Here is a 288,358-nt window from a genome sequence, read left to right on the forward strand (position 1 = left end):
ATGTATTACCATCCCCTCTTTTTACCTCCCAGAATAAATGTTTATTAAAATGAATATATGTCAAGGTAAAATGTTCTCTTTGTAATTTCTCATTGGGAGGGAACTGTCGTTGATTAGGAAACTATCTTGTTAACTCACAGGGGTGACACATGAGATCCTGAGAGTATGGGTTGCCAGGAACTAAAGAAATAAGAGACAGCAGAATGGGACAGGAATTTGAGGATGGGAGTAAAGAGACTGGAGACAGGAGAGGGGGTGGGGAAAGATAGAGAGAGGACAGCTGTGCAACAAGACAAGAGGCTAGAGCCCAAGTTGTAGAAATTGCCTGGACTCTCATGGAAACATAATTGTTTAAAATTAAATTTCTACTTCACTAGCTATTAGGGAAATGCAAATCAAAACTACCATGAGATAGCACTTCATACCTGTTAGAATGACTATTATCAACAAGACAAGTAATGTCTTGGAGAGGTTGTGGAGAAAAAAGAAACCTCATTCCTGCTGGTGGGAATGTAAATGGGGAGAGCCATTATGGAAAACAGTATGGAGATTCCTCAAAAAATTAAGAATAGAGCCCAGCCTGTGTGGCTCAGTGGTTGAGCTTTGACCTATGAACCAGGAGGTCACGGTTCGATTCCTGGTCATGGCACATGCCTGGGTTGCAGGTTTAATCCCCAGTGTGGGGATGCAGGAAGCAGCTGATCAGTGATTCTCATTGATGTTTCTATCTCTCTCTCCCTCTCCCTTCCTCTCTGAAATCAATAAAAATATATTAAATAAAAAAGAATTCACATGAGCTAGTTTCTTTAAAAAAATTAAGAATAGAGTTACCATATGACCCAGCAACCCCTTTTCTGGACATCTACCCCCAAAGTTTGAAAACATTTATTCTCAAAGATATATACAGCCCTATGTTCATTGCAGTATTATTCACAGTGACCAAGACATGGAAATAACTAAAGTGTTCTTCAGTATATAATTGGATAAAGTAGATGATATATATATATATATATATATATATATATATATAATCAGAATACTGCTCAGCCATTAGAAAATATGAAACACTGCCATTTGTGACAGCATGGATGGATCTTGAGAATATCATACTAAGCAAAATAAGTCAGACAGAAAAATTCAGAAATCATGATTTCATTCATATATGGAATAAAAAATTGAAAACAACAAATGAACAAACAAGAAAAACAAACAAAAACTCAAGACAACTGTATGGTTTTTACCAGAGGGAAGGGGGTTGGGGGGGTAGTAAAAGTTAAAGAAGGTCAAATATATGGTGATGGAAGAAGATTTGACTGGGTAGTAGGCACACAATGCAATATACAGATGATATGATATAGAATTGTACACTTGAAACCTATATACTTTTATTAACCAATGTCACCCCAATAAATTTAATTAAGAAAAAAATTAAATTTTAAGTTGTTTCCACTACTGGGCTGTAAACTGTATCTCCAGAAATCTTCAAAAAAATCTTTGCATGGAAAATTACAAACAGCCTGGGTTCACATCTGGGCTGATGTAGTCCCAAACAGGGAAATCATTAGCAGGAGATGAGAGCCAAAGGGAACCTTGATAGAGAAGTGCTCTTTGCTCCAATGCCCTGTCCCCTCCCAAGATTTTACAGGAATCCTGGGAGGGTTTTGGACTTTCCACACTTTTCTGGAAAGATTAATTATCTAGATCTTGAAAGAAGGAAGAGTAAAGAAGTGGCTAAGAGTGTGAGTTCAAGTCTCTGTTACCTCTGTACCTCTATATTACCTCCGGCATGTTACCTAGCTTTTATATGTCTCATCTGTAAAATAATCATAATGGCACCTGCATCACAGGGAGGATTAAATTAGATAAAGCTAGTAAAGTGCTTAGAACAGTGCCTGGCACCTAGCAAGCATTTCGTAAGTGTTAGATACTAGTGTAATTATTGTATATATCAAAATCATCTATTTTGTTGTGTTTCTGGTCAAAATTGCTTTTGCTTAGTGTACAGGGCAGTGTACTAGGACTTATACCTGACGAGGGTAAGTTTCAGTTCTTGGTAGGGAATTCTTACTATCTTTTCAGGGTGAAAACACACATGCCTTCTATGCAGAAAACATCTTCCTTCCTATGTCAGGAGCTTTGACTATGGCTCACAAACCCATCGTTCCTGATTTTTTTAATGTGACGATGTATTTGGAAATGTGCCTGGATCTTTCTATTAATGTTCCATTGTATTTATGCAGCTTTTTAGAATTTACAAAGGGCTATGCACAGTAGCCTGTGAACAAGGTGCCCTTATCCTTATTTTGCAAATGAGAAACTATGGCTCAGAAAGACTGGTTATCCACAGCACCAGATCCAAGGTGGTTGTAAATTAGAACTCTGGCATTTGGACTCCTTTTTCATTGATTTTTGGGAATATAAAGGGATATTCTTCATCATCTAAAGTAGCTCTACTATCTGCAAACTTCTACCCAGAGAGAGAAAAGCAGAAAAAAGATAGTTTTGATCTATTTTGTATATCAAAGGAGTCAGTTCTCCAAGATCAGAAATTTTTCTGTCTAAACTTAATGCAGACTTCCAGTGCTAATCTTATATAGTTATCTGGATCCCTTAGAAATTTGTGATTTGCTTCAATCAGTCAGTCAACTAATTTAATGAAAAGAAAATCATAGGCCCCCCTCTTTGGAGAAATTATAACATGGTCTGCTTTATGTACCTACAGACACTATTCCGTTGAACTTTCCATCTCCCCTCTTTTCATAGCTTAAAATAGGGACCCCAACTATGGTGCCAAAGTGTGCGCTCTTTCTGAATGAATTAAACAGGGAAATGCCAGTGGCTGCTTCAGTTACTCTACTCGTAAATCATCTGTTCCCTATTTTTATCTTATGTGATCATAATATAGCAAAGCTACAATCCATAGCATCTTAGAAGACAAACTCTTTGGGGAGAAGGGTCTGTTACATGGTAGACAAGGGGGAGGTAAGGGAGAAAGGAAGTTACAGTTAACAGAGGCCTGATTGGAGGAGAAACTAGAAACTTGCTTTGTAAAATTTTATTATAAGTATCTGTTAAGAGAACTGAGCCTGAAGCTTTAAAAACTCAAATGGAGCTAGAAACCCAGGGCTAGGGTCAGTATTGATGGAGTTATTTTCTGACATTTGGACAGCACAGAGTGAGCACACTATATGAGAGAGAATGGCTGTTCAGTAATTGTAGCATCTTTACCCTGGTTATCTGGTAGGTTAAAACAACTTTAAAAGGTGTTATTTCCACACATTGGAGAGCCTGGCTACTTAAAGACCTGAAGACCATGGTGTGTGTGTGTTGAGGGGGAATTGGGGGGGCGGGGGGCGGTGAAGGAGGGTGTGGACAGGCTCACAGTGAGAGGGAATGGAGATAGAAAAGAGCCAGAGAGGCTTATGCTTAGTCAAGGGGAAAGTTCGGGAAAGTTAACAAATCCCAGGGAGCATTTAACTTCTATAAAGGACAGGCTACTTAAAAAATATATATGTATAAATTCACTTTGTGTTCTCATTTGATACCTTCCCAGGGTTTCTCTCTTTAGGGGTGTTGTGTTAACTTATGGAGAATGGAAAACCAGACAGAGATGGATAGGGTTTCGTGTTGTTCTCACTTTGACATTGTAAACTGATTTTGCATAACCCTGCTTTACTGAAGGAGGGAGAGGAAGGAGAGTGACCCCAGAACAGAATGCTGTTCTGGCATCTCCTGATTTCAGCAATACAAAAAGGGTGTAATGCATTAGGATTCTCAGAGTACATTGAATCTGTTCCCATCACTCTGAATATGGAATTAATGACTGTAATGCCTTTTGGACAAAGAAAGATGGCAATACGTGGCAGTATTAATCAACAACGTATAGATTTGAAATGGGCTCTTCCAAAACTTTCCAATCAAATGCTAAATGATGCTAAAGGTCTTCAAAAGCAATTAGGGGAAAGAAACATCAAGTTAACCTTCATCATCTTCACTAATTAATATTTATTGAGTGTCTAGACATCTTGGTTTGCTTGAAAGAGGAAAATAATCTGGAATCTTATGATAATTGATGAAATACTTATAAGTTCAGTGACAAGGTAGAAAAGGTAATAAATGAAGTAGTTGAGCATGATACGAACTACTTCAAACATTTTTAGAATTTATTGAGGAGATCTCATTAGCAGGGTCCTGAATACATCTACTGAGAACTAATGAGTTATGCCTCTGAAGTATCAATTTATTTCTTTTGGAAGAAATATAGTTAAACTATAGCAGGATTTTTGGCTAGTAGTTGAATTTCAGCAACTATCCTCTCTACTCTCTGCAGTTCAATTCAATTCTCTTTAATTATGTGTAATATGTAACAAAGTCCAGTGCCTTTTTTTCAGGGCAGATAGAAATTAATAAATTAAGGTCTCTCTCTCTTTCTTTTTTTTCCCCGAAGACAAGCTCTAGTGGTTAAGAGACTTGGGTCCTAAGGAGTCTGGCTCCTGGTCAGTAATCCCATGTGTGATTTTTTGGTCCAACCATAACAATGACACAAGCTCTACCTGACAGATACCATGGGGGAGAGCTGCCCTCCCCACACCTGACGCAGTGCACAGCCAGTACAGCTCAGTCTCTGAAGGGAGTTGCAGGCCCCTTTGGCTGGTCATGCTTTTTGAAGATTTGTGTTCCTGGCCCAGGCATCTTCATACCTAGTTCTCTTTAACTGAGGACTTAGGTGAAGGTCTTCTTCAGATGCCCCTGCCAAGGCCTTCTTCTGGGGCTCAAGGGGAGGGGGGATTATGAAGGTACTTTCCCCTACTGTGACTCAGTGCTCAGTATTTTCATACTCCTAACTCTTCCCACCTCCTCCCAGGCCCTGGGGTCCATGAAACTGCAGGATTCTTTTGTTTAGGGTCCCCAACATTGAGACGATGCCCACATCTGTACTAATTCACCTGACTTTTGACCAGTGTGCCATTCCATGGGGATAATGAACAGGGGGCAGTTGGTGCTTTCTTTCTTCCTTCCTTTTGTTCTCCTTTTCTTTCTTTCTTTTTTTCTCTCTCTCTTTCTTTCTTTCTTTCTTTCTTTCTTTCTTTCTTTCTTTCTTTCTTTCTTTCTTTCTTTCACTCTTGCTTTTACTATTATATAAGTGATTAAAGGCTTCATTGTTATTTTCATTTTGGCTTATTTGTTTAATTGGCTACTTTGACACCTGACAGTTCAGCTGAGCTCCTAACAGTTTCCACCACTTCCCAGCTGAATAAAATTGGGTAAGTTACTAAACTTTCTAAACCAGTGGTTCTCAACCTTGGCTGCACGTTAGAATCACCTGGGAATCTTTTTAAAATCCTGATTTCTGGGCCTCATCTTCCAGAAATTCTGGTTCTTTGTTATGGGGTGAGGCCACAACATTAGTAACAAAGAAACAGAATTTCCGGAGGATGAGGCCCAGAAATCAGGATTTTAAAAAGATTCCCAGGTGATTCAAATGTGCAGCCAAGTTTGAGAACCACTGTATAATCTAAACAGTCAGTTTTCCTACTGTAAAATAAATATAATACTGTTATAGTACCTATTCCCCAGGTTTCTTGGAAAGATTACAGGAGACATACATGTGGCTGGCATATGGTTAAGTTTTTAATACATATTAGCTATTATAAACAGTATTGATAGAAATCACACAACCTTCTGGGGAGGTTGGGAACAGCCATTCATTCCAAGTACCTTCTGCATTTACTCTGTATAAGGTTATGATGCACTGTGTCCTGTTAACTCTCAAAGAAGCTTAGAGTCTAGGGAAGGCAAATGTGCAGCCAACCACAGCTGAAAAGGAGGCATCTACAAAATGATATGGGCACTTATGAGCAAAGGCAGTTCATTGGTGAGAATATTTTTGGTGAAAGGAATAGAAACCCAACTCATCTTTAATAATTTGAAAATTTATTATTGCATATAACTGAGTGTTGAGAAATTCTCCCCAGAGATATTATCAAGGACCCCAATTGTTTACATCTTTCTGCTCTAACAGTGTTGGCTTCACTCTCATACTGTTAATAAGGAAGCACAATATTCAAACAAAAAAATGTATAGAAGGAGAACAAAAACATTTCTTTCTGTATCTCATTTAGGAGTGAAGAAACTTTTTCCGGAAGTCCACTAGCCAACTTCTATCATCTCATTAGCCAGACCTGGGTTACATTCCTATTCTGTCCAATCACTGCCAAGAAGAATGAGATTACCCTTAGAATCTGGAGCAGGCATGAGGTTTGGCTCTCTCAAAGCACATAGCCGCATGGGGAAGGGTGAAAACCTTAATTAGATCAAGGTTAGGTTAGAAGTGAGGACAGATGCCTGTTGGCAGGAATAAACCATGTCCACTATAGATACCCAAATGTGCATGAGAGAGTCAAGAAAATCTTACACATGAGTTAAGACTCTTAATTGAGACTTGAAAGAAAGATGTGGATTTTGGGGAAGTGGATAAGGAGTGGACTTTTGTGTGTGCATGTGTGTGTGTGATGGTAAAGCGAATACCAAACAGGGAAGAATAAGGGCAAAGGCAAGGAAACATGAAGCAGCATGAGACTTTTGCTTCCTCCCAAGATGGAGTAACAGGAATTAGATTTACTTTCTCATCTGGAACAAAACATCAGTTTTCAAAACACTAGACATTAGGCAACAAAGAAAAGTGATTCCTGAGCGGTGGGAAAATAACAATTGTTTGAGTTAACTATTTTGAGAGAGTTTCCAGGTGATGTGCTCGGGATGGATGTGGGATTATAGAGAAAATGTTTTTATGTTTCTGCACAGTAGGGCTTTCTGAAAAAATTTTACTGAAACTTGGAATCTGACCAAAGGACATGTCTTAGAAATTAATTTACAGCTGAATAGATAGTGAGAATTCCGGAGAGATTTACCTAATCCCTCAGATATGTGTCTACATTTCAAGGGAGGGTAAAACTTGGACTTTGGAAACATCTCTGTGTTGAAAATCTGGAGACACTGGGAATTGCCTCCCCCGCCCCCCCCCACCCCCCCCACCCGCCCCGAGATTTATTTACATTATAAAAGGTTAGAGCAAGATAAGTCTAAGGAACCTCTCTCAGAAATGGAAGAGGGGGTTCTTTTTCCTGTTCACAAGCACAGAAAATTTATTTTTCTGTGTCCCTCAGCTGTAAGGTGAGCTTGCCATTCATAAGGACAATTTTTCATACGTGGTTATCATCAGGAAGGATGCTGCTATGTTACTCTGACTATTGATCATGCATGCTGTGAGCATAATAAGAAATCTATCTCTGATGCAAAAACCTCAGAGTCCATTAAGAATAAAAATAATAAAGATGAATGTTAAAACATAACAGAGGGAGAACCCAGGCAGAGTTTGGTAGACTCCCTAAGTTAAGGAGATGGAACTAAGAATCTAGGGAGACCAAAGTGGCTAGAGTTTGCATGACAAGGTTACACAAAGGAGATCACTACACAGAAGGAGAAACCTGCAGACCTGCAAAAGCTTCTCTTTGGATAGTCAGCATGTGTGTGAGAAAGCTACAAGGTGGTAAATAACCCCAAAGAATTAGAAAACAGTGCTTGGTACTAACACAGTTCCAGGAATGTTGTTTATTGCCACACACCAAACTGGAAAAATTCATAGTTTATGGGGGATTGTGTTGAATACTCAGAAAGGTTTTTCCTCAGTAGTGGGGAACAGTTAGCCCTAGATGGGAGTACCATTTGGGACCTGCCTAGCAAATCATAAAAGCAAGGCCCAATAAGATCAAACTGTTTCTAGGTAACTGAACTCCATTCCAGCATCCAGCAAGTTAAAATTTATAATGTCTATCATTAAAACAAAGATTGCCAGGCATACAAAATATTAAGCAAATATGATCCATAGTGAAAAGAATAATTAATCACTCAAAAACAACCTGGAACTGACACAGATGTTAAAATAAACAGACAAGAACATTTAAACAATGATAACTATATTAGGGGTCCAGTGCACAAATTCGTGCACCTTGAAAGAAACTGTGGGCCGCAAGGCTGCAGTGGGTACAGGGGTGGGTCTAGTAGGCCCATCCTCTGTGCCCCTCTCGCCGCGGCCCCCGGTCCCCTGTCTGCCAGTAGCCCTGTTCCCGGCACTGCTGCTCCCACGTGCTGATGGTGCCAGTCCCACTCATACCCACTGATGGCACAGAGTGATTGGTGCTGGTGCCAGCAGCGGGTGCAAGCAGGAAAAGTGCCATCAACAGGTGCAAGTGGCAGCTGCTGACCCAATCGCCCTTCAGAAGCAGGGGTAGGTGGAGAAGCCCTCAGGGGCAATCGGGGCGGGGCCTGCAGCTGCCGCTCACACCTGCTGACGGTGCCGAGTGATCTGAGCTAGCGCTAGGTGCCAGCAGTAGGTATGAGCAGCAGCTCCAATGCCGGCTGTGGGTGCAAGTGGGCCGGTACCAGCAGTGGGTACGAGTAGCAGCTGCGGCCCCGATCATGCCTCAGGAGCAGGGGGAGGTGGAGAAGCCTTGAGGGGCGATTGGGACCAGTAGCTGCTGCTTGCATCCACTGATGGCACTGAGCAATTGGGGCTGGCGCCAGCAGCAGGTGTGAGCAGCAGCTCTGGCACCAGCAGTGGGTGAAAGCAGGGCTGGTGCTGGCAGCAGGTGTGAGCACCAGGTGGGACCATGGCACACGCAGGAGCAAAGAATTTTCAGTAACCACCAGAGGCTCACCCCAATGACAGCGACTGGTGCCCCAGCTTGGTCTGGCGCCCCCACTTACCTGCTCCACCATCCCACCGTAGCCAACGCCTGCCATGTTCCTCACTCTGCTACCTGCTGCTGATGCCTGCTATGTTCCATGCACGCCCCCTGGTGGTCAGCGCACATCATAGCAACCGGTTGTTCGGATGTTCTGCCGTTTGGTCTATTTGCATATTAGGGTTTTATATATATAGATCCCATATGTACAAAAGTTAAGTAGAGAAATGGAAAATATAAAAAATACCCAAAATGAACCCTAGAGATGAAAGCTATAATGCTTGAGATAAAAAATACGATGTACGGTTTTAATGACAGGTTATACATGAGGAAAAAAGGTAAGTAAACTTGAAGACACAACAATATTAATTATTCAAAATGAAACCAGAGAAAAAAAGTTTTTTGTTTTAAATGAAAAGAGCATCGTGATCTGTGGGAGAATGTCAAGTGGCTAATATACATATAACTAGAGGTCTGGTGCACAAAATTCATACATGAGAGGTGTCCCTCAACCTGGCGTTTACACTTTCCAATCTGGGAATCATAGGGGGGATCAGGCCTAAACAGACATCCCTCTCACAACCGGAACTGCTGACTCCTAACTGCTCACCTGCCTGGTTGCCTAATCACCCCCTAACTGCTCCCCTGCTGGCCTGATTGACGCCTAACCACTCCTCTGCTGGCCTGATTGCCCCCAACTTCCCTCCCCTGCTGGCCCAATCGCCCCCAACTGCCCTCCTCTGCTGGTCCAATCACCCCCAACTGCCCTCCCTTGCCAGCCTGGTCACCCCTAATTGTCCTCCCCTGCTGGCCTGGTCACCCCTAATTGTCCTCCCTTGCTGGCTTGTTCACCCTCAACTGCCCTCCCCTGCTGGCCATCTTGTGGTGACCATCTTGTGACGATGATCTTGTGATGATGATCTTGTGATGATGTGAGGGCAGCCATCTTGTGGTGATGTAGCGCGAGGGTGTCGCATGAGGAAGTGACGCCACCTAGGCTTTTATTATATAGGATTGGAGTAGTCCCAGAGAAGAGAAGGGGTTGGGAGGTGGGAACCAGAAAAAAAATTTTGAAGAAGTAAGTAATGAAAAATTTCCAAATTTAATAAAAACTAGAAACAAAATCTAAGCACAAGAAACATGAAGAGAGAAAAACCAAGGCACATGATAATTAAGTTGCTCAAAACCAATGATAAAGACAAAATCTTAAAAGTAGACAAAGCCCAGCTGTTGTGGCCCAGTGTTGAGTGTCTACCTATGAATCAAGATGTCACGGTTCAATTCCCAGTCGGGCATATGCCTGGGTTTCGGGCTTGATCCCCAGTAAGGGGTGTGCAGGAGGCAGCTGATCAATGATTCTCTCTCATTGCTGTTTCTATCTCCCTCTTCCTTCCTCTCTGAAACCCATAAGAAATAAAACAGAAAGAAAGAAAGCAGACATAGAAAAGGACACGTTGCATATAGAGAAACAAAGGTAAGGGTGACAGCAGATTTCTTGTCAGGAACAATAAAATAACATGGTATTGGTATGTTTAGGGAATTACAAACAATTGGTGTTGATAACACTTAAGGCATGGGGAGGGCATGAGAAGCTATGGCAGGAGATATGCATAGGTTTGCTGAATACAGATAATAAAAAGTGTTGGATGCCCTATTACAGATGCTAAAATTTATCCTGGAAGTATGAGGAGCCATTAAAGAATTTGGGGCAGGAAAATGTCATCAGATTTGCATGTTAGAAAGATCATTGATTACATGAAAGTATTAATAAATGGACGAATGAATGAATGGAAGACAATGGTTTGAAATGCTGAGAGACTGGAGAAAATTATTGCAACCATTGAAGCTATTGTATTCATTTTATTTCATTCATTCATTTGTTCACATATACTTGTGAAGTCCTCCCATACACCACACTTTAAGCCAGCTCCTTAAGATACTATGGTGAGCAAAGTGACTATATACAAGGCATGCTACTCTGTAACTATGTTGTAGACATCTTTCCATGTCAATATGAGTAGATTGCTTTTCTTTATAGAAGCTGCAATGTATTCATTCATTCACTCATTTATTCATGCATCCATTCATCCATTAATTCATTCAGCAAATATTTACTGTCTTTTATGTGCTTGACTTTGGGTATGGTACCAAACATATAGCAGTGAATAAAGAAGATTTCCTGCATCCATTAAGCTTATATCTTAGTTGGGGTGAGAATAGGCACCCCAGCATTTACAGGAATGAAAAACTCTGTAATCATACTCAATAATGTCCATAAAAATAATATTCGATTAAAACATAATAAAAATTTGCAAAAAAAGTAATAAAAATTTGAAGAAAATAAAATGTTAGAGAAACATAAGGTTCCTAAAATACATTTTGTTTACATAACAAGTCTGGAAATATGGACTCCATTTGAATCTTTTCAGAAGATGATTCCTTATAGTTATGAGTCTATGAAGCCTAAGCATTTAAATAAAAGAATTGTTAAAATGGTTGTTAAAGCCTGTGTACAATTTTCAATACTTAAAGATGAAGAATTTTTAATGTATGTACATAAATGTTAGATAAAAGTTTCTTCTAGAAAACAAACTACCAAAAATATCTTTTTTCTGAGTTATAAATGCTTTGAACACAAAGGCAGTGCATTAAATATATTACATCTGTAAATCATACATTAGACATTTGGGCATGCAGAGACAACCATATGTCTTTTTAAAAGTTTGACAGCCTGGTAGATTAATGATAAATTCAACTTTGTTTCTGTTTACTAGCTTGCAGAGAGATGTGGGTCTCTCATAGCCAACAACATAGTGAATCTGATTGAAGAAATTATTGAATAGAAAATGAGGAAAGATATTGTCATGTGGTTGACATTGATGGTGAAACAGATATGGTGAAAGTTATTTGTAATTCAAGGATAGCAATCAATATTTTGTCCACACCCTTTAGTTGTGTGTTCAGGAAATAATTATAGCACCAAAAAATATAACAGGATTACTGAACCAGAGGCAGGAGATGGTGGGCCATTATCGACATTCTTCAACAAAAGAGAAGTTACATGACCTACAAGAAATTTTTGAACTACCTTATCAAGGACTTATGCAAGGTGTCCAAAAAGAATGGAACATGAATTACATGTTAAAAAGGCTACTCAAGCTCTAGCTGGTCATGCTCAATGGTTAGAGTGTTGGCCTGAGTACCAAAGGGTTGGGGATTACTGGTCAAGGAATCCTACCTGGGTTGCAGGTTGGAACCCTGGCCCCGGTTGGGGCACATGCAGGAGACAACCAATCGATGTGTCTCTCTCACATCGATGTTTCTCTCTCTCTCTCTCTCTCTCTCTCTCTCTCTCTCTCTCTCTCTCTCCCTTTCCCTCTCTTCCGCTCTCCTCCCTCCCTTCTGCTCTCTCTAAAAATCAATGGAAAAAATACCCTCGGGTGAGGATTAACAAGAACATCAAAAGACTACTCAAAAGAAAGGCATATTCTTATTTGGAAGGCAAAATATCAACAGGATAGGATTCACTATCAAAGAGTTGCTTCAAGACAAAGTATTTTGCTTTGAGAACCTACTAAAGAAGTTATCAATGTGAAGTACATTGAACGTGCAAGTATTTCTTACATGACACCTTACATGGTTCTCCCAGCACGTGACTACAGAGAAGGTGCTGCTGTTGGTGCTCATGCAATAAACACTAAGGTACATATGGAAAGCCCAGAACTAATTTTTCTATCTTGAAAGAGAGTTGCATTGTTCTGCTGCCATATTTCTAGATCCAAGGTTTAAGGACAGATTTAAAAAAGTGATCGTGTTAAAAGTAAACACATGCAAACTTATAAGAAATATCTGATAGTAGCAAAGGCAACAACCTTCTTAAAATGATCAGAAGAGCATGTTTCTCAGGCAATGCCCAGAGTTTGTGAGATTGGTTCAAAGACATATATCACCACCCTCAATCAAACCTTTAAACCCAGGAGGTGAAGAGATAAGAAGTCTTTAACTCTGGGACTACTATTAGAAAAGAAGGAAGCCTTGGTGGAGACATCAGTATCAGCAGTGCCTTAAAGTGGAAGAGCTTGCCCTCAAATACCACCCTAAGTGAAAAGTGAAATCCCTTTGATATTGCAAATGTGCACTATAGTGACTGTAAGAGTCAGGAAATTATAATTTTGGTAGTATAATATCTAACTTTATAAATTTGGCTACTAAATTTTTAAATAACAAGAATAAAATAATTTTTGAGATTAAGTTTCGCCTTTGGCCCAGGAGTTAATTTTATCTTGGTTTTGGACAAATATTAATTTTAATAGATAAAAATGATGGTGGTTTGTATTGAGTTACTGACTTTGCAAAGAATGAGAAATGATTAGATTCTGAATACATTTCAAGGTAGAACTGCTCATCTTTGTTGATAATTAGGTATGGAATGGGACAGAGAGAGGAAGTCCAGTGAGGTTTCTGTCTTGAATAGAAATTCTATTTCCTGAGAAACAGAAGAGATGCTTTGGATTGGGGATGACAGATGATGTATCCAAACGTTTGGTACTGAGCATGTTAAGTTTGAGACTTTTAACGGCCTTCTCAGCATCTCCCCTTGACTGTCTTGACAGTTCTAATCAACAGGTGCCAAATGGAACTATTCATCTTCTCTTTAAACTTGTTTACCTGAAGTCTTCCTCATAGCAGTCGATGGCAACTCCATTTTTCCAGTGGTACAGACCACAAACCTTAAATGCAGTCTTGAATTTTCTTTTTCTCCCTCCCTCCCTATCTCCCTCCCTCCCTTTCTTTTTTCATATAGATGTCCAATCTGTTGAGGAATTTTTATCGTCTCTACATTTGGAATTAAATTGATAATCTCAACAATTTTCACCACCTCAATTGCTAAAAATTGCTTTCCAGCCACTAACATCTCTCTCCAGAATGTTGCAAAGGACTCTTAACTGATCTTCTTGCTTCTCCCTTCCTTTAGCCTATATTTGACATGGCTGGTAGGATTTTATTTTTAAAACATAAATCAACCAGATCATATCATTCATCCTCTAAGTCCTCCTTATTTTATTCAAAGTAAAATCAAAATCCTATGTTGCTCTACATGGCTCTACGTATCTGGTTACCCAATATCCCCTGCCCTACCTCTCTGACTCCATCTCCTACTTTTTTCCTCATTTACTCTTTGCTATTCTTATAAAGCACTGGCACATTTCACCATGGGGCCACAGCCCTGACCCTATCTATTTCCTCTGCCTCTGGAAAACTTCTTCCCTCATGTAGGCCAGCCTCTTTCCGGAAGTCACCTTTGTTGAGAAGTCACCTTTTCAAGGAGTTCTATCCTGATTGTCCCGTGTAAAATGCAAACTTGCACATTACCCCCACCTACCACACACCGCCCCATTTTCCTTACTCTGTTCTATTTTAACCTTCTTCTTTTTAACATACTTTATAATTTAACATATTTAAAATTTATCCTATACCTCCTTCCACCAAACTAGCATGATTCCCAAGCACAAAGATTTTTGTGTGTTCACTGATGTATTCCCGCAACAGTGCCTGACACACAGTAGATGCTCTCTAAGTACTAATTGAATACTGAACATTAGGCCTAACTCTCTCCCAAAGATCTTCCTGTCTTTGACCAAGATGACAAGACATGGGGCAGCCAAGGCTGACTGTTAATTGGTTCCCCTTCAACTGGGTATTTAACAAAATATTTAGCCCCGGCTGTTGTTGCTCAGTAGTTAGAGCGTCAGCCTGTGCACTGAAGGGTCTTGGGTTTGATTCCCAGTCAAGGGCATATACCTGGGTGGCAGGTTTGATTCCTGGCCCCCATCAGGGCATGTGTGAGAGGCAACCAATCGATGTGTCTATCTCACATGAATGTTTCTTTCTCTCTCTTTCCCTCTCTCCCTCCCTCCCTCCCTCCCTCCCTCCCTCCCTCCCTTCTTTCCTTCCTTTCTTCTTCCCTCCCTCCCACTGTCTCTAAAAAACAGTGGGAAAATATCCTCACATGAGGATTAACCAAAAAAAAGGTAAAAAAATAAGTATTTATTCTATGTTTGTTTGAATGGAGGCCGAGTTATGCAGCACTCTACATGGGAAGGACTGAAAACAGGAATGGGGCTCCAACTTTCTTTTATAATCCCAGGCTCTGACTGTATCTAAAGCAATTAAAAAACAAAGCTTTGCCGTTCACCCACTCTCCTTAGCACCCGTCTGTCACTTAAGCACCTCGCCCATTCCAAACTGGAGTGTGTGTGTTCGCCCATGTCTACCTGAAAGGCGATCTGGCAGATGGAGGTTTTTCCATTTTGTGGTATTTTCAGGGATGCTTGAATGCCCCTTAGAAATTGGTGGCTCAAGCAGCTGGTTGTGTCTCTGAACTTAGCCACACACAGATCTCATCTCCCAGTGTAGCCGGTTCAGTGTGATCATTTGAGAAGCCCTAATTTGCCTTTTCAACATCCTGCTCTGAGACCTTTGTATCTCTACAGGTCTCAGTGGAAAATAATAATAGCTGTGAAGGGTGTCACTGTGCTTGAGGAAGAAAGACACTCTCTATACCCTCAGTTTTCCGCAGTGGCAGAATGTTCCTGTCAGTTTAACTCACCTTTTTGGAAATATATTCCCATCTCTCCTCTCCCACAAGTAACCAAGCCAGGAAATCCTTTTTAGCTATTTTACATCAAATCTACTTTACTTCTTCAATAACTTGTTGTTCCTAGCTAGGTTTGAGATAGAATCTAATGCTAAGTAGAATGACTTATTATTCGTGTTTTTCCTCACAAAAATGGAGCATTGTGAATAAAATTAATGTTTGAGCGGTAACACTGGTTTCATTATAGGCAATATAGAGATTTTCTTCATTTGTAGAAAGAAGGTAAAACCTCATTTCCTACAGCTCAGAATTATTTTGAAGCTCAGATAAGATGAAATAGTGAATGGATCTAATTACAATTTTTTTGCGTTTTACAGAGGAGATTCTCTTTGACCTGGAAAGAAATCAGTATAAGGAACAGTTATTTATTCTAAACTTGGGGAGGGTAAGGGAGCATACTTTTACCTCCTTTGTTCCCAGGGAAATTGCCCACTATGTTTCTTTCCACTGAGTGTGAAGCAGAGAGATTGTTTGGATAGGGGATATGTATAACAGGGGTGGGATGGGGTCACTTGGACACCCTGGGAAAGAGCAGCCAGAGCCTTGGGGCTCTGTGGAGACCCCACCCTACTGCTCCCTGCCACCTGCCCAACCCCCACTCCCACTTCAGGCTGGAAAAAGGGGAAGCTGGAGGGAGGGGGGGTCAAGAAGAGAAACTCACAGGTTCTTCAGGAGTTTGGAAATCACTGCTATCAGCAAGAGAAAATGTTATTGGTGGAGCGCTTTCCCTGTCTCATGTGTTGCCAGGGGAAGTGGCCTTCTTGTGATGTCACAAGAAAAATAATTTTCTGAAACTCACATGGGAGGATGAGTGGCATTTATTTACGTGGGGTTAGACCCCTGAGTTTCCAAGGTCAATCTCCCTCCGTCCCTCCAAGGAAAAAGTCCAGCTGTGCCATTAGCAGGGCTAGGATTAAACCCATTGCCCAGAGCTTCCATTCCATATTTGCACACTCTAGGCCAGCATCAGGCTAGCTTAGCTTGTGTAGCCAGCGATAGTCCATCAGTCCATTGTATGTGGGGTCTGCATGGCCATGGGCCATGTGGCCTCTAGGAACACCAGGCTATGGAAGGAACACGGGTGAATGCCATGTCCCACAAGAACCAAGAGAGCCAAGAGCCAAGAGAGTGAGAATTCCTTTGTGTGGGGATTATGTATCTCCAAATTTTCCAAAGTTTACAGTGGCCCCACCCCCTCAGGTTTGACTGGCAGCAAGTGCCTTCCCTATGGCATCCCAACTCACTGTTCATATGTACATTTCCCCTTTGTCCAGTCCCTTCCCCTAATGGGCTGTGGAGAATGGACCAGTGGTTCCCTGGGGAGTGTAAAGTTGCAGCTTCCTGGTGAAGCTGCCCAGATAGCCATTCATATAATGTCTGGTCTTCATTTTGCTCCTTTCCTATTTTTTTCTTTTCTCTTTCTCTCTCTCTCTTTTTTTTTTAATCTAAAGCAGCAGTTCTCAACCTGTGGGTCGTGACCCCTTTGGCGGTCGAATGACCCTTTCACAGGGGTCGCCTAAGACCATCCTGCATATCAGATATTTACATTACAATTCGTAACAGTAGCAACATTACAGTTATGAAGTAGCAATGGAAATAATTTTATGGTTGGGTCACAACATGAGGAACTGTATTTAAAGGGCCAGAAGGTTGAGAACCACTGATCTAAAGTTTTACATGTGTCTCCTTTTTCCCCTATTGACCCCCCCAGGCCATCTGCCCCCCCCGTCCCCGCCCCCCCCCCCCCCGCAAGCTCCCACTGCCCCAGTGTCCATTGGTTATGCTAATATGCATGCATACAAATCCTTTGGTTTATCTCTAACCCCACCACCTCCCCCACCATTTGTCTCTGGATCTACTTTGTTCATCAGTTTATATTGATCATTATATCCCACATATTGTTGTGAAGACCGGAGAAAAACCAAGCAATGCTTTAGAGAAAAGGAGTTATACTGTTTATTATGTCAGTGGACTCAGCAGAATAACTTCCCAAGTCTGAGCAAAGTAACATGCAGGGAGCTTCTCTTTTATATCTTTCTAGTGTCTTTGTCCCTCAAATATGGATTATGCTTCCGGTCCTTTCAAGGACTTTGCAAAAAAGAGGCCCCAGGTGTTGGGGGTCTTGAGATCATATCTAATGGTCTGTCCTGGTGCCAGCGTTAATACCCGCCTCCCCCTCCCCCCAAAACTGTGCACTGTTCATAGTTTATGGTCTCTGTATTTAAGTAATAGGTTTTGCAAAACCAGTTTTTGGGAAAGAGGCAGTGACTTAATTATAGGTTATTAAGAATGTACACTGGGCTTGCTGGCACAGATTCAGATTGCTAGCCCCTCAAAATATCAGAGTTACATTGGAATTAGTCTTTTAGCCTTCTCAATATGAGTGAGATCATGTGATATTTATCTTTCTCCGACTGGCTTAGTTTGCTTAGCATAATGCTCTCCAGTTCCCTCCATGCTATTGCAAATGGTAAAAGTTCCTTCTTTTTTATAGCAGTGTAGTGTTCCATTGTGTAGATGTACCACAGTTTTTTAATCCACTCATCTGCTGATGGGCACTTAGGTTGTTTCCAAATCTTAGCTATTGTAAATTGTGCTGCTATGTATTAGGTTTTACGCCGCCGCAAGGAAAAACTGTGAGTCCAATCAGAGACCAGATTAAACAGGCTTTATTGGGAGCACACGGGCGGATTCACCAGCTCGGAGAGGGGAGCTGGAGAAGCCGCGCCAGACTGGAGCAGGGGCAAGTTTTTATGCTGGCAGAGACTGGTGGCAGTGGGGGTTGTCCAGGGTCAGGTGAAACCTGCGGTCTGTCCTGCGGTTTTGGCCATTTCCAGGAGCCGTTTGTCCGGCAGGGACTTTCCACCAGGGTAGGGCAGTTTCTGGACGTCAGTGTGGTGAGGTCAGTTTTTCACCAGCCCAAGAGAGGGAGGGGGTCTTTTCGCCCCTGGGGCAGGGTGCCAGCGAATACCGGACACTATGAACATAGGGGTGCATATATCCTTTCTGATTGGTGTTTCTGGTTTCTTGGGATATAGTTCTAGAAGTGGGATTACTAGGTCAAATGGGAGTTCTATTTTTAATTTTTTGAGAAAACTCCTTACTGTCTTCCACAATGGCTGCACCAGTCTGCATTCCCACCAGCAGTGCACAAGTGTTCCTTTTTCTCTACATCCTCTCCAGTACTTGTCATTTGTTGATTTGTTGATGATAGCCATTCTGACAGGTGTGAGATGGTATATCATTGTCGTTTTGATTTGCATCTCTTGGATGATTAGTGACTTTGAGCATGTTTTTATATGTCTCTGGACCTTCTGTATGCCCTCTTTTGAAAAGTGTCTATTTAGGTCCTTTGCCCATTTTTTGATTGGATTGCTTGTCTTTCTTTTGTTAAGTTGTATGAGTTCCCTGTAAATGTTGGAGATTAAACCCTTATTGGAGATAACATTGGCAAATATGTTCTCCCATGCAGTGGGCTTTCTTATTGTTTTGTGGATGATTTATTTTGCTGTGCAGAAGCTTTTTATTTTGATGTAGTCCCATTTGTTTATTTTCTCCTTAGTCTCTCTTGCCCTAGGAGCTGTGTCAGTAAAGATATTGCTATGACATATGTCTGCTATTTTGCTGTCTGTGGAGTCTTGTAGGATTTTTATGGTTTCCCATATTACATTCAAGTCCTTCATCCATTTTGAGTTTGTTTTTGTGTATGGTGTAAGTTGGTGATCTAGTGTCATTTTTTTTTTTTTTGCATGTATCTGTCCAAATTTCCCAGCACCATTTATTGAAGAGACTGTCTTGATTCCATTGTATGCTCTTGCCTCCTTTGTCAAATATTACTTGAGTATAATGGCTTTGGTCAATTTCTGGGTTTTCTATTCTGTTCCATTGTTCTATATGTCTGTTCCTGTGCCAGTACCAGGCAATTTTGAGAACCGTGGCTTGGTAATATAGCTGGTATTGTGATCCCTCCAACTTCATTCTTCTTTCTCAGGATTGCTGTGGCTATTCAGGGTCTATTTTTATGCCAGATGAATTTTTGGAAAGTTTGTTCTAGATCTTTGAAATATGCCATTGATATTTTAATGGGGATTGCATTGAATCTGTAGATTGCTTTGGGTAGTATGGACATTTTAATGATGTTGATTCTAGCAATCCATGAACATGGTATGTTCTTCCATTTGTTTATGTATTCCTCTCTTTTTTCAATATCCTATAGTTTTCTGAGTACATGTCTATAACCTCCTTGGTTAAGTTTATTCCTAGGTCTCTTAATTTTTTTGGTGCAATGGTAATTAGGATTGTTTTTTTCATTTCTCTTTCTGTGAGTTCATTATTGGTGTATAAAAAGGTCATAGATTTCTGGGTGTTAATTTTGTATCCTGCTACATTGCCAAATTCATTTATTAGGTCTAGTAGTTTTTTGATGGAGTCTTTAGGGTTTTCTATGCACAGTATCATGTCATCTGTGAATAAAGACAGTTTTACTTCTTCTTTTCCAATTTGGATGCCTTTTATTTCTTCTTATCTGATCTCTATGACTAGCACTTCTAGTTCTATATCGAACAGGAGTAGTAAAAGTGGGCATCCCTGTCTTTTTCCGGTTCTTAGGGGAAATGAATTTAGTTTTTTGCCCATTGAGCATGATGTTGGCTGTAAGTTTGTCATATAAGGCTTTTATTATGTTGAGATATGATCCCTCTATTTCCACTTTGCTGAGAGTTTTTATCAAGAAATGGTGTTTGATTTTGTCAAATGCTTTTTGTGCATCGATTAATATGATTATGGGATTTTTTGTCTCTCAGTTTGTTTATGTGATGTATCACATTTATTGATTTGTGGATATTGAACCATCCTTGCATCCCTGGAATAAATCCCAATTGGTCATGACTCCTTTCCTATTTTTAATAACTGGCTAAATTACAATGGTAAGAGATTCTCAACCCCCAATCCTTTTCTCTCTCCTTTACTCATCATATATCTCCAATCTCCTTTTTTTTTCTCACCAACCTTAAATTCTGCATGGCCCTCACTAACCCCTTTCTCTTCATCAATTTTTAGTCACACACGGTAAATTGAAAGTAACAAAGGCTTGGGGCTGTTAAAATATTTTGTTAGCTGCCTCTTGGAAGATACCCTCCAGGAAAGTTCTAGTAAACTGTTATTCTCACCATTTTCTATGAAAAATCACCCCATCTCCAATCACTGGTTCTTTTAAAACACACATTTTGCTGGCTCTGGCTTCTGTTGATGCAGGTTATCAACCCCTGTGAATTATAAGAGGATCATCTCATGCCCTTTTGAAAAAACTCTAATCAGCCACAGCTCATTGTCTTCCATTCCTGTCCTCATCTCTTTTGGCACCTTACAGTTGAAAAGTCCTATACTTAAGGATTCACTTAGAGGAGTGTGTCTAGAATACCTTGTTTGTATTGGAACCATAGTTACTTCAGGAAAAGAATCTGAGAGGAAGCCAGGGCATGAGTCATGAAAAAGAAAAGTAAGAGAAATTTTATCTTGGTAGTCATTAGAAGTAAGATTTATGATATGGAGAGGTATGTGTCTCAAATGAATATTATTCCGCTGGACTTAAAAGGTATAAGAGCCATCTTGAAGATGTAACAGAGCCGTCTTGAAAACCAGATGCCTGAGAACAAGACCAAATAAAACATCTGCTTGGTGAAATTATAAAAAGGATTATATGATGCACTTGGGATGGTGGAATTAGGCTGTTATGCTCTTCCACATCCCCCATTAGAGTGCAACTTCTTGTTTGTTTCTTTTACTTATTTATTATTTTATTTTATTTTTCCCATTGCCATTTATCCCCTCTATGCTCTCTTCCACCTCTACTTCCCCTCTCCCTTCCCTCTCCTCGCTCAGGGTAAAGATTGATTTGGTCATATAGTTTTATTGTTGTTGTTATGATATTTACTCTAGTGTTTTTAAAAATTAAAGTATTATGTACATTCAGTGGAGAGGGCAGCAATTCAGTGACCTCTATTTTTGTTCTTTTTCTGTTGGCAAATTAAGATTGGGCTCCTAAAATATTTTGGCAGCAAAATAATATAATGATAATGCCCCTATATTTTAATAAAATTTATTTTATAAGAAACTAATAAGTTATTGGGGTAATCCTATATAATAAAAAAATAATAAATTGACCCTAATGGCGGAATGACCAGACGACTGCTCAGCCAGTCACTATGAGGTGCACTGACCACCTCTCGGTCCCTTTCCCTGGCCAGCAGGCTCTGATTGCCTGATGGTGAACAGGGAATGGGGGATGGATGGCAGAGGATTCAGGTGGAACCAGGCCAAGGCCTCCACCCCACCAGTCTGCCCACACACAGAGGGCAACCCACAGTGGGGGTGGGGCCGGCAAGCGGGCGGGAACAGCTGACCTCTTGGGCCCATCACCCAACGGTCAGGCTCTGATCGCTGATGGCAAACAGGGAACCAGGGGTGGGTGGGACCAGCTGTGGGCAGCCAGGGAAGATGACCCTGATTGCAGGCCAGGCCTAGGGACTATACCCACGTACAAATTTCATGCACTGGGCCTCTAGTTAATATATATATTGTTAATCTCTCTTAAATATGAGAGGAAGCCTTCTACTTGCATGTTCCATTCTCCTTCTACTGCCACAAATCCCCATATTCTAATATTTAGGTTTTGCAAAAGAAAAGCAAAAACATCTTCCAGGTCTTTTCTGCTTCCAACCCCACTATTCAGCTCTTCAGAGACAAAGAGCAACCTCTCTGATGTTTGAGTATAGGGCAAGAATGGAAAGTAAAGGAGAAGAAGTCTTATGTGAATTAATATCTTAAAGTATTAATCAGTCATATTTATTCTGTTGGATATGTGTCTCCAGGTCTCACTGAAAACTCTTTCTCACATTGCCAGGAATCCAAGGAACCCCTCTGCCTCCTGCCAACTTTTCCATGGGGTTTAGTAATTCTGTAGGAACTTACCAAAACCTCTAGTAGAGAAAGAGACAGGAACAGTACTGAACACTTTGCCACCCTCCATCTCAGATTTCCACAGCCACCCACTTGCTGCTTTTTTATTATCAATGTTTGTACTGAGGGATAATGCTACTCTTTAAAGATCCACACAGGGCCCAATATATTCTGGAACAACAATTAGAGCCATCAGACCCCTTCCAGGGAGAGCAGAATCCTCTGAAGATAAGACAAAGCTGGGGCAGGAAGAGGGTAAAGGACACTGTTTTCTGGAAAAAAACCAAAGGATGGAATGAGGAATGAGTGATGTCCAAATATTTTCACAGCCCCAAGATGTTAACATTTGGATTCATTTGGCAGGCTGAAGATGGGAAAGATGGTAACAGCTTCCACTGGGCTTGAGCAGTGTGGGACCGGGAAGGTTAAGGGAGAAGATTATCAACCTTCCATCTGCTCCTTCAAGAAGTAACCTCTGACCCCAATCCAGGGAGAAAATGTCAGTAGGATGGTCATGCTTGTAACTCTGCTAGAACTGTAAATATAAGTATGTAAATGAAGTTGGGAATAGTATGTTATAGGGATTGTAATTATGTCCCACAAATGGCACTTGAACGAATTATTCTGAATTATGCTGTTTGACATTAGGCTTCAAAAAGTAAATTAATCTTTTCCGTAGTACACCTGAAATTGAGACATTTAGTAACTTCACTAAATTTAAACATTTACTGAAGATTATTTTTGGTCTATGTATTGAGAAAATTGCCATTTCAGTATTTCGGCAGTTAACATAAACAATTCATCCTGAGCTATTTAACCTGAGTCTCAATGGCTGTTGGAAGATCATCTTCCCTTAGGAACTCACCCATATGGGGTGATCAGATTTCACTATCTTGACCTACATCTACCTCTGACCTCTAACCCATGAACAGAAAATTGGACTCCTTAATTGAGCTTGACTACAGAGAAATTAAAGGGCTAATACTGGTATGTGATTAAGAAGGTAAGATGAAAACTTCACGAGTCTAGTTATGTGATTACTTCTTATCTTTTCGATAGATTGTGAGAATATCTTCTAGGTTCAGCTGATGTCTAGGTAGTCTTTTCTTAGTATGGATCACAGAAAGGGAAGAAGATATAATTAAAATAGTATTTTAATTTTGGTTCTTATCATTAATATAACTCTCCCTAGTAGTCCCAAGCTTCTGAGATTTCTTGCTCCCCAGACTTATTCTCTGGGAGCTGACTCTCTTGTTTTGTACCCTAATCCATGGTTCTTACCTTTGTTATGACATAATTCTCATGCATTTTTATGTCAACAAAATATTTATCTTCATTCTGTCTTAATAAGTCCTGCTTCTCACTAGTAATGCAGAAGGAAAGAAAGGAGGTGAATGACTGGGGAAGAAAAATTCTGTCTTGACTCTCTAGACTGTATGGATTTTGTTTATTTATTTCCTGTGTCATAACTAGACAACCTACTGAAAAACCACATGCTGGCAGGTAGGAGATGATGTAGCAGGGGCAGAAAGAGGCTAAAAGGGATTTTGTTCTTAGGGGCTGTATTAGTTTGCTAGACCTTCCATAACAAAATACTCTGTGGTTTCTCCCCTTACAGTAGCACATAGATCTTTAGTTTTAACAGTTAGAAGTGTTTGAGAGCTTTCCTTGGAGGAGTGAGCCATGATCACAGCTTAAAATGTAAGATAAAGGCCATGTTGCAATCAAATATTGATTCTGAAGGAGTATAACACTTCTTTTTAAAAAATCTTTATTGTTGAGATTATTACAGATGTCCCTATTTTTCCCCCCATAGCTTCCCTCCAACCAGTTCCCACCCCACCCCAGGCCCTTGCCACCCTATTATCTGTGTCCATAGGTGATGCATACATGCATACAAGGTCTTTGTCTAATCTCTTCCAACACCCCTGTGAGTGCCAGAGCTGTTGGCATGTTCTCCTGTGCTGTTTGAGCTACTGGCATCAGTTTCGCTCAGAAAGCAAAAATATAGTGAGATGAGTGGTAATGACATTGCTTTATATTTTTACAAGTCTAGTTAATATCTAGCTTACTAAAAGATACCTGGGTTCTCATATTTGCTTCTAATTTCAGTAGTTGTGATATGTTGTGTTGTTTGAAATATATGAAGAAACCCTGACCTCATACAAATATGTTGTTGGGAAATGGAAGAATATTTTACTAGCTTTTTAAGATAATTGTGTGCATTCTTCTTTGATCCCATACCAAAAACTTTGATGCTATACTAACACTGACCGTGGTAATTCTTAAATGTTGGTTGTGGAATCTGAAACCACATCAATGAGCTTTTTTTTTACCCGGTTACATTAAAATCTCACACTTTGAATAGGTCCTTTACCCATGTATATTTTTATAATAATATACATTAGTCATTTGGAGAATATTGTTTTGCTGTTATGCAGATCTTTAAAATGTTGACCTATTTCATTATGCCACATTCAGAAAGCCACATTATATCTCATCAAAAAAGTCTTTACATATTGGGAATTTGCTCAACTCACAGTAGTGGATACAAATTTAACAGAATTCTGATTTTGCATAAAATTTTGAATTTTATTGACACAAATATTACCAGTTGTTTTCCTTGAAGTGACAAGCTTCTTTGTTCACTTTTTTTAAAAAATAAATCTTTATTGTTCAGATTATTACAGTTGTTCCTCTTTTATTTCCCCATAGCTCCCCTCCACCCGGCTCCCACCCCACCTCATGCCCTTACCACCCCCCCACTGTCCTCGTCCATAGGTGTACGATTTTTGTCCAGTCTCTTCCTGCACCCCCCCACACCCCCTTACCCCCGAGAATTGTCAGTCCACTCCCTTTCTATGCCCCTGATTCTATTATATTCATCAGTTTATTCTGTTCATCAGATTTTTTATTCACTTGATTTTTAGATTCATTTGTTGATAGATATGTATTTGTTGTCACTTTGTTGTTCATATTTTTGATCTTTACCTTTTTCTTCTTCTTTCTCTTCTTAAAGAATACACTTCAGCATTTCATATAATACTGGTTTGGTGATGATGAACTTCTTTATCTTTTTCTTTTCAGTGAAGCTTTTTATCTGACCTTCAATTCTAAATGATGGCTTTGCTGGGTAAAGTAATCTTGGTTGTAGGTTCTTGCTATTCACCACTTTGAATATTTGTTGCCACTCCCTTCTGGCCTGCATAGTTTCTGTTAAATTAGCTGACAATTGTATGGGCATTCCCTTGTAGGTAACTAACTGCTTTTCTCTTGCTGCTTTTAAGATTCTCTCTTTGTCTTTTGCCCTTGATGTTTTAATTATGATGTGTCTTAGTGTAGTCCTCTTTGGGTTCCTCTTGTTTGGGGTTCTCTGTGCTTCCTGGACTTGTAAGTCTATTTCTTTCACCAGGTAGGGTAATTTTTCCATCATTATTTCTTCAAATAGGTTTTCAATATCTTGCTCTCTCTCTTCTTCTGGCACCCCCATAATTGGGATGTTGGTACACTGGAAGTTGTCCCAGAGGCTCCTTATGCTATCTTCATATTATTTTTTTTCTTTTTGCTCTTCTGGTTGGGTGTTTTTTTGCTTCCTCATATGTCAAATCATTGATTTGATTCTCGTGATCAAATACGCTACTGTTGAATCCCTGTATGTTATTCTTTATTTCAGTCAGTGTATGCTTAACTTCTGACTGGTCCTTTTTCATTTTTTTTTTTTTTTTTTTTGCATTCTCACTAAGATCCTTGAAAGCTTAAGTTCCTCAGAGGTTTCTAGAAGATTCTTGAGTAACCTTATAACTGTGGTTTTAAACCCTATATCCACTAGTTTGCTTTCTTCCATTTCTTTCATTTGTGACATGTTTCTTTGTTTGTGCATTTTGGCTGCTCCCCTGTGTTTGTTTCTATGTATTGGGTAGAGCTGCTAAGTCTCTTTGAATTGATGGAGTGGCCTCTAGGACACAGTGGCTCAACCTTCCCAATCACTTGAGGTGGACACTCTAGGTCAAGCAAGCATATCAAACTTGTGGCCAGCAGGCTGCATGCTTGCAGTGCACTCCTTTGTGGGCTGTGTGCATAGCCTTGTAGTTGAGTCTTGATTGTGCAGGAGACACCTTTATGGAGCAGGACTTGCTTCAGTGGGGTTTTGGTGCTCACTGAGTCTGCCCCTTGAGTGTGTTGCTTATGGATGTGAAGAGTTGTAATTTGGTATGGTCTCACACTGACTACTGTGTACACTGGCTCTTGGGTCTCCAGGGAGGTGCGAAGTCAGCCAATTCCTGGGGCCACCCAGTAGGAGCTACAGAGAGATCTGCAGATTCTTCCTCTTTGTATGGGGTTTGGAAGTGCCCAGATGAGGCCCAACTGTGAAGTAAGGCAGGGTGGTGCTGGTGCCCGGTCTTGGGCCCTTTATTGATAGGTTTGAGGTGCCCTGACTGAGCTGTAGCTTGTTTGACAGGTTTTTAGCCTGAGAAAGGACAGGCCATTCATATGCTAAAGCTGCTGCGCACAGCTTGGGTGGGGTTGTAAATTGGGTGGGGTGGGGTCTCAGGGAATCACCAGGGCTGAGCAAACAGAAATGGCTGCCAATCAGCCCTGCACAGGGGAGGTCCCAGCACAGGAACAATGACCACTGTGAGCACCTCCCTCTGGAAGAAAGCTGCCCCTGAGTTCCTGCCTTATGACAGACAGTCCACTTTCTCCTCATATGTGTCTGGGTCCCCCAGAGCCTCAACTGGCATTGGAGCACAGAGGAAGTGGGAGCTTAAAAGTTCAGTTCATGATGCTGGCCTTTTAAGAGGAGCAGCTGAATCTCCAGCAGCCTCTGTGTCACTCAGCCCCAGTTTGAACTGGTTTTTACAGCCTGTAGTTTCTACTGCCCGTAGGGAATTTTTTTCCCAGCTCTGGGACCCTGGGCTGGGTGTCTGGTGTGGGGCTGGGAGCCCTTGCTCCTCTGGACAGCCTCTGCAGAGGTGATCTCCCTCCTGATCAAAAAAACGGCACACGTGGATGCCAGACCAGCCAGTTCGGAGTCTCTACACCTCCTACCAGTCTCTGTGTGCTTTCTTCTTTACTTCTCTACTTGTAAGGTTTCCATTCAGCCAGATTTTTTTCCCAGTGGTTCTGGGTAATGGTTGTTCTGTATTTTAGTTGTGATTTTAATGTGGTTGTGGGAGGCAGCGAGCATAGACATTTGCCTACGCTGCCATCTTGGTTCTTCATCGAGTATAACACTTCTTACAAAATTGTAACACATCCTTGAATGTTCTTTAAAGTGGCTATGTGTTTTTAAGCACAAAAAAGTCATTCACTGTAGGATTATTCATAAGAATAATCTCTCAGCTGTATTGTCACAGTTCACTATGGTGCAATTTTAATGCCTTAGGACATGCATCTTAATTTTCTCTTTAGTCTAAAAGGAATTTATGGCTATACTATTTGCTGTATACATGCCAAATAAAAAGTGGAAAGAATACTTTCCCCCCAAATGAAGTATGGCATTATTTATTCTTATTATAAATAGGCAAGATAAGATACTCAATGATATTCATGGGTAGGAGTGGACAAAGACTTGTGTATTCCTTCATCTTTTTTTCTAGAATAGGAACTTTCTTAAATTCAGAGAGTCAAATAACTCCTTATATCTTTTTCTTTTTCCATTTTTACTTTTAAAAATACTCTTGTGTTCATACCCAGTTTCCATTCTCTCTAGTGTTTTTCAAGACTGGTGTGCCCTTTAAAATTTGTTCAGTTTGAAAAAGCAGTTGTTTATAATTCTGGGAATAAATTTGCACTTTGTAATTAAGAGGCCTTGTGTGTTGATTGTGACATGTCCCTGATTATCTCCACCCGGGACTCTGCAGAGCCCAGCACAGCCCAGCCCTGAGCAACAGAAACCTCTGAATTTGGCAAAGGAGGGAGTTTTGCATCAGAGGGCTTCTGTCCCTGAGGTATCCCAGACTGGAGGGCCAGAGAACCAGAGTATTGGTGTCTTTGAGAGAGTTTTACTATGAAATGGTGATTGCACTTATGTAACTTGAAGTTGTAAGAAACCAATTGCAGCTTGTTTGACCTGGAAGTTGTAAGAATCCAACTCATATTAAAAATGTTTGAGGCCCTGGCTGGGTAGCTCAGTTGGTTAGAGTTGTCCAGCTACACTAAGGTTATGGTTTCAATCCCTAGTCAAGGTACATACAAAAGTTAACCAATGAATGCATAAATAAATGGAACAACAAATCAAAGTCTCTCTCTCTCTTTCTCTTTCTCTCTCTCTCTCTCTCTCTCTCTCTCTCTCTCTTACACACACACACACACACACACACACACACACACATACACTAAATAAAAATGTTGAAAATGGCCCCTTTATCTCTGAATATGGATGTTGGGATATTTCCCAGGTAAATTTATTGCTTATGTTGGATTTGATATTCTCTCCAGTTCCTGCTATCCCTACCTGAAATGTTCTTGGGGCTCAGGTTACGTAGTTCCATTCCAGTGGGGGCTAGATAGTATTTCTCCCTCACATGGATTGGCCCAGAAATTTTTTCCCCTCCAGGTTTATGGAAGAAAGAATGCAGTGAAATTGTACTGATGCTGCCTGCTCCCTAAATTTACAAAAGTAATTCATCTATTTTTTATGTGGTCATTTTGACAAAGCTATCATCACCCATGGGACATTTTAATTTGGCCTAAAACAGAAACATTAATTTTTTAGACATTTTTTTAACTCCATTCCTCAATCCTATCCAAACCGTAGGCCTTTTATCTCTTCCTTCATTTTATCCTATCATCTCCATGGGTTATCATGAAGAAAAGTTTGTATTTAGTAATGGTTAATGAAAAAAGAGAAGTATTTTAACATTTTGACTTAGCTAGTTGGGTAGTACCAAGTTATCTGCACTAAATGTCTTGTTTCTATCTTTGCTACAAACTTCAGTCCTTACCAGGGTTTGTGCAGGGAGACCTACATGCCTTCTTCAAGGATTGTTAACAGAGTTAGTAGTCTGAGATGCTGGATTAACTTCTGCCTGCATGAGCACAGAACTCTTAGAGCAGAGAAATGTCAGGAGCAAGAAATGTCAATAGATGAGAGAAATCTTGATTTTAGAGAGATAACAAAAAATGGAATACATGAGTCCTGGTGGTGGGAGGGTGGAGTGATAGGAAGAGTTTGGACTATTTATTTTCTTCATCCTCATCATTCCTGTAGATGTTGGTGAAAATGGTGCATAATGTGGGAAAGAAATTCTCTGTTTCTTTATTGATGAGTTACTTCTGATCTTGGCCAGAAAAGGGACCACAAGAAGTTCACTGTTCATGGACCACATTTATATTCTGGATCTGTTTTTGAAAGATATGCAGTTTGTAACATTATTTTTGCCATTTTTGGGAAGAATCAGGGAAGAAAAGGTTGAAAAGAATCTCCATTTTCTCTAACTGGTGGGAGCTCCAAAGAGGGTGGAAGCTGGGCTATATTTTTACCTCAAAAAGTTAGGGCTCAGGTTCCCCCCGCCCCTTGTTTACTATCAAACTAGGCTAGTAAATGAGTAAAAACAGATAATCAAAAATGCCTTTGATTTTCATCGGGAGGATATTTTTTATTTCAAGTGTTTTATTATAATGAAAAGTCCAAGTTAATTCCTTGTACTGTTTCTGCTGATGGTCCTCTTTCCAGAGTAAAGGGTACAGCCTTGAACCTTTCATCACTACCCAAGGAAGAGAATCCTCCCTCAGGGACAGCATTCCTGGGGGAAGGAGAATGAGTGACAGACAAGAGCTTCTGTGTTCAGAGTAAATCCCATCTGTGACATATCTAAGCCTGATCCCTGACCCTTGGACTGAGAAATGGGCTTTTAATAGAGCTCACACATAGAATAATGAAAGGGCTTATGTAAGTTCAAGATCATGAAAGAAAATAAAAATATAGCAGAAGGCCATGCTAAGATTTTTCCTTTGCCTAAAACTCACTAAATGAGCGTTGCCCTAACTTGAGTAGAAGAGTAGAAGGAAGTTAACATCTTGCCTTTATGGATCACAGACAGCTCTCAGGTTATACAGTAGTAATTTACAATCAGTACTTAGCTCAATATAGTTGCTTGCAATGCTTCTATCTTATAGCCCTTCCCCTTATAATCCTTCACAAAATGGGAGCAGAAAGATTTTCTGTTTTTGTATAGATTCCAATTTGGGTGAAGTTTAATCTTATACCAGTGCTGTATGCACAGAGGCCCATCAAGGTCAGGAATCAGTGTTGTCTAGTGTCTTATTCTGGATTTTTAGAGTGAGACATTTCTTTTCTCTAAAATATTTTGATTTATAAAATTAAAGACCTAAAACATGCACCACAACAACAACATTTGAAAAAAAACAGAAGGGTACAAAGAAAAAAATCTCCATGGAAATCTTCCTCTCTGGAAGCTCCTCCTGAATGCAGGACCGTGTTAGAACCCAGGTACCTACAGTGGATTGAGTGAAGTGTGGATGCAGAAGCAGCATAGAAGGGAGGCATTCTTGACTCTGGGGATGCCGAGGGGTGACCCTAAGGTTTTTCTTATCTTGGGACATGAAATTTCATTTTCATGGCCTAGGAAGAGTTGTGGCTTAGGGAAGAAAAGGGAATATATTATAATTATCACGTCTCTTCTCTCTTGGTAGGATACCAAGAAGTACTTTATATCCCTTGGGAGATATAGGCTTGTTTCTGAATATATATATATATATCAAAAGATATCTTTTAACCTAAAAGTGCAACATACATTATTTCTTTTCATTATCTTCCAAGTGAAATGCTTTTAAATGAAAAATACAAGTATTTATATACATTTAGAAACTTGTCCATATACATAAATAGAGAAAAGAAAATGTTTTATCAATGAGATATTTAGTAATGTCCACATTAACCCTCCATGCACTTTTTCTGGTATCTTTTTCTTGGTGTCTCTACTCCCAGATATATGGGATTTCTCATGGTTACATAGAAATCCTTTCATTACAGTTCCTGCCTCCCCATTCTCAGAATTGTTCCCTGAAGGCTCCCTCCATGATGGACCAAAGCCTGACCTCTGACCCATGAACAGAAAATTAAACTCCTTGATGTAATTTCTGCATGCATTATTCATTGGGCAACCCTAAACCTTATATCTTCTCTGTGTAGGAGCCACACTTACATGTCTTCTCATGGTAGTACATTTAAAATAGTCTCTTGTTTTCTTTTATATACATCATTTCCCTTGCTTTCTTTTGAAATGACTGTCTTAAATGATCTGACTCTAATGGTCTCAAGGCTTGTCTTAGAGTGTCTGATAAGTTGGAGAAGCTGAGGAGAGTTATGTCTGTGTTAGTGCTTTTTCTCTCTAGTTTCAAAGACCAGAATCAATAAAAAGAACCTGAGAAGCAAATGCTGTGCAAAGAATCACTTCTAAAAATAGAAGGATAAAAAGCAGGTGAAAGAAATTTGTATGAAGAAAGGGATAAATGAGAAGATGAGGCTGTATTGAGGAAAATTTCAAGGCAGAGAAGAAACTACATATTTCATGTTGGGGAGAGGGGTGAGGAGATAGCAATCCTCTCCAAACTACCTTGCCCTTGGGTGGTGATAAATGAGACAACCCAGGAGGGAGTGGTCCTTAGGAAGCCTAGTTCCATAAAGCAAGAAAGTGCTCAAAGAATTAGGGGTGCATTGCAAAAAATACAGAAGCCAGCTTGAAGGCACTTTCACTGGTCAAATATGGGGCAAATTGAGCATTATAATAACTATTGATAGGAATGGAGTATAACCTAAAGAATAAAATAAAAATCCTATGTCCATAGTGTTATAAATAATGGAATCCTATATAATAAAGAGGTAATATACAAATTAACCCTCATGCCCTCACGAGATGGCTGCCTATGACCAGCGGCAAGGGGGTTAGTGAAGGATGACTAAATGACTCAACAAGCAGGCTGCGTGGGGTGACCAGGCCAGCAGGGGGGTTAATGAGGGACAACCAAATGACTGAACAGCAGGCTGCGTGGGGTGACCAGGCCAGCAGGGGGGTTAATGAGGGACAACCAAATGACTGAACAGCAGGCTGTGTGGGGTGACCAGGCCAGTGGGGGGGCCGTGAGGGGTGACCAGGCAGGCAGGGGGGTAGTTGGGGACAACAAGGCCAGCAGGGGGGGGGGGGGGAAGTTGGGTGTGACCAGGCCAGCAGTGGGGGGCAGTTGTGGGCCACCAGGCTGGCAGGCAGGCAGGTGAGTGATTAGGAGCCAGTGGTCCAGGATTGTGAGCGAGACATTCCCCACAGGGTCCTGGATTGGAAAGGGTGCAGGCTGGGCTGAGGGAACCCCACCCCGTGCATGAATTTTGTGCACTGGGCCTGTAGTAAGTAAATAAATGGGAGAGAAGAGATTGTTCTTTCTCACAGTAAAATTCCAATTAATAAAGACAGAATAACTGATGGAGTTAGAAAATCACCCTTTGGCAGCCACTGTATTAATGACTGTTTTAGGCAAAAATCACCAATGACTCCTAAATCCAGATGGTGAAAGTATGATGAAAAACAAGATACTTACATAATCTCAAAGTATCTCCTCATAATATACTTATTAATTTTAAAGAAAAACTGGTATTTTTACACTGGAGAAACCTGCCAGAAATAGTCTTAACTGTGTGATCAAAGTTAATAACACCTGCCTAAAACATACTTTCAAGTGTTTCAGAAGACAAACTATATATCAATGGATATAAAAAGAATGATAAAGAAAATATGATAAAATGATAATATTTGAGGAATCTTGGTGTTATACTTGTGAATTCTTTTGTATTTTTTAAACATTTCCCAAAAGTCTAAAATTATTTCAAAGTTAAAGTACCTTGTAAAGGCTATAGAGGGCAGCTTTAAGAGAGTATGTCAGCTCTGAGGTCATAGGTAGCTTTGCATGAGGTTGGGCAAAAGATTTCAGGGACAGAAGGTGACAAGTTTAGGCTTTTAAGCTAGGTTTTCCTCTTTCCTGGGGGAGATTACATTGCTTTTATAATAAGAAAACCAAATAATTAAAAAAATAGGATAAAATTTACTTCTCAGGTTTAACAATAACAAAATTAAGAGGTTTAACAACATGAATTGTGGATAAAAATGATTTCAAATTGTAAAAACAGTGTGAAGGCATATATTTGTTGTAAATGAGCTGCAGTTGGTAATAATATCCAGATGAATCTATCTCCTTACTCTTATTAGTATGTCTGGGGTCTGTTGAATCAGATAGAGATGAGCAATATGCAGAATTCAATCAGATATCATTTAAATATCTATAAGATTTGTGGTGGGAGCCCACAAGAAAATACGAAAAATATTCAGAATAGAACTAGCCAGTAAGTGGATTAGATGAATCTAATCAACTGCTAAAACAATGTTGGTGAGAATTTACAGACTCAAATCAAATTGAAGAAAGAGAAAATGTACAATTTGAATTCAAGGGAGCCATGAATCCAACCTATTTGGAGGGCATGGACTGGACTTGAATTCCATCTTGGTAGAGTGGCTTTGGCCTGTAGAGAGATGTCCTGGCCAAAGCCTTTGGCCAATAAGCAACCTCATTATCCAAGACAGTTACTGTAAGTCACTGAGATGACAAACTCTACCTTGCTTTCTTTAGTATAAAAATTTAATTTCATCTAAGGGAAGTGTAGATTAATCTTAGAGATAATGACTTTAACTCATAATATTAATATTTTTATATTAATTTAACTACAATAGGTACACATTTGGATTTAAAGATATAGAATTGGCTTGTGATTCAGCGAAGAAGTGACATTTATTGTGAGGGTTTTTTCTAGAAATTTGGAACCATCTCTGTCTATATGAAAGCCTGACCTTTTTTTTTTTTTTTAAATATATTTTATTGATTTTTTTTTACAGAGGAAGGGAGAGGGATAGAGAGTTAGAAACATTAATGAGAGAGAAACATCGATCAGCTGCCCCCTGCACACCCCGTACTGGGAATGTGCCCGCAACTAAGGTACATGCCCTTGACTGGAATCGAAGCCGGGACCCTTGAGTCCACTGAGCCAAATCGGTTAGGGCTGACTTTTTAAGAGAAAAACTACTACATCCACAGCCTGCCTATGGGACTGATACAGGTTCCGACACAACTACATGTCAACTTTGGGTGCGGTTCAGTGGAAAGGAGGAGAGGGAGACGTAGTAGATGCTAAATTTTATTTGATTAGAACCTTCTGAATGAGATTGACAGGGAATAAGAATGTCTTAGCACAAAAGAGTTATTCCTCTGAGATTGAGGAAGGAAGGTTGTTTAGAATAGTAAAAACAGCAAACATTTCATATATTTTACAAATTGTTTAGAGGCTTCACATGAACTCATTTAATTTTCAGAATGATTATGAATACCATCTTTATTTTTATTTTGTAGATGGGGAAAATGAGGCACCAAGTTATTAATTAATTTGCTCAAGGTCACATACGAGATTGAAGTTGGAATTTGAACCTAGGCATTTTGGCTCCAGTATCTGTACATGTATCATATACACTGAACTATCTCAGCAACCTTTCCTTAAGAAGGGAAATTATCTCATGTTAATCCCAGACTAGCCTGTGCACAGTCCCAGGTTAGGAAACATGTTTGTTGCAATTAAAGCATAGGCTAGAATAGAACTTGCTTATGAGTTAACTGGGTGAATGCAGGAGTGAAGGAGTTTAGGTAGAACAAACATTCAAGGTTATAAAGTATATGCCCTGAAGCCAGGAGCATCAAGCAGGAGTTCCAAGAGCCTGGGCGGCATAACAAATGTTTCAGTTATTATCTATTTCATTAACAAAGATGTGCTTAACTCCAACAGCACACTTAGCCAAGTGCTGGAAAATTTTAGTTTTGTAATTTCTCTGTGCCTGTAAATCTTTGTAGCTGTAAAATGGGAATATCTCTTCTCCCCATAGGCAAATATTCAATAGGAATAAATACTTGAAAGTCTTTGGATGATTTAATCACAGTGTTTAAAGCGGTTGTTCTAAGTCAGCAGTTCTCAACCTGTGGGTCGCAACCCCGTTGGGGGTCGAACGACCCTTTCACAGGGGTCGCCTAAGACCATCAGAAAACACATATATAATTACATATTGTTTTTGTGATTCATCACTATGCTTTAATTATGTTCAATTTGTAACAATGAAAATACATCCTGCCTATCAGATATTTACATTACGATTCATAACAGTAGCAAAATTACAGTTATGAAGTAGCAACGAAAATAATTTTATGGTTGGGGGTCACCAGAACATGAGGAACTGTATTAAAGGGTCGCGGCATTAGGAAGGTTGAGAACCACTGCTCTAAGTAGTCATACATATTAACTTAGTGGTGAAGAAAGGAGTGCCCAAATAAACACACCTGTGTTTGACACATTCTAGGGGACCAGGCACAAGCATGCCTCAATGGAGAGGAGATGAGTGGAGGCATGTAGAAAGGCATACTCATAATACAGCAACTGCTAGTTGTTTAATGATTGGTTAATGGGGCTCCAAACATGAGCACAGCCTGTCCTCAATCTTTCTGAGCACATAATCAATCTTTCATATTTATGATACAAGCATGAAGATACTACATCCCTGACTCAGTAGGACTCTGGGTGTGATAGGGCCAAGCTCTCTGGCTTTCTTGAAACAATTGGCACAGAAACATTTGTGAGGTTGGTTGGCTTGGGTTGAAGCAGTGGTCTGTGATGTAGGGCGGTTTTGCTCTGTGCATAGATATTTAACTATGTGTAGGAGGTAGCATCACCAAGTGGTGAGCATGGAGATCTGGGATCATTCAGCTTGTCCTTGGTTTCTGGTTCCTCCCATAGGCCAAGTGACCTTGAATAAATGACTCATTCTCTCTAAGTTTCAGTTTCTCCGACTGTAAAATGAAGATAAGAGCCTGGGACCAACTGCCTCTTAAAATTGTTGGGAGGGTTACAGGAGCATGCAAAGGCCTTAGCACTAAGATAGACACATAAGTGCTCAAATCATGGTAACTATTATTTTTGATATTATTACTCTTAAAGGTCAAGGCCTGATTTCAATGGCACTAGATTTCAATTCTATGATGACTTTGGAAGTAAGACTAGTCTATATGTGAAGTGGGGCCCAGGATTTTTGCCTGCCTCCCACTCACTCAGCAAGGGGCTATGATGGGTTTGTGGTAGTACTGGCTACCCAAGTGTTTTCCATGAGCATTTGCAAAAGTGTGATAAATTACCCAAACTGTACCTTCCTAAGACCTAGGGATAGGAATGTAAGTTAGTTAAAGCAATCCATAACAATTTTGAAGTACTGGCACATAGTTGAGAAGTAGACTATCTTGATCCTTCTGAGAAAACTTTGCAAATGTTCTGCTATAATTGTATGTAAATCTAAGACTTGGCACCAGCATATTTCCGTTTCGAAAAGGTATCTAAATAAATTGATCTGCCTTGTCGAAGGCATGTGAGTATCTCCAACCATTAGTATTCTTTTGCCTCTGGGTTGATGTTTTCTAGCCCAGTGTAATTCCAGGCAGAGTGCCATTGTCTCAAATGTATTTCTGATTGATTTTCTGCCTAACAACTGACAACTTAACTTTTCAGCAGGAGGTCTGAGCTCAGGCCCCCTTTTTTAATGCTTCAGAGTGTAATGTGATCCTGATGGATGGTTCTGAAGAACAACTGGCTTTTGTGATGGAAAAGAAAGTGGAGCAGTTGGTTCCCAAACACATACTGACTTCTTCCATATGGATTACATTTCTGTAAATTAGAGAAGGGTAGGGGCCCAGGAGAGGATGGTTGCTTTTATGGGAAAGGTCAGGATTTAAGTCTATTATTATCTCCTTGTTTATACTTTGAAGAATGCTGCTACCACTTGAACTCACTGGTTTATAAATGCGCTTGGTGAAGCGGATGCATAATCTGCTTCATTCCTTATGGAACTTTACAAAAGTTGTTTAAAAATCCCATTTTAAAAGCTGATTTCAACCAGGTATAAAGTGTCATAACTTCACTAGTGGTCAGTTTTGGTAATTAATGATACAATTTGTATTTTGTTTTAAGTATACTGATTCTAGAGATTTTATTCTAATTAAGATCCTGCAGGTTTCTCCAACAAGCACTTGCATTTGGTATTTGTGTCTGAATCATTTCTTTTGTTGTTATTATTGTTTTGTTTTTTTGTATTTGTTTGTTTTATTTTGTTTGTTTGTTTTTGTTGCAGAGAATAATAAAACTATAATTTAGCTTTTTGTAGAAGAATAGGTTTTCATACATTGCTTTCATATGTAGATACATTTCACATGAATTCATCTGTATGTTTTCTTTATACAAGTGAAAAAAATTACAGATAAAGTCACTTGACTCACTTCCTCAACGTGCCCTCCACACTATCCAAGTATACTCTTTGGAAGGAAATGGGGTGTATCTAAGACCTATTTGCTTTCCTAAATGAGTCATTTCTGAAGGATGGAAACTTCTTGGACAAACCGCCAGGTCAAACAAAAGGATTACCAGGATATTAATACCAACTATCAACCCCCCAGCTGTTGGTAAAAATGAAAGAGCATGGTTCTGAATGACCACAGTTGAGTGACACTTGAGTCTGATTTTCACAGAGGCTCCTTTTAAGTGGCAAATGGAATTCCAGTTGATTTGACTATAGATTCATCAGAATCTGAGTTCTACTTAGGTGGCAAACCTAGGAGAATCTATATGGAAAAACTATATGGCAAATCTATATATTGGCAAGTTCACATTTATTGGTAAGTTTGGATATGCATATCAAAGTCTAGTGTTCCATTTCCCTACCCTAGCTCATGCTGTTTCCCAGTCTAGAAAGTTTTTTCCAATCCTCTTTCCCTATTTCCATCCAAATCCACCATAATCTACTGTAAAGTCCTCCCAGTTACTTTGACACCCAACGACCTCTTCTACTTCTCATCTTCTAATGCATTTGTGGTCTGCAGCATCCAACTCGGTTTATAATTATAGTATGTGTTATGTATTCCTTTTATTAATGTGTGTGCATTGACTTTTCCTCCCTCAAGCACATTTCCTTGAGGACAGGGACATTATTGCATGGCACCCTTCTAACCTATTTGTCTCCTTGATAGTGTCCAACTCAGTGCCAAACATTTGAAATTGATTGAACATTTCTATTTAAACTTAATTTAAAACAAAACTATAAACAACTTTTGGAAAATGTCAGTAACATGAGAGTTAACATTTTAAGCCATTATTAGCTTACAACTTAATTAGAGATGAACAATTTTGCTGAGTAACTTGCTTATTCATGTAGGAGAAAGGATGGCACAGATAGAACTAGGGAGAAGGATGAGGAATGGATTTCATTTACTTTATATTGTTGCTTCCATTTTCCCAAATCGTTTAGAGCAGAATGTAGATGAATAGGGTACTGTAGTAAATCTAACTGAAAATAACTTCACAGAGTGATTTGATCATAGGTTCCTAGCTGGGCAGGTCATGGTGGGCAGTCAGCCTCAGGCATATAACTTCTTTAGTAAAAAAATGTACCTTTGCTTTAGGCAAACCCTGTCTATTGTTCTTGTGCTTCTAGGTTATCGCACCTTTGAAATGCCTTTTTGAAGCATGACCACCCTCAAGAGTGTACAGAATCTTAACTCTCCTGTAATCCAATCCCCCACCTTGTTTTCTCACACCTTCATATAGGCTTCCTCGTGTTCCCTTCTTAATTCCAGATTTATACAGGAAACTGTAGAACTGTCATTCTCTGGAGCACCTGAGATCTTGCTTTTGGGCAAATGTCAGTTTGGTTCAAATAAAGTCATAACAATTACAGGTTTGGATGTTTCTTACATCTACAAGACATAGTAGGTCTATCAAAGAAAGTAGACATCTTACTCTATGTTTCAGCATAAGAAACTGGTTAAACAATTGTTGGGAAACTGAAAAGGGGGACACTAGGACAGTAATGGCGAACCTTTTGAGCTCGGCGTGTCAGCATTTTGAAAAACCCTAAGTTAACTCTGGTGCCGTGTCACATATAGAAATTTTTTGATATTTGCAACCATAGTAAAACAAAGGCTTATATTTTTGATATTTATTTTATATATTTAAATGTCATTGAGCAAAGAAAAATCAACCAAAAAAATGAGTTCACGTGTCACCTCTGACATGCATGTCATAGGTTCGCCATCACTGCACTAGGACATCACAGAGATGGTACTTGCAGGAAACAGTCAATCCCCACACTGGGTAAGCCAAGCATTTGGGGTGATGAGACCCTGGAAGTTGGGAGGAGATTTCTCGAAGACCTACACTCAGACCTCTGAGGAAGGCAAGGTGAGATTGTTTTGAGGACTCCAACGAAAGATGCTGCAGCCTGGGACCAATTGCCTCTACCTGGGCAAAAAGCCATTGCTGAGGGATGCTGACCTAAACAGCAAGCAACAGGAAGAACAAAACCTTTCCTCTACTCCAGCCTTCCAGACTCCCCCTAGTGCCCCTGTTGGTAAGAACCTATCAGGAATAGCTGGCCAAGGAAGAAAGTCATTTTCACAATCCCAGCACCAGTACCAGAGTAGAGCAGGGCACATAGATTTGGAGTTGGGAGTTAATAGCTTCATACTTGGTACAAACAGTAATAATACATATTGCCTTCCTATGTCATGAGAGGCTGAGGAGGAAAATGAAGAGAACAGGCACAGGCAGGAGACAGACAGGCTCTTCAGTGTTTGTCAGAACAGAAAGGCAAGGAGGTGGTAGTAGCAATTACCTGGCTTTTTGCTGAGGGCCCAACCTGGCCATACCAGTCATCAGAGGAAACTCTGAGCTCCTTTCTTTTGCCTTCTCTCTATTCCTCTAGTGAAAATGGCTTTCCATGGCTAATGTTTGGGGCTGCCATGAGGTCTAATGAAGACATGCTCTGTTATCTCACTAGCATTCAAGAGTTTGTGAAGCCCCCTCCCGCTTCCCTGAAGAAGCATGTTGCAGAAACTCAAAAGTGACACTTGTGGTGTGCGACCCTAATGTGGAGGAGCTCTGAATGATTCAGTCAAATATCAGCATCCCCTGAAAGTTACCTATTAAAGGATCCTGTTAATAGCTATTGAGCTTTGACTCCAACACTCAGAGGAGTATGATTATTCCTTCATCATATAGAACCCTTCACGTTTATTAGAGGAACAAGCTCATTTTACATTAAACTAAGAGCACAGTAATGAAAACTTCTGTTGTGGATTACATACGTAAGATAACACATGTCTGTAAGCTTCTGCATGGGAATTCTCCAAACAATGAGGAGTTAGGAGCTGAGATACTGTCAAGGGCCTTGCACATAGTGGGCACAAAAATTAATCCACATTCATGATGACTTGCATCTATGCTAAGCACTCTGCTGCTACCCTAGGCAGCCTTCTAGTCAACAAACTGAAAATGGATTCACTTTCTGATGGAATCCTAATGAAAACTTCTTTGATAATGGAAGTGTACTCCTCCACTGTGAAAAATCACCATGAACTTCTCTGTTTTCTAGGGTTGAAATTTTAGTATAATGGTTTTACATTCAATGTAACTGTTGTTGTGTATAAAGCACTATTTTAAATTTTTTTATGGATTAGGTCATTTAATTTTCAGAACTCTAAGAGAAAACGTTTTTCTTAATTTCCATTTTGCAGCTAAGACCACATAAAGAGAGACTGATTAAGCAACATTTCCAAGGTCATACAGCTGGCAGGTGGCAGAGATGGGTTTCAAACCCAGGTAGTATGGTCTGGGAGCCCAGTCTTATATACAAAGCCACACTACCTTATAGGACCACCAAGGTCACTTATATAGCATGTTTTATCTTACATATATAATTATTAACAAGGAGAATGCTACACTAAAACACAGCAATTAAACTGTTGATAAAATAAAGCAGTTACTCCTGGAGAAATGTCCTATGTGTCCATATTTCAGAATACACTGGTACTCTCTAAGGTTATCCTTATATATCTAAGAAGGAAGGGGAGGAAGAAGAAATGGAGCAATTGAGCATCTGCCATGTACCAGTAAGCAAGTCTATGTTAGGCATTTTTGCATATTCTATAAGTTAGATATTAATAGACACATTTTCAGATAAGAAACTTGGAGCTCAGAGACATTAAGTAACAAGGCCAAATCATTGAACTAATGAATAATGGAGCTGATATTTGAGTCTATAGATCTTGAATAGTCATGTTCTAGCCACCATTAATACTTTGAGCTTCTTTCAAGAATTATTTAAACCTTTGAAAATTCTTATACTTCAGATAATAATGATCTTAGAGAATAAGCAAAAAAGGAATACTTTGTTTATATTCAGCTTTTAATTTTTTTCCCCATTCATGACATGAGCCATGCCTCCCATCCATAACTGTGGTATGGGCCCCCATCCTTGATATGCTGTTCTAATTGGAATCCACAGAGGTCATTCTTTTGTTGTACCTATTAACTTAGGTCTCATTTACAACGTTGCCCTATTAGAATTGTGGAGGTTATTAACTTGGACTTTCAAATCAGGTTTTTTTCACCTCTCCTCAAGGCAACCTTATTTTCCCAGTAGAACAATCATGTATTTTCAGTGAGTGGTCATAAATATTAAAGAGTTAGTTCCTGGCTAATTTAAAAGAATATCCTTCAGATTTCATTCTGATCTAATTTTGGTTGAGTAAGCTGTTTGCAAAGGTCACATCTGAAAACAATATTATAAAGAGCTCTAAGGGGAGTATTTACAGGTTTAGCTGTGTGTGTGTGTGTGTGTGTGTGTGTACATGTGCTTTCATACAAAAGAAATGATAAACTAAAGGATGAGGACATTAAAATAATCAGAGAGGATAAAATGCCCAATTCTTTTTTCATAGTACATATGGTAATTGTAGATATTCCCACTAATCACCTGAAGCTCTGCAAGCTTCTGAGGGTTTCTGAATTATCAGAGAAGGAATAAAGCTCTCTTCACTTGGTCTTCTGGTCACTTATGTTTCGTCTGGTCACAAGCTCTGCCAGTTAGAGATTACACAAATTTTATAGATTTAGTAATATTATTAACAATAATATTTTAAAAATCTAGATGACCCCATCCTACCACTCTTTTTGAATTAAATGAGGTTCATTAAACCATACATGAGATAGAATCATTTAACATATTTTAATATTCTTACTTTTATATCTTTTCTATATTGCTGGGGGCAGATGTTATTAATGCCAATTTAAACCATTCTCTCATTTAACTTCCACCCATTCCACTGCTAACTACTTGGTGCAAATACTTCTATGTGTGTGTATGTTATTTCTGTGTTTTAATTGTAAACAGGCTTCTTGCTAGCACATGAATTTCCTTTGCTGGAATTAGGAAAAAGCATCCCCTGTGGGTGGACGAATTAGAAAAAGTTGCTCTTCTTTCACTTCTCAACTAAGTCCCTTTCTGTAAAACCTGTGTGATTGTATGCATCTATACTAATAAAAGGGTAACATGCTAATTAGGCCGGGAGACCGGACATCTTCCTGACATCCCACTTCCTTCTGGACAAAGCCACGGTGGTGCAGGCTGAGGCAGAGCCAGTTAGGGGTGATCAGGCCCACAGGGGAGGGCAGTTGGGGGTGATGAGGCTGGCAGGGGAGGGCAGTTGGGGGCCATCAGGCCAGTAGGGGAGTGGTTAGGCGGTGATCAAGTCGGTAGGCAGGCAAGTGGTTAGGAGCCAGCGGTCCCGGATTGTGAGAGGGATGTCCGACTACTGTTTTAGGTCCCATCCTGCAGACATGGGGCCTAAACTGGCAGTCAGATATCCCTCGAGGGGTCCCAGATTGGAGAGGGTGCAGGCCGGGCTGAGGGACCCCCTTCTCGTGCATAAATTTCATGCACCAGGCCCCTAGTTTGATTATAAATTGTGAAATATTCTTGAAAAAATTTTTAAATTCTCACCCAAGGACATGCTTTCCATTGATTTTAGTAAAGAAGAGAGAGGGAGGAAGAGAGAGAGAGAGAGAGAGAGAGAGAGAGAGAAATATGAGAGAGAAACATTGATTGCCTTATGCATGCTTCCCAAATGGGGATCAAACCAGCAACCTGGGTATGTGCCCTGACTGGGACTTGAACCCACGACCCTTGCAGGCACCGGATGGTGCTCCAAACACTGAGCCACACTGGCCAGGGTAAATTGTGAAATATTCCTAAGTCCTTAACACTTATGCCTGATTTAGTAAATGACCTCATAATTGGTCTCCTTGTCTTCAGCCCTTTGCCATTTCAATATATTTCATAGATGCTTTGTTATCTGTCATCTTCAAATAGCTTTGCCAGCGCATGTCCTCTGCCATGCCTCAGTGTCTCCCAGTGGCTGGCAGGAGGAAGTGCCCGCACTCAGCTGAGGATGTGTTTGTTGATCACATCAATGCTGTGGAATGAAGAAAGTCCTGGTGGACTTTTCTGGGAATTGATTCCAATGGGATTTTGAATATAAGAGGATTTTATTTCTAAAGTATGAGATTTCCTCTTTTGCTACTTTCTAAGATGTTTTTAAACATCGAATGATTTGATAAATTCTTTTGTTTATACCATTGTTTATACCTGACAGCCACTGCAGCTTGTTATCCATAATATTTTGATTCAAGTGCTGTTAATAATCCTGCTTCCTGCCTCAGGCAGAAGTGGACAGACTTAATGAGCCCAGGGCATGGTGGGGGACTCCAGTGACCTCAGCTCTGTGGGCTACTGACCTGCCTACTAAAGGCCTGGAGAACCCTCGGATGGGGAGCTGACGCTTCCCTCCTTCTAGAGCACCATAAGGCACATGATGCCACTACAGCTTCCTGGTAGCATCTAGAAAATCTGATTAGAAACCCATCCAGGCAGGTATTTTTCCACTGCATTTCACGTCATCTCCTTTGTCTCAACCGAGATGTGATCAGAAGAGGGGCAGGGAGAACAGGCTGCTCACGCAGGATGTGGACATGCACAGTCCTGGGGAAGATGCAAGTCTGCCTGGCAGCTATTTCAGCTTGTCCTCTTGTGACTTAGCTCTTCAGGGTGATTTTAAAATTTTCTTTTTAAAAAAAGTATTTTATTTTATTTTATTTCAATTTAAAATCTTTATGGTTGAAAGTATTACACATGTCTCCTTTCCCCCCCATTGACCTCTGCTAGCCGGCCTCCACCCCTTGCCCCAGGCCTTCACCACCCTATTGTCTGTGTCCATGGCTTATGCATATATGCATACAAATTCTTTGGTTGATCTCTTCCCACCCACCCACCCCCACCTTTTATTTACCTTGTGTTTCTTTCATGAACCATGGTAAGGGAGTGAAATGAGTAAGATCTTGTTATTACTCCTTGGCTGAGGCAATGCCAAGCAGGCTCAATGAGTCTTCCTGAGACAATCTAATGATGCATGTTTAGTTTCAAATCTTGCCTTTCAGTTAGTCTTGGGTACATTAGTGCCATGTGGTCATCCTACCATATTTAGTGAGCTGACGGATCAGAGTTCTCAAATGTGATGTTGCACACAGATCAGTGCTCACCCAAATATGTATTTTCATTTACCTCTTCCTCTTGCCTCCTTTTTTCCCTTCCCTTCCCAGACCTTTTATTTTAAAAAAAGGATTAACTTCTTTTTTTGTAAATCCTCACATTATATTTTTCCCATTGCTTTTCAGAGAGAGAGAGAGAGATTGGAAGGGAGGTTGGGGAGGGGGGGGGATGAGAGAGAGAGAGAGAGAGAGAAAGAGAGAGGGAGAGAAACATCGATGTGAGAGAGACACATGGGGGGGGGGGGCGGCAACCCAGGTACATGCCTTTGATGGGGAATCAAACCTGAGACCCTTTGGTGCATGGGCCAGTACTCTCTCCACTGAGCCACAGTGGCCAGGGTGAGACTTGGCATCTTACTCATAGGAGTAAAACTTGTACTGTTTGCTATTAATTTTCTCAAGTATCCAGCACAATAGTATCTAGCACATATTTGGCTCTCAATAAACACCTGTTGAATAAATTAATCACTTCAGGAATGAATCCTGGCAACCAAGTGTAAGAGAAACACTTGCATTTACATAACTTGGTCCCCCGAGTTATGGAGGCTGTAATGCTGCAATTGCATTTATCAGCAAAGATTGAGAAGGTTACATATGACATGAGAAATCTGAGACTTCGTATCTGAGTTTATGATCAGATGTGAGAGAACTAGAACAAGTGCTTGTTTTCAGATTTGCCCTAAGAAAAAGAATGTACGTTAGACAGAGGTCAGGAAAGCGGAGGTCTAGTCCTGGTTCTGTGACTGAAAGTCTACGATTGCTTATGCTCCGGGACCTTATTTGCAAAATGAGAAAACTAACATTAACAACCTGTCCTGTCTTCTATCGATGAATCATTGACTTTGTAATTTTCAGTAAAGAAGAAGAAGAGACAGGCTTTTGAAATTCCTCTTCATGAAAAATGGCCCGCTTTCTGTAAACAGAAAGGAAGTTACTAACACACTGTGACCAGGATAATTCTGAGTTGTTCTTCCCCTTGACATATGTGTCTTCCCAGTCACCCGCAAGAGAAGAATGTGCTTTCTATCCTTGTACTGTTTGCTAATTGTATTGAACAAACTGGGAAGGGGAGAAGAGCAGAAATCCTGTTTCCTGAAACAGGTCTTAAGGGGGAAGAGGAAATTAATTTGCTCTGCTGTTTTGTTGTCAGGAAAACATTAACTTAATCCCTTCATCACACAGTCCTATTATTCTTCCTTTTCAGCTTCTTAATTCAGCTTCAGATACACAAATGGAATTTCCAGATGGCTGCCTTCTCTAAGGTATGAAGATTCTTCCCATAAGCAATCTTTATCTCCTGGCCTCCTATATGCAATATGTTTCCTACATATTTGGTTGGAAACATATTTTAATTTTTTAAAAATTTAAAAAATAATAGCTGATGGTTTTGATTTATTCTTTAATTAATACCTGACACTTGTGAGGGGTGTTTTATGTCTGTATACCAAGTGCTACCATCTTCTTGGTAGAAATTTACTTGTAGAGGTTGAAAGGGGATATTCCGCCAGTCAATGCCAGGTCAGTGACAGTGACAATGCCACCATACTTGTCCTTGATTTTGACTTGGTTAAGACTCCACAGCAGCCCTTGTCCCTCAGCTTTTGTATAACCTGGGTTAGAGGGAGGAGAGACAACTGTGGCTTCTGCTCCAAACCAGAAAATGGACACATTTCATTCCATTTACTGATGCTGTGCACAGCTCAGAAGTCAGCACATTCCATCTTTTCTTAAAGGATTAGGGGAAGGAATTTACTAAATATGTGGGTGATGTTTATCACAGTCCTTCAAAGGGCATCTGCCACTGAAGTCAAGGTAGAAAAATGGAGCTAAATGAAATTGGCCTCGCACTCTGAGTCAATTTCCTAGGAAGGTTTATGCTCTCAGACCCTGATTAAAAATCTACTGGCTCGTCTATAGACACAGTCTACCCCCATCACAATCACAGTCACCCCACCCACCAGAACTTCTGCCATGTGCAATCTGACAACCACCACCTTTGGCCATGGCATCACTACCATCTCCTCTGAACCTACAATTGTGATATCACATTCAGTCCATTTTTTTTAAGAGCCTCATGACTAAAATTTTATTATGAAAATCTAAAATAATATCTATTAAGGGCTTTTGATCTGTTCATAATACTTTCTGTATATTAACTCATTTAATCCTCACAGCAACTTTATGAACTAAGTAATATTATTAACTGCATTTTTCAGAGGTAGACATTGAGGCTTGTGGAGTTAAGTAACCCACCCAAAGTCCTACAACTAGTGGCAGAACCTGGATTCTAACCCAGGCTTTGTTCACTGGGAATACTCAAGGTTGAAGTTGAAATGAGTTAGTCACATGCAAACACACAAAAGCACCATGTGGGGCAGTAACTAATAAGCTTGTAAAATTTACTTCCCTTTGAATTTGTCAAGTTAGGATAAACTAAGCACCAGGAATAAATGAATGCTGAACTGTCAGTGTTGTGTGTCTCACTCACATAGAGTCGAGTTCAGATTGCCTGGTGCTATAGGGTACCATCCCACCGCCTTGTGGCTCGGGAATCCCAGCTCTCTGTAGGGTTGCTGATGCAAAGGGAGGGAGAGTATGGAAAACTCCCCTACTTTTAAGTACCTTAAATGGAGAGGGACATACTTCACACCTGTTTACAGCCGTTAGGAGAACCAGGCACAGGGTCCCATCCTAACCACAATGAGGCCAAAGTGTAGGGAGGGAGAGCAAATGGCATATTTGAGAGCACTGCCATCTCTGTCATATTGCTGGGAAAACACAATCCACTCAAGTAAATAATTCAGTCATAATTAATATATCCATTATTGGAATGCCAGGAGACCCTAGACCAGTGGTCGGCAAACTCATTAGTCAACAGAGCCAAATATCAACAGCACAACGATTGAAATTTCTTTTGAGAGCCAAATTTTTTAAACTTAAACTATATAGGTAGGTACATTGTTATTAACTTAATTAGGGTATTCCTAAGGCTTAGGAAGAGCCACACTCAAGGGGCCAAAGAGCTGCATGTGGCTTGCGAGCCGTAGTTTGCCGACCACGGCCCTAGACAGTTCTGCTTCAGGAATTTAAATCTTTAATTGACTTGTGACAATTCTTCTTTCATCTGAAAAACATATGGACTGGTAAACTCTCATGGGATTGCATAGTACCCCAAGGCGTGGGCTGGTGCATTCCTAAGCTATCATTTATATAACTAACAATAGAGAAAGGAAAAAGGCATGGCATTTTCAAAATCGTTGTATCTTTCTCCATGTCATGTCATTTGCTACTCTCTGATATTTCTAGATACAGTATTAGATATAGAGGAAGTCCCACCTCTTAGCCCTCAAATGAGAAGAGTTACAATGGGATCTCATCATTGTCACTCATAGAAGAGGGAGCCATGTCATCTAGCCTATAGGGAAAAAGAAACCTGGTGATGTCTACAGAGATTGCTGAAGGGCAAACCTCTTTAAATAATTCAAGGAAAGACATGTCACCGGCAGAGGGCTGAAAAATGAGAACTGGAGACATTTGATAATTAATATTATTTTGAGTAGAGAACAAAAAGCACTGTGCTGTAAACCCCTCTAATATCTCTGTGTTAGAATTCTAAGTCTTCACTGCCTTAAACTAGAGCCTGGCAAAGAGAAAGGAGCTGACTCGAATCTTTGGGTAAACAGAAGGCACTGCAAGTTCCCAGGGCGTATTCCAGTCTTTGTGGAAGTAGAGCTACTGTGCTTACACTCTAGCTATCTCAGGGCCAGGCTGCCTGGGTCACGGAGAGGGCCCTCTAAGGAATCTGCCATGTCCTACATCTCAGTCATAGGTGTTCTGCTAAGGGAAGAAGGTAGGTGCTTTCAAGCTTTGCCCTAGGCTAGAGCCATATCCCTTGCTTTAAACTCAACAACTTGGAATACATACTGTCATCCCTCAAAAAAAAAAAAAAAAATGATCTCAGACTAAATGTGCCCTATCTTCTAAACAGAAAAACTCCTGGTTCTTCTCCTTGTAGATTTTTGCTATAGTTGCCCACAGCAAAAAACTCCCCAAGTTTCTTTCCTGGAGACAGAGATTTTTGAGAATGCACAATTTCTCGTTATCTCAGTTCCTTGTGATTGTTCCCATTTGTTTACCTGGCTAGATCACAAAACTACTTTAGGCACTGTGAAAACATCCCACAGTACACACTGTTTTTAGGGAGATAAGTTACAGGTGTGTGGTCATATGCTTAAACCAGCTTGCAATCTTTATCTTAAGGAAGTTCTCTGTTAGTCATCGCACTGCACATGCCTTTTCCAGTTACTTCATAATAGCTTTGTTTTCCCTTGCACCACCAGTCCGTTCTTCCAGAATTGCACAAGAGTCTCCAGCCCTCTGTCTTGTTTACTTCTAGTCCATCAAGTCAGGTTTATTCTCGACCTGGCTACGTCAAGCTCCTCTGAATAGTTCCTGTTGCATGAGCATGTGCACACACACATTTATTTACAATATATAACATTATAAACATCGTATTGCTGAATAATAGACATTTCACCAATCTTTGTTGTGAGTCAGTCTTAGGTTGTTCCTGTACATATGGCAGAACCGCTTGCAAGATTTAAACACTGTGAAAAGAGCCAGGGAGAATAGAGACATGCCCTGTAGCTGGGAAGCAGTAAGTCCCTGAAAAAGGGAAACCACGTAAATGTTCCTACCTAGAGATGCATGGCCTAAGTTTGAAAGGAAGGCCCAGGAGCTGGAATAGAGGGAACATTCTTTCTTAATGTCCAATGAAGCTGAAAAATAAATAGTTTTTTCCCCCTCCAGATTTACTGGTATGTAATGGACAAATAAAATTGTAAGATAGTTAGTGTTCAATGTGATAATTTGATATCGAACTATTAGAAACAGATTGTAGAAAACTGGTTTTCAGGGGATAGGGAGAGATTGGTAGAAGGGCACAAACTTTCAGCTATAAGTTTAATAAGGTCTGAGAATCTAATGAATAACATTATACTATAGTTGATAATAATTGTGCAATAGAAATAATTTTAATTCAGTTTTAGAATCAGAGCTTGGGAAGAACTGGTGATGGAAATTTGAGATATCTAAGGAGCTGAGGTTAAAAAACACACAAGCTTAATTAAGATTGATAAAATAATAAACTAGCAGAGCTTTATTTAAAATTTTAGCTGTGTCAAGCTTATTTAAGCAACAAGACTGGATACTTAATAGTTGTATTTTTTGCAAGTAAACTAAGATTTTTATGGTCACTTTGGTTGCTGTTTTTGTCATTCAGAACTTGCCTAATCTGAGCCCAAGGATCTAATCAAAACAGAGCCTCTCATTATGAACTTGAAAGTGGGCATAAGGAGAAGCATCGCCCTTGTCTCTCACACATAACTAGGGCTGGCCAGGGGCAGACAGAGCATGGCCATGTGCACAGTCAGCCCACGAACCAGCGACTCTATGGTGCAATTGAGGCCACAGATAGTCTTGGGTCTCAGCCAGTTATAGTGCCAAGTAGTTAAATGGTAGCTGATTGGTCGGTGAGAAAGTCATAGTCAGAGAAATTCTTCAGTGACCACTTTACCAGTGTGTATGCAGATATATCATAAGTACTGGCACATAGGGTTATTTCATTGTCATCATGGTTGTTTTTGTGGTAGGCCGTATCTGGATCTGGTTTTTCATTCCTATTGGTTCAGGAGTAGCTCTAAGCTTCAAAAATTACTCTGGAAGAGAAGAGAGTGCTCCCTTTGCCTTTGTCATTTCAGTTTCCTAAAACTGAGTTCTCTTACTATACCAACTAGGGATTCTTTTTCTGCAATGGAAACATCAGTTAACTGATTCAGTAATATTTTCCCATAAATGGCAACATGAGCTGTCTGGAGATATATTTTTAGATACTGGATTAGTCTTAGAATGTGAGTTTTACACTGTGGGAAAGAATGACATGACCCTGATAATATTTGAACTCTGTTTTCTGTCACCATGGTTACCATTTGATCATCTCATCTTGCATACTTGGAATGCAAAGGAACAAATCTAAATAAATAACACCCTTTACAGAAGATAAGAGTCAAAATAGAAAATATTTTGCCCTTTATATGAACAAAAATGAACCATGTATGGACTGTAGGACAAAACTGCTTTCAGACAAAAAAGAACAGAAGTATGTTTGCCAGAAAATGAAAACTTTGAGTTTGTCTTTATAATTCATTATTTAGAAAATGTAAGTTGTAGAGCTGCTTAGAAAAAGTAAAAATATGATAAATGCAGTGGTCCAGATGTTTCATTGAGAGAGACATATGGAGCATGTTTTGCCTTTATCTTGTTGCATTTTTAAGTCATCTGTAGCACCTTGTCCAATAACTTGTTATCTGAATTACTGTCTGCACAGACATTCTATTTCCTTAACATTCTTTATTAAAAATATCAACCTGAAAATGGATTTATGAAAAGCTATAAACCTGATCTTAAAATATGCTAATTCAAAAACATCTGAAGCATGATCACCATTTAATAAGCAATCATCCAGTCCCTACTCTTTGTGAGTATGAGTCTATAGCATTACTGGCAAGATTCTTATTCTCTCAAAACTACTTTTTCAGTCAGTAAATTTTAGGAAAAGAAAAAAATAATTTTAATACCTCTCGAACAAATAACCACTTACAAAGAAGCAGTCAAATTTATGCTCTCGCAATTGTTAATGTTGAAGAATTCCTGGCAATCATCACCTATTATTCTTATTTTATAGAGCAGACCTTACCTTCTTAGTCATAATCATAACAAAGTTGCATAGTTGAACTTTTTTTTACATTTTAGATTCTTCTTTGAACATAGTAAGTAGGCAAAAGAAGTACTTTGAGAATATGATTTCTGCTTTTTTGAAAAGATAAGCTTTTAAAATCCCTTATGTTTCAGGGATTATGAAGTTCTAGTTGGCAAACAAATTGAATAGACTGGCCGCATTCTGTATCATTTGTTGACGGTGGCATTAGCATGCATTCATGCTTGTGGGGCTGTGGCTCACTATGGTGTTTAGATGAGTAAGGCTTCTCTTTAAGGGAGGAGTTCAATCCTAGAACACATGTGGGAGGCTGAGCCAGGATTTCCTCCACTGGGTTTAATGGCTCTCATTCAGGAAACAGTGGTGCTGGACAGTTCCTTCCTAAACAATCAATGAGTGGCCAAGAGCAAGCCCAGAATTTGGGAGCCAGAATAATACAAAAAAAATGATGTTATTGTGGTCGCAGACAGCAACTTTCTCCTTTCATTCATACTCATTTCAAGTTGAAATAATATTATTTTACTTTTATCTGATTCTAATGTAATTTCAGGAATACAGCATTTGAATTTTGGAACTAGAACTTTTGAAACAATGCCAGTTGTTTCTGGAGTGGTCAGGTATTGATTTCTCACCCATGCTCAGGTTGCCTTAATATACAGGGCACTCAACACATGTTTATTTCTGGCCTTCTCCAGGCCTGTGATTCCACCATTCCTTTGGGTTTGGATCGTTGCTCTTGGACCATTGTGTGTGTGTGTGTGTGTGTGTGTGTGTGTGTGTGTGTAGAAATAACAGTTTTAACAAGCATTCCAAGCGTTTCCAATGCAGACAGTAACTGAGAAACATATCTAAAGAGAGAATTTCTATTTTGCATTTGTCTATTCTGTCAAAGAGATTGTCCCATTGACTATTGCTGTGAAACAAACTACTCCAAAATGTAGTAGCATAAAGCAGCCATTTTATTATTCTTATGGGTCTTGTAGTTCAGAAATTCAAACAGGGCATAGCAGGGACAATTTTCTCTGTTTTGTGACGTCTGGGGCCTTAGCTAGTAAGATTTGAAGGCTGAAGGTGAGTCTACTGCTTTGGGTTGGAATCATTTGGAGTCTTCTTTGTTTACACGTCTGATAGCTGATAAAGGCTGATGGCTAACACCACAATTGGACTGTTGGCTACAATACATTTATATGGACTCTTTATGTATCTCTTCCCGTGGAATAATTTGGGCTTCCTCATAGCATGGCAGTTGAGTTCCAAGAGTGAATGTCTCAAGAGAGTAAGTTGCAAGTGTGTGTTATTTTAATAACCTAGTTTGGAAGTCATACAATGTCATTTCTATCCTATTCTATCAGTTTGAGGGAGTTACAAAGATCTGTTGGGGTTTGCTGAATGTCAAGGTCACATTATACATAAAGGATGTGGCATGGAAGTATGGCTATCCTTGGAAAATAAAATCTGCCATAAAGGCCAATCATTTAACTGAAAACTGTCAAAAATAATAACAATAGAATCCCAATATAGTTGAAAATACTATAATAGAATACTTTTCTTGTGGAAGAGGACATAGAGAGAATAAATAGTGATAGGAATAATAAAATAAAGTAAACAAACAAACATTATAATAGAACACTTTTCTTGCTATAAATGAGTTAAAATCTCCTCATCCAGATTGATTACATCCCAAAGTACTAAGAAAACTCACAAATCATATCACTGAGACATTTCACCAATCTTGAAGAATTATGAAAAACCGGAGACATTGGCATGCTGGGAAATTAGTATATGTCATTCTGCCTACAGGAGGAAGAAGATGGACTCTATAAATGGCAGGCCAGATAAGGTTTTAGAATCTAGTAAATTAAGGGCTAGATTTTCAAAATTCAGTTCAAGGATAACATGTTCCAAGAGTGCTACCACTTTCTTATCTTTTATATCTATTAAAGACATTACTAAATAATCAGTCATGGCATTCTTGACTATTATGTATGGACAAGACCTAGAATTATTGTCAAAATTGTGCTCTAGGCAGCCACTACCAATTAATTATTTTTTCGTACATGAGTTAAAACATACTCCTTATTTAGAAATAAAAACTGGGCTTTCCTAATCCAAATACAATTTTAATAAAAAAGAAATCATGTCATATTGGCCAATAGACATATGAAAAGATGCTCATCAGAGATGTGCAAATTAAAACCACAATGAGATACCACCTCGCACTTTCAGAATGGCTATCATCAATAAATCAACGAACAATAAGTGTTGGTGAGGATGTAGAGAAAAGGGAATCTTGGGCATTTTTGGTGGGAATTCAAATGGGTGCATACATTATAGAAAACAGTATGAAAATTCTTTTAAAAAATTAAAAATGGAACTGCCTTACGACTCAGCAATTTCACTTCTGGTATATATTCTAGGAAATCCAAAAACGAATTTAAAAAGATATTTGCACCACTATGTTCATTGCAGTGTTATTTACAATAGCCAAGACATGGAATTGACCAAGGTACCCAACAGAAGAGTGGATAAAAATGTGGTACATATATACAATGAAATATACTTGGCCATAAAAAAGAATGAAATATTACCATTTGCAACACATGGATAGGCCTAGAGGGTATTATGCTAAGTGAAATAAGTCAGACAGAGAAATACAAATACCATATGATTTTACTTATGTGCAGAAGCTAAATAAAAAAATAAACAAACAAAACAGAAACAGACTCATCTATAAGTAGAACAAACTGATGGTGGTCAGAGGGGAGAGGGGTTGAGGGACTGGATAAAAAGAAAAGTAAAGGAATAAAGAAGCACAAATGGTAGTTACCAAATAGTCACATGGTTGTAAAGTACAGCATAGGGAATACAGTCAAATATATATATATATATATATAATATAATAGCATATTTCTCTATTTTATATATATATATGTATAATAGAGAAATATGCTAATTAACTGGGATGCCATAATGGGTTGACCAGACTGGAGGAGGTTGTGTCGCAGTGTTGGGGGCGGGGCAGCAGGGGCTTCCGCACGCCTGCGCTGGGGGAGGGCCTGATCAGCAGCGGCCATGGCTGCTTCAAGGGCCTGAGAGGGAGGCAGGGCCAGACCCATGACTCGAGAGTGGGCGGTGCCACGCGATTTTGAATCATGCACTGGTCTCCTAGTATTATAACTATGTATGGTGCTAGGTTGGTACTTGAAATATTGGAGGGATCACTTTGTAAATTATATGATTGTCTAACCACTATGCTGCACACCTGAAACTAATATATATAAAAAGAGGAAATATGCAAATTAGGCCGGTACGCTGTAACAGGTCACCACCAGACAGGAGGAGGTTGTGAGTGCAGGTGAGGCCCGGAGCAGACACAGACAGGAACAGGGGGGCCGGCCTGCAGCCTCCATGGCTGGAGCGCAGGCCTGGAGAGGTGACGGGGACCTGCCTCCTGCAGAAGTGTTGCGGCTCCCTCCCCGCGGCTCCTGGGCGCCGGTGGCTCACTTCTGCCTCCCGTGGAAGCCACCTGGCTCCCGTGGAAGCAGCGCGGCTCCCGGCAGGTCCCGTGGAAGTGGCGGGCGGCCTACTGCACGTGATATCGCGCGATGGGCTACTAGTAAAATAATAATATTGAATGTCAACTGTAATTGAAAAATAAAATTAAAAAATAAAGGTAAAATAATTCATGTCATACTAATTTTACTTTTTTATTTTTATTTTTTGTAAAAATTGATGATAGACTGACAGAACAGATAGTATAATAGGCATGACATTCTATGGCCTGTATCAGAGTTTGACACATTCTTGTTCATGGGAAAATGGGAAACCACTGATTGAATGCAGTAACAGTGGAAGTGACCAGTCACTGGTATAACCCCTCACAAAGGGCAATGACTCCAACTTGGTTGAAACATTCTGATGTGTCCAACATTTTGTAAAATCAAAGTCTTGAAAATATTAAAGGTATACTAATCACATTTACAGATGGTATGAAGTTGGAGGAGAGCAGATAGGTTACATGATAGATTAAGAATTCAAATATATCTTGATTTGTTGTATTCAACACTATGATGATGATATTCAACAGGATATATAATCTTACAACAGATCCTCCCCCAAAAGTTCAGAATGTATAAATTTGACTTTGCAACAACATGTGTAAAGAATACTTCTATAGCTCTGGGTGGGTGGCTCAATTGATTGGAGCATCGTCCATAAACCATAAAAAAGTTGCGGGTTCAATTCCCAGTTGGGACACATGCCTAGGTTGTGGTTTTGGTCCCTGGTCAGGGGACATATAGGGGATGGCCGATAGATGTTTCTCATATTGATGTCTCTCTCTCTCCCTTCCTGTCCCTTTAAAATCAGTAGGCATATCCTGGGGTGAGAATTAAAAAAAATACTTCTGTGTTATTATTAAAAGTAACAGCAAATCAATCATGTGATCTCTAAAAATATATGCTGTGAGTTTAGCATTTGTAGAAGTTATTTTTAGAACAAAGGCTATTATGGTTTTGTTCTAAAATTCCCAGCTTGGATCATAAGAAGGACAGCTTTTCCAGGGTGAGCACTCCAATTTAAGGGGTATAGAAGAAGCAGATCATTTCCAGGTTATGTGTTTTCTGGAGAAGAGAAAAGTAAGGATATTTCATATAAATTTATTTATATCACAATATGTACAAAGTATTGTGCCAAAAACTTTATTTGTATAGCCTAAATGAACTCTTGCACTAATCCTGTAAGCTACGCATTGTTATGACCATTTTATAGATGAGAAAACTGAATCATAGATTTAAATAATTTTTCCAAAGGTACATAGCTATAAAGTGGATGATCCAGGAATCTAAAAGTAGGCTGTTTTCCCAAGAGCCTCTATAATTTCTGCAACAGCGGTTCACAAAATCCTAGTGTGCATAGGCATTATATAGGAATTGTACAGAAGTACGGATATCCTGAGTCAGCAGGTCTTGGGTATTTTCTTTAACATACTTCAGCAGAGACTTTGTGATATGAACATGTGTGTCTCTGCTACTTTGAATCTCTACCCTTGTAGTGAGTTGCCTTAGTCAGAAATATACACTCCATGGGAGAGGGCTTAGCTAGCATTTAATCAAAAGGTCACAGCCTAGAGTCATTCAAATATATTCATCTTCAAATAACACCAGAAATTTTGATAATTTGACTAATGTACATTAGTACTGGGCATTTCATGATGAAATTAGTAGTTTTCATAACATGTGGGTTTTCTGGATATATTGTAGAGACCCTCGCTGCTCTTGCCCACACAGGGTATTAAAATGTATGGCAGGCCCAGTAGTCTGCGTCCGTAAACATGGCACCCAGAGCTTGATTCCTCAGTGGCCTGTTTCAGCTGCTAATTTGGAGGCTTCCTGATCTCCTGACTCTGATTAGACACTCAGCTGAACCCTGCTGCCTTTGCCTCCAGTGAACTGTCCACAGAAAGTTCTGTCGGAGCATGTGGAAGGTCTGAGAGCTGGAACTCCATTGCACTTTGCCAAACTGGTGGTATGATTGTTGCATGTTTGCTGAGAAATGCTGGTGTGTGTGCTAGGATTCAGACTGATATTGGCTTTCAGGGGGGTTGTGGAAAGGAAACTCATAACCTTCACTTATGACTGACTGTTAGAGATGCCCAAGGATGACAAAAATCCCATGAAAATTGTGTCTAACCAAGTTGGATTAGGTCAGGATCCGAATTAATAGAAGCACCTTAGGTGATTCTGATCTGAGACACACTTCATCTCCTTTCCTGTTTAAATGAAGGGCAGCGGGTTCTAGAAGTGTTTCCGGTCTAGGATGAGTGGTCAGATCTTCCTTTAAAAAAATCCTTTATATGCCCTGGTTGGTTTGGCTCAGTGGTTAGAGCGTCAGCCTGTGGACTCAAGGGTCCCAGGTTTGATTCCAGTTAAGGGCATGTACCTTGGTTGCGGGCACATCCCCAGTAGGGGGCGTGCAGGAGGCAGCTGATCGATGTTTCTCTCTCATGGATGTTTCTAACTCTCTATCCCTCTCCCTTCCTCTCTGTAAAAAAAAAATCAATAAAATATATTTTTAAAAAATTAAAAAATCCTTTATAATTTTGAGATTTAATCATTTTAAAGAAGAGATTTATTAAAGTCTTTATTCTGGCTAATATAAAGTAATAAAGCTTTGTGGCCCTTGGTGTCTGCTAAAAACCCCACAGCCACGTAAAGTTCTTTGCTAGTGCTTCAAACTGAACCACTGCAGAGATCCCTCGTTGTTGATCCAGTGACCTTTGCAAAGGCACAGTAATTGCACAAGTAAACACAATTAAGTGAGTCATATGCTTTTTTTAAAATTGCTTTCCTGCCTTAAAGTGGTATCAGGAAGCTAGATATATCTGGTGGAAAATAATGGGTTTCATTAAAATGCTGTGCTTATAATTCTATTAGTGTTGTTTATGCCTGAAATGATGTTAAATGTGACATATCAAGGCTAGTCTACGGGAAAAAAAATCATGGCCTAATCTTATTTTTGCAAAATTTCTCATGATGAAAAAGCATAGAAAAGTTTTTTTTGGGAATAAATCTTATAGGAATAGATAAACATCAATTCTTGAAATAATTAAGTCTATTCCTTCATACTCAGACAATGAATGCAGTGAAAAAAAATGTGCTTTACACATAATGGGAGCTATATAAATGTTTGTTTTCAAATTTTTTGATTGACATAGAGGATATATAAAATGTGGCAAAAAGTTGGATAGGCACATAGCAACGGCCTTGCAAAACTGGTGTGTAAAGCTTCTGAAAATAACATAGAAGCTTCTGAATCTTAAAAAATTAATGACAGTGAAAAGATTTTAGTGTAGGAGATAAAATCATTAGGAGAAAACACTCCTTCAACTTCAGATGGAAAAATGAGTTGCTGAAAGCCAGGGAGACCATTTTCTGACTAGGAATCACTAAGAGAGAAATGGATTCACTAAGTTGATAGTGGGGAGTTTTAAAAAAATTTTAAAGTGGCACCCTTTGTATCTCTCAAGATCACAATAGGGTCCATCAAATCTATCAAGGTCATTTAGCTGAATATCACAACCAGTTGCATCTCAGCACTGTTCCATAGCAGATGAGGTCATGCCTATCCTAATCCGAGACCGAGCAAAATCTTATGGTGGCTACTAAGTCCTCAAATATGAGTAAATTAGATTGTGTATAAGTTTAGTAGGTATAATGATAATACACTTGAATTATTTGGATATTGTAACCTAAAATTAAATTGAATTCTGTCATGATTGATGAGCCTAAACATCCTCTGATTTCTCAAATACAGATGATGGTAACTGCGTTTTGTTTTGTGATCATTCCTTCTATGTGGCTTTCTTAAACAATATTTACTACTGCTCCTTGAGAAAGACCTTTTTTTTCCAGAAAATAGTAAAGGTTGATAATTTGATATAATAGACTACTTGGTTGATATTTTAACACTGATTATAAGTCTGATGTTAAATAAACTACTCATTTTAGTTTACCTGGTGAATAAAAGCATGCTTGTTATTTGGTGAAGAAAACCAAACAACAATTTGACTGAAATTTTCATTTCGCAATCAGTTGCTTGGGTTTTTCCCTTCTAAAATTATAAGTTATATTAAAGAACTTCCTGTTTTGTGTGTTGTGGTTCCCCAGAGAGTATCATATTAAGAACAAGAATAGTTTACCAATGAAAAGAAACCAGGAACTGAGGGGATGATGTGGGTATACAATGTCAAGAAAATGGCAGAAATGCTGGTTAGCTTTCTTGGTTTATAGAAGACAAAATATACTGCTTATAAAATACTAGTTTATAAAAATTTTTAAAATATATTTTTATTGATTTCAGAGAGGCAGGAAGAGGGAGAGAGCTAGTAACACCAATGATGAGAGAGAATCATTGAGCAGCTGCCTTCTGCATGCCCCCTACTGGGGATCAAGTCCACAACCAGGGCATTGGCCTAACTGGGATCAAACCATAACTTCCTGATTCATAGGTTGACACTAAGCCACTGAGCCATGCTGGCGGGCTATAAAACTTTTTTTTTTTTTAACAAGTCATAACTATAATAATGAGAAGAGCATCACTTTAAGTTTTTTCTTTCAAATTATTTATTATTTTTAATAGAAGCTGTGTTTCTTAAATAGTATTTATAGAGACTATTTCTGTAAACTCCCTACTCTGCCATGGTAGCCTGGTAATTCAGATGGCCCTGCTGTTTCAAAGGGTATTGTGGACTGAGAGCAGGTTTGAAGTGACTCAGCTGTTGCACTCACAGGGACTTGAGAGGTGATCTTGTCCAGCTCCATTTCACAGATGATGAAACTGAAGATGAAAGAGGCTGAGTAACTTGGCTTGTGCTTTTTATTGCAGACCCTGAGCTAGAGCCTGAACTTCTCTGTTCCAGACCAATTCTTTTTAAAAAATTAAACTTTCATTTTGAGATTGCTGTATATTCACATGAAGTTGTAAGAAATAACACAGAGGTCCCTTGTACTCTTTACCCAGTTTCCTTCAGTGGTAACATCTTGCCAAACTGTAGCATGACCAGGATATTGGCATTGATACCATCAAGATACTGAATAGTTTATCACCACAGGGATCCCTCCTGCTTCTCTGTTACACTACACCCACCATCTTCCCGCCCAACCCACTCTTTAACCATCGGCAGCCACCCTAATCTGTTTTCCATTTCTGTAGTTTTATTTCAAGAATTTTGCATAAATGAATCATACAGTATACAACTTCTTGAGATTGGCTTTGTTCACTTGGCATAATGCTCTGGGAATTAATCTAGATTATTGCGTGCATCTGTTTGTTTCTTTTCATGGCTGAACAATAGGAATGTACCATATCAACGCTTTTTTTTTCCACAGATGATCTCTGTTCCAATCTTGGGAAATCTAAGCCATTTCCACTTTTAAGGTTAAGGAACATAATTATGAAGAAACAGTCAAATTTCAACAGCCTTCCTTTTATGTTTGGAGAGACTTAGGAAAGGTAATTGTCAAGATAGTAGAGATCCATACAGGAAAAGGGTATTTTTTGTGTGTGCCTCAGCTTCCTTTGTTTTGTGCTGAGAAGGAGGGCTTCCATACTTCAGGAAACATTTCCTGAGGGCTATGATCAGAAGGGGTTCTACTAAACACCATGTCCATGTGAGGCAGCCAACGTCTCAGCTATTAAATGGGGCAAAAACAATTGCAGGTCTCATCTCTGTGTCACACACAAAAGGGATTTTGCAGGTGCCAATTGTCATTACTGAAAGTGGAATGTGGCCAGAAGACACGGCTTAGCACCTGTCCAACTCTCTAAATGTGCTGCGGGTTTTAATGACCCGAGAGTTGAGATTTGGCTCCTGCGTTAAACCCTAAAGATAGATTCATTAGAAAAACAAAATGCTTGTAGGTGAAGAATGTGATTGAATTCTTGAATTAAATTTTAGTTCAAATCACAGTGGGCTGTGTGGCATTTGTCCTGTGCACATTGGTAGGTACACTCAGTGGTAAGAAAAACTTCCAGAATTTCACAACTGTCAATCAGGAGGTGGGAGATCACAAAGCCACACCCTGCCTGCCTCCGTGTAGTTATGTGTTCTAACCATTTGAAGATGACTTGAAGAGCCTGTAGTGAGAGGGGAAATAAATGGCCTAGAGATTATTGGAATTAAAATATGAGGTGAGGGGGGCACAATTATTTGAAGAATTATTAGATAAAAAGATAAGGGCTTTTTATTGAAAATGAACAAAGTGAGCCTGTCACTCCAAGGAAAAGAGCTGACAGTGTCTGTTGCCAATGATAAAATATGAGTTTTTATGTGAAAATTAGAATTTTGAAATACTTACATCTACTACCAAGAGCTGACACCTTCCCGGTACTTAAAGGCGTATTTGATGAGATCACTGATGATCAAATGTGATTTTTTAAATATTATATAATCAAGTGAACACAATTTGATATTGTATAATGACATCTAGAATATCTGCATAACTAAATGAACCAATATTTTCCAAGTGACAGTTTACAATGTTACAAAATCATATATGAGTAAAAGACCCATTCAAAGTACAAGATTGACTTCTAGCCAAGATAGAGTGACAGGGACACCTTATGACTAATGCCATCGAGTATCTTTTCATTTGTTTATTGGCCATTTGGATGTGTATCTTCTTTGGAGAACTGTTCATTTAGATCTTTTGCCCATGAAAAAAAATTGGATGATGATGGTGATCTTTTATTGTTGAACTGTGACTTTCTTTTTGGAGATGTTATATTAGGCCCTCTCTCTCCTCCAGACTTTGATATAACAGTGTACTTCTATATAATCATCCAGGTTCAACAGTCATCACAAAACAGACACACACCACTCTGCATGAAGTAGCATGGCCACAGTTGCTTTGGGTTTATATGTTTTTTGCTTTGTCTCTTTAAACTCAGATATTAAAATTGGGTCCAATTCTTCACTCTTTGATCAGATATTTTCTAAACCTACTGCTGTGCTTGTTTTGCAGAAACAAAAAAGATAAGGATTTTGGAAACTCAAAAACATAAGCAAGGAAAGTGGGGAGGGAATATGATATATCTTACAAAGTCTGGTACACAATTTTTAAGAAATGTTCCTTAATGCAAAGTGGGGTATGCATGTAGTGTGAACCCTGGAATGCTTGGGAGGGCGAGGATGGGGATGGGTGGTGTGGGAGAGGGTTTAGCAGGAGCATGAGGGCCTCATTAGGTTCAGTTCGCTAGATCCCAGCACTAAAGGGACTAGAAGGAACTAGAAGGAAAGTACTGATTCATTTGGATTTTTATTTTCACATCAGTAGTTTTAATTTGAAGTTGCCTGTCTGAGACTCAGTAATATAATGTCTTTTTAACGTGGATAGATTTTCCTGCCAATGCTGTGAAATCCATGTGAAGCTGAAGGGGCCATCAGACTGGTATTAAAAATGAACAGTTTGGACTCATTTCTGTCACTTCGGAGGAAAGAAATAATTTCTTGTTCTGAAAGCCAGGCTGCTGTGTCTCTGCCGGCTCTGGTTTCAACTAGCCGTCCCTATAGGGCGGGTGGCTGTGAATTTTGTCCACAGACACTTAGACATGATTTTTATGTAGCTCATTCCTTTTTCTAGCATTCCTCACTCCAAGAGGCCTGCTCTCATAAAGGCAACTCCAGTCTTTCTGGAGTACGATGTCACACAACATTTGGGGTGCTAGTCGGTAGGGGCAGCCAAGTGTGCAGTTGCAGGTGATATTATTACAAATTCCCTGGCACTTCCCACATTGGATGGTAAATATGAAGGTTTGAGCCGACTCTTCTCTGGGGGGTCATACCCAAATCACTATCCTGCACCCCTTCAAGTCCAGTGGGCCCCTTCAGGGTCCCCCAGCTGGCCACTGTGGAATTGCTGCTGACTATTGACACTGTTCCTGTCTTCAAGCTTCAGATTTAGCAACCAAGCCTGTTGGTTTATTAAAGCTCCCTAGAGAATCTGGTGTTCCCCAGAGGCGCATTCTATGGTCACATAGGTGAGGTAAATCTTCCTGTGAAGGAGATGAGGCAGATGAGAGTGAAGTGAAGTGAAGGGCTTCCCAGAGCCGACTCCAGCACTAGCTCCTGGCATTGCAGGCGTACAAAGGAATGGGTGCCAGTTTCCCAAAGAGGTTTGCACTTGTCGGATCTACCAGGTAGGGACGTAGCCAATGGCTAAGGGTAATTTTCATTGATGGATACTACCTGCTTGAAAAAAGAGCGCCTCTCCCATCCCTTTTAGCACTGATTTGTCACTTTTTCTTGCTCCTAGTGTGTTTTTATAGGGAAGAGGAGCATACAAGAAGCAGCATAGAATATAGCTTAAGAACATAAGCTATAATAAATCAGACTGAGTTTGAAACCAAGCTTTGCCACTTAATTGGGCAAATTACTTAACCATTCAATGCCCTAGTTTTCCCTCATCTGGAAAGTAGGAATAATAACACCTATTCCATTGGGTTCATATAAAAAAATAAGTTTATAAATGTATTCCAATGATCTATTACCTGCATAATAACTCCAAATTCTGCTAAAACAACAACTATCATTTTTATTATTCCTCACGATTCTAGTACTTGGTTTGGCTCAGGTGGGCCATTCCTATACAGGGTCTATGATGTACTTGTTGGGGTGGGTGGGGCTGGTATCATCTTGACCTCAGCAGGGGCTGTTGTTTGAAATACCTCCATCTGGACTTGTGGCTTGGGCTTCCTTACAACATGAAGACTGGGTTCCAAGAGCAAGTGTTCCAAAAGAACCATATGGAATGTGTGCCACCTTTTATGAACTAGCCTAAGAAATCACACGGGATTACTTTTTTCATATGCTATTGGATGAAGGAGTCATAAAGGTCCATTCTGGTTCAAGGGGAAAGGTCACAGGACCTGTCACTTACTAGGAGACATGTCAACATCATTCTGTAAGAAGAGCATATGGGATGGATGGATAGGTTGTGGTAGCCATCTTTGGAAAAGCTGTTGTGCTACAGAATGTAGAGCACTTAGAGCAGTGTCTGGTTCGTGTGAATGCTCAGGAAGCGTTAGTTATCATTTATTGGATTTTAAGCCTACTGATTCCCAAAATGGGACAGCTAACCACTTCTTATCCCAGCCTTGTTTCTTCAGTAAGTTTGGGGGAAGTGGCCTGTGGTTTTAACGATGCTGCAATCTGTGTCTAAGGCTCTGTGAGGAGGACCTCCTGGGTCTGAGGATGTTGTATCCTTTGGAAGTAAACTTTAAGATGAAGGACAAGAAAGAAAAATTCAAGTCAGCCTAGAAATGTGCCTGGGTCATTTGGTCATGACATGTGGAAACCAAGACATTTCACCCCAGCACAGTTCACTCATGCACTCTCCAAGTGACCAGCGTAATTCATCTCTGGGAGGAGCTGACTGTAGTCCTACCCTCGTGTTCATTGAAACTTTGTATAAAATTGAGCTAAATTTTCCTTGGCACGGGCAGGTCCCTCTGAGGGTGAACGCCCCTGAGGCCAATCATCTCGTAGCCATCCTGGGAAGTGTTTGTTTGACTTTGAGGTGACCTTCATTTGAACCTGAATCTCAAAGGCAAGTGGATCAGATAGCTTAGTCATGGAAACAGCAGTCCAAAGCCAGAGCTTGAGGGCTTTTGTTGTAAGCAAGTGAAACGCAGGAAAAGGCTTCTTGTGTGCCATCTGCTTCTTGATAAGTGAAATAGCACCAGCAGCAGGCAGTGAGCCCCAGGCAGGGTTGGCTGCAGCAGTTTTCTCCAGATGTGCGTGCATCCTCTATGACCCCTTTATGTTTTCCGAATATAATATTTTCCAGCTTAAAAAATTAAGCAGTAGTCTTATTCCTCTTCTGTAAAGAGTAAAGAATCAACATGACTCTGAAACAATTAAAAAAGCGATTGAAAACTTTAGAGTGGCCCTAAAAAATATTCCAATGTGAAAATCACTCAAGTGAGTGTTGGCCTCTGTAGACACCATTCGGCTATGTGTAAGTTTATCTAGGGTTTTTGTCACCTATGTATGATTCTTCTAAAGATTCTAATGGAGATTTTAGATTTAGAGTAAGCCTCCAGTTCAATTTTACGGTAACTCAGTAGTTCATTGTTAAGTCCTTGTGGATGGATCATATTGTGTTGATATTAATATGTAGGGAAAGAGTAAAAGCAAACAGCCCAGGACTCTAGATTGCCAAATCAGTCAGAGTCTCTCATTGGCTTGTTCCATCTGCTCATGGTATGGAAAGGCATCCTGGGAAGAACTGTCTTTCTGCAGACTGGCTGAGGGAAAAAATGAGAGAATCAGAGGAAGTCACGAGCATGTGAATCATTCTAATTAACTCATGCCCGTTGAGGATAGGCCATCAAAGGATGAGGGGGAAATAAGGAATAGGAATTAAAAACGAATAAGAGGGTGTTACAGAATTTACCAGGTGACTGGAAAATATACACGAGTACTAGGAGATTCAGGAAAAACCCTTTATTTTCAGATGTACTAGTACAGTGACTCAGGGGAGTCAGTTCTCCAAAGCCTGAGTGATGAATATGGAGGAAGCTTTCCCTTTATACCCTTCGGTTTCTTTATCTCTCAAATATGGCAGGCTTTCGGACCTTGCATGGGCCTTGCGAAAAGCCCCGTGTGTTGGGATGGGGGACGTGAGACCACATGCAAAGGCCTGGCCTGGCGCCAACACTGATAACCCCCTCCGGGGTTTGTGTATGGTTCATGGTTATGGCCTCTGCAAAAAGGGAGTATTCCAGGAAACAGGTTCTGCAAGGCAGCACAGGCATCAATGGAGTTAATTATTGGCGAGCAAGAGTGTGTGTTAGAAGGCAGGTTACTGGCACAGATTCAGATTGCTAGGCTCCCCCCCAGATGTCTTATATTCAAGAGTACACTTGTGAGATGACATTGCCATCTGAAGACTAATAACGTATTATTGTTCTAGCTGAAATTGGCTGAAATCTCAGGCTGAAATGCTTAACCCAAACCAAAACAAATATTAATTATGTAAAATTTTCATAGAATCTGTATCTTGGTTGGGATTCACCCAAAAGCAACACTGAGATAAGGACTTGAGTGCAAGTAGTTTATTTGAGAGGCTGTAAACCCAAGTGAGGGAGTAAGGAAAAATCAATAAAAAGTGTGTTAATGAGCTGTAGGCATCTAGATGTCAATCCTGTTTGGGACTCTTTGAGGAGCCATATGAATCTGGGGTATTTAGTCTTTGAGTCTAGTCCCTGTTGGCTGAGGTTTTACCCTGAGGATATTAATTTCCATTTTTTTTCTTTCCTCCATCCTTCCTTCCTTTCCTCCTTTCTCCCTTCCTTTCTTTCTTCCCTTATTCCCTTTCTTCCATACTTTCTTGCTGTCTTTTCATCCATTTATCCATCCACCCACTTTTGGCATCAGTGTTAATTGACTGTTAGTGACAATGTGGAAACCATGCCTACTTGAACTTTGATCAAATATATCTAAGTGATAAATAGATACTATCTGCACATATATACATACATAGGTACATAAATGTCAAAGGAATTGTATTTAGGAAAGCATAGATGGCCTGTCTACACTTTATCTTAGAAACAGTATTATCTCATCTATCTGAAAGAACAGAAGATATTTTACCCCTCCACCCTAGACAACAGCTCGAATTTGTTAAAAAAGAAACTGGCTATTCATTTCTGTACTCCATGAATTTTGCTTTTGAAAGAGCCAATGCACTGTGCCTTTCCAAACTCACCCTGCTCTTTCTGAATCCTTTCAGAATCTGAGCCTCCTAGAAAAGAACAAAGCAACATGCATTAGGGGACTGAGATAGTGTATTGAATCTTGAGAGTTTTGGTCCTCTCAAATAAGACTAGAGAACTAAGGGAAAAGATCAGGCAGCATTATATCCTGGGAATTGTGATTTTTAACATACTCTAGTAATTCAGAGTACCAGAGAATCAAGCAATGGGGTTGGAGGGTAATTTTAATAAAGCTGCATATGAGGAAGACCTGCTCAACACAAGAAATGAAGGAGGGAGGTTTGCTTACTGAGTTGTAGGTGCAGATCTAAGAACCAGCATTCAGGAGGACAGGTATTCTAGCAAACATGGATGACTCTTTCATCATTTGATAATGAATACAGAAAGAGAAAAATAAGAACAACAATATAGACTCTATGAGAGATGAGGGAAGAGAAACATTCTGAAGTCCCAGAGAAAGTATATAGCTCTGAGATTGGGGACAGTATATATTTAAAGATAGTTAAGAATAAGGAACTAGAAGTTTAAAAAAAATAATGGGAATTCTCATTCCCACTACAGATATCATTTCAGAAGACTCAAAGTCTATGAAATAGACACTCATAAGGAGAGATCAGGCTGAGATAGAAAGAAAATGCATTTGTGGAAAAAAAAATAATGTAAGCCCCTCTTTACAAAGGGAAAATATGAAATCAGAGATATGTAGGTTATTTTAAAAAGAAAGTCAACTTTAAGAAAAACTAAAAGAAAAATCTTTCGAACCTAAAAATACTGTTTATTTAGAAACTGTGCTGAAATTGCTTGCCCTGTTTTGTAAGGACACTGAGTTTATGAATTAGCAAACTATAAAGGAGTCTTTGTTAGCTAACTAGTTAGCTAGAGGTAATGTTCTCTACTAAGACACAATTTGATTATTCTCTCCTTTTTATCATAAGTGACAAAGTCCTCTATTATGTTTTCCTGTCATTCAAGCTCTGGCTGGTGTTGCTCAGTTGGTTGGAGTGTCATCCCAAGCACAAGGGTTACAGGTTTGATTCCCGGTCAGGGTACATGCCCAGGTTGTGGATTCAATCTCCTGGGTTTGGGCACATATGGGAGGCAGCCAACCAATGTTTCTTTCTCTCTCTCCTTTTCCTTTCTTCACTCTCTAAAATCAATAAAAATAAATAAATAAATAAAGCAAAGAGGATACCCTTGTCAAATTTTTTTTATTAGTAAGCTTGAGTTTATCAGTCTGAAATTTAAACATTACCTTTTTTATAAATATAAGGGGGGGGGGGGAAGTAGGCACACAATTGTGAGTATGCAAAACAGAGTTTATTCTTGTATTATTATTATTTACTGACTAGAGGCCGGATGCACGAAATTCATGCAAGGGGCTCGGCCCTCGCAGCCCCGGCTTCATCCAGAAGGTTGTCTGGAAGGACATCTGGTCTAATTAGCATATTAAGCTTTTATTATTATAGATTATTGTGTTATTTTCCATATGAACAACTATACACCTGCTTTTGCTCACCCCTGTATTAAAGTTGGTGAAACAACTTTTAGATACTTGTAAAAAGATGTGGAACTTGGCTAGTGTAGGAGATAGTAACAGTTCATTAAAGATAACTGTAATCTATTTCATATGTGAGGAACTTATATTGAACTTACTGGATTTTCTGCCTTTCTCCTTTTGTGTTTATTTTGGGATTTATGTTCTTCAATAGTGTTACACAGTGTAATTTCTGGAGACAACATACCACTATTTTCTCTACAATGGTTTAAAAACAAAAGTGCTTATAGAAATGTCTAAACTAAAATGATAAGACCCTGGAAGTTGACAAAAAACTCAGAATGCAATAGCAGTGGAAAGTAGAATTTATACCGTAGAAACCTGATTCAAACATAAGAGATTTTTCTCAGGCTCACTGGGAAAAAAGGTAAATTAAACAAAGAAACATGAAAGTGAAGATTATTGGCATGGAAATAGAGAATCAGTGATTTATTTTCAGAATTGTATGTGTTCCTTGGGGGCAGAAACAAAAATAACTAGAACAAAAAACTTGATCAAACAAAACTATTGGGAAGTTGGTAGAGAATATGAGAGAGAGAGAGAGAGAGAGAGGGGCACTGATTGTGTTTCCCACATTCTAGGCTAAATCAACGCTACAAGCCCAGCATAGGCCCAGGTCCTGAGACCTGATTTTTTAAATTTTTATTCTCACCCGAGGACATGTGAGAGAGAAATATCAATCAGTTGCCTCCCATTTGTGCCTGACAGGGGATTGAAACTGCAACCGAGGTCTGTGCCCTGACCAGGAATCAGACTTGCAACCTTTTTGGTGTACAGGACGACGCTCCAACCAACTGAACCATCTGGCCAGGGTGAGAGCTGATTTTTAAAATGTTTTGAAATTCTGTGAGCTTGTCATTAAACACAGCTGGGATAAAAAATGTAAACGGATAAACTCACAATTAAGTAAATTATATTTTAAAAGGTAACAAATACTCAAAACATCACTCCCCAATTATTTTACTGCATTTTACTATCATCTGTGCCCTTGAGGTTACTTTCAGCTTTGCATCTGTATGGAGGAAATCCAGTATCAAGGTGTGCTGCTGAATCTTTCCAACTCTGCTCAGTCACGTCAGTGGTCATTTGAAATCAGCCACAGCAGGAGTATTTACACCATTGAAATCAACAGATGCTATAAATCAGGGCTTGGTTTGTTTTGTTGATTGTCGAGATTGCAGAAAGTAGATGGAGAAAACCTTAATCATGGAGATTACATTTAAAGGTGGGCTATGTCTGTAGTCATTACATTGAGACTAGCACAAAAAATTGAAGAAATAAACTTCTATTATTCAAAAACTAGAGGCCCGGTGCATGGGGTCCTTCAGCATGGCCTGCGGCAATCAGGCTGAAACTGGCAGTCCAATGCCGCCTGCTGCTCCTGCCTGCCACTCCCGCTCATCCTGGCCCCACTGCACCTGCCATGGGCTCGCGCCCAGTCAGTCCCGATCAGCTGTGAGCCCTGCATCTAGCGCCCGTGGGTCAGCTGAGCGGTGCTCCCGCTGTGGGAGCACACTGAACACCGGGGGCAGTTCCTGCATTGAGCATCTGCCCCCTGGTGGTCAGTGTGTGTCATAGCAACCAGTCGTTCTGTCATTTGGTCGCTTAGGCCAGTGGTGGGCAAACTGCAGCTCGTGAGACACATGCGGCTCTTTGGCCCCTTGAGAGTGGCCACGAAGTTTCAGCACTGTACGTGTGCGCCCGCACGAGGTATTTTGTGGAAGAGCCACACTCAAGGGGCTGCAGTTTGCCGACCACTGGCTTAGGCTTATGTACACTAATAAAAGAGAAACATGCAAATTGGTGTCACTCTGCTATGCCCACCAGCCAATCAGGATGAGTATGCAAATTAACCCAACAAAGATGGTGGTTAATTTGCATATGCAGGCACGGAGCGAAGACTGAAGGCTCCGGGCTGAGCAAAGACTGAAGACTGAAGACTGAAGAAGCTTGGCTTCTCTTCTGCGGCTGGAGCAAAGGCCTGGGTCCTGGGTGCCAGAGGAAAACCGGTGTCGGCAGCCAGGGGAAGGAAGGCCTATTGCACGAATCTCTTCGTGAAACGGGCTTCTAGTCTATTTATAGACTAGAGGTCTGATGCACAAAATTTGTGCAAGGGTAGGCCCTCGCAGCCCCAGCTTTGTCTGGAAGGCTGTCCAGACGGTCGTTCCACTGTTCGATCGATTTGCATATTATGTTATTATTATTATAGATCATATACTGAGAAAATAAATTAGTCAGGACATGGACAGATGAATGAAGTTCTAACATAAGCCTTTGTGATTTTGCTTTTTTCTTGTAAATGTAAAAGACATATCACCCAACAGTCATGTTGGAACCACACTCAGTTCTGGATTGTCACCAAGGATGTCTATATAACAAGAGATCACAAAAAATCAAGAAAATCATTCAGTGAAGATCAATGAGCTATCTGGGATTTAGGATCAAGAGAATTAGATATTTTATTATATTTACAATTTGTGTACTGCACATCCATTTATCAGTAAATTTATAACAAACATATGTAGATATAAATACATTCTTTCTTTGGGAAAGCTTGTTTTTAAACTACATTCTCTCAATTTTCATGGGTTACATGGACAAGGGGAAAATGCTCAAGCTAAAAGAAATGCAAACATAACACCAATAAAGGAAACAAAAATGATACTTTTTCTCAGATAATTTTCTTTGGAGACACCAAAATCTAAGAGACAATAAAGGCAGCTACAGAGTTTTGAGAGAAAATATTGGTTTCTAAGAAGAACATCCAGTCAGGGTGTCTGCCTGTGAGGCCACAGAATGGCATTCTATGATATCTAGAGACCTTTAAACTATCTCACCAGCACCTTCTTTCTGAATAACTTATTTGACTACATCGTCTATCTGGCCAATAAAAATATCAAAATGAGGTCAACAATGAAAAAGCTTTAAAGAGGCAACACCAAAACAAGCTAACTACAGTAATTGCTGTAAATTTGGCTACAAGCCAAATGCAACTAAAATATTTGAAAAATTCTTGAGTTAGAGTATATAATAAAATCATTTAATAACAATTAAAGAGAAATGAATAGAACAATGATCATAACTTGTTAGCGGCTATACTGATTTCCTGACTCAAGATGTTTAAGATATATAGAGAGAGCCTGACTTTTGAAACTCTGTAATGCTATTTCTTGAGGGTTTTAAAAAAGAATTTGCTTTATTTCATGTTTCCTGAGAAATATCAATTTGTTTATCTTGTTCTGTTTGCCATATTTTGTCTTAGATTGTTTGTAAATTAAGATAGTACTTCTACCTTCTATGGCACTTCTGTTAAATGACTTCTTTTCCTTTAATTTAGCACCATGTTATGTTCCTATCCTCCTTCATTTCCAGATATGTCTATTTTATAGATCACGTTTATTAGCTTTTAGTAACTTTGTTCAGTTAGTCTTTTAAAAATTTTTATTATTATAATTTTAGGGTAGTTTTAGGTTCACAAAAACATTGAGCAGAAGGTACAGAGATTTCCCATTACCTCCTGCCCCCACACATGCATAGCCTCCCCCAATATTAACACCCTCAACCAGGTGGGTAAATTTATGACAATTACACATCATCATCCCCAAAAGTCCAAAATTTACATTATGATTCACTCTTGGTGTTGTATGTTTTATGGGTTTGGACGAGTGTATAATGATATGTATCCAACATTGTGGTATCATACAGAGTAGTTTCACTGCCTTAAACATCCTCGGTGCTCCACCTATTTGTCTCTACCTTCTCAACCCCGGGCAACCACTGATGTTCATATTGTCTCCATAGAATGTTACATAGTTGGAATCATACAGTATGTAGCCTTTTCAGATTGCTTATTTCACTAATATGCATTTAAGATTCCTCCATGTCTTTTCATGGCGTGATAGCTCATTTCCTTTTAGCACTGAATAATGTTCCATTGTGTGGCTAAACCAGAGGTTAGTTATACATTCACCTACTGAATAAAATATTGGTTGCTTCCAAATTTTGGTAACTGTGTATAAAGCTGCTATAAAAATCCATGTGCAGGTTTTTGTGTAGACATAGTTTTCAAGTCCTTTGGGTAAATATCAAGGAGTAATATGGCTGGATTGTGTGGTAAAAGTATGTTAATTTTTGTAAGAAACCACCAAACTCTCTTCCAAAGTGGCTGTGTCACTTTGCATTCCCACCAGCAATGAATGAGTGTTCCCATTGCTCCATATCCTTGCCAGCATTTGGTGTCATCAGGGTTCCAGATTTTGATCATTATAATAGGTATAGAGCAGCGGTTCTCAACCTGTGGGTTGTGACCCCTTTTGGGGTCGAACGACCCTTTCACAGGGGTCACCTAAGACCATCGGAAAAACACATATATAATTACATATTGTTTTTGTGATTCATCACTATGCTTTAATTACGTTCAATTTGTAACAATGAAAATACATCCTGCATATCAGATATTTACATTAATAGCAGCAAAATTATAGTTATGAAGTAGCAACGAAAATAATTTTATGGTTGGGGGTCACCACAACATGAGGAACTGTATTAAAGGGTCGAAGCATTAGGAAGGTTGAGAACCACTGGTATAGACTGGTATCTCATTGTTATTTTAATTTCCATTTCCCTAATGACATATGCTGTGGAACATCTTTTCATATGCTTATTTGCCATCTGTACATCTCTGGTGAAATTTCTATTAAAGTCTGTAGCCTATTTTTTTTTTTTAAATATGTTTTATTGATTTTTTACAGAGAGGAAGGGAGAGGGATAGAGAGTTAGAAACATCAATAAGAGAGAAACACCAATCAGCTGCCTCCTGCACACTCCCCACTGTTTTTGTGCCCGCAACCAAGGTACATGCCCTTGACCGGAATTGAACCTGGGACTCTTGAGTCCACAGGCCAATGCTCTATCCACTGAGCCAAACCGGTTAAGGCTTGTAGCCAATTTTTTTTAATCAGGTTGTTTGTTTTCTTATTGTTGAGTTTTCAGAGTTTTTTGTTTCCACTTCATCATGTTATCTATAAGGTATAATATTATTTCTCAGATTTTTTTTTTTTCAATGCCTAAAACCTTGGCAATACCTAAGAGGCTCACCATTCCCCAGGAGTAATTTTAGGATCTCCTTTCCACGAAGTGTCAGGTAGCTTGTTATTGAGGTTGAAGAGATGAGGCAGAGAACCAATTATCACAACCAACTTTGCTAATATCCTCCATTCTGCCAATCACTGACTATCAGTGCAGGAGGAGATCCTAGACCCCTGTTGTCTTGCTCTTGCTTTAGAGATGAGGAGATGGAGAGAAAGAGTTTCAAGGGGAACTGTTGTTTAGTCACAGGCCAATGGATCTAAGGCTCTGGACTCTCAATTTACTGGTTAAAAATTATGTCTTTTTTTTTTCTTTCTTATAAATGAAAACTATAAATAATGAAGCATTGGGTGGAGAAGAGGAAGCAGGCAGTAAGGTTTGGGATGGGCCTCCTGATGAGGCCTCGATGTGTTCTGATCTAACCAGTAGTCAAATTACCTCATGCGCACCTCTTCACCTTGTTCATTATCCCCCACCAAACCTACAGGCTCTGGTCTGTGTTTGACTGTCAGAGCTATCCTTTTATATCAGTGACTTTCTTGGTCTGTGATGTTTTTAAATGCTTTGTAAGAGATCTCTGTGTTTCTTCGGACTATTTCTATCACCCATTGCTCAGTCAAAGCTGCCTTACGTTCCTCCTAATGGGCTTGTCCCCAGAGGGCATTAGCTGGATGCATCTTTAAATGTATGCCACATGCTCTTTATTTCCCTTTCTTATTTTGCTTCTTTCAGGGTCGGTTTCAATTCAAGGTTATTGGGATATTAGATTAATATTCAGTTTTTCCTAGTATAGGTGTGAATTTTTTTAAGTATACAGTTCAGTAATGTTACATATATTCACATTGTGCAACAGATCTCTAGAACTTTCTCATTTTGTAAAACTGAAACTTTATACACATTAACCAGCAACTCCTTCTTCCCCCCTTGGATTTTATTTTGCCTTATGGGATAACAACACATAACAAGGAATTCTCTGGTCTGCTATCGAAGAAGGAAAGAACTGCCAACTCCTAGGGCTTAGTTTTGTGTGAATAGGAAGTTATTAGGATGGTTGTCTTAAAATTAGGGGGGAAAACTTATCCAGAAGAAGCTTCCATCTCTTGGGTACAATAGTCATTTATGTATCTATGTATATTCATCTATCAAGTTGAATGATACTTGGGTTCTGAAACATTAATATTTTAAATACAAACAGCCATAGCCCTGAGAGCTGTGTGGCACACAGGACCCTTTCTCTTTGGCAATTCTTAAATGCATTTGTATTTATGACACACACTTCTCCCGGATTTCTAACTTCATGCAATTTCTACCTATGAGGCAGCCCTAAATCTGTCCATCCCCCCAGGAAATCTGCCATCTGTTCATCAAACTCGGAGTAGTGGGAGGGAGCAGCTGCAGTTTCTATCTGAATCTGAATGTGTATGTATTAGTCATTAAGAAAAAAATTTGTGCTCATTTATGTTTTGAGTAACAACTGTGCCATCAGTTGGTCCCAACAAAACTGTCCATGCCAATCCCAAGGGAGCAAGACCTGAATTCTGTTCCTAGAAGTACTTTCCCGGTGCATTTTGGTCAACTCATATAAAATCCTTTTTCTTTGTCCTCATCAAAAATAAATTTTTTTTTAAAGATTTTTTTTCCCTTGATAGAATAAAGAAACAGCTCTTGGATCTCCCGCCTTATTGTTTCTGAGAGAGCTGTTTACATTAGTCCCTGAGAGCAAAGTTCTTGAAGAAAGTGTAAGGAACTCTCATGGCTGAGGGCTGGGAAAGAAAGGCCTTGGAGATCAATGGTCCTGTGCTCCTCAATCTTTAGATTTGCATATGATCTTGCTAATTTTTGCAGTATCTTTATATCACCCGTTATTTATTTAATATATATTTAAAGTTCTGAGTAACTCACTTTTAACACTTATCTTTGTGCTACGTAAAAATATCTAAATTATAGATATGCCTTATCTATTAGTCTTGTTATAAATTTAAAAATATAAAATTTATAAATATGGTTTTTTTTCTCCATATCACATTAAAATAAAATAAATTCAATTCTTAAAATAAAAAAATAATAGAGCGTGTGCCATCTAAAATTGGTGGTTCACATATTATACTTTGGGAAACATTGATCTAAACCAGTACATGTGGAAACAGCTTCAGAAGGAATGTGACTTCCCAAAGTCCCTTAGTGGAACCCAGGGCTTTTAAATTCCAGTTTGGTTTTCTACAGCATAGAAACATAAATGGGAAAAGCATTCTGGGTGATAAATCTATCTGGGATTTAGTTAGGAGAATTTGGGGAGATGAGATAGATTGAAAATATTTTGGCGGACCTTGGGTATTAGGAATGGGAGTAGAAACTTCTCCCTGGGTTTCAAGGTTTTAACCCTGGGATTGGAACATCTAAAAAATTGTACGTAATATTTATCAGATTTATGCCCATAGATATTTGGGTGGGGAAAGGAGAGTCCTCTATAAAAGTTAGCAACCACTGCTCTTGGCATGAGAGCTATTTTGGTTCTCAAATAGGGGAGTAAGTGTGTTTTAGAAAGAACACTCTGGAGCAATATAGGAAGTAGAACAGAATGAGGGTAGCCTGAAAGAGAGAACAGGAGGTGACTGAAGCTGTCCCAGCAAAGGGTGCCTGAATAGGGCTAGGGTGGACTTAGGAAGGCTGACGTAGGTAACAGTGAACCAGAGAGAAATCACCTTGGCTTTCTTCATTTATTTTCTGAGTGCCACCCATGTAGCCAAATTATTGAGTGAAAAATTTACATCTGTAATCATTACCCAAACAATGCCTGCTTTTTGTGTGTGATTGGGGTAGGAGGTAGGGCAAAGGAAGGGGAGGAAAAGGTGATAAAAGGAGGGACTTCTGCACACTGAAGAGCAGTTTATTTTGCAACAAAAAGGGACACACGGGGAAGGATATTTTGTTACTTTTGCTTGAGGATTAATAATTTTAAGGAACTGTTTTGGCACTTACCTAGCTGAGAGTGTTGGTAGTGCAACAAGGGGGAGAAACACATTTAACAAAGCAGCCCCATGAGTCAGGCACTGTGCTAGGGGCTTTTGCCGGTTATTTCACTTGGTAAGCACAACTGAAGAGAACTGCTTCTATTGAACACTGAGCAGAATGAGGATTTATTCACTCATTTTCCAAATGTCTACTGAGCATGTATTATGTCCGTGGCACTGAGAAGGGCCACAGAGAAGAAGAAGTCATAGTCTTTATCTTTAAGAAGCTCACAATCTATTTGGAATAGCAACAAACAAACAAGCAAGCAAAACTTAACAACTAGTGCATTTATCTACACACACATAAGGAAACATTGCATAGCAAGTTAAATGAAGAAATGAGAGTAATCACACCTCTGATGATTAATTATATACCATCTTTTGGTAGTTTTTCTATGGAGGTGTGCTGCTGATTTTCTCCCCCACAGAAATCATTATCTTAATTTTTCACTACAGTTTTACTGAGAACTTGAAAAATAGGGATGATAGAGAAGGGTGAATATGGAAGGAGACATCTCTTGAGGACTTACTGATTAATGACATAGCCTTCACTTTGAATAAATAGCTTTGCATGTAGTTCAGATTGCTACCAATGAAAAGCCACCACAATCATCATTTAATACTTTGAAGGTGACATCTATGTTCACGAGACTGCTTCAAAAACAATAGGCCCCCATAAATAATGAAGTCCTGGTCTGCTTCAGAAAATTGCCATTGAAAGTCATAAGTGGCTCAGGAAGAGAAAATAAAGGATGGGACATTGAGGAAAGCTATTCGTGGGTGGGCTGGCTGGACTTGGGAAGCACTGATGGAGCTGGCCGTGGGCCACAGTGGACACAGAATGCTAAGATCAAGACTGGAGAAACAAATGCAAAAAGTCAGGTTGGAAAAATCAGGAATAGATTTTCTCTTCCTCATATATAAGGTCAAGTATCCCAATGAACCTTCTGGACTTCTCAGCAATACCATTAATAACTTACTCAAAAATGGCATTGGTAGCTGATCTTCTTTGTTACCACCATCATGACTGTAGAAAGCAAGACTTTTTAATGAGAGTAACATGAATAATTAATGTCAAGCTCAATCTATTGATAGCACATGCATCAATTAGCTATTGCTGTAAAACAGACTACCCTCAAACTCAGAGGCTAACAATGCCAGTCATTTAATAGTATAGCTCTTCCATATACAGATCTGTTCGGGATTGGGTGGAAGGCTAGGCTTGGCTGTGGTGGCTCTACTCCAGGCGTCTCTTCTCCTCCTCTGGGGCCAGTGAGCAGGCCTGGACTTGTACTTCTCATGGTGACGACAGAGGCCCCAAAAGGCAAGTGGAGAACATGCAAGGTCCCTGAGGACCTCAACATTATTTGCCCCTCGAACTGTTGGCCACAAGAAGTCATATGGTTAAAAAGCGAAGGGATGGGGAAGTACACTTCATCCATATAATGGGAGGAACTCCAAAGTTACATGCAAAAGGTGTGGATATAGGGATGGTGAAGAATAGGGGGCTATTAATTCAGTCTCCCTTATTGTGCCAGTATGAGAAAGATTTGGGCACAAATATTAGCTCTGTTGTTTACTAATTACATGTCTTAGAGAGGTTGTTTACCAGTAATCTTCCTGAGTTTTTATTTACTCATCTCTAAAACTAAAATAATAAAATGTTTCGATTTTGTTGGTAAAACTAAGGGTGCTTAAACTAATTTATCCTTCTTTTTCTTCTTTTTGTTGTTGTTGGTAATCCTCACCTGAGGATATTTTTGTCCCCATTGATGTTTAGAGAGAGTGGAAGGGAGGGAGACAGAGATAAACATTGATGTGCCCTAACCTGGGTGGGAATGGAGCCTGCAACAGAGGTACGTGCCCTTGACCAAAATTGAACCTAAGACCCTTCAGTCCATGGACCGATGCTCTAACCACTGAGCAACCGGCCAGGGTTATCTTTTTTTCTTTTTCCTATTCTGTGTATATGGCCATATGCGTGCTACTGTTAATGTAAAAACATTCAAACCTATAAAGAATTTTTGTGAGTTTATTTGAGCCAAACTGTCAACAATTGCCAGGACAGTATCTCAACGGATTGGAATAGTGCTCCGGAGAATGGCGGGTTTTCATCTATTTTTATACATTCCAATCAAAGGAGGAGATGTAGGTGGGCTACATGAAATCCATTGGTGATAGATTAGAGAGGCAGGAGAAAGCAAGGTGTGTGTGGGGAGACCTCTGGGATTGGATAAATGTAAAATGATAGACACACACTTAGGTGGGTGCAGGATAGCCAACAGTCAGCAACATGATAACAGTGAAGGAATTTGTGGTATCTGTCCGGGTGCCCAGGCACATTAGGTTGTACCCCAAAGGCTCCAGAAAAAGGGAAGTTACAAGTTACCTAGACATTTCAAGGATATGTTATTGTAGATGCAAAAAGACAATAGGCTCAGTTAAGGTCAAAATTGACCTCATCGGAGAAAATACCAGCCTACGACTTGACTACCCACCATAACTGCTTTTAGTTAAAGTTTTAATTTCAGACCATCCTTTGTGGTTACATTAAGTCTTTAAGTTTGCAAGACTGTCATGCAGGCCTTCCTTGAGCTTGTCAGGTTAGCATGTGGCTTTTTTTTTTTCTCCTGTCCACACTACCATCACATTCTTATAATGATGCCTATATACACTCTTTTATGCTGCTCAGGGCTGCCTCTATCACCTTTGAAAGATATATTTCAGACAAAAAGAAAAGAAAAAACCCCAAATAAGGTGTAATTTTTCTCCAGTAATACAGCATCTAAAAATCAAACTTGGATGGGTTAGGGCATTCTTTCTTGGCCTTTGGCATGACTATTAATACCACATTAATTTTCATTCTGGTTCATGCTCCTACACAGAAATCTGAAGGATTTACTTTACCTGAAGAGCTAGTGTTTTTTCAATATATTCTCCAATTATCAACATCAGACCACTATTCAATATCAATAATGACAATAATGTAAACCCCACTTCCTTGACCAGTCCAGTGTGAGGTCTCCAAGAAGATGCATAACTTCTGCATGGAAGATCTTATAGGAGGGTAATCTAGGAAGGCAGTAAGATGCAGTGGTTAGGAATATAAATTAAGTAGCTGAGTGTGTCATATCCTTTATTTCATTGAATCCTCATAATTAAATCCTCCATGAGGTGAAGTACATACCCATTTTATTGATGCAGACTTTAGAGAGACTGGCTAACTGGATCAAGGTGGAATAATTAGCAAGTTGTAGAAGCTAATCTCAAGGACAGATATAATTCTAAAGTCTGTATTATTAACCACTCTTGTTTTTTACTTAAATTTATCTTTATTGTTGAAAGTATTACAGATATCCCCTTTGTGTTTTTTTCCCCCCATATTGACCCCCTTCACTCCAGGCCTTCACCACACTATTGTCTGTGTCCATGCATATGTTCCCAGGTTAATCATCCCTCCCCTACCCCTGCCTTCCCTCCGAAATTCGTCAGACTGTTCCACGCTTCTGTGTCTCTGGATCTATTTTGTTCATCAGTTTATTTTGTTCATTAGATTCCACATATAAGTGAGATCATGTGATACTTGTCTTTCTCTGACTGGCTTAGTTCACTTAGTTTATTAGCCACTTTTAAAAAAGAGCAACAGTATTATACCCTGGAATTGCAATCCTGATTTAAGATCCAGAATTAAATATACCATAGATATAATCTCTGATGTCAAAAAGAAAAAATACAGCAACAAAGGCATCTAAAATAATTGAAGGTAGCATTTTATGGAGTTTTATGAAATATATGTAAATATTGTACATGTACGTCTCCAACATATTATTAATGACACACACTTTACATTAATTTAATTCTACAATATATTTGACCTGTCACCAGCACACTAACTACAATGAGTGTCACTTAAAATATTCAAGTCTGTGATTTTGCTTGCCTTTGACAAAATTCTAAGGCCTTTTTGGAAATTATTTGAATGGTCCAGTTCTCTTTTTAAAACAGAAGGAATGCTGAACTGATACTTTCCCTTTTTTGTGTGTAAATTTCCCATAGCAAGTGGAGGCCTTATAAATTATTTGGTTGACCTTAATTTGTATGCCAAATTGAGATCATTCTTTTTAAAAATAGGCTATGCCTGCATCTAAAGATTTGAAAGCCTAGCTAAATGATTTAGTGATGAGAGCCCAATAGAAGAGACATCCCTCTAAAGTAATTCTCTCCCTCCCTCACTCCTCCCCTGCCATCTTTTTTTACCCTTTGCTTTCCAACATCTCTCTCATTTAATCTCTCTTCTGCACCAACTCCACAATCAAGGAAGTTACAAAGTTAATTCTGGGGTCTAGGTATAGAAGTTTTTTTAAAAAATATATTTTATTGATTTTTTACAGAGAGGAAGGGAGAGGGATAGAGAGTTAGAAACATCAATGAGAGAGAAAGAGAAACATTGATCAGCTGCCTCCTGCCCATCCCCTACTGGGGATGTGCCCGCAACAAGGTACATGCCCTTGACTGGAATCGAACCTGGGACCCTTCAGTCCGCAGGCCGATGCTCTATCCACTGAGCCAAACCAGTCAGGGTGGTGTGGAAGTTATTTGAAGGCTGATTTGTATAGCTATGAGCTTTCTCTTAGACTTGCTTTGCTTTCCCAAGTAAATGCCCAGTGTAACTCTTGTTGCATGAAACACAATCAGGAAATGAACAGGCAAAGTTAGTGAAATGTGTCTATTTATAGGATAGCAGAGTGGAGAAATATTAGTACCCCAAATATGCCAAACCTGGGGTGAGTTAACTACCAGAATTTAGTTAATTTCCTAAATGCAAATGGGGAGAAAATGTTTTTGTGTTTTGTTTTATTTTTGGATTTCATGATACCCTGGTCCTGTTTTTTATCTCTCTCTGACCACCCTTCCTCAGTGTCTTTTGCATACTCTCTCTGGACTCTGCTTCTAAGTATATGCGTGCTTAGGATGCAGTCCTGGGCTTTCTTTTCAGTTCACTTTACACTTAATTTTTTAAAAAATGAAATCTTATCCTCTAACAAGGTTTTACATGCCAACAATTTTAACTTGTTTTCTATCTCTAGCGTGGATGTTTCTTCTAAACTTCAGACCCATATATACAACTGTAAGTCTGATTGCTCCACCCAGGTATCTCAGGCATCTCAAACTCAACATGTTTGAAACTTGCTTATCCCCTTTTATCGGCTCCCTTTGGTCCATGCTGTCTTAATAAATGCCAACTCCTTCCACTTGGTTGTTCATGCCAGAAACCCAGGAGTCATTATTTTTTTTTATTTTCTCTTTGAAAACAGTAAAGTTTATTTCAGCTATAACATGGTTTCTCTGGCATGCTACAGAGCCCATTACCAAGACATTCTGTTATACTTGTCTGTCTGATTTATGGATCTGTGCAATTTCTGGCACCAGGGTATCATCTGAGTTTGGACCAGATAACAGTGAAAAATGGGTGGAATAACTTTAGAAATAGTTAGAGCAAGAGACCATGTGATTCTAACATAAATGCTCTCACTGTTACTTAATGTTTTGGGTGATAAGTTAGAATCATTTGCATTTAATTTTAAATATTATATAAAATTTAATATTTTGTTAATATTTTGATGATAAATTCTTGTTAAAAATGCAGTTGTCAAAGAGAATACATATTGATAAGGGCTGTTATTGTGACATTGATAAGAACCTGTAATTATAGCTTACCAATTTGGCATAGGCCAAATGGTTAAGTTCCTTATTTGTAGTTTTAATGCCATGGTCTGTGCTGTTTTCTTTAGTTTTCCATTCTCTCAGCATATATGTCTGGCCATTCCTTACACTGCAGCCAAAGTGATCATTTTACAAACATAAATCAAACTTAAAACCCTTTAATGGGTTCCCATGAAACTTATGACAAAATCCACTGTTGGTGGGAATGCAGACTGGTGCAGACTGGAAAACAATATGGAGTTTCCTCACAAAAATAAAAATGGAACTGCCTTATGGTCGACCCAGTCATCTGATTTCTGGGAATATATCCTGAGAATCCTGAAACACCAATTTGAAAGAATATATGTATTCCTATGTTCATAGCAGTGTTATTTATAATACCCAATATGTGGAAACAGCCAAAGTGTCCATCAGTAGATGAATGGATAAAAAACAAACTGTGGTACATTTACACAGTGAAATACTGTGCTGCATAAAAAGAAGGAACGAGTACCTTTTGGGACAGCATAGATGCATCTGGAGATTATTATGTTAAGTGAAATAAGCCTGTTGGTGAAAGACAAATACCATATAATCTCACTTATATGTGGAATCTAATGAACAAAAATAAACTGATGAACAAAACAGAAACAGAGGCTTGGATGCATGGACCAGACTGACAGCTGTCAGAAGGGAAGGGGAAGGAGGACTGGATGAGAGAAGGCAAAGGGATTAGCCAGAGAACATACGCATAACCCATAGGCACTGACAACAGTGTGGAGATGGCCAGAGGGAAGCGGAGCAGGAGTGGGAGGTAGGCAAAGGGCGGGGAAGAGGACCTCTGTAATAGTGTAAGCCATACAAATAAAGTAAAAACACTCCAAAATTCTTACTGTGTTCGACACATATGGACATGCCACATATACAGGCTGAACCCGGCATGCTCTGCTTCTCCAGACTCCTCCCTTTACCACACCCTGCCTGTCACTGTCTGCACTCCAGCCACATTGCGGGACATGCGATCTCTCTGCCAGGATGCTCTCCTCCTCTTTTCCGCTGCGCTAATGAGCTCCCGCTACTCCTTCCGGTCCAGGCGTAAATGTCACTTTCTCAGAGGAACAGTTCCTGAACTTCTTGATCTAAATGGCCATTCTCTGCTATATTCTCAATAACACTTTTCCTTGTCATGCTTATCAAAATTTATAATTTTATGTTTATTTATGGAATCATAAATAAACCCCAGGCAGGGTTTCTATGTTGCAGTATAGGGGAGAATATTTTTCTTCTTTGGGAAACCTCATCTTTGCTCTTAAGATCTTCATCCAATGGATGAGACCCATCCACATTATGAACAGTAATTTTCTCCCACTGACTTAAATGTTTATCACATCCAAAAAATATTACTACAGTAATATCCAGACTAGTGCTTGAGGAAATAAGTGGTCACACAGCCTGGTCAAGTTGACACATAAAATTAACCATAACACAAACTATTTCTGGTAAGTCCCATATCACCTACAGGATACTGTCTTGGGCAAGGCTTGAAAGGGCTTCAGCTTGGCTTTCTCTCAACTGCCATATTATCTTTAAAAGAAACAGTCATATATACTTTCTCCAACAGTTTCCAATTTTTTTTTTTTTTTTAGTAATTTGTTTTCTCCCACCTTTATCTATATATATAAAAGCCTAAGCAACCAGCTGGTAGCTATAATGTGCACTGACCACCAGGGGGCAGACACTCAATGCAGGAGCAGAAACCACAGGCATGGAAACATGGAACAGACTGATGAATCTCAGAGGGAAGGGGGCAGGGGGGAGGGTGAGAAGAGATTAACCAAAGGTCTTATATGCATATTAGAGGCCGGGTGCATGGATTTGTGCACCAGTGGGGTCCCTCAGCTGGCCTGTGGGGATTGGGCTGAAACCAGATCTCCAACATCCCCCAAGGGGTCCTGGATTTGAGAGGGCGCAGGCTAGGCTGAGGGACCCCACTGGGGCACAAATCCATGCCCCGGGCCTCTAGTTGAGATATAATTGACAAATAAAATTATAAGATATGTAAAGTATATATCCTGATGATTTGATATCCACATACATTGTGAAAGGATTTCCCCCATCTAGTGAATTAGTACATCCATTACTTCACCTCTCTCTCTCTCTCTCTCTCTCTCTCTCTCTCTCTCCTCTCTTTCTCTCTCTCTCTGTCTCTCGTAAGGACACTTTAGCTCCATTCTCCTGGCAACCTTCAATTATATAAATAGTGTTATCAACTACAGTTACTATTAACCTCAGATCTTATCTTATAGCTAAAAGTTTATACCCATTTATAAATCTCTCCCTATTTCACTCACCCCTCAGCCTATAGCAACTAATTTTCTACTCTCTGTTTTAATGAGTTTAATTTAAAAAATACATATATAAATGATACTATTCAGTATTTGTCTTTCTCTGACTTATTTCATTTAGCATAATGTTGTCAAGGTCCATCCATGTTATTACAAATGGCAGGATTTCCTTCTTTTTAAGAGCTTAATAATATTCCTTTATATACATATATGCTACGTATGTAACACACAGTGAATAAATATTCCATTATATACAAACACACACATATCCCACATCTTTTTCAAAAATATTTTTTATTGATTTCAGAGAGGAAGGGAGAAGGAGAGAGAGATAGAAACATCAATGATGAAAGGAATACTTGATCAACTGCTTCCTGCCTGCCCCCTAGTGGGAATCAAGCCCAAAACCTGGGCATGTGCCCTGATCAGGAATTGAACTGTGACCTCCCGGTTTGTAGGTCAATGCTCAACCACTGAACCACACCGGCTGGGCACATCTTTATTTGTAGATCCATTGATGGACATTCAGGTTGTTTCCATATCTTGGCTACTGCAAATTGTGCCGCAATAAACATGGGAGGGCAAATATTTCTTTAATGCTCTGTCTTCTTTCCTTTGGATATATAATCAGAAGTGGGATTGCTGAGTCATATGATGGATTTATTTTTAATTTTTTTAGGAAACGGCATACTGTTTTTCATAGTGGCCACACCAATTTATATTTGCACTAACAGTACAAAAGAATTCCTTTCTGTCCACATCCTTACTAACACTTGTTATCTCTTGTATTTTCATGATAATCATTCTAATGGGTGTGAGATGATAACTCATTGTGGTTTTGATTTGCATTTTTCTGATGATTAGCACCTTTTTAGGTACATGTTGACCATTTTTATGTCTTTTGAAAAAAATGTCTATTCAGTTTTTCTGACCACTTTTTAATTGGATTAGTTGTTTTTCACTATTGAATTGCATGAATTCTTTATATATTTTGGATTTTAACTCCTTATCAGATTTCTGATTTGTAAATATTTTCTCTCATTTTATAGGCTGCCTTTTTATTTTATCGATGTGCAGAAACTTTTAGTTTAATGTAGTCCCACTTATTTATTTTTGCTTTTGTTTCTTTTGCTAAATCATTAAAAAGAACAGTTAAGGAGGCTATTACTCTCCCCCATTCCCCCAGCACACATGTCTTCTTCTAGGAGACTTATAATTTCAGGCCTTATGTTCAGGTCTTTAATTCATTTTGAGTTGATTTTTGTGTGTAGTATAAGACAGCAGTCCAGTTTTATTCCTTTGCATATGAATAAACAATTTTTCCAACATGATTATTGAAGAGTCTATTCTTTCCTCATTGTATATTCTAGGCTCCTTTGTTGTAAATTAATTGGCCATATATGCATGGATTTACTTCTGGGCTCTCTATTTGGTTTGACTAATCTATGTGTTTGTCTTTATTCCAATACCATATTGTTTTGATTACTTTAGCTTTGTAATATAGTTTGGCATCAGGAAGTGTAATGCCTTCTTCAAGATTGCTTTGGCTATTCAGGGCCTTATGTGGTTACACACAAATTTTAGGATTGTTTATCCTAAATTGCATTGAATCTGTACAAAGTATGGACATTTTAACAATATTAATTCTTTCATTTATTTGTGTCTTCTTCAATTTCTTTCATTAATGTCTAATAGTTTTAAAAGCACAGGTATTTTACCTCCTTGGTTGAAACTCTTCCTAAGTATTTTATTCTTTTTGATACCATTATAAGTGGGATTATTTTCTTAATTAACTTTTTGGATAGTTTGTTATTATTTATGTATCTTGAAATCCAATTAAAGGTTGAAGTGATCTGGATGGGGGTTTTTGACGCTAAGGTAACTTGGATATTAATAATAATATGAGCAAGTCTAGGGGATGTAGGTTATATGGCTGTCTTCTTTAAATTTTGATGCCATTGATACGGTACCCTTTCTATCAGGGTAAAAGATAAGCACTAATTCTGTCCAAGACTGATGTCCTCTGGTCATTAGGAGACTTTAGGAAACTGAGACAATGCTTCCCCTCCACTCCCTTCAGTTATTTAGAACAAAACATTTGCTTCCTTACAGGGAATGCTGGATATTTTCTTATTCTCTCTTTACTCCTTAAGGTTTACTCTTCTCATCTCTCCACCTTCCTGTGTGCCACAGGAGGTTGACATGTATCCACTGGGTCAGTCAGGCTCCCTTGAATCCAGAAGTGAGCGGGTGCCAGAGGAGATAGAGGCAAAGTATTTGTTTCCATGTCTCCCTCCCTGCCAGGCTTCAGGTTGGTAGTTCCCCTACCAAGGCCACAGCTTCTGTCAGGTGACTGTCCAATAACCACAGGTCTTACTGCATTCTGATAACCACTCCATCTCTTCAGACCTAGGTATGGTATTCAATCCCTTGTTGCTAGACTGTAGTTCTTTACCATTCTTCGTGGTTTTGACCACATTTTGTCATAGTTCCTTAACTAAACTCTTCTCCACTACTCTGAATGTGCCATCTGTATCATGCCAGTGCTCTAATGGATTACATAAATGGTACCAGGAGGGTCTGCAGAAATAAAACTTTAAAATGAGCTTCTGACTTATATGATGAATATATGAATGACCTCTTTTTTTTTTGCTGTGGGAAATAAGATATTAGTAATTCATAGTATGTGATGCCATCATGATTACTTGAAGTATCACCATATGATAGAGTTTAGATGGAGGGTAAGGTAAAGGGAGACCAAGGTATCCAATTCTCCCAACACCATTTATTGAATAACCCAATCTTTTTTTATTGATTAAAATAGTCTCCTTTACTGTAAACTAAATTCTTATATATAGCAAGGTCTGTACCTGGGCTGTCTATTTTGTTCCATTTCTTTGGATAAGTCTCGCATGATCACTTACTATATTGACCACCTGTGTAAGTCAAGGACATAACACTGATTCATAATAATAATAGCCTGCACTTCCATAATGCTTATTCTGTACAGGCACTGTTCTAACTCATTTCATGTTCATAACAACTCTGTGAACAGAAGATATTATTATCTATGTTTTGCAGATAAAAAATAAGGCACAAAGAAGTTAAGTGACTGGAACCAACTCCCATAGCCAGAAAGCAGAGGATCTGAGATTTGAACCTGGGAAGTCTGTATTCAGAGTCAGTACTACTAATTACTTTGCTACACCACCTCTAACCTTGAGGTGGTAAGGGCATTTATTTTGGGAACTAGAAAGATGTAGTCCAGGTGCACTGATGATCTAAATTAGTCAGATATAACTTAGATAACTTAGAAAAAGTGATAGTTACTGTACCTCCTAGACTATCTCTTTCAATTATTTGTTTTTCAAGTAAACTTCTAGTAACTGTCAGACTTTATTTGCATCAGACAAGCAAATGAAGTCCAAAACATTTCTACCTGTCCATCTTCCCTGCTGTTCATATGACTGAGTTAGGCAAATAAATTCAATTTTTTTTCTACAGCTGGTTTCTCACAAATTGTGACTGGCATCTATGTTTATAAAGGTTCTATTGTGTTGCTAGATTCTCACTGTATTATTATAACAGATCACATATTGTATTGATGAATGCCATAATGAGATATCATAAACACAGTCTATCTTGACTGGGTAAAATTCTCTTCAATTTCCTAGTCTATAAAAAAGGGATAAGAACAACAGAATCATAGTGTTGGGCTGAATATCATAAGGTCATGTATGTGAGAACAATTAATAGTGCCTGGCATATGTTAGCCATTCAAGTAATGTTGGTAGGATCTGATCATTATAGACTATGGTTATTATATGGCTAAGTCTCTGTCTTGCTCTAGCCATTCTGTGATCACAGAATATTGCTATTTTGAAGAGGAAAAATATTAGTCTCCATAAATCTTATCACGGGACTACTTAGGGTTAAAGATCTTTGCTTATTTCTATTAGTTTTTTAGTAAGGTTCATTGGGAAAATATCTGACTCAAGGAAGGGGGGAAAGAGGATTGTTGCAGAATGCTCTAATAACAAGCAAGCCAGATACTTTTCATTGAAAAAGCTAAGTGGAAAAGGAGAAAAGCAGAAGGAGAAGGGCTGGATGAAATCAAATCATGGAACTTGGTGCAAATCCCAAAGCAGAAGCCCCAAAAGAGTCCTCTGTTCCCAGAAGGCAGTAAATATTAGATTGGTCTTATGGTTAGCAGACAGGCCTTGATGCTAATTTCTCTTGACCTCCTCATGTGATTCTTGTCAGCCTGGCCTTCATTTGTTAAGCTTGCTTTCATTATGTGCATAATGGCTCATTATTTTTTATAAAGGAAGCAGCAAAGGAAACAATTATGCAAATGAATAAGGTTTGTTGTTCGCTGAGGAGTTGTGGGCTGATTGGGCACTGGTACAAAAACACCATTGCCAACTAAGATAAAACAATGCCCAAGAACAAAGATAAAGATACCAGAAGAACTCACCTAAAGGCTTTTGCTCAGAATGACAAATCTTCCTTGCTAAGGGTGAAGGCTTGTCTAAGTTGTCCAAGATCAAGCTTCTCCAAGTAGCATCTCCTTTATAGTTTGGTGTTTAGTTGTCAAATGGAAAGGATTTGTGTGTTCTGACCTCGTATTCTTTCCACTGGTTTTTCCTTGGCAACATCGCATTCATCCATTCAGCCTGTTTTAACTACATCCAGTTAAAATCTTTACCAACAAGGCCCTGTGTAATTTGGCTCCTTTTTGATTTAACCAATACCACCTTTCCTGAATCAGCTTATCACAGGTGGCCTTCTTTCAGCCTTGATAATGCAACCTTCCTTGATTTTTTACCTACAATGGATTCATCCCCCACCCCCAGTGTATCCAAACTCTGATTAATTAGATTAGATCAGGAAGAAATGTCATATGCTTCCATGTTATCTTATATTTCTCCCTTAGGGCATTTGAAATATTTAAGATTAATTGCCGTTGTAAAATGATCTTAAGCTAACTTGGTAATTTATAATTATTACATCTCCAGAACTCACAACCAGCAGGGATATCACACTGAAGGCAAGTCTCAAAATGGACTCTGCCCTACAAGTATCATCAAGCAGACACAAAACCCATCACACAGCCTATTCTGTAGGCTCAGTGAAATCCTAGCTCTCTTTTTATGCACCCAGATGAGCTTTTAATTAAAGGGTTCATTTGAGGCAAATGTGAAAATATTCTAGCAGCAAGATTCAGCTAAATTTTTAAACAGTATCAAATACTGTCTAAATGGTAGGATATGGTACCAGAAGTGTTGCAGTAGGTCAAAGAAATGCCAAGCATGCTTCCTAGAGAAAGGGAGAGATCCCATTTATTAACACGAGTGGACTCTGGGAATAATTTCCAAATCAGAGTGAAGTAACACGCAGAGGCTTTGCTTTTTATAACCTTCTGGGGTCTTTGTCTTGCAGATATGGTTCTGCCCCCTTTCGTGGGCTTACAGGAAGGCCCCCAGGTGTTGATGATCTGTCCTGGGGCCAGCAATAATGACCACCCGCCCCCAGGGCAGTGCATTGCTCACAGTTTTTATGGCCTAACATGCCTTGCAAGACCAGTTTCCTCCTCAGAAGAAATTCCAAGGCCTTGGGCATCATCTTATTTTTTTTTAAATTAAATCTTTATTGTTGAGATTATTACAGTTGTTCCTCTTTTTTCCCCCATAGCTCCCCTCCACCCGGTTCCCATCCCACCCTCTGCCCTCCCCCCCGCCCCCCCCCCCCCCGTCCCCATCCATAGGTGTATGATTTTTGTCCAATCTCTTCCTGCACCCCCCACACCCCTTTCCCCCCTGAGAATAAAAATACAGGACTGAGAGGGGTGGCTGGAGGAAAAAGAGAGTATGGGGGGATAAGTGATGATGGAAAAAATAAAGTAAAACAAAAAGAGATAAAAAAGATACAATTTTGTTAGCATTACTAGATTCCTATATTTGTTTATGCAAGGGTGGCAGTGCCTATATAATCTTTTTAGTTATTCCATATAACTGGAAGACCATTTATTTTACCAAAGAAAAATAGTTTTCAACATTTATTATACTACGCTTGATCTTAGCCAAAAGGCTGAGAAGCAATAACATTTATTATACTAAGTGACAAACCTCCTGTTGATCAGATAGTAAGGTAAGTAAACCCTTAACATAGCTGCCCCTGGAGTGGATTTTGATTAGAGTCTTTCAAATACTAACTAACCATCCTGGAGAGCATATTTCTGATTAGGGTTATTCAGGTATTAACCAACCATTCCTGTTATGGGTGGGGAAATATTGTCCCCACCGGTTGCTGTGGGAGTGGGGTTCTTGGAGTGCCACTGGAATAAGACTTTATGGAGACCCCCAGGGGAGGATAAGGTATTGTAGAAAGCTCTATTTCTGTGGAATTATACCCCTCAGTTTCCAAAGTCCCATTTCCCTCAGTCCCACCATAGAAGAAGTGTAGCCATGGTTTCAGCAGAGTTAGGATCAAAACCAGCACCCAGAGATTTGCTCCATGTTGGAGCAGTGTCCAGTTCAGCATCAGGCTAGCTTCGTTTGGGTTCCCTGCTGCAGTCCATTAGTCTATTGCATGTAGGGTCTGCAGGAGCAAAGTCAAAGGAACCAGAGAGCCAAGAGCCAAGCGCCAAAAGCCAAGAGCCAAGAAAGAGAGTACTCCTTTTTGGGGGGGATTATGTATTCCTAAATTTTTGTAGGCTTGTAGTGGCCCTGTCCCCTCTGGCCAATGATCTTTGTTCCCACGTTTGACTGACAGGCATCTTCCCTATCTCATCCCAACTTTACAGGGTATGCATCTATCTCCTCTTCGTTAGATGCCTTCCCCAGTGATTCCCTGGGGAGTGTGAAATTGCAGCTTCCTGGTGAAGCTGCCAAAATGGCATGTCTATATAATGGCTGGCCTTCCTTTTGCTCCTTTTCTATTATTAATAACTAGCTAATTACAGTGGTATCTGTAGTGCATAAAGTACCCACCTATATATCACAAATTATTGTGAAGTAATTTAAAGTAAATTGCCAACAATATAACAATGGTTAAATTTGCAGGTTAATGTCTGGTTTACTTACTGAAATGTAAGTTCCATGGAGTGGGAGGTGATTTATTTATTTTATATAAATACCAAATACAGTCTGTACAGTTCCAGCCCCAGAGCAGGTGACATAGAAATGTTTTTGTAATAAATGGAGATCATCTGCCTTTTTGCTCCTCATTTTCTCCTATCACTCTCATTTCTACTTCTTTGTCTTTCTGTCTCACTCTTGTCATCATTTCCCTCTCCCTTTCTCTTTTTCTTTATTTGAGAAAGACATGTGGCTTTTTCAGAGTTCTAGCTAAATATTCTGCTATTAAAGAACTGGAGTGTTTGAAGACTTGCTTTATATTGATTAGTTGCCTTGAAGCTTTATAGTTTCTTAGTCTGTAAAAACAGGATAGCAGTAGTCTACCTTAGAGTGTTGTTGTGAGAATTTGTGGCGTGTTCCCCACATACTTAATTCCCCCCCAACCCATCTGCTTCTTGTTTAGCCTTAGGCCCCATTTAACTAATTATTTGATTACTTTAATTTCCTTAGCCACGAAGTCATTCATTTCTTGCTCCAACTGGAATGGAAATGTGAAAATGTAGCATCTTTTTTGCTGGGTGTGTATATACGTGTGTGAGGTGGGTGGGGCAGGGAATGGCAAACCAAGGAGAAATGCTTTGCTTTCCTCATCCTTCTCTTCTAGCTGAGTTCTCTAAGACAAGCCAGTAAATCACTTGCAGCTTTTGTTTTTCTATCTGTAAGGTTGTGTTATGATGGCAACCTCGCATAGATGTCATGAAAATACAATGAGATTAGTGTATGTGAAGAAAGTTAGCCAGATAGATACTCAATAAATGTTAATGGTATTGAATGATCCTTTCTAACTAATGGTAACACCATGGTTCACTTAGGAAACTGACTTCTCTGAACTATGGATACAGGACTTATTGCAGGAATTAGACCCTATACAGGTATGGGAGGCTGGGGAATTGGAGATCTGAAGGATGAGGTGGTGGATCATAGATGACACCAACCAGTCAATCTGAAAGCCAAGCACATTCAGCTGCCAAAGTGAGACCAACAGAGAAACTGATGGAGAGGTCTATGGAAAGCACATCTGTTGAAGACCCTGGGATCTCTGTTAAACAGCAGGGTGAACAACAACATGGAACAGAGAGTGATGGCAACATGGAACTCACTGGCACCTGCATATATGTCTGTCACTCAATCCAAGTTTGATGACCTTCAGAGGATAATGACTGCTGCTTCATTTCCACTTTTCAAATTCCATGCAAATTCCAACTTTGACCGATTTTAACTCTGTATAATATACAGGCTTAAGAATTCTGGGAAATGTGGTTTCAGCTTTATCAAGTTGACCTGGAAAAACCACCATACGAATATTTCCATTTTATAGCTATCCCCTTTTAGCTTTTATTTAAGTTACTATTTCCTTCCAAGGAATGCCAAAGACTACCCTTTAACCATGACCTTAAATTTATGGAGTTAAATAAAGTCATATCTAAATGGATCAGGCTCCCTACTTCACACTTGAAATACTGTCACATAAGAGAAGGATTTTAATTTAATCATATGTTAGTTTCCTTACAAACAGGCAAAGGGAGATTTTTAAAAAATATGTTTTTATTGATTTCAGGGAGGAAGGGAGAGGGATAGAAACATCAAGGATGAGAGAAAATCATCTATGGGCTGCCTTCTGCTTGCCCCCTACTGGGGATCGAGCACACAACCTGGGGAATGTGCCCTGACTGGGAATCAAACCCTGACCTCCTGGTTCATAGGTCGATGCTCAACCACTGAGACACTGGCTTTGTGACAAGGGGAGATTTTAATGATTATAATTTGGGTTTAAATGTCAAATATACAGTAGCAATTATAATATCCAGGGATTTTACAACTTATTCATTTGTCTCCTCCCACTAGATTTTAAGTTTCATTGTCTGTCTTGTCATCTCTTCTCTGAGCCCCAGGGGTTCTGGCATGAGAAGGCTGGACTCTTTTAACCCTGTGCTTCTATATCTCCAGTGGGCCCAGGAAACTTATAATAAGTGCCATCTCCAATTTGTTGAGGAGAAATAAGTATTAAGGTTCTTGAGTACTTAAGGTTAGGTTCCCTAAATTTCTCTTAATAAAATGCACTACTCCCCCTTACTGAAGGCTGTTAGCATAACTGTGAGGCCACTCACTTGAGGAGCTCAGTGTAGTTTAAAGCATTAATCATATTCCTCGTTAAGCATTGGAAAATGGAAGTATGGATAAGATGCTAGCACTGTTTCAAGGGACTTAAAATCTAGTGTGTTTGGGTGAAGGGGGAGAAAAAAAGATGAGATAACTTTATGAGCAGGGTACTCTGGTGGAAAACATTGAGGAGGAGAGGGCAGAAATCTGGGCAAGCAAACTGGAGAAGGGGCCTTCTGTTGTAGGCCCTTCTCTAAGATTTCATTAAGGAAAGAATGTGGTCAGCGTGTTTATTCCCAGTAGAGGAAACTCAAGGAGATCTGAACATTTAATTAATCTTTTAGCAGCCCTGGTTGAGTGAACTGAGAAGTTTAGTTATTTTAACAAATTGAAACCTGACAAGAATCTATATAGGGGAAGATAGAGAGCAAGGAAAATAGAATGAGTTTGTGATTGCAAAAGGTAAATTGTTAAGGGGATCAAGTTTATTTTTAGCAACTCCATTTATCCTCCGGACCTCTCTAACCCCACTACTCTGAGCACCTCAGTGACCTTGTTGTTTCTATGGTCACTCCCCTTACATTAATGCCATACCTTGGCTAACCATGACTCCTTCTCCCATTAAACCTCACCTGTCTTCATCTGTTTTTGGATTCTGTTGTTCATTAGACTATAGTACTTCTTTACCCAGACACTCACTATCATTCAAATACCTTACTTTGTAGTGTTCCTTGAAATTTGTTAAGTTTTTAAAAATATATTATGTAAACTTATTAGATCAACTTATTAGAATGGACTAACATGTTAATAAGTCAGACCTTCTAGGTAACACAATGATATGTTAATAGGCAGCTTTCGAAATAATACCATACTCCCTAAAATACCTTAGATCTGCATAGTTCTTTATTCTTTGTAAAGTATTTTCACATCTGATTTTTAAAAACGTATTTTTATTGATTTCAGAGAGAGGAAGGGAGAGGGGGAAAGAATCATTGATCCGCTGCCTCCTGCACGCCCCTCTACTGAGGTTAGAGCCAGCAACCTGGGCATGTGCCCTGACTGGAATCGAATTGAGACCTCCTGGTTCAGGGGTCAATGCTCAACCACTGAGCAACGCTGGCCGGGCCCACGTCTCATTTTGAAGAAGTTTAGAGTGGTAGGAATTGGGCACTGGAGTAGACTGGAAGATAACTTAAGGCAGAGTAGTCTCTGGGGCCAGGGCCACCACACTGTGCAACCCGAGGGGTGTCCTTGACACTGAAGCCTGGAAATGGTACCCTTACCACTGTGCAGGCAGATGCAGTAACCCTCATCCTCAACTCATTCCTCTGGTTCCTCTGCCCGTGCCCAAGAAGATGGCTTACACCTGCTAGCCAGAAAGGATGACGAGGGCTGGGTGCAGAGAATCCTAACTCAGAAATTCCCAGGATAGAATAACTAAAGCCACAATACACCCTTCTTCCCTAAACCCAGAGGCAGTCATAAAACTATGCTCAGTATGGACTGGTAAAATCTTGATGGGGTTCAAAAAACAAACAAACAACTATGCTTAGCAGATAAATTTTTATCTCAATCCCCAGAGTAAATGTGCTTGGAGTTATGATTAAAGTAGAAGCTGGAGATTATAAAAGCATATAAAGCACAACAGGAATTTTTTTCCTTTTAGTATATAACCCCCTCTCCCAGGCAGCTGCCATGTACAGCTCAGCGAGTATACTCGCATTGCCAAGGGCCTGCAGACAGGCTGCTGTGATTTTCAGTTTTCCTGATGAATTCAGAAGGTACTCAGTTTTAGAAACAGCTTGTTTCAGTGCTGTGCATTGGCTGTCAAAGCTCCTTCCTATCCATCTTTTACACCAAAATGGTATTTTCAGGGATCTTCTGCTATAAACTCACTCTCCCACTGTGACATTTCTGCTTCAGAGGTCCAGGAGGTCTGAATGGGCTCTGCAGACCACTGGTTATCAACAGCAGTTTTATCAGGAGGTCCTCAGGAAGTGTCAGTCTTACTATATTTGCTATGAAGATTAATTACAGATTTCAGAAAAATACTGCCCCATCCTAACAAACCAAATATTCCAAAAATGTTGCTGTGGCCAAGGACAAGTGGGTCAGCTGTCCTTGCTAACATTCCATTCATCTCTATTTCTGTGTTTGTGTTGGGTGTTAATTTGAAAAAGTTCACAATCACTTCTCTAGACACAGACATATTTTTGTTCTAGACTCCGGGGCCAAGAATAAATGGCAAAAACAAGATTGCTTTACACATTTAGGCATTCCTTCCTTCCCCCTTTCGCTTGGCTCAGGTAAGGGATTCAGAGGAATGTGACCTTTTTGTATTCTTGGCTGGACATGTGGAGATCCACAGAGATAATGTGGTAGGTTTGAGCAGCCATGGGGAGCTTATAACAAATGAATATACAAGGACAAGATGCTCTTCACAAATACATGAACGCTGTTCAGAATACCACTTTATTTGAGGCTGGTTTTAAAGGCTGAAGTGAGTAGGATCTATGAGTTGTAGGAGCCTAATCTGCAATCCCAGCTGCCATCCCAGCTGAATCTCCTATGCCAGAATGGAGATTCTGTCCTCCCCTATTCTGTCCACAACTACATTCTTTGAACTGTACTCTCACATTTAGTTACTGCCAAAACTTAACAGGTAGTTTTGACTTACTAGTACAGATTTAAAAATATGTAGATATTATCTTAGCCTCCAATTTATGTCTATCTTAATGTCATTCTTTGTCATTATCTTAGGTAGTTTTATAGAGGTGAGCTTATACTAGTATGACATACATGTGTATTCATTTGTGCTCTCACACCAATAACTTTTTACCTTGCAGCTGTCACACTTACACGCTCTCTGTCCATCTCACTCCTAAACTGAAGGTGAGGCCATTACAAACTATTGTGCATAGAAATTCTGGAAAGTTGAGTATTTTTTCCCCAGCCCCATTCTATTTTATTTGGTATTATTGTTTATGTTTGTTATTTTAACATTTTGGTTGTTGTATGTTATTTTGATTTTATCCAAATGATTCAAAGGTTTAAAAGCACTTATCAAAGTAAAAATGTAATGATAATAATACTCACATAAATACTATAACTCAGAATGTATGAATAGAACTTCTCAATATAGAACAGTGAAGGTGAACCTTTTGAGCTCGGCGTGTCAGCATTTTGAAAAACCCTAACTTAACTCTGGTGCCGTGTCACATACAGAAATTTTTAAATATTTGCAACCATAGTAAAACAAAGACTTATATTTTTGATATTTATTTTATATATTTAAATGCCATTTAACAAAGAAAAATCAACCAAAAAAATGAGTTCGCGTGTCACCTCTGACACGCGTGTCATAGGTTCGCCATCACTGATATAGAATGTGAATATAATGAACATATACTAATTTCCTAGATAGTTAGCTGGAACTAGAGAATCATGGAAATAATTTTGTATAAGAACAAGAAGTATTATTAGAAAGCATAACAATAAATATCTGAAAGTTGAATATTACTGGACTGACAACTTAATTTTCCCTAGTACTTAGAATATTGTTGATTGAAAAATATTGTCTAATAGAAGCATGAAGACATTATAGCTTTTAAATTTTTTTTAAAACAAAGTTCAATAGAAAATAATTTCAGCTGCATTTAAGAAATTAACACTGAAATAACAGTGACTTGAAATGAGCATAATTGAAAAGGCCTCGGGGACAATATCAAGCATACCAATATTCCCATCAAATGAGAGCTGAAAGGAGAAGAGAGTGAGCAAGGTATTAAAAACCTATTTTGGAAAAAACAATGACAGAAAACTTCCCTAACCTGGCAAAGGAAATAGGTATTCAAGCCCAGGAAGTACAGAGAATCCCAAACAAGATGAACCCAAAGAGGCCCATACCAAGACACATCATAATTAGAATACAGAAGGATAAAGACAAAGAGAGAATCTTAAAAGCAGCAACAGAAAAACAGTTGCCTATAAGGGAGCACCCATATGACTCACTTGATTTCTCGACAGAACTTTTGCAGGCCAGAAGGAATTGGAATGAAATATTCAACGTGATGAAAAGCAAGGACTTACAACCAAGATAACTGTACCCAGAAAAGCTATCATTTAGAATTGAAGGACAGATAAAGAGCTTCCCAGATAAGAAAAAGCTAAAGAAGTTCATCAACCCCATGCCAGTATTATAAGAAATGTTAAGGGGTATTCTTTAAGAAAACGAAGGGAAAAAAAAGAATAATAAAAAGGCAATAAATACATATCTATCAATAGTTACTTTAAATGCAAATGGATTAAGTGCTCTTATCAAAAGACATAGGGTGGCTGAAAACAACACCCTTATATATGCTGTCTATCAGAGACTCACTTCAGATCTAGACATACACAGACTAAAAATAAAGAGATGGAAAAAGACATTTCATGAAAAAAAAAAAAAAAAGCTGGGGTAGCAATATTTATACCAGACAAAATAGACTTTAAAACAATGGCCATGCATAACAAGAGACAATGAAGGACCCAGAAATTCCACTTTTGAGTATTTATCCAAAGAAACCCAAAACACTAAATGGAAAAGACATATTCATCCATGTGTTCATTGCAGCATTATTTACAATAGCCAAGATATTGAAGCAACATAAAGGTCCATCAATAGATGAATGGATAAAGAAGTGGTACAGATATACAATGGATTTTTACTCAGTCATAAAAATGAATGAAATCTTGCCATCTGCAACAACATGAATGGACATAGAGGCTATTCTGCTGAGTGAAATAATTCAGAAAGAGAAAGACAAATACCATAGGATTTCATTTATATGTGGAATCTAAAACAACAGCAACAACAACAAACACAAGTAAAACAGAAACAGACTCATAGATATAGAGAACATTTTGATGGTTTCTGATGGGAGGAGAGTTGGGGGAATGGGTGAAAAAGATGAAGGGATTAAGAAATACAAATTGGTAGTAACAGAATAATCTTGGGGATATAAGTACAACATAGGGAATCCTATCTAATAAAAGAGTAATATGCAAATCGACCATCACTCCAACACATAAGTTGGCCACCCCCATGTGGTCAAAGATGGCCACCACAAGATGGCCCGCAGAGGAGGGCCATTGTGGGTGATCAGGCCAGCAGGGGAGGCAGTTAGGGGTGACCGGGCTGGCAGAGGAGGGCAGTTGGGGGGAAACAGGCCAGCAGGAGAGGGCAGTTGGGGGGAAACAGGCCTGCCGGGGAGGGCAGTTGGGGGGGGGAAACCAGGCCTGCAAGGGAGGACAATTGGGGGGGGGGGACAAACCAGGCCTGCAGGGGAGGGCAATTGGGGGCAACCAGGCCTGCAGGGGAGGGCAGTTGGAGGCAACCAGGCCAGCAGGGGAGAGCAGTTAGGGGTGACTGGGCTGGCAGGTGAGGGCAGTTAGGGGCAATCAGGCCGGCAGGGGAGCAGTTAGGCGTCGATCAGGCTGGCAGGGGAGTGGTTAGGGGGTGATCGGGCTGGCAGGCAGGAGCAGTTAGGGGTAATCAGGCAGGCAGGCAGGAGAGTGTTTGGGAGCCAGCAGTCCTGGATTGTGAGAGGGATGTCCGACTCCTGGGATTGGGCCTAAATGGGCAGTCGGACATCCCTCGAGGGGTCCCAGATTTGAGAGGGTGCAGGCTGGGCTGAGGGAACCCCTCCCCCCCATCCCGTATATGAATTCCGTGCACTGGGCCTCTAGTATAATTAATAATATTGTAATAACTATGTATGGTGTTTGATGGGTGCTGGATTTATCAGGGTGATCACTTTGTAGGTTATATAAATGTCTAATCATGGAGTTATACACCTGAAACATGACCCTTATATATGTCAAGTGTATTTGAAAAATAATATATGATTTAAAAATAAAATAATGGTGACTTGAATAGGGAGAGATTAATTCCTCTTTCTTTTTTTTTTCTAAATATATTTTATTGATTCTTTTTACAGAGAGGAAGGGAGAGGGACAGAGAGTCAGAAACATCAACGAGAGAGAAACATCGATCAGCTGCCTCCTGCACACCCCCTACTGGGGATATGCCCACAACCAAGGCACATGCCCTTGACCGGAATCGAACCTGGGACCCCTGAGTCCACAGGCCGACGCTCTATCCACTGAGCCTAACTGGCCAGGGCTAATTCCTCTTTCTTAAAGAAGTCTTGGGGCAGGCAGTCTAGGGTTGGTATAGTAGGTCCATAGTGTCATCCAAGCCACAGACTCTTTTCTCTTTATTCTGCCATATTAATGTGTGGCTTCTGCTCTTTCAGTTACTTCATGGTCAAAGATAACTGTAACCAGCAGTGGGATTGTGATATCTGGAAGTAAAGATAGGCACACATATTCCCTCTCAGGGAGATTTCCCAAGATCCCTACACAGACATATCTATTTATGTATCAACTAGCCACATGATCATACTAACTGCAAGGGAGGTGGGTAGGTAGTCCTCTATCTGAGCAACAATGTCCATCTAAAATTTGAGGTTCTGATACTAAGGAAGGAGAGACTAGACATTGATTGTAAAGCAGTTTCTTTCACAAATGACCTCCAAATCAAACTAATCAGTTTTCCCAGAATAAGCACAAAATAATGCTTTCTAGTACAATATTAAAATATTTTGTTGCTAAAAGCAAAGAAGAGACCAAAATGGAAGACAAATTATTTAAAGTTGTACAACTCATGACAAAAATGAGTACTTATCACACAAACAATAAGAATTGATGATAAATATAATGTTTGAAGATTATTAGTAAAATTCCTTTATGAAATGGCTCTTGTGTATTGCTCAATGTCAATGAAATAAAATGTGAAGGGTCAATTACTATTACAAGTACCTGGTAATAGTAAGTACTTTGCTTTGTAGTTCTATCAAACCACAATTTCAGAGTTTCAAATAGCTGGTGACATTTGTTACATTATATCTGAGAGGAAATTGCTTCACAATTTTTTGTTCTACTTATTCCTGAAAACCCATGATATAGGAGATTTTGTTCATTTCATTAATAATAACATTGTAGCCCTAGTCAGTTTGGCTCAGTGGATAGAGTGTCGGCCTGTGAACTGAAGGGTCCCAGGTTTGATTCTGGCCAAGGGCACATGCCTGAGTTGCGGGCTCGATCCTCAGTCGGGGGCGTGCAGGAGGCAGCGGATCAATGATTCTCATCATTGATGTTTCTATCTCTCTTTCTCCCTCTCCCTTCCTCTCTGAAATCAATAAAGAAATATATTTTTAAAAAATAATAATAACATTGTAAGTCATGATGTAGCTAGGAAAACAAACATTGAGAATTAGTTCCGAAGGAGGAGATTTTGTTGAAATGTGAAATCACTCACTGTTTTATCCACATGGAATGGTTGGGTGGTGAAGTAGGCCACAGGCTTTAATTTTAGAGGGAATAGTGAAAGTTATAAATACAAATAATGGCTACTCAGCGCATTAGATTGATTGTATTATGCAAAACATTGGGCAGCAACTAAAATCTGCTGATGGTAGTTAGAACACAGGTAGCTGTGGCAAGTGGTGGTCATGCAAATGGTAAGCATTTCAAGTGGTGAACTGAGATGATATGTAGCAACACCTTGACTATGGCCTTGTGAAACCCTAGCAGGGAATCCAGTTGAGTCTGCCCTGTCGTCTGGGTGTTGTTTTAAGCTGTTGCTTATGGTAATTTTTTGTTGCAACAACAGAAAATCAATACAATGCATTCTAAGATGATTTGGGGGCCCACAGCATTAATGCAATTTTTAGGCTAACAGTCTGAGACACGCTGGAGCGTTCTCTCTGAAGTTAGGGCCAGATTTTTGCATTTTTTTTGCATCTTTCCTATCGCCAGGAAGGAACACAGTTGCTGATAGATATCTTTGGTTTCTGGAGGCAGCCCACCTACTGCACATTTGGGAATATTGACTTAATTCATTTACTTAGTGACACATAAGATGGACAGCTTTGTGTGGTTTCTGACCTCTGACAGAAGGATTGTGTCACATTATATCTCATTAGGAATATATGAAATAATAGTTTCATCACAGAATTCCTGGCATTGGATATTTTGGCTTTTATTTTTTTCCCCTCTTTATTTTATTTTTCCTCATCATCATTTATCTCCCCTGTATCCTCTTCCACCTCCACACACACACACCCCTCCCTTGGCTTTTAAAGTTGGAGATTTATTTTTTGTTGTATAAATGTGTTAGACAAAATAGTGCATTTGTTTTATTTCGAATTTTAAAAATCACTAGCAAGGTTGAAAATATTCTTACATATACATTTGTAAAATGTCTGTGGGCATGAATATTGTTGGACCTGGTTTTTATATGTCCTCCAGGCCAATGGCCATTTCTTTTGAACTTTTCCGACATGTTTCCCATGGTGCACAGCAGAAGATTTTGAAGTTTGCTAGTCTTGCTAACCAAAAATAGGACACTATTCTGTCCTCCAGTCTCCCATATTCCTAGAAGGGTCAATTAATGAAATGGGGTGGAGAATTGGGTTGGAAGTATTCTAAATATAAATAGGTTTTTTATTAAGACACTATAAACATACTTCATAACTTTTCTTTGTTTGTTTAAGCTTTTCAAGCTTGTGACTTCAATTTTTCCAAGGCTGGGCTATTTTTTCTGGATGAAGGGCTACATATTTTAGGACTAAATGTGCAGACTTAGCTCTCAGCATCCATGGCCCTGTATTGGAATCCCCTTCAGACTGACAAAAACTTCAGCTTTTATCTGATTTCATTAGGTTAGTTAAACAAACTTAAGGATATTTGGAAGCTTTTTCAAAAGTTAGAAATACTTTCATGCCCTTCAAACTGCTACTGACATTTTAAAACTTGATCATGCAAAAATGTTTGTCTCTGGAACATGGAATTACCTACCGCCAAAAATAACTCAATTGAGACCTGGAATCTTTTTCTAGCTCTGAGAGAAGTGATGTTAGTAGGATTAGTTAATGGACCAGAATCCTCATTTTGAGCAAAGGCGTCATATGTGATTAATGGAATATTTGGAAATAGGCACCTCCTGATTTAGGATGGCTTAACTTGAGAAGTTGTCTTAAGTGCTATCATAAATAGTACTTTAACCGTAATGAACAAACTTGTATTCATGATTAGCTAAGAGCTGAAGTCCATGTGCTCTTAGAATAAAGTCAATGCAAATAATCAGTGGTCAGACTATGTGGTGTGCTGATTTGAGAGGTGAAAACAATTTGATGATGTGTATTCAGGATTGGCTGCGGTGCATGCCTCTTTCTGGCAAAGGCACATTGATTATCACATGTATGTACAGAGTGTGGGAAACAATTAAGAGCAGGTGATAAGTGTATTAAAGAATGGTTTAATCATTCAGAAAGAGAACTAGCTGGAAAATTCTCAGATTTCAGGGAAGGTAAAAGGGCTGATATAAAGACATGGACAGCTCTTCTGGACAAGTTGGCTGACATCTTCAAAGATGAAGGCTACTGTTCAAGATGGGTGTTTCAAATTTTTGAAAAGGGTAAGTGAGATCACTGTAAGAGATGTCACCTTCAAAATTCCTCCCATAGAATTGACCATTCACACTCATTACCTCATCAATGAAAAATTTTCCCCCCAGTGAACCAAATATCCAGCATTTCCAGGGGCCTCAGGCCAATGAAAACTGTTGACTCTGACAATAAAGAAGAGAAGGCATTTTCAGTCCACATTTCATTGGGCTCACGTCTTTTTAGGAACCAGTTAGCCCAACCTTACCCCCACCCTCATGCTTTCAAATATAGATTTATACTATGTGTTTGCTTTTACATATTAAATATATGTTTTTCAATGTGCATCCAAAGCATGTTTATTTTTTCTTTTCATGATTATTTGGCATTTTAATGATATGATGTGGATTTTCAGGAACAAATTCCAATTCAAGAGTCAACAGGGACTCTTTTTTAGCTGTCATCCAGAAACTTTACTGTAAACCATCTGTCAACAATATCTGAATTTCTTATTCCAGTTTGTCATTTCTTCTGAGGTACAGAGAAAGGCAAAGAAGAGATGGGGTTAACAGTTACTGAGTACTATGCACAAAGGATCTTATTTAGTTTTTATAACTGTCATTGTTGAGTATTATCATCCACATCTTCTGAGATGTAGAGAGATTAAGTAATGTGCCCAGAGTCATTTAAGTTAGTAATTAGCAGAACTGAGACTTAATGCAGGTTTATTCTCATATGCTGCTTTGCCAATAAGCTATCCTACAAGAAGAGAAAAAATATGGCATTAAATTATTAACTTTAAAGCAGTAACCATTGTGACTTTACTTCTTTTTACTTCAAAATATGCCTAGCTCAGTGCTGGACATACAGGAGATGACCCACAGGGGTAGGTGGGAGATGGATAAAGCATGAAATTGGGAACTATTACCCAGACTCACAGGGCCTCCCTCTCCATCACACACACAGTCTCAGCTCCTGGAGTCACTATTAACCAAATACGCACTCTCAGGCAATTCACTCTTCTAATTTGGTAAAATTGGAATAATGAGACGTATCTTTTAGGGTGGTTGTGAGGAGTAATTGAACTGATGATAGAAAATCACTTAGAATAAAGTCTCAGATACAGAAGTTCTGAGTGAATATTAGTTTTTATTATGGTTAGTCAGACATATTCTACCACATTATAGCTGTGTGAACTTGGGTAAGCCTCAGTTTGCTCATCTGTATAATATGGAAAAATAATTTCTTTTGCATGGCTATTTTATTTAGCAAGCGTGGCCTGTGCTAGATACTGTTCTATGCATTCTACAGGTATTAACTTTCATAGCAGCCTAAGGGGGCAGGTACCATTTTGATCCCCATTTTACAGATGAAGAAACTGAGGAATTGAGAGGTTAAATATTACGTTCAAGGTAATACAACTAGTAATTACCTGAAGTGGAATTCAGACCTGCTAGCTCCAGAGTCTGAATTTGTAATGACTATCCCATGCTACAGATATGGTGAAATGATATTTACAAAGCACCTGTCCATTCCTGACACATAGCAGTAGCTTAGTAGATGTCAGCTTCTCTGTCATCTTCTTAATAAATACATTTTGAAATTCTTGTGGAATGCAAGACCATGTGAACTTATCAGCTGGTCTACATGTTTTCCTAAATGTCCAAGTTTGTGTAATAGCAGCATCTCTGTGCATTTTGGGGGCACCCAGAAACATGTGATCTCGGATTAGGCCCATCTTGGATCATCTTGTCTGTTGACACATTGGAGTTCCAGGAAGCAAGATATTAGAATGCACTCCTGTGAGCAGTGATATCCTGGAGAGCAGCTGCTAGTGATGACAGTTTGGAGCAGAACAGCTGGAGTGCAGAGCTAGCTGATGTTTCTAATGACTGAGAACAAGGAGTGGAGATAAGCCAGTGAAGGGATCACTGATAGCAATTCGCACCACCCCATGCTGCTGTTCAGGCTTCCTTCATGAGAAGGCTAAAAGAATTTTAGGTGGGACAATTCTGTGCTGTGTAGTACTATTCTGAGAAAATCAACCTGTATTATCATACATAGAAGGTATGTAGCATCCTTAACCCCCAGATACTAAATGCCAGAATTCTACCAGTCACAGTGACAACTAAAATCAAACTCAAAATATGTGGCCTTGGGGTAAAAGATGGTATTTTCACCCCTATTGAAAACTGCTCCCTGTGAGGCCCTTGGTTTTACCTGGGATTATAAGAAGGCTGCATCTTATATCATCTCACTGCTCAAAATTGGGGCAGCCAGGAACCTCTAGCATCCACACCATGTGGGAAATTATTACAAATGCAGAATCTCAGGCTCCACTTCAGACCTATGAATCAGAGTCTGCATTTTTAAAAAAATATTTTTTATGGATATTTAGAGAATTAGGAAAGGAGAGGTAAAGAGAGAGAAACATAGATGTGAGAGTGAAATATCCATCAGCTGCCTCCTGCACATCTCCCACTGGAGATTGAGCCCTGAAACCCGGGCATGTACCCTGACCAGGAATTGTACTGTCAACCTTTCAGTGCATGGGATGATGCCCAACCAACTGAGCCACACTGGCCAGGGCAGAATCTTCATTTTAATAAGATCTCCAGTGGTTTGCATGCACATTAATGTTTGAGAAGCAGTGCCATATTAGATAGAATATGGCAGTGATGGAGAACCTATGACACACGTGTCAGAGGTGACACACAAACTCATTTTTTTGGTTGATTTTTCTTCGTTAAATGACATTTAAGTGTATAAAATAAATATCAAAAATATAAGTCTTTGTTTTACTATGGTTGCAAATATCAAAAAATTTCTATATGTGACATGGCACCGGAGTTAAGTTAGGGTTTTTCAAAATGCTGACACGCCGAGCTCAAAAGGTTCGCCATCACTGGAATATGGGCTTTGGAGTAAAAAGGTCCACAATTGAAATAGAAACTCTGCCTCTTACTAGCTATGTGACCATGTGAAGGTCACTTACCTTTCCAACCTCAGTTTCCTGATCTCTAAAAGATCTTAATACCATCATTACAGTGTAGGCACATAACAGGCATTCAATAAATGTCATTTCTCTTCTCCCTTCCATTAAAGGACACAGTCAGGAAAACCAGATGGACTCTTTGGTGACCATTAGGAAATCATAGCAAGATGAAGAAAAGATGACTCCTCTCCTCTCCTCTCCTCTTCTCTCCTCTCCTCTCCTCTCCTCTCCTCTCCTCTCCTCTCCTCTCCTCTCCTCTCCCCTCCTCTCTCACCTTTCTCCTGACTCTCCTGTTTTCTTACTGAAATCGGAGACACAATATTTATCAAGTTCTAGCTGGGACGTTGCTGGGGCATGACAAGCACCGGAAGAGAGGGAGGATCTGAATGTGACCAGGGTTGGGAGAGGCCAGTCCTCCTAGTTCCAAAGGGTCAGTTAGGAGAAACAAATTAAAATTTTAAGATAAAATCTCTGACCAATGGCAAAGGATGAAACTTCAAAGGAAGAGTCGGGGGTGGGGAGGGCTAGTTCACGTCCAGGAAGTTGATAAGGAAGACAGTGGAGGAATGAAATTCAGTGAAGCATCTGGAATAAGGAAGATGAAAATAAACTTGTCAGAGCACTTTCAGATCCTCTCAAAACATCCTTCTCTGTGCTCCCAGTGTCCCCTGCACATTACTCTACCTTGGTACCCATCACTGTGTATGGAAGCACAGATTGACTGTTTTAGTATAAGATTGAAAGTATTTTGAGGATGAATATTATCTTGGGGATTATGTTTTGTTTCACTTGTTTTACACCTATAGAATGCATAATGAATACTGTTTTTTGAATGCTGAGTGAATGTAAGTTTTGTTTTCAATGTTACAATTCCATCACAGTCCATTTCTTAGGAGAATTTGTGGGGCCTTTAATACAGCAAACATCAAGGCTCTTCCTGAGCACATGAGTCCGTGTTGGCCTCAAATCCCACTAGCCTCTATCGGGTAGCAGCTGGGTTTCCCACTGTCCCCTTCCTTCTTATAGCTAGTGTCCTAGGTACAGAGAAGGAGCCAATGGGGAACAATAGAAAGCTGGCAGAATCTCTGGCCTACCAGTTCTCCTTTGCTTATGATCTTGACTGTGGTTGGATTGAGAGCCTGTTAATTTGCAGAGAACCAGCTGCCTCGGTTTCCAGGATCTCAGGGACGGTAGGAAAGAATGATTGTGGCTTTCCTTATTGAAGACCCACATGTCAGTCCCCTGGCTGACTCATGAGATCAGTCCCCAAGAAGCTAGCTCAGAGATTTGCCTGAACTCGTGTGAGCATTAAAACTGGCCCATGGGAGACAGACATATACAGCCTCTCCACTCTATAGGTTATGCTGGGAACTCTTGGAAGGGGACAGGCAAAGGCCTCAAGGTCATGCCCCCTTGAACAGGGCTGCATAGTGAGTTTGGCTGCTTTCCAGAAATGGCTGTTCAGGAGCACAGGGCATAACCCCTCCAACAACCCTTGGGTCTCAGGTCCTGAGATTAATTCCCATTGAGGGTTACTTATCCTGTGACAGTTAAATGTATTTCACTTCATTGCCTATGATCTCAAGAGCTTGCTTTCATGGCTCAGAAAACCATCTGCAGACTGAACTTCCCTCACAAGGGGTGGGATGGGGGCTTTGGAGGATATGAATGGAGGAATGGTCTGTGGAACTGCTATGTTGAAAGAGAATAAACTAAAGAAACCCTGCTCTTATTCTCCACCACTTGTCCTAGTAGATCTTTTATAAAATTCTGGCTTTCTGAAGAATGTATCATTCTTCTGAGGAGACCCCAAGTAGAAATGGGGGAGTTGGGAGGACTTGATGGGTAGATAGAAGTGTGGAATGACCCAGGGTTCTGCATGCAGTAAGCTAAGTGCTGAGAAAGATTTTGAACTCCTTCTCTAGTATCTCCCTCCCACCTTTTTCTCCTATTTGTTGGGGGTGGATGAAGTGGGCTGGAAGGATGTGGGAGGAAAGAGGATAAAGCAATGAAAGTAGGGAGGGGGGAGTATTTGGTCCATTATATACAATGTGAGTTTCCTCCCTCCCTCCCTCCCTTTCATCCTCCCTCTCTCCTTCTTTTAAAATTTGGAAATGGGTGAGTATCCAGGTCAGTAGCTCCCTTTCTCTATTTTAGTCCCTAAGTTTTGCATTTCTACAGAAGGTTAAGTCATGGGCCACATACAGAGCCATGGCCAGGTGAGATGTTGGCCAAAGACAAAGGGAACATGCAATCGCTAGTGGAAGAAGAATGCTATAAACACCAATATGGTCAATGACTAGTTGTAGAAAGGAAGTCTTTTGTAACTACTTATTCTCATTTTTGCTTTGTTATATATATTAATATATATATTTCTCAGTTCTTTTTCTCTCCTTTCTCATTCCCCATCAATTCCAATATAAAGTGATTAACCTTATAATGTGGCATTTAAATCATAGACTATCAAAGGAAGATTGCATCTGAACTAGGAGTGAATATTTTCAGAGCTAAAGCAACATACGGGACACTTTCTTTTTAGGGGGCCCGGGAGTGAACCCTCGGTTGTATAAAAGACAATTGCACCACATTAGGGAGAACACGATGTCCTTATTGTCCATTTTGGGAAGTTCTCATCCTGAGTAAGAACTGTGGTGCGTGCTCGGTGCTTATTTTCAGCTCAGCATCGTTGCCACCCTTTTCTAACATCTCCCGTGCAATGCAGAGGAGGAGCCAGGAACCACATTTCCTGCAATCCCTTTTCCTGTATGATTCTGGCTAGAACTTGCCCACGAGAGCTTCTCAGATGAGATAGGAAAAAGGCAAAACCATTTTCCAGAAACAGGTGTGGAGGCAGCTGTGACTTCCCAGTGCACTCTCACAGACCACCCACCTCACTGCTGCGGCCTTTCAGCAGTCACCAGCCAGTGGCCTCCCTCACCCTTTCTCTTCTTACTCTTGCAAAGTTTGTGTGAGACTCTCATCTCTATACAAAATCCTTAACTTTGTATCAAGCCCTTAATACCTATCCCAGGAATCCGTGGAGGAATGGTGTGTGTGTGTGTGTGTGTGTGTGTGTGTGTGTGTGTGTGTTTCTTTTCCCTGATTCTGAAGTGCTGTTACAGAGCTGAATGTCCTGGCCCAGGAGCTGGGTGGCCATTTGTTTCTCACACCACCCGATAACACCTGGCTTCTGACCGACCTGAACTTTTCAGCACTGCCCAGCCATGTTTATGGCAGTGAGTGCTGTCCAGCTGCCAAGGGAGAAATGGCTAGTGGGAGAGCAAGACAGCCGTCTGGACTGTCTCACCACAGCTGCTGTGTGGATCTGATGCCAAGGGAGGGTCATCCTGGAGGGCCCTACTGTTGAGTTGGTGGATGTCGAGTGGATGACCTTGGGTGGAAGTGCCAGACTCTAGATGGAGGCAGCTCAGAGTCTGCCAGGCCGGGTGTACGCCCCCACCCACTTTGGTCACTCTAGAAACCTTCTTTCAGGTGGCCTCAGGTTGTCCCACACTGGCTTTAGACACAGATGGCCTGTCTGATGACTGGTGAGCGTGTGTGTCAGGAACCTCCAGCATAGAGTGAGGACTTTGTAGAAGTGGTCAAAAGCATGGACTCTGGAGGCCAACCGTTGCCATTTGAATTCTGCCCTATCACTTACTAGTTATGTGACCTTGGGCAAGATTCTATACCTTTTTGGCCTTTAGTTTTCTCATCTGTATACTGAGGATATTAATAACATCTATTAATAACATAGGGAGGATAATTCATATAAAGTGCTTAGGACAGGATCTGGCTCATAGTAAGTGCCATGTGAGAGAAAGCTATCATTATTATTATGACACCAAGGACAGACAAGTTGGCGAGGATGGAGACTTTGAGTAAGAGCATGAGTGATTCCAAGGGCAGCATCCTTAGACCAGGCTGCTGTGGACTCACACATAACTATGGGAGAACAGGGAGGACTCAAGTAGAAACTAAGAGAGAGGTATTCACTAAAACTCTGGGAGACAGAGGCACCCTGTGTTGGTGCCCTACCTGAACGGGGTCTGGGGAGGCCGCCTCCCCCAATGGCAGAGAACACAGCCCAGGAGGGCAGCAGGAGTCAGCAGACATGTGCTTGGTAGCTGACTGGGCTTGCTATGGGCTGCATGCCAGATGCCTTCAAAACTGCCCAAAATAGCTTAGGAGGACTTTGTAAAGGGTAGAAGGTCCCACTTTAGCAAAAGGTGTAAGAACTGGGTCATATTTACATCAGATACCAATCCCTTAGGTAGAAAAAGACAAAGGACTCTGGTGGCTGAAGAACCTGGTTTGGATCCCAACTCTGACTCTTACTACACTGTAAATATGTGGAGAGCAGGAGCCATCTGATTTACTATGGAGTACATAGAATTCAGTATAGGCATGCATGATTTAATATACTGGAACCTCAGTTTCCTCATCTGTAAGATGGGGGGAGTGTAATGGCCACTATAGCTGATGCAAAGGTTACATTAGACATTGCTCACAGGCACATAATGAATATTAATTAGAATCATTTTTTAAAATAGCAAATACTCAGTGTCTTGCTTAAAATAGAAGTGCAATCATTTGTTTGCTCAAATTGATTAATGCTGCTTTAGTGCAGTAAATGTAGTCCATTCTGCATTTGCCAAAGGCTAGGTACTTTAAGAGAAGAGATGAGACCTCTTACAGGTTTTCTCTCCCAATTTGATAAGTGCTTTTCAAGTGTCATTTATGATTCAATGCTTTCTGACAACAATCAAAATATGGCTAGCATTTGGTCAGTCCTACTGAATTCCAGGAGAGTAAAAGATTGTAGATAGGTTGCTAAACAATCAAAACAGATTATGATCTGACTTGAAAAAGCTATGATACTTGGGAAAATACTGGCTTTGAACCCAAAAGCTCATACTACATAAACACTACATGTTATTATTAAGCCATTTCTTTCTATGTGCATTTAAAGTGTTTTCTGACCAATTCTGTTCATTTGAATAATGGAGTATTTACTTGTTTTCATGCCCATAATAGGTCCTCCAGAAATACCAAATAACCAGTCAGAAAGGGCCTGTTCCATGCTTTCTTCCCACTTCCTGACTTGGCTTTTCCCATTCTGTGCCCTGGAATACAGGTATTTAAACTTATACATGTGATATGAAGTTTACATGCATTGTGAAACCAATGAGCTCTAGTTTGTAGATGGTTCCATTCTTCTCATATGTTGCAAAATCCATGGCCACTATAGCTGATGCAAAGGTTACATTAGACAATGCCCACAGGCACCTAAAGTCCATAATGAATATTAATTAGAATCATTTTTTAAAATAGCAAATACTCGGTGTCTTGCTTAAAATAGAACTGCAATTATTTGTTTGCTCAAATTGATTAATGCTGCTTTAGTGCAGTAAATGTAGTCCATTCTGTATTTGCCAAAGGTTAGGTACTTTAAGAGAAGAGATGAGACCTCTTACAGGTTTGGTGTTGCTCTTTTCTTTAGAACCAGAATAATCTTTGCTTAGCTTCTTAGGGTTGAAATTATGTTTTGGATGATTGCTATTACTTGCATTTAACTTTCCGATAAAGATGGGTACGCTAAATGTAATTTTTTGAAAGAGAATGAACCAAGTATTATCAAATGTACTACTGCTGCCAATATGCTTTTATGTGACTTGATTATGCATCACCATCTATTTATTGAATCAAAGTTGTTGTTTTTTTTTTTTAACATCTGTTTTAGTATAAGGCCTGGTATATAGTTAATAGTAAAATTACTGCTTGGAAAATTGCTTTATTATGGACATTCTTCAATTCTTTTTCAAAATCAAAGATACCTCTCTGCACTGTAGAAAATAATATTTATTGATGTGGAATAAATTTTCTATAAGAGCAAGCAAGAGCTACTTAATATAAGCAATATTGGGCATATCAACTGAATTGCTTGAGTAATAAAACATATCGAAATGTGAATCACCAGTGTCAGACACAAGCTTTTAACACCTTTAATTTATATAATTGGTATACAATAAGTCTTACAACAAATGTAGATACAATTATATCCAATATCAAAGAAGTTGCAGGTCTTTCCATCTTTAAATGATGTTGGCTAACTCACCCTAAGAAAGCAATCTGGCATTGGTCTCTTGGTTAACACTTATTACCAATATCAACTAGCACTTCAAAATCAAAGTTGAAATGGTACATTCATTTGCCAAAAAAAGGTTAAAGGCAAAGAAGGTGAATCAACGTGCAAATTAGCATCTAGCCCAGTTGCAAAATTCATTTCTCAGATGCAAGGGTTTGAACCATGCACCCTTGCAAGCAAGATGAAGGGAAAACAGATGATATCAAACCAAAATCAACTCCACAAAGAACCCGGACGACCCCAGCATGGCAAAGGCTAGAGGTCTATTGCTGTTAGTGCTCAGGTATCCATATTGTGCTACCCTAACCTCCAGGATCCTAACTCAACAGTCTGTGAGAATATGTCTCAACCATTCTTCATCTGCAGATGGAAACTAACCTTTGTGGTTCCAGGCGTGGTTAACCCTCAGTCAGTTGCTGCACTGGGCGGTAGCCTGAAGCTGTAAGAGCTGTCTGATGGCTACAATACAGCTGTCATGTTATAAGTAAAAGATTTAAGTAAAAACAACACACCAGTATAACAACAAACAAGGAACTGAGATCACTTATATGTCTATATAATACTTAAAATGTCTATAAATATTCCTCTGCAGAAACTGAAAACACTGTAGACATGATTTCATTAGTCCTCACAACACATTTGTGAGGTAGCATGGGGTGAGGTCAACATGAAAGCATCACCCCCATTTAAGAAATGACGACACAGACATCCAAAGAGAGCAGGAGACTTCACTGGGGCCACAAGTAAAGAAAACAACGTTGGCTCTCATCATTCCATCATTTACAATCTGCAATCTAGAAGAGGCTGCTTGCCTCCCTCCTGCTCTGACATTCCTCTAATGCTTGGACTATTCCTGTCCCTGGATGGTATGTGGTTGTTTAGATCCGATGGAGCCATTTCCCTTGGGTAGAGCTGGACAGACTCTTCCTGAGGTAAAGGTCGTCAATTATCCATATATTTCGTGTGTGTGTGTGTGTGTGTGTGTGTGTGTAGCAAGTTTGTTGAATTCAGTTGCTAAAATCCTTTGGCCAACTCAAAAATAGAAAAAAAAATGCATTTGGCAAAATAAGGTTTGTCTCATTGGTATTTTAAACTAACATCACAAGGAGTGAGTTTTTATGGGAAGCTGTCACCTTGGGCGAGGTGTGAAACTGCCTGCTGGTTGAGATCTGCTTTAAGTCCCAGGCCCTCTCTTCTCTGTAAGGGTTTGGAAGTTAATAAGAACAACAAACGCATCAGCTGCTCTTGCACAATCACAGCCTCGGTAAGGAAAATGCTGGCTGAGTCCATGGCTTATATTGGTCAGAATTCCTTGGCAAGAGGCTGGCTCCTCTGATCCAGTGTCTATGACGAAAGCAGTGCCCAGAAGTGCACCTCTACAAGGTGTTTCCTGAACACTCTGTCAGAATGCTTTTGACTGAGGGAGAAAAAAAAAATGGAATGTTCTGACTTCATTGAATCGTCTTTTGCCAAAATGAAAGCCTAGGCAAGGAACGAGGGTGGGGAAGAGGGACAGTTGTTCAGGCCAAGTGTTGCTGGAGGGGTCGTGGTTGGCCATTTCTGCCCATTTTTCTGAGAATGTCCACTTTAAACAATTTTTCTTTTGCTTTAAATAATCTGAGATATCAGAATTCCACTCCTAAATTACCCACTCCTTTTTAAAAATTCCCCTGGAGGTTGCTCATTCTCCTTTGGTGCCTAAGGAGTTTAGGAATAAATTCTTTTTAGGGTGTGGGATGGCAGGTTTGTGGACATGGCCCGGCTCCCGGTGTCTGCGACACCAGAGGGTTTTAGGACCGACTGGCAATGGTGGTTTATAGGCCAGTACTTTACTGGTCACAACAAGTGACAGGATGAGCTGAGGGTCAAGTTTCTGGAAACTAACAGAGTCATGGCAGCAGGTCCAAGTTTAGAAATAAAAACCAACCAGTGTCAAGCTCTTTATGACATTGCTAGACAATATAACACATTCTGAAATGGGACCCAATGTATATTTTCTCCTCCATGAAATCAGGACCTCAGATGCCGGTTGCTAATATGTGTTGTAGGAGGGCAGTTATAGGCATAAAATAAAGCTATCAAGAACACACAAACAAATAGAGGCAACTGGCATGCTCAAAACAACCCATCAGCTAGCAAATTAAACACTTTTGAGATAAAAATTTAACAAATCATTTTATTTAATTAAAAATCTGCGAGTGCCCTGTTCTGTTACGCTGGGCACTGCAATAAATTCGGGATTCTCGAACTCAGCACTATTGACACTTCGGGCCAAATAATTCTTTGTCGTGGTAGGCTCTTCTGTGCATCTTAGGATGTTTAGCGCACCCATGGCTCTCCTGACTAATTAGCACCCCTAACTTGTGATAATCAAAACTGTCACCAGACATCTTCATATGTCCCCCCACCAACCTCCTGGGGCGTGGTGGTGCAAAACTGTCTTGCTGGTTGAGAACGACTGCAATAAATGGATACCTGCAAAAACGATCCGTTCTTTCTCAACATTTATTATGCAGGATTTTACGACTATCTACCCAGGGTCTTGATTTATTAGAGGGCAGAATTAGTAAGGTAAGTGTATGGGAATAATAAATGGATTAATCACCGTTATCTGTTTCCTATGAAAATGCCTCACGGGGCAATTGCAGACAGTGTCTTAAAATTCGTTTTCTTGAACAGTTTACAGTCATTATCCAACAGACAGTTAGCAGTGAACCAGCTGCTTGATGGGCATAAAGCAAGGAATCTCTGGGCTCCTCCAAGCAGTGGATGCCTCTGACCGTTACTGAGAGCTGATTCCCACTTTACCTAATGAGGTACTCAGTGCATGTCGGCTCCCTCCCTCTGCCACTGCCTCCACTGTACACTCCCTCCACACGCCTCTCCCTTTCTCTTCGCTAACTAAGCTCAGCTCCTGGGGAAACACAGCTCCATAAAAGCTCCTGGGCTGTGACCCTGGCTGCTGATGACCAGGACAGGCATCCTTAGCAGAGAGGATGGTGGCCTGGAGGGGAGAACAGGCAGAAGGTGTGCTGAGATCTGACAGCAACCTGCCACTCTGCCTGCTGGCCTCCTCGGGGGCGCTTCCTAGTTTCCTCTTTCATTATTTAGGCAGCTACTAGTAAGAAGCTGGGATGCAGCCAGTAGAGCCAAGCAGGGGTCCTGTCGGATACAGCCAGATAAACAGAGATTAAGAAGGAATCTGAGAAATCCCTGCTTTCTCACCTGCAGGGTCAGATCCTCCCACTACTCATTTCTTTTTCACTGATTGAGATTTCATGTCATTTTTCTAAATAAAAGTTTAAGAAATACCACAAACAAAAGCTCCCCTAAAAGTAACTCCCAACAAAACGCTTGGATTCCTCGTCCCCAGTCCTCATAGTGGGTCCTGTGGTGGCAGGTGCAGAAGCTTCCATCGTGGTGGTCTGGCCCAGCGTTGAAGGTTGGCCCATTTCAGCTGAAAATCAGCCTCCACACACTATTAAATAATGGTTCTTTTGGTACCAAAAAGGGGAAGTTGTAGCAGCCAAAGAAGAGGGAGGAAAATGAAACAACCAAACCAATAAGACAGGGCTTAAGATTGTCGCTCAATGCGAGTCAGGTACTTGTTATCAATTCTACTGGATAAGCACTTATAAATAAAGAGTTATCCCTCTTCCCAGGCCATGTTCCTCTGTTAGGAGTCGTCGTACAGAGGGTTGTTGTAGTTTCCCCAGGACCCGTAGTCGTGGTCATCCAGAAGCCTTCCGTAGGAGGAATGCCTGGTGGGAAGGAGAAGAGGTTGTGGTTATTTGGAGAAGTTGCCCATCTGAGGACAGCCTAATATGCCACACCAGCACGACCAAGGGTGATCCCGAGTTGGGGGGGAGGGGGTAAAAGGATTAAGGAAAGACAGATAAGAGAATGACAGCTGGGTCTCGGTGGAACGCTGCCTCCCTGATGAGGAGACAACAACAGCGCCCACAAGCCGTGTCTTTATTTTATAGCAGATGCCACGAGGCAAAGTAGGGGCGTGATCACGTTGTTTACAGCATTCTCGTGAGTTTCAACCTCACTCAACTACATGCACCCGAACTCTATCACAAGGCACATGGGGCTATGTGTTCGGACCATAGGTTCAAGCTTACAACCACAGCCGTTGGCTATAATTGTGCTGGGAGGGCCCTGCCCTCCAGCTGGGACTTGCATGTGGCAATGAGAGGACCCTGTTATTTCATTAGTCCGAGGCTTGAACCTGGCCAAAACACCGTAACCGCGCCCCACAGCCTAATGCCTGGCAGCCTGAGCTGGGGAGGCTCACAGGGCCGCTGGAGGGAAGCCATGGTTCTTCGCTAGGATGACCCCTTGGCAACAGACCTAACAACCATGGAGGTCCCAGTCTACAGACACCCTGTGAGTTACGACTGATCCACTGGGAGCCCAGATGGCGCCTTCTGTTGAGATCAGCAGGGTCCTGACTCTCTCCTTGACCTCCAGTGCTGAGAAGGAGAGGTCCATTCCCACGGCTATTTAAAAAGAAGTAATGAGAAAAAGGGAAGGTTGCATTCCTGGCATTTTGACTTAGGTCCTGGACTTAATTTTCCCTGAAGTAAGAATGTTCCCACCCCTCCTGACATTTATATAGCATTTTTACAGTCTACAAAGTGCGTCTATGTTTTGTTTCTACTTCATCCCCAGAATAAAGCCATGGGGTAGATATTGGTTATCCTTATTTCTCCAAGGAGAAAAATGGGGCTCAGAGATGTTAACTGACATGTTCAGTCACCCAACTGAGCTATGAATCAAACCCCTACCTCCTGGATCTAAGTACACTGCTTTGAGATCAGCTTCCCAGAATCTGATTAGCACCTTAGTTCAATGGTAGTATGGGTTTAACAGGCTCTGGTGGGTCATTCTGGGAAAATGTCCCACAATTAATATTATTTCTATGAGAAACTGAAGTCAGCTAAAGTCATTGGAAAGGTTTGCAGTCTGGCTGGTGTGGCTTGGTGGTTGAGCATCAACCTATGAACCAAGAGGTCACAATTCGATTCCCGGTCAGGTCACATGCCCATGTTGTGGGTTCGACCTGCAGGAGGCAGCCAATCAATGATTCTCTCTCATCACTGATGTTTCTATCTCTCTCTCCTTCCCCTTTCCTCTCTCTGAAATCAATAAAAATATATTAAAAACAAAACAAAAAACCCCCAAACCTACAATGGTTTGCAAAGCCCTACCTGATCTGGCCCTTGTTACTTTTCTGAACACATCAGCTACTATTCCAGTTTTTCTTGCTTCCTCTCCTCCAACATGCTGGTCTCCTTGCTCTTCCCCTTCATGCCTGGCATACTCTTGCCTCAGGGCGTTTGCACTTACTGTTCCCTCAGCTTGGAACAGTTGTTCTCCAGATCTCCACAGGCTCTTTCCCTCATCTTCTTCAAGTCTTTGTACAAAAGTCACCTTCTCAGTGAGGCCTTCCTTAAGAACTCCATTTAAACTTGCAACTCTCTCCTGGCCCCCCCCACCCCCACTCCCTACTTCATTTTTCTCATAGATCTCATCACCATCTAACATACTACATAATTTACTTACCTATTTTGTTGTTGCCTCTCTCCCTTAACTAGACTATCAGTATGGATTATTTGCCCATTTTCTTTGTTCTTAGCTCTATTTCCAGAAGAATATCTGGCTCATAGTAGGTCCTTAATAAGTGCTGGTGGAAGAAATAGTGATTGGGAAAAAATACATCCTGCAAGGCCAATCTCACAAATTGGGAGCTTCCTGGAAAGAATTATGGTAATTTTAAGACTAAAACTGACAGGATTGGGAAAATATTACAAAATGAGCAGGTGGTGCCTCTGAGGTTTGTGCTAGCGTGTGAATTATTACACCTTGCCATTGGAAATCAGCTATGCTATATATAGTACGGATAAACATGCCCAGTCTGAGCTAGATATAAAAGTTAAACAAAATGAAAATACAGTCTGAGAAGCACAAAAAGAATGTGCTATACTTTTATTTGTTGCTAAAATAATTGTTGTTACTTTCTGCAGCCTACTTCCATCTGCCAGGTATTTGAAAAGAGTTGATCTGTTGTAAAGAACCACGCCCTGATGTGCTGGTTTCTCCAAAGGTCCACATTCATTTCTGTGGGTGTGAGAAAGAGATCACAATAACACACCACTGATCTTCTCATTTGACTGAATGAAGGAACATCCATCCCCCACATTCCCCCCACATTTGAAACCTCCAATTCCAATCAAATACTTTTTAACAAGATGGTTGAGAAATGGAAGCTGTAGAATGGACAAGTGGAAACCTGGGGATTATAAGACTGGAGCCGAGCCTAAATTTCAGCATGACTTGGTGTTGCAAGGCTGGCCAACATCTACCTACTAAACATGCTCCTTTATTGATAGGGCATTCCTGTCTCACCTTTGTATGGTGAACTAACTTCTCACACCATTTTTATTTCTATCATATAATTTTATTCCCTTAAGATGTCAGTAGGGCCAATGGATGTATGTTCTTGAATGTGTTTTTAACCCCCTGTTTCTCCATCCATAAAATGGAAAAACTTAAAAAAAATTTGTGTTAGAGTTGTTGGGAGGACTAAATGAGGTAATGCATATAAAAGGCCTGGCACATAGTAAATACATAGTAAGTGTTGGCCAATATCGCTTTTTAATTTTTATTATAATGAAAGTTACACAAGCCCATGGCAAATCTGTAAAAAGTAAAAAAAAAATAAAGAAATAAAAGACATTGAGTGAAAAGGGAGCCTCCCTCCCACCAGGAACTCTTGAAACTACGCCCCAGGCACAGTTATAAAACCAGCTTCTTATATTATTATTTGAATGTTAAAAAATTATTATCATGCTGGAGTGAGGTTAGAGGATTAAAAACCTTCTGGTTATCAGGTTTTACTGATAATGGCTATTTTAGGTAAGACTATTTGATCAGAACTGCACCTGAATCTGCTGTGTTAGAAGAGAATTTACTGCACACACAATACAGTAGCAAAATAAAGGAATAGGTAGATCTTTCATTTTTCTTAGCCTTCTCATTGGATTGAATAGTGTGTTGAGAAAAATACTGATAAATGATGGTGGCAAAGCAAGAGATTAGATAAACCATATTTGGGAATGTACTGAACTCATAAGGCTTATTTAATATATTAATGAGCTAAGCAAGAAGAATTGGGTGTGCTGGGATTCAAGCCAGGTTTGTTGAAATCCTACTATATATAGAGAGAGACAAACACATGTGTATGTGTGTGTGATAAGGGGAGAATAATTCATGATCACTTTAAACGATCTCTCTAGGTCAAAACTTCTTAAATCATGGCCTGTTTTAGATGGTAATGGAGGAGGTTTCCATTTACGGAGCCTAGAGGTGAAAATACTCCCAATTTCCAAATTTAGGAACGCGGTGCTCAGGGAATCTAGACAACTTTGTCCACTTGATTTAATGGCAGAGCTGGTACTAAAACCTAGGTCTCCTCGTTCTGTTAACACAACACTGCCTCATCTAATTTCAATCTGAATAGCAACCTGAACAAATGACATCATCGCCAGGTCCAAGTGGTTTTGTTTACTTAATCTCTCAGTGAAGGCTGGCACCAGCCCAGCAGAGCTGTTTCCATTAGCTGTGCCTTGGCTCCCCTGAAATGATAAACCTCTTGGGGGCAGACTGTGTCTTGTATTTCTTCTCATTTTCTGAACATCCAATATGTTGCTCTTGATGCAGTGGTTCTTTTATAAATATTTGATGATAACTGCATACATGCAGTGGCACATAAATAGTATATATGGAGGTTGCTTGGTCCATGCCAGCAGAGAGTTGTATGGCCTGTGGCAATTCATTGCGCAATATAACTGTGGCAAAGTAAAAACCTCTTATTAGAGAATTTAATAAAGGGTGAAAGTCACCATTTTGACCTTAAAAATAGGAAGAGGAAAGAGAATCACAGCTAAATTTCTCCCATGCGATGACATGGCTTTAAAGCACTCCGCACGGTGCTCATAATCCGGCTAATCAATGGTGCTGCGCTTACTGGCAGTGTTATTCTACTGTATTATGGTTTTGTTAGCTCAGAGCGGAACCCGAGGGGACAAAACAGGGCATGATTTGTGCTAAGTCCTGGCCTCGTTGCTTCCTTCTCAAGTGGCTTTGCTCCAAGAGAAAGCAGTCCTCCCCAAACGCCCCCCTCCCAATCAGTGAGCCCCTGTTGATGACAACTGGTACATGTGATAGTGACACCGTGGTATGAGGCCTTCTCCACACATACAAACAGAACCTATTGTAAGATAGCTGTAGCCTCAATACTTAATGGAGCTCATTTGTCTTAGAAGATGAATGAGGTTTTACTTTCTTTGTGCTGAAACAAACATATTTTAGAAAACACCTTCTCTTTTATAAAAGTCAACCCCAGTTCCTCATCAAGGCTCCAACTTTATTACCTTTCCTCTCCTCTTTAGTCAAGCGAGTCTTGCCATTCAATAATTAGTGCTTATTATGTGCTGAGAAGGAGAGATATATAGATGAAGAAGACATGGCTCAATGCTGTGAAAACATAGCTGAACTTGCATCTCATTAGTCACTAGTAATTAAGCCGTAGATTCTTATCATTCATTAGCAAAGCTAGATTGGTGCAGCTGTCACTGTCTCCCCTTTTTGTTTCCATTGGTGGCTTTCATTCTCTGTCATTTTTCTGCCTGGCTCCTTTCAGTTAACTATTCAATGACAACCTACCATCTATCAGCCTCTATTATGAGGCCTGGGGGATCCTTCAGTGAATTAAAAGACCAAACTCCCTGTCCCAAGGGAGCTTACATTCTAGTGGGGCAGACACAATAAAGTAAGACATGAAAAATAAGAAGGTGGATGGTAATAAATGCAATGGAGGAAAATCAGAGAAGGGGAAGTGAGGAATTCCAAATGGAAGGTGGGGATTATAATTTTGAATATGGCAATCAGAGAAAGTCTCACTAAGATGACATTTGAGCAGACATATAAAGGAGAAGTGGATGAGCCACACAGATGCCTGAGATATACCCTACAGGCAGAGAGAACAGCAAGTGCAAAGGCTCTGGGGCAGGAGCAGACAACACATCTGTGAGGGAGCTACTGGACTATAATTAAGTGAATTAAAGAAATAGACTTGTTATATTGGAATGATGTTAGATTTATAGAAAAATTACAAAGATAAAGTCCCATATGCCTTTCACCCAGCTTCCCTTGATGGTAACATCTTACATAACCATGGCACATTTGTCAAAACTAAGAATTGTGAGCTACGATTTTGAAGCCAAGAAAACTGTAACCATTAGAGGTGATTTTATTAGCCCACAGTTACCAAAGCAAGTTGATGGCAGAATGAGTATCATAATTCAGGAATTCTATCAGTTTCATCTTCTTATTACCAAAATCCCAATAATAGAAACATTTCTAAATATCATTTTTAAAGTGCTCTCTACATAGTCTGGATTTCTCTTAAAAAGCAGTTACTTTCAAACTAATCTTTAAATAGCCACATTTACTTTGAAGGGACAGATAAAATTTGTCTATTTTATTTTTTAAAATGATCTGCAGATATCATGCTGGCAGACACTCATTAAAAAAGGCCTGTACAGGGGGAGAGAAAATGGCGGAGGCTTAGACAGACGTGTTGGTGCTTTGTCCCGGACCAGATAGGGGCGAGCAGCTGAAACGGGTAACAATCGGCCCGATCAAGCTGGGGAGGTTCAGCTGAGAGACAGTCTGCAGCCAGGAAAGACAGAAAACTCCTAAAAAATGCGGATGGTTAGAGATTGAGGCTGAAACCTCCCCCTGGGCGCCAGCGCAGCGGCGAGACCGCGCCATCTCAGGCAGCGTTCACCGGCATCCAGAGATCGGCTACTGACCCGGAGGCAACGATTCGCAAACAGCGCGACTGCAAGAGAGGAGGGGAGACCTGCACCCCTCCACGGAAAGGTTAGACTTACCTCAAAGATTCAAGCAACAGCGGCCTCCTGATCACCACACGCTCTGCCTGGGGAACAGTTGCTGAGTCTGAAGCCACCCTCCACCAGCCAGAAGAGCCACCACAACTGTGAACAGCACCCATCAGAGGCTCTGCTATCAACAGAGGAGCCGCTGCTACCACAACCGCCCAAGGAGCAACCACAGACCGAGGAGCCACTGCCACCCAGGGAGCAGCCACTGCCACCCAGGGTCCAGCCACTGAACGATTCAACAACAAGCAATGTCAGTGAGATCAAACATGGGTAGACAAAGAAACCCCCAAAGGAAAGAAAAGGAGGACTCGCCAGAAAAGCAGCTAAGTGAGACAGAGATATGCAACATGACGGAAAAAGAATTCAGAATAAGGTTCCTAGAGTACATGCACCGGATGTTCAAGAAGCAAGAAGAAACAGATGAAAAACTCAACTACGTATGCAAGAAGCTAGAAGAAACAGATGAAAAAATCAACAACTTAAGTAAGTCCCAAGAAGAAATGAAGAGCGACATAGCTGCAATAAAAAACACCATTGAAAGTATCAACAGTAGACTGGGAGAAGCGGAGGACCGAATCAGTGAATTAGAAGACAAGGAAGCAAAACACACTCAAACTGTACTGCAAATGGAGAAAAAAATTAAAAGACAGGAGGAGAGCCTAAGGGAACTTTGGGACAACATGAAACGAAGCAACATACGAATAATAGGGGTGCCAGAACAACAGAAAGATGAACATGGATTAGAAAACCTATTCGAAGAAATAATATCAGAAAACTTCCCTGAGGTGGGGAAGAAAAAAGTCACACAAGCCCAGAGAGTCCCAAACAAGGTGAACCCGAAAAGACCCACACCAAGACACATCATAATTACCATGGCAAATGTTCAGGATAAAGAGAGAATCTTACAGGCTGCAAGAGAGAGGCGGAAAGTAACATACAAGGGATCTCCCATTCGATTATCAAATGATTTCTCAACAGAAACACATCAGGCCAGAAAAGAATGGACGGAAATCTACAAAGTGATGCAAAGCAAAGGACTGAATCCAAGAATACTCTATCCAGCAAGGCTATCATTCAAAATTGAAGGGGAAATAAGAAGCTTCACAGACAAAAAAGGGCTAAGGGAGTTTATCACCACCAAGCCAGCCATGCAAGAAATGCTAAAGGGACTGGTGTAAAAGAAGAAATATCAAGCTCAGAAAGAAATCAGCCACACACACACACAAAAAAAGAAATGGCTACAAACAAGTACCTTTCAATAATAACTTTAAATGTAAAAAATACAACATTCCAAAACTCAATCAGGAAGAATCTAAAAACCTCAATAGGCCAATAACTATGGAAGAAATTGAAGCAGTCATCAGAAAGCTTCCAGCAAACAAAAGCCCAGGGCCAGACGGCTTCACAGGGGAGTTCTACCAAACATTCAAGGAAGAACTAAAACCTACCCTCCTCAGACTACTACAAAAAATTCAAGAGGAAGGAACACTTCCAAGCTCATTCTATGAAGCCAGCATCACCCTAATACCAAAACCAGGTAAAGACATCACAATGAAAGAGCATTACAGGCCAATATCCCTCATGAACATAGATGCCAAAATCCTCAACAAAATCTTAGCAAATCGGATCCAGCAGTACATCAGAAGGATCATACACCATGACCAAGTAGGATTTATCCCAGAGATGCAAGGATGGTACAACATCCGTAAATCAATAAATGTGATACATCACATAAACAAATTGAAAGAAAAAAACCACATGGTCATATCAATTGATGCAGAAAAAGCATTCGACAAAATCCAACACCCATTTTTGATAAAAACTCTCAGAAAGGTGGGAATAGAAGGATCATACCTCAACATAATAAAAGCCATATATGACAAGCCCACAGCCAACATCATACTCAATGGACAAAAACTAACACCATTTCCCCTAAGAACAGGAACAAGACAGGGATGCCCACTCTCACCACTCCTGTTCAACATAGTACTGGAAGTATTAGCCATTGCAATTAGGCAAGAAGAAGAAATAAAAGGCATCCAAATTGGAAAAGAGGAAGTAAAACTGTCCTTATTTGCAGATGACATGATATTATACATACAAAACCCTAGAGACTCCATGAAAAAGCTACTAGACTTAATACATGAATTTGGCAATGTAGCAGGATACAAAATTAACCCCAAGAAATCTGAGGCATTTCTATACACCAATAGTGAACTTTCAGAAAGAGAGATTAGAAAAACAATCCCATTTACCATCGCACCAAAAAAATTAAGATACCTAGGAATAAACTTAACTAAAGAGGTTAAAGACCTCTACTCAGAAAACTACAGGACGTTGAAAAAAGAGATAGAGGAAGACATAAACAGATGGAAGAACATACCATGTTCTTGGATTGGTAGAATCAACATCATTAAAATGTCCATACTACCCAAAGCAATCTATACATTCAACGCACTTCCCATTAAAATACCAATGGCCTTCTTCAAAGATCTAGAACGAACTCTCCAAAAATTCATCTGGAATAAAAAAAGACCCCGAATAGCTGCAGCGATCCTGAGAAAGAACAAAGTAGGTGGGATCTCAATGCCAGATATCAAACTGTATTACAAAGCCACTGTTCTCAAAACTGCCTGGTACTGGCACAAGAACAGACATATAGACCAGTGGAATAGAATAGAGTCCAGAAATTAGCCCGAACCAATATGCTCAATTAATTTTTGACAAAGGAGGCATGAACATACAATGGAGCCAAGATAGTCTCTTCAATAAATGGTGTTGGGAAAATTGGATAGATATATGCAAGAAAATGAAACTAGACCACCAACTTACACCATACACAAGAATAAACTCAAAATGGATAAAGGACTTAAATGTACGACAGGAAACCATAAAAATTCTAGAAGAATACAAAGGCAACAAAATCTCAGACTTATGCCAAAACAATTTCTTCACTGATACAGCTCCTAGGGCAGTTGAAACTAAAGAGAAACTGAACAAATGGGACTACATCAAAATAAAAAGCTTCTGCACAGCAAAAGAAACCATCAACAAAACAACAAGAAAACCCACCTCTTGGGAAAACATATTTGCCAACGTCATATCTGATAAGGGCTTAATCTCCAAAATTTATAGGGAACTCATACAACTTAACAAAAAGAAGATAAACAATCCAATCAAAAAATGGGCAAAGGATCTAAATAGACACCTTTCAAAAGAGGACATTCAGAAAGCCAAGAGGCATATGAAAACATGCTCAAAGTCACTAATCATCCGAGAGATGCAAATCAAAACAACAATGAGGTACCATCTCACACCTGTCAGAATGGCCATCATCAACAAATCAACAAACGACAAGTGCTGGAGAGGATGTGGAGAAAAAGGAACACTCGTGCACTGCTGGTGGGAATGCAGACTGGTGCAGCCACTATGGAAGGCAGTATGGAGGTTCCTCAAAAAATTGGAAATGGAACTCCCATTTGACCCTGTGATCCCACTACTAGGAATATATCCCAAGAAACCAGAAACACCTATCAGAAAGGATATATGTAACCAGATGTTCATAGCAGCACAATTCACCATAGCTAAGATCTGGAAACAGCCTAAGTGCCCATCAGTAGATGAATGGATTAGAAAACTGTGGTACATCTACACGATGGAATACTATGCTGCTGTTAAAAAGAAGGAACTCCTACCATTTGCAACATCATGGATGGAACTGGAGAGCATAATGCTAAGTGAAACAAGCCAGTCAATGAAGGAAAAATACCACATGATCTCACTCATTCATGGATAATAAAGACCATTACAAACTTTTGAACAATAATAGATACAGAGGCAGAGCTGCCTCAAACTGATTGTCAAACTGCAGTGGGAAGGCCAGAGAGAGTTGGGGGGCAGGAGGGAGGGGAGTAAGAGATCAACCGAAGGACTTGTATGCATGCATATAAGCATAACTAATGGACATAAGACACTGGGGGGTAAGGGAAGGTAGGGGTTTGTCAAGGGCGGGGGGGGGGGGGGGAAAGGACACTTATGTAATACCCTTTGTAATACTTTAAGCGAAAAATAAAAAAAAAATAAAAAAAAAAATAAAAAAAAAAAATAAAAAAAAAAAATAAAAAAAAAAAAGGCCTGTACATTAGAACACCTGTCCATCTGTAAACAAGTTCAGAGTCATGGGGTAACTAGTGCAAGTGTGAGGTTTAACAGGTTCCCACGGCTTCCCCTCCTCTAAATCTCGTTTCTCCTGACTTGAAGGAAACAAATCCTGCTTCCCCTAAACTTTCCTGTCCAGAGTCATTCACTCAGGCAACAATGTTTATAAAGCAACTATTATATGCCAGGTACTGCCAGGGCCTTTATATCCTTCTGCTGGAGGAGACTGGCGGAGACAGATTCCAGTACAGGGACCTGAGTGGTATGAAGGAGGTGCATGCAGAACTTCCCGTGGAGAGGTGGGGATGAGCTTCCTGGAGGGGGTCCCTTTAGAGCTAGACAACTTGGAATCAGCCAGATAAGAAAAAGGTGGACCAAATACCTCCGACAGAGGGCTCAGCATGTTCTAAGCAGCAGGGGCATGAAACAGCAGGGCAATTCATCTGGGAAACTCTAGAGCAGTGGTTTTCAACCTTCCTAATGCTGCGACCCTTTAATACAGTTCCTCATGTTGTGGTGACCCCCAATTTCATTGTTACAAATTGAACATAATTAAAGCATAGTGATTAATCACAAAAACAATATGTAATTATATATGTGTTTTCAGATGGTCTTAGGCGACCCTTGTGAAAGGGTCGTTCAACCCCCAAAGGGGTCGCGACCCACAGGTTGAGAACCGCTGCTCTAGAGCAAAGTGTGTGTTTGGAGTGCTGGGAGATGAAGGTAGAGCAGGCTTAGTTAAAATGCAGTACCAGACCAGCAGCATTTAGCACCGCCTGTGAGCTGGTGAGAAAGGCCAGTGCACAGGCCCTACCCCAACCTACTGAAGTAGACCCTGTGGGGCTGAGACCCGGGAAACTGTGTTTTTAATAAACTTTCCCATTGATTCCTATGCACATTAAAGGCTGAAGTAGAGAATCAAGTCACCTAGACGTTCAGAATGCCAAAGCTGAACTGGAAAAGGCAACCTGTAGATCACACATTCTAGAAGGTCCTAGCCTTTGTGACTGGCTGGGCCTACCTCTTTAAACCTAACAATAACCAGAAAGAATCCAGTTCTATAAAATATAATCACCAGGAGACTTAAAGCAAAACAGGTGACTTCTAACAAGATGCCTTCAGAGCGAGGCCCTGTTGTGTCTATAAATCAATACCACATTTATTTTTGTGAAGGGAACAGCCGTCTTGTCTGTCTGGGTTGCCAGCACACCTAATTATAGCAGCATCCACGTTGCTGGCGATAGCAGATACGGTCTCTTGCGCAGGGGATTATCTCGTGGCCGACCGGTTTTGAGCCAATTTAAACTAAACAAAACCGACTTACTTCATTCTTCAATCATCACTAATTAAAGACACCCTTCTGCAAGAGGCAGGCAAGGCCTCTGCTTTCTTTTAAAGTTGCAAACAAGACCTGGAATAAAGAGTGCTCGGAGGTAGTTTCTATTTGTGAACATATGACATGGATGCAACTTCACGGGCATTTAGAAGGAGCACAATTGAAACTGCCAAAATGGAATATTAGAAAACAGAGCTCCTGGGCCATCTCCTCCTCCTCCTAGCACCCCCTTCTCCTTTGGTTCCCTGATGCCTACCAAATGGGACTGCTGGAAGTTACCATTTTTCTAAGCTCCCGAGTAAACATTGCTTTAACAACAATGGCAACGACAGTGGTTAGTCCTCCCATCGCTCTCATCTCATACCCGGGCACTGTATGTTTATCTGTATCCCAATGTAATCTTTAACAGGCCTGAGTTAGGAATTAGTATAGTTCCATTTTACAAAGGATATGCCCTGGGGTGCATATCCTTAACCACCATGCTATCTGGTCTCTCCCAGTACTCTCCATTTATTACTTCATCTTCAAAACAAGCTTGAAAGATAGATATTACCTCTATTTTTACAGATGAAAATATTAAAGATCAGGGAGATTATAATCTGCTTAAATGGTAATAGAACCTGACCACCACGCCCACGTTTCTCCTTTCATAGATACCACACTGCTGCTGGCTACAACGGGGCGGGGGGCGGGGGAAGATAATGGAGAAGAGCCCTGGAAGGTGCAGGGAAGTTCATTTCTAGGAGCCGCATCCAAAAGTGACTTAGGTCTCAGAGATACGTGTCTCTCCAGCAGGGGACACTGTGACAAAACTAGGGATTATGGTCCCCAAAGAATTGGAGTGAGAAAACAGATAGCTAATGAGTTTACTGACGCCTTCAGAGGCAAGTAGAACTTGGGAGAAAGGTGAAACTACTAAGATTCTGGTACCAGAGCTTGCAGAGGGCGCCCTTTTTCTGGTTGTGAGGCTGCTGCTCTCTCAAGTAGACTCTTCTTTTGCGTTTGCAGGGACATAGCCTGCGTTTCAGGCCAGAAGCTAATGGTTCCCTCATGGGTTGATATTTCAGTCACTTGCTACTCCAGCCAAGTGAGCTAAACGGCCACAGACAGCAGACTCCTTGCCATGTTATTGTTCTCAGATATTTGGGATGATAAAAATAAAATAAATTTCCAGCCAGAGAAAAACCCAGCCTTAGGTAGACACATGTCCGCACGCACGCGCGCACACGTTTGTCAATTGAGCCAAATGTATTTTTGATGAATGATTAGAAGGTCTTTCCAAGAATCTGGCAAAACAACCCGTGAAGGGGTTTTAGCACAGCCTTAAGATTCATGACAGTTATTAACCTCCTTATGTTATTTTGCCCAAATAATTAACAGAGCAGCAAAATGGGGTTTTCCTTAGGGGGTTTCTAAGCAGAGATCGGGTCACTTTATTCATCCTGAAGTTTGCAGTGCCAAAGATAAACAGCAACCTTCTGCCACTGGGGGCCTTTCTACACTTGGGAGGATCTATCTTGGGGAGAGCAACCATGACTGATTCAATGTAACCACTCACCACATTTGTCTAGTGCTGAGAATGCCTTGAGAAAATCTTTAAATCTTTAAAATAAAATGTTATACAATTTTAACCAGTGCTCATTAGAACCCATTTAAATGGCCTGCTAACAAAAATGTTCCAAACACAGTAATTTCTGTGGTGGCAGGGCTATGTCCTTGGGAAGCATTATCCAATAATCCTCCCAGCAATGCCAGCAAGGAGTTAAAATTAAGGCCCTTGTTTTACATGGGAGGGAAGTGAGGGTGAGCGAAGCTCCATAACACGCTCAGGTCACACTAGAACCTGCTCCAAAATGGTAGAGCTGGGATTCAAAGCGAGATCTCCCTGCTGTGGAGTCTGAATTCTTCATCACTGTTCTAGGCTACCTGTCTGTAGTCGGTGGGAGGTTTGAGATTATCAATTTGAATTCTTGCCTGAATTCAAGAAGAAGAGTCCTTCCTTGGGTTATTTCAATATCATTTTTTGGCAAGTGTGTGGCAAGAGGGAAGAATTTCTATTTTAAGTCACACTCCAGTGGAGGTCCTATTCCAGGTGACATAGCCCTTCGGACACTCACCAATGGTGATTCCAGAACGACTCTAAATCAATCCGCAGGTCCCTTTTTATGAGCACCCCCAACACAAAGAGAAACTTTGCCATAAAGTGGGAATTAAGTGCCTAGACTAGTTCATAAAGCCAATTTAACTTATAATTAAAGTATAGTGTATCTGCAGTAATAAACTAGTAATTAAACCAGTGGAAAAGAGTGCCATTCAGTAAGATATAATTCATAAAATTAAGTTTGCTGCTCAAGGAAATACAGATTTAATGAAGAGAAAATTTTTCTTTTTTTAATATGAAGGAGACTTAAGGATGCTTTTATAAAGGCTTGTAAACACAGGTAATGCTGGCCTTTGATTCCAATTTCTCTTCCAAACCTGGCTTTCCTGTTCTTTGTACCTTAGATACAGGTGACATTACAGGGCACTCTTATACTTGATTCCATCATTACACTGATTTGGTGCACATTTAAAACAAGAGGTGGAGGGAGATAAAAGGGAAGGAGGAGAAGAGAGTTCCCTACTAGTGGGCTTTGGTTAGGGCAGGGTGACTAGAGGTGATGAGAGAGGGCCCGGGAGAGAAGGCAGCAAAGGTGATGTGTGCAGAGGGATGCGAAATTAAATATGTGAGCTCCACCTGGGGAACCAGGACAGGAGGGAAGGGCAGGGTGTGCACAGGCCTCTAAGGAGGAAGCATGGCTTCGGGGAAGAGAAGTCAGTTGGGCGTGTGCACACGACAGTGCCCGACTGACTGTGTATCCTCATTTGTTCACTTTTTCAGTTTTTTGGGCATCTTCTTTGTGCCCAGCGCTAGCTCCCAGATAAAGTCTGGGTCCTTGTGGAGCTTTCATTTTTGCCAGGAAAAGGAGACAATAAACAAAGAAATATATAAAAAGCAAATGAAATTACAGGCAGTGATAACAGCCAGATGAAAAGAAGAGAATGAATAGCAGGAACCAAACTGGAAGGGGCGTCTCCTGGGGAAGGTGACATGAAAGCTGCACATGAGGAAGAGCTGGGAGACAAGGATTTCAGGGAGAGAGACCAGGGAGCGTCAAGGGCCCGGAGAGAAAAAGAACCTGGCATGTTGTAAGCAGTGGACAGAAAGCCAGTGTGACTGCAGCTCAGAGATCAAAAAGGAGAGACAGATGTGCTGAGAGAGAAGAGGGAGGCAGCGATGGTCTATGAATGAGCTCGAGGGCCAACCTGAGGGGCTCGGATTGAATTCCAAGTGGCCGGGAAGCCCCTGGGGGCTTTTAGGGGAGGGAGTGACGGGGGAGTGACGGGGCCAGAGGGGCTCCGGGAAAGATGGCTCTGGCTGTTGTCGAGGAGTGGCTGTGTCCTTCTGTGCCTTTTGATGGGCACTGCACAGACTGGCAAATAAGACTGGCATTGCCATTGAGCATTGGGCAGCTGCAAGGACATTCTGTGAGAGCAATGCGGTTTTGAGATTTTGGGATTTCACAGAGCAATAGACCACAAAAGTGGGGGCTCACAGTTTTGTAACTTTCTATTTAGCTAAAAAGAGTAAAAACTCACCTACCATCTGTGATCACCTTCATTTCATAACAAAAGATATTTTAAAACCAAAAACATAAGGACATAATCTCGGGGGGGGGGGGGGGATTTTTTATAGAAAATGCCACATTTTCCTTGTATTTTCAGCATTTTGCTTTAGGACCAGTGAAAACTTCCTTACAGACTGGGCATGCATCCAGTGTTCAGAACTTTGGTAGTTGGGAACCATTGAGCCCACTGCTGTGCCCCATTTCTAGGTGAGACAACTTGAGGGTCAGGGGTCATGTGGCTCTTCCCTCAGGGTCAGGAGGTGAGTTAAGGGCAGAGAGGCGAGCCCTCCATCTCCTGATTCCAGGCTCATTCTTGTTCCATTACATCATCATGCTGTGTATTTCAGCTGATTTCTTCTGCTTTGCCAAGATTCAGATACTGTACCATCTATTCTTGTCCACTGTGGAGTATACTGGCCATTTTCACTTCCCTGCCAATATATCTGAGAGCTAAGACACTTATTAGGAAACAAGCATTTAGCAAAACAACCCTCTGCCTGGGGCCAAACAACACGGGACCCCTTTCTTCACAAAGAAGAGTAAGTTACGTGACAACATGGAGTGACCTGGCGGGTATTATGCAAAGTGGACTAAGCCAGTCAGAGAAAGACAAGTAGCACATGATCTCACTCATGTGGAATCTAATGAACGAAATAAACTGACAAACAAAATAGAGCCAGAGACATGGAAGCACGCAACAGACTGATGATTCTCAGAGGGAAGGGTGTGGGGGGGGGGGGGAGGCACGGGCAGGATTAACCAAAGAATTTATATACATATATACATAATCCATGGACACAGACATTAGTGCAGTGAAGGCCTGGGGAAGGGGGCAGAAGTGGGGAGGAAGGAGTTAATGGGGGAGGAGGGGGACATCTGTAAAACTTTAACAATAAAAATAAATTTTAAAAAAGAAGGACAGTAAGGTGCCTCTCACCTGATCTTCAGATAAGCTGCAACTCCAAACACCAGCAACACCACGGCAATGACGGTCACTGTGATGGCGGCGATGCTGCCTGTGAAGGAGGAAAGGCACAGAGAGATGATGAGGAAGGGGGTTCACTCCAGATCCTTTCGCAGAGAAGTCAGAGCTGGAGCAAATTCCAGGGTCTTAATTCTATTTCCAGAATGCTTTTCAAGCTATGTGAGATTTTGGGAAATGGTCAGTATTTAGTAAGACCTTTTCGCAGGCCTGGAGATCAGAGAACAGCCCACAGTAATACTTGATTATCTTTTTAAGAAGGACACTAATCTGTTGTTGCTGCAGCTGCTGTTTACAGAGGTAGAGGATTTAAAATACCCTGAAGTCTTACTTTGTTCTTGGATAAGCTCTGGTTCCTCTTTCTATCATTGGCAAAATATTGGGAGGCTTGGGATGTCTTGTTGAAGGGTTACTACAAAGTAATGGGGTTGGTTTTTAACTAAACCAGAACCACACAGTTGTATTAGTAGTGTCCGCTTCAAAAGGGTCGTCTTGGTAGGGGAGGCACAGATCTTAATGATGCCATCTAATCAAAGCCTTTCAAAAAATTCCTCTTTGGGAAGTATGTCCTGTTTTCATCCTGGAAGGTGAATTTGATTTTGTAGAGAAAAAAGTCAAGCTTGGTATAAACACAAGGTCAAGTCTGGTAGGTAACAGTACTTTTTGTTTGTAGAATTAATCTGGTGCAATTACAATGTAACATGAATGTTTTATTGTGTAGTTTGGAATCTGGTTCCAAAGGCAACCATTAATGAGCAGTAAAAAAATCCCCACAAAAAACAAAGACACACCACCCACCCCTTTGAGCATGTAGCCTTGGAAGAATAAGCATTCCGCTTCCAATGATTACTACTTTGAAGCACAACACTCTTTTTGTGTGAGCTTTGGACTAATAATGTATATACTTCACTTTTACTTCACCTTAGAAATGCCAAGAATCAATTGAGCTCTTGTCCCCTATAGTTATATTGACTTTCTGGCATGAATGCTGGTATTAGGGACCCCACTTACTCTTTCAGGCCACTGGGAAATTATTCACTACTTCAGCAAATGAATAGGACTCTGAGAGCCAAGGTTGCTCATTGCTAACACAGAGACTAAGACCAGAGCTGGGTGTGTCCACACAGATAGACTGTATTGCACCATTTCAGAACTTCCGCACTCTGGACACTCACTTACATGCCCATTTCCTTGCTTCCAGAATCTTTAGAGCCTGATTAGCATAACCATCAATACATTTCTCTCCCCTCCCCCCTTTTATTTTTAACAATTGTAAAGATAGAATTATGGCACTAAATGCCCAAATGTGCGGACCAGATCAAATAAAGTTCAAGGTCAGATCTCCTTATGAAAAGCCTCCACTCCTACTTTGAAAGGCTATACGTAGCTTCTGGGCCTCCAAACTGTACTGAAATGAGAACAATTCCATGGTCATGGAAGCCTATTGACAGCATTTTTAAGAGCTTATGAGAGGAAGTATTACTACAAGGTGTAAGGTGTTGGGAGTATTTCAAGTTTCAAAAAGATACAGTGATTGCAATTAAGAGAAATTTTAAAAATAGGCCTTTTAATTTAATTCACCCCCTTTTAAAAAGTGGGATATGGTTGATTTCCCCATAACTCTTCTTTCTTGCCCCAGGAATAGTTTAATATAGGAAACTGTAGGTTTGACCTTTCTCAAACTCTCTTCCCTAACTCTGGCAGTTGGATTTCCTCCAACGCTGTGATTTACTGAATTTATTTATATACCACCTGTTTCTAAAGATAAACCAGGCAGTTTCCCAACTCCAGTGCAGTTCTTTCTTTTAGAAAACAGCAAGTGATAGAGTGACCTGCTTCTCCTCGATGTGACTGGTAGCTGTCTAGTGTAACCATGGTCTTCAAATGGGGTTCTTTAAGGCCACCTTTTCTTGTTCAGGGATAGCCCGTGTGACCAGAGCTACATGTAATTAGCAGGTGATTTTCTACCTGACGGGTCCTGGAGGGAAGCCGAGCAAAGGGGCACTTCTGAGGGTTGGTGCTGGCCAACATGAGACCCAAACATGTCAGGTAAAATGGATTATACTTTGGGCCATCCTGTTAACTATTCTGCCACCCACCAGCTTTCCTCAGAGGCTGCCAGCCTTGGTAGCAAAGGTCCTCTGGAACCGGAAGACCTTTATCAGGCCCCTCACTTAGGATGTCTTGGGTCCTGAGCTCCCTGTCACCTCCACATCACCTGCCACTTTCAGAAGCAGTGGGGAACCTCACCCTGGGAAGTTCCACACCTCAGGGCATTATAGTTTGAACATGTGAGGGTGTGGCTGAGCCAACATTAGCACAGCTTTAAATGGTAACAGAAAAGGCTTAATTTCCTCCTTGTGAAAACAAATGTCATTTCCTACTGAGTTATGTTTAAACTGAACTGGAATTCCCCTTCTCCTCCTCCTGTTGCTTTTCTCAAGGTGGGGCAGGGAAAGAGAATATGAGGAAGGTGCAGTGGGGCAGGGACGGCTTTGCCCTGTGAAGGAAGGTGTGGACAGTTGGTGGGCAGCGCACTGGGACCGGGGTGGGATGGCGTTACAGTCCTTCCTCACCGGGATCTGAAGTTACGGATTAGGTGTGACTCACACTGTAAAGCCTGGGAGCCAGACGAATTCAGAGAGAATTGGAATAAATTTATCTGTATATTTCATAAGCCAAGATACAAGAATATTCCACTGTGCTAGCACATTCCACCATGCCAATGTGTTCTGCCTGACCAGAGGGGTTTGGAGATCCGGGAGCCAAAGCCTTCTTGACTTTTGGGCCTCTCTGAGAGCTCGGATTTCTCAGGGTGCCATTTTACCACTTTCATAAGAACCCAGAACCAAAAAACCAGAACAGGCTGAAGAACAACCTACTCTACATTTGCAGGTGGTTACTCTGGGCTGGCATTGGGCCGAGAACTTTACAGCTATCATCTCACTTCATTCTCTCTGGGAGCAGAGTGCAATGATTCCCATTTTGTGGATGAGAAAGTTAAAGCTCAGAAAGCTTAAGGGCTTGATTCGGGTTTTATGATCTGCTAAATGATTAAGCTAACGTTTGAACCCAGGACTATTTTATTCTAGGGTTGGCATTTGTAATCATTGGTATACTGGTTGCTTCCCTGGCCCTTTTCTCAGCGTGGCCAACTCCTACTCTTTCTTCATGACAATTAATATAAACCCCTCTGAGAAGCTTTCCTAACACCCCAAGCGAATTACAGTGTTGTTGTGTGTTAGCTTCTCATGCCTGCTTCTTTCAAGTACTCCGTGGTGAGCTTCCCCAGGCAGGTTCTAATCCTATTCATCTTGCATCCCTTTCCCCTTCTTACCACCTTCCTACCACACCCTTAGCCCCAGCCACAGTCTGTAGGCCACAGTGGGTACTTAACTCATGCATTTAATGTCGAATGAATAAATGTCATACTGGCAAAAAAATTAACTGGCAGTTTTTGAGCTCAGTCACTGTGCCAAAAAAGCTCCGAAAGCAGCAGGCTCCCCACCTGTCCAATATGGAGTCCCCTGCTCCAGCTCTTACCCGAGTATCTATCCTTATGATTCTGTAGCTATGGTCCAGGGGATGATGGAGCTGGAGGAGGGTTATTTTAGGAATAACTGTCTGAATAGGGTCAGATCATTTCCTTGAAGGAGCCAGAGCCAACTCTCAGGAGACCATGCTTCTAGTCTGACCCGGTCAGACTCCTCAAGGAAGGGGGCTGCCCTGGAGGTCATCACTTGACCTGCTTTTACTCTGCTCTAGGTCCTGTGCAGTCCTGGAATAAACTGAGGCGTCGTTTTCAGGGGTCTTTCTCCCCATATCTGCCTCTCCCACCACAGACACCCCATCTCTTTGTCACACTCCCATTGGACCTTTACAGACACAGGAAGTCTTCCACAATCAGAAGGGACTTTCCTGTCCAAACTGCATCCCCCACCCCCCTCACTTGAAGGTGCCCTCCTGTTTTCCTGGGCTTAGCAATATTCGAAGTTCTTCAACTGTTCCTCTGGGGACTCTTCTCATAGAGGCATTTTCTCTTTTCCTCCCTTTAAACATGAAAGAAATGTTGTATCTGACCTCTTTGACAGGATACTTGCCAATTACATCCAACATGACAATATTAGGCTGTGATGGGGTGACCCTGAACCGCCTCTAAAGAAAGAGCTTTCCTAGGCTCTCGGAGGTTATTTATTTATTTATTGTTAACAGTAGGATGTAATTTATTTTTTAAAATCTGTGAACTAATCAATGGACAGTATTTTAATAATCTGGTACATTAAATTTCAAAGTTTCACATTTAGCAAAATTTTGCTTCACAAATTCACTTTTAGAATGACAAGGGACTATGTACAACTTAGACTCCATATTCAGACAAATGCCTTTTTCCCTTCCTCAAAATAAAAGCTTTAAGAAGCACAGTATAAAAGTTTTAGATAGTTAGGCACTGCATAACTCTGTATCACATGGCTGGTGTCTTGCTTTAGCCGCAAGAGTAATGAGAATATTCTACACTTCATTTAATGGAGCATAGGAAACTTTTTGAGGAAGGACCTAGCTCTCCTCAAAGAAAAAAAGAACTTTTTGGCTCATTTAGTTAATGAATTCCTTTCCAAGATTGCTTTTAAAAGGCTTATCTGGAAAAGCTATCTAGAATATGTCTACTACAAATATGCCTCATCTTATTCTGCATGAGTGTCAGGGGATGTGAGAAGAGTACTACATGTGTGGAAATATATATATTTCCAAAATAGTAATTTATCTGTTATAATAAAGCTAAATATACCTTTCCAAATCCACTGTTTTTATATAAATGCTGCCAACATACGATCTATGAAAACAATTTTAAAGAGTTAAGTTTATAGTATTTTTATAAATCTAATGAACAGATCGAAGTCATTATACTTTCCTATTTTTAAACTCAGGGAATTTTTATCTGCTCTTGACATGTTGATTGCACTGGGTAATAATGATTTATATGATTCAGGGAGTGTTCTGATGTCCTAAATCGTTATAAAAACAAAAACCATAGCCAGAGGACAATTAACCACATTTGTTATTATTTTAGGAACCAAATTCAATGCTATCTAACATTATGTGAACTGTAATAGTAGCCATAGGAGGCTTCAAGATGGCCTGGGAATTCAGATCCTTCAGTTATTTTTTTTAAATATATTTTTTATTGATTTCAGAGAGGAAGAGAGAGGGAAAGAGAGATAGAAACATCAATGATGAGAGAAAATCATTGATTGGCTGTCTCCTGCATGCCCACATTAGGGATGGAACCCACAACCCAGGCATTTTGCCATGACTGGAATCAAACTGTGATTTCATGGTTCATTGGTCAATGCTCAACCACTGAGCCACACCAGCTGGGTGATCCTGTAGTTCTTGGTAGCATATAGTTGACTTCAAATTCCTTTTTTGAGGGCATTCCAAAAAATAATGGAAATTCACCCATTAAATTAAACCAAACTATTTGTTATTACAGGAAGAAGCATTTTAGTTGAAGTGAACTTTGTTCTTTTGAAGGTCCAAAGATTATTGTCCAGGAGGCTAAAATATCCTTATAACCTGGCTTTATGAGTCATATGTTTTTACAAGTGCTTTAATTACATATAGAGGAGAAAAAACATTATATATATATTATCAGAGAAGTTTCAGAACAAATAAAATAACACCTTAGAGAAAAATTACTTTAAAATAATTGTACTTATATTCCACATTTGCTCAAATACTGGTTTCCTTTCTTGCTATACGATTTTTTGTTGTTGCTGTTGTTAATCCTAACCTGAGGATATATTTTCCATTGATTTTTAAAGAGAGTGAAAGGGAGGGAGGGAGAGGGAGAGGGAAAGGGAGAGAAAGAGGAAGAGGGAGAGCGGGAGGGAGAGGGAGAGGGAGAAGGAGAGGGAGAGAGAGAGAGAGAGAGAGAGAGAGAGGTGAGAGACACCCATCAATGTGAAAGAGATACATTGATCAGTTGCCTCCCACATGAGAGTATCCTGACCAGGGCTGGGATCAAATCTGCTGGACCGGCTTCCAGCACAAATCTGCAACTCAGGTATGTGCCCTTGACCAGGATCTGAACCCTCAACTCTTCAGTGTGTGGGCAAACACTCTAACTATTGAACAACTTTGGCTAAGGCTCGACAGGATTTTCTAAAATAAATTCTTCCCATTGCGTCTTAGTGACTGACTGATCATGGAATTTCAGGGAACTAGTTCTGTGAGTTTTTACAGCTTTGTACTGAAGGGTGGCAGGTGGTCACATGCAGTCCATGTGGGATTCGAACGTGACATTGAGTGCATTTTCTGACGTGGATCATCCCTTTGATGCTGCAGGTAATGCATCTGTTGAAAGATGTTACTGTAAATTTGGATTACTGCTCACTGCATCTTCTAGCTTTTCTGTGTTATCTTCTCAAATAATGTAGAATCTTGTGAGTCTGGGATTAGATGCCAAAATGTTCCTTTGAAGCTTAGAAAAGTGGTTTTACTGGTGGATTTCCCCTTAATTCTGTCTCAGTATATTCATTATTTACACAATAGCAACGCTAATAAATTCTTGACCGCGATAGGTGCATGTGATTAGCACAGCTGTTACATCTACTGCATCTGCACCTGGAATGAGCCCTGGATGAGGTGCATCAGCCTGAAATACCAACATATTCCTTCCTGCAGGCACAGGGCCCCTTAACAGAGTCTAAACCTTGATCGTATTCTTCACTTTCTGCAGAGCCCACATAGATAATTTTCCACTCCAAGTCTTCAGACTGGAAGGTGATCTTACACTGGAATGATTCGTAGAAAGGAGAAGGGTTATCCAAAACCACTACAGTGTTTACCTGAACCTTTGCCATATTATGAAAGAACACACACACACATACACACACAATAACAACAACAACCTAATAACACAACAAACAAAAACAATAGAACTGGGGCTTGCTGGGAAAAATAAAGTCCAGCTCTGGAGAGTGCAAACCCCACCCTAGTGCAGCCTGATGTCCTGCCTGGTCACAGCTCTTTTAAAGGTTGTTACTGCTCTGAGAGAGCGGGAGGCAGAGGGTTGATGGTGGGACGTTTCCAGGGATGACAAAAAGGTGAGTGGTCTTTCTCCTCTCTGTGGATGACTCCTGAACCACATGGTCCTTGGAAATTCAACAGCCAGCTTACTTAGAACGCCCCTGTCCATACTTTGACCAAGTTCCTGGGTCTGTGAGCATCTGATCTATTTTGAGAAGCATCTTTGACAACCTCTTTGACTGTTTTTCAATATTTTTGCACTTTTCTTTCCTCTTCCTGGTCCAGGGAGTAGGTAAGAAATGGAGAATAGAAGCAGATGGCCGTTTTAGAGTGTGTGGTGGATCCTCCAGTCAAGGTCACCCAGAGGAAAGGAACATCTCATCTCAAAGGGATTCTTTCTCTGTGAAAGCACATGTCTGTGCTGGAGGAAGGAAGTGGGCCTGATGAAGAAAGGGCTTGAAGGTTTGAGGTCTGTGTGAGTGTGGATTTCTCTTTATTACCCTAGGAAAAAGTTCCTCCCTCTTTATAGCAATAGTCTGTCATTGCAACTCCTTCCTTCGAACAGCAATGATAATAGAAGTAACAGTCAACAACAGAAAAAAGTGATAGCCATGCATACTTCCTTGTTATTTATCCTGTGTCAGGGATTATTCTATGCTTCAGTTATTTCAATTAATGTAATTCTCCATAAGGTAGCTATGCTTATTATATCCATTTTACAAATGAGGAAACCAAGGCACAGAGACACTAAGGGCCCAGAACCACATGGTAAGGAGAAGAACTGGGACACAGAGCAGGCTCCATGCTGGTACCCAGGAGGCTCTCCTGTCATCCTGGGCTCTAGCGATAGCTCTGCATCTGCTTGTGGTAAAACCTGCCCCTCCAGTGCGTCCTCTGTCTGCTTTCTATTGGCATCCAGGAATCAGGCCTGCCTTGGGGCTGGATTCAAACTTTGGGGCAAGATCTCCAATATCTATACTTTCCACTTCCTGTCATCAGGAGACCTGGTTTTACTTTTTTTCTCTAAGAGCATTTGACCTACATGGGTAGCATATAGTTAAAAACGTATACAGAAATGTAAATCTCTGTGGAGAAAACAAAAGATTTGTACTTGGCCAGGCAAGTGGCTGTTCCCGCTCCCTGCATTTCTCTCTCATGCGTTCACATCGGCTGTACTTGAAGGACACAGGGAGCTCAGGTTTGCAATTAGTGCAACCCGGGGCACACAAGCCAGCAGAGTCCCTAGTTATCAACATTTAAAAGTTTCTTCACTTCACTTACAATTACAATCTTTCCCAACACAAATGAGGCTTCTTTCCCACTGGAATTTATTATCACTACCTGTTTAGGTCCCCCAGTCCCAGCTCTCCTTTGACTCCTGTAATGTGTGAACTAGACTGGATTTCTAAGAATAGCAAAGGGGACGCCACCTCATCCCTTTTCCCATAGCACGAGGACACGTCCATGGCCGCACAGCAGTCCCAGGTCAATGTCAGGTAGTATTCCCCTCATTCAGTTGGCCTAAACGTGCTGCCCAGACCAAACGGAGCCTGCAGGGAATGAGAATTCCTCCTGAAGTATGGGTGACCCTTCTATCTGAATGTTGTTAACAGACTCTCCTCGAAAACTGTTCCAAATTCAGCCTTGGCTTAACAACAGTTCCCAGGGGACATCTGTAGTACTGTGCCAAGAACACTAATGGAAGCATCAAGAGAAACAATCCTGGCCATAAAAGTCATAGAAACCACCATTACTGCGTCTACCCTATGCCAGGCATTAAGCTAGGCAGAGCTGGTTAGGAATCTGCAGTTTGGAGTTTCGGAAATAATGCAGTTAAGAAAGTTCTGCTCACCTGCATAGCAGGCATAAATGGGATTCAACCATGGATGCTAGATTCCCCAAACCTATGCTTTCCCACTCTGTGATGAGAAGACCTGGCATGGAGATGGGCTTCATAAACACAGCAGCTGAAGAGTCTTGGGCAAGTCACTTTACTCCTCCCAGCCTCCAAGCCTCCTTTGGTCCCTATCTCCACCTGTAAGTGGGGATTCATTCAATCATTCATGCAGCTGATGTTTACTGTGGACTTGATGAAATGCTTGCTTCCTCATAGAATGCTTTCACAAGTTAGCATATTTAAAATGCTTTGTGCATCATGAATGCAATACAAAGGTCCCATTTAACCTCAGGGCACCTCTTATCCATAAAAACTCTGAGCCAGAAAAGAACCTTGATCCAGAGATTTGAGCTACCTTGGGTATTAGAAATGAGTGAGAATCTCAAGTTCAAGTTTTGCTTTCAGCAAGATCATGACCAATGGAATAATGTAATTTTATTGTTGAAAAAAATTCCAAGAAGTTTCATTGAATCTAACCCCTTCATTTTACAGATGATAAAATGGAAGTCTATGGAAATTAAGAGATTTGATTGTGATTAGATTGTGATTGGAGTCCGTTAGTGACAGAACTGGGACTAGAACTCACATTTTGATATCTGGTTTGTGTCCTTTTAAATTCTCTATTCCTTGGTCTCATCCCAAGTAAAACCTTAAAGCACTGTTAGCTGAGACAATAAACAAGGACAAGACGCTAGCCTCAACTTCAGTGCTGTGTTTCCAAAATTCCAACACCTCCATATCACTCTCATGTTTTTGCCATGTCCACATACCTATACTATTATTTTCTAAATGCATGTCTTTAAATCAAGTCATAATTTTTCCTTAGATACTTGCTACATATAGCCACACCCTAAGCAATAAAGCTGTGCAATCATGATTCAATGTGTTGTTTTATTCTTTTCTCAAATTCACATGAAAACAAAGCAGTTCTTATTAGAATAAACAAGGTTCATCATCTTGCATACTACTCATGTAGGGACTTAAGAAGCCATACTTCTGAGAATACTGCTCCCAGGAAAACCAGACTCACAAAGAGGCTGGGCAGGGTGTGTGTGTGTGTATGTGAGAGAGAAACTGGGCTGGGGGTAAATCAGCTGCCCTCAGAGCCCGTGGGAGAGGCCAGGAAGAACAGAGGGCAGGAGCTGGGACCAGCAGTGGGACTGCTCCAGGGAACGTGGCAGCTTCATGAAGACTGCTCCTCGGTGGAGGTCCAAAGTGGAGGAAACGTGGCACAGGAGAGACAACTGTCCTGACTCGGCCACTCCCAGGAGCAGCAGTGCAGACATGAACAAAGACTTCACTTCTAAGTCCATGATGTTAAGTCTGTTCCTTCACATGCTCCATGTCAGTTTCTGCCCTTCTCATATCTCCTGCAGGACAGATTCATAACTATTTCACAATTACTTTATATAATGAATATAATCCAGCCTGGGCTGAATTATCATTTCTACTGGGCTAAGTGATATGGGTGGGAATCCGAACTCTGGATCAGCCCCATTCCAGATCTCCTGGGGTGGAGAGGAGGGTGGGGTTGGAGAGATTTCTGGAGAATAATTGAAGAAAAAAAAAAAAGAAAAGGACAGAGGATCCCCTCTATTGTTTGTCCTGGATGAGGAGAACTCTCCTGCTCTTCTGAAAATTCTTACCTATAGTGCCAGTGGGTCGGCTGTGTCAAGTTAGGTCACCTACACTCCTTGACTGGAGGACATAGGTATTTCTATTCAGAAGTCAAGTCAGAAAGAGGGGAAAAGATCCCTACATCTCTCTGCTATCTGAGTATCCTAGATACAATTAGTATTGAAATGATTAAAAAAAAATTCCCTTGGATATTTTCAGTTTGGAGCAACTAGCTGCATGGCAGTGGGAGGAGGGGTGTGTGTAGGTAGAGAAGTCAGCTTTAACGGCCAGATTTGGGATCTCAACTCTGAAGTCAACTCTTTGTGACTGACACATTGAGGGGCCAATAATGTACCACAAGAAGCATGCCGCTGTCCTGCTTAAGAGCTGCCATTCATCTGCATGAACACAGAAAGAGGTTTGGGTTTTTGTTGTTACTTCCTTCTCTATCCCTTTCGTATTTCAAAGATGAAAATGAGGCATGACCACAGATCAAACAATACTGAGGGGGAAAGCTGGCATGTGCCCTTTTTGAGACTCATCCAGTCTGCAGGTGAAGGCTCAGATTTCTTCAGGGTTCACCAGTCTTAGCAGGTAAGGTGTTCCACACTGGCATTTTCTTGGTTCAGAGAACATAAGCGAGAAGGAAGGGGGTACTTCTCAGAGCCCAAGACAGCGTCCTAATGTTGTTTGCTAAGCAGTGTGAAATCTGTCATTTTAATTATGGAATCTGTGTGTGGAGCAGAGAGTCACAGTTTCAGATCACCTGTCCCAACACCTTAGCCAAGAGCAGTCACATCAGTATAATAACTGCAACCCAAGGACTGACTCAGGGATCTCCGGGAGCCATTAGTTCATTTAGCTTTGCTCCATTAATCACCAAGGCCAGGCAGGAACCTGCTTTTGGATACTGTATTTTACCCAGTTTTAATTTCTTCCAGACTAAGTTAAAAACTCTGAAAAGAAAATAATTTCCAAACTTTGATGCCGGATAAGGGGAGAGGGCAACCTCTTAGGGGCCAGTGGGGCCTCGGCAAAGTTCTATAGCTGAACCTTTGTCTCCTCCCTCCCCTAAGACTCCTTTCTCCCAGCTGGAAATCTCTAGTTGTTTGCATTCTTTAACCCTTTGCTTTGGATTTCACAAGTTTCGTGAAAGCATTACTACTTCAAATGTGAACATAGTTATTTTTCTCTTCTACGCTTTTTGGGTTATCTTTTTTTGTATTGTGTCCTAGGCAGGTGCTTAAATGTACCTTTATTATAGAATACTTATAGTAATAATCCTTTTGGGAGTCTTGAAGGGTTTACAAACATTCTATTTCTTTTCAAGTTAAGAAAATCATAGTCTAGAAGAGTCAACTGTTGTTGGTATTCACATTGAGAATTAGGGACCCAAATGTAGTAATAATAACAGCTAACATTTATTTAGTGCTGTGTGAGACACTTTATAAACTTGTCTCATTTAATCCTCTTAGGAATCCTAGAGGCAAGCCCGTACTATTATTACCCTCATCTTACAGATGAGGAAAATGTGACACCCAGTGATGAATACAATGGCCCAAGTCTCCCATCTAGCAAATGGCATCAGTGGGATCTGAGCCAGGCAGTCTGATGCCTGAGTTTGTACCATTAGCAATATTCTTGCCTTCCTGGAGCCTGGCTTTGAAATGACCCCCTAATTTCTCCAAGCAGAAATATGGCAAATGGTTTTTGATGGTCCACTTCCATGGATTTATTGAAATTATATAATTTTAACCTAAATTTACCTTCATTTTTGAGCCTGTCATCCACCCCTGAAGGCCATGAGCCCAATGATAAAAGCAAGATACTGTTAAATAAAATTTTGTCTCTTATTGGCCAATATTTTTCTTTTCTGAGAACTGAGAAACAAGTCATGCTGAGAAAAATATCAATGTAGTATCCATTATATGTTCTCTGAATACAGTGCTCCTGACTGGGGTGGGATTTTTTAGATCCTTTCCTGATAAAGACAGTGGGCCTGTGCTGATCCATTCTCACTTTCCTGATATTATTTTGTAACTGAAAATACATGCTCTTGAGTCAGAAGATTACAGTGAGGATTCATTTTGGATATGGAATCAGGCATTTTCCAATCAGTTTTCTCAGCGAGCCAGCAAGCCATAGATTCATTAATGCTATCAGATGTGCTTTAAACTAACCTGCTTTCTCAGTGAAGCACTTCCAAAATCATTTTAGTCATATATAACTGGTGAGAGCATTTGAAGCAGAAAGAAGAAATTGTCCCATGGAGGCAGAAACTCTCCAAATGTAATGAAAGGTGACATTGAAACGATTAAACTTCGTCACATTTATGTTGTAAATGTGTTGTAGGGAGTTGTCTTCTGGTAGATAATTTAAATGGTAACTAGCTGATTTTATTACCTTGACATATATTTTTCAAAGAATAGTTTTTAACTTTTTCAAAATCAGATTAAGATTTAAGTAGTAAAAGCAAATCGAAGGAGAAATAAAAGCAATGGAGAAAAGAATTCAGAATAATATTACCTAAAATAAATCTGACCGTTGGAGCTCCTTATGGGAGTTTACTTGGCATTAGCAAGCTTTAAGGTTTAGTCAAGTTTAAAGAATTGAGCACAATTGAGCACAAAAGAAAAAAAAAAAAAAAGGAAAAATGTGAGTGAGAGTTTATAACAATTTATAACTTGTCAGCCCTTAAGTCCTTGGAGACCAAAGATAAGAGTCAGCATGGTGGGAAAAGAGAGGAGCGGTGGCAGGAATAGGGGTGGGCTGAACCCTGAGTGGAGCAGCAAGCTCTTTCCAGTGGTTCTCAATCTTCCTAATGCAGCGACCCTTTAATACAGTTCCTCATGTTATGGTGACCCCCAACCATAAAATTATTTTCATTGCTACTTCATAACTGTAATTTTGCTACTGTTATGAATCGTAATGTAAAAATCTGATATGCAGGATGTATTTTCATTGTTCACGACCCACAGGTTGAGAACTGCTGCTTTAGACAGTCTAATGATAGTGGGGTATTAGAGGAGTGTCTTTGCATGCACAGGAATTATTATGGACTAAATGCCCGTGTCCTCCCAAACTCGTAGGTTTAAATTATAACCACAAATGTGATAGTATGAGGAGGTGGGGCCTTTGGGAGGTGATGTCATGAGCGTGGAGCCCTTGTGAATGGGATTAGTGCCCTTATAGAGGAAATCCCAGTGAACTCCCTTTCCCCTTTCACTGAGTGAGAACACAGAGAAAATACGGCCTTGTATAAACCAGGATCTCAGCCCTCACCAAACACTGATCTAGACTCCCGAGCCCTCAGAACCCTGAGAAATAATTTTCTGTTGTTTAAGTCACTCCATCTATGGTATCTATACTAATAAAAGGGTAATATGCTAATTAGACCAGATAGACCATACGTCTTCCAGATGTCCTTCCAGAGAAGGCCACAGCGGCTATGAGGGCTGAGAAGGGCAGGCAGCTGTGGCGGGCAGGCAGCCGTGACGGCCAGCAGTGGCAGCAGCAGTGGGGTGATGGGGGTGGCACCTTTCCCTGATCAGCCTGGTAGCTTCTCACAGAGGGAGGCCAGACTGTGGCTTAGGCCTGCTCCCTGAGGGCTCCTGAACTGTGAGAGGGGGCAGGCCAGGCTGAGGGACCTCCCTTTAATGCACAAATTTTCATGCACCAAACCTCTAGTTTTTATTATAAAAGCCTGAACAGATTAAGGTCAGGGTTTATGAAGTTCAGAAAATATGTGAATCTATGGTCTAAAGCTTGATATTTAGTCATTGGAAGTCATTCATTTATGAATTCATCAAACATTTATTGAGCACCTACACTGAGTTAGACACTGTTAGTTACTAGGGATCTATTTGTAAGCCCAAATAGACAAGGCCCCAGTTCAGGTACCTGGAAAGGCAGGGTAAGCAATGAGCAATGCTGCCACACAAGCACATGAATGATCTTACACTATGGAGAAGAGAGACAACTGAATTGTGACAGGTTGTAACTGGGAAACCACAGCTGGACTGGGGCCCCAACAGAGCCTTCCTGAACAGATAGTGTTTGAGCTGAAGCCTAAGGAATGAGTTGGAATTAACCAGCTAAGTAATGTGTTGTGGGTTCTATGTAGAAGGATCTGAATAAGGAAAGGCTCTGTCTTAAGAGGGAGCTCAGCAGATTCATGGAACTGAGAGATAGCCAACATGGGGGTACAGGGGGTGAGATGAGACGGAAAGGCAGGCAGAGGCTCCACCCTGTGGGCTTAAGAGCAGGGGATGCACAGAAGGGCTGGTGGTAGTGAGGTTGTGTGTGACCCAATCAGATCTGTGTTTAATTGTCATTCTGGCTGCTATGTGGAGAATGGGCAAGATGTGAGATGGGTACAGGAGAGGAAATGAAAGGCCAGTTAGGAAGCGATCATGGTGGAATTATGGGGTTATGGGAGTTTTGACATGAGGGTAAAACTGAAAATAGATGAATTGAGAGCTACTAAGAGTTCAAAATCAATAGTATTCAGTGGTGGAGAGGACCCAGGCAGTGAAGGACAGTGAACTGAAAAGATAGTAGCAGCATTTACTATAGGACACTGGGCCTGGGCTTGTACAATGATATAATATTTGTAAAGCTAGCCTAACATAGGTATAATACTTTTTAGGACTATTGCTTCCTGATATATCCTGGGCATTCCAAAAGAATCTGATCAATAAATGTTTATGAATATTCTTTTACATGGTCTTCTCACTTATGATTTTTTTTATTAAGTCATCATTTTCACCTTTAACATATATTTAATACATCATTTAAATATGATGGTAATCAACTTACTATAACATACAATTTTTTTACTCCTAAATTTTTTGTGACTACTTTAAAAGTTATTTTCACTTTTTTTGGAGTTAATTCCTTTTTTCAAATTTATGTTCATTTTAAGAGTTAATCTGGAATAGGCAGATGTCATGTGGAGCTGAAAGTCCCTTGCAGATATGGGCACATGGGTGTCTAGATGTCTGTGCCTGCTTAGAGCCCTTTATTTAATGGTTTTATTAGAACAGCTCATGCTGAACAAATACTGGGGTTCAGACTAGCAATTTAAAGTTCAAAGGCTTTTACCAATTTTCACAATTATGTGTCCTTCTTTTTGTAATGGAAAGTATAAGAGAGTATAAGACCAGTGGGCACTTGGATTTTACAGAAGAAAGAGAATATTCACTTTGCAACAAGTGGAGTGAGTCTAATTCTAAAGTTTGCCTATGCAAGAGTTGATGATGTCTTGAATCTAACTTGGTGTGCAACATCAGTTAATCCCTGAAGCATATGCTGAGCAACTAATTGTGCACAGCACCATTCAGTTTAGCTCAGGGAGTCAGAAATACTCCGCAGTCATAGTTTCCACCCGTGAAGAGCTCTGATTTAATAACATAAGGCGACCCAAACCTAACACATCACAGTTGTCTCTCTCCCTTTAAAAGCAAGACAAAAACTGAAAAACAGCCACCTTGGAATGCCTGCTCCTAGCACCTGCTTCTCCTCCCATAGGGCAGCCCTCCCTGAGACCCAGCAGCCGGCACTCGCCGTGTGGCAATATTCCATGTCATTCATTTCCACAGAAGTTCTGGAGGCTATTGGTCCTTCCCCAGCTTTTCTTTTCTGTGAATTCAGGTAGGATGGGTGTAGTGAAAGGAACACTTGACTCAAGGTCAGTCAGGAGAACTGAATTTGAGTTTTGGCTGGGTCACTCAGGTGAGAATTGGAGTAAGTCACTTAATCTCTCTGGGCCAATTTCCTCACCTGTAGAATGGATAGCCTCAAGCACACCTCAGTCACTAGCTCCATCCTTGGAACATGCATATACTCAGCAAACTTCATGTGAATATGAACCTCATTCCTTTGGCACAGGATAATTTAAATAAGCAATTTGAATAGTATAATAAGCCAAAAGGACCCTGAAAGATGATGTCTCTTGTACCTGGTTTATAGCTAAGAGCTCTTAAAGTCAGAGTAGTTAAGGAACGTGGTCTATCAGTGACAATGGCAAGCCACAGACCAAGTATAAACTGGTCTACCTGTTTCCAGGCCTCAATGCCATGAAACTTACCACACATATTTCTCCCAGTTGAAACCTCTTAAAAGGTAATTCTTACCATTTCCTTCCCCTGATGAAAAGCCTTTGGTTACTATCAATGGCCTGGTAAGTAAAGTAAGTCATCTCATCCTGCTATTTAGAGTCCTCTAACACTTGTCCTGAAACCTTCCTTCCTGCTTTCCTGCAGTGTTCCCCTCCACACAGTCTGGGATCTACCAAGCTAGGTTATTTGCCATGTTGTGTACATGATAAATTGTAAACTGCATGTGGGAGTGACTGTTTTATTCATTGCTGAATCCCCAGTACCTAGCCAGATGCCTAACTCATTGTGAAAGCTCAATAAACGTTTGTTGAAGATGGTGGGCATTCTTTATGATAACTATAACAACAACAATAAGAAGGACAATAACAAAATGGTAGCAATAATGATAAATCATAAAATGGTAAGTCACAGGAAAATAATCATAGTCATCGAAAGAGCCAATACTCAGTAGCTAGTATGATGCAAATTTATTATCTCAACTAAACCTAACAATAACCCTGTCACGTGACTATCCTTTTCCCATCTTACTGATGAGAAGGCCGAGGCTCAGAGAGATGGAATAGCTTGCCTGGAACTGGTTGGTTATTAAGGCTCAGTTCTAGGGGTTGGGTGTAACGTACATCTTCCTGTTTGTGAACAAGGTTCCTTGCTTTCATGGAGCTGACAGTCTAGGGGCAGAAAACAGACACCTACTCACCAAATAAGTGAGATAAAGTCAGAAAGTGATAAGTGATCAAGTGGAAAATAGAGCAGCATGAAGGGTTCAATGGTGATGAGTTTATTATTTCAGACAGGAGAGTGAGTAAAGGCTTCCTTTTCATGAGTCAAGACTTTGGTTAGCTGTCATCTCTGACAAGGAGTGAGCCCTGAAAGACCTGGCAGGAGACTGTATTAGGCACAGGAAGTAGTAAGTACACAGCCCCTGAGGCAAGAGTGTCCTTGGTCTGTTTGGGAATAGTAAGACTGCCAGTGTGTCTGCTGGTAAAGGAGAAAGGCAGTGAGAGCAGGGAGGCTGTGTGGGTTCAGATCATGCTGAGCACTGTAGGCATGACACAGACGTGGGCTTTGCTCAGACTCAGGGGAAGCCATGGGAATGTTAGAGCTGAGCAGTGACAGATCTGTCCTCGGTTTCAAAAGGATCTCTCTGGCAAGGGTGATGAGAAGTGAGATCAGTTGCAGGAATATTAAAGTCACACGTGTGAGAGACGACAGAGGGGTGAGAGGAGACTAGGTTCTGATGGACTGGAATATGTGAGAAAGAAAGGCGTCTACAATTAGTCCAACATTTTTAGCCTCAAGAACTGAAAGAAGAGAGGGAAACGCTGAGGGAGGAGCAGACTGAGGGTTGAGGAAATCAGTAATTCATCTCATACAGATTAAGTGTGCGAGGCCTATGAGCCATCCATGTGGGGGGTGTGAGTTAGCTGACAGCTGGATTTACATGTCTTTAGTTCAATGAAGCAAAACAGGCATGGGATTTTACATGTTAGGGTTATCAGCACATGGATGGCATTTTAAGTCATGAGACAGGATGAGGTCATCTCAGGAGTGAGTGTGAGAGGAGAGTGTGAGTGCAGAGAGTTCAGGGAGAGAGGAGGGCAGTAGTGGCCGTGGGGTGCTCCAGTGTAGGAAGATGAGGGGTGAAGTAAGGCAACAGAGACTAAGAAGGAGCAGCCAGCCAGGTAGGTGAAGAACCAATAGGGAGAGTGTCCTGGAGGCCAGTGGACAGTGTTATAAAGATGAGGGCAGTGACCACCTGTGTCAAATGCTGCTGATAGGTCAGGTCAAGCCAGGCCTAAGGATTAACGTCAGACTTGACAAAGTGGAGGGCACTGATACCTTGACAAGAGCAATTTTGGTGCTTACAACTTCCGAGTGCATTCTGAAGTCAGGTGAGTGCAGCATTAACTACCACTTTTGCACACAAGTGCCCCAATTGCCTCCTCAGGCCTAAATTTTCTTCATCTCCTACAACTTGGCACCATCATGGGATCTTCCTTAATTCCTCTAGTGAAACTGAACTCCAATAGCATTAACCTTGTTTTAGAATTACTTATTGGTGACTATGAATGGTTGAATTCTTAGATTAATAGAAATATGCTATGTGAACCTACACAGAGTAAGACAAGATGCTAAATAACAGTATGATATTATTACTATATTATATACACTATTAAGGCAGCACAAAAATCTCTAAACAAAAACATCCCTAAATAGTAACCTGTGGGCACAATCTCAGGGTGCTGCTTGATGTGTGGGGTTGAGAGAGGAGCAGTGCAACAGTGATGGGTGCTGAAAGAAGACTTGACTGTGGTTTTGAGGATCTGGGCTCTGAGCCCAGCTCTGCCACTAAGTGGTGTAACCTTGTGTGAGGCACTCCAGAGTTCTGGGACATAATTACTTCACCTTTGAAATGAACAGATTGTATCACATCTGCTCAAAGGTTCCTCCATCCACCTTGTTCATTCTCATTCATATTAAGAGTGACTTGGCTCCTTCTCTCTTCTTAAACTATGAAATCCAAAAGCACAGGTCTTATACTCCTTGTGCTTCTTTGCATCAAGCACACGGTCCTAGGAAAGGCACACTACATAGTTCCTTCTTTAATGGAGGATAAATCCTCTTTGGGCTGTGAAATGGAGTCTGGTCCTTGCTCAGTGATCTCCTCTAACCTGCCACATTTATTTTTTGTCCAGTCATTCAATCCTTCCTTCCTTCATTTACTCGGGAGTTCCTACTGGCTGCAATATTCCCTAGGACTTTATAGGGTCGTGACCAGCTCTGACGTTAATTTTGTGTCTCTTGACCTTGCTGGCTTAGAGTTGAGGAAATTAAGATACATGGTCTAACACATGAGCCAGAATATTGGAACAGGACTGTTTTAGATACTCTAGCCCAGTGGTCGGCAAACTGCGGCTCGCGAGCCACATGTGGCTCTTTGGCCCCTTGAGTGTGGCTCTTCCACAAAATACCACGTGCGGGCACACACGTACAGTGCGATTGAAACTTTGTGGCCCATGCGCAGAAGTTAGTATTTTGTGGAAGAGCCACACTCAAGGGGCCAAAGAGCTGCATGTGGCTCGAGAGCCGCAGTTTGCCGACCGCTGTTCTAGCCCATGAACCTAGGGCACTTGTGGAAAGTAGTAAGACTATCAGATTATGGAGATTCTTACATGCCCAGCTCAGAATGTGTGGATCCACCATGTTTGGAGTACTCTGGAGTGGGTAGAGAGCAGCGAAAGGGAGATCAGTGAGAAAACTGACGCAGCAGTGCACAGGTGGCGATGAGGGCCTGAACTAGGACAGAGAGAAGAGTTGGGGCCACTGCCTGCAAGCTGCCCTTTGATGGCACCTTGGTTAGAGACAGCCCTTTAGACACTGAGTCAAGCCAACACCCACTCTGCTCCAGGTTCCTAGACTATGCTAGAGACGTTACCTGCATGTTGGCAACATGGAAAGTATCAGGCAAGGTGTGGGGTGGGAAGTGGGGCAGAGACAGAGACCGAGGCGCACATCTGAATGCAGTGTGATAAGCGCTGGCTGGAGGTATAAACAGGGGTGCAAATGGGGATGGGAGCTGCACAGAGGAATCTATGTTTGAATCTGATGTGCTAGATTCCTTCCTTTTGCCTCTCCAGATCCACTCCCACACTCCTCCACTTTGCTCTCTGCCCAGGCCTCCAGGAGGCTGACCTGTATGGACCACATCAGTGGGTTTCCTTGTCCTTGGCTTCCGCATATCAGAGGGAAGGGGGAGAGTGAGGGCAGAGTACTGATTCCCTTCACTCTCAGGAGGTTAACCTTGGGCTAGTTGTGTCTCTCAACCAAGAGTCACTGCTGCTCTCAAGGTGGTCTATTCTACAAGACTTTCTCCTCTGGGTTCTGGTTACGTGTCTTTCCTCCTAGGCCTGACTCATAGCAACTCTGCCATTATGGTCCCCTGTGGTTCCCCTGTATGCTAGCCAAACCTTTGTAATGAATTCCTTTATGCTGGTTTAATTGAACCTCCCTTTCTTGTTGGGATTTTCACTGATCTACTGCGATTTTGAAATAAGCATTTGTAATTCTTTGGGGCTTTATTCCCTAATAAACTATGAGCTCTTCCATGTTAGCTGTATCTCTCCCCACCTTCACTGTCTAATAGAGTTTCTATTCATAGTGATTGCTTATCTTTTTTCCAAAAATGTTAATTTCTCCTCACAGCCATTCCTTTTTATCTCAGGTGGTCTGTATGGAATATTCCCCTCTCAGTCCACCCCTAAACAGGACTACCCAGAGAAAGAACTGCAGCCCTGTGTTCCCCCTTCACCTGACTGTTCTCACTTCACTGTTTCTTAATCAAGATTCCAAATGTTCCCACTAAATTATTTTCCTGCTCAGTTCCCTAAAGTTTACAGTTTCCATGCCAATGCCAGATGCTTGTGACCTCAGAAAAGACCCTAAATCTCTCTCCATTATAATTTCCAAGATTGCAAAATCAAGATAAAATAATACTAACTTCACAGGGTTTCTGGGGAAATAAAAACAAATGTGACATCCTGTAAAATTTACTGTGTTTCTCATAAAATATATCAATGACTATAAAGAATAAAAAAATTCTCTACACCTCCACCTTACTTTTTTTAGACTGGTTTTCATAAACACTTTGTTAGTACAGAGCAAAATTATAATAACAACTGATATCTCCTGCGTACTTAATCCCTGTCAGTAACTATTCTAAGCACTTTATATATCATCTCATTTAATCTCCACAAGAACCATATGCCATAGAACCTCTTTTATTCCCATTTTACAGATGAGGATGAAGAAGGCCACAAAGTGATGAATTAACTTGCCTAAGGTCAAGAGCCAGAATTGAAATCTGGGAAGCTTGACCAAATGCCATGCTATTAATCCCTTTACGTACATATTTTCATTCATTTACATTCTCTGTGACAAATGTAAAGACAAATCATAAAGTTGGCAACTGGCCACAATGAGATATCATGTGGAAATTCTTGGGAATTATACTTCAGTTCATGTGCTACACTCCAAAATTCAAAGTTGACAAGTTGTGTTTGGTTAACTCAATTGCTTTCCTAACATCTCCATGTGGTCAAGAATGGCAGAAGGGTTCTCAAATGAGACTCACCTGAACTTAGTGCATGTTCCACTTCCTGCATGATCACCCTGGGGGAGGCGGTGGTGGTCTCAATATCTACCAGAATACAGGTCACTTTGGCTGGCACAGTTGTTTGGGGCGTTTTCTCCGTGGGCACCAGCTCCGACGTGGCATGTGAAGTGGGGGTGTGGCCAGAGCTGTGCTCCTGTGCTGGGGACTCTCGTGTGGTTGGGGCTCCTGTGGTCTTGGTGCTGGTCTCAGTGGAGCTGTGGTTGGTGTTGTCAGAGACAGAAGAAGAAACCTCTGGGGGTGAGGTTGATAGAATTGGCGGTGGTGAGGTGGATAGGGCTGGGGGTGATGAGGCTGGCGTCTGAGCGGAGGTGGGTGAAGGAGACTCAGCCAGGGACCTCGACCCTGTGGCTGACACATTTGCCTCTGGAGTGCCTGAGCTGTGCTCCGTGGGCATGGGTGTTAAGGGGACCACACTGCTTGTTGATAAGGTGTCTGTGTTTGAGTCTTCCCAAGTCAAGGTGGTCTCCTGTCCTGTGGGCTCCATGACAACATTCTTGGGGGTTAGAGACGTCTGCACTGATGACACTGTAACGGGGAGCACTGAGCTGCTGGGTGTGCCGCTGGTGGGGGAGGCAGGAGGGCTCTGTGGAGAGCTTGTCCAGAAGGTCGTTGGCGTTGGTGAGATAATCTTTTCCGGAAAAGAAACAGGCAGGGGGGCTGATGTAGGCATGCTCTGCACTCTCAGTCCTGTGGAAGAGCCAGTACAAAAGTGGTTAACGTGTGAAAACCTGAGAGGCAAGGTTGTTTTGCAGTTCTCATTTTGCATTGTGCATCCCCAACTGTGAAAGTGACTTTTAAATATTTTCTTCCCACTGCCCTAGCTGGTTTGGCTCAGTGGATAGAGCTTTGGATTGCAGACTGAAAGGTCCCTGGTTCAATTCCCGTCAAAGGCACATGCCTGGGTTGTGGGCTCGATCCCCAGTAGGGGGCGTGCAGGAGCCGATCAGTAATTCTCTCTCATCATTGATGTTTCTATTTTTCCCTTCTTCTCTGAAATCAATAAAAATCTATTAAAAATATTATCTTCCCACTAATTGCTCTCCTCTTCTATGTGGCTATCAGTAGAAACCGGCCTGGAGGCTCAGTAAGAGCATTTAGTGAGTCAGTCAAAGCAAGTCCAGCCAATTCATGGAACAATCTAATCTTGTCTCCTGCTTGCTTCAAACCTAGCCCTTAAAAAGTGAGACTCTCTGGGGGACTGGCTCTATGGGAATTGGTCTGGACTGCTGAGGGCCCTGCTCCACATGCCTGTGGGGATGCCTATGGTTTGTGTGGGGTGGGGAAGGCATGGTTGGTGAGTGGAAAGCTTATTGATTGACTTTTCCCTGCCCCAGGGTTGTGAGCTCTGTGTTTATGCCTGGGATGCAAGGGCTATGAGCTTGTTGGCTGAGATGAATAAAAGTCTGAGCACATTCCCTGCAGAGGAGGAAAGGCAGGAGGTCCAAGAATAAAAGCTGAGAGGAGGATCTGAGGTTAAATATATTTTCTGAAACTGGAACTCAGGACTTCTGAATTTTAGCCTGGGGTCTTTAGGATCATATCACTTTACAAAATGTTCTTCATATTTTGTAAAGTTTAGAATTAGTTTTCTTTCTTCTACCTTCCCTCCATTTATCCATGCAAATTAATTCATTCATTCATTCTTTCATTCAAGTATTTAATAAATGGCTTGTGTATGCTAGCACCCTGCTAGAATCTGTGCTTATGATTTCATTTTTATGTAAAACATCTTTTAATTGCCTCCCCATGCCCCTTACCATTCACTGAAAAGCTTTCCCCGGTCATTTCTATCTCAGTGGATGGCACCCCTTTCACTCTGTTGCCCAGTTAAAAACTGAGACATCACCCCTCATACCCCACATCAAATCCACCGGCAAGTCATGATGATTCTACCTTGAAAATATATCCTAATCCAACCACCTTTCAAACCTGTCCCATTATCTCACCACCTGAGCCACCAGTTACTCACTTAGACAACTGACATAGTCTCTTAATTGTCTAAGGTTCCAGGTTCTTCCTTTCAGTCTACTTTTCACACAGCAGCCAGTATGATCTTTCAAACTGGTAAATAAGATCATGTTCTTTAACTGATCAATATCCTTCAAAGGCATTCTGTTGCAGTTAGAACAAAATCCCAAAGTTATAAAATCCCTATGATGTCCCATGTTAAAATATACATGCCATAACATTGACCATTTTAACTATTTTCAAGTGTACAGTTCAGTAGCATAAGTATATTCACATTACTGTTCAACCATCCCCACCATCTATTCCTAGAACCTCTTCATCTTCCTTAATATGCTCTGTACCTATTAAACAAAACTTTCCATCCTTTCCTTCTCCACAGCTCCTGGAAACCACTATTCTACTTTCTGTCTCTATGACTTTGACAGCTCTAAGAACCCCATGTAAGTAGAATCATACAGTATTTGTCCTTTAGTGACTGGCTTATCTCACTTAGCCTAATGTCTTCAAGGTTCATCCATGTTGTAGCATGTGTCTGAATTTCCTTCCTTTATAAAGTTGAATAATCTATTGTATTATAGACCACTTTTTGTTTATCTGTTCATTCACTGATGGACTTTGATGCATTGCTTTCACCTTTGGGATATTATGAATAATGCTGTTATGAATCTGAGTGTACAAATATCTATTTGAGACCCTACTTTATTCTCTTGGGTATATACCCAGAAGTGGAAGTGGTGGATCATATGGTAATTCTATGGTTAATATTTTCAGAAACTGCCATACTCTTTGTTCATTTTTGTTTTTCATAAAATAATTTATCCCTTGAATTGCAAATTATTTATTTACTTATTTATTATCTTTTCTATCAGAATGTAAGCTCCATAGAGTACAGGGACCTGGTCTTAATTCACTGCTATTTCCCCCAAACCTAGGACAGTGCCTAGGTCATATTAAGTACTCAATTAAGTACTTGTAGAAGGAACAAAAGAAGAAAGGAAGGAAGGAAGGTAGATAGGAAAGTAGAAGGAAAGAAAATAGGAAGGATGGGAGGAAGGGAGGAAGGAAGGAGAGAAGAAAAGAAAGGAGGGAGGTAGAAAAAATAAATTAACTTAAGAACTACATACCACTTAGTATGGCCACATCTGTCATAGCTGCTTCAGGGATGGCTGCCTACCTAGTGTTATATGAGGTCAGAAATCTTGTTTAAAAGTCAACTTCACTCTATGTCATTCTAACGTGATATATCCCTATGCCTGCTGTCTTGGTAGGTCTTTGATTATTTAATCTCTGAGGAGATTCCTTGGGGATAGCATATAGGACATAGCCAACCATGATCAAGATTCATAAGGAATAAAACATAGGCCAGATTCTAGCACAGAAGAAGGGAGAAAAGAGGAATCAGGGGCATTTGGGTACTTGGGATAAAACTGCTTCTTTCTTCATTCTTGCACACAATAGATTCAGTAGCTGATGGAAAGTTCTGCTATAGAATCTATTCTGAAAACATAGTTTGTTCATTATTTAACTGAATTTAACATTTGGATTGTTATAAAATAATTGGTTTTATGTTATTTAAAAAAGGTTGGTCAAGACCATAAACCACAAGAGTCATTCTCTAGTAAACATGAGGATGGATCTCTCAGATTAAGCTACGTAATAGTCCATTTTGTGCTGGAGGACTTTTGGCAACTGTGAAGTGTCAACAATCTCAGGATGAATACAGATCAAGAGATCTTTGAAATGTGGACAAAACAACAGTTGGGACAAATAGTATTAAATAATAAGGTCATATATATCTTACTGGCTCTGCATCTCAGTAGCTCTCATGACTTATTAAAGATTCTGGGATCAGAAAAACAAAAATGACAATGTTTACTATTGTTCATAGTATCATATAATAGATGGGCAGATGGAGGCAGAGAGAGCCTCAGTCTGGTAACTGAATCAGAGTCTTTGGAAATCTGGGGTAAATGAGAAATGAGTCATATACAAAGGAGCATTCATTCATTCATTCATTCAAGCTTTTATTGAGTAGATTCCATGTCCAAAGAGGTGTACATTCATTTTCCATGTTACCTACTGAGTACTTACTTAAAATACTTTATAGTCTAGTTCAGGCAATTCCTACTCCTAACAAAACAACCATGTGTGAGATCATGTTTAACAATACTGGTTACCTTCACTTGAACAACCTTAATTTTTAGTTAAACATTAAAAACATAAGAGTATCTTCCTTATTTGATGGTACATTCCATATTGCTCTGACTGCTTAAGGGTGGTCAAGCACTTCTTTCAGCATGAAAATATTGAAGGCTCAGGCACCATGACTCTCCTAGAGATGCTTGCTGTTGGCTCAGGCTGCCAGAACAAAATACCATCAACGGAGTGGCTTTAACAACAGAAATGTACTTCTCACAGTTTAGAGGCTGGAAGTCCAAGCAAGGCATAGGCCAGCTCAGTTCCTGGTGAGAGCACTCTTCCTGCCTTGTAGATAGTTGCCTTCTAGCTGTGTCCAGAGTTGCCTCTCCTTGTGTGTTCTTGAGGAGGAAGGGAGGGAGGCAAGAAAGGAAGGAGGGCCCTAAAGAGAGAGAGTGTGCAAGCTCTCTGGTGTCTCTTCTTACAAGGACACTAATCTCATCATGAGGGACCCACCCTCATGACCTCATCCAATCCTAATTCCCCAAAACTCCATCTTCAAATGCCATCACACTGGGGATAAGGGCTTGGACATTCAGAATCACTGAGGAAATATAATTTCTGCCTTCTTATATGTAGGACTTGTGTTTTTACAGGAATACCAAACTGAATAAGTCAAACAGCCAAGGATGTATATATTTCTTCAGGGTTTCAAGAAATATTTAGAGCTAAAGAGGGCCTAAGTGATGAGCAAGGACAGCCCCTCATTGGATAAATGAGGGAGCAGACACAGAGAGGGAGGTGATGTGATTGAACTTATGCATCTGAGAGGAAGAATTGGGCAGTGATATCTGGAAAAAATTGTGTAGGGACAAAGTCAGAACTAGAACTCCCACCTTCTGACCTCCACCATCACACTGTGCCCTGGCCTCACAAAGACAGGTAGAACATACTGTAGCAGCTATCATTACAGAGTGAGCAAGGAGGAGCCCACATGAGACTGGGCCACTGAAGAAGTTAAAATAATGTAGTACCCCCACATCTCCCAACCCAAGGTAGAGTCACTTTCCTTTGAAAAAAAGAATTAGTTCCAATATTTCCTTGAGAAAATGGCAGAAGAAATAAAATGAAGAAATTGAACCCATTCATCTCTAAATTAGAAGTGAATGAGCATTGTTCCAAAATGGAGAGACCTTGCCAGATATGCTGTATGCTGCCTGGGCAGTGACAGACCTGCATGCCCGAGACAGACTGATTCGAGGAAGGACATCTCTTAGACTTGGCCCAGATGTGGGGTCAAGGGGAATGATGGCTAACAAAATCTGAAATTCCTCCCTGTAAGCTTACAAATGACAGTGTTTCCTGAAGTTTGGTCAGCTTTCATGTTGTAAGAATAGCTGACAGATTATTTGTTGTTCAGAAGAAAAGCAGATTGGTAGTTGTATAGAAAATGATTCATTTCCATGTATATTGCCCTTTATGGGGGAGACGAATATCACAGTTTACGTCTCTTTGATATATGAAAGAACTGTGCCTGGCTTGATCCCTGGTTTCTTGCCTTGCTAGGAGGAGGGATTTGGGGGCTGAGGGCTGAAACAGGTAGGTGAGTTCTCCCAGGGCTGAGAGGAGTTACAGGACATTCTAGGGTAGTGAGTCTGTGTTTTGCACATGTGTTCCCGGCTCGACTGGTTGTCAGGAATATGAGTCTGTGATACAGATGCTGGTGGACAGTGAGTGCCCTGAACTGTCACCCTTTCCTGGGGGTTTCATGAGCAACAACCTGGGTCAGCGCCAGAGTCCCAGGCACCCTGATTACCTGTGTTGCTCTCATCTGTTCTCTCTCTCCCCACCCGCCACCCCCAACATGTCCTTTCCTGTCCTTGGCTTGTCAAGTACCTGAGAGAACATGTGACAAAGCTTTGGCAAATTCAGTGAAACTCGATCAAATCGCAGTCAAGGCCTCTCCTGTTGCTGCCAAGTCAGCCGAGTGTTGCCTGTGGTCTCAGTGGATCATGCCAGGCCAGCCTGGCAGAGGCCCCAGGGCTGCGGAAGGTCCACCCGCTAAGTAATTACTAATGGTTACTCCACACAGCTGCCTCCCCCACCCCCACCTCATGAGCTTCTTGAAGGGCCAACTGGACCGTATCACCCTCTGGTGAGGGCTGAGGGAAGAAAAAGAGGCTGCACAGGCTTCTCCCTGCATTGAGGATAAAACTTCAAATCCTCACTGAGGCGGAGAAGGCTCGCTGTGATCCCACCCCACTCTGCCTCTCCAGCCTTGCTCCCCACCAGATCCTCAAACACACCAGGCTCTTCACTTTATTCCTTCTGCCTAAACAACTCTCCCTCTTCTCTCTGCCCGAGTCATTCCTATTTATCCTTCTAGTGTTAGCTTAAGGGCCTTTGCTGATTCTCTTGCTAAATCCGCCCCTCCTGCCCTCAACTCCTCATGTGCTCAAAGCACGTTCTGTAACTCCACAGCGCTGAAATTGGCATGTAACTGTGTAATTCCCCCTATAGACTCTGTGTGTGTGTGTGTGTGTGTGTGTGTGTGTGTGTGTGAGTGAGAGAGAGAGAAAGAGAGAGAGGGAATGAGCTATGTGCTCTATACAGGGCACTGTGCTGAGCACCTTACATGCATCATCTTATTTTAATTTTTATTATTATTATTTTTTATTATCGTCACCTGAGGATTTTTCCCCTTGATTTTTAGAGAGAGAAGAAGGTAGGGAGGAGGATAAGACAGATAGCTAGCTAGCTAGCTAGATGGATAGATGATATATGGATAGATAGATAGATAGATAGATAGATAGATAGAAAAACATTGATGTGAGAGACACATTAATTGGTTGCCTCTTGCATGTGCCTCGACTGGCGAACCTGCAACCGAGGTACATGCTCTTGACTGGGAATGAAAACCTCAACCCTTCTGTCCACAGGCTGACACTCTAACTACTGAGCAGAACCAGTGCATCATCTTATTTGATCATAATAACTATTATTATCTTGATTTCACAGATGATGAAATAGGCTCAGAAAAGTTAAGTAACTTCCCCAAGGTCACACAGCTACTATATGGCATAGCTGAACCTTGAACCTGAAACTGTCTGGCTCCAGGCTAACCTTTTAACCACTCTACTATATTGTACTGGGAAATGCAAGGGTGTTTTTGAAGTCTGGGCCCCAATTTTTTCTCCATTTCCACTAATAAATTCTTTAGTATAGGCCACTAGAGTGATTTTTAAAAAACTTATCTGACCATATTAAATCCTTCAAACTCCCTTTAATCCTATAACAGGCTCCCCATTGTCCTATGGATAAATCCTGAGCTCTGTGGCATAGCACATCGCACCGTTAATGATCCCCTGACCCCACCCCCTCATGAGCCCTGTAATCATAGGGATTGGAGTCACAGTGTGTTCCTGTCTGTCTATATACTAATATACCCACTGTCTGCCACCCTGTCTTTGCATCTGCTGTTCTTGCCACCCTAACTCCTCTCTCGCCACCTCAATTATGAGAACTGTAGAGCCTGAACTCCTCTGTGGCCACACAGAGACCTTCTCCTTTGTGTGGCCATGGCATTTCATACAAACTTTAATTGTAGCACACATTATACTGAGCCATACTTTCCCTCCATGCTTGTCTCCCATCTGGCTGGGAGCCCTAATAATAGGGACTGTGTGTTGTTTTTTGTGTCCTCATGCCTGGAACAGAGAAGGTACCCAATAAATATTCATTGAGTAAAAACATGGATTTTCTGCCCTTTGGAAAACAGGAATTTCTCTGGCTTATTTGCTGGGCCAGGATAGCAGAAGAACATCCTCCCTTTCTTTGTCGGTAAGTTCTATCAAAACCACCAGCTAATGAGATTGTGGATGGATCTCTAAACGGTCTTTTGCTATGTTTGCTCGCTCAGTTCTACTTTGGAAACCTCAGGGATTTCTTCTCTGTGCGCATGACATAGACCAGAGTCACCAGCTCTTGAAATGCTGACTATCAATCAGTTGGCTCAACAGAGGCTGGACTTACTATCCCTGCACTGAATGAACTAACTTCAGCAAGCATTTATGAGAAAGAGAGATACAGTAAAAATTAATCTTAAAATGTTATATATGCAAGCTAGGTCTTAGTATTCTTTAGGTTGAGTGAAGACGCTGTTTGGACCCCCACACTTATAAAAACTCATGTTGCTTTAGTTTGGGTTAGGGCTGCTGAGGGCCCCAACCCTCCAGAAGGTTCATCTAACATCTGCAAAACCATTACCAATCAATCTGGTCCAACCATATGGAGTTTGAAAGCTATCATATGTCTAGACAGATGTGTATGCCCCAAGCCATCAAACTGTGCTTAAGAAGCTACTTGTTTGAAGCAGAAAAGCCATATTCTCCTGATGGAAATGAGATACAATTCTAGTCCAAAAAGAGAAAAAAGTCCTCTGTGATCTAGCTGCCAAGTCAGAACCTGCAGACCTGGTGTATGACTCAGTTTCTCCATCCATAAAACAAGCACTAGTGGTATCATCAGGCTCCTGTGGGTGCGGCAAATGCTGAGAGAAAAACATTTGTGAAGAATGGTGCACTTCCTGGGAAAAAATATACCATTTTCTTTCTTTTCTCCGGAAGCAACATCTGTCTTTGTCAGTCAAATCCACACACCCCTGGCCCACCCCAACTCATTATCATTAGCCTGGGAGGACTGTATTACCCTTCCTCAGAAGGAGGCTGTGCTGAGCAAGGATGCCAACAGATGCCTGAAATTCTGAAGGTACCACATTAGGGGTTCTCAGGGTGGGCAGTGGAGAGAAAGACCACATAGAGAGGTCTAGAACCTTTTCTTCAACTGCATTGTGGATGAAGGTGGATATGGGTGAGTGCATTGGGTAGTGGAATGGGATGAGAAGACTGCACACCTCCTTCAGGTAGCAGGACACTTCTGAATAACAAAGTCAGGATCTCAGGTTCCCTTCCATGGGCCCAGTTCCAACATGGTGGGGCCCAGTGCAAGAGAATGTCTAACTATGAAACTGTTATGAGTCAAGATGTGTCTGTGACCCAGGCTGTGCTCCATCCAGGGCCTGCAGCCCACTCCCAGGGACCCCTCAAGATGGACAGAATCAGGGAACTCCCGGGGCAGTACAGGCCAAAGCTGGGCCTGAGTCCGCCTGAACCCAGGATGGAGACTGACCTGGACACGTTTCCCTGGCAGCTTTGGTGGGCAGACTCCCCTTCCCTAGGCCTTACTTTTTCAGGCATTCCTAAGCAGGGAGGGAGTGCAGGTAGCACCTTGGGTGACTTCTAGTGACCAACTGAGGCTGTGACTCTCTCCTCCCTATACTCATGTGCTCATTGGCCACACCCTCTGGCCTGGGAGCCCAATTCAGCTCCAGTGGACTCTCCTTTTTGTTCACTAAGTTACTGAAATTTCAAAAAATTTCTTGGGGGGTTGAAAAGAAAACACACACACTCTGTGCATGGGTGTTTGTAAAATGCAAGTCTCTTGCCTGGTTGAGGGGAGGAGGCATAGCCTTCCTTCCACTCCACCTCCTATAGCCCCAATCACACAATCAGGTCATTTCTTATATGCTGCAATCCCTGGGAACTATGAGAACTTAAGAAAGCCCATAATATTGGCCTGCTTTGATTCTGAACCTCTTACTTCAGAGGAACTTTTTCTAGACTTAGAGTTGCTGAAATGGCAGAGGAAGACCTGGTATAATTGTACCACTGCCTTCTCAGCCCAAATGCACCTGCCCACTTCTTGCCCTACTGTGTCTCCAGCTCAGCTAAGTGCCCTGTCCATGACTCCTTGTTCTACAAAAAGCTGTGGATGTTTATGTGTTCAGCTCCATGGCAATCTGCTTCTGGAAGGACGTTCTTTGGGGCCCCCCAGGCTGATCCATCCTGGCATTCTTATTGAAGGATTCATAGGCAGTTTGACTAATCACAGGATAATGCCCATGAAATGCAATCAGATTAATGAAGCTGTCTGCTTCACAGTGTTTTAGTTAACACATTTCTAATGCCAAATTCTGGGTACTCTATAAGTATTAAGTCAACCTCCACAATCAACCTAGGTTAATATTACTATATCTAGTCCTCATTTTGAAAGTAAGCAAACTGAAGCAGAAAGAGGTTAAATAATGCATCAAGACATATAGTTAGAAAGTAGTATAGCCTACATTCAAACTCATGAAAGGCAGTCTATTTTAATGACTTGCCTTCTTAATCATCTTGCTAAATATATTTCTATAGAGCTGAGATTGATGGGATAAAAGCTAAGGGACTTCTGAAAAGATTTTGCTTCTCTATTTGAGGAATATAGAAGAAAGTGAAATTCTCTTGGTGCCTACTCTTTCACCCTCCTCCCTGTCTTTAATGTAGATGTGATGTCTGGCACAGTGGCAGTCATATTGTGAAGCCAAGGATGAAAGTCAACCCACTAAAGATCATGAAAGTAAAAAAAAGAAAGAGCTTTCACCTTGATGATATTGTTGATTTTGCCAACTACGCCTTAGATGCCTGTCTCAGACTTGCTGCTAAGTTAACAATAAATGCCTTTGGGGATTAAGGCATGTTGGTCAGTTTTTCTTACAGTATAGATGATAGACCATGTAAAAGTTTAGTATGTGGCACAAAGCAAGTGTTCAGTAAATATTAGGATATTATTTTAACCTCTAAATGCCTTTAATCTGCTAATGATTTTCAAAAGGCACTTTTTAGGCACCATCAGGGGGAGACTATGGCACCACCTATGAGCCACAGGGATAGAATGCTCCTGACATCCTTCATTCAACAAAGCAATAGGCACCTGGACCTATAAGTATATCTGGAGGTATCCTCTAGGTTGATGCTTATGAAAGCTGAGCTGCCTCACAAACCCACAGATTGCATCAGAAAGGAGGAAAAAAAAGCAAGCTAAATAAGATTTTTATTTTTCCACTTTATTTAAACACTAGAGGCCCAGTGCACGACATTTGTACACTTGGGGGGGGGGGTCCCTGGGGGGGGGGTCCCCTCAGCCTGGCCTATGCCCTCTCGCAGTCTGGGAGCCCTCAGGGGATATCTGACTGACGGCTTAGGCCCCGCTCCCCATCAGTGGGACATCCTTAGCACTTCCACTGCCACTGAGCTCACCAGCCATGAGCCTGGGTCAGGGTTTCTGGCTGAGCGGCGCTCCCCCTGTGGGAGTGCACTGACCACCAGGGGGCAGCTCCTGCATTGAGTGTCTGCTCCCTGGTGGTCAGTGTACGTCATAGAGACCGGTTGTTCTGCCGTTCGGTTGATTTGCATATTAGCTTTTATTATATAGGATGGTTCAGGAACTTCTGGGAAAATTTTCACCATGAGTCTTCGTATGACATGCATGAGACTGAATGGCTTCAGGAGGCTGAGGAAGCAGAGGAAATAGGACCCAGCAACAACCAAGGACCTGTACCTTGTCATTATTTTTTATTTTATTTTTTAAATATATTTTTATTGATTTCAGAGAGGAAGAGAGAGATAGAAACATCAATGATGAGAGAGAATCATTGATCAGAGGCACACCCGCTACTGGGGATTGAGCCCACAACCCAGGCATGTGCCCTTGGCCGGAATCGAACCTGGGACCCTTCAGTCTGCAGGCTGACACTCTATCCACTAAGCCAAACTGGTAGGGCTACCTTGTCATTATTAGACAAGCTGGCCTGCTTTATCAGTGCTATGAGGTACAAGCAAGAACACACTCACTAGAATGGCATCCTACTATTATTTTTTTAATTTTAAGCATCACTTAGTAGTTTACATTTAAAGAATTCGATTAGACTTTTGTTTGTTTAGGTCCAATTCAACCATTACATATTGAGTGCCAGCTATGATCAAGGCACCCAGGTATCTAAGTGATGGGCAAGAAGGCATACCGGAAGAGAAAGAAATTTGTTTTATATTTCATGTAGCCTTTTCATTGATGGCTGCAATTTGGCTTTATTTTCCCCCTCCTTTATGGTGATGTTTAATGTCTCTGTACTTGACCTTTCGGAATAATGACCTCTGATATTGGCACAGTCATAGTTCCTCCTCTACCACCTTTTCTTTACACAGATTGTCTGTTGTGTTTAGTATGGTCTGAATGCTTGTGTGCCCTCTCCCCACTCAATTCATATGTTGAAACCTAATCCCCAGTGTGATGGTATTTGAAGAAGGGCCTTTGGAGATGATTAGGGCATGAAAGTAGAGCCCTTGTGAATGGGATTAGAGGCTCTACCCAACTCCCTAGCAAACTTCCTCCTGGTGAGGGCACAGAGAGAGGCACTGGCCTTCAGCAGAATGAGACCATGCTGGGGCCTTGATCTTGGACTTCCCAGCCTTCAGAACTGTGAGAAATAAATTTCCGTTGTTTATAAACCACTCAGTCTGTGGAATTTTGTTACAGCAGCCCAAACTAAGACAGAAGGGGATAAACGAGTAGGTGAAGGGGATTGGTAGGCTATTAACTAACACACTAAAGTAAGGTGTGGATTGATTATAATTCCTGCTCTTTAGCCCTTTTTGTCCTCTATAGACATCTAAGTGAGTTTTATTCTTTATTTGAGTGTTTCAGGCTGGAAGTGCAGAGGTAGAATGTGGAACCCCGATGTCTCTATCTGGTTTTGTGGATGTCAAGGCCACAATTTCTTCAACAGGCCGCTTCTCTTCTTTGAGACCCAGCTTCCCTGATTATTAACCCTTTTTCCCCACAAGGGACCCTCAATGCTGTGCTTGGCCTCTCTGCTGAGGGGGGTTATTTTCAGAAGTAGGACTGGGTGGAGGCTGAAGGCTGTGGATGGAGCCATATGCAGAGCAGGGACCCCAGGAGAGGACTTTGTGTTCTGTTTTCTCATGGAATGTGGTCCAAGTCCTGACATGTTGTCAAAGATAGGCAGACCATCCTATGGAAAAAGGGAACCATGCGCCCTTTCTCTCCCTGAATAAGGAGAAGGAGACTGGAGAATGCATGGGAGCTCAGTCATTAGGAGGCTCTACTTTCGTGTGCAAGCTTGGAGCTCACGCAAGGGTTTGAAGAACATAAGCTAAGTGGGGACAAATCTTATTTCCAATTTACATGTTATTAGAGTAAATTTTAATTTCATGGGAGTGAATCCCCTCTGCAGAAATGTTCCCCATAATGAGTGAAATCAATATGAGGAACCATGCTTTATGTAAAAGATGTTGTGGGTAATGAATTTCAATCAAATACTTTACATGATGAGGGGAACTAGCTGTTTGAAGAAATTCCATAGCGAATCCTTATTTAATGTGATTAATTACCTCCTAATTTGTCACTTGTATAAGAAGCTTTCTGATTTTTAATTTGCTTACAAGTCAGGACTCTTTCATGCTCTTCTTTCCTAACACATTCACTACTCCAGAAAGAAGCTGCTTGCTCTTCTTACTCAAGGAGTTTGCATCTCGGCTTAAAATAACATAAATCACTACTTGGCCTTCAGGGTTTCATTTGCTAACCAACCTCCAACTGCTGTTACTCTCAGTATCTCTTAATGCCTGCAGCATGGCCACCTCGGCTAAGGGAAGTGTCAGCAACACCAACTGGGGAGGGACCACTGGCGCTATTACTGGAGAACAGTATAATCTGATAAAAATCTTTAGGATCCATTAAAATGCTGCTCCACAGCCACTGCTGGCAGATGCTATTAAACACATCAATCTGAAAGGACAGAACCTGGCGATGCTAGCTAACTTGGGTGAATTATGGAGGCTGTATAAAAATTGGCTCTGCTGGCAGCTCAACTTAAAGAATAATTTAGAATAGCTTTAGGAGTGTTGCTACTTAGGAAGAAATTATTCAAAAAGTAACTGTGCCCGTTCTATACCTCATGGACCACTTCTTAAAAAGGTTCCATGTTCTCTCTGGCAATGTTGGGATTATACAGTGACACCCTAAATGCACACATACTTAATTTGAGGCAAAGGCAGCTCTACCTCATGGCTTTATTTTAAATGTGGTTCCAAGGTTTCTATATCCAGTCTTGTGTCATCTCCGGTGTCCCAGTCTTCTTTCTCCCAATGCCTTTTGGGCTTTGCACTCAAAAGGTCATTAGGTCTAGCAACTGGTTTATCTTTCTCCATCAAGCCAGCTCCTTGAGCTTCCCCTACTTCTGTCATCACTCTCATCCTTATCCAAGTTTTTTATTTTATTTTTAAAAAATAAAAATGGATTCAAAAAAATGAAACTAAACCACAATCTTACATCATGCACAAAATTCAACTCAAAATGGAATAAAGATTTGGATATAAGACCTGAAACCACAGAATTTCTAGAAAAAGCAAAGGCACTAAGCTCCTTGACATTGGTCTTAGCAATGTGTCCGTGGATCTGACTCCAAATGCAAGGGAAACCATCATTAAAATAAAAAGGCAACTCACAGAATGAGAGAAGATATTTGCAAGTCGTATATCCAATAGGGGTTAATATAAAAATATAAAGAATTCATACAGTTCAACAACAAAACACAATAAAAAATGGGCAGAGGATCTAAATATATATTTTTCCAAAGAAGACATACAGATAGCCAACAGATACATGAAAATATGCTCACCATCACTTATTATAAGGGAAATGAAAATCAAAACCACAATGAGATATCACCTCACACCTGTTCAATGGCTATGATCAAAAAGACAACAAATAATAAGTGTTAGAGAAGATGTGGAAAAGAGGAAACCCTCATACTCTGTTGGTGGGACTGTAATTGATGCAATCACTGTGGGAGACAGTATAGAGATTATTGAACAAATAAAAAATAGAACTGCCTTATGACCCAGCTATTCCATATCTGTGTATGTATCTGAAGAATACAAAAACACTAATTTGAAATGATTTATGCACTTTTATGTTCATTGCAGCATTATTTACAACACCCAATATATGAAAATAACTTAATGTCCATCAATGGATGGATGATTAAAGAAGATGTAGTATATGCTATATACAATGGAATACTGCTCAGTTATAAAAACAATCAAACCTTGCCATTTGCAACAACATGGGTGGACCTTGAGGGGATAATGTTAAATGAAATAAATCAGAAAGAGAAAGAAAAATACCATACGATTTTACACATATGTGTGATCTAAAACAAAAAATAACCAAACAGATCATAGATACAGAGAACATATAGGTGGTTACTAAAGGGGGAAAGGATTGGGAGTGGGCAAAAGCGGGCAAAAATTGTATGGTGATGGATACAGTAACTAGAATTTTGGGGGTAATCACTTTGCAGTATATACAGACATCGAATTATAATGTTGTAAACCTGGAACTTACATAATAATAAAAATAAATAAAATTGTATATATTTAAGGTATAGAATATATGATTTGATATATTCATAAGTTATCTACTTTGATAAGTTCCCCATAAAGCTAGCCAGAAGGAAATGGGTGGGTCATTCTTCAGGCCTTAGTACAGATGCCCACATGTCCTTTGGCAGGAGCTATGTGACAGCCAGACTACTGACACACCTTCTCTCTAGCTCCGAGGCTGCTTTTAGCATGACAGACTCACATCTCACCCTAAAAGCACTTATCAATTGGTAGTCTCTGTGGATTGAAGCAGAAGCACTGCTTCTGGCTATGGGGCTGTAATTGCATTCACAAGTCTTCATCCAGAAAATCCACCTTTCACTAAGTCCTTATCAAATAATGATATATGGGAAAGCCAAAATTATTCTTTGCAAGATCAGAAATAGCATTTCTATTTGCTGCGTAATTGAATCAAGACCATTTCAGCTTAGGCTTCTCTCTCTGAAATCCATCCTTAAATTCACGACCTAAGCAAGCAACAGCAAAAAATACGAGAAAACTTTCTGAACCATAGAGAAAATTAATTCTCCTTTCTATGTATAATGATAATTTTGACGATAATTTCTGATTATTTTGGGTAATAAAATTAATGGTAATTAAATTAATTACTTGGTAATAATTTTGATTTATGTTTTACTGTTACAAAGCCACCACCAGTCTAGGTAAGCAATACTAAGAAAAACGGAGGAAAGCAAAATTCCCTTTTACAAAAAGTGGTCAATTCTCCAGAAATTAGCAACTCTGAGACTCCAACCTTCCAAATGAGCTGCTATTCCATCGTCTCAGCTGCACACGGGGCATTTCTTCTTGGAAGGAAGGCACTGTATCACCGTATTCATTAGGTCTCAATCTAAACTGAGCAATTCCAAAACAGTTCTCTAAAACGCTCCCTTAGTGCTGCCAGTGGCACTAGTTAGATTTAATGTATTAGAAGAAGGTTTGATTTCTTTCTCATTTTTGTTTCCTATGCCCCGTCAAAATCAATGCTCGTTTATCCTTCAATTAAAAAAAATTTAGAGCCCCCTATGTAGTAGGTACCCTGCTAATTCTTGGTATAAAATAATGAACAAGGTCATTGTCCTCACAGAGCTTAAAATTCAGTGGAGTGAGCCACTGATTAAGCATGAGGTTAGGATGTTGTATAATTAGTGATAGCAATGGGTACTGCTTGAGCACACTGAAGGGCCTAAGGCACATGTGGGTCAGGGTGTTCCAGCAGACGTTCTGAGGGAAGTGACCTCTCAGATTGAATGTGGAGGAAGAAAAGAGTTGGTTGGGAAAGAACAGGGAGGGTAGGAAGTCCGGAGCCTGGAAAGCTGCTCGAGGCTATTTCAGAGAAGAGAAGCCACTGTCATGGATAAAGGTCGTGGCTGTGGATATGAGACAAGTGAGTGTGTCCAGACCTCTCTTGGACTGGACTCCTTTAAGGGCTCTCTCAGTACCTAGCATGGGCCTGCACACAGTGGATATCTGAGGGTGTGCAGAGCACACATGGAATTCAGGAGCCAGGGTGCACTGTTCAAACCCTGACTCGGCTCCTCATTAGCTCTGTGACCAGGAGTAAGTTATCTAATCTCTTGGTGCCTTAGTTTTCTCAAATGTTAAATAGGGATAACAATAGGATATACCCCACAGTAAATACACAGTACATGCATAGCTAATATATGTAAGCACTGAGAACAGTGCCAGGCACCTAAGAAGCACTCAGTAAATGCCAATGATTATTATTAAATTTGCTTGGCATTACATTGCCATTTTCTTTACTCACAGTCTCATTACACCTCACTCGTCGGCCCCATGATGGCATCTTAAACAACCTTCCCACCTTATTATTTCCTTGCCTAATCCTATCTGCACATGACTTCTAGATTAACCTTCAAGACATCTTTCATCATGTCACTCCCCTTTTCCAGATCTCACATGCCTCCCAATTAAGTCCAAAATCCTTACTCTAACAACTATAACCCTTCCTTAACCTGGTCTTGTTTACTCTCCTCTAAGCTTATTTCTATTATACTTGTACCGCAGAGAATGGCCTTTTGGTTTACAAGAATATGAGTTTGCAAGGAGTTTCATGTAATATCTACTTTGGCTTATGCTGACGCATTTATTCACATTTATGAGAACTGTTTTGGAAGGTGTGTATCTCCCAAGTAGCTGAATGCCAGGAAGAGCTCCTATGAGGTCATCTTCCCAGTGGTGAAGTATTCCCAGTATTTTTGGTTTGCAAGTCTATAAAAGTGACAATCTTATGCACCATTTGCTTTGCTTTTATTGATTTAGTTTGTCTTTTGTGGGCTGAAAAAGGAAAGGACAGTAAAGGTTTAAATGTATGTGATTCAATAGCCATAAATGAGCTGAACAGAGGCATTTAGCTTTATCTCAGAGTAATTAATGAAGGGAAATTGCCTTGGAGGCCATGCATGGACATCTAATGTTATTCACTGAGGCGATAGTGGCCTTTGGGAAGGGGAGTTGGTGGTGTTTTGATATAAGTGGCTTAATTCCAGGGCTCAATAAGCATCACCGTCTCTTGAAATTAATAGTAATTGTGTTTTAGATTTATAGAAATTTGCCTTATGGAGGTTTCAGGAAGACATTACCCTTAAAAGACTGAGGAAGACTGTTGTCTCCCAAAGGCATACTGTGCTCAATGCTGGGCATCAGCTTATTTTTCTCCTCCACACACCATACCAATTCCTGCTTCTTGGTCTCAATGATACTCTGTCCACTTGTAGCATTTGCCAAAGCCCGACTCTATTGCTAGGGCTTCTGTCCTCTGTAAAGTCTTTTATAATAATTACAATCCACTTGGACATTTCCCTTCTTTAATCTTCTGTTGCCTGTTCCTTTTTCTTTTATTTGTATCTTTTCCTGACTTTAAAAATAAGGTACAATAAATAGCACATATTTAAAGTATACAAAACTAATGTGATCTGACATCAGTACACACCTCTGAAACCATCACCACAATTAAGAGAGTGAACATATCCATAATCCCCAAAAGTTTCCTTGTACCCCTTCATTATCCCACCCTTCCTTACACCCAGCCCTATTCACAGACAACCACTGATGTGCTTTCTGTCACCAAAAATAAAAATTGTCATTCATTTCTATTCTTCATTTTATATAAAATTATTTTTGTCTTAAAACTCAATTATCTTATAAGGATATGTAAAAAATAAGAGTTAAAGTATTTTATATTTATCCCCACATACATTCCATTTCCCTTCTCCTTGTTTATCAGTTATATATTGCTGCATAACAAATCACCCCAGAACTGAAACAGTTTAAAACAACATGTATTATTCCACAGTTTCAGTGAATTGGCAGTGAAGTGTCTTCCCTTTGCTTCCATGATAGTGCATCCTTTTGAACCTTCTCTTATCTCTGTATCCTCCATTTTTAGTTCTTCTTCCCAGTCTATAAATATAGGAGCTCTTCACAATATCACCTAATCTGATGGCTTTAACTGTTATCTTTGTCAAATACTTGGTGGCAAATTGATAGCACCAGAGGGCCTCAAAATGGAATTTATGTGCCAAATATTTTAAAGGCGAACAGAGGTGGAAAACTGTCATCTGACAAAAATTAGTCTCATTATCCTAATTACTGTACTTGATTGACAACCATTATTTTGGCTATCTCTCTACCTTCAATCCTAAACTCCCACTCTCTGCTGTGATTTTCATTGTTTTCTCAACTCAGCTGGTAACAACTTGTGATTGTCCAAGACTTTCGTTGGATGGTCTTATGTCCCTGTCCCTTGGGTCACAGACAGAGCCTGAGGTCCACTTACTGTTTCTGGTGCTGTTCCTACATATCTAAGTTTCTTCTCTGGCTAGATCTGTGTTGGGCTGAAGTCAACAGTATTCTGGAGTAACTCACCAAACCCTATTTATATTGTAGTTGCAAAATTATTTCTCCTTCTAGTTGGAAAAATGGGCTTATAGATAAAGATATCAATAAAAGTGAAAGGCAGTTCCTTCAGGACCAATGACTGTGGCTCCCAGGTCTTGCTAGCTTGAATGAAAAACCTTGTCAATGGATGTGCTATTAATTTTCATGCAGATACTCTGCTCTTACCTCAGTCCAATAGATTTACCTTCTCACTTCCCATGCCAATCTGATCCTTCCCCGTGGGCCCCTATTTTCACTAGTGGTGGCATCAATCTCCTGATTAGATAAGCTTAAAGCTCCGGAGTCATCTCCAAAACCTTGGTTTCTTACTATTTTCACCTGATCTGTTTTCTAGTCTCAACAGTTTCACGTTTATGATGTTTCCTATATGCCAATGAATTCTGGCACTCCAATGGTTCTCATTCATTTTCCCCCTCTAGCTTCCCATGATCACTCCTTTGCTGGAAGGCCTCATCCCTGATCTCCTAGCCTCTTGCATACCAATCCATCCCACACAGTGTTTCCAGGTAAAACTCCCTCAAGGATGGCCTGCTTATATGAATTCCCTCTCCCAAAGTTTCAGTAGCTCCCCACTGTCTACAAAACTCAATCCAAGCCAAACCTCCAACACTGAAGGCCCTTTCTTTAGTGATTTTGGCTTCTACTACCTTTGTAATCTTAGCCATTTACCTCACCCCACACCTGTCATCTCCAGCCAAACTGAATGTCTAGCTTCTCCTGGAATTCTCTCAGGCCCATTTATGCCTGTGTATACCTATGAATCTGATCTGTAAGGTCCAGTACATATTCCAACTCCTTCATGTCATTTTCTCAAAGTTTCCAGCCAGAAATAATAGCCATATGCTTATGCTTAGAACAGTGCCTGGCAGACAAGAAGTATTTATTTGATGAATGAATGACTCTTTCTCTTTTATACTTTCATAACATTTGGTACATGTTCAATAGTACTTTTGTCATCCTGCCTTGGTGCACCAATTAGTTAATTAATTCAACAAGTAGTGACTGAGTACCCATGATGTGCAAAGGTTCCATGCTATGGAGTTAACTGAATAGTGGTCATCTCTCCCATGGCAGTGTGGATGTGTCCACTGCATGCATGGCTGTTTCCTCCCACCGTGAAGTTTCCAAGGGAACAGACCACATCTTACGCCTTCGGGCTTCACTCACGGAGCCTCGCATAGGGCCTTGCATGGCACCCAGTAAATGCTGAATTGAATAGAAATGGATTCTTTTCAGAATTAATGAAATAAACGCAGTTCAGACAAGAGTCAGGACCCTGACAATCTGTTTATGTCTCAAACGATTGAAAGGACAAAGATCTTTTAATATCCCTGGAGGAAGTAGGTGCTCACTTGCTTCTTTGTATCTGACTGCAATCCCTTTCAAAACAGAACAGAACTCTGTTCTTATCGATCAACCACAAGAGAACACCAAAAACAACACAAAATCTGTCAAGTTTAGTTTCTTCAAAAAGTAATCAACCTAAGTGAGCAGCAGACTTTAAAACTGCACAATTTTATCTCCTGACCTTGACATAACCTGGCTTAAATAACACCTCAAGTATTTTATTTTTTAATGTACAAAATGAATATTTGATGTAGCTATTATTTAAATTTAAAAGGTTTCTACAAATAATTTTACTTCATGATCTTCTTATATCTACTCAAAATAGGATTCAATTTACACACATCTTCCCTTAATATAATTACTGTCTATAAATAGGACTGCTAGAACATTCACTCTCCCATTTGTAATTATGAATATTTATAGTAGACACAAAAGTGTTATAAGAATTCTGTGTCACTTCAAAGGAATGGGGCCCTATAGTCACACCCAAACATTGTGGTCCTGCCCTGTAACCACAGCTGACTGGGGCAGACACTTGACCCATTGACCTCAAAGCTGGCCCAATCAGATACCTTCCACCAGGAAATTGTATTTGGGACTGAGACACCAGGTAGAATTAATGGTTCCATTGGGAGGGCATCTTCCCATGTGCGTAAAAAAGAAGGGGAAGCCAGTTTGCAGATGAAAGGGAATAGGAATAAAGCAAACATGAGAGAGAAGCACAAATACCACTGAGAATTTAGCATGTGTCGGGTACTATCTCCTTTAATTCTCTTAGGATGCAACTAAACTCAAGTGTTTTACAGTCAAGAGGCAAAGAGAGATTAACGGGAGAGGCAGAGCAGGGATGTGAACCCAGCAGTCTGAGTCCAGAGCCCAGCTTGTTGGTGTGTTTCCTCTGCCTGGAACAGCAGAGCAGGGTGGGGGACCTTGGCCTCAGAGAGCTGAGCACTAGCTTCTTTATCAAGAGATTTCCTCATCTTGCCTGAGGCTTGTCTGAACTTTCTGCCTTTGGTTATTATAAGGAAGACCGATTTTTTTTCCCCTTAAACTCTCCCCTTCACAAAAATTTCAGACCTGTAACCCAAAAGTCACATACAACAGCCCTGGCCCCTTCATTTACACCCCCTGGGTCAGACCTAGCTTCATCATCCAAGTTCATGTGCATATGCTCCCATTCCCACTTCCACAACCTCCTCTGATGCTAGTGCTAGTTTTACACATGGGCACACATGCCCAGCATGCATGTGCACCTGCTTCTACACCAACCATACGCATCAGTTACTTGTTGGTGGAAACGTAGAGAGAAAAACGCAAAGCGTTTGGAAGAAGATGCCTGGGACTTTGTTTAATTGACGGGCCTGGTTAAATTATGAGGAAATATTTTGTTGTGAGTTGCTGTTCACAACATCTGCAATTAATGCTTTTAGTGTAATTAGGCAGTTTGAACATTAGCTGGAGAAGGGTAATTAAATCTATATTTTGCCTTTCTAACTGCAAAGGGAAACTTTCAAAACAACTGGGAAAGGTAGAACCTAGCCAAATCCATTTTTTACCAGGGAAGTTTTTGGAAAACTTCTGCTGGTATCTAGACATATGTAAATCTTTAAATGGATTATCATGGCAGGCACTGTTCATTGTAAAAATGCCATCTCTTAGCATTATTGTTATTAAAGGGAGAAGGCAAAACAATGAATTATTTTATCAGTATATAATTTAAGTGTAGTCCTTGTGGTTCTTGGCTCCTTGCTGCATGAAATGAGGCAATTGTATGTTGTGTTGGCTCTGATTTTAGACTGCTCAGGGTTAAATCACTGCTCACCACCTAGGTGCTATGCAACCTTGGGCGAGTTACTTTTGACTTTGGGCAAGTTACTTTCCTTCCTTTGAGCCTCTGTTTCTTCATCTGTAAAATGGGACAGTAGTCATCTCTACCCTGAGCAGGATTGTGGTGAAGATGAAGGGGACAATCCATTGTGGGGAAAGGCAGTCTGCCATAGGGTCCAAGCATCTGCACAATTCCATGCTGAGTGTGCCAAACTGCAAGCCTTAAGGATCCTCTGGCACTGAGCCATTTCTGTAGTCATGCGAAGGAATAAGTAGGTCAAAGTGACACAGAGCAACTACCGCCTGACTACTGACTCCCCAGGGGGAGCCTGGCTTGCTCACTACTTGCCATAAAAGGTGCTGAGCCCATGATCCTGGATTCCTCAGCGGCAGCACAAGTGCCTACACAGGCGTCATCTGGTCCTACCGTGTCCTGTGGGATTTGGTGGCAGAGGGGCCGGCCCTCCCATGTGATGCTCTGGCTGTGCTGTAAATAAAAGCCATCTTGCTCTTATCTGTTGAGTCTCATTGTCTACTTTCAGTAACTATGGGGTTTTGGCAAGCCAGTCGTCTTGCTGCTTACTCAGGTCTTTTGGATGTTTTTGGAGTTTTATTTCCTCTTGCCATCCTTTACGACAGGAGCTGGCAAACTTTGCAGGGAACCTGATAATAGTTTAGGTGTTAAGTATATTAGTCTTTTGTGTTTCTTTTTCTTTAACAGCCTTTGAAAAGTATAAAAACCATTTTAATTCACAAGTTGAACAAAAATTGGTTGAGGGCTGGATAGGACCCCACTCTTATGCAGCTGGGGTTCCTCCCTGATAACCACCTAAGCACTTAGAACACTATGTACCAGGTTAGTGAACATTCAAACAACATGAGCTATTCTCACACTTCATGATTTTTGTTTCGTTGTTCTCTAAACCTAAGGAAACCTGTTAGTACTCAAAAATAATGCTCCTAAATAGCGGAGAACTTTCTGGTACACATATAATGCACAGTGACTACTTCTTTCTACTCCTACAAGTGAGCTCTGCTCGTTTGGTGGCAGGGCAAGTCTTTATAACAGACTTCCAATGCGGTGTCAAGAATGGGTTACAGGTATATGTAGACATGAAGTTACTCAGCTTTCGGGGCAGCTAGGCAACTGGCCCCGGACACTACTTTGTTAACTCTGGTGTGCTGTGCAAATATTATTTCCTACGTGGGCCAAGGCATGGCAAAAGTTAAGTCCCGCTTCAAGTCATGGACTTATTATTTCATAAAGTACAGCTTTGGTGTACAATCTAAGGAGGTTTTACATTTTCAGACCACTCTTCTCAACTAGAGTGTGGGAGGCATGAAATTTAGTAGAGCTCGGAGGGCTCTCTATTGATCCCAGGTAATGGTGGAATGGTTTCTCCAACAGGACAGGAGAGAATAATGTCATACTATCTGGTTAGCTTTTAATGGTCTAGAGGCTGTGGTCGGCAAACTGCGGCTCTTTGGCCTCTTGAGTGTGGCTCTTCCTAAGCCTTAGGAGTACCCTAATTAAGTTAATAACAATGTACCTACCTATATAGTTTAAGTTTAAAAAATTTGGCTCTCAAAAGAAATTTCAATCGTTGTACTGTTGATATTTGGCTCTGTTGACTAACTAATGAGTTTGCCGACCACTAGTCTAGACAACCTTAGAAGAGAACTCTGAATAAAAGCAGCCAGGAAGTCATCAATGACATAAAGAATAAAGACAACAAGATAGATCTTGGAGGATTTCTGAACTGGAAAATGAGGAAGTAAGGGGCAAAGGGAACCAGAGCAAAGTACTAGTATAATTAGCATCCACAAATTTCCAGGCACTGGTTCTAGTTAAAAAGGCAAACTCTCCAGGGCCAAGCCTAAAACAGTGCAGTGAGGACAATTTGTGGAAGAGCCACACAGTACAGCCTTCAGCTCACCCTCCCTCAGTCTCTGTAGCTCCTCAAGTGGTGCTGGCAGGCTGGCTCCACTGGGCATGACTTGGGAAGTACCAGCGCTTTCACCCCTGACCTGCTCGGAGACAGGGACACTCATGTTGTCCACACCCCTGTTCATCCTTGCACACCCCCAGCCAGGTCCCCACTCCCAGTGACATCGAGGAGCTACATGTCAATAAAGAAGCCCCTGCCACATAAAACCATTATGCTGTGGCTGTGCTCTGGTCCTGGAGGGGACGGGTGCCATCTAGCTAATCGGTGCTGCAGGAAGAATGTGTCCCAATACCTCAGACTTCTCAGAAACCTTGAGGACTTTCTCCTGGAAAGAAGAGTCTAGACCAGCCTGGGAGAAAATTAGGATCAGGAATAAGGTCATTAAGAAGTTCAGGCAGGTCCTCATTAACCCGACCAATGGATCAAAGGCATGTAATGAGCCATTCAGCAAAGCAGAACCCAGAGCCTTAGAGCTAGCCTTGCTTCATTTTCAGATAAACAAACCCAGCTCAGAAACATGACCTAAAAAGTAGGAATGATCAGATGTACCATTATTTTGTGTTCTATTAAGAGAGAGGCAAATAACACCAATAACCTACACTAGGCCATTGATTGTGACTCATCCAGTTTCAGAGATGGGATGAGCCATAGTAAGCAATTGCCCCGGACGCTCAGTACTCGGTCGTTAGGTATCTTCCTAGTCTCCACAAATGTAGCTTCATTTCACAGATCGGAGGCCTAGAGTCCAGAGGTGGGTGACTTACTCAAAGTCCCTGAGCTTCGGAGGAGCTGAGGCAGGAAAGGAGACCCGTGCCTCCTACAAGGTGGCTCCAACAACCCTATGCGGCCTCTCACTTCAAGGTATTGATCTCTAGCTCTGGGAAACAGAACTAAATTTGTCTGCGGAACATTTGCTCCTGATTAGGTTGTGCTTGTGATAATATAAAAATTGAATAGCTGCCTTGAACATATACAGACAGGTTGGGAGCAACCTGGATAGATGTTTGCCAGTGGGAGAGATGGTGCCTCTGGATTTAAAATGTGCTCAGGAAATATATAATGTAGGAAATCCACATGCCTGGCAACAGAAGGCCTACTAATGGCAGGGAGATGTGATGTTTTACTCGATCTAGACGGCCAGTGGGCTGTACAAGGCCCGTGAAATAATTTGGTCTGGCCCTGCCAAGGCATTAGGGGTGAGTTGATTAAATGCTTGACCAAATACAGCAGGCTAATTTTTAAACTGGTAATTTTGTATGGCCTGTGAAGGATATTATAAATATCCAAATGGCCCTTGGCAAAAAAAAAAAAAAAAATATTTCCCACCCCTGATCTAGACTTACTGGAAAGGACAATTTTATTTCCTAGCCCTTGTCTCCACTCCAAAGATAGCATGCTAAGATTTCTCCGCAACTCCTGTGCCACCAAATGTGAGGCCTGTCACCCAATGCTCTGGTGGCTGTCATGTGAACTCTCCAGCTCCAGGTGGCCCAGGAACCCTTCAGCCTTGAGAGGATGGACAAGGCCACACAAGAGGACAGCCCCCTCTGTAGTGCCCCCTCTGCAGTGCCCCCTCTGGCCAGGCTGGCATCAGGGCGCTAATTAGGCTTGGCAGAGAATGATCTGGAATGTCTCATCTGGCTGGTGCCCCAGGAACCCCAGATGCTATGCACCTCTTGTCCACATACTGTCACTTCTAAGTGTAGCTTAGGGAGGCACAGACTCTAATTTTGTGTGTGGGGACAATCATGCTTTAACTCAGAGCACTCGCCCCTGGATCACAGGTGCGAGGACACTGATCCTCTGGCTGTGAAATGTCCTGTTTTCTGAGGATGCCGATGACTTGGACAATAGAATAAGGTCACATCCATATTCATTTGACCCTTGTTAGCAGCCTTGGAGCTCAGCCCACAGATCTTAAGATGACAGTGTGATTCATTATGTTCTCAAAAACTGTGGAAACAAAACCCGATGCTCCCTCGCCACCCTCTTGTTGTCCATGGCCTGATAGCAGGGTGCTGAGGAGCACCCGACAGAGAAGGAGCGGCCAGCCTGGGAGAGGAACAAAGGCAGTGCCTTCTCAAGAGGTATCTGGTTCCATCATGCCACCGTCTGGTGTTCTGAGTGTGTGTGTGTGTGTGTGTCTGTGTGTGTGTGTGTGTGTGTTCCCAGCTTCATGAAGAAAGGAAACACTCCCAGAGCTGTGCCTTCAGACCAGTTTCTTGAGAGAACACATCACTTCTCTTGAGACACTGGCTGTTTTCACAAGGAAGACAGGCACTTCGCTCTTGGAATGAAGTGTGGGGCCGTCTGCCCTCTCTGTCTTCCTCTGGCTGTGGAGGACCATGGGAGCCTGGAAGGCGAGACACACGTGCTAGTCTGGGTAAATGGGGATGGCAATGTAGATTGGTGCTCGTATGTCAGCAGCCTGGACGATGTGACATTCCGGGTGTTGTGCTATGCTCCCTGCGTTGAAGTCTCTTCTTGTATATTAAGTTGGAGCTTAGGTTTGTGCTTTCCTTCCAAATGATTGCAAACACACTTGAAGCGACCTCACACAGCCAGGAAGGGCCCTGGACCTCCCAACAGCACCATGAGGAGCCCCTGAGCTGGGGCCCCTCCGGGCACTCCTGAAAGTGAGACAGACAGCAGGAGGATGTCAGCTGCTCTTCCTCAGCCTCTCCCTCGCGGACAGGAAAGCCCTGTGCACACGCACCATGGCTATCTTGCTGGTATATATCGGCAATAAGAGGCTGGCAGCCCAAACACGGTTCCCTGTGTGCCTGGACTCAGTCTAGTCTGGTTCTCTGTCTGGAAGGTTACTCTATTTTTGAACATGAACCACGTCGGCAAGCCAGCTCATCATCTACAATTGTCTTTCACTGCATTTCTTTTTTTTTCTTCTGCTACAAAGAAATATTGTTACAACTGTGTTTTTCACTTCTGGGTTGTATATTAGAACCATGTGGTGATGTTATAAAATTAAGCAACATCTAAGCGCTATCCCCAGAGTTTCAGGCTTCTATGCTCTGGCATAGGGCAGTGACATGGGAATGACACCATTAGCCATGTAATTGGAAACATTCTCAATGCATCACAGTATTTCTTAAATATCGGAAAACACCACTACTCTTAGAATGAACAGAAACCAAAGATCTTACTGATTGGTCTGCGTTTCTAGGATACAAGTCTGACACCTTCCCAAACTTAAGCTTTTAATTCTGTCCAATGAAACTACGTCATGTATTTTGCTACCTTTGAGTAATGGGGAGCTAGATGTAAATGATCAAAAGGAAAAATTCTTTCTTTTGTTCTGGAAAAAAATGGAGGAAAAATGAGCAAAACCCCATTAAGGGTATGGTTGCTGCTTTCACAAATAATTACTGTTTCAGTTAATCTAAGTGCCAGTATTATTTTCCCTTCTTTTCCTTCTTCTATGCACACAAATAATTAGGGTAGGGCATGTACAAATTTCAAATCTCACTTGAGGTTGAGATGGTATGGGATTCAGGAAGAATAAAAGCCTTATTGCAGAACACAGTGCTCACATACAGGGTGAGGCATAAAACCAGAATAAATCAACTTTCTTATTTCCTGACCTGTACAAACTTAATTATGTAGACCTGATGTTTTAGTAATCTGATTTCCAAATGATGCAGCATTCTTTCCCTTAATTTTTCTTGAGACAAATGCTCTAATTTTATTTGTAGCATTTGAGGGAAAGTAAAGTTCAATGTCTAATTTTTCTGATATATTTAGAGCTATTCTCCTGTGCTTTCTAGGAGACAAAATAGAGAAACAGAAATGGGATCAAATTCTATAAATAAATTATGGTTGGCTTGTCCTTAAATATTATAAACAGCTGAAAGGAAATGAAGTCATAGATATACATTAATTTTATTTTGAAAGCTGGCTAAGAGATGGCGTTAAAATTAAAGAGTTTTGCAAGAAGGAAAATGATAGGAAGGGGGGAAACAACCCCGAAAAGACTTCAAAAATAATGAAACTCTTACATATCTTTGTCAGTCCTCCAAGACATCAGAATGCTGCTTTATCTACTGTGCTGGTGGGATGCTCAAATGACCACCAAAGTGTTGGGGTATTAGCTGACAATCTGTCAGCGTGCTGCTTAATAATGGCTACATTTTGCCCTGTATTCTAGCAACTCTTTCACCTTCTCCATATATTAATAAACCCTGGAGGAAAAACCACAAGTTAAATAACAGCAGAACAGGAGGACCTTACAGGTAGACACGAATTTGGTTGGATTTTATGACCTTCTTCCATGTCCTTCCAGAATTTATTTAAGGAGTCGAGAGAGTCAAAATGTGTTAGCTCGTGAAATTGTTTTTGGAACAGAAACCAACAAAAAAAAAGGTACAACTTTGAATTTAAGTTTTCACCAATTCAGCCCATGCATGTGCCAATGTCAACCTCCGTCATCCGTCCCCCACAAGCTGTCCCCTCCAATGCTCCCGGTGATACAGTCTGTCTTGTTGCAGACGGAGCTCTAAGGTGCCCCACGGCCAAAGCCAGCTGGAGAAATAGGGCTATTGTGAAGATAATTTTAGGTCAGCATACAGGCCAAAAACCCAAACTGGTTCTGCTTGGAATTGCCTGGCTGTCCTCATTTTATCACTTGGCTTTACATGGAGAGACACTACTAGTATGGAGACCTATGCAAATGACGAACAACCATGACATTCTACACCAAGAGGAATGCAAAGGAGAGATGGAGCTTATCAATTTTTGCAAAGCCCTGGACACCTGGATATATTAATGTGAACAAATGTGATGGACAGGGAAATACAGCCCTCGTGTAGTTCTTCTTCACCTAACCCAGTGGTCGGCAAACTGTGGCTCGCGAGCCACATGAGGCTCTTTGGCCCCTTGAGTGTGGCTCTTCCACAAAATACCGACTTCTGCGCATGGGCCACGAAGTTTCAATCGCACTATGCGTGCGCGCCCACACATGGTATTTTGTGGAAGAGCCACACTCAAGGGGCCAAAGAGCCGCATGTGGCTCTCGAGCCGCAGTTTGCCAACCACTGACCTAACCTAGCAGATTTATGGGGCTTGTGTTTACACTCTGTAAAGTTCTTACATCTCCCTAAGGATCTTTGGACTGGAAAAAAGGACTCCTGCTGTGGGAAAGAACTTCCTGGTGGGTTGCAGGTACCAAACCATCTGCAAAAGAACATGCCAAACCCTCAGAGCTCGCTGAATCCAGACCCACCAGCCAATCAATTTAGGAAGAAATTGGCTCATATAACATTAACCTGGCAATGTCAGTGGCCAAGATCCAGATGCTGGATGTGAAATCACAGGTGGAATCTGCTGTTGGGCTACAGCATGCCAAGATTACGATGCAACCAAATCATCTGGCTACGAGTCAAGCGAGCCTGGTAGCAGAGGCGCCACTCCAATGGAAATCAGATGGTATTAGCATGACTGGTGATGATAAAGACTCCCCTTAACCCAACTTTAGTTAGGCTCCTGTGAGCCCTCGTCTAGACTAGGCTTTGACCTTGAGGTCCCCTTTCCCATCTCCATACTGTCTTTGGCCTGCCCAGCCCAGTGTTAGCAAGCATTCTGCCAAGTCAGTTTAGTGAGAATCCCCCCACCCGTGATATCTGATCACCTTTAATACCTGACCGAGTTCCTCATCCCCCACCTTTCCTGTTGCACGTCCTTGGCCTCCTTTCAGCAAGATTCCCATTAAGTCGGTTTAGCAAGAATCCCCTGACCTTTGATGTCTCCTCTTCAAATTTTCCATCCATTGACCCCCTCATTCTGCTCCTTGGCTATAAATCCCCACATGTCCTTGCTGGGTTCAGAGTTGAGCCCAGTCTCTCTCCTTAATTGTGATGGTCTTGACACCTATTGCAAGAGTCTTGAATAGATCTTCCTTGCCATTGTAACCAGTGTCAGAATGATCTTTTCTCTCACAGTCATGGCTGTGCTGCAAGAGGAACCAAAGGTCAAGGCCGTGGTAACAACAGAGGCCACTGTCTGCTCAGCAGGGAGCTCCAGTTTTCCTTTCTGCGATCTCTTGGTTTAAATAAACTGTTTCAAAGAAAAACTTTAGTCATTATTTTACTTGCCTCGCCCACTAGTTTAGCAAAAAGCCAACACTGACTATTTTAGTTTTGAGGTTTCATCTTTAAATAAACTGTTTATTTTGGAATAATTTTAGATTTACAGAAAACATTGGCTATCTTAGTAATGAGGTTTTACCTGTAAATAAACTGTTCATTTTGGAATAGTTTTAGATTTACAGAAAATTTGCAGAGAGTTGCCATGGACCCCTCATTCAGGCCCCTTCCCTCTGTTAATGTCTTTTGTCAAAACTAAGAAATCAGCATTGTTACACTACTATTAATTAAACCTTTAAACTTAATTATACTCATTACTAATTAGACTTTCCTTGGATTTCATCAGTTTTTCCATTAATGTCCTCTGTCTGTCCCAGGGTCCAATTCAGGTACCACCTTGCATTCTGTCTTCATGTCTCCCTGGTCTCCTCCATCTTTGCTGTCATCATCCTGCTGGTCTTGAGGAATACGGGCCAGCTGTCCAGGAGAATGTCCCCCAATCTAAGTCTGTTTGTGTTTTCTCATGAGGCTGGGGTTATGGAGTTTTGGAACAAATGCCACAGAAGTGAGGTGTCCTTTTCATCACATGATCCTATTTGGGGGATTATTTTTATTGTTCTGAGTGTTGCAAATATGGCAGCTTTTGCTTGTTAACCTTAGAACAAGACCCTTCACACTCCGTAGCTATCCAAAGGGAAGCTCACATTCCAAAGTATTAGTAAGAGGTTTTACTGAAGATTTCATGATGGAAAGTGGTAGAGGGTAAGGAGGAGAGTTACGTGGCATATAACAGCACAAGTTAATGAGAATCCCCACCAGTATCAGTGAGCCACTTTCTTCCACAGGAAGGTCAGCCCATGAGGCCTCCACTTGCCCAGGAAGCCTCTGAGCCCACCAACTGCAATCCGTCTATACCAGTGGTTCCCAAACTTATTTGGCCTACCGCCCCCTTTCCAGAAAAAATATTACTCAGCGCCCCCTGGAAATTAATACTTTTAAAATTTTAATAGCAATTAAACAGAAAGATATATGCCCCCAAATGCACCTGTGGCCGTCACCGCCCCCCTGGATCGCTGCAGCGCCCACCAGGGGGCGGTAGCGCCCATTTTGGGAATCACTGGTCTATACCCTATACTCCCAACTCTTTGATGCATCTCTGGGCCCACCATCTGGCTCAGCAAAGGCCCTTTTGAAGACCCACCTGCACAAAAGTCCCTAGGGATAATAAATAAGAAACACGTTTTTCTGTCACAAATATTATTTTTTTACATTAAAGAAGGTTTATTAAAATATTTTCTACTCACAATCTATCAGGTGAGAAATGGCTTCAACACAATGTCCACCCATGCAAGACAAACTGTAGAATTAAGGCAAACTGTCTTGGTCCCAGTAACTGGGTGACAGGATGGGTGAGTAGAAGTTTATTTTGCCTAAAGGTTCAATATCAGCTTTCTTCAAAGCCATGTTTACAAGGCACACACAAATTCACTTATCACACTGCTTTAGTTGCTTGCCACTCACTCCTCCTTCTCTGTGTCCTAAATGGTTAGTAGGTAACATTATCCCTAAACTTCCCAGGGAAGCAGAAATTAACCTAGAGTTCTCATTCATTCACTCACTCAACAAAAATTATTCTTTGTATATTGTTGCTAAATAAGCTATGATACAGTTCTTCATTTATGTTTAATTCAAGAAATATTATCTAAGCTCCTACTAAGTGTCTGGAACTGGACTGGATTCTAGGATAAATAAAACAGACATAATCCCTACCCTCATAGAATCTATAAAATAAGGCAGTAATTTTTCAACCTTTTTCATCTCATGGCACACATAAACTAATTACTAAATCCTGAAGCACACCAAAAATATATATTTTTTGCCAATCTAACAAAACATAGGTATAATTTTGATTCTTTGACACTGGTTGGCTATTGTTGTATTGGCTATTGTCATTTTTTATTTGACAATCTAATGGTCAGTGCCCAGGACTAAATAGTCAGTTATTGCATGTTTTAACAATCCTATAAAACACCAGGTTGAAAATTGCTGATCTAAGAGACAGATATTAAACACATAATCATAAAAGTAAGGCATCATTTTAAGCATTATGCCAAGAATCATAATGAAAACAGCAAGGAAGGATGAAATGAGACCTACTGTGTGTGTGTGTGTGTGTGTGTGTGTGTGTGTGTGTGTGTGTAATTTGGAAGGTATTTTTTTTTCTCCTTTTTTTTTCAGGGTGTTAATAGGAGCTGATTTACTCTTTGAGAGTAAGGGTTAGGAAATGCTATCAGAAGGACTAACATTTATAGAAGATCTGAAGGATGAGTAAGAGTTAGCTACACTGACTATGAAAAGCACAGCTCAGGCTGAAAAGAGGGCCTACTGGAATGTTCTAGGAGCTGTAGAGGATGGTGTGTGTGCAGCATAGAGACCTGTTTGACATCAACATTCATGCAGAGCCAGGTTAAGACCACGTCCAAGGTTGTGAGTGCTGTCCTTCCTGTAGGCTGCGGTGAGACGGCTCGGGAGGACAAGAGTTAGTACCTCCTGCACTTCATGGAAGAGCACGGTGTGAATACAAGCTAACTGACCTGTCCCCACCTCCCTAGCTGTTCACCCTGTGCTTCCACACCCACAGCCACGTCTCAGGTTATAGTATCTACACCCAGAGCCACGTCCCTTGTGTTACAGTATCTGTTTGCAAGGGCAAGAATGAGGCAACAAACCCACAGCTCAGCTCCCTGACACCACATGCCATGCCTCACCAGGGTTTGCCGCAGATAAAGTGGGACCTTCTCCCTGCAGGAGAAGGAAAGGGCTACATTTGTAGACTGGACACTGTAATAGTCCCTTCAGCCTATCTGCCTCTAAGTTCAAGGATAACTAACTACATTGGTTGTTGCAAAGACTTGTGTCTGCACCTGATCATCCCTCCTTAACTAATGATTCTGTCAAGTGATTTAATCTCCTCAAAATTCCAATACAGAATCTGGGTTCATGTTTTGTAAATAGTGTAAGAAAGTTCGTATTTTTTGTTGACACTTTGGTTTAGCACCCAGGCAAAGTAACAAAAATAATAATATGACAAGAACAAAAAGTACTAGTTATGAAAAGAATGGTTGTACTAAATGAGCTGCTGCCAATACATAATGTTCCCATTAGCATTTGTCAAAGCTAGGAACTAAAGTACCTGTCAGTGAGTTTTGGATTCTTGGGAACCTACTGGATGCAGCCTATGTATTAGAAACAAAAGGAGCAGAAATGTGCATGGTGGGGAAAGGGGAGGTGGCCAAAAGGACCTACGATGCTTGGGCAATGGGGACTTTCTAAAGGGAAAGTTCCTAGTCAGACTTCAGGACAATAAGAACCCAGTCAGAAGACCTGCTGGGTTCTAGTGCTAGGTCTCTCATTAACTAATTGTGTGGCCCTGAGCAGGTCAGTTTCCCTCTCTGAGCCTCCATTTCCACATCTGTACAATGGCTGTGGTGGGGGAGAATGCAAACACTTTAAATCTACCTCAAAGTTCTCTCATAATTCCATTTTATCATTCCACGACTCTAGACCTCCATGGTCTAATATAGTAGCCAGCAGGCACAGGTAGCCATTTAAATTAAATAAAATTAAAATAGTTTCTCAGTTGAACTACTCTCATTTCAAGGATTTCATAGCCATATTCAGTTATGGCTTCTGAACTAAATGGTGCAAACAGAGAAAATCTCCATCATCATAGCAAGTTTTATTGGACAGCTCTGTTTTAGATCTTCCTCTTTAAAAATGTCCCTTGAGAAGTCTAACTAAGAACACTACTCATGTTCTTAGTTATTGACTTCATTGTAAGACTGATTATTGCCACCACAAATACTACTAAGAGTTGACATTTACTGTGCACTACTAGTGCTAGAATTGGGCTAAGGGCTATTGTGATTTAATGCTCACAACAACCCTCAACAATAGTGATTGAGTCATTCAGTCACGTTCTAGAAGTAACAGAGCCAGGACTTGAGCCCATTGACTAGCATAATCCAGAGCCCAGATATTTCACCCTTGCCCCAAGCTGGTTCTCGGTCTCATTGTCTTATGGCTGTGCCTCATGGAGTTCTCACAATCCCTTGTTGTGGACACCAGGTCTTGGCACATGCACTATCCTAGGATGCCCTCCCTCTCTGCCTTCTCTTTGTTTGGCAACTTTCTATTTATCTTTTAAAAAACTAACTCAAATACCACTCCTCCATCAGGCAAAATAGTTACCCTGACTGCTTTGGGTTTCCACTCCACTTCATGCAAACCTCCCACACAGAGCCCACCAAGCTGTATTATAGAATCTGTTTGCAAGTCTGCTCTTCCACCAGACCCTGAGTGCATTCAAGATGAGGTGTATGACTCAATCACTATTTTATACCCCTAGTTCAAAGAAGGTGCTGAGTCAATGTCTATTGAATGAAAATATCAAAATATCTTTCTGAGATTAAGAGTCACTACCTTTCTTCAACCACTCTAGCTTCTCTGGATGCTTTCCATTTTCCCTGGAACGTGCCATGTAGATGGCTCATTATCATTGGATAGTTCATTATCTGTAAGCAGAGGGCTCCAGGGCCTTCGGGTAGGGAGCAAAGTTAGATACATACATACATACATACTTAATTAATTAATTTAATTAATTAATTATTTCTGAGACTAGTAGTTCTTCCCCAGCAGCTCTGCAAACAGGCTGTCATTTACAGGCAAGGAAATACTGCCAGTTTTTCCTAATTCTGGTGAAGTTCTGTCCACCTTTCCAGTGCCCCAGGCCTGGGCAGTGCTCTGGGCTACCTGCCTACCTTGACAGAGGCCACGTGGAAATACTGTAGATCTGTCAGGGTGCAGCTTGGTCGTGGTCCTGCCTCAACTTCTCCCACAGCAGTGGGACTCCCCTGCTTTATGAGGGATGTTAAAGTTATGCACAAGGCCTAGGTGCACACTACAGAGACACCTGCACACTCCACACATTCTCCCCGGGAGCAGAACAACAACACCCCGCTCCCCGCCCTGCAGTTCTTCACCCCAGACACAAATAGAAGAACAAAAAGGTACCTCCCGTCCCTGTTCTCTAAAGTCATAGAGGCACCTCTGTTTAGAGGCAACTTTTTGCTTCTGAATTTTAAAAAGAGTTGAGCTAGGTCCGAATCTAAACAAAAGAAAACAAAACCCAAAGCAATCAACCCAACAAACAAACCAACAAAGAAACAAAATCAGAACTTTACCAGAGCAAAGCATAGGAAGGGAAACACAATTTATGGAAGAGCTCCTGTGTGTATCAGGACTGTTCTGGGTAGATTAATCTTTTGTATCCCAACAATCCTACTGGTAAAAGGTGTGCTGAATGATCACATTTTACAGACAGAGACAGCGAAGCCCAGAAAAGAAGCCCTGGAAAATAGAAAGAGCATGGGTTTAATGGTAGAGAGATCTGGGTTCAAATTTGAGTGCCATTAGCTCTGTGGGTTTGGACAAACTATTAGACATCCTTAAGCCCCTATTTCCTCATTTGGAAATAGAGACCAGTAATACCAATCTCCCAGGGTTGCTGTAGAGCCGGTCAAGAAAATGTCTGTAAGGTGCCTAACACGTGCTGGCACCTTATTAGATGTAATGTTAGTCACCCTTTCCCTTATCTGCTAAATGGTAGAGTTGGAATTCAAAAGTAGAGTCATGGGCCCCAAACCCAAGTACTTTTTTTAAAAAAATATAATTTTTGTTGTTGATAGTATTACAGATATCTCCCATCTTCTCCCCCTTTACCCCTCTCCCCCCACACCCTCCTCCCTCCCCCAGGTCTTCACTACCCTATTGCCCATGTCCATGGGCTACGCATAGAAGTTCTTTGGCTTATCTCTTCTAGTCCCCCCACCCCCACATCGAGGTATGTCAGTCTGTTCCATACCTCCATGCTTTGGGTCTTAATTTGTTGTTTGCAGCTGTGGAAGGAGAACTTGTCTGAGCTGCTCCTCTACCACTGCAGTGATAGAATCAGACTAGCTGCATTTGAGTGTTTTTTCCCTTGTACTGGCAAAACACTCTTTATTATTTTATATATCTATGCCCCGTTGTAAATCTCTTAGAGATGAAAATCAGAATACATAAATCATGCATCTTCCAGTGCATTATAATGTGCTTTCAGCACAGACTGATCATATAAACATCTCTGCCAGCTACTTAATGTCATAGAACTGCTTAGGAAAAAGCTTTATCTTTGGCAAAAGATAATAGGATAATGATTGGGTTTTGGATCCTATGGAATTTGCACAAAGCCTTAGAGAGCAACAATAGCCTTTCTTGTCCTAAATCTCTCTCATAGTCTCCCTGCTTTAAAGTAGACTATGCAAATCCACAGTTTTTGTTTTTGTAAGAAGTTATGGCCATTTAGAACCAGGGAGGATTTCAGCCTCAGTAGTTTTCCTCCAGAAATCTGGAGGATTTCCAGTCTCAGAGCTGGTTAGAAACACATCTGTCCTTCAAATCTAGACTCCAAGAAATGCACTGTTATCTTACTATAGAATTTCTTTTGCTCACAGCTCCCTCTCCAACACTTGAGTCTATGAAAATAGTCTCACCTGACAACATACTTCCCAGCCTGGGCACCCTTTCTCTACCCTCAATGCCCTAAGAACATTGTAGAGACAGCTGTGGTCAAGTGAGCAGGTGCAAAGTTGGGACTGGCATTGAGTTCTGGCTCTGCCCTTTCTTTGTGGTTTTGGACATGTGCCCTCACTCCTAGGAGTCTTGACTTTCTTTATCTACATGATGGGAGTACTAGCGGACTGTCAACAGCTTGTGAGGACTGAGGGTTGTTTTGTACCTGAAACCTCTGTGGGAACCACAAGGTGCTATTCAAATGTTTTTTATTAGAATTTAAGGAGTAAGGGCCTTGAAAAAAATGTATGTTCAGGGTTGTATTTTCCAATTTTATTCTTTTATAAAAGTATGTTTTAATTGATTTTTAGAGAGAGAGAGAAAGCGGGAGAGAGAAAGAGATTGAGAGAAACATTGATCTGCTCCCTCCTGCATGCCCTCTACAGGGGATCAAGTTGGCAACTGGGGTATTTGCCCTGACTGGAAGTCCAACAGGTGACCTCTCAGTGCATGGGATGATGTTCAACCAACTGAGCCACACTGGCCAGGGCAGTATTTTCCATTTTTAAATTGAAATTCATACTTGCCACTAGTCTGATTAATTTTGTTTTTTTTAAATGTTTTTATTGATTTTTAGAGAGAGAGAGGAATGAGAGGGATAGAGAGATAAAAACATCAATGAGAGAGAAACATCACTGATCAGTTGCCTCCTGCTCTCCACTAGGGATCGAGCCCACAACCTGGGGAATGTGCCCTGACCTGACCAGGAATCGAACCAGTGATCTCTTGGTTCCTGGGTTGAAGCTCAACCACTGAGCCACGCCCAGCCAGGACGAGTCGGATTAATTTTGGATCAGTGTTTTGGGGGGTCTAAGAGTATAAAGACCTTAAATAACAAAGTTGCCTCCAAAATACTCAGCTGTGTGCATTAAAATCTAGCTTCTAAGGCATACTACATAATAGAAAGAACACCAGATCAGGAAGTAAAAACACCCATGACGGACTCCCAGGGCTCTCACTGATGGCCTCAGTGACACATCCTGAGCCATTCTGTCCCCAACCCCATTTCCTTATCCACAGCTTGAAAGGACAAGCTTTGCTCTTTGCAAAAGAAGCCTGTAGGTTGAAAGCCATAGCCTAAATAAACTTGAGCCAGTACTACTGTTTGTGTAAGGACACCCATAGGTACCAGACCATCCTGAGGAGCCTTATGACTTTTCAAAGAAAAAGTGAGTCATTTAAGGATCAAATTCATTGCAGAATGAATGTTAGATGTTCTTAACCTTATTGGGGTTCAAGTACTGGAAAAAGGCACAGAAGTACATACATGCAAATTTGGATACAATTTCAGTGTTATGGACTTTTTGGTGCTCATTTATGGGTCATCTATGTTTTAGTTGATCTCAGGTTAATAATCTGTTTTAGATCATAAAGAGCTGATATGAAAACTCATCTGATTTAATATTCCTATTTAATAGATGACAGATGCAGGCATGGAGTTTATCAGTAACCTTACCATAAATGTTAAATATAGTTTTAAATATGTTTTTATTTCCATTTTTATTGAAAAGTGAAAACATACATTATATAAAGAAAGCTTAATTATTTGGAATAGTATATTTACCAGAACAGTGAATTCCTCATCCCTAATAAATCAAGACAAGCTTATGCATATTGTATCCATTTTCTATACCATAAGTTGAATTTCTATCTTGAAAGGATGCTGTGTAGCAAGGAAGCACAGACTGAGGTAATCCAATGTCCCACTTAAGGCAAACTGCTAATGCTTTTAGAATGATATTTTATTCACCAGGAGTTAAGCCTAAATTCTTAGATGAATTTTAATCTAACTAGTTAATCAGGTTTCCTGAATTTACACGGCTCCCAGCCAATTGCCTATGTTCTGCCAAATTCCTCATCAAAAAGAAAAATCAAGTGTTCCTTAACTCTGATGCTACGGAAACTAAATTTCATAAAAATAAAATCCAGAAAATGCATACACACTATAATTCCTACATTTAGGAATCCAGGTGATGAGGGCCCACATTCTGATTACAGATGGGGACTTGGTGCCTGTCACTTATTCACTGTTATGACAACCAGCAGAAATTGCTCTCCTGCAAATGGGGTTTGTTCGCGTTTTCTGTACACTGTGCTAGCACAGGCTATCAGCATCACAAGTGAAAAGAAAATGAGCAGGTAGAACCATTGAGTTTACAGCAAGGTCCGAGCTACACAACACATTCTGTGTACTGTCAAAATACAGCATTTTGTTGTTGGGCGCTATGAGTCAAACCCAGGGCAAATGTGGGTTGTTCAAAACCTTGCCCTTTCAAATCTAAGCTACTAGTGTCAGTAAAGTTTGACCAGAATAAGCACAGCTTCAGAAAGAAGGTAAATGATGTCACTTCGACGAGCAAAGACTTAATGAGGTATCACCTGATATGTGCCAATGAACTTTGTCTCCCTACTTCAAGTTTTATGTGCCTTCCTAGACACCCAAGCCTGACTAAGTCAAGAAGAAGTTGGGTCATTTCCTTAGAACTCCTGTCACTTCAACACACCATCTTAGAAAGCGTTTTTTTCCCCTGAGTGGTTCTTGCTTAAATAGTGACTAACCTCTTCCCACTAATGTTAAGAAGAATGTAGTGTGGGTATTGAGCCTGAGAGCTTCAGAGCCTATATTCCAGATCCATGTCTAGTTCCTGCCCCCAGTGCCATGCAAAGCCCAAGCATGAGCCATGCCACCTTTGGGGAGGAGGTCTCGAGGCGGCCAGGCCAGCTTGACTTGCCAAGGCAGACAGGCTGTTTCACCAAACGTGACCCACTTTCCTTCTTCTTCCTGCCCGTCCCTTCGGGGTTCGAGCCCCAGCTGGCTCATGTGCTTTCCTCTGTCGGATGTCTCTGGAGAGGCTAGGATGTTCTCAGATGTCGGTGGCGGTGGGGATCACTTTTCAAACTTTAATGTTTCTTGTCACTACTTTCATTCTGGAAGAATTATCATAAAGTACAATCTTCCACGGAAAAGTTTGCTCATTGCAAGTATGTGCCCCAAACCAGATATATGAGCTGGTTGACCTGCTCACCCTTATGTAACCTCAGATTTCCTGATTAACTCCTTTAATCTTAATTTTTTTTTTTTTTAGTTCAAAGCTTTTAAAGCTTTTTACTCCTAGTCTCCTGGGCACCGGTGTTGGGTCCCAGGCTGTCTTACCACATGGCTTTGGCAAAACAATGGCTCTCCCTGGAATTTTAAAACATATAATGAGGCTGTTCTCTTGCTTTGTAACTTTTTATCTCAGCATGAACTCAGTTCTCATCAAGCAGCTTTGGTTTTGGTATAAGAACTTAAAATTTTTTTATCCTTTAAGAATAACCCAATTCAATAAAGGCTTTAGACAATAGACCTCTCGCTTTTCTTTGGCTATTTCTCTTGCTTTTATAAGCAAAGCTATCTAAGCCATTAAATCTAATAAGTGAAATTACATTTCCCCTGAGGAAAAGAATTTCAAATGTTAACTTTCACTCTAACTTACAAGAAAAGCTATGATTTAAAAAAACCCATTAAGTAGATAGCTCCAGAACCAAATAAATACCCATGTTCTATCTAATAAACATCCTAGTTACTAATCAGAAGACAGAGGTATAAATGATTATAGCCATTAAATGTATAGAATATCTTGCTTTTTTATGGGAAGGGAGAGATGAATTTTAGATATTCCAGAAAATGTATGAGTCCACTGAATAAATTTCTCTGAAAAAGACATTCATTCTAGTGCCACTGGTCTGCTCCTTTTTAAATTCTTCTAATTATTTTAATAAGGGAGGAAGCAGGTAAGAAAGAAGGGAAACACATATCCTACCCACAAATATACGTGTATATACATCACACACACACACCACACTGGCAAACAGATATCCACTGTTCCTGAATGTCATGATTTTGACATTTTTCCATGAAAGATTCCTGTGACCGCCTATGTCCCACACCCAGTAATAGTTGTACACCTGGAACTTATAAATGTTATTAATTAATGTTATCCAGATACATTTAATTAAAACACTGAAAATATATTTTTAAAAATATATATATTTTTATTGATTTCAGAGAGGCAGGGAGAGGGAGAGAGAGAAACAACAACGATGAGAGAGAATCACTGATCAGCTGCCTCCCGCACGCCTTGTACTGGGGATGGAGCCCCCAACCTGGATATGTGCCCTGGCCGGAACTGGGAATCGAACCTGGAATCGAACTGATGCTCGACCACTGAGCCACACCCGGCCAGGCAAATTTCTGTTGTTTTAAGCCTCCCAAGTCTGTGGTAATTTTTTACAACAAGTCTAGGAAACGAAGACAGTAGCTAGCCTATATGTATCTGAGCTTGGCAGGCTGGCATTGTTCAAGGGGAGCAAGCAGTTGGCAGCGGTTTGGAGAGAGTACTGTTTGGGGACAGGACACTTCATTCCTGGAAGCCCCTGCTGCTGGGTAACTGAGAGGACAGGAGAAGGTGCTCCCTTTCTATGCAGGAGGGCACACTTCCTTTTAAATTCTTTCTACCTTTAAAAGACAATCTTTACTGGATTCACTTATCCGGAGTGAAATATTCTTTCATAAAGATGTGCAGGTAAGGGTGAGTGCCCAAAGACAGCAAGCTTGTCTGGAAAGCCATTATAGTTCCTTTTCAGACTTCCTGTTACCACATGAAACAGGCTGCATGGATCTCCTCTCCTTTCTGTGCTTCTCCGGGGCCTGTGGGAGTCCAGTGCATTCATGGCCCCTCTCACATCGCAACTCCTTATCCTGGCCAAGTCCCAGCCCCCAGGCCACTGTCCACTATCAAAACACATTTGTCCTTAGGCCCGCTCCTGGGGGCTCTATGCTCTCCACATGCCAGCATGGCAATAGAGAAATAACTTTCAGCTACTCTAAGTTGATGTGTTATTCTCCTCAGAGACCCCAAATCTTAAATCCTAACTCTCAAGGGGAGGAGTGTGGTGCACAATGCTGAACGGGTTTTGGAGACTTTGAAGTTATATTCCTATGTACTTGAGATTTTTAGTCCAAGCTGGGAGACCTCGGAGTCTACATCCTTGAACCGCAGTTACCTAAGTCCGATTCAACAAGTACTGAGCACTCACAGTGTGTGCACTCATACATGGGAAGGAGGGATATGAAACTAAGCCAGGATCCCTGCCCTCCAAAGGCTGGGAGTCTGTTGGGGCTAACACCTGCAAACAATTCAGGGGAAATTTGAGCCTGCTGGGTGAAGCGTTTTGGTGGCAGAGAATGGAGGAGTATGATGCTCTAGAGTGAGGACTGGCATGGCCAGAAGCCTGAAGGTATGTGGCAGGGGTTCCTGTCTGGGGGAAGACTTCCCAAACAAGAATGACCCATATGCTTCTCCAGCCTCTCACACCATAATTACCTGCACCTTTTTCTTTGGTGCTGGTCTAATTCAGATCTCAAGCCACCTGCTAAGGAGTTTGGACTTAGTTCTGTAAGAAATGGGAAACTCTGGAAGATTGTTTTTACACTTTTATAATAGAAAAATTTAATCATCTATAAAATGGGAGAGAATAGTATGATGAATCCCTGTGTTTCCTCTGCTCAGTTTCAAGAATTAACTCACAATAATGTTTTTTCTAATAACCCTGCCTATTGTCTCACTTCCACATTATTTTGAAGCAAATCCTAGGCATCATAGCATTTCTTATCTAAATATAGACATATGTATTTCTAAAAAATAAGGACTTTAGTTGAAAACATCAGGGCTACATCATTATCACGCTAAAAACAATGTCTTAATATAATCAAGTATCTAGCCAATGATTAACTTCACAACTATCTCATAAATGCCACCATTTATGTTTACAGTTCATGTTTGATTCAGGATCCATAAAAGTCCACAATTGCTATGCCTCTTAGTCTTTTTAATCTATTTGTCCTTCCCCATGCTACACCAATCTTTCTCTCATTCTTGCTCTTTTTTTCCTTGCAGTTTATTTGTTGCAGAAACCACATTGTTTATCCTGTAGAGTTTTCTATAGTCTGGAGTGTACTGACTTTATTCCTGTGGTGTTAGTTACCATTTTCCTTGGTCCTCTGTGCTCCCTATCACTAGATTGTTGGATGTGGAGGCTTGATCAGATGTAGTTTCCTTGCAATGTGGCAACACTTTTTTATAGGGGATTGGGAAATATATATAGAATCTGGTTGTTTCATACTTCATGATGTTGACAGCCACTGATAGTTAGTGCCAAGATTTACCACCTCATTAGGTCATGCAATATGGTGATATTTTATTTCTATGGTGCCATCTTGATTTATTCTCTGGAATACTTGTATAGAGACTTGGCCATCCCATCCTACATAATAAAAGCCTAATATGCTAAGTGTCCAGTTGGCTGTTCAACCAATCAAAGCATAATATGCTAATGATATGCTAAGGCCACTCAACTGCTTGCTATGACATGCACTGACCACCAGGGGGAAGACACTCCTACTGGTAGGTGAGCTTGTTGCTGGGGTCCTGCAGATCAGGACTGAGCAAGAAGGGCCAGACGCGCCCTGGAGCCCTCCTGCAGTCCCTCCCCGGCTGGCCAACCTCCTGAGTCCCTCCCCAACCCTGATCATGCACCTGTGGGGTCCCTTGGCCTGGCCTGAGCCCTCTCACAATCCAGGACCCCTTGGGGGATGTCAGAGAGCCGGTTTTGGCTCGATTTAATCCCGCAGGCCAGGCTGAGGGACCCCACTGGTGCACGAATTTGTGCACTGAGCCTCTAGTCATTTAATAATTGATCACCTTGTGGTATATCTCATAAGGGCAAAATAAGATCAACTAATCAATCAGTAATACTTAATTCTTCCTATTTTTCTATTATTTTTCAAGATAATGTGTTGGTTTATTAGCATCTTCCAATGGAGATCAATGAAGTTTTATGTTATCATTGTTTTGTTTCTGGTATCAATATGAACTCATGAGTTTAGACTATGTGATTCAATACTGCAATTATCCTCATTGATGCTCAAATTGTTCCATTTTTGTCCATGGGATCCTTATTAAGTGGTTTTGAGTTTTTGTGATAGGAGCCTGGTGGTCTTTAATAGCATCAGTGATATCTGGTATAATAAGATATTCCAGACTCATCATGTATATTTCTTAACCAACACAAAATTATCGACTTCTCTAAGGAAGCTTCCTTTCTTTTAGTGGGAATGGAACTTAGCAACCACAATCCAAGCACATGGAAACTCTGAAGCAAATCTTGGTCTGCTCCTCCGTGGGAGGGGAGCAGGCAATTTGGCCTCAACAGAGTGGCAAGAGACTGAGAAGAAAAAGGGTGACCAGTGACTAAGAGTTACTGTAACAGTCTAGGAACGGATGATAAGATTCTTAATCAGAGAGCATCTGTGGGATGGGGAAGAAGATCAGAGTTTGGAGAAATTCTAGAGATTAAATTTACACAAAAGGATTTATTAGCTGATTTGGCAGTTCAGGTTGTAGGGGCCGAGGTGGGTAAAAGATAACAGATCTGGATTCAAAGCCTAACTTTCTCACACCAATGTGTGATCTACATCTCATTTCTTCAAGACTCACTGACCTGAACTCCTAAGTGGGAAGAGTACTGCCTATCTCATAGGACCGTTGGGAGAATTAGATGGAGTTGCAGATGAAAAGAACATAGTATTACATGTGATACCTAGTACAACTAAAAATTTAAAATGTTGAATCCTCCCCCCTTTCTCTAACATGTCTAGTTTTTATCTGTCATATGAAGGAGTTGGTCCAGATCACAAAGCCTCTTCCAGTTCTGTCTGCTCCAGCCCTCTCGCTAGTCACACTTTCATTGTCCTCTGATGATGCCATGGAGTTTTACTAATGGATCCCCCAGCGTTTGCCTAAACCACATCTTATTGATTATTTTATTAAAAAGATGATATAACGAATCTAATGTTGCCCGAAGAAAAACAAATCAGCTATTCTTCTGAGGACTATTTTTCTTATTTGATATTTAAGTTGACAAATTTCCTTCCAGAAAAGCTTAGAATAATGTTTTCATTTAAAATTGCTCCCATAAGTGAAAATGTTGAAGGTATTAAAAACTAACAAAGAACATTAAATACTAATCAGTTAGCTCGGAGCCTCTTAAAATACTATCTAAGATGGTTGTCCTGATCAATGATCTATGCAACATTCTGGCTTTAGAAAATACAATATTACTTTAAGTCAATTTCTTCCCAGAACCTTCCTTGCCCATCATGTCAGTGATATCCTGTAAACCTTTCTGAGATTATTTGCTTTTCTAAGATCTTATTTTTGAGGGCCCTGTCAGAAGGATTTTTGAATCAAGATTTTGAAGATAGATAAAGCCATCTAGCAGTTACGTGGCCACATTAACTATTGATAAAGAGGATTTAAAATATTGATAATATATTTATTTTTTAATTATAAAGACAATACAAACTATTTTTAAAAGTGAAACCCAAAGAAAACCACTGTACCCTTCTTAACCATTTTCTCACATAAACATGATGTTTTAAATATTTCATCACAATGTACATTTTATTCCTTAGCTTACTTTTTCAATATTGTGAAATATTAGTTTACAAAATTAGTTCAATATATTATAACCCTTTTTACCTGCCAGTACATAAATGAACCACTTCATTATTTGAAGCAGTTGCTTATTGTTGCCCCATGGAATAAACATTGAATGCATTCTAGTTTATCTGATTAGCACTATACAGTTAGACATTTACATTGTTTCCAATGTATTAATATTTGTAAAAGTTCTTAACCAAAACAAACAAATAAGATTCTAAGTCAGGTTTGTACTATATATATATATATATTTTTTTTTTAAATCTCTGTGTATGTTTATAGTTTCCAGAGTAAAAAAAAAAAAAAATTTAAATCAGTGCTTGAGTGCAGCTTTTAAAAACTGTTTTAAACAAGAGGCAACTGTCACTTGGTGACATTTATTTTGTTTTTAACAAAAAATTGGCTGTAAATTTATGACTCTCAAAAATCACACCTCCCCTTTTTCTGACAACCCCCCAAACTAAAACTCTGATCTTGGTAATGTGGTAACTTTTTCTCCTTCAGCACCCACACTTGCCTTTGAGATTTGAGGTATCCCAAGCCTTCTCTTTTTAATGCATCTTCCTTCTCCTTCTACTGAGAACCTAGGCCCTGCTTTTCATTTTAAGCAGAGAAGATGGTATCTTCCCCTGGAGGAGAGGTGGGGGAATGGTCACCTGTCCTCCAGTGTCACACCCACAACACCAGACACATGTCCCTGCCTGTCCTCCAGCTCAAGGTCAGTGTTACTCACCTTTAAGAAAGGACTGAAATGCTTACAGTCAATGCTGCTGCATTTCAAGATGGCCAAGTGCCCTCCCACTTCAAGAAAACTGAATGGACAAGCAGACCTCAATGAACAAGTGAGGTCCATGCTTTTAATATGAAGTATCATCTTTTCCATTTTTTTTGGTTTGTTTATAGGTTGATCTTCAAGTTGATATAATCTGAAATTTTACCACTATCCCTAAGGCTTCAAGATAAATATATTGTTATATTTTTAATACATATAAAATTTAAAGCTCATGTTCTTTTTTGGAAGCTGCTAAATAATCAAATGTTCCTATTTAAGCTAGAAAGTACCATGAGTATTTGTGGGATAATGAGGCTGAGCGATTTTAACAGCAGCCACATTAAGGGGTGTCGGCACTACAGATTGATGCTCAGAGGGTCTAGATTTGATTTTAGTCAGGACTTCACTTCTATTTATTGCTTGGACTAAAACACAATTCCTATTTCAGAATCACCAATGAGAGCAAAACACAGCGTCTGGAGGGCAGAGAAAACTCCAGTCTATTCTTCTGCTCACTAGTGACTGACTGACACTCAACACTCAGCATCCAACTTCACTTAAGCTGCTCAGACATGACTGGGAAATTGCCGGAGCTGCTTCCCTCAGACTCAGATCGCTTTCATCGTCAGGCTATTTTCAGTTACTCAGAAAATGCTCGGAAACATTCAAATAGTGGAGGTCTCTTTATCTCCTCTAGCTGAGCTCAAAGGCGACATTTTCTTAATTGGCCAGGGAGTTTCAGAAGTTGCAGCTATTTTGCAGTGATGGCTGTGGCAAAAATATAGCATACGTTTTAAACAGAAGTGTTCGCATGTGCACAGCTCCCCCCAAAATGCTGATTTTTAAAGTTTATTTTTTGTAACCCTCAATGAAAACTGAATGCCTTGGCTCATTTTTCAAAAAAGCTATTTGGAGATACTAGACAGAAGCACCTGATAGTAAGCAAGTTTTGCCAATGTCTCATTTTTGGGTGATCTAAGAAAAATTTTGGATTAAGTTTTCATTTTGCCAGCCCACAAAAATGTATTTTATTCATTCAACAAAGATTTTTGGCACCCCTTGAGTGCCAGAGTATTTAGCACTGGGGACACCACAGTAAACAAGAGACAACATTCCGGGGGTGGGGGGGGGTGGGGGCGGAGAAGTGAAGGGATGGAGAGGGTTTCACATTAAAAAAAAAGTAAAGACAAGAGACAGATAAGGGACACTGGGAATACAGTATTCACAGGTGAAACAATGCAATTTTTAAATGTTGGTTAGGGTATGTCCCATTGGGAAGGTGGCATTTGAACAAAGGCTTGAGGAGGTGAGAGAATTAGCCCTGTGGATATCTGGGAAAAGTATACTCCAGACAGCAGAAGGAGTCACTGCATGCTATAAGGAAGCCAGTGTGGCTGGTACAGGGTGAGCAAAGGAAAAGTAGATGGCCAGGTCCAAGAATGGATGGGGCAGCAGCTGGAGCAGGTCTTGATGGTCATTTCAAGGACTTGGAATTTTACTCTGAGTACAATAGGAACTATTGCACAACTGTGAACAGAGTAATGACATCATCTGATACATTTCTATTAGATCAACTGTTGCTATGCAGAGGACAGACCTTAGGAGGGAAAGAGTAGAAGCTGGTGGACCTGAGCGGAGGCCACTGCATTACTCCAGGAGAAATATGTGGGTGGTTCACACCAGAGTAGGAGCAATGGCGGTGGCAAAAAGTGTTTGAATGTTGTATATATTTTGAAAGTGAAAATAAACATTTTCCTGAGGGTTTGGATAAGGGGTGTTCAGAGAAAGAGGCTCAATGATGACTTGTGATTTTTCAGCCTGACCAACTAGTAAGTTGGAGTTGTCATTAATTGAGATGGGGAGGGTTTAGGGGGAGCCTTTTGGGGGAGGGAAATCCAGGAGTTCTGATTTGGACATGTTGAGCTTGAGATAGTGATTAGATATTCAACTTCTGATTTTCTTCTCACCAAGTCAAAACTTGTCAACCTCAAAGAATGTAAGTCTCTGAGGGTCTCGTTTTGCCTATTTTATTCATTGTTGTATCTCTAGAGCCTTGGGCAGTGTTTAGCACATGTAGGTTCTCAATGAAAAAATAACTAATATTTGCTAAGCACTCATTATGTGTCTTGCTCTGTTCTACCTGCCGAGGACAACACAGGGACAAAATAGCTGAAATTCTGCTCTCATGCACCTTAAAGTCTATTAGTGGGAGGCAGACAAGTGAATGAAGTAAAGTAAAATAAACCTATCTGTTGGTACACCTGCTCAATAACATTTGTTGAATGTTTACCGCATATATTATCACCCGAAAGGGGAAGAAACTAAGATCCCTGAGTTGGCATTCCATGGCAGCCTGTCTTTCTCTAAAGCCCCTTCTACTGCACCATGTTGCTTCTCATATGAAGTAACACAAATCCCATCCTCACATGATAAATATCAGGACTGTATTCTCCTCCTGTAAGCATTTAAAGGAGAATATACTCGAAATAGGACTCTTTTTGAAGTGCAGTTCTAGGAAGGCTGCCTGGGAGCGAGTAACCCCAGGCCACTCTGCCTTTTTTAATGGATCCAACCTTGAAGGAGAATTCCTCTTGACATCTCAGGGCATTGTCTCACTCTTTGCCCCCTTTCACAGTGCTGACGGTACTTAAATACCAGCCATTGAGGGCCACCACATTGTTTAATCTAAAAGGCTCCATTTGTAACCTTTCACAAAAGTAAAACAGTATACTAAAATAGGATTTATATTCATATACATTTGAGGAGGAATCTCTTATCCTGCCCCCTAAAAATGAAACTTTGTGAATTTTTCATTCCCATCATCATCAAGGGAGTGGTTTGGTTTTTAGTAGCCCCAAATGATTTCTAGTTATCATCTCCCATTCTGATATATTCTTCCCATCTCATACAACAGACAACCTCCAGCCTATCCCTTGCATCCTATGCAGAATTTCTAAAATAGCCTCAGCCCCTTTCTACTGACAGATTCTATATGTAATTTGGAACTTCCTTCCCCACCAACATCTCCTAGAACAGGGCGGGGCAAACTTTTTGACTCGAGGGCCACAATGGGTTCTTAAACTGGACCGGAGGCCCGGAACAAAAGCATGGATGGAGTGTTTGTGTGAACTAATATAAATTCAAAGTAAACATCATTACATAGAAGGTTACGGTCTTTTTTCTTTTAGTTTTATTCATTTCAAACAGGCCAGATCCAGCCCGCGGGCCGTAGTTTGCCCGCGGCTGTCCTAGAATGTAAATGATGACTGATCATTTAGCCTCAAAAATTGATAATCCTTTCTTCTGCTCAGATCTGCCTGAACAGTTCTTCAAAAAGGAGAATTCCAGGGATTTCTCCTTGTGAATGCCACCTCTATCAACAATTATAATTTTTAAGACAAAACATCCAGGGTTTCCCATTGGTTGGATGATGGCCATATCCATCTTAATCTTGCCTCTCACTCAGCAGATCCATCAACAGCAAGAACTGCCATGACTGGCAGAGGGTGTGATCCACCAATAACTTGACTCTTTTCCCAGGCCAAGAGAAGTGTTCAGTCCACCAGATTTCTTTAGGACTCTCTGTTGAATAAATGGGCATTGGGACCCCCTCATGTTGTAATTGGGAGACCTATTGATGTCCTTTAATAATATGACACATGACTCAATTGAATGACTGAAGTCTTAGACATTTCCCTAAATGCAAAGAGACTACCAATGCCTTGTAAATAGGAGAGCATCCTTTTATCCTCATAACTAGAGGCCCAACGCACAAAATTCATGCGCAGGTACAGTCCCTAGGCCTGGCTGGCAATCAGGGCCATCTTCTCCAGCTGCCTGTAGCCAGCCTCGCCCCCCACCGCCACCCACCCCAGGTTCCCCCTTTGCCATTGGGTGATCGGTACCTGATGGCCGGGGAAGGGACTAAGAGGTCGGCTATTCCTGCCCACTCACTGGCCCTGCCCCTGCCCCTGCCGTGTATGGCCATCAGGTGATCAGAGTCTGCTGTCTGGGGAAAGGGACCAAGAGGTGGTCAGTGCACCTCATAGTGACTGGTCCAGTGGTCATTCTGGTCGTTCTGCTGTTAGGGTCAATTTGCATATTACCCTTTTATTATATAGGATAGAGGCCTGGTGCACAGGTGGGGGCCAGCTGGCCTGCCCTGAAGGAGGCCCCAGACTGGGGGGGGGGGGGTCCCTGCTTGGGGGCAAGTCTGGCTGGGGCAAGGGGCTGCGGGGTTTGCAGGCCGGCCCCGCCCCCATCAGGGTGGGGGTCCCCGCTGGGGGCAGGGCTGGCCTGGGTGAGGGGCTGCGGGTGGTTTGCAGGCTGGCCATGTCCCCGGCTTTGTCAAGAAGGACACCTGGAATGAGGTCTGGAAGACATCAGGTCTATCCAGTCTAATTAGCATATTACCCTTTTATTAGTATAGATAATTGTTATTGTTCTTCCTAAAGGATCTGAATCACAGTACAAAGCAAGAATCATATAGTATAAAGTGTTTAGCAATAAAATAAAAGTAAGTTCACTGCTAGTATAATGGTATTATTCTGCCGTCTATCTGTGAGATCACAAAAGCTTTTCCAACAGAACCTGAAAAGGTTTCATAAGGGGCAGGCAGCACCAGTCACAATCCATCATGGGTACAGCAGGGGGTGAATCAACTCTGTCAGTAATGAGGTTATGCTTCTGGACTACATAAAGCTGGCAAGAATATCATCATTCAAAGAAGATATCTACACTAATAAAAGAGAAACATGCAAATTGGTGTCACTCCACTACGCCCACCAGCCAATCAGAGTGACTATGCAAATTAACCCCACAAAGATGGCGGTTAATTTGCATATGCAGGCACGGAGCAAAGACTGAAGGCTCTGGCTGGAGTGAAGACTGAAGACTGAAGGCTGAAGACTGAAGAGGCTTGGCTTCTCCGTTGCAGCTGTAGTGGAAAAACCAAGCCTCACTGTGGCCGGAGGGGAGAAGCCTAGCCTAGAAGCTTGGCTTCTCCGCTGCGGCTGGACCAAAGGCCTGGGTCCCGGGTGCCGGAGGAAAACCAGTGCCAGCAGCCAGGGGAAGGAAGGCCTATTACGCGAATCTTCATGCAATGGGCTTCTAGTATTTTAATAACCGAATATAAGAAAATATATGTTTTAACTAATGGGCAGTTGGAATGATAGCTGGAATTTTATAACCATGGCCATAAAAATAAAAATCAAACAAAGAAGTAAGTAAAACCTTCTCTCCCTTAATCCTTTTCATGTTCAACACCTGCACTAAAGCTCCCATATCCTTATTTCCTCACAAATGGAAAAGAAAATCAGGTGTCAGAATTTGGGCAATAAGTGGAAGATATTATCATCAAAGTTGTATTCTACCATTCATCTTATTTGGTACTGAGTATACATGTTTTCTAAATATGACACCTGGTAAGTTCCCACAATTTTTTCCCACTTAACAGTTACCTACTTACAGACTTTGCCTTCAGTATGAAAGGTACAAATTTCTGCCACAATCCGATAGCTTAAATAATTTTTATCTGCCTTGAAATTCTGTCTAATATGCTGCTTCAGGCTTTATATAGTCACAAGTGATACCAGTAGCCCTTTCCCGCAGGAATCATGTAAACCTTATCTAAATAATATTTCTGAGATGTGTAAGATCCTGGCACAGAAGAGACCATTGAAATCCAAAGCTCTTCTATAACTTTCTTTTGTGATCAGCTGCCAGATGGATTCTAGAAGGCTTCTACTTCCACCTCCTATGCATGAACACTGCCACCCTTTAAAATATAGTTTTGTAAAGAGGAATGGTTACAAGAGGGTCCAGTAATGTAGCTTCAGGGAGGCCACAGAAATCCCACCAACTGACCAGAAATACACAATAATGCACCATTACTGGATATATAGTCAGATTCCAAATATTTCATTGGAGAGCTGCCTCGGAATCCTAATCCTTGTAGCTTCTCTTTAAGAGAGAGTTGCTATGAAATCCCCATGTCTTCCCATGAACAGATTGTTACCAATGAAATAGAGCAGGGTGAGGTCAGGTTCAAAATAAAGCTAATCTTAGTGTCAAACCCACTGCATAGATGAACTGCAGGTGAAAAGGCCAAGGTAGGGTTTCTCGATGAATCACAGGATGCCCAGTTAAATTTGAAGTAAACAATGAAGAATTACTTAGTTTAAGCATGTCCCAAGTATAGTGTGGGAGGGATATACTTAGAATTCACCGTTTATTTGAAAATTCAAATTGTATTGGGCAAACCCGTGTTTTCATTTGCTAAATCTGGCAACACTAGCCAAAGGAAAATTAGAACAGCTTATTTTCCATCTACATTATACCATCCGGAACCAAAGAAAAACATTATATAATTGTAATGTATTATGGAATTGTCTATTTTGTTTTCATGATTTCTATTACTTATAAAATGGCAAAGGTCTCAAGGTTTATAAATGACATTAAACAGGTAAAAGAAATAAGCTATGCTGTTGTAAAAGATAATGAACATTTAAAGATCCACAGATTAGAAAATCTGATGTTATGTCAATCCTTGTCACTTTAATTTAAGCAGTGACTAAAAAAAGTAATGCCGTGAACTACATACACAAATCTTCTTAGTTTATAGTCACCCTGCTTGCACATTAACTGGATGATAACCTATTAGCCCTGCATTTTCAAGTAAAAAGTAGTCATTGCATCAGGCACATGTGCTCAGCCTACCTCTTTTAAGAACTGCCTCTGTCTTCTAAATGAAACATCAATTTTTCCAAGCAACTCTTTCATGTCATTCAATCTCTTATTAGCAAAGAAAATATGTGGTTCCTAAACGAACATATCCAATGTCAATGACAGATAGTTCCAAAAGGAAGCAAATTGTTGTAAATGCCAGGATTCCTTTCATTTGGGTATTAAGACAGCCAATCCCTCTGGAAAATATTTTTTAAATGTCTCTATTTAAATGTCTCTCTCCAGTGGATGCTATAAAAGCCTGCTCAAACTATGAAAATACCAGGCTAATATATATATATATATATATATATATATATATATATATATATATGGCTAATATATATATAGCTAATATATATATATATATATATTAAAAAGCTAATATGCAAATTGTCCCCTCAGGAGTTCAACTGACCAGGAGTTCAACAGCTCACTATGATGTGTGCTGACCACCAGGGGGCAGCGCGGAATGAAGGAAGGCTCCAGCTGGCAGCCAGCAGTGAGGGGAAGGAAGGCCCCTGATCGCCAGCCAGGCCTAGGGACCCTACCTGTGCACGATTTCGTGCACTGGGCCTCTAGTATATACAGTATATAAACACAAGTATAATTAGATCAGGTCAAAATGTGCCAATCAAAGTAGCGATCTGGCCAATATGATTTGGGTACTGTAGAGAGCCATTCTGGATCATTCAGATACCATGAGTGGTCTTTTCCTAAGTTGTTTGATTGGATTATCCCAAATCTGCATCTCTGGGAACCTGACCTTAAGGTTTAGCTGGGTTGGGCTTTTGAAACATACCAGTTTGCAAAAGACTGTGGAAAAATAAAGTCCTTGGTGAGACTTCTACCGAGCATTTTTAAGACTGTTGTGCTAAATCGGAGCTGGCATGTTATTAACCTTTTCAAATTAGGCAGTTAGTAGGCTGAGCTGAATCTTTACTTAATTTGCACATTAGGGTCTGACAGAACAGCTGGCACTGTGCTGGAATATTAGTTGAGATCTTTAATTTACATTGTCCAAGAGTAAACATAATAAACTCTGCTTTTGGAGAGGATGACCTAATCGGTGGCAAATACAGTAAATTTTATTAATAGGACTAATACCAACAACAATAACTAGCATTTATTGAGTGCTTAGTATGTCCTGGGTACTGTAGGCATCTTCAGTCATTTAACACTTTATACAACCTTGTGAGGTTTAATCCCCCAATTTTGTAGATGAGAAAACTCAAGGGGTTAAGTTACTTGCCCTAAATTACACAATTAGCAAGCAGTAAAACTTGGCTTTGTGCCTAGACAATCTATCGGCAGAATCTCTGTGCTTATCACTTTGCAACTCTGCCTCAGTAAATGTATCAGGTAACAAGGAAGAGCTTCCACCTTCTCATGTGAAGGTGTCACTTCTTGAACTGTGACACAGACTTCAGGGGAGCAGGAGGTAAGGAACGCGAGCAACCCTTCACCCTCACTCCACCCAACCACAGGCAACCTTGCTGTTCCTATAATCGTGTGTACATATTTTTTGTTTACTTTTAACATGTTTGTGATAAGATTTATGATAAGCCTTCAATATGCTTATGACAAGGTTCTGACAAATGTGGTAAGAACAGAGCCATAAATGTGTAGGGTGGGGTCGTCCTTAAGGGAGGAGGACATTCTAGCTGTTAGTCACTTGGAGGAGAGCTATGATAGGCCCCAAACACAAATAGGATCTTTAGCTGGGTGGCAGACTGGAATCTAGCTCCTGGTCTTGATCACCCAGGAGCCAGTAAGTGGGCCTGTGTGGTGAGCCAGAATGCAGTCCTCTCCCTGCGCGGGAGACAAGGGGCAGGGAGGGCAGGCCCAGGGCAGGCCCAGGGCAGGAAAGGTTGGATCTCCGGGGTTTGTGTCTCTCTTACTTATGCTTCTTTCCCCTTTGTCCTTCTTGAGTGTTTGGGAAAGGCCTTTTGAAAGTCCCAGAATATCTCAGCTGTCTCAGTGAGGAAGTTTTTAAAAATAAATTGGGACATAGAACACAGAAGGGTGGCAATGATGGTGGTGATAATGAAGGAAGAGAATCCAGAGGGGAGAGGGGGAGGGATGGAGATGGGAGCTTCTGTGGCAGCTATCCTCCCTCACTCCAGGTTCTGCCGCCAAACCTCGATGGTTCTGGCTTGTATTTTGGTTTGGAGGCAGGAATCCTGTACGCCTTGCACTGGCATTAGAGGTGTTGGGGAATGGCTTGCATGATAGCTAATTTTCTACCACAATTAACTTTGAGAGAACTGAAGACAGTCCATGGTTTCTCTCTTCCTTCTTTTATTTTTTATTTCTTTTATTTTTAAAAAAAATATACTTTATTGATTTTTGACAGAGGAAGGAAGAGGGATAGAGAGTTAGAAACATCGATCAGCTGCCTCCTGCACACCCCCTACTGGGGATGTGCCCGTGACCAAGATACATGCCCTTGACCGGAATCGAACCTGGGACCCTTCAGTCCGCAGGCCGACGCTCTATCCACTGAGCCAAACCGGTTAGGGCTCTTCCTTCTTTTAAAAATACAAGTGAGTAAATATGGAGATCTACTTTGTTGGGTTGACAGTGCACACAAAATTTGCAAGTGTCCATTCTGCAGGGTGGAGGAAATGCTAAGTGTATATTGATTTATTAAGCTCAAAATGCCCTCTGCCAAACCCCATTCCTGCCTCACGATAGCATCATCTGAAGAGTTTTACAGAAATTGTCCTGAAGCCTCTAAAGCTGCAGTAGGGTGGGAGAAGAAAACAGAAAAGAAGCAACTGCCTGGTGAAACAACTTAGAGCTGAAACATGCATGCCACTTTCCTTTCAAGAACCCTCAACCTCAACCCTCTGCCATTTACCAACGTATCTATTTATTCTTTAAAAAGTGCTTTTTTAGTTTCTGTAAACACTTTACTTTGGGATGCAAAGAACCTCAAGTAGCTCTAAGACCACACTGACTCCTAAAGAGATTCCCTCAGAGGTACAAACTCACAGGAGAGAAGGAAGCTTCATCATTCTCTTGGGGAGACACACACAGAAGCATAAGTTTGTCTTCCGGGCCAGGAGAGCCTCAGAACAGGGAGCCTGTAATCTGCTTGGCTCTGACCGCCACACAAGTGTGCAGGGATGGAGATAAGGCGGCTCCCTGGTCCCGGAGCCACCCTCTACCCCTACCTCCTCATTCTGGCAGTGAACAAGGTATTATTCCTGTCCCTGGAATAGCAGGGTGGAACTCTAAAACAGGCTAAGAAAAAAAATCTTGAGCTCCTTAGGCGGGGAAAATGTCACAATACACTGCCTAGTAGGATTAATCTCGGTTTTGCCAACTGCCAGTGCTGATTATATATATATATATATATAAGACAAGTCATGAAATAAAATTAGCAGACAAACCTACCTACTAGCTCTATTGTCTCACTCAAGGTTCTCTGAGTCTCTCTGGAGCCTCAAGAAAGGATTTCTAGTAAGGAGAAAGTGAAGGCACCCTTCATGTCACTTCGGAAACATCTCTTGCTCCGAGGATCCCGGATATTGCCACAAGGGCAATCATGGGGCTGGATGCCGCGGTTACACCTGCTGGTTCCAGGCGCTCCCAGCACGGCTCAGGGCTGCGCAGCCACAGTCGCCCGAGACTGTTGCGGATCCGTCTGCAGACGCGTCTGCTAACTGTTCAGACGCCAGAGGGAAAAGGGAGTTTTCTCCGGCGCACAGCAAGTAGAGGGAAAACGCATGCTATAGTCTCATGTTGGGAAACTTTTCTCCAAAACGCATGATCCTTTGAGAGCTGCCAGAAAACCCTAGCTTCTTTTCAAGGGACTGTAGCGACTTGTGTCCACAATTACAGCAATCCAGGAAGAAAACTATTGCTGGACTACCAGCAGGAGTCAAACTGGCGTGTGCATGTGACTTTGCAACATTCTTATCTAAACATGCCAGTGCGCGCACTCAAGCTACTGTTCCCACCCATGCTTTGGCCTTGTCCCTACTCCGGTGTCCCTTGGTGGACTGCATTTTCTGCAAAAACCGGATATCCCAACTCCAGACTCTGCATCTCTCCCAGGCCCCCACCGAGTCCAGCTCACTCCCGCTCCTCCCTCTCCAGCTCCTGATCTCCGTACTCTCAAGACCTGAGAGGCGCTTGGCGGGGAAGCCGTCCTAGGCAGTGCGTTTCTGTCGTTTCTGTCGTGTATGTCAGGGGAGAGTGGATGAAACGGGGGGATGCTAGTTTTAGCTAAGTGAACAGTTTCTGCCACGCCACGCAGTTTTAGAGGTTCCAGACCACTGGGTAAAACTGCAAACCCCATTGGTGAGCCCGAGCTTGAACCCGGTCGGGGCAGCTTCCCTGGGACTCGAATGCCGCATCATCATCCCGAGGCCGGGATGGCCAGAAACCGCCAAGTCTCCGCGAACGCCGACCAGCCTAGCGGGGCGCACAGCCACTGCCTAACACCTTCCCGGAGGACTTCCACTTTCCCCCCCATTCCCGCTCCCCAGCCCCTCGCTTCTTCCGATGTTCATCTCTCCCAGAGTCCAACCGCACGGAGAAGAGCGGCGCCCGACTCCGGCAGGCGGTGCTGGCGAACCCCAGAAACCCCGAGGAGCAGTCCGTGTTGCCCACCCGCGACTCGACCGCGCCGCGCAGCCACCTGTTCTACAAACTCAGCCGGAGTTTGTGCGGACGCCGCGGGCTGTGGCAGGAGGGACCCAGCCCTCCCCTCGGCCCGGCGGGGTTCAGGATCTCCAAAGGCGCGCATCACCGCAAGCCCCAGGGCGCACAGCCCTTCGCACCACCTCTGAGACTCCCACTACTCGGGGGCCCACCGCGCACGCGGGGACTGACTTCTCAGTCTCCCGGCTGCAGCCCTACCCTGGCGCCAGCCGCCCGCCCCCGGGAACACGGCGCCCCAAAGTACCTGCCGTGAAGATGCAGAGAGCGAAGAGCGTCTTGCAGATCATGGTCTCCTGGTGCTGGGTGCCGAGTCCGGCGCGGGCAGCGGGAGAGTTTGTCGGGACTGATCGAGCGCCCCAGGCGCCGACGGCTCCTTCTCTGCCCCGGGGGCTGGCGGTGGGAGCCCAGAGGCCCGGGAGGTACCGGCGGCGGGCGGGCGGTGAAGCCAGGCGAACGCGGCGCGGCTCCGACTCCGCTCCGTCAGCTGCGTGCCCTCCGGCGGCCGGCGAGCTTCTGCTCCATCCCAGCTGCGGGAGCCTGGGGCCGCCTCCGCCGCCGCGCCGGCCGCGCCAAACCCCTCCCACCCGGGCCCGCGGCGACCACAAGGCCACCCCCTGGCCTTCCCTCTCCCAGCGATTCGTCCCGGGAGCCCGGCCCAGGGCGGCCTCTGCTGGACAGCCAGGGCTGGAGACCTGCGTTCAGACTGGATTCAGAGAATGTTCAGTGTCTAGCTCTGTGTTGGGGACTAGGGATGCAAAGAAGTGTGAGCAGATCTCTGCCCTCAGGAATTTATCTCAGGTTTTTGCTGTTGTTTTGTTTTTACAAGAGCTTACAGTCTTTAAACAGGTGATCTTATGCCATTTTAGGCCTCACCTTCAAGAGCCAAACTCATCATTATAAGAGCATACACATTTCTTTCCATCCTTTCTTCAAAGGTTCCTGCCTGTATATTAAACGCTCGCACACATTCAACCCCACTGCACCTCCTGGTACCTGAGCCAGGATGTCTGCTGCTTGATTTAGCTTCTTACTAGAAGAAATAGCACTCATGTCAGGTAACATTGATCATGGCGTTACTGAGCAAGACATAAGACTAGGTGTTGTACCATGACTCCTTCTAACAACCCTATGACATAAAGATAATTATTATTCCATTTTACGTAAGGGAAAACCAAGGCACAGAGAAGTCATGTGCTCAATGTTGCAGAGCTGGCAGGGGCTGGACGCATAATTGCACAGTTTGTATGCACCAGGGCGCTAATAGCAAAGGCTGACAGTTCCTGAGTGTGTGCTGCATCCTGGACAACGGTGCTGCACAGGTTTTCACCAAGTCAAGTTCTCACAGCAGTGCTTTGAGGTGGGCACTGTTATAGCATCACTTTCGGGGGAGGAAATGGAAACACAGAGAGGTTTAAGTACTTGTCCAGGGTCTCACAACTAGCTAATGGTACAGGTAAGATGCCTGCCAAGCACGCTGGATGATCCCCTGTACTCTACTCCTTCTTCAAAGCCCCCAAAGTTTTGTGTGTAAACACTGATCAAAGTTGACCTTTCACTTAATACTCCACTATCTTAGACTTGCTTATTTCTCTCACCTCTATCAGACCAGATGGTGGTTCGTCACCTAATATCTATGTGACTATGAGTCTGGTGGTCACCTAGTCACCAGAGCTAGGAAGCTGCAGGAATTAATGAGCCTTCCAAAAGAATTGATTTGTTCAGGACCATTAGTAGCGTTGGAGAATGGCTTTGTTTTCTGTGACTTCTTTCTCACATACCGGAGCCTCAGGTTTTACCTTTCCCCCTTTTGGGGCCTCATTACTTTATCTGTGACAAGGTCCATTTCTCTACCTAACAACCACTTGTAGAACTTGTCATGCTTCTACAACCAGAAAGAAAAACTGGGCTCAGAGGTTTTCTTTTGCTTTGGTAAATTTATTGATTCCTTTTGGAATGAGAAGTGAAATATATCAGCACAAACAGTGCCCATCTCCCTTCCCTCCTTCCTGGCTAGAGAAACTGCAAATTCAATTTGTTAAACACGTTCTCTGAATGCTTTTGACCGGAGGTCTTTCTGGCTTCTGATGTAATCTACGTGACTATGAAGAATTTCTGCATCTGGGTTGTGGTTGTCATGGAGTCAGGGACCACACACAGATGGATTTTTGCAGGGCTGTTCCATAAGGAGCTGGTGCCTTTAACTAGGGCCATGTAGTAAGTGACTCTATGACAGAAATAAAGGTCTTTCAAAACCACAGAAAAAATGATTCAGTTGAAGTTCAACAAAATTTTAATGAAGTCCCTATGGAGTACAAAGCATGTGTGATTCTGACTTGGATATCTAAGATGATTATTTGGTACCCAAAGGATGGTGATGCCCACATACTAATCAGTTAAAATGTCCAAGGTTTTTCACTGTATGCAAAATAGAGTTGAAATAATTTCTTTAACAAAATCATTTACTTTTTAGTTTATTTTTTGTTAATCCTCACCTGAGGATATTTTTTCCCATTGATTTTTGGAGAGAGTGGACGGGATGGAGGAAGGGGCACTGAGAGAGAGAAGGAGAGAAGGGGAGAGAGAGAGAGAGAGAGAGAGAGAGAGAGATATGACATCCATTGGTTGCCTCCCAAATGTGCCTGACTGTGGACAAGATCGAACCTGCAACCCAGGTATGAGCCCTTGACCGGGAACCAAACCCATGACCCTTTGGTGCTTGGGCCAATGCTCTAACCATTTAGCAACACTTGCCAGGACTAAAATAATTTATTTTTATTAATAATTAAATCTGTTAATGTATCAATTTAGTGAAAACACATTTGATCACCTACTAGGTACCAGATTCTACGCTAGGCTGTGGGAATGTAACAGGTTGTAATAGTCAGGGTAGGCTTGGTTATCCTGCTTTAATAAAACACCCTAACGTCTCAGAGGCTTAAGCAATAATGGTTTATTAGCTCATCAACCTCTTCTCAGAGCAGCTGTTCTCTATGTCAGGAATCAGGGTTGTACCTCCAGATCAAAACCTGCTTCCACACTCACCAAGATAGGGAAAAAGAGAAGTGGAGAGTCAGTGCAACATTTAAATCTTCCACCTGGAAGTTTCTACTCAGAGGTCATCGGCTAATGCAAGTGAGTGGCCATGCTCAACTTTGAGAAATCAAGGAAGCACAATCTCCTTGTGTGCTCAGATGGAAAGGAGAGCTCATAGCCATGGACAGCTGTGAGCGTGCCCCAATGGTTAACTGTCTCTGCTATTAGGAAGCTTATGTTCTAGTAATGGGGAGTCAAAGATTGAATGAGTGATCTCAAAAATATATGCAATAATTTATGTTGTATGATATAAATAATAATACCCACAAACATTTATTGAGTTTTTGCTATGTGTTAGGAATTATTCCAAGCATTTTATGTAATCTGTTTAAACTTTGCACTCTAGAAAGTTATCCCAATTTTATTTTTTTAAAAAAACCTACAAAATCCACACAAGAATAAACACCTGAGAGATACTTAAAGAGAGTTTAAGTATGAAGGAAACCAAAAGATACTATGAGATCTTGCAGGGTGACTTGTACTCCTCCATGGGGTCAGGGGTAGAATTTGCAATCCTTACAGCAAGAGCAGGTGTCTTTACAGAATCCTCTTGGTTCTTTTATAATGTGCCACTGGGATAAAATCTAAAATACATCTGCCCTTTACTGACTTCCACTTTTTTTTTATTACTGTTAAAATGAATTTCTAGTGTTGTAGACTTTCAACACCTTCAAAAATTTCAACAACCTTGTTGACTTAATTTTTGACATGCTGAATTTATTATAATTTAGATAATGTTATATAATATATGTTAGATCAGTGATTGGCAAACTCATTAGTCAACAGAGCCAAATATCAACAGTACAATGATTGAAATTTCTTTTGAGAGACAAATTTTTTAAACTTAAACTATATAGGTAGGTACATTGTTATTAACTTAATTAGAGTACTCCTAAGCTGGCCTTTGCTAAAAACATCCTCAATCTGATTGAGGTACGTTTGCTGAGGTCGACCCCTTCCAACTCTCCCATCCACACTCGTCTTGTGTACTTGTTTTGTCTATCTCCTTTCTGAAAACCGACTTCTGCGCATGGGCCACGAAGTTTCAATCGCACTATACGTGCGCGCCCGCATGTGGTATTTTGTGGAAGAGCCACACTCAAGAGGCCAAAGAGCCGCATGTGGCTCGTGAGCCGCGGTTTGCCGACCACTGGTCTAGCCCATGGCCCCTGAAGGCTGGATTCTAATCTGCCCTCTGCCATCTAACCAAGTGACTCTGCCGTCTAACTTGACATCTCTATGCCTCTGCTTTGTCCTGGCTTTATTGGGATGATTAAATGAATTACACATGTGAAAAATTGGCATGTTCTAACTGCCAATAAATGTTAGCTGTTATTAGAGGAGAAACTTTGGGGTACATTTAAAAAATTTTTTTTGATCTATATTACAAAGAGAAAGCATTTATGCCTGCGGCAGCTACTTTATACACAGTTCTGTAACTTGGGCTCTGCCCTCAGTAACTCCACTCCTGCTACAACTGAGCTGCAGGGGAGAGCTCTAAACTGTCTCTGACAGCGCCTTCCCCACTCCCACCCGCCTCTGCCCAAAGGCAAGAAAGCAGCAGGGTAGACCCTGGTGTATTTCTCCTTGGTTTCGTTCCTCTTCCCAAGCAGAGTTGCAAACATGTCTCCATGGGTTCTGCTACACTTCCTCACATCAGTGTGCCTTTCTCTTCTTAACTCTAATTCCCTCTTTTAAAAAATATTAATGAGCCCTAGCTAGTTTGGCTCCGTGGATAGAGCGTCAGCCTGTGGACTGAAGGGTCCTAGGTTCCATTCTGGTCAAGGACACATGCCCGGGTGCGGGCTCCATCCCCCGTGGGGGGTGCAAGAGGCAGCCAATCAATGATTCTCTCTCATCATTGATGTTCCTATCTCTCTCTCCCTCTTCCTTCCTCTCTGAAATCAATAAAAAATATTTTAAAAAGTAATGGCAAATAATACTTAAAACAGTTATGCAATATGTGCAAAAAAGGTAAATTTGGAACTTTGCCAAGAAATATTTGCTTGAACAAGGGCAGTTTTAATAGGGCATGATGAAACATGATTGTTTTCCTTATTTAAATAAAGTTGTTTGGAGCTGCATGAGCTCTTTGAGAACACTTAACCGCAGGTCACTAATTTTTATTTTAATTAAGGAGAAAGTCCTAAAACTATTTCAGAAAGGAAGAAACAGGCTTCTCAGAGGTAATGCACATAATGAAACCTCTCATTTAAACAAGTCTAGAGTCTGATTGGGTTGGTACTGTACACCTGCGTTGTCCAGAGAACCAACAAACATCACATATGTAACTTAAACATTTCTAGAAGTCTTATTTTTTAAAAAGGAGAAAGAACAGATGAATTTAATTAAATTAATTACTCAAAGCACATTTAACAATGTTTTATTTAACCCAATATATCTAAAATATCCATCAATTCACATATAATGAAAACAAATATATTAATGAGGTATTTTACATTCTTTGTCTCATTCTAAGTCTTTGACATCCAGTGTATATTTTATACTTACATGATATCTCAATTCAGACTTGGCACATTTTGAATACTCAATAACCAGATGTGGTTAGTAGGTACAGAGCATTGGCCCAGTCTGTTGCCTTACCGCGTGGATATGTTCTGTAAAAGTACAGAGCAGTGCTGGTGGACTTTATTCACTGACAGTGGCGTGGTTGGAAGTCGAACACTTGCTGATTGCATGGCTTCTAACCTTCATTAACCTCCCTAAGTCTCAGTTTCACCTTCTGTGAATTGGAGATGATGATTATAATACTTTGCTTAAAAGGATTATTGTAAGAAATAAATGATGGAAAACATTTAGAACAGATCCTAGACAGAGCAAAGACTCAATAAATGCTTACTGTTATAACCTGGTAGGAGCAGTTATGAGAATGATGAAAAATGATTATGAATAGTAAAATCTTCCCTTGTCATTGGGGTATTAGAGACTCCTTACTACTCAGAGACATTGACAATATCACTTGTCTCTTGAAGTCTCTGTAGGCATAGATTAGAGCAGCACTTCTCAAATATTTTGGTCTTAGGACACCTTTACACTCCTAAAATTTATTAAGAAACTATTTGTTTATGTGAAAGGGGCATTTTAAAGGCCCTTTCAGATAATTGTAGTTTTTCTTCTGTTATATTGCACCAAAACTCAATAAGTAGTAGTTTCTTAAAAGTTAGCAGCAATATGGAATGTGAGAGCATCCCAATGAAATTTTTATATATTTTTTACATTAAAACCCTTTGGTATATCTTGAACTTTGAATGTATCTTTTACGCATGTATGATTTTTTAACTTCATGCATTGGTCATATAGAAAATATTGGTTCACTGTGTTATGCAGATCTTCCAAATGTTAACACCTTTCATTATACAACGTCAAAAAATTACATTTACTAATCAGAAAAGTCTTCAAATATTGGGAAGCTGTAAAGTTAATGGTAGAGAATATAAGTTTGTCAAATTTCTGATTTTCACTTAAAAGCTTGAATGTTATCATTGGCACCAAAACTATTCATTGTTTTACTTGAAGTGACAGGCTAACTTCATGGAGAAAATTTCATACAAATATCCAAGTCTAAATAACCACAGTATGTCTCCTAGTCATTTTTCAGGTAAAAATGGTGTTCCATGAAATAAAAGTGATTAGTTCAGATTGTATTTCTTTGAGATGGTCATCTCATTTTGGTATGCAGTCAACAGGCTTTATGCATACATTCCATTTATTTACAAAGATATGAAAAAATGTATATTCAAGATCAAGATTTAATAAGACCTTTTTAAGTGAAACTTGCTTTCTCCCTCACTTTAAACTGAACATTCACAGTATGTGAAGTATGTAATGACTACTTGTATAATTTGGTGCCACTGGCTTCATTTATGTTAAGCTACCAGAAGTTTTACCCACAACTGCTTTTGCACCATCAATGCAAAAGTCAACATGCCAATATAAATCAATCAATCAAATAAAAAGCATCCTATATAATAAAAGGCTAATATGCAAATAGAGGAATGACTGGTTGCTATGACGCACACTGACCACCATGGGGCAGATGCTCAATGCAGGAGCTGCCCCCTCGTGGTCAGTGCACTCCCACAGGGGGAGCACCCCTCAGCCAGAAGCCCTGAGCCGGGCTCACGGCTGGCGAGCAGACATCCGCAGCAGCGCTAAGGATGTCTGACTGCTGGCTTAGGCCCACTCCCTGGACATCCCCCTAAGCTGTCAGTTGGACATCCCACGAAGGCTCCCAGACTGCAAGAGGACACAGACTGGGCTGAGGGACCGCCCCCCCGAGTGCACAAATTTTGTGCGCCAGGTCTCTAGTCTTATTATAATTATGGAAATACCTTTTACTTTGCAGACCTGAAATCATCTTGGAGACCCCTAGAAGTCTGTGGCCCATATGTTCAAGATTATTGGTTTAGTGAAACATCTTAGAACAGTGGTTCTCAACCTTCCTAATGCCTCGACCCTTTAATACAGTTCCTCATGTTGTGGTGACCCCCAACCATAAAATTATTTTCGTTGCTACTTCATAACTGTAATGTTGCTACTGTTATGAATCATAATGTAAATATCTGATATGCAGGATGTATTTTCATTGTTACAGATTGAACATAATTAAAGCATATTGATTAATCACAAAAACAATATGTAATTATATATGTGTTTTCCAATGGTCTTAGGTGACCCCTGTGAAAGGGTCGTTCAACCCCCAAAGGGGTCGCGACCCACAGGTTGAGAACCGCTGTCTTAGAAGGTTGCTATGAATATCAACTGTTTTATCTGTCCAAAGCAAGCCTTTTTTTTTTCAGGGAAAGCTCTTCCCTCTCCCCTGTGCAGGTGGTTCCAGTGGTGGCTGCATCTCCCCACGCAGCCTGCCTTTGTTGCCATGGTGATTGGTATGGGGTGGACATCAGATTCTGTTTGCCTTACTGAATGCACTTTCCCAGGATTTTTACACTTGGGACCACAAAATTCCATTAATAATTGCTCTCTGGAGATAAACTTATGGGTTTCTACTACACTGGTGGGCCACTCCAGCATGGGGAAGAAACTAGTCAGAAACAGAATATAGAAACCTGACTCTGAGAGAGTAGGAGAAGTGAGAGAAAAGAGAGCTGGTGGCATTCTAGTCACATTTGCTCTGAGGTGCAACCACATCCTTGCCCTTTTCACCAATCTGTGAGCATTGGACTAATTTCCCCTTTTGGTCAACTAGTTCAAATTGGGTTTCTGTCACATGCAACACAAAGAAATTCACTAATGCAGAGGGCAGCAAAGGCTAACTTCCAAAGTCATACAGTGTAGTGATTGAGGACAGGTTCTTCTCATTCAGGAAAATTTTATTCTCAGATCTGAGCTTAAAATACACACACAATAAAGCCATACCACTGCTAAATTATTTCACTAACGTATGGTACAGTAAGTCAGGATATTCAGCTTCTATTTCTGGAGGGTTGGGGAAACCCATGGAACTGAAAATAGTTAAGTCCATGAAAGCAAATGAAGTTCACCATTGACACCACAGGCTTAATAATACATGACAAATTCTAATACTTTCCATAACTAATGTAAAAATACATTAAATAACTTTGGCTTTAAACACATCTTCACAATATTTGCAAATTATTCAAGTAAGCTTTTCTTTTTCTGCTATACACATATTTTTGCCATCATCAGTTGTAACATATCTTAGTAGATTTCACCTCAGGTTGCACTGAATTCATGCTTTCTCATGTTTTTTGAAAATATTCTTTTTAAAAAATAGTGTATTGTTTTTTAGAGAGAAAGGAAGGGAGAGAGGAAGAGGGGAGAGAGAGAGAGAGAGAGAGAGAGAGAGAGAGAAACATTGATGTGAGAGCAAAACATCAGTCAGCTGCCTCCTGCATGCCCCCTACTGGGGATCAAGCCACAACCCAGGCATGCACCCTGACAGGTAGTTGAACCAGCAAACTTCCAGTGCATGGGACCTTGCCCAACCAACTGAGCCACATGGGCCAAGGTTAAAAATGTTCTTGACTGAGTTTTACTCAGTTTATTCATAGAGGCTAATGTTTCAGTCATTCCAAACTCAGCATTGAATCCTCAAATAATTACAACTGAACAGTTTTGGTAACATCTGTTGACTCATCAAGGGCCAAAGAAAACCATTTGAAATCATTTTAAGTTGATTATTGATGATTTTGATTTTTGAGGATGCTCCTAATGTCCTCAACTCTTTGAGCAACAGAAAGTCTAATCACCCAAACAAGTTTATTTTCTCTGGACACTGTGTCTCGGTTGCTACAATTAAATATAGTTTAATTAACTCGCAAGTGGCAAACAATCTTTCTTGCTTGGCTAACACATGAGCTACTTAGAAAGTTCTTTGATTGCAGTTTCATTTTGATTTTATTTTTTTGTGGAAAAATTCTACTCTAATGAGATTTTGTTTTACATATTCTAAATTTTCTGACTTTTTGGGAATATTGTACATTGGCAATAGTGTGACAATTATTTCATCTGGTAATACTGACCTATATTGTATTCTTACAACACTAACATAATGGTTTGCAGTTTAATTAGAAAACAAAGTAATCCACATTTCATTGTGATACTCAGAGTCTACTCTTCATTTTTTTTTATGAGGGGTATGCAATAGTAAAGAAAAATAAAGTAAAATGTGGTGGTATGCTGATATGTGTGCACTCACAATCCATGACTTCATCACTGTGGTTTGTAGCGTGCTGAGCAGCAGTGAAAAGCCATGAGAGTGCCATATACAGTGTCAGTCACAGCTCATTAACACCAATCTGTTGTAGCATGAAAGCAGCCATAGGCAACACATAAACAAATAAGTTAACCTTACTCCTACAAAACTTTACTTATAGATACTGAAATTTGAATGTCATACACTTTTTATGTGTCATGAAATATTCTTTTAATTATTTTTAAATATTCTGAGCTCACAGGCGGTACAAGAACAGATTTGGCCTGCTAGCCCTAGTTTGCTCACCTCTGTTCTAGAGAAGGTTTGCATTTGATTCTGTTAGATATCCTGGATTGGTGCAAACTTATAACAGCTTCAGATTATTAGCCTGGGGTTTCCTGAACTATGTAATATCTATTCAAACTCCAAGTCCAACCCTAGCCAGTTTGGCTAAGTGGATAGAGCATTGATTGGTCTGTGGACCCAAGGTTCCCAGGTTCCATTCCAATCAAGGGCACGTACCTATCTTGGTTGCAGCCTCCTCCCTGGCCCAGGGCCTTGTTTGGGGCTCCTGCAGGAGGCAACCAATCGATGTGTTTCTCTCTGTCTTTCCCTCTCTCTTCCACTCTCTCTAAAAATCAATGGAAAAATATCCTCAGGTGAGGATTAAGACAACAACAACAACAAAACCAAACTCTAAGTCCATGTGAGTTTAGGACTACGGTTCTGATGTCTGAGGGAAACCATTTTTATTATTATTTTTTTTCCTTTTTCACATGGAGCTCAGCTGAGGCTCTGACAGATAAATTATCTTTTGTGTCTCCCTTTACTATTAGACTTATTTTTTCTAGCCTATCTTCTTATTTAAGTTGTAATCACCCTTTCAATGGCCCTCACTTTATGCAAGAAATCTAATCCCATTACTCCAATTCATGCAAGCCAAGACTTTATGGCTTGTTCCCCATTTGGCCATTAAACCAAGGGTATCTACAACTCTAAGAACTGCTGACCACCCTAATTACAGCTCAGTTCTCTCTTTTTGGGGGAAAGTGGAGCTGGGGATTTCCTGTGCTTTCTTGTAAGTCCAGTATATATTTATAAAAAGTTTACAGTAGTTTATTCAGAATTTTAAAGCTATTTTGCACGGAAGTGGTATTTTTGAATAACTAGATCTATGTATTTTGCAGATGTGAAAGTCCCTTGTTTTTTCTTAGTCCCCTTCCCCTTGCTACTTACCACCCCTTTTCTTTTCTTTTTTCCCCCTTTACTTGTCTAACTCCATTTCTATATCAAGCCTCCCATCTCACTAGGTTGGTGAACAACTTTAGCCCTAGTCATTGCTATTTACCCCCAACTATTTGAATTTTTTTTTTGGCCATAGTTCCAGAATCTTATGCAATGCTGAATTTTGAGGTGGGGATGAGAGCATCTGCTTATTGAGTCACCTGTTTTGAAATCCAGGTTACTGTTGAGAATCAGTCATTTTCCTCTACATAACTCTTCAAATGTAGGGGTTCTCTGTCAGGGTGGGGTTTAGGAATTTTTGCAAGGCTGCCTAGATTTTCACAAAGGTAGGCATTTCATTACTGAAGTCTTTCTACTCCCCTAGAGGCTTTCCCTAGGAAGTCTCCTCTGTATTCAGACCTCAGACCTCTCTGATCTCATGATCCAACCTATTCTCTACAATCATGGAAACTTTTTCTTGTGTTAGGGAAATCATTTTGCTTTTGTGATTCTGGCCTAGATACGTTGTCTATGCCCTAATCGTCTCCCACCTTTGGCATTAGGTCTTTGGAATCAAAGGCCTGGGAGATCACTATAGTAAAGAATAATAAAGTAAAATGTGGTGGTATGCTGATATATGTGGCACTCACAATGCTGCCAACCCATGACTTCATCACTGTGGTTTGTAGCATGCTGAGCAGCAGTGAAAAGCCATGAGAGTGCCATATACAGTGTCAGTCACAGCTCGTCAACACTAACCTGTCCGTTGTAGCATGAAAGCCGCCATAGGCATAGTCAACACCAGCTACTTCTGATTTTTGCCCTGCCATGGACCTTCCCTCCCAGCCTCCTCTCTGTCAAGCTGGCAATGAAAACTGGATCAAGTATTTTTTTTTTTAATGAAGGCAGTGGAAGAAAGAAATATAGTAATAATAATAATTTTAAAAGATTAATAATTTAAAGAATTCAAGACCACCTATCCTGCTATCATATATCCTTCTGGATTCTGTCAATGTGACTTTTTTTTTCAAGCATAAAAACACTACTCTATTTATTAAAGTTACAAATGCCAAATCTTGTGTATTCAGCATACAAATTTAATTATATTTCTTAGTTAGCCAAATTTCATATGTAATTTTTATAGTTTTTGGATAATAGCCTCCTACACAAAGCAAGTTTAACATCTGAAGGCATTTTAAACTACAGTTATAGATTTAATATTTTAAATTCCCTTTTAGGTGTTTCTATTGTTAGGCATAATGAACAAAACCTCTCTAAATTTTTGAATGATTCTTTTAATTCTAATAAGCTAAATTTGCAAATAGTGACACTCAAGTTCTTTTAAATATTTTGGTAACATATACACTAAGAAATTTGCTACTTAAAATCATCAATCTAAATAACATACTTATGTATTTTTAAATAGAATGATAAAATGACTCCGTAATAGGCCAAATTTTCTGAAATAGTAAGAGTACATAAAATATGAAATATGTAGATTCCAAAACCACAATTATATTATTATTTTTATTACTTATTATTAGTTTATTATATATAATCCTCTAAAATATTTTTTAAATTAATACTGAATGTTACTGTATTCAAAATATGTTTACTCAGTACAGCAACATTTATAAAATCCTAAGACGTTTTAGGAATACCTTCCCACATATGTAATGGCTAAAGTTATTAACCAAGGTGATGACTGAATTCTTGTTTGCAACACCAGTTATTAGAAGGACTTCATAATATAAAGCATTTAATCTCTTAGTCCGTGTAATTAGCTTACTTACCTGCTCTGCTCATGGAAATCATTATTACCATGTAGGTGGCTTGACTGAATTTGGCATTTCCTTGGCTCTTATCGTGGTTGTAAATCCTCTGAATATGACAGACCTTTCTTCATAGGCTTCTATTCGGTAGAATCATGCAACTCTTAAAGCTGTAAAAAGTACAGTCAATTGAATCCTGGAAATCTTGTGTCTTTGGGTGACTATTTGTTCACAAATTTTGGAGTCTTGTTATTGTCAGGTTCCTGGATTTCAAGCCACACAAATTGACTCTAGCTAATTTATGCAAAAAGTGAGTTTATTTGAAGCAAATGAGTAGTTAAAAATGGAAGGAAAAGTTAAACATCAGGCCTCAAAAACCAAGGGCCTGCTAAGTAACAGGAACTAAAGAAATGTTTAGTAAGTCCCCTCAGGAGGATAAAAAAGAATTATCTCTATCAATTTTTAGTTGTTAAGATTATCAACACAAGTTTTAAAACCTTAGCTGGACAAATCTGATTGGTCTGATTTGTGTCAAGCACTTCCCCCAAGGAAAACAACTGCTACCTGAGAAGCAAAAATGTGAAACTGAAGATGATGGCTCTATAGTTTTCCAGGGATGGAAATTGTGTGGGTAGCTCTGATTCCTTACAAGCCAACAAAAATAGACCCTTTTGAATAATCACTGGAATATCACTAGTATTACAAAACCTAATCACAGTATTTAACCAATTTTGATATCATTGCCATCCTAAACAGAAACCATGCTGTTTAGGAACCCATAAGCAAACTTTTACTAGTGTAGCTTTTCTATTAATAATTCCTCTCATATCGCATAATTCTTAAATTAATCACAAGTCTTATCTGGAAGGAAAATAAAGCCACATAAATGACTAGGTCAACCCAATTGCCTTTGGCTGAAGACCAAATAACTTTATTCCCTGAGGTAGAGAGGGTGTGACAGGTCACCAGTGGTGACATGAGTAACTTCTTCACTGCATCAGCAACCACTGGATGGAGGCATGGTGATTATTCAGGAGAGCAGAAGCAGTCTTCAGCCCGGCTACTTTAGAGAATCAGCATTACCTACTTTTGATGGTCAGCATCAAACTTTCCACATATTAAATCCATGTGACCTCACAAGAATATTGTCTTTTGAAAATATGATTCTATTGAGATTTGCATTAAAATAAGAACCCATTTGCCTATGAAGAGACTATGATCTTTAATAATTTTGTTTTGACTATTAAATATAACATATTTTTTCTGTGTATTCTACTTGATAGTAGGTATACACTTGCTGTTATTTAAGTAATACTTTGTGGTTATAAATCATCCAAAAAATTAACTAGTAATTCTTGTTTTTAGATGTGACAAGCATTCACTAAAATCAATTAGAGATCCTTGTATTATTTCTTCTCTTTCATGCTAATAAAAATACACTGAGCTATATAGTTAAAATCCAGTGTGATTCTATTTTAAATTATTCATACTTTAAAATATCATTGCAAATCTATTTCTGGGTATGCAGTCATGCTATCTTGGGTTATAACACTGACAATTAAGTAAAGGTAGACTTTGTGATTAGAAAACTTTGGCAGGCAAGGCAACATTGAAAACACTTAGGTCATTTTTGCTATATGTAAAATTTTGACACACCATTAAGTAAAGCTATTACAATAACACAATAAAGCCCCCAAAGCTTCAAGGAAGCTGAAGAGAGCTTTGTGGACTTTACTCTTAATAATTCAAAATATTAATATGAGGAAGGCCTTATCCAGGCCATGAACATTCAAAATGAAGCAGAAGCTTGTGTAATTAACTAGCAATGTGCAGACCAGAGAATGTGGGTTCCTCTGCTTTTGGTAGTGAAGTTTGCTTTAACTTGAATTATCTGGGCTTGACTAATTATATGTTTATAATCATCAGCTAGTTGTCCACTAAAAATTTGGACTCTCTTTTCCACATGTGATATTGATACTGGGAGGGCTAAGACAAGGCCCTCCTCCTTGCCTCCCAATGTGGCAAATGGAATGTGACCAGAAATGACCTGTGTCCCTCCTAGGATTCTCTACTGCCCCCTTCTCCTCCCTTTCTAAGACAGAGGGAACCTGGGTTTTGATTCACCATGGAGGTGATCCCCTCTCATCAAGTAGAAACACCTGCATTAAATTATTATGTGAGCAAGCAACCAACTTCTACTGTATTAAGCCATTATAATTTTGGTGTATATGTGTTTTGTTTTTTTTTATCAGAGCTAGTGTTACCCTGATTAATATAGTATCTTTAGCAGGATGCTTATGTGATCCTCTCCTTTAATCTTCCCTATTTATCATCCATCCATTCAACAATATTCATTGAGTGTCTGTTATGTGCCAAGTGCTATGCTGGGTGTACAGCAATGGACACATAAGCAGTATCTTCTGTTGTTTATGGTGTAAGGGGTGGATTCATTGGAATGGATAAGGGAAGGAGCAAGAGCAGACAGGTGTTTTTAAAAGCCAATAGTAACTGTGATGAGTGAAAAGGCTGCTATGAGAGCATATATGCAGAGAACTGCATCCAATCTAGGGAGTCAGGAACACTTTTCTGTGAAAGTGACCCTTAAGCTTAAGTCAGAAATTTGAGTAGGAATGAACCAGACAAAGGCTGGGAACTGAGGGGTGGGAGTAGAGGTGGGGAGCCCAGGGATAAAATTCTAAGTAAAGACAGTTCCATGAATACTATGCTGCTGTTAAAAAGAAGGAACTCCTACCATTTGCAACATCATGGATGGAACTGGAGAGCATTATGCTAAGTGAAACAAGCCAGTCAATGAAGGAAAAATACCACATGATCTCACTCATTCATGGATAATAAAGACCATTACAAACTTTTGAACAATAATAGATACAGAGGCAGAGCTGCCTCAAACTGATTGTCAAACTGCAGTGGGAAGGCCAGAGAGAGTTGGGGGGCAGGAGGGAGGGGAGTAAGAGATCAACCGAAGGACTTGTATGCATGCATATAAGCATAACTAATGGACATAAGACACTGGGGGGTAAGGGAGGGTAGGGGTTTGTCAAGGGCTGGGGGGAAAAAAGGACACTTATGTAATACCCTTTGTAATAAAAAAAAAAAAAAAAAAAAAAAAAAAAAAAAAAAAAAAGACAGTTCCATGTGTGAAAGCCCTTAGACTAAGGAAGATATATCCCATTTAGCAACCAAAAGAAGATGATGACTAACATTTATTTTGTTTTTAGTATTCTTTAGTAGACAAATTAAAGCACTAACATTTTCAAAGGTGTTGGACATGATGGCTTTTTCAAGTCAAACATTGGTTTCCTTGCCTAAAATGGGAAGCTGATGAGTAGTTAGTATGGTCTCATTAGCTATGTCTTTCTTTTGTAAGCTGTGCCATTGCTTTGTCAGATTAGGAACACGCCAGCTCTTATGAACAGATTTTTAGCAGCTGTCCTTTGTTAGTGTGACAATGATGCATCTCTTGTAACCCAGCAGAATCTGTTTTAAATATTTTGTGCTAGTATTTTTCATATATATGTATCTCCAAATCAGTACCAAAATTGGTCAGGTCATGTTGATTTCACTTTATTTTTTTGTTTGTTTTCTCTTTTTTTATACTCTTTCTCTTTTTTCTCTTTCTCCTCTTATTCCTTCTGAAAGTTATATATTCTTTGGATAAAATTACTATAAGCAAAAAATATATTGAAATCCTGCATTGCACACCTATAGGAGCTCATGAAGAACAAAAACCAGTTAATGACGAACCATGAAAGCCCCTATATCACCCAGTATTTAGAGTCTATGAGCCTTGGATAACTGTGTACTAGAAATATTTATTATATAAAAAACAGTCCTACTTGAGACCACCCAACCCCCATTGACTTCCTTATGTATCAAAAAGGCATAGAATTGAAGGAGAAAGCAAATTAATTTGGCAAAAGTATATGTTGAATCATACTATAATTTTGAAACTTATAAAAGCACAAAGCACCTGAAAGATTTGTCTCTTAAGAGAGTCAAGATGAATTTTGTTAGACTTGGATTAGGTTCAGTTCATTGGGAGAGACAGGGTGATTGCCTATCAGCCTAAGGGAGAATTACTCAGTAGAGAAGTGTCCTTTATTTCAGTGTGGCCCTTTGTGTGTAACAAAAACAACAGGTATAACAGCCACCAGTGGTTACATTCCTATTGTGTTCCAGGTCCTGTGAAATTTATTTTCTACAGCAAAGCAGGTTGTTTCTCAACCTGCAGCCCGATATGGAATAGTAACAAGATGAGGAGATCTGTTGCTTCTTTAGGTTTCTCTTACTGGGATTTGGTAGCTCAGCTTTCTCCTGATCTTCTTGGCTCTTGAACCAAGGTGTTATTCACTTGATTTTGGTTTTGGATTACTCCCCGTGTGGGCTACGTGGCCTGGTCTCACCCCATAACTTGGAGACAAGACTCTTGTTCTGGCTCCCGAGCCCCAGGACGCTGTGTTATCTGGCCTCCTGCTCCCCATTTCAAACCTTGAAATTCCATTCACCCCCTTCCCTGCACTCGCCAGCCAGGGAGCAGCAGCAGGCTGGTGAACTAGAGGGAACCGGCTTGGAGTCCAGGTGCTTAATCATTCCAGAATTCCACTTGTCATTTTAAAAAGAAAATAATAAGAGCCACTTTACCACATTATTTTGAGGATTAAAGAAGTAATAATTGTAAATAGATCCAGCACATAGGAGGCACTCAATAAATGTTGTTAGAATCACATGAAAGAAGTTTACCTTTTTAAAGTGCTAAGAACTATTGCCTGGTCATATTAAACTTTACACAAAGGTGAGCTATCCAACAAAGTTGAAGGGCTAAACCAGGTCTTTGAGGCTACCAAGTTCAACCTAGTTTTATTGTACTAGAAAATATTCTTTTGTTTAAATTTAACTATACCTTTTACTTCCCTGTTTTTATCTAGTATTTATAGTAATAAAATATTGATACTGTTAAATAATGTGCATTTTATAGAAAAATAATCTTACCAACTTATTACCCCTTTACTCACATCATTAATTATTAAAATCATATGGATTTCATATAATTGCATAATAATTGCATACTATTTTACTTTATACTATGTCATATTTATAGTAAGTCCTCTTTTATTTAGACTAATGAGGTTGGAAGAACTGATTAATGGCTCATTTGAAAACCAGATGTTTTTTTAGGCAATGATGTCTTCAAGGGGGCAACATAAGTTGTTCTTGACTTCAGTTCCTCTTAAAAGAATAGCTAGCAACCATCTTTAGACAAAACACCACTGTGAAAAATCCCAGAGCAAGGGTGGGGGGACACAAATTTTTGCGTCCGCATTCAGAGGTGGTCAACCAGCAGGTCAGTTAACTAAGGCACAAAGTGCAGACTTTGGCCAACTGTTGCTAGCTCTTATTGGGTCATCTAAGTCTAAATCTTCTGCTCTTTCAGGAAAATTCCTGCATTGTATTTGTACTCTCCTTGTCATCATTATTCATGCGACTCTATTTTCAAATGGCATAACTCCATTAAGGATTATTTGAGCCTTCAGTGATTATTCTGGAGAGCATTTGATTGCAACAAAATTGTTCATTGAGAGGCACCTTAGAAAAGAAAGAATAAGATTTCTCAGGCCCAATGAGAAGTATTTTTATTTTTATGCAGAGGTTTCCAAATCAATTTTTTATAAACAAAATAAAATCTTCAATAAGTTGTCCCTGAGTTAGATCATCAAAGTATAACCTCCAAATCCACAAGTTAGACACAGAATTGAATCTTTGGAGGCTGAGTGTACATTCCCTCTCATATGTCTCACAGGGAGTTATCTCTAAAATCCCTGCTGAGCACCCATAGAGGCTCCAGATAGTCTGCACTCATTGTGAACACTCTTCCTTTACCTGAACATAAATTTACAGCAAAAAACTAGATTCTGATGTAGATAAAAAATATTTAGTGATGCAGAACAACATTGTGAATCAAAACATGTTGAAAAGAAAAAGGCAAGTTATAGGGATTCATATTTAGATATTATATTTACTCCCATACAGTAGTACTTGTTTAATGTTAAATCATAATTGAATAAATTCCAAACTCCATTATTATAAATGGTAATTGAGAAAGTGACCTTTTGGTTCTGACAGTATATGTAAATTTAATTAAAATTTTATTTTATTTTTATTGTGATAAGATACTCGAGCTCTATCCTCAAATATTTTGAAGAGTCTAATACAGTATTGTTAAGTATTTCAAATCAAATCCTAGTTTAAAAATGGTTCCACAAAAATATTCTTTGGCCAAATCTAATGAACAATTTGACCAACTCACCGACAACAAATTAAGCTGATTTCTCTAATAAGTCCTCCCCCTTCTCCTCCAGTTGCCTCCCTATTTAGGAGATGACTTACCTAATGAGGGGAAAACACTCTTTCCTGCTGAAGACTATGCAAACTTACCCTGGACCCCTCACAAAATGACACTTGAGAGGATTTCTAAGTGTAACTAGATATTGTAGTTGGTGGGTGCCGTTTCCCCCCTGAATTATGATACCTATTCATGAATTGACTAAGTCCTTAGTAAGAGACTCTCTTCTCTTGGAGTCCAAATATGAACAGGTCTGGAATCAGAAGAAGGCTCTTCAACAACCTCCTTCCCTAGGGATCTGTATTAGTTTCTTATGGCCGCCGTAGCAAGGTACCATAACTGTGTGGCTTAAAACAACAGAAATTTATTGTCTCAGAATTCTGAAGCCAGAAGTCTGAAATCAAGGTGTTGGCAGGGTCATGTTCCCTCTGAAGCCTGTAGGAGAGAATCCTTCCTTGCCTCTTCCTGGCCTCTGGTGTTTGACAGCAATCCCTGGCATTCCTTGGCTTGTCAATGCACTGCTCCAGTCTCTGCCTCCATTGTCACATGGGGTCGTTTTCTCATCAGTCATATTGGATTAAGGGCCCACTCTACTTTACTATTACCTCATCATAGCTAATTACATCTACAACAACCTGATTTCAAAATAAGGTTGCATTCTGAACTATGGGGATAAGACTTCAACATGCCTTTTTAGGGGTGGGAACATAATTTAACTCATAACAACATTTCTAATTACAATCAGCATGTTGTCTATTTGTAAATGAATGATTTGGATAAAACCTGTCATTTTAACTCAACATGACGGAAACCATCAAAATCATAACTTATTTTATCCTCAATCTTGACTTACTTGCAAAGGCCCCTTGTTTTAAGGCAATCGCTAGCACTGAAAAATTTGTTGATGCTTCTGCTGAGCTAGTCCTTGGTTCCCTGCTCTGTTCCTCATGCAGTGTGGACATTACTACGGTCTGAGAATACACAATAATTTTCAGACAGTAAATTAGCCTCTTATGAGATTTGTTACTTTCATCTCTCACATTATTATTTACTGTTGTGATACCATGAATACTGCCACTTTCCTGCCTCTATCAGAAGAAGGGGAACTGCACATTGTATAACCTCAGTGAGGGAACTTTATGTAACTCACTCAGATTTATTAGAGATTCCCATGGAGAACCCTGACCTAATATTGGAACTGGAGGCATGAAGCAGGATATGTGGTCATTAATTTAAGCTCTATTTTAGAATATAGTCCTCAATTTGAAGTAAAATCAGGTCAAATGGCAGAATTTATCATACTCTGGAGCTTCTGAACTATTCAAACACTAGGAAGTAATCATTTATACAAATAGTAGGTAAGTTTTTGGAATAGTACATGACTTTGGGATACTTTATAAATGAAGGAAATTTCTCACTTCTTCTGGAAACCTAATTGAAAATAAATAACAAGGAACTTTAAATACACTCCTACTTTCTAGAGAGATGTCTATTGTAAATGTTGAGGTCTAGCATGGATGACCCTGGAGATTATTATGCTAAGTAAAATAAGCCACTCAGAAAAAGACAAATATCACATGATCTCAGTTACATGTGGAATCTAATGAACAAAATAAACTGATGAACAAAACAGAACCAGAATGATGGATACATGGAACAGAATGTCAGATATCAGGGGACTGGATAAAAGAAGGTGAAGAGATTAGCCAAAGAACATATGTGCATATCCCATAGACACAAAAAACAGAATGGTGAAGGTCAGAGCGAGGGTGGGCAGGGGCTGGGTGGAAGTGAGCACAAGTGGTGTTGGGGACATCTGAAACTGAAGATTCTAGGAGGTCATCTACAAACTGTTGACCTTCAGATGTAGACCACTGATCCAAGATCTTCAGAATAAGCCAGTGATCTCAGAGACTAGACAGATTTACCCAAGGTGCTGGTCCAGAATCCCTAAATAATTCCTGTTTTTTGTTTTCCACCGTTTCCTTATAATCATCCTCATTTTCTATAAATCTTTGGTTTTCTACCACCTATAATAGTTCCCTTTCTCTTTTCTTTCCTCCTTGTGATTACTGTTATATCAAATCAGAGTCATTCTAATGCCACTATTAGATTATATCAAAAAATAGTCAATGGCTTAGATAATCCTGACTCCTGGGCACTTCAACCATCACTGGACCCTCATGATAAAACCTCTGCTAAATTGTGATTTCATCAAAAGGGATCACAGGGAATTATAACTAATGACATTTTCACTTGCATCTTAAACGTGAACAAGCGACCTTAAACAAATCATCCTGCACCTTTGCTGTGTCCTTCTCTTCTAGAAATAGGACCAGTTATTACAATCTGCTGATAAAAACCAAGTTTATTCTAAATTTGGATTCAACATCCTTTATATGATGGTGATCAAATACTTGCCACCGATAAGAGACTAACAGAAATTCAAATATATAACACAATACTCTTGATTCGGACCTTCTTTGCCATGAAGCACTTCTTTTTTTTCTGGTTCTCCATGTGCCCCTACTGGATACCACTTCCTTTGTGTCCAGAACATCTGGTATTGCTTGCCTCAGACTAGCACTTTATACACTTTAGAAATAGTACTCTGAGACTTGTCTGTGCACAGAACCCAATTCTATAAATCACCAACGCTGGAAATTCTGATTCAGACACAAGCTCCAAAACAATGCCACCCTTGATTATTCAGGTATTCCACCTGGGATATTACTGACTCATTGTTTATGCAAACAACCAGAGCAGTGTTCCCACCTGTGAGAATCATAAAAATGTAAAAGATAGTAAAAAAACTTATCACTAACTTTGGCAGAGGTTATTAATGATACCACCTCTGACTTAGATGAAATATATACTCGTTGGCATGAGTAATGATAGACAACCACATTACTCTGGAATTCTTCCTGGCTAGTCATGATGGCTTCTACTTGTATCAATGGTAGAACATAAAAGAGCAAGTTATACATAATCATAATGAAAACAAAACTACTTGTCTCTCTAAGGTTGATCCTCATGTTCTATAGAATTTGTTGTTGGCTTATGTTGACTGATTGGAATTCCTGTTTTTATGCATTTTATGGAAATGATTAACTGTTCTTTTTTTTTTTTAAATATATTTTATTGATTTTTTTACAGAGAGGAAGTGAGAGAGATAGAGAGTTAGAAACATCGATGACAGAGAAACATCGATCAGCTGCCTCCTACACATCTCCTACTGGGGATGTGCCCGCAACCCAGGTACATGCCCTTGACCGGAATCGAACCTGGGACCTTTCAGTCCGCAGGCTGACGCTCTATCCACTGAGCCAAACCGGTTTCGGCTAACTGTTCTTGTTTTGGTCATAATGGTCATTACATTGGTCCATTGCCTTCTTCCCAGAATGACCACTCTCTCCTCAGATGATCACTCTGGAGAAGTAAGAAAAAAGTCGAGACAATCTTGCTAGGCAGTTGGTTATGAAGGTGGCTGAACAATCCCTGAGCAATGAGCAATGGTTGGATCTCTAGCCTTTTATGAACCGGTTAACCTCTCACAAGTAATATACTGACCAAAGAGGGAGATGAGAGAGTAAATATACAAACCAATAGGAGCCAGACCATATCATATATGGCAATAGAACAAATAGCCTAGGATGCCAAGCCACAACCTCTGCAGCAATTGTCCCACAATGGACAGGGCATGATCAGTCATTGCAAACCTCTCTCTCTCTCTCTCTCTCTCTCTCTCTCTCTCTCTTTCTCTCTCTCTCTCTCTTGCCTCTGTTTCCGACTCAGGATCAACAAGAGCAAGCCAGATATGCTCTCTAAACCAATTACATTTGATGCCTTGCTTTTATTTTACTTTTTCCTCTTCCAGCATCCCAATGCCAACAACTTCCAATCAGGTCATAACTGAAGCTTTCCCTCTTTTTTCACTATCAAGCTTTCTCACTTCTCTGTCCATCTCTGGGTCTCTGTGAAATTCAACTGATGGTGTCTGGCTTCCTTGCTATAGTTAATTCTGAATACACAAATAGCCTTGTTTGTTCTGATTTCAGCAGTCTTCCTTTATTTCTACAGTTACCGATCAATGACTTCTGTTTTAGGATATCTGTAACAATGGGCATAACAGTAGTAAAATTACAAAGTCAGACTCAGACATGAAGGTCACTATGAGGAGAGTGAGGGGAGGTTCTTTTGTTAAAAGGAAGGACAAATGGTTTCTGAAAATTTACTTAGAAATCTTCTGGAAAATATGAAGGGGGAAAAAATAAGCGATTCGCTTGGCTTTGTACAATGACATAATGGACTGGATGGAGTCCTTATTTTTTACAAGAAGAAGAGAAAGAAAAAGAAAACATTTAGTGTTTTGTATTTGAGAGCAATCTTCTTACCCAGGTTCTAAAAGCACTTTGCAAAAATCATCTAATGTCAAGTATTATAAATCCTTTTTCAAAAACGAGAAGTGGGATTTTTTCCCAGGAGAGTAGAATACAGATTCTGTACTTTCCCATTAAATATTCTAATAATTATTTCAGTGCCATCTTTTTCCATAAATTAGTCTGCATGGCAGGGTTTTGTATATTGTGCATGCTATGCTATGTAAACTCTGCACAATGAAAAGAAACCCAGTAAACAGTTTTTGACTTTTAAATTTAGGCTGTTTCTCCTACTATGTTCAGCAGGCTGGCACTGAGGTTACATATTTATGTGGAATGATTTTATGGCTTGAAGTAATTCTCTCACCTCAGATCTACTTTGTCGACAACACTTTCTATCATCTTGAATTTATTCTTCTTGCCTTGATTCTATAAAGAAAAAGAAAACCATGCCTTAATCTTCATTTTTCTGCTTTAGTCTGGAAGAGTGTTTTAATATAACCGTAGCCTATAAATCTAATTCTTGGAAGCAAGGTTTATTGCTGTAGACGCTATTGGTATGGAAAACATGATTTAGCTGTTTGAAATGCAAGTTGCTATATATTATTTTTAAGTCACAATTTACTACTAATAGAATGATTCTTAATTTTCTAGAATACCGCCAGCGTTATCTGAAAATTCCAAAAGGACACCGTTAAAAATAACAGCAAGTGTATGCCTGGTGGGTTTTTGTTGTTGTTTAGCAGAGAGGTGGGCAGTGAAATAAAACCAACAAGGCTTTATAACTCCAAGGAGGTTAGTAGTAGAACATTTCCTGATTTTTGAAAGTTGTCTTTCCTGTGCAGTCTTGGTTTTCTTACTGCCAGTGTTAAAATAGGAAACTATGCTTTAGACACTCCGACTCCCTAAACATTACAAACCAGTTAAATCTGATTTTAAAACTTTTTTTTTTGCCTCTGGTTTCTGCTTGCTGTAGGTGTTACTGGCTGTCTGCCTTACGGAGATGACATAAGAATTAATTACCCAAGTAACACTGCACTGTCGAGACTAAGCTTGTCAACCTGGTCATTATTTTTTCCTATAATCTTTGCAAAGACCTATATTCTTTCAGAGGGATTTCATTTCCCCTGTGTTTTGCCTTCTCTCAGTAACTGCAGTATTGCCATTCCAGTTTATTATTCATATTTTTCAAGAGTAGAACATGACATGTAACTATGAGCCTATTTCCTATTATAGGTCTTTGAACATGAAATTTAAAATTTCATCTCCTGCTTTTTGAAACTCTTCTCACACCATCAAGAAACTATCTGAACGTCTTGACTAATAAAGTAGAACTGTTTTTAATGCATGTATTTTTACCTATTCATTTAACTACTTATTGACCATTTACTATGTATCATACATTGTAGAAAATTAAGAATCACTATAGTAGTAGCAAATTATGATTTAAAAATACTGTATAGTAATTTGTATTTCATGCACCTAAATGATTTTTTCCACACATACACTGATATGTAGTAAGTGGGATATATATATATATATATATATATATATATATATAGTCATGCATACATTGCAGATGGCAGCAGGGATCTCTTTTCCTTAGAGATTTAAGAAAAAATATTCAGATGCTTATTACTCATGCGAGAGAAGCCCATCATCTTTGGTACGATTTTGTAATTGTTGTTTTGATTTTATGGGTTTACATTCTTTTGGTCATCTCATCCAATTTTCTGATGACTCCAGAGATTTGATTTTCCTTGTGTCCTGGCTTCCATGGCTATTCTCTTTTCTGTTCCCGGAGCATATCCAGGTGTGGATTTTTAGCCCCTTCACTGACCATCCCCAATCATACTTTGGAGGTCACAGGCCTGGGGGACTATGAACCTATTTTGTTAAATTGAGGATTGTCTACAGAGAAATTTTGCCACTGCTGTAGGTATAGAAGTGCCTACAGTTGGCTTTGGTTTTAAAGAGCATTGTAGTTTTTTCTCCCCTTACATGTATAAACAATGCACTGTGACAGGAATCACTATGGAGACCTAGACAGCATATGATCTATTTGGTCTGAGGAGAACTGTGAAAGGCAAGAAAGCATCACAAAGATGTGATTGGACTGATTTTAAAGCAATGAGAATGAATTTACCAGTCAGAAAACTGGGGGAAAGTACCAGAAAATTAATTGTTCTAGGCTACTATATAAATACTAGAGGCCGGATGCATGAAATTCGTGCAAGGGGCTCGGCCCTCCCAGCAGCCCTGGCTGCCTCGTGGTCCTGCTCCCACCCCTCCCCCTACCTGGACGTTCAGGAAGGTCATTCTGCCATCAGGTCTAATTAGCATATTAGCTCTTTATTATATCAGATTGGTATAATTAGGGGAAACTATTACTTATAATAGTGTAATAAATTATTTTTCACTCTTACTTAAAAATATGTTGTTATCCTTTCTCAACTCACCCCCTTATCATGTAACCTTTTCAAATTCTTATTGTCATTGAATCTAATATTTTTTATTCCAACCTCTGCTCCTTTTCTGCTTCTACTAGTCTTTAGACCCTTTCCCGTCTTCACAGGCCTCCTATGCTATTCTCTGTTATTTTAACTACGTTCTCTTTAACAGGCTCAACTGTGTCACTATCTTCACCAGTATTTTACACTTTGCCAATTCTCAACTCTGGATAATCCCACGGTTTTTTCTGTTACTGCCGCTCCTTTCTTATTATCTCCAGAGAAAATTATAAAATGAAAACTGAATCCAAAACAATTTCTGGTTCCTATGCTAAACAATAACTGGGTATACTTTCCTGTCCCTATGTTACATAACTCTGAGAATAAACACAAAAAAACTTTACCTCTTGTTTCAGGAAGTATTCACTCCTAAGAAATAAGACAGGTTGGTCAAGATTTGCTTCGAGACCTTTGCCCCACTGTGCGTGCCATTCCAAAGTTATTGTGTCATAACTGCATAATCCCAACCTGCCTAAAAATAACCCAGCAGCTCTGAGTCCGAGAAACGTCCTCCTCTGACTTTCCTTTTCCAAGATGCTACTAAGGCTCCATCCAGGTGCTCTTCTCTTTTATTGGATCCCAATAAACTGAGCTTGATAAATACATTTTCCTGGTGGCTTTTAGGGGAGTCAACAAGAATCATTCCTATTTGATGTCCTATAGCTTCATGCTATAATTTCAACTGCATCCTCTCCACTGTCCAGCAATCCTTTCATTCATCGATTACTCTTTTTAAATTTTTGTTGCTAGATACCAATAGCAACACTGCATTCCTCAGTTCCAGCAAATAGCCTGTCCTTAACAGGGGTGGGCAAACTTTTTGACTCGAGGGCCACAATGGGTTCTTAAACTGGACCGGAGGGCCGGAACAAAAGCATGGATGGAGTGTTTGTGTGAACTAATATAAATTCAAGGTAAACATCATTACATAAAAGGGTACGGTCTTTTTTTTTTTTTTTTTAGTTTTATTCATTTCAAACGGGCCGGATCGGGCCCGCGGGCCGTAGTTTGCCCACGGCTGCCTTAAGAAGATAGGAAATGAGCTATAGGAACAGTTCGATGTGGTCTTGTCTATTAGAACTATCTTCTCCATTGGTTCTATCGCTCTTGTGGTCTTCACCTCATTGCTGTTCTTTATTCTCTTTCCTACTCATTTTTTGTCATTTGTCCCTTAAATAAAAGTGTTCCACAACATTGACTTTTCTTTTCTATCCTCTCTTTGAGGCCAGTCTTACTCAGTTTCATAGTTTTAGCAATAATCTCTATGCAGATAATTTTATTAATTGGCTTTGCTACTCTAACCTCTTATATGAACCTCAGATGTAAAACTGTGACAAGAATGAACCTCAGTTTCAACATAATTCATAATCTTTTCCCCTCCTACATCTGTTCTTTCTCTTATATTTCCCATCTCAGTTCATGACTTTCCTAATGACCATTCTCTGCCAAGGAAAACAAACAAATAAAAAAACCCACAAATTTAAAATAAGGAATATCAACTTGTAGCAAGATTTTTTGTTCAGTGGAGCTCTTTTTTTCCTGGCAAACATAAAGTGGAGTCACTAATTTTCTTGCCCTACCATTCAGGTGTGCAAAGAAAATATAGTTCATTTTCTACTTTGGATCAGAAGGAATAAGAGCTAACACTTAGATGGATGTCTCTAAGCTTAAAAGCTGTCTTGCTTCTTTTGACAAAATCATAGATGTCTACATCTTTTTCTGACACATTCCCTTCCTCAGTCTCCTCACTGATGAAGTACAGAAGGAGAGACACAATAGATTAACATCATGATAACACTGTCCAGGAAGGCTGACTGCCGTACCTCCTGTTGGAGGGATGAGGTTAGTTAGGAGTTAGTTTTATGTCTACAGATGGTAACTGGTGCACGAATACATTAGGCATGGAGGGAAACCAGGTTAGAAACCTACTATGGCTGTGTTTTTAGACGAGGAGGTTGGGGGTGGGGAGAAACTTTATCTCAATTCAACAATGGCTCTGGGGCTGTATCATGCAGCTGAGCTGCTGAGTTTTGTCTTGGTCCTTTCTTTCCTTTTTTCTTTCTTTTCTTTATTTATTAAGAACCAAAGACTGGTGTGCTGGCTTAGAGCCTTTCTGGGTCTCTTTAAGCCCTCTGTGTTATCATTTCTCTGCTCTCTCGGTGTCATGTTACTGTTATCAGGGCGCCACACTAAACTTTGGTCTTCTCCAGAATACCAAACAGAACATGGCACAGGAATCCTTTAGCTCTCACCTTCCCTATTAAATTATATACTTTAACTACCAGGTCTTCTGCCTGGGGTATTATGGGGCCACCCTGCTTACCTCCAAACATTCTCCTTCTCACATAGCCCTGGACTGGGGCTGAATAGACCTTCTCTCACTCCCCTTTCCATCCCTATACCTATTTGTATTCCTTTTAAAGTGGGATGCACTCTCCCCACCCTTCCCCGGAGATATAATGAGAGAATGGTTACTAGAAAACATGCTTCATGGGGGAAACACATTCACATAAGTTTAATACATCCAGAGTATTATCCCTGCCACCACAAAAGTGATTGATATTGTTAGAGAAAAATATAGTCAGTGACAATTGTTTAAGATGGTAAGGCAGACTTTATTCAAGACCCTCACAATAGGTACCACTGTAATGGGTTTTTACAATGGAAGAGAAAGATTGAGTTCAACTCTGAATATAGTATGGAAATGTGGGAATTTATAGCTAAGGAGGTGGGTGTGGTCAGTGGGTGGAAAATGAAGAAGAGGAAACATTAGAGGTTAGGAAGGGGGAGGTGATTCTGATCAAACCAACCTGATAGGATTCTCACTGAAGACAGGCCACACATCAGCTGGGGCGGGGGTGGGGGGGGTGGGGGGGTAGTAATGGAGGATAAGTAACCTATCAGGTAGGAAGGGTGGAGGATCCTGGTTAAACTGACTTTAGCAGGGTTCTTGCTTAGACTAGATTTTACAGGGAGGTGCACAGGTGGGCCTGGGAGAAGTTTCAGTTTAAGCAAAGAACCTTTGTCAATTTATGCAAGTTTTCTGGGCAGGGGAGTGACAAATCTGCAAAAGGATCCTGGGGGTATTCTAGCAGCAAAAGGACTGAGGCCAATTCATTCAAAGGTATGGATATTTGTAAAGGTAGAAGGAAAGTTTTGACCAAGACTTAGTGGCAGAGAAAGGCAATTAGGACAGAAGTGGTGCCAGTGGAGAAAAAGAAGCCGGTTCTTTACCAACACGTGTGACTGAAGAGAAATGTGGTCTGGGACTGAGAGGCAAAAAAACTGGACAAGTCCCAACCCAGGCTTCTGGCATGCAGGTGCTCAGGAAGCTGTAAGGCCTAGGAGTCAGGACCCCATGTTTCATGGTGGAAAAATAGACGACACCATCCTCCCTCACACCTGGAAGCTTCCCCGTGATGTGGGCCAGCCCCTGTGGCAGTGCCTAAGGCAGGAGGCAGAGGATTTCTTGACTTCTTGACTACTGGCTCAAATACTGTTCCCCTAATTTGGAGGCTGAGGGGTCCATTCTAGAATAACAGTGACTTGGGACATTTCTAATTTCTGGTTGTGGTTGCCACTTGGGAGTAAACAGGATTGGTTTCTTGGACATAAGAAAGCCCCTGGGAATTTCTGGGGATTACCAAGGAAGGAGACAAAGATGTGCTCCTAAAGGGCAAGATGAGTGTTTAGGGCATTTAATTACAACATAAATGGTATGACAATATGTTGTGTTCCCAGCTAGTGAAATGGGTCATTTCAGTTGCACTGTCACTCACCGAGGCCTCTTGCTTTCCCTCACTCAGTGATGTTCAAATGTACCTCTGTTCACTGATGTTGCTGCCCAGTTCAGTCCTCCTGTTCTCCATCTCTGTCATTTCAGTAGCCATGGAACTGGTCTCTGTCTCTAAAGTTTTGCCTTTGTAATACAATATCCATCGTATAAAAGGAGTTATCTTCCCAGGGCATAGGAAGGAGCCTGTGTTCTTCTTTACTGCCCATTATAATGTAACAATGTCTAACTTTCTCAGTGCTAGTCAAGACCTTCCATGATCAGACCACAGCTCATTTCCCAGCCCACACATTGCATCTCTGCTTGTATTGCCTCTACCCACATACTGTTTCCTTCAAATACTCTTGACCACTCTCTTTGCCTCCCCCCAAATATGCCCCGACATGTAGACCTCTATTCTCATACCTCATCAAATTCACTTTTTTCTAGTTTTTCCTAGTACCAATAATACATGAGCTATGTGCATCTATGGTATTCTGCACCTCTCATATAGCATTTCTTTAATTCTACTGTCTGTGTACTAGTATTTACCTTGATGACTGTCTCCCCTCTGAGGCTGTAAGTTCTTTGAGGGAAGATTCTGTCTGAATCATTCTTAGGTATTCAACATGGTCTATATTGTGTCTACTGTACAGTAGGTACTCACACATTTTTCATTTTTTTAAAAATTTATCTTTATTGTTGAAAGTATTACCGATGTCCACTCTTTTTCCCCATTGACCCCCTCCTCCGACACCAGCCCTCCCCCAGGCTTTCACCACACTATTGTCTGTGCCCATGGGTTATGCATATCCTATCTAATAAAAGACAAAGATGCTAATTGACTATACCTTTGCTATGCCCATCAGTCAATCAGACCGATATGCAAATTAACCACCAACAAAGATGGCGGCTAATTTGCATACTGCAGGCAGGGCGGGCCAGCGCGAGCCGCCATCTGGGCCCCCGTGTGTGGCCTAAGCCCCGCTGTCAGCCGGGACCCCCATGTGCAGCCCTGGACGGCCGGAACCTCCGTTTGTGGCCCTGGGTGGCAGGGCTTGGTGGCACAATCAGCCCGAGGAAGCCCTATTCTTGCAGGAATCTTCCTGCAATGGGCCTCTAGTGTGCATATAAGTTCTTTGGTTAATCTCTCCCTATCCACCCTACCTTCCCTCTGAGACTCATCAGTCTGTTCCATGTTTCCATATCTCTGGATCTATTTTGTTCATCAGTTTATTTTGCTCATTAGATTCCACATATGGGCACTCACACATTGTAAAGTGAATTTAATTGAATGGGCAGACATAGTGCATGACTGGAATTGATGAAGAGATTTGGAAGGGGCAGACAGACAGGAACAAGTGAAGATGTTAAGACACCAGGTCATCTGGAACGGAATGTGTACATTCATGCATTTCACCTGGTGGAGCAGCAGGAGACAGAGGAGGGCAATAAGAAGCTTTCTTCGTCTCAGCTACCCAGCGCTTCCTCCACTGACTTCTTTCTCTTGGTTTTCTGAGAACTAACTGCACAACCTTGGCCTATGGCTCATCAGTTTCTCACAGATGCTCAAAATAGGACAGAAGATATATTGTGCTCAACTCGGGGGTAAAAGGACATAAAGCAGCTTGCTTTGCTGTCACTCACCCAGAAAAAGTTTCCACAAGAGTCTAAATCTGTGAAATAAAATTTAATCATTTGTTGCCCCCACATCTGATATAACTGATTTGTTCTGTTCAGGTAGCTTTCTGGCCATCTGTCACTGTCATCCATTCTCTGGCATGGGGAAATCTCTGCATCAGGCAACTCTCTGCTGTCCTATCCTGTCTCACTCCCTGAACCTGGGGATCCTAGACTGGCACTGACATGTGGGTTCCCTGAGAGCAATGCTGCCAAAATCAGCAATAGAGCTTAGGGAATCTGCCAGGCTCAACATCCCTTTCTGTTGGACAGCTTGATCAATCACAAGTTTGTCACCTCATCTGATGACTGGTACCTGCTAATGGAATTCTTGGGATTTTAGAAATGCGGTTATTACCTAAATACAAGTTGAAAAGGCCAATGTCCTTTGGTCAGACTGTCAAATTTTATTATAAAAATATGATCTATACAGTTTCTGATGTGGTGGTGGGGGGGAAGGAGTACTGAGGGACTTCAGGGTTTTTACTGAATACCATCTTTCTCTTATTCTAAAGCTCACTATCAAGCTAATAACATATTTTTACATAGAAAAAATTAAATGTACCCATTAATTGCAAGGTGTACCTTGATTTCAAAAGCTTTTAACTGATAGGAAAACCTATCAAGGCAATATAAAGACTTCATAGGGGCCCTGGCCAGGTAGCTCAGTTGGTTGGGGTGTTGTCCTGATATGCCAAAGTTGTGGTTCAGTCCCTGGTCAGGGCACAAACCGGAGTCAGCCAATGAATGCATAAATAAGTGGAATGACAAATCATTATTTCTCTCTCTTTCTCTTCCTCTTTCCAAAATCAATCAATAAAAACAAATCTATTTTTTAAAAAAGGACTTCATAGGTGTGTAATGATTACTTGAGCCAGGCAGGATTCATGGGATGTGATGAGAAAACAACTGAATTTATCTTCTGGGCAATGTATTCAAGCCTACTTTAAAGTTTTTAGAGTGACTCTTTTCCATCCACTTAAATGAAGGCCCATATGGTTATCCTTTTGTCCCCAAATTCAGTCTAAGTTCTAGACTTAATATGTCCGAACCAAGTGAGGAGACTGAAGAATTAGATGGCCCCATTAACTAGAATCTCTGCTTGAAAATCATTTAGCAAAAGGAAGGCAATTATTTCATTCGATTGCTATGACTCATTCCTTTCCCTCCCCATAAGGAGCTAGGGGGACCCTTCTAGATTCTTTCTGCTGAGGTCTCCTTGGACCTTCAGATAGTTTTTGTAGACAAGATCCAAGAAAACTTCACATTGGCTTTCTTATGCCTGAGCTATATCTAATCTATGGGAGACACTCATGCTTTTTTCCAGCCTAACACAGCGGTTCTCAACCTGTGGGTCGCGACCCCTTTGGGGGTTGAATGACCCTTTCACAGGGTCATTGTTTTTGTGATTAATCACTATTCTTTCATTATGTTCAATTTGTAACAATGAAAATACATCCTGCATATCAGATATTTACATTACGATTCATAACAGTAGCAACATTACAGTTATGAAGTAGCAATGAAAATAATTTTATGGTTGGGGGTCACCACAACATGAGGAACTGTATTAAAGGGTCGAGGCATTAGGAAGGTTGAGAACCACTGCCCTAATAAGTGCTGGGAACACAGGCCCATCCCAACACACCTTCAATTCTCTATCAGAGCAGTAAACAGCTGTGGTCTCATGTCCCTTACATTTGTTAGCTGTGATTCATATAGCTGTCCACATAGCTCACTCAGAGGTTCCTGACTTGAGATCAGGAGAAGCTAGCTTTTACTTATCCACCATGAGATGGAAGCTCACAGCACAGTATTCTGAATAGCACAATCTTCCAATATCCCATACTTTTCTCAACCTCTTTTTATAAGCTAGAACTAATGATCAGCTAAGGGTAATAAAACTAGTTTTCAGAATTGCCTTTTCAGACTCAATGATGGTACACTATGGTAATGGTACATATTATTTATGGTTTGGGGGACCTCAGTTGATATTAAGAGTAAAACATTCAATTTTAACATGTAATTCCATTCTTAGATCTCACAGCTATATATTTAAATTTATCAAACTATATTTTCCTGGTTATAGAGATCACCAGTATGTATCACCACTGTCATAGATACTCTGATACTGTAATTTATAATAAGACGTATATTTTTGATTTTCATCCTGGTTCCTAAGTAATGAGCCATAGGGTATTTTTGTTGCATTACTGAGGTGACTTTTGGCATTCACCTAAGGTTGGGGGAGTGGTTGCCAGGAGAACCAGCTATGTGATTAAAAGTCTATAACTTTCAGTTTCACCCTCCTGACAGGAAGCTGAAACAATTGTCAGTGGCCAATTAGTTATATCAATCATACTTATGTAATGAAACCCTTATAAAAACCCAAAAGGACAGGGTTTGCAGAACTTGGGGTTGGTAAACATGGAAATTTGGGTAAGCTTGGAGAGGGCATTGAGCTCCATAAAATTTCCCCATACCTTGCCTTGCACATCTTTTCCACCTGGCTGTTCTTGAGTTATATCCTTCTATAACAAACTGGTAATCTAGTAAGTAAAATGTTTCTCTGAGTTCTATGAGCTGATCTAGCAAATTAATCAAATCTAAGGAGGGGGTTGTTGAAACCTCTGATCTACAGTCTGTTGGCCAGAGGCGCATGTAACAACTTGCACTTCAGATGCAATTGGCATCTGAAGAGGAGGGCAGTCTTGTGCCACTGAGTAGGTAACCTGTGGAATCTGATACGATCTTCAGGTACACAGTATAAGAATTGAGTTGAATTGTAGGATACCCAGCTAATGTAAGAGAATTGCTTGGTGGTATGCAGAAAACCCCCACTCACTGGAATTGAGTATCAGAATCTTAGATACAAAAGATAGAAACCCAGCTCACATTGGCTTGCCAAAATGTGGGGTATATTAATTCAAAGGACGGGACAGTCCACAAGTAGGAGTGGCAGGACCCAGGTACTGAGATGAAGAAGTTAGGACTTATTCATTATTTCCTTCCCGCCACCCCCCACTCCCATCCTTTTATCTTATGTTAAAGTAAAACATTTTTAAAAGTAAAATCATGACTTTTAGGCAAATATTAAATAAACTCTTGTCAAAGATTTTATGAGAGAACCGTAAAGATATTAAAACTGGTCCAAAAATAATTTGAGAAGCTAGGCATTTATAAGCAACTCAATAAAAGCATACTAAAATAAGATTGCTGGATGAATACATAAACTGGTTACTATCCAAGAGAGTAATGGACTGGAACCTTTGGGATAATCTGTTCCATTGGACAGACGTTATTTGCATCTCTACCAGACAAATATCCACAAGTTAACATGGGACTTTACTACTTCTGGATCTTTAATCAATAGTGAAGCATGAGTTAAGCTAAATTCATTTCCCTAGATAATTCTTGGGAAGCCTTCATCCCTGAAAAGATATGTTAACTAACTCTTTGCCTTATCTCCAAATTTTGCATGCCGTTTTTCAACTCTTGGCTCTATTTCCTTCTATATTCATTTCTTTCTGAGGCAAGCTTTTACCATCACCGATTTCTGGCAGCTTTAGGCTTCCATTTCCCTTATTGTTTGTAATCCTAGTAAAAAAAGATGTCACTTTTTCAAATATTCCATGAAAGTCCTGTATTTTCATTTCATGGCTTGACTTTGGCTATGGGCCAGCCCATACTACATTCACAAAGGCCGAAAGGATGAAACATATCAATTAGCCTTTCCTGGAATTCTTGCTCACCCCCAGAGCTGGGAAATGGGTCAATTGCTTCCAAACTACAAAGACTGAGAGTGAGGTAGGTAGGGGTGGTTTCCTGAAGAAACATTAGGCTTCTCTTACTTGAAGAAGGGCAAATGCATATTGTGCAATCAAGAGCAATATTTGTGCACCACGCTTATGCTCACTCAGGCCCTCCAGCCTCTGTCAGAATCTTTCAGAGGTTAACGGCAATCCTTGGAGATATAACAGCTCATGAATACTGTGCTCATGCCAGGAACTGCCCAGTGCTGGGAGCCCTGTACTGGGTACTGCCAGGATATCCTACCTGGTACAACTGTTGCTTTGTGACACCCTGCCCTCTCTGTGTGCAACTGTGCCTCCTCCGAGCACCAGTGTGAAAATACTGGAGGCCTTAGTGCCAGGATTTTGCACTGGTTCTACCAAAGTAAAGAAATGCCCACTCTCCTTTTGTGACAGAATTTGTTAGAAGGGTCACACAACACTATGTTTTGACCCTATATTTTTTAGTGACCCCGGCCTTTCAGTTTTTAATAATTTATTATTAATCAATCTATTAGCTCTACATTGAACTTAGATAAGGAGTTAGGAGACAAATAACACTGTTACACATTCAAAATAACCACTTTTCTCTCAACTGAGGCTTTGTTTCTGTCAAACTCCTGGAGTCTGGCTTCTTCTTCTTTAGGGATATGTTCTCCCAGGAAGCATTGGGGTGCTCCTGCCAAGGCCAGCAGGCTGGCTGCCACAGAAGTTGGCCGCCTGTGCCGACATGTCCACATAGCCTCTGGCCTCAAGCTTGCAGCCCAGCTTCCAATAACAAAGTCAACCAGTATCATAACAAAAAAGAAGCTTATGTATTCAGATCTCTATCATTTGGCAGATATAGCAACCAAGGTTGAAAGAGGTAAAATAATTTGGCCAAGACCATCCAGCTCTTAGTAACAGGACTAAGGCAAATCTCAGCCCTCCTGACATCTGACAGGTACTTTTTCCATTTCAGATTTCTGCCAGTCCTTACCACACCATGATATCCTGAAATTATACAGAGATAATATGATGTTTAGAAAATAACTTCCTGGTTGAGAATAAAGTACCTTTATATACCCCACACATTAAAAAGAAGTCAGTAGAATTTAATTCAGAACTATCCTATGTATATGGAGTGTCTGCAGGTCTGAGATGATAATGCCATCAATTGAAAAAAACTCCATAAGAGAAGAAAATATTTGTTCTCTTTCCCCTTTCTTCTCCCTATTCCAATTACATTATGGGCATTCCCAATAGTTCCCTTCAGATCTGAGGTAAAGGTTGGAAGACTCAGAGCAATTACTTCATCATTATTAGCCCATGTGAGTGGAAGCCCATGGTAAATTATGGAGGAATGGGGATTTGGATAAAAGGGACAATTTTTGGCTTTTCAAAACAATAGTCAAAGAGAGCACTAGTCCTGAAGATAAGCCCCCAAACTTTCACATGTTTGAGTAACAATAGCTATGGGAGATGTTGGGGAGGGTGATATGAGGTATCCCCACAGGGCCCTGTGCACCCCAATGTGATGTGGGAATGTGAATTAGAGTCCCTGAGCCGCAAGGAGGTGCAGAAGTGGCTGACAAGAAAAGACCTTGGTGGTGGAATTAGAAAGACATAGAATGAGTGGACTGAGAAGTGGAGGGTCAGTGGGCTGGGGGTCATAGCAGCGTGTGCTAAGCAGACAGTGACTGAGGCCCAAGACCAGGAAGGATGAACTAGGCCTCAGTAGAGGTTGGCAAGGACTGATAAAGATTCTCCCTGACCAAACTTCAGTCAGGCTCCTCTGAACCCTCTTTTTGATTTGGCCTTGACCTTGGTCCTGTACTGTGTTTGGCCTTCCCAGCGAAGTCTTAGCAAAGAACCCTGCTAGGTCATCCCTCCTCCCATGATAACTGACCAAGTTCCTCATCACCCACCTTTGATGTGAGATTCCTGTTAGGTCCCTCTACCCTTGATGTCTGTTCTTAATAATTTTCCATCCACAGACTCCCCTCACCCTGTCCTTGGATATACGTAGATCCTCACATGTCCTTGCTAGGTTCAGAGTTGAGCCCAATCTTTCTTCCTTATTGCAAAACCCCTATTGCAATGATGCTGAATAAAATCTTTCTTAAAGATATAACAAGTGTCAGCATAAGTTTCTCTTTAACAGGACAGAGGAGAGCTCACAGACCAAGTGCACCCACTTACCCACCAACTGCTGCTGGGATGCTCCATGAACTTCTGTGAATCCAGATGCTAATGCCGCCTGGGAGAAGGGGTAGGAGAAAGCCCTGGACTGGAGAGAAATAAACCAAATAGCCTGAGCAATAAACCAGGAGAATTCAGTTATTCTGAAATAGTACCATCAAGTCATTTTGTTTGCAATGAAAATTGGGGCTGGTAAGCCAAGTTCAGGTATAGGAAAGTTATAGTTTCTAAAAATCTCAGCTGCTTTAACTTCATTTGAATACCATATATTTCGAAAACATATCACTTCTAGCATAATTTCATTTTTTTATCCTGGAAAAATAAAATGTAACTTTTTGCAGATACTTAGTTATTTCTGGGAGGCCTTCTTGGGGAGCATTGACATTTAATAAAAATAAATGAGGCATTTATAGTCTCAGGTATTCGTCCCCACAACATAATTTGCATTCACTTATTCAGAACCTTACTTTTTATTCTGCAAAAAATCCCATCCAAATGAATACCTGGGCTTTTGAGCTCTCCAACTAATAGCCAGAGGTCTGTCACACTCAGTCTAGCTCTCTGCAAAATTCAGCGAGCTGGTGCTCAGCAGGCGGTAAATGTCAGGATGACAAATGGCCAGATCCCCGGAGGCTTCTCCTCCCAGCAGTGAGCTCTGTTCAGATCATTTTACTTTTAAGTTTTCCCCTTCCCTTGTTTCTCGGAGAAGCGGGAAAGGGGGAAAGATAGTAATGCACTTTGTTCAGTCAGATTTAGTTATAAGTCAATAGCTTGACCCAATGCAGAGAATGTTATTCTCTTTACAGCTCTGGGTCTGGCAGATTTCTGGAAGGCCAGGGAGCACGTCACGGAATCATTCCTCATGTGGGAGGTATACTTTTCTTTTTCTGTTTCTCCTGAAGGATGGTGGTAGCATTTCAAAAAATTAAGGGCGGGGGGAGGATGATGGGTAGTAAACATATACTTATTACTCTCTTTTGCGAATTGTGGTATGTATGCTAGCTCCCTGATATTCTAACCTACTTTCTGAGGCTTTCTGTATGCAGTGTGTCAGTGTGCATATATAGTTACAAGAGCTCTTTCTTTGAAAAGAGGCACCTTGGACTGGCATCTGAGGGAAAACATTAGAGTTTAAATTGGGTGTATTTAAAAATAATCTGTGGAATCAACATATTTGGAACAATGTGTTATCAACCATCCTTTCTCTCACTCTAGTCTTTCACATACAGTCATTTAACCAAGGAACACTCAGGCCAGGGGTATACCTTCAACTCAAGATAAAAACTCAATGACCGGCACCCTTACACTGGTGTGAGGTTGAACTAAATAGCTATAAAATCCCTTCCAAATTTGAGACTCACTTACTCAGGTAATTTAAGCTCCTAAATTTTATTTGATATTATTTATTTGAATGACTCAGGTAGTAATATTTTGAGGTGTATGTCTCATTCAATGTCACTGTTTCACTGTGGCTTTCTTCAATTAAATGGACTTCATTTATATTTTTATCTACCATGAAGCCTGGAGATGGTATTGAAATTTAATCAGTTATCAAACTGCCATAAATCCTTTTAAACCAATACTTTTCATCATTCAAGCAAAATTCTTCCTTCTCTTGATGCTCCTGTCCTCTGATCTTATCACCTTCCTTGGTGTCATTCAAGTCTGCTCGCTCCTGTCTTTCTTTGTGGTCTCAGTCTTTTCATGTTATCTCTTCAACTCCTCATCATGGGTGACTTCATGGTCCATGCTTTTAATAATCTACCAGCTTGGCTTAAAAGTTTTCTGATATCCTTTACTTCAATAATTATTATCTGGACTGCAGAAATCTGCATCCATGGGCACAGCTATGATCTTTTAATTTTGTACAATTGTACGTTTTGTACACATTTGGAATTCTAAATTCCATTTTATTCTAACCTCCAAACTCATACTACATCTTTGAAACTCCTGAGAATAACCCAGAGACTCCATTTGATTTCATACCAGGAAACTCTAAGAGGATAGAGGCAATTGTAAAAAACTATCCCAAAGGGCATAAAGCAGCAGCTGTGCTTAGAGTCCTGGGTTTGACCCGATGACAGAATGAATGGCTGCTAGTTTTACAAGTACTTCCAATGAGAGTCTATGAGGTAGCAGCTTTTTATATAATTGGAAGCCAGTTGGAAAATACTAGTATCAAATTCAGATCTGCACTACTTTAATTCTTTTGCTTCAAAATGCTGACAGCACACTGAAGGCCATGCAGGGAAAGCTTGGAATAAAGCTTGGAGAGATTACACTGACAAGCTTTTTGCTCTTTGCTAATAATGAGAATAATTACTCACATTTATTTTCTTAGCTGAATAGTGTTTATAACTCAAGATTAGTAAATAAAAGGACTTGGTTTTTATTTATGCCTGAGCAGGTATTATTTTTAGAATACCAATCTATATATATCAAAGGCTAATATGCTAAGTGTCCAGCTGTCCAACCGGTCACTATGATGTTCACTGACCACCAGGGGGCAGACTCTCAATGCAGGAGCTGCCGTGATGTGCACTGGCCATTTACAGGGAAATGGTACCACGGACCTGGCATCCACAAAGCAACACTTGGCTTCCCCCAAGTGGGGCACAGGCCCCACCACCACCCCAGAGCAACACCCCACCAAATCGCAGCCAACACTGCCAAGACCCCATGGCACAAAATGTGGCCCACAGCCCAGCCCAGCCTGGAAATGGTGGCTGTGGGCGCTGGGTAATGGTTACGTAGCAACGCCCAGCTTCCTCTCCCTAGCAACTAGCCTCCTTGCAGTGTCTTCAGCCCAGGAACCTGACTTGCTTTATAGCAAGGTGGAAACATTTTACACTTTAACCAAATGTCTGTGAAGCATTTTCCCATGCCTCCTCTCATTTGATCCTCACAGAAGTCCTGGAGTAGGTAAATAGGAGACTCAGTGGAATCCTATTTTCTTTTCATTAGCTGGAAAACGGAGATTTAGAAAGCTTAGAAACTTGACCTGACTGAAAAGAAGTAAAAAATGGTGGACTTTGAAAATGACTTCAGGTTTTCTCACTGCGCAAACACTGCTGCAGTTAAATATTTTACCCTTTGTTCTCCCTGCGTGATCTACAATAATAATCTGCTTTGTGTTGATATTTACTGCTGTGTTGCTGACAATTACCTGAAAGAGAAGTTGGGGTGCTTCACTGGGCTGGAAAAAGTTTAGCTACATCAGAAAGCAGGTCTAATATATCTAATCTAATAATAGACAAACATGGTAATTGACCATACCTTCACTACGCCTCCCATTGGCTAATCAGTGCGATATGCAAATTAACTGCCAACAAAGATGGCGGCTAATTTGCATACTGCAGGCAGGGCGGGCCAGTGCGAGCCGCCATTCGGGCCGCCATGTGCCGCCTAAGCCCCACCCCCAGCCAGGACCCCCATGAGCGGCCCTGGGCTTCAGGGCTTGGCAGAGCGAACGAGCCACCTAAGCCCTGCGGGACCCCTGTGTGCAGCTCTGGGTGGGCGGGGCTTGGCGGTGTGATTGGCCCGAGGAAGCCCTATTCTTGCAGGAATCCTCTTGCAATAGGCTTCTAGTCTAATCTAATAAAAGACAAACATGCAAATTGACCATACCTTCACTATGCTTTAAGCCACGCCCACCAGCCAATCAGAGCAACTGTATGCAAATTAACCCAACTAAGATGGCGGCCAGCAGCCACAAAGCTGAAGCAAGCAGAAGGCTTGCTTGCTCCAGTGATGGAGGAAGCCAAGCTTCCCCCCTGCCGTGGCCTGGCTGTCAACTCCACTCAAAGCACCAAAGTTGCAATTATAGAAGGTAAATAAACCCCAGATACCTGCTTTCAGCTGGCCGTGGCCACGGAGCTGGAGCGAGCAGGAGCCGGCTCTCAGCTCCACTGAAGGCAACAAAGTTTCAATTATAGAAGGTAAATAAATCTCAGAATAAAAAGAAAAAAGAAAAAAAGGAGAGGCTGGGAGCTTCCGTTGCCCACGGGCTTGGCCAGCCTAAAAACGGCCCTCAGCCCCTCATCCAGACTGGCCAGACATCCCAGTGGGGACCCCCACCCTGAAGGGGGTGTGACCAGCAGCAAACAGCCATCAGCCCCTCACCCAGGCTGGCCAGGCACCCCAGTGGGGACCCCCACCCTGAATGGGGTGTGACCAGCTGAAAACAGCCATCAACCCCTCACCCAGGCTGGCCAGGCACCCCAGTGGGATGCCCACCCTGATCCGGGACACCCTTCAGGGCAAACCAGCTGGCCCCCACCCATGCACTAGGCCTCTATCCTATATAATAAAAGGGTAATATGCAAACTGACCCTAACAGCAGAACGACTGGGAATGACTGGTCACTATGACACACACTGACCACCAGGGGGCAGACACTCAATGCAGGAGCTGCCCTCTGGTGGCCAGTGTGCTCCCACAGGGGGAGCTCTGCTCAGCCACAAGCCAGGCTGACGGCTGCCAGTACAGCGGTGGTGGTGGAAGCCTCTCCTGCCTCCTCAGCAGTGCTAAGGATGTCCAACTGCAGCTTAGGCCTGCTTCCTGCTGGCAAGTGGACATCCCCCGAGGGCTCCCGGGTTGCCAGAGGTATGTCTGATTGCCAGCTTAGGCCCAATCCCCCGGGGAGCGGGCCTAAGCCAGCAGGTGGTCATCCCCCAAGGGGTCCCAGACTGCGAGAGGGCACAGGCCAGGCTGAGGGAGCCCCCCCACCCCCCAAGTGCACAAATTTTTGTGCACCGGGCCTCTAGTATATATATATATATATTACACTTGCTTAATATATATATGGCTAAGTTGACTTGCGCATGCCCAATACATATGAAGCTCTTGCTGGCGCCAATCGCACTTGTGTATTTCTATCTATCATTGTCAATCATGAATTTGGTTGACACTTCTATTATAGAGAAAAGGCAAATAGTGATATTAAAATATTTCTTCTAATTAATTTCCTTTCAATGTGCATGAATTCATGCACCAGTCCACTAGTAATTTATAAGAAGTGAGAAGTACCTCTAAATTACATTGTGTATGCATGTATGTACTAGTATGTTTTAAAATCCAGTTAACATCCAATTACTTTTAGATTCTCTTGTTGAAAGTGTGCAAAATTCTTTTTTATATCATCCTAACTCATTTATAGCTGACCTACTTCATCAAAACATATTAAAGAAAACTATTATATTGTTATCCAAGTCTTCTCCTCAGGGAAAATCATTCTTTGATGAAAGGACATGGTTTTGAGACTGATTCTGTTCTCTGTCCTGTAGATAAAGTCTATTTTATCATCTCCTCTCTGAAATAAACAAAACAGTCTGCTTGTGTTCTGGTTAGTAATGTAGAATTTTCCTTTAAGGACAATCACTGCATTTCTATAAATGTTGGCTAAGGGACGATTCACTCTTTTGTTCTGCCTGCTGTTTTACCCAATTATCAACGAAAATTCTCGAGCTTAATGCAGATCTCATTTTGTACAATTTAATGACTTGAATATAGATTCAGGACTTTTCTTTTATCTCTATTTTTTAACAAGTCATGCTTATATGAAGGGTTTATTACGCTACATATATTAATATTTTTCTCCTCAATTAGAGAATTAGCTATTCTTTTTGCATATTTTTGGTGTTTTTATGATAAGAGCACTAATGTTGATAATATATCCTTTTGATTTCCTTAGAATAGTTTAGGCCAAAGCCTCAGTTAATTTTTATAGTATTGGTACAAGCATGAGGCACTCTTGTGTGTGTTTTCTTCCTTTTCCTGTATCGTTTGCTCAGGTAGCTGCGCTAGTACATAGACTAGAATCTCCATCTACCTTTGGCTGATACCAGCAGTGGCGTCACTGTGTTAGCTATAGAGAAGCTTTCCATGTATACAAAGCATCTACCGTATCTTTCCAGAACTCCAAGTGCATTAAAGTGTGGAGCAAAGGAAGCAAGGAAGCATCCACCAAGTCAGAAGAAACAGTGATGAATCTCCATAGTCAATGAGGAGGGTTATCTCATAGTGGCCATTCTTCCTTATTTGCTGACCCTCCCTGCTTAGCTACTCAGTAGGAAAACTCAAAGACATCTAATTAAAGCATTTCATTTTATCCCAGGAGACTTTGTCTCATTGTGAGCTAGTTGAACAAGAACATCATTGGCATAAAATGTTTGGCTGCTTCTAAGGAAACCAACACCTTTGATGCAGAAAAGATTCAGCTGTGAGGTTAGTGTGTGTAGATTTTATGAAAAAAATGAATCGAAACTGATTAGTGGCCCTACACTTGAATTCTATTGAAAGAAACCTGGTCCTCCAGCGTCCCTTGTGCTCGATCTAATTGATAATATTAATTTGTTTGTTTGTTTGATAAGCCCAATCTTGCTAGCAACCTGAAGCAAACACATGGAAGCCGAGTGTGTAAGGCTCAGTGGATTTCACTTTTCCCCATCTTGGTCTAGTTCAGTTTGCTCTGTTGAAGACTGACATCTGGTGGTCACGAAGATCGACCAAAATGCCCTTGCAGTGAAGAATTCTACCAAAGCAAAGGCGTGGCCATTTGGTGCTAGGCTCTTGCTAGTAAATATTCCACAGAATTATTTATTTTCATTTTCTGTCGTACATAAATCAGAATGGCAGTCTGAATTTAAGAATACTTTAAGTATTTTGACCCAGCACCACCATTTAAAAAAATGTATCTCAAAGAAACACATACAGACAGATTTATACGTAAGCATGTTCCTCAAAGTGTAATTTATAATAGCAAACTTGGAACTAACCCAAATGTTCAAAAATAAGAATCGTTAAAATTAGACTGCTCCGCTTGACTCTGCACTTCAGAGGAACATTTAATGACATGGGAAAATGTTTATGATATATTACAAAATGAACAGAACCTATTTAAAAACAAGTAAAACCTCATGATTCTGGTTGTGTTTTTCTGTATGTGTTACCCTTTCAAACACATGGACATGTAATATTTTTGGAACCAGCAGGAAAAAAATCATCATAAATATCATATGTGTATAGTTACGGGCATAGTAAAGTGTCAGCACCCACTTTTTTCTCAGTAACAAGTTCTTTAAGGACCTCTCCTGAACCTTTGTCAAGTAAACATGCTTCTATAGAGTATGGCTGCAAAAAGTCGTGAACAACTGCTTCACTGTTGAGATCAGGAATAGTCCAGGAGGCTCCAGCAGGCAGCTGCCACTTCACGTTTGTGAATGGGCTTTGTGGCCGAGACAAAAAGCTTCTTGTTTCTTGCGTGACTCTAAAGACTCACTAATTTCTTCTAGGGCTTATATTTTGTTTCCAAGAGTTGTTGGTGGGATGTGGAGGAAGATGCAATTCAAATCACGGTGCAGTGTGTGCAATAACCAGAGCTCTATTTTACAATTGGACATAGTGCATTTCTTAAAGCGTTTTCTGAGATGTAGCTTTGAGATTTTTCTTTGTACAATGAAAAGGCATCAATAGACTACTTTTGCTTGCTTCACTGAGTGATTGATTAGTCCAAAAAAGAGAAGGTTGAAGGGAACTCACAGGTTTTCTTAAATGGAGGTAGAGCAACCACCCTTGGGTCCTGGGAGCGGCTGTATGGCTAGTCGAACCTACACAGGTGTTCCTCTCCTGGGACTTTACATCTTGCATTTGTTTGCTTAATAAATTTAGACATGCTTTCCACATACATGGTTAACATGTCACTTTTATCTACCCTAAGGGCACCAGATGGCAAATCCAAAAAGAGGAAAATCCTTTTTAGAGCTCCCTGCTAGTTCAATTAACACTTCTCAGTTCTCCTAATGAGATGGTTAACCTCTTTTTCATTTAGCCATTTGGTCAACAAACCTTGATGGTTGTTAGAGGAGTAGTTTATAATTTTCACACTTAGAGGTATTAACACCATTGCTGTTAGACTGACAAATAGGAATTCAACTAATCCTCCAGCTCCAGCTGGGAATATATCTCCTATGGATCTTTCGTTGAATTAATGCTGCTAAATTCCTGGCTGGGGGATAGCCAATGCTGCTGCTTAGTTTCAAAGAAACAAATGAAATCTGACTAGTGTACGTTCACCTGTGTGCAAAGATAAATTGACTTATTTATCTGACTATTATCTTACCAGGCTTTTAAAATGAATGTGCAAAGCAAACTATGGTTAAATGACTATTAAAACTTTTAGTTATTGAGTAGTTCTTCTTATGCTGGTCATGTTTTAGGAATTCAATAAATATTCAATGGCTGTTTATGTATTGGTGCTACTTTCTTTTATCTAAGTAAAACATTCTCAAAATAACATTTACTAGGAGATATGATTCACTTTACCTTTAGGAACTACAACACAAGGTCAAGTTCTATTATCATAAAGAACTTTAAGACATGGTGGGTGGAGTGTACCAGGGCCAGAGTTATAGAAAATCAAAGACAGAAGAGTTTGTTTTTCAAAGTCAGACTTTTCTTAAGTCTCATGTGTTCTGACTTCAAATGATTTTTTTTTCCCTTAAGAAATTGCTTCCACTGTCCCTTCTGCTTAATGAACTTGGCTACTTGCTGAGGTTTATCATTTATCAAAATTCTAGGAAGAAATTTTTTTTCCTTTTTTTTTTTGATCAAGGAAAATATACAGAAAAAAATGATCTTTTACTTAAGTGTGTTGGGCCTAAATTATTAGTAAAAAAAAAAAATCAGGTAACAGTAGTCAATGATTTAGAAATAAAAAACAAGCTGAATTTCAATGGGTCTCTTTCCAGACTCTGTAAATTGAGAAAGAAAAGAATAGAGACTCATAAGATAGATGTTAACATAATAGTCCAATTTATTGAATCTATACTATAGTTTTATTTTCTCAATGCACAGTTGTTCATGTATATTAGTACATCTAATGTGGTCCCTAGTGCCAACTTCTCCTTGTCACTCAGACAGTGCTAGCCAATGGAACTTCCTGAAATGATGGAGAAATTTGATATCTGAGCTGTCCTATATGGGAGCCACTAGTCACATGTGGCTACAGAGAACTTGAAATGTGGCTACTGCCACTGAGGAACTAAATTTTAGTTTTATTTCATTTCAGTCAATTTCAACTTAAATAGCCACATGAAGCTAGTGGTTACTATAACTAATAGTATGACTATTCCATCGACTGCTTTTATTATCCTCATAGTACTTAGCATGAACTGTAACAATGATCTTTCTAGTTTATTTGTTTCTTTGTTAATTGTCCATCTTCTCATTACCAGGTTGTAAGCTCCCTAAGAGACCTGGTCTATCTTTTTCTAAGCTATGCCTTTATTACCAAGAACAGAGCTTGTTGTGTAGTAGGTACTCAAATTATTTATTCAAATATACAAGGATGTTGTTATTATCCATGTCCTACAGATGATCAAAGAGGGAAAATATCTTGCCAAAGGTGACAAGAATTTGAACCCTGAACTATCTGACTCAGGCTCAGAATCCTTCTCCTTAACCAACTGGCCATACTGCATTCATGCCTTCACTTCAGATTTCTGATAGCCGAGCCCCAAGGATGAAAACTGTTTTGGTTGGATTAACATTAAAAGCTGAGTAATCTCTGATCTGCTTTGTGTGCTGGCATTCTGGTCAGAAATCTTTGGGTTCAGGCAATTATTCCAGAAGTTTGAAAGCACATATGTTACTATTGAGGAATAATATTTTAACCTAGAATTTCCCAGACTGTTCATACCACCTGAGAATTCTAGTGCTCTTTGAGATATTATGAAATGCTCTGCTGAGACGGGTAGGGTGGGATGGGGAAGGAAAAGTTCTGGAAATATTTCTTTTCCTAAAATGCACTTACTTATAAATAAAATACATTTCCTTGGCTGTTCTTATTATTTTCAGATAATGTACTTAAGCAAAAAGTGAGTCAAAATTTCTAAGAAGGCACATGTAGGAACCCAGAGATTGGCTCTTACAAATGAATCTTCAGAGTAATGTAGAAACCATTTGTTTACCATTGCTTGTCTGATATGGTAAACTTACAACACATTGTGATATTATCTTCCATGTTTGTTAAATACTCATACTATGCAAATGTATATTTAATATATTGGTGCCCATAAGAGAAGAGTTTTAATTAAAGAGCATTCAAATGGATTTAAATAAATAAGTCAAGTCTGTCAAAGAGTAAGTAAACAATTGTAGCCTCTGTTTTTTTAAAAAATTGAGAAGTATGCTTTACAAGGTGAAATAGAGACTTTTTCAATGGCCAAATGCAAGGCTACCTGAACATTGGAAAGCCTCAGTTTTATGTTCTTCTCTTTGCTACATGTACTTGTGCAAAACAAGATTTTCATGGAATGTTGTCACCTGTATATATAAAAGGCTAAAATGCAAAGTATCCTTTCGGGAGTTCGACTGGGAGGCCAGGAGATGGATCACTTGCTATGACATGCACTGACCACCAGGGGGCAGCATGGAACGAAGGAAGGCCCCAGCCAGCAGCTGGAAGGCCTCAGTCGGCCCTCATCGCTGGCCAGGTCTATGGACCCTACCTATGCACAAATTTCGTGCACTGGGCCTCTAGTATAAAATAGAAGAATAGGTCTCATACACCATCAGACATAACAACAACATTTCCAATATTAAGCAATATATAACTAACACAAACTACTCTATGCATTTTAAGAAATAAAAAAATATAAAATTAATGATGTTTCAACTTGACATATATAGTCTTTTTTGTTAAGAGAATCCATATAATTTAATACTAGTGGCCTGGTGCATGGGTTCATGCACCTTGAAAGGAAATTAATTAGAAGAAATATTTTAATATCATTATTTTCCCTTTCTCTATAATAGAAGTATCAGAGATGAAAGAAAATTAGTAAAATGTATATGAAAATAATATATAAATTGATTAATAAACAATGACAACATAATATAACAACAAAGACATGATATAAACAATAAAAACATGATATAAAAATAACATTGATAAAAACAATGACTGATAAATTGATTAAACTTATTCTAATATCTCCCTATATACCACATTAAGAGTAAAAACACTTTCAGAGTGCCATTGACCGGCTGCACATGCCACACTAGGGATCAAGCCTGCAACCCAAGCATGTGCCCTTGACCAGCATCAAACCTGGGACCCTTCAGTCCTCAGTCCAACACTCTATCCACTGAGCCAAACCAGCTAGGGCATGGCTGTTGTTTTTAAGGTAAGGAAGACCCTGGGCTGTAGCCATGACCAGAGCTCATTGAGGGTAGGTTACTATGGTGGTAACACATGTGCCTTGGAATCAGATAGGCCTTAGACAAGTTACCAACCCCTCTCTTCATTAGTAAAACAAAGACAGTAATTACCTCTGGTTTGCTGTGAAGGTGAAGTTAAATAACGTATTTTAAAACTGCGTTGCTTGTTACAAGGTTAAGGCTTTATAAATGCAGGGCCTGTGGCCTGATTTCATTGGCTATCTGAAATAGGGTGAATGGGCTTAAAAACAAAACATTAGATCAACATTTAGAACTTTGGTAGCTTTGCAATGTGTCAACTTGACTAGGCTGAAATACATTTTCCAGAATTTGCTTTCCTTTATGCTTTTCCTTTAGAGTAGGACACAGAGAGATTCTTGTGTGAGATGCTGGTGTGTATGTGTGTGGGTGCGGGGTGCAGAAGAAAGCAGGAGGCATTTGGTAGCTCACACTCAGTGTTGCTGTCCATGTTGCTGATCTGCTGATTCGTATTCTTGGTGGAATGTGTATATATATAATTATCTACATATACTAGAGGCCTGGTTCACAAATTCATGTATGGGTGGGGTTTCTTGGTCTGGCTGGTGATCAGGGCCGATCAGGGTGTCTTGCCCAGTCCTGATCTGGGCCAATTGGGACTGGCTGGGCGGCTGGGGGGAGGGAGCATGGGAGGTTGGCCAGCCGTGGGAGGTTGGCTGTGGGAGCACACTGACCACTAGGTGGAAGCTCCTGCATTGAGCATCTGCCCCCTGGTGGTCAGTGCGCATCATAGCGACCAGTTGATGGTCGTTCAGTCCACCAGTCTTAATGGTCGCTTAGGCTTTTATATTCTATACTAGAGGCCCGGTGCACAAAAATTTGTGCACTCGAGGGGGTGAGGAGGGGGTCCCCAAGCCCGGCCTGTGCCCTCTCGCAGTCTGGGACCCCTCGGGAGATAACGACCTGCTGGCTTAAGCCATCTCCTAGGTGGCAGAGGGCAGGCCCAATCCCTAAGTGCAGCCCCTGGTCAGGCTCAGAGCAGGGCCGACTGGGGAGTTGGGGCGCCGCCCCGTCATGCACAGAGCAGGACAGATCGGGAGGTTGCAATGCCAACCTCAGTCATGCTCAGGGTAGGGCCGATTGGGGGATTGGGGCACCGCCCCCTGTCACACTCAAGGCAGGGTCGATGGGGAGGTTGCGGCGCCACCCCCTGTCACGCACAGAGAATGGCTGATCAGGGGATTGGGGCGCCACCCCCTGTCACGCACAGAGCAGGGCCAATCAGGAGGTTGGGGCGCTGCCCCCTGTCACTCACAGAGCAGGGCCCATCAGGGGGTTGGGGCGCTGCCCCCTGTCACTCACAGAGCAGGGTTGATCAGGGGGTTGAGGAGCTCCCCCCTGTCACTCACAGAGTAGGGCCGATAGGGGAGTTGGGGCACCACCCCCTGTCACACACAGAGCAGGGCGGATCCGGGGGTTGGGGCGCTGCACCCTGTTACACTCAGGACAGGGCCAATGGGGAGGTTATGGCTCTACCCTGTCACACACAGAGCAAGGCCCGTGGAGAGGGGTTGGGGCGACACCCTCTATCACCCACAGAGCAGGGCCGATCAGGGGGTTGGGGTGCCGCCACTGTCACACTCAGGGCAGGCCGGTGGAGAGGTTATGGCTCTACCCTGTCACACACAGAGCAGGACCCGGGGGGGTGGGGGGGCGCCGCACCCTGTCACACACAGAGCAGGGCCGATCAGGGGGTTGGTGCGCTGCACCCTGTCAAACACAGAGCCGCAGGGCAATCAGGGGATTGGGGAGCTCCCCCCCTATCAGGCCCAGAGCAGGGCAGATAGGGAGGTTGTGGCCGTGCCCTCTGTCACACACAGAGCCGCAGGGCGATCAGGGGGTTTGGGCGCTGCCCCCTGTCACACTGATCCCGGTGCTGGGAGCCTCGCTGCTCCGCTGATCCCAGTGCTGGGAGGCATATTACCCTTTTACTATATAGGATAGAGGCCTGGTGCATGGGTGGGGGCCGGCTGGTTTGCCCTGAAGGGTGTCCTGGATCAGGGTGGGGGTCCCCACTGGGGTGCCTGGCCAGTCTGGGTGAGGGGCTGAGGGCTGTTTTCCGGAAGCGAGTGACTGAAGCTTCCAACCGCTCCTTGTTTTCTTTTTTTTTTTCTTTTTTATTCTGGGCCAGCTTTAGCTCTGAGGCCTCGCCTCTGAAAACATCGATACAATGTTGCTAAAGCCCGGCTGAATGAAAGCTGGTTTCTGGGGTTTTGTTTAGCTTCTTATTTGCAACATAGTACATAGTTGCTTAGAGTTGCAACTCAGAGGCCTGCAAGTGAGGCGGGGAAAGTTGGAGTCCGCAGCAAGCAAGCCTCATGTTCTCTTCCAGCTGCCTGGCTGCCGGCTGCCATCTTGGCTGACAGTTAATTTGTATATACTCACTGATTAGCCAATGAAAAGGGTAGCGGTCATACGCTAATTACCATGTTTCTCTTTTATTAGTGTAGATAATAAAAGGGTAATATGCAAATTGACCTAACTGCAGAACAACAAAACGGCGGAACGACCGGTCACTATGACATGCACTGACCACTAGGGGATAAACACTCAAAGCAGGAGCTACCCCCTGGTGGTCAGTACACTCCCACAGGAAGAGCCCAGCTCAGCCAGAAGCTGGGCTGATGGCTGGTGAGCACAGCAACGGTAATGGGAGCCTCTCTCTCCTCTGCGGCAGTGCTAAGGATGTCTGTCAGATGGACATTCCCCAAGGGCTCTCAGACTGCTAAAGGGCACAGGCTGGGCTAAAGGACCACCCCCCGCAAGTGCATGAATGTTGTGCACTGGGCCTCCAGTCTATCTATATAAAAATCTAAGCAACCATCGCAACTGAATGGACGACCGAACAGGCTGTGTGGGGTGACCTGGCTGGCAGGGGGGTTAGTGAGGGGCAACCAAACAACCAAGCAGCAGGCTGCGTGGGGAGACCAGGCTGGCAGGGGGGCCAACCAGGCTGGTGGGGGGGGGGGGAGCACAATTGGGGGCGATCAGGCTGGCAGGCAGAGGTGGTTAGCAGTGATCAGGCTTGTGGGGGGGGCAGTTAGGGGCAATCAGGCAGGCAGGCAGGTGAGTGGTTAGGAGCCAGTGGTCCAGGATTGTGAGAGGGATGTCCTACTGCCAGTTTTAGGCCCATCCCCAGGATTGGGCCTAAACTGGCAGTTGGACATCCCCTGAGGGGTCCTGGATTGGAGAGGGTGCAGGATGGGCTGAGGGGACCCTCCCCTCCCTGTGAATGAATTTTGTGCACTGGGCCTCTAGTCCTATCTAATAAAAGAGAAACATGGTAATTAGCCATAACTTTGCTACCCTTCCCATTGGCTAATCAGGGCGATATGCAAATTAACTGCCAACCAAGATGGCGGCCGGCAGCCAGGCAACTGATGAGAACAGGAGGCTTGCTTGCTCCAGCGACGGAGGAAGCCAAGGTTTCCCGCCTGCCGCTGCTGGGCTCTGAGCTGCAGTCTAAGAAACAATGTTACAAATATAGAAGCTAAACAAACTCCAGAAACCTGCTTTCAGTCAGCCGGGATCTCAGAGCTGGAGTCGCAACAAAGTTTCAAATACAGAAGGTAAACAAAGCCCAGAAACCTGCTTTCAGCAGCCAAGGTCTCACAGCTAAAGCTGGCTCTTAGCTCCAGTGACAGCCATAGAAGGTAAATAAATCCCAGAATAAAAAAAAAAAAAGGAAAAAAGGAGAGATTGGGAGCTTCAGTCACCCGCCAGCCTGAAAACGGCCCTTAGCCCCTCACCCAGACTGGCCAGGCACCCCAGTGGGGACCCCCACCCTGAAGGGGGTGTGACCAGCTGCAAACAGCCATCCTCCCCTTACCCAGGCTGGCCAGGCACCCAAGCAGGACCCCCACCCTGATCCAGGACACCCTTCAGGGCAAACCAGCCGGCCCCCACCCATGCACCAGGCCTCTATCCTATATAGTAAAAGGGTAATATGCCTCCCAGCACCAGGATCAGCGGAGCAGCGAGGCCTCCTAGCACCGGGATCAGCGGAGCAGCGAGGCCTCACTGCCCCTGTGTCAAGCGGAGCCGCAAGGCCTCCCAGCACCGGGATCAACAGAGCAGCGAGGCCTCCTAGCACTGGTATCAGCGGAGCCAGGAGACCTCCTGGCCCCTGCAGCAGCGTGACAGGGGGCAGCGCCCAAACCCCCTGATTGCCCTGCAGCTCTGTGTGTGACAGGGGGCAGGGCCACAACCTCCCTATCCACTCTGCTCTGTTTGTGAAAGGGAAAGACACCCCAACCCCCTGATTGGCCCTGCTCTGTGCCTGATAGGGGGGAGCTCCCCAACCCCCTGATCGGCCCTGCTCTGTGTGTGACAGGGTGCGGCGCTCCAACCCCCTGATCGGCCCTGCTCTGTGGGTGACAGGAGGCAGCGCCCCAACCTCCCCATCGACCCTGCCTTGAGTTTGACAGGGGGCGGTGCCCCAACCCCCGAATCGGCCCTGCTCTGAGCCTGACCAGGGCTTCAGGGCAGGCACCTAGGGATTGGGCCTGCCCTCTGCCACTCGGGAGTGGGCCTAAGCCAGCAGGTCGTTATCTCCCGAGGGGTCCCAGACTGTGAGAGGGCACAAGTGGGGCTGAGGGACACCACCCCCCTCCCCGGACAGGGCACAAATTTTTGTGCACCGGGCCTCTAGTCCTATATAATAAAAGAAAAACATGCAAATTAACTTTCCCTCCAATGCGCTCAAGCCACTCCCAACAGCCAATCAGGAGCCAGTATGCAAATTAACCCAACTAAGATGGCGGCAGCCACAGACCTGGAGCTAGCAGGAGGCTTGGGTTGCCCCCGGCGATGGAGGAAGCCAAGCTTCCCACCTGCCCTGGGTTCCGCTCAAGGCTACAAAGTTTCAATTATAGAAGATAAATAAATCCCAGAAAAAAAAAAAAGAAAAAAGAAGAGGCAGGAAGCTTGGGTCGCCAGGGGATGTGATCAGACTGAAAACTGCCATCAGCCCCTCACCCAGGCTGGCCAGGCATCCCAGTGGGGACCCCCACTCTTAAAGGGGTGTGTCCAGCCTGAAAATGACCCTCAGCCCCTTACCCAGGTTGGCCAGGCACCCCAGCAGGACCCACAACCTGATCCCGGGAAACGCTTCAGGGCAAACCAGCTGGCCCCCACCTGTGCACTGGGCCTCTATCCTATATAATAAAAGGGTAATATGAAAATTGACCCTAACAGCAGTACCAGTGGGAATGACTGGTCACTATGACACACACTGACCACCAGGGGGCAAACGCTCAATGCAGGAGCTGCCCCCTGGTTATCAGTGTGCTTCCACAGGGGGAGCTCTGCTCAGCCACAAGCCAGGCTGATGGCTGCCAGCAGAGTGGTGGTGGCGGGAGCCTCTCCCGCCTCTTCAGCAGCACTAAGGATGTCCAACTGCAGCTTAAGCCTGCTGCCCACTGGCAAGTGGACATCCCCCAAGGGCTCCCGGGCTGCCAGAGGTATGTCTGACTGCCAGCCTAGGCCTGATCCCCCGGGGAGTGGGCCTAAGCCAGCAGGTGGACACCCCCCGAGGGGTCCCAGACTGCAAGAGGGCACAGGCCGGGCTGAGGGATGCCCCCACCCCCCCCCACGAGTGCACAAATTTTTGTGCACTGGGCCTCTAGTATATTGATAAAAGCCCAAGTGACCATTATGACCAAACAAACAAACAACCAGTCGACCAGTTGCTATGTTGTGCACTGACCATCAGGGGGCAGTTGCTCAATGCAGGAGCTTCCCCCTGGTGGTCAGTGCTCTCCCACAGCCAACCTCCTATGGCCCCTCCCCCCAGCTGGCCAGCGCCTCCCCCCCCCCCCCCCATAAGCCCTGACTGGGGGGCCAGCTGGCCAACCTCCCACAGTCCCTCTTCCCGGCCATCTGGCCCCCTTGAACTATTCTAGGCCTTTCTCCAGAGATACCCACTGTTACTGATGTCCATGATCTAAATTTTTCTTTTTATGTGCTCATACCTAAACATCACAGACCACTCCAATATGTCTCTCTCTGTACCAGGTACTTTCATGTGATTTAGAAGAGAAAAAAAAAAAAAGCAGATTGCTTGTGCCTTCTCATGAAGTGCCATTTCATTGATGTCAAGATTACATTTCTCAGTTTTGTGTGCTCAGCTAATAGTGGCTGTTCCCCTTTTTTGTTAACATATAGTCTAATTAAGATTTTCTGTTAATAACTTAGTTAACATTTCTCCTTCATTGCTTGAGAATTGTTTATGCAGTTTCTTTTGCAATCATGAAATAGCATAGGTCATGTGGATTTAGAATGAGCATTGGAAAAACTCATCCATCTATCTGTTAGCCTTCTCTTTTTCTGAGTGATTTATAGTATTCCTGTTCACCTTCAGGTTTTTCATTTCTTGTTCTATTTTTTAGGTCAAGACTGAGCATTCATAATTTTAGACCAGGAAAGAAACAGTCATTCATATGTTTTTTACTTTCTCTGTTTTATATTGTTTCCAGTGCCTCAGTGGAGGTACATGGTTTGGGTGAAAAATAAAATCAAATTACTGAAAATATTATTTATGTAAGGTGTAGTAGTAGGTATCATGGGAAAATATAAAGAATTATAAGAAACTAGAGGCCTGGTGCACAAAATTCATGCACAGGGTGAGGGGGGTCCCTCAGCCCGGCCTGCACCCTCTCCAATCTGGGACCCCTCTGGGGATTTCCAACTGCTGGGATCCCATAGGGATCAGGCCTAAACCAGCAGTCAGACATCCCTCTCTCAATCTGCTCACCTGCTTGCCTGATCATCCCTAACCACCTCTGCCTCAGCCCCTGCACCCGGGACCCAGGTTTCCCTCCTCTGTCTGGCCACAGGAACCCGGGACCCAGTCTGGCTTTGCCCAGGCCGGTCACAGGCACCCGGGACCCCTTATCACCCCTAACTGCTCCCCTCCCTGCCTGACCACCCCTAACTGCCTCTGCTTTGACCCCTACACCTGGGACCCAGGCTTTCCTCCTCTGGCCGGCTGCAGGCACCTGGGACCTGGCGGCGGGGGGGGGGGGGGGGGGCCCTCAGCCAGGGAGCCCTCAGAGGATGTCCTACTGATGGCTTAGGCCTGCTCCCCAAGGAGTCTGGCCTCTCTCTGTGGCAGGTGACCAGGCTGATCAAGGGAAGGCGCAGCCCCTATCACCCCACCACTGCTGCTGCCTCTGGCCTATCACCTCGCCACTGCTGCTGCCTCTGGCCTCCCTCTGTGGGAGGTGACCAGACTGATCAGGGGAAGGTGTGCCCCCATCACCCCAACCACTGCTGCTGCCTCTGGCCTCCCTCTGCGGGAGGCGATGTCCCCATCACCCTGCTGCTGCTGCCACTGCTGGCCTCGGTGGTGGCCTGCCCTTGGCCCTTGCAGCCACTGCAGCTTTGTCTGGAAGGATGTCCAGAAGACGTCTGGACTAATTAGCATAATACCCTTTTGTTAGTATGGATAATCTCTGTTTTCTAGTTAAAATGTAGTTAGGAAGGTAGGAATACATATGAAAAATATAATTCATAACAAAAGACATAAGTTATAGCTCAAAAAATTGACGAATTGTCACAAATTAGTATGCAATGAATTGCCACATTAAAGTAGAAGATTTAGAGAAGTTGTTTTCCCTGTGTTGGAGAGTGGGTAAAAGAGGGGAGTAGCCGAGAAACTTCTTTCAAACTCCTTAGCTGCCAGTGTATTTCCCCAACCTAACTGAGAATAACTGCTTAAAAGAAACATACTTCAAACCTTTTTTCAATTTTTAAAATTTATTTTTTAATTGAATTTATTGGCATGACATTGGTTAATAAAACCATCCATGTTTCAAGTGTACAACTCAATAAAACATCTGCACACTGCATTGTGCACTCACCACCCACAATCAAGTCTCTTCCCATCCCCATTGATCTCCTCTTTGCCCACTTCTATCTCCTTTATAAGCAATATACCAAATTTCTCCTTTTGATCTGTGTCTCATCATTGTTCCATATTTGTCATGGTCTCCTCCTACATCATGTTGTTTTTCACTAACTGTTCAAACCCCTGTCTTAAAAGCACACATTTCAAAACCACTTTTACTTATATTTAGACATAAAAGTTTGCTTTCTTCTGATGGTATTTTCTTCTTTATCATTATTTTTAAATTTACTATTCATGCTTAAAGTAAGCATATGCTCCCAATTTTGATTAAATTATTTCTGGAATGTGGTTTTGACAAAATGCTTATAAGTTCCTGAGTATTTTTATGGGCAGCCAGGATTAAGAACCACTGTACTAAGCGTGCTTTGAGGGAAGTTAAGCTGAATATAATTGGTTGTTTACATCTCTCTTATCTTATTCCCCCAATTCGATTGTAAGCTTGTCAAGGAAGGGTTTATGCCTTGTTCACCTTTGTTGTTAACATGTGTATGGGAAAGGGAGCTACTTGATTAATCCAGGTCTACAATTCTGATTCTAAAATATCAAAACTCTGAAAATGGAAAAATGTTTCTTAACTCATTTGGGAACAAAATCTGAGTTGGACTAAGATAAGGCTATTTATGGTTTATTTATATAACTTTGTGTGGATGTTTGTTTCACTTCTGAATGTTGGTGTGTTTGATTATGGGGTGCTGGTCCAGACTCTTCTTGGGGTGTTACATATTTTAACACACACACACACACACACACACACACACACACACACACACTGGATATCCCTCTAAAATTCTGAATTCAGAAACATATCTGACCCCAGATAGGATTAGGAGACATAAGGTAGAGCTGTATTTATTGATGTTGTACCTGGTGATTTAAGAAAGCTGAGGTCTTGGGGGATAGGGTAGAATTTAGAATTTATGCCAGTGGTTCTCAAAACTGACAGAATCACCTGTGGAGCTTTTAAAACCTAACAATGCTCCTGTACTACCTCCAGAGATTCTGATTTAACTCATTTGGGTTTGGGCCTGAGCATCAGAGTTTTTAAAACTTTCCAGGTTATCCTATTGTGTAGTCAGTGTGAACCAGTGACATAGAATAATGATTCTGTAAACCCTGAGGACTAAGAAGGGCTCCTGGTAGGTAGCTGGGCTAAAAAAGAAGGAGAAGGAGGAGGAGGAGGAGGAGGAGGAGGAGGAGGAGGAAGAGAAGCCTCTATGCTCTATGTTAACCTGCCTGTCTCCTCACTGAACTGCCAGCCTGCACTGTATTTCTGACTTTTGAGCCAGCCCTTATAAAATAGATCCTGGAGTCCTATGAATCCTATTTCAACCAATAGGACTGAGGCTTTCCCCATCCAATGGAAGGTGCTACAGCTCTGACCAATTGGGGTGGCTCTATTCTGACAAATCAGGGACCAGGAGTGGAGACTTCAACTCTCCTCTATCTGGGATAGCACGTCCATCAAAGACTGCGTTTCTCTGGAGTGAACCATCACAGAGCTGTCCTGGCCAGGAGGGGGTGGTGGAGGCAGTGGGAGGAGGGAAGAGGGTAGAGGGGAAGGGGGGGCGCAACCTCACAGCCGTGCTTTAAGTTCTCAAAACAGCCACGTTGTAGCACGATTGCTGTGTCCGTTCTATAGCGGGGCCATTTAAGTTTCCTTCTTCACCGCACCCCAATTGCGGGTTACTGGCTGTGTTTGAATTGGCACCATCCACCATAGGCTAACAATTCTCAATTGGGAGCTTGCATGCCTCTTCCTTTAATCTAAGGCACTTTGTCAAAGGCCATATGGTTCTTTGGAAATAGGCCTCCATCGCTTCACACTGCTGCTATGAGCCATTGTTACCCAGGAGAAGTGTGTTGAAGCCTTTAGTTGTCTCTGTCTAGAAAAAAACCAAGAACCATTGATTGAGATATCAGGAGAGGGAAAGGGAGTTCTAGGCACTGAGGCTAGCTTGGATAAAGGGACAAAGCCTGGGAAGCATAAGGGACACAAGGAGAATATAAGACTGAAGGGTAAGGCCGGAGAAGCATTTTATATGCTTCTTTTATTGTCATTAGGATACTTTTGTCTGTTTCTTTAGACATTGTAAACTGGCCTTTACTCATTGTTTAAATTAATTTTTTTTCAGTTCTGCTTTCTGGCAATGAAAGGGCTCCAATTTTCAAAACTGGTTTAACAACACTTTCTGTTTCCAAGGTGGTCTCACTGTCAGCATCTCTGGTACCAGATGTGGGATTTTGATGAACAGACAAGAGTGAATTACGCACTAGTGAGGGTGGGAGAGGTGTCTGTGTTGTGAAAAAAAATGTGTTGCATGCCAAGAAACACAAGAAGTTATCATACATAAAGTTTTACGTGTCGTGCTGGCTGCTTTCCACCTTTGGGAATTTGTGCTGCATGAGTGGAGCGTCATTCCTGTGAGCTATATTGGACACCCACCCTGTTTTAATTTATAGTGGCATGCCAGAGCTATAAATTATAAGCTTTGAAAACCAGCCTCAATAATGACAAATGAATTGGGTCATGAAATGTGCATTAACATGGTCAGCCTGCCTATGTCTCCAGATGATGTGTGATGAAAAAAAAGAAACCTACATAGAAGTTTTTACTTTCCTTTTTAGAATTGTAAATAATGAATGAATGCTTAGAACATCTAACAAAAGTACTTGGCTCACATTAAATGTTCAAAAATGCTAATTGTTGTCATTGTTTCTGGTGGAGTTATTGCCTTTCTGGGACGATGGGGAGGTTGGGGCGACTTGAGAGGTGTCAGTGCCTTGGAGACTTGACAAAGTGCACTTCAACAATGGAGCAGTCCTCCCCACAGGTGTCACACTTCTCTGCTCAAGTTTACCATGTCATTCCCATCAGTCTTTGAATTGGGACCAACCATGTGATCAGCCCAACTTTGGTAGGGATGCTTGTGCATTTAAACTTGAGTAGTTTGGTTTGGGTTATTTGAGAAGAATTCATCTGTAAGATGCACCTTGGCACAAAGGAAAAGGTCTAGGATTAGGAGTTAAAAGAACAGGGTTCTTGTTTGGGTTCTGCTACAGACGTGTTTGGGTTCTGCTGAAGGACAATGAGTAGGTTGCTTCATAGCTCTGGGCCATTTTGTCATGGGTAAATGGAGAAATCAAACAAGATGGCTGCCCTCATCCAAACCATCTCTAAAGGTATTTTATTATGAGTTTAAAGAAAACCAAGATTAAGGTTAAATGGTAGACTTTGAAGAACTACTGCCTGAAGGCCTACACCAGGGGTTGGCAAGTTATTGCCTGAAGAGCAAATATGAATTTTCATCTGTAAACTCATGTGATCTGGGAGCTAAGAATTTTTGACAACTTTAAATGATTGTATTTTAGATGGTTATATAAGTATCTACATAATAGTCTTTTAAAAATATTTTTATTGATTTCAGAGACAAAGGGAGAGAGAAACATCAATGATGAGAGAGAATCATGAGTTGGCTGCCTCCTTCATGGCCCCAACTAGGGATCAAGCCTGTAGCCTGAGCATGTGCTCTGATGGGAAATCGAACCATGACCTCCTGGTTCATGGGTCAACATGCAACCACTGAGCACACTGGCTGGGCTCTTCATAATATTCATATATATATTGATTTCAGAGAGGAAGGAAGAGAGAGAGAGAGAGAGAGGGAGAGAGAGATAAAAACATCAATGATGAGAAAGAATCATTGATCAGCTGCCTCCTGCATGCCCTCTGCTGGGGATGAGCCAGCAACCTGGGCATGTGCCCTTGACTGGAATCAAACCTGGGACCCTTCAGTCCACAGACTGATGCTCTATTCTCTGAGGCAAACCAGCTAGGGCATAATATTCTTAATTTTGCTTCTTAATTGTAAAACCTAAAATATAGGGGTGGGCAAAAGTAGATTTACAGTTGTAATACAAATAAATGCCAAAATAATTAATAAATATAATAGAAGAATAAACTCTGTTTTGTGTACTCACAACTGTAAACCTCTTTTTGCTTACCCCTAAATTTACTAGCTGGAATCTGAAGTAAAAGTTCAGCAACTTCTATAATATTAACATCCTACATAGGAAGTTGAAATAGAAATCCTTGTGATGATCTTTAGTTACCAAACAGAGGTTCTACTCCACCCTTCTTTTCAAGATGGATGACTAACTTATATTTTCCCATGAGTTAAATTAGTTGTTCCCTTTGTTTTTTATTAGTGCTTTAAATAGCATTAAATTATTATTTTATTAGAAGAAGAATGGCATTCATTTTTATGAATAATTATCAACAATTCTAAGACATACAATTTCAGTTTGACTTTTCGGTCTTCTGAGGAGAACACGTTTCTCTCTCTCTCCCTCTCTCTCTCTCCTTTATATAACACAGCTCACTTTTTCTGGGAAAAGCCAGCACAATCAGTTCTTCCCTGGGATTTTCTGTGCTGGAGCTGGGCAGCATTCCTCTTTCTTTTCTGACCATGAAGATGTAAGGGTATGAGTGCTGGTGCTGTTGGTGGCCTGTGTTCGGCCTTATGGAGAGACCATTCTATGGGTATAGAAAATGAAGCTGACATAGAGACAGGCCAGAATGAATGAGAAGCCCAGAGGGAGAAATGTGCTGGAAGTTTCGGGTTCTGCTTCATCATACTACTCCCCTTTCTGTGTATGTGAGCCCCAATTTCCCTTTTTTGTCCAGATTAATTCAAGTTGGGTTTCTGTCACTTATAGCCAGAGTTGTTTAGGAAGACCATTCATTTTTTCTCAGGATGTGAACCTTAGAACCTCAGAATGTGTGACCTTATTTGAAAGTGGGGTCTTTGCACATGTAATTAGTGAAGGACCTTCTAGATGAGATCATCTTGGATTTAGGTGGGACCAAAATTCAATGACTGATGTCTGTATAAGATGCCCTCTTCTCAGCGGCTGTAGAGAGGCACATGTAGAGAAGAAAGCTACGTGAAGATGGAGGCAGAGATTGGAGTTATGCTGCCACAAGCTAAAAAATTCCAAAAGCCACTGGAAGATGGAAGAAGCAAGGGAAGATCTACAATTAGCACCTTTGGAGGCAGGCTGACACCTTGATTTCAGACTTCTGGCCTCCTGCACTATGAGAGAACACACTTCTGTGGTTTTAAGCCACTTGGTTTGTAGACTCCCAGCCTGTATGATGATCGCCATCAGAAAAACATACACTTTTCTAGTATCTGGTCAAAGAGAACAAAAGCACCTCTTGCTTTTCTGACTGCCTACTGAAGATCGTGGCGCTTCATCTGTTATTACGGCAGTCATCACACTGCACGGTAGTGAGGAGCTCACATCTCCCTCTTGTTTACTGGAGTGTGTTTGTCTCCTCAAGGGTGAAAGCCTAGGATGTCCTTGGGATGTGCGCCCTCTCCTAGTGCAGTGCCTGGTCCATTAGTGGTGCCTGATAAAAATTTGATGTGTGAATAAATGAATATGTCCAATACTGTGCTAAGCATGGAGGGCGAGGAATATGAATATGAGACTTCTCCAGGAATTTAAAAACCTGGATGGAGAGGAAAGACACACTGGAAGCAGATACCCTGCAGCAGTGCTCATGAAAACCAGTCTAAGAAGAGGCCAAGGGCATATTTAATTAAAAAGCTCTCTACACCTGCCCTTCCCTTTGCCTTGGAATCAGATTGGATGGCTCCATCAACCTGGCACTTCCATTTGTGAAGCTGTGTGACTTTCCCAGCCAGATTTTCCTCACTGTGATCTGGTTTCCAGGGTTTTATGTGGGTCAAATAAGATGAAACATGCAAAGTGTTTACATGGTGCCAAGAAACCGGTAAGTGCTCAGAAACTATTTGCTGATTTATTATTATTATTATTGTTACTGGGGGCCCAGTGCACGAATTTGTGCACCTTAAAAGGAACTGTGGGCCGCGAGGCTACAGTGGGCACAGGGGCAGCTCTTGGCTCATCCTCCGTGCCCCTGCCCAGCCCCTCCCACCACGGCCCCTGGTCCCCTGTCTGCCAGCAACCCTGCTCCCGCCACCACTGCTCCCATGTGCTGAAGGTGCCAGCTCCGCTCACATCCACTGATGGCGCAGAGCAATTGGGGCTGGCGCCAGCAGTGGGTGTGAGTAGGGTCGGCGCCGTCAGTGGGTGCAAGCAGTGGCTGCTGTCCCGATTGCCCCTCAGGAGCAGAGGGAGGCAGAGAAGCCCTCAGGGGTGATTGGAGCCTACAGCCACTGCTTGCACCCTCTGATGGCACCGAGCAATCGGGACTGGCGCCAGATGCTGGCAGCAGGTGCGAGAGGTGACTCTGGTGCCGGCTGCAGGTGCAAGCAGGGCTGTCACCGGCAGTGGGTGCAAGAGGTGGCTTCTGGCCCCGATCTCCCCTCAGGAGCAGGGGGAGGTGGAGAAGCCCTGAGGGGCGATTGGGGCCAGCAGCCGCCGCTTGCACCTACTGATGGTGCTGAGTGATCGGGGCCAGTGCCAGGCTTCAGCAGCAGGTGTGAGTGGCAGCTCCAGCACTGGCAGCGGGGGTGAGCGGGGGCAGCAGGTGCGAGTGCCAGGCAGGACCATGGTGCACGGGAGCAAAGACTTTTCAGTAACCTCCAGAGGCTTGCCTCGATGACAGGGACCAGCACCCCACCTTGGTCAGGTGCCCCCACTCACCTGCTCCACCATCCTTCCATGGCCGACTCCCGACATGTTCCACATGTGCCCCCTGGTGGTCAGCACCCATCATAGTAACTGGTTGTTTGGTTGTTCCGCCATTCGCTTTATTTGCATATTAGGGTTTTATATATATATTATTACAGTCCCTTTTCTCCAAACACTACTGCTCATTTCCATAGAATATTCTGCTGTCACCTTGAACATGACACTTCTAAAACCCAGCATTATCTCCCTCCCAAACTGGCCTCTCTCTCTCTCTTTCCCTTAGAGTGCAACCTTTCCTAGTTAGCCTTACTAAAACCTTAGAGCTATACTTATCTTCTTGCTCATATGACCACATCAGCAAAGTCTTATGGAAAGTCTTTCCCACTTATTCCTTCATTTTAGTTCCTGCTATTAACATCCTAATTCAAATTAAAATCACCAGGAACTCACACAGGACTCAGAGTGTCTGTATTCTGTAAGGTAGATCTAAATCATGATAAAAATTGTGTGTGTGTGTGTGTGTGTGTGTGTGTGTGTGAATATTGGTACACAAATCTGCCCATGTATTGTATATATGAACGTGCTATTTCTTATCTAATATGCTCCTTGAAATCTTTAATATTTACTATATGATTTCAATTTTATTTTATCCTAAAGCAAAGGCTATTTTCATTTAAAATTCATGTGTTATTTATAAGATATCAATATATGGGAAGTGTGTCTTATGTTTCGTTGGTTTCCTATGGAGCAAGTAGCAAGAGCTGGAAATATTCTAGGGAGTTAGTCTCTCTCTATGTCTTTTGACCTTCAGCCTCACCTCCAAAACATCATCAAGACCTGCCAGCTCAACCTTCAAATATGTGTCAAATGGAATCACTTCTCACCCTCTTCACAGCCACACTCTAGGTCAACTCACCATCTATGGCCTTGACAGCTTGAAATATCTTGTAATGGTAGCCCTCCCCACTCTTGTCTTCTTTAATTCTATTCTTCACATAGCACCCAGAAAAATCTTTTGAAAACATAACCTTAAACCCCTACCAATCACATTAGAAAGACATTTCAAACTTGAACTGCTCTGAGTGGCCCAGGAGGCCTGTGTCTTTGCTCTCTGACCTTGTGTCTAAGTATTCTCTTCCTGCCACATATTCTGCTCATTTCTTCTGTAGCAGTCACTTTTCTGCTACATTAATGCTGTGTAACCTCCCACCCCTACCTCCTAAAATCTCAGTGGCTTAAAACGAAAACATTTTTCTGGCTCATGGCTTTGTGGGTTTGTTGGAGGCAGCTCTGCTTCAGGCTACGGTCATGTTCAGATGTGCCCCATGGGACTCTTGCTCTAGGAGTCAGGACCACCAAGGGCATATTTTTCTGATAACAGAAGGCAGGAGTGCTAGAGACCAAGCCAAACACACAAGAACATTCAAAATTTCTGAACATATGTGATTTTATTACATACACTCCCATACCATTGGGTCAAAAGCAAAGCTCGCACCCAAGCCTAAAGTTGGTGAAGGGAGTAACTTGGTACAGAGTGGGGCCTCAGCAAGATTGGGAGGGAAGAACTATCCTATATAATAAAAGGCTAATATGCAAATCGACTGAACAGCGGAACAACCAGTCACTATGGTGTGCACTAACCACCAGGGGGCAGATGCTCAACACAGGAGCTGCCCCCTGGTGGTCAGTGCGTTCCTATTGAGGGGAGTGGGCCTAAGCTGTCAGTTGGACATCCCCTGAGGGCTCCCAGACTGCGAGAGGGTGCAGGCAGGGCTGAAGGGCCCCCTCCCCTGAGTGCATGAATTTTGTGCCTCTGTTATGAAAGAATACTCTCTACCTGTTGGCCTCAGAGGCTTTGGTGTTGGTACTACTTTTGTCCAGGCTGCACTTCTACCAGATTCATTTCTTTACTTTATCCAAATCCTATTCAAATGTTACTTCACCAGAGACACCATTCTAGATCTCCTCTGAGATAGAGTCCCAGAAACCCAGTCATTCTCTAATACTTATCTTGATTTATTTTTCATCTAAGTGCTCAGCTCCCCCTGGAATGATGTATTATATTTATTCATGTATTCATGTCTTTGGTGCACCTCCTATTCTCTGTGAGGGCAGGAGCCCTGTTGATCTGCATCTCTGTAGCCCCAGAATGTGGAACAGTGCAGGACCTTGAGTCAATGCTAAATGGTTGGACTAAGCAAATGAAACAATACTAATGATTGCTTTTTTCTTCTTGGAAGGAAGGTTAATTAAATGGGTAAAATTACAATCAGAACTTGTCATGCCAGGAAGATTATAAAGTTTTTTTCTATATCTTTGAAGTTCTGTGTGTGCATGTATGTCTCTCTCTCTCTCTGTGTGTGTGGGTGTGTGCATCTGCATGTGCATTTGTTTTTTTACTTTTATTGGAAGGTGACTTTAATACATTCTAAATTCCCACACAGACTTAGATGACTTTGCTTTTGATATGCTTAATAAATAGAACATTTATAATTCTGTAAGTCCTAAAGATATTTATAACTTTTATCCTCAAAACCAGCCTTTTCTCCTGATTTCCCCATTTTCTTCAAGCGAGATATATATTTTTCTAAACTAAGAAAAGTATATGTTTGACATTGAGTTTTTTCTTTTCCTCCTCATTTAATTAATGCCTGGGCATGTAGACTTGCCATCCCAGTGTCTCACACATTGTTTCCTTCTTTTCTGTTTGTATTTCTGTCTCTTGAGTTTCAAACCTCTCTCCAACCCTGGACAATCAGATCTTAATTGATTATGCTGATCCCTATCTGCTGTCTACAGTACAAGCTAGAACTCTCATCCTAAATATATGACTCTCATATTTAAAAACATTCAGTTCCTTCTAGTGGCAGAATATATTAATAAAAACAATCAATGTAGACAGTTAGGTTTGCTGCTGCCTTAATTATGTCATTCTTCTTTCTCCCAAAACAGCTTTAGAAATTTATTTGCTTAAAAATCAATGACCTACTATTCAAAAACTTGTATGCTTACCTGAAATTCAAATTTAACTATGTGCCTTGTACTTTATTTCTCAAATCTGACAACTCTACCTTGAAGGCAAAAGCAGGAAAATCTGTCCAAAAATCTTAAAAATAATAATAAAAAGCAAATAAACAAAAAATCCATATAAATCTATCATAAAGTCCCAACCCCAAAGGGCTAATGACTATTTGATCTCTGACTTATCTATAATAGCCTTGATGTTCAGTCCATTGCTTATATCTATAGCTCATTTTTGCTAATATACTTCTGAGTAGCACACTGTGGAAATGGTGGTGGTATTGTCACCATGGTCTTTTGCATTGTACAATCAATTTAGATTTTATAATGTCTCCCAGGAATTCCAGGGATAAATAAAATAAGTAAAATAAATAAAAATGTCCTCATGTCATCACAAAGTGTCTTTCATATAAAATCCTTACAAAACCTTAAGAATGGAATATTCACATACATCGTTCCCATTTGGCCCATGGCAGAGGGCTCAAGGAGTCAGAAGGGGCGCATATGTCTGACTTAATCTGTCTGCGCAGAGGCTTCCAAGCACATGGCTTCACAGGCTGTGAAAAGGGCCCCACGGTCACTTGGTTTCAAAGAATAAAGTGCATGTGTGTTCTGAAGGGAATGGGCAACAATGTCAATAATAATAACAAGGAAGCTTTACATTTATACGTTGCTGACAAATTTAATCTCATTGGCTCCTCATAATATGCTCATATTTCTTTCTTTTGAGAGAGGAGAGAATTGAATTCAAAATTAGACGAATGTAGTTAAAAAGTCACTGGAATAAAAACCTATATGATTTTGTAAGGTGAAGCAATTAAGTGACAAACATTAATTTCCTTGAAGCTGACGTAGCCTTTCCCCCTATATAATGCTAGTGACGCAGCTTCAGGGCCTTGATGGCAGATGTCCAACTTCTTAATTTGCCAATGAGGAGTAACTGAGGAATATACTGACCTAATTTTTAGCATGTGGACATTCAAAGACAACTAATTTTTTTGGTGCTCTATTACTTATAGTACTAGCACCCATTTTTTCTTTTTCTTTTTTTGAACATTTCTGGGTTCTGCATGTTACCAGGTGCTTTACAACATATTATCAGAGTAAGTCTAAAAGATCGATAGTACTCCACACTATTCCACTAAATATTTACTGTTTTATCCAATATGATCTGTTTCACCAGCTTCATAGAAATAATGGACCAAATATCTTTAATTTTCCAAATAATCTCTGTACCACCTAGGGTTCAGGAAGCTCATTTTGAGTCCTTTGACACTCTTTCCCCTAGCCCTGTTCATCATTCTCACCATCCCTTGCAATTGTTCCAGAACCCTGAGGGCCTATTTGATTTAAAAGAGGCCAGTTCAATTCTCAGAGGCTGAGTAGAAAGAGCAAATTGCCAAGTTTCATCCGTCCACAAGCACCAATGTTTTGGTTCCAGCCCCATGGTGCTTACGTTGTTGAACACTGGTCCTGAATGGTCCCATGTGCAGGTATCCATTCTGTGGTCAAGCTCTTGTTGACTCCCGGTATGTTCAGCCTGTGCTCTTGCTCATGCTTGAGAGAAACTGAGTTGATCTAGTTGATAAACCAACCAACAGAAGAGATCACACCACCAGGAGAACTTGCTGATTGGCCGGTGTGAGGAGCAGTATCATGTCCTTATAGCATGGACCTGGGTTCAAATCCTGGCTTTTCCACTTACCTATGTCTATGTGACCTTAGGCAAGTAATTTACTCTCATACAGTTCAGTGGAGCATTCTTTCTTTGTGAAGGTCTCAGCCTGCTTACTGACCCTGTTGGTATAAGCTCTTTTGTTGTTTCATATTCCCCCCAGATCCTGAGCACGCCTCACACCTCTTCCTTCTTTAAATCCTGGCTCACTGACATGCTGACAGAGTCATGTGGGTTTCTTACTATGCCTTCTCTTTTTGTCTTCATAAAGATTCTCTGTAATTAAATCCTGAGAAGTTGCATTTTTCTTTTTTTAAAATATATTTTATTGATTTTTTACAGAGAGGAGGGAAGAGGGATAGAGAGTTAGAAACATTGATGAGAGAGAAACATCGATCAGCTGCCTCTTGCACGCCCCCTACTGGGGATGTGCCAGCAACCAAGGTATGTGCCCTTGACAGGAATCGAACCTGGGACCCTTGAGTCCGCAGGCCGACGCTCTATCTGCTGAGCCAAAACGGTTAGGGCAGAAGTTGCATTTTTCATTTCCTTTTTGACGCTATGCTCTAGAATATCTGGTCTCTATTCTTTTCTTTATATATATTGTTTTACCTTGTCAATATATGTTTTCTGGAGCCCATCAGGCTGCAATTCTGGCTTCACATTTTCCACTCTCTGAATGACTCTACATCCTTGGACACTAGTAGATAGACACCAGCAGCTTGCATACTTTCTCTTCACCACAGGTGAGATGACTAGGTCAAGGTGGGATGGTGTTGGGTAGGGAATGAGGACTCTGAGGATAGTGGGCAAGAGATGTGACTTCAGGAAATACCCAAAGTGAGCTCATGATAGGGGAACCTGTGTACATATGCATGTGCTAATGAATGTGTACATGTATGTTTTCCCAAGTGTGTGATGACCATATGTTCCCATGTAGGTTTATATAGAGGGTTCTTGCCTGTTGATCCAGGAATTGGCTGATAGGCTGAATCTCTACATTGGCCCATGAGCATATGTGTGCATGATGTGACTAGTGGCCCCTTAGAATTGGCATACTTGTGCAATGCACAACCTGAACATATGTACTAGAAAAGCTGGCTATTTTCCCAACACTTTTAAGTAGAGATCTTAATAAGTAAGCCCTTGCATACACTGGGTCTGATACTTAGAGGATCATCTGTGTGAAATGAAGACTTACTCAATAACTATTTCTTCAGTGATGACAGATCATATGCTAGATCAGATCTGGAAGCCAGTGAAAAGCATATGTGGGCCCTTTTTCTCCACTTGGCTATCTATGTAGTGTATATTTTCCCGATTGTGTTTAGACATTTTCAGAACTGGACAATCCCAGAGACATTTATCCAAGTTCCAGAGGAATAGCCTGAATTTCTTAATTTAAGTCACAGCAATCAGAAAAGACCTATTGCCCCTAACAAAAAGTGTGGTTAATGATCTCGCACCTTAGGGATTTGCCCAGCCTCCTTGGCCAAGATAACTCAATCTTGGACATCATCACTGAGTGCCTTTTTTCTCTGGACCACTTGGAAGGGCCACACCTCTCCGGTGCAGCCAACTGCCTTCTGAAATGACTGTCACCCTAGAACCATAAACTATCTAATGACATACTGCTATTCCATATGCTACTCAAGTCAATGTGACTTTAATTATTTCCCTTGGGATGAGCTCAAGGGCTCAGGGAGTCTCAGAAATCTTGGAATAACACTGTGACTTAATATGCAGCCAGACAGGGTGTGATGGATCCCCAGTAGGACTTAGCAGCTGTGGCTCATCCGCTCGAAGCTTGATGTATACAGATGTTGCTATGGTGACCTCCATAAGTCAGAGGGTGTGGGAATTTAGAGATCCCCAGGGGAACATGGAAGTTCCTCTCACCAGACCCCTATAACCTGGCATTCATAAGCTTTCAAATACAAGTTGTAGCAATTAAGATCCCTAAAAATCTGGTCCCCTGGTATGCATATACAACAGCCATGTGAACTTTAATGGAGGACTTTTATTGTGTGAGTGCACATATGTGTACTAGTATGTGTGCATATTATGGAAATGTGTTAGGAATTTTATGGTATCTACACTAATAAAAGAGAAACATGGTAATTAGCGTATGACCGCTACCCTTTTCATTGGCTAATCAGTGAGTATTTGCAAATTAACTGTCAGCCAAGATGGCGGCCGGCAGCCAGGCACTGAAGTGAGCAGGGAGGTTTGCTTGCTGTGGACTCCAACGTTCCCCGCCTGCCGCTGCCGGCCTCTCAGTTGCAACTCTAAGCAACTATGTACTATGTTGCAAATAAGAAGCTAAACAAAACTCCAGAAACCGGCTTTCATTCAGCCGGGCTTTAGCAACATTGTATCGATGTTTTCAGAGGGGAGGCCTCAGAGCTAAAGCTGGCGCAGAATAAAAAAAAAAAAAAGAAAACAAGGAGCGGTTGGAAGCTTCAGTCACTCGCTTCCGGAAAACAGCCCTTAGCCCCTCACCCAGACTGGCCAGGCACCCCAGTGGGGACCCCCACCCTGATCCAGGACACCCTTCAGGGCAAACCAGCCAGCCCCTACCCATGCACCAGGCCTCTATCCTATATAGTAAAAGGGTAATATGCCTCCCGGCACCGGGATCAGCGTGACAGAGGGCAGCGCCCAAACCCCCTGATCGCCCTGCGGCTCTGTGTGTGACAGGGGGCAAAGCCACAACCTCCCTATCTGCCCTGCTCTGTGCCTGATAGGGGGGAGCTCCCCAATCCCCTGATTGCCCTGCGGCTCTGTGTTTGACAGGGTGCAGCGCACCAACCCCCTGATCGGCCCTGCTCTGTGTGTGACAGGGTGCGGCACCCCAACCCCTGCCCCCCACGGGCCCTGCTCTGTGTGTGACAGGGTAGAGCCATAACCTCTCCATCAGCCATGCCCTGAGTGTGACAGTGGCAGCGCCCCAACCCCCTGATCGGCCCTGCTCTGTAGGTGGTAGAGCGTGGCACCCCAACCCCCCTCCACAGGCCTTGCTCTGTGTGTGACAGGGTAGAGCCATAACCTTCCCATTGGCCCTGCCCTGAGTGTGACAGGGTGCAGCACCCCAACCCCCTGATCCGCCCTGCTCTGTGTGTGACAGGGGGTGGTGCCCCAACTCCCCTATCGGCCCTGCTCTGTGAGTGACAGGGAGGAGCTCCTCAACCCCCTGATCGGCCCTGCTCTGTGAGTGACAGGGGGCATTGCCCCAACCCCCTGATCGACCCTGCTGTGTGTGTGACAGGGTACGGAGCCCCAACCCCCTGATCGACCCTGCTCTGTGCATGACAGGGGGTGGCGCCACAACCTCCCTATCAACTCTGCCTTGAGTGTGACAGAGGGCGGTGCCCCAACCCCCCAATCGGCCCTACCCTGAGCGTGACTGAGGGTGGCATCGCAACCTCCCGATCCGCCCTGCTCTGTGCATGACGGGGCGGCGCCCCAACTCCCCAATTGGCCCTGCTCTGAGCCTGACCAGGGGCTGCACCTAGGGATTGGGCGTGCCCTCTGCCACCCGGAAGCAGGCCTAAGCCAGCAGGTTGTTATCTCCCGAGGGGTCCCAGACTGCGAGAGGGCACAGGCCGGGCTGGGGGGGACCCCCCCCCCCCCGAGTGCACAAATTTTTGTGCACCAGGTCTCTAGTTTGTAATAATGTCTCACAAGACAGAACATAAACCATGCATCCCATCTTATCTACATTTCCTAGAATCATACGTGTCCTTGGTATCCAGTTAATTACCAGAAGTCCAAGGTTTTTTCTCTTACACTCTGCTATTACTTCCTTGCAATCATCTCAACTTTAGAGTCCCAATTTAAATAATAATTTAATAGATTTTTTAAAAGAATATTTAATACCCACTCTATGTATAGAATTATGCTTTATTGTTGGATCTAATTTATAAAAATATTATATGGAAGGAGAGGAATTCATTTTAATAAAAGCTGTAATATCTATTCTTTCCTTGACTGTTTTCATCAGTTAAAATCACTACCTTGAAAAATCAAAAGACCTGATTTAATAATGTAGATATACAGAAACAATGTAAGTCAATTTATAAAGTCTGCAAATGAAGAAAATCCTGAAGGTTTATCTGGATAACCATAAATTGGACCTAGATAATCAACTTTTTAAAAAATGTATTCATTCACACATATTTATTGAATGTATACTCTGGGAAGGGTGCAGGTCCTGGGCATACAGTGATGAATTAAACAAGTAGAATCCCTGTTTTATAAGCTTACAGTCTATTGGAGGAGGGAGATAACAATGCATAAGCTGACATGAATATATAATTGCAAGTTGAAAAATACATGCAAAAATTAAACAGAACAATGTAATAAAGGATAGCTAGAAGGCTATTAAATGTATATGAAATATTGAATGCAATGACATGTGTGATTAAGAATATGGCATACTCTGAGACTTCTCTCTAGGGTGGAGAAGAGAAGGAATTTTGTACATTTTGTATACATGGCTGGTTAGAATCATGGTCAGGGCCTGAGGATTCAGTAATTGAATGAGATAGGAAGATAAGGAAGGGCAGGTATCAATCTTTGGTTTCTTCTAAGATCAAAGTAATTTTTCTTTTCTCACCTGGGGAGAGAGAAGACTGTAAGGGTGGAGGTGGTGGAGTTGATGATGAGACTACCCTTATAAAAAATGCTGGGGAATAAATGTTATTGGTTCAGTAAGACTGATTCCTAGGGGAAAACTTAAGAGAAGGTGACATTTATCAAATATCTACTATGTGCCAGCATTTTACACATCATCTCATTTAGGTGTGGGTATTATTTCTCTTGGGGAGATTAGGAAATTGAGGCAGAGGAGATTAAGTAATTGGCTCAACTTCCTTTGTGAGCAAAGAATATGGAATTCAACTCCTGGTCTCTCTGACTCCATATCTTTCTAGCCTACATTATTTTTCACAACCTCATTATTAAGCCACAAACAGGCACAATTCCCACTAACAATTTACACACACCAATTTTGTTTGTCTCGGTCTCATAAAACATTTTATTTACACTTGTGTATTTCTCTGTAGTATAACAGTAGGAACTACAATAGTCAAACATAACTATTTTAAAATATCCTTAGAAAATCCTTAGGAAATGAAATGCAGAGAAAGACCATGTTCATAGATTACACAGTTTATATTATAAATATACTAATTTATCCAAAATTAATCTAAAATTATTTTTGTAATTCCAAGAAAAATACTAGTAGAACCTATTTAGGAGAAAGTTGACTAATCCTAAAATTTATATAAGTAAATAAAGGTCTACAGATAACTAAGAAAAATTAAAGAGCAGAGATCTACCCTGGTATTTTATAACTAGTGTTGAATGGTGTCCGAAAACAAATCTATGTTTATATAGATATTTATTATGTACCAGGAATAATATCACAAATCAGGACAAATTATCTAACTACATGAAGAGGAGTAAAGTTAGTTTATTCATACATTTAAAAAATTGAAAGATTGACTTATGAAAGATAAAATTGCACAACTCTTGTTGATCTCATGGTAGGTTAAGCATTTTCTCAGAAGTTCAAATATTAAAGGCCTAAAAAAATTAAATAAATAAAAAATAAAATAAAAAAGCTAGTGAGTGTGAGTAACTATAGCAAACTTAAATATTTTTATACAATGAGAGACCTTGTAAACAATTAACATCTGGGTAACAGATTAGAAGGAAATATTTCAATACCAACAAGAGATTAATATTTAACATGGATAAGGAACTATGCAAATCAACAAAAGGAAAAACATATTAAGAATATGCTAATTAAACAACAAAAAATAGCACTTTCCCCCCATAATTCTGTCAGGAATTAGAAAGAAAGTTAATATTAAGTGCTGGGAAAAATGTGGAGAAAATACAACCTTCATGCACAGCAGTGGGAGTGATGGCTGTGCAGGCATCCTAGAAAGCAATCTTGTGTACTTAGCCAAACTACCTGTGCAAATACCTTTTAACCCAGCAATCTCACATCTGGGTGTATACCCCAAAGAAATTCCTCACACAGATCTATAATTTTACTGCCACCTATGTAGAAAACAAAAATGTGTACGTATGCTCACCAAAAGATTTGCACAAGAATATAGGGTGGGTCAAAAGTGGGTTTACAGTTGTGAGTACATGAAACACAGTTTATTCTTGTATTATTGTTTATTAATCATTGCATTCTTTTCCATATGAATAACTATAAATCTACTTTTGCCCCACCCTGTATTAATATAGAAACTATGCATAATAATCAAAACAATATATATCTATTTACAGTATAAATGAATAATGTAAGATAACTAAATTATGATGTAGTCTCCATCTGAAGCCCCCTCAGGAACTGCCAAAACCTTGGAACTTAGGCCATAACCCCCAGTCAGTGAGTGACCAGGGTGGGGATCCTAGGGCCTTCCCATTTCTACCCTGTGGGTTTGGAATGGCCCATTGGGTAGGTAGAGATCTGTCAGATCTGCACTGTAGTGCAAGGTTCTCCCTGTCCCATCCTGCTTTCTCCTCCCTTGTTTTTTTTTTTACAGGTGACAGGTCAACTAGAGGTTGAAAGTTTCCTGCCCAACCTTGCTTTTTCTTCCCTCTCTGTCTTTTGTGATGCTTAATTAGTTAGTTAGGGTATGGGAAGAATGTCCTTGCTTTTTCCCCAGCCTTCATAACTGTGAGAAATACATTTCAGCTGTTTCTAAGCCAGCTATTTTATGGGATCTTTGCTATTCAGCCCAACACACCAAGACATCTTCCAAGAGCATTCTCCTTCTTCCCCACCTTTTCAATAAATCTCTTGCAAATCTAAATCTACCTCAGTGTCCGCACCTGGAGAACCTAAACTGGCATTCCTTTCCAATGACTAAATGGTATGTCTCCTGACTTTCATGACTTTTTCCACGAGACAGTGCTGAATCAGCACCATCACCAGAAACACAACAACAACAAAACTAACACAAATCCCAGTGCTTTTTCCTTAGTTTTTATCTCATCAACTTACTTTTGTGATTGTCATGACAATATTATCCATCTTTATTTTAATACTAGAGACACAGTGCACAAATTTCATGCACAGGAGGGGGGTCCCTCAGCCTGGCCTGCACCCTCTTGCAATCCGGGACCCCTCAGGGGATTTCTGACTGCCAGTTTTGGCCTGATCCCGCAGGGACATCCCTCTTGCAATCTGGGACTGCTGGCTCCTAACTACTCACCTGCCTGCCTGCCTCATGGCCCCTAACCACTCGCCCGCCTGCCTGATTGCCCCTAACTGCCTGATCACCCCTAATGACTCTGCCTGCCTGCCTGATCCCCCCTAACTGCTCGATTGCCTGCCTGATTGCCCCTAACCTCCTCTTCCTTGGCTCCCACCGCTGTGGCTTCATCTGGAAGGTCATCTGGAAGAACATCTGGAATGACGTCCAGAAGGTCATTTGGCTGTCCAGTCTAATTAGCATATTATGCTTTTATTATTATAGATATTCTCATAATAAGTAACAATTCTCAAAATTCTAAGGTTTTTTATGTATAATTTTAGGTTGTTGCTTCTGCTTGTTCTCACTCTCATGTCATTAACATCATCAACAACTTGTTGGCAATCACTCTGGGAAGGAGAAGAATGAGGCCATGTTGTGGTCAGGGCAGCTGTTCAGTCTTGAGTTCTTATCCCAGCTTTATCACCTACTGATGGGGAGGACTTGAAAGAGTTACTATACATCTTTGAGCCTCGGGTTCCATCTTCTATAAAGTCAGGGTAATATAACTTATAATGTTGTTTGGAGGATTAAAAAGTAATGTGTGTGCATATACGTATTTATATATAACAGCAATTGGCATAGAAGGTTTCAGTATAATGCTGATGTCATCTAGGATGAGCTGCTATGGGTACATTCAGTTATAGCCTGTGATATAGTCTAATTTTGTACTAGAAGTTTTTGGAATTCTATGT

At 41.2% G+C, this 288,358-nt stretch overlaps 1 protein-coding gene and 2 pseudogenes across 1 annotated transcript; all 3 read right to left on the minus strand.

The window, feature by feature from the left end:
- Positions 1 to 90,609: 90,609 nt before the first annotated feature.
- On the minus strand, positions 90,610 to 90,742 carry LOC138999539 (U2 spliceosomal RNA; annotated as a pseudogene).
- Positions 90,743 to 112,344: 21,602 nt separating this feature from the next.
- PARM1 (prostate androgen-regulated mucin-like protein 1) lies at positions 112,345 to 212,928 on the minus strand. Its single transcript, XM_070394992.1, has 4 exons — positions 212,680 to 212,928; positions 154,425 to 155,153; positions 132,587 to 132,665; positions 112,345 to 116,271 (listed from the first exon to the last, which is right to left on the minus strand). Exons 1-4 carry the CDS (start codon positions 212,720 to 212,722, stop codon positions 116,187 to 116,189), a joined length of 936 nt encoding a protein of 311 aa, XP_070251093.1. The 5' UTR covers positions 212,723 to 212,928; the 3' UTR covers positions 112,345 to 116,186.
- On the minus strand, positions 138,900 to 139,494 carry LOC139006849 (histone chaperone ASF1 pseudogene; annotated as a pseudogene).
- Positions 212,929 to 288,358: the final 75,430 nt, after the last annotated feature.

This window comes from Myotis yumanensis, unplaced genomic scaffold (assembly GCF_028538775.1).
Source record: "Myotis yumanensis isolate MYYU_CA2020_CCGP unplaced genomic scaffold, mMyoYum1.0.hap1 SCAF_1, whole genome shotgun sequence".
NCBI lineage: Eukaryota > Metazoa > Chordata > Mammalia > Chiroptera > Vespertilionidae > Myotis > Myotis yumanensis.

Bases quoted from the DNA above. Each gene is read 5' to 3' on its own strand.
- PARM1 (XM_070394992.1), bottom strand. From the start codon at position 212,722: ATGATCTGCAAGACGCTCTTCGCTCTCTGCATCTTCACGGCAG. The intron at 132,666-154,424 runs GTGAGTCTCATT...CCTCCTTCACAG, and splicing joins GGAACATGCACTAAGTTCAG to GCAGCATCGCCGCCATCACA. The intron at 116,272-132,586 runs GTGAGAGGCACC...CCTTCCCACCAG, and splicing joins GCAGCTTATCTGAAGATCAG to GCATTCCTCCTACGGAAGGC.